Source organism: Homo sapiens, chromosome X, assembly GCF_000001405.40.
Source record: "Homo sapiens chromosome X, GRCh38.p14 Primary Assembly".
Taxonomy (NCBI): domain Eukaryota; kingdom Metazoa; phylum Chordata; class Mammalia; order Primates; family Hominidae; genus Homo; species Homo sapiens.
In genome coordinates this window covers 64,180,967-64,469,324 of record NC_000023.11, presented here as the reverse complement: position 1 = coordinate 64,469,324, position 288,358 = coordinate 64,180,967, and the positions used below count along the sequence as shown (strand labels likewise).

At 41.0% G+C, this 288,358-nt stretch overlaps 4 protein-coding genes and 4 pseudogenes across 6 annotated transcripts, besides 7 other annotated features; 4 read left to right on the top strand and 4 right to left on the bottom strand.

The window, feature by feature from the left end:
- SHC1P1 (SHC adaptor protein 1 pseudogene 1) lies at nt 33,651-37,142 on the bottom strand (annotated as a pseudogene).
- Nucleotides 41,406-41,455: an enhancer, noted in NCBI's record as "active region_29711". NCBI's record gives its function as "activates an Ori minimal core promoter by ATAC-STARR-seq in GM12878 lymphoblastoid cells {active_cell/tissue: GM12878}" and the evidence as "EXISTENCE:reporter gene assay evidence [ECO:0000049][PMID:35858748]".
- On the bottom strand, nt 63,189-64,005 carry PFN5P (profilin 5, pseudogene; annotated as a pseudogene). Its single transcript, NR_170298.1, has one exon. The product of NR_170298.1 is annotated as a profilin 5, pseudogene (transcript).
- Nucleotides 73,686-73,975: an enhancer, noted in NCBI's record as "active region_29710". NCBI's record gives its function as "activates an Ori minimal core promoter by ATAC-STARR-seq in GM12878 lymphoblastoid cells {active_cell/tissue: GM12878}" and the evidence as "EXISTENCE:reporter gene assay evidence [ECO:0000049][PMID:35858748]".
- Nucleotides 73,873-201,244, top strand: MTMR8 (myotubularin related protein 8). Its single transcript, NM_017677.4, has 14 exons — nt 73,873-73,985; nt 109,798-109,920; nt 112,987-113,149; nt 114,391-114,548; nt 119,255-119,383; nt 120,531-120,665; nt 124,148-124,280; nt 125,605-125,714; nt 131,932-132,057; nt 133,197-133,246; nt 137,568-137,768; nt 140,425-140,553; nt 198,252-198,378; nt 200,282-201,244. The coding sequence occupies exons 1-14, from the start codon at nt 73,962-73,964 to the stop codon at nt 200,786-200,788; spliced, it is 2,115 nt and encodes a 704-aa protein (NP_060147.2). The 5' UTR covers nt 73,873-73,961; the 3' UTR covers nt 200,789-201,244.
- Nucleotides 73,986-74,245: an enhancer, noted in NCBI's record as "active region_29709". NCBI's record gives its function as "activates an Ori minimal core promoter by ATAC-STARR-seq in GM12878 lymphoblastoid cells {active_cell/tissue: GM12878}" and the evidence as "EXISTENCE:reporter gene assay evidence [ECO:0000049][PMID:35858748]".
- LOC112268307 (uncharacterized) lies at nt 156,763-263,379 on the bottom strand. Of its 2 annotated transcripts, XM_047442705.1 has the most exons (5): nt 263,241-263,379; nt 262,285-262,343; nt 221,519-221,563; nt 163,633-163,759; nt 156,763-162,553 (listed from the first exon to the last, which is right to left on the bottom strand). In XM_047442705.1, exons 1-5 carry the CDS (start codon nt 263,304-263,306, stop codon nt 162,218-162,220), a joined length of 633 nt encoding a protein of 210 aa, XP_047298661.1. In that variant the 5' UTR covers nt 263,307-263,379; the 3' UTR covers nt 156,763-162,217. The 2 variants fall into 2 exon arrangements, with proteins under 2 accessions (XP_047298661.1, XP_047298662.1); XM_047442706.1 differs by lacking the exon at nt 221,519-221,563.
- Nucleotides 162,392-164,448, top strand: KPNA4P1 (KPNA4 pseudogene 1; annotated as a pseudogene).
- Nucleotides 167,021-167,522: an enhancer, noted in NCBI's record as "H3K4me1 hESC enhancer chrX:63521683-63522184 (GRCh37/hg19 assembly coordinates)". NCBI's record gives its function as "activates a minimal SCP1, AML or CMV promoter by ChIP-STARR-seq in naive H9 embryonic stem cells {active_cell/tissue: H9 hESC(naive)}" and the evidence as "EXISTENCE:reporter gene assay evidence [ECO:0000049][PMID:30033119]".
- Nucleotides 238,718-245,131, top strand: ASB12 (ankyrin repeat and SOCS box containing 12). The gene is made up of 3 exons (NM_130388.4): nt 238,718-238,862; nt 243,651-244,497; nt 244,857-245,131. Exons 2-3 carry the CDS (start codon nt 243,675-243,677, stop codon nt 244,988-244,990), a joined length of 957 nt encoding a protein of 318 aa, NP_569059.3. The 5' UTR covers nt 238,718-238,862; nt 243,651-243,674; the 3' UTR covers nt 244,991-245,131.
- RN7SL799P (RNA, 7SL, cytoplasmic 799, pseudogene) lies at nt 258,337-258,634 on the bottom strand (annotated as a pseudogene).
- Nucleotides 263,081-263,240: an enhancer, noted in NCBI's record as "active region_29708". NCBI's record gives its function as "activates an Ori minimal core promoter by ATAC-STARR-seq in GM12878 lymphoblastoid cells {active_cell/tissue: GM12878}" and the evidence as "EXISTENCE:reporter gene assay evidence [ECO:0000049][PMID:35858748]".
- Nucleotides 263,371-263,470: a silencer, noted in NCBI's record as "silent region_20878". NCBI's record gives its function as "represses an Ori minimal core promoter by ATAC-STARR-seq in GM12878 lymphoblastoid cells {active_cell/tissue: GM12878}" and the evidence as "EXISTENCE:reporter gene assay evidence [ECO:0000049][PMID:35858748]".
- AMER1 (APC membrane recruitment protein 1) lies at nt 263,617-284,208 on the top strand. The gene is made up of 2 exons (NM_152424.4): nt 263,617-263,755; nt 275,941-284,208. Exon 2 carries the CDS (start codon nt 276,039-276,041, stop codon nt 279,444-279,446), a length of 3,408 nt encoding a protein of 1,135 aa, NP_689637.3. The 5' UTR covers nt 263,617-263,755; nt 275,941-276,038; the 3' UTR covers nt 279,447-284,208.
- Nucleotides 264,451-264,510: a silencer, noted in NCBI's record as "silent region_20877". NCBI's record gives its function as "represses an Ori minimal core promoter by ATAC-STARR-seq in GM12878 lymphoblastoid cells {active_cell/tissue: GM12878}" and the evidence as "EXISTENCE:reporter gene assay evidence [ECO:0000049][PMID:35858748]".

Sequence of the window (288,358 nt, the reverse complement as noted above, 5' to 3'; positions counted from 1 at the left end):
GAAATACTAGTTAATTTTGAAGGGAATATCTGTGGCATAATAGGAAAAAAGCATGATCTTTACAGGCAATCCTGAGTTTGGGCTGTAGCTCCACCACACCGGGAAGGTAACCTTGAAAGACTCACAGCATCTATAGACCTTAAACTTTAGACCATCTGAAAAGTGGGGATCATAATATCTACCTTCCATAGATGGTAAATATTAGGTGTGCTTGTATATGTAAAGTGCTTAGTACTGTATTTGGCACATAGTTGGTGCTCAGTAAATGCAGGTCAGTCTTTCAAGGTTTGGGGATTTCCTTTGATCACTAGGTGTATAGCAGTTGGATCCAGAGGCTAGAAGAGCACGTATTGTAACTTCCACTTACATTAAAAATCCTCATTCTCAGATGACACTCCCTTTGCAGAAAGGAATCATAGGTTCTGAAAAAAAAAAAAACTAGCAATTTGATTGAACTTAATGTTGTTGACAGTGACTACAGCTGCTTCCTAAGCTGAGTAGACTAATACTCTTCCTCCTGCACTTTGTCTTTCAGAAATACTGCCAGCAGACCCTATACTCCTTAAAAGAGCTGCCAAGTAATTGTGTTAATTGAATTAATGTTTTAATATAAATCTATACAGGTTTTTACAAAGGAATACACATGCACCTAAGTGAACTTAGATCATTTGGTTTTATAGAATTCTTGATCTTCATTAGGGCAGGAAAGCATGAATTTTGGCTCTGACACTTGGGGAAGAAGTCACCAGGACATTAACATAGCTGGATGACTCACAGCTTAAGGATGGGGATCTTTTTAAAATTTTTATTTATTTTTTTTATTTTTAGAGACAGGGCATCACTCCATCACCCAGGCTGCATTGCAGTGGCATGATCATGGCTCACTGCAGCTCAAACTCCCACGCTCAAGCTATCCTTCCACCTCAGCCTCCAGAGTAGCTGGAACAATAGGTGAATGACACTACACCCAGCTACTTTTCAATTTTTTTTGTAGAGATGGGGGTCTCACTATGTTGCCCAGGTTGGTCTCAAACTCCTGGGCTCAAGCAATCTTCCCACCTCAGCCTTCCAAAGTGTTGGGATTACAGGCATGAGCCACCATGCTTGGCCAAGGATGGGGATCTTGAATTGGTCACAGATCTTGGCAATGCCTTAGCTTCTACTCATGAAATAATATTGCCTGCTGATACATGTGCCTCCTCTGCTGTAGGTCTACATTAAATAGTTGATTCTGTACTGGTATGACATCTCCAGGAGAATTCGTTCAGTTTTAGGTCTTGCAATTCAATGAGGTAGACAATGTGAGGCATGTCCAGAGGGGAGTGAGCAGGTTGGGGAGAGGGCTCTAAGCCAAGCTCCATGAAGGCTAATTGAAGAAACCAGGAGTATGTGGTCTGCAGAAGAAAAGACTCAGGGGGACAAGGTCTCTGTCTTTGAACCATTGATGTGCTCTCACATGACAGAGGGTGCAGTCTATATAACTCAAGGGCCAGAGCTATAGGACTCATAGTTAGAAACAGGGATATTGAGTTCTCACCACAAGGAAGAATTTGCAGGGCTGACCATGAATGGAATGAGTGACCTTGTTGATGAGTTAGGGGACATCTGATCACTGCACATCTGTAAGAAGTGGTAGAACAGCCAGTTAGATGAAATGCCATAGATGAATTCAAGCTTTAGGTTGGGAGCAGTTAGCCACAAGTACTGTTTCCAAGCCACTGGTCCTTAACTCACTGAGGCAGATTTTTACTTATTCAAGCTTGTTCCCTCTCTCACCCTTTTCAAGGTAAAACGTGTTCAATCTCAAATCTTTTGCTCCTCAAATTTCTGTTCCTCATTCCTAGGATTCATAGTAGAGCACTTACCGGTCTGAAGTCTAGTTTAGGCTTGGAAACCTTGAGCCACAGACTTTTAAGGTCCCTGACAACACAAAGCCAAGCAAATTGGAGGACCATAGATATGTTGTCTGACCCTTTCATTTTACAGTTAGATTAAATGGAAGCTTAGAGAGAAAAGCAACACCTTCCAGTTAGGCTTAGGTATCCCCTAAGACTCATACCTTTTAATACAGTTTCTTTATTGACCCTTCCTGATTTCTCACAGAAAAGCGCTTCTCAACTTTTAATGTGCATATAAATCACCTAGGAATTCTGTTAAAATTCAGTTTCTGGTTCAGTAGATCTGAAGCAGGGTCTAAGATTTTATAGCCTTAACATCAATGCTGCTGGTTTTCTTTGCCCACATTTTAAAAAGCAAGTCTCATAATGTTTTGCAGCCATGGATGCACATTAGAAACATCTGGGAAGCTTTTTAAAAAATTGATACGGTGTCCCAGCCCCTGAAACCCTGATTGACTTGATCTTCTTTGGAGTGTGAGTGTTAGCATTTTTGGTTTTTTAAGCTCCCCAGATGTTTCCAATGTACACTTATGGTTGAGAATCATTGCTCTTGCTTCTTACTCTAGAGCAGCACTGTCCAATTGAACTTTCTCTGATGATGAAAACTTTCGTTAATTTGCATTATCCAATACAGTTGCCACTCATGTGGCTGTTAAGGACTAGAAATATGACTATCAGCCTGGCACAGTGGCTCACACTTGTAATCCCAGCACTTTGAGAGGCCAAGGTGAGAGGATTGTTTAAGCCAAGGAGTTCATGACCAGCCTTAGTAACATAGTGAGAACCCCATCTCTACAAAAAAAATTAAAAATTAGCCAGGCATGGTAATGTACACCTGTAGTTCCCACTACTCAGGAGGCTGATGAGGGAGGATTACTTGAGCCCAAGAGGTTAAGGCTGCAGAGATTGGTAGTTGCTCTACTGCACTCCAGCCTGGGTGACAGAGTAAGACCTTGTCTCAAAACAGCAACAACAACAACAACAAAAGCCAGAAATGTGGCTAGTGAAATAGAGAAACACAATTTCTAATTTATTTAAATTTGAATTGCCACATGTAGCTAACAGCTATTGTATTAGACAGTACATCTCTAGACTTTAAAAAATAGCCTTCCTCTAACTCAAGTATCTTGTCCTTACATTGTTTCCATACACTGTCCCTACTCATTTATGCCTTTCATAAAGCATATGTTAGCTTCTTATATCTCAAAGCTATTGTGAGTAGACTGGTTAGCAGCTGGCCAGAAATACTTGGGACCACAAAAACAATGGGTATATCAACTAGGATTCTTCTGGTTGCATATAAAATGAGATCCTGTCCAAACCAATTTAAGAAATAAAATGATTTCACATAACTGAGAAGTCCAGGGATAGTGTTAGATTCAGGTGAGGCTTTATCTGGTAGCTCAACATTGTCTAAAAGCACTTGGTTTCTTTTCTTCTCTCCACCCTACTTGCCATGATGCTGGCTTCAAACTAAGGTTGAATCCCAAGATGGCTGACAATATCTACAAGGGCTACCTGATTCAATTTTTACAAAATTTTCTACAAAAAAAAGAAAGCATCGTCATTTCAGTGCTCCCTTTATATTCCTGAGATTCATTCTGATTTGACCAGCTTGAATCACATAACCACACATTAATCTCTGTGTATGGGGGATACAATTTATTGATTGCTCAACCCCCTAGAGTTATGGATAAGCTAACCTCCTTGAATCCACATCACATAGATCCCCAAAAGAAATCAGGAAGGGGAGGTGACCAAGATGGTCGATTAAAAGCAGGTAAAACACCGAAAGGGGCAAGTAAACACAGTACCATCAATCAAACATCCCATCCAGGTACTCCCACTAGGAACAATCAAGAAAACAACTTAACCCACACAGAATGGAGAAAAGCAAGGCAGGATGATGGCCCATTTAGGAGTGACACAGAGCCAAGAGAACTTCCCCTGCCCAGGGAAGTGGTGAATGGATGTGGGAACCTGGAAATCCATGCTTCTCCCATGGATTTTTGTAACCCTTGGGTCAGGAGATCACCTCATGAACCCAAGGCCTTCAGTCTGACACACAGAGCTATGTGGAGCCTTGGCAGAGCAGCTGCTCAGGCACACACAGAGACCCAGGAACCTTAAATACTCAGACTTTCTGGGCTTTCTGGCTAAAGCAGCTTCAACTCCATTAAAGCAGGAGGTTAGACTCTCATACATACTCCTAGGAAAGAGACTAAATCCAGGGGGGCTGAGCAGCAAGAGTCTTCAGGCTTCACTTCCATGGCGCCTCTCAGGACAAGACCCACTGGCTTGGAATTACAGCTGGACACCAGTAGTAGCGTTACACCTCTCTGAGATGGGCCTCCCAAGGGGAGGTTTGGTTTGCTATTTTTCCTGTCTGGGCAACTTAGCTGTTCCAGCCTTTTAGTTTTGGAGAGTCCAAGCCAATCGAAGGCAGAAGAAATCCCAGCACAGCTGCTTTACAAAAATGTGGCCAGAATGCTTTTTAAAGTGGGTTCGTGATCCCGTTTCTTCTCACTGGGTGGGACCTCCCAACTAGGGTCTCCAGCCACATCTGCCAGTGTTCTCTGGCAAACAGAGTTTTGAAACCTCCCTGAGATGAAGCTCTCAGAGAGAGGGGTAAGCCACCATCTTTGCTGTTTGGGTGACTTAGCCATTCCAGCTTTCAGGCTTTGGAGAGTCCAAGCCAAACAAGGGTGGAGGTTGCCCCCATGAACAACACAGCTGCTCTGTGAAAACTTGGTCAGACTGCTTCTTAAAGCAAGTCTCCAATTCTTTTCATCTTTACTGGGCAAGACCTCCAAACTGGTGTCTCCAGCCACCCCTGTCAGTGTTCTCCAGCCCACATAGCTCTGAAACCTCCCTGGATCAGAGCTCCCAGAGGGAGGGGAAAGCTGTCATCTTTGCTGTTTGGACAATTTAGCCATTCCAGCCTTTGGGCTTTGGAGAGTTCACGCTGACTGGGGCCAGGAAGAGTACTCCAGCACAGCACAGCTGCACAGCTGTCCTACAAAAACATGGCCAGAATGCTTTTTTAAGTGGGTCTTCAATCCCATTCCTCATCACTTGTGCAGCCTCCCAACCAGAAACTCCAGCTACCCCAACCAGTGTTCTCCAGCTGACAGAGGTTTCAGACCTCTCTCGGACAGAGCTCCCAGAGAGAGGGGCAAGCCACTATTTTTGCTGTTTGTATGACCTAGCCATTCCAGCCTTTGGGATTTGGCTTGTCTGAGGCGACAAGGAGATGAAGCATACCTTCAGCACAGCACAGCTGCTCTATGAAAATGTGGCCAGTCTGCTTTTTAAAGCAGGACCCAAACCCCATTTCTCCTCACTGGGTGAGACCTTCCAACCAGGAGCCACCTCCTACAGGTGCATTTGAGCCAGCAACAGGTCCATACTTTCCTGGGATGGAGCTCCCAGGGGGAGGAGTAGGCTGCCATCATTGCTGTTTCACACTCTTCACTGATGATACCTCCAGGTACTGGAAAATCCAAGATGACTAGGAACCTCCAGCATACTGCAGCAGCATTATCGGAAAGTGGCCAGACTGTTATGTGGATGTACGTTCCCATATCTTCTCACTGGGCAGACTTTCCAGGCCTGGGCCTCTACCCGGCCCCCACTAGAGCTATTGAACCAGTAGTAGCAGCTCTGCAACTCTCTGGACAGAGCATCCAGGAGTAACTGAAAGCCTCTCTGCTACTGCCTCTGCAGTGGAATTCTCCTTGCTTCCCTCAGACTAACGAAGGTGCCAAGAACTTAAATGCCTTATCCACATCTCTAATAAGCTGCAATCGGCCCAAGGAGAGGAGGACAGTCCATCTCCTATGGGTCCCATACACACTCCAGTGCTCATAACCAGAAAAAGAACCCCTGGCTTGGGCCCACAGTACAGAGTCTCCATCCTGGGCTGATTGCCATGAGCAATTGATGGCCTGCATCTCTCCAGGGTAGAACACCCAGGAGACAAGCAACATGGTGGCACAGCAAGCCAGCAGATATGGATCCCAGAGGGTTTGGTGCTGGAGTGTCTGTAGTGGACCACAGCCAGGGACAGCTATCCCATTAGGCTCTACTTGCTACCATAAGAGACATTAGCCCTAGCAGACCTGTTGGACCTGATCTCTCAGGGTGACCTGATATCTCAGGGTGTTCTTGCACATCAGACAAGGCTGGTTTTACCTGAGCACTCCTTCATTTGCTGGCCTCTCCCAGGGTCTCAGAAAATGACCAATCACTCCTGCTTACAGGACACAGAGAAGGTACCCAGATCTGTGCTGGCCAGCACACTGTCCTAAGCCAACACCACCTCAAGTGCAACAGTGCACACAGTGTCCAACGGGGACCCCCTGCACCCCCCCCACCCAAGCTGCCTTGCCTCTGCCGCTGTGGTGAACATCCACAGGGAAACAGGCATCCTTGCATTTGCTAGCACTCTGCAGCAGCTGCCACATCTCAGTCTTCACAACACAGTAAATTTTAAACCTCAAGGAGCTAGAGAACAAAGTCAGGGCCCAATAAAAGACCCCCAGAGTTAGAGCATGCAATCATGGAATTGGGAGCTGAGCATTGGTCCCCTAAAAATCTCCCAGAAATGAAGACTGTTGGCTGAATCCACCTAACTCCACAATCAAACCCTGAAGGTCGTTGAATAAGATAAAAGAAAAAGAAACATCAAAAGCTCAGTAACCTCAAATATTAAAGTTAGATAAGCCCACAAAAATGAGGAAGAATCAGCACGAGAACACTGAAACCACAAAAAGCCAGAGTGGCTTCTTTCCTCCAAGTGACCACATCACCTCTCTAGCAAGGGTTTGGAATCAGGCTGATGCTGAGATGGCTGAAATGACAGAAGTAGAAATCAGAAGAAGGATAGGTATGAAATTCATTGAGCTAGAGGAGTATGTTATAACCTAATGCAAGGAAGCTAAAAATCATGATTAAACACTGCAGGAGTTAATAGACAAAATAGCCAGTACAGAGAAGAATGTAACTGACCTGACAGAGCTAAAAAACACACTACAAATATTTCATAAAGCAATCATAACTATTAATGGTAGAGTAGGACAAGCAGAGGAAAGAATCTAAGTGCTTGAAGACTGCCTTTCCAAAATAAAACAGACAGATAAGAATAGAGAAAAAAATACAAATAAATAAACAAAAGCTCCACAAAATATGGGATTATGTAAAGAGATGGAATCCATGACAGATTGGTGTACCTGAAAGAGATGAAAAGATTGGAACCAACTTGAAAAGCATTTCAAGATATTATTCATGATAATTTATCCAACCTAGCTACAGAGGCCAACATTCAAATTCAGGAAATGCAGAGAACCCCAGTAAGACACTTCATAAGAAGATCATCCCCAGGACACATAATTAGCAGATTCTCCATGGTTGAAATGGAACAAAAAATGTTAAAGGCAACTAGAGAGAAAGGTCAGATCATCTAAAAGACAAATTAGACTAACAGCATATGTCTCAGTGGAAATTCTGCAAGCCAGAAGAGATTGGTGGCAAATATTAGACATTTTTAAAGAAAAAAAATCCAACCCAGAATTTCATAACTGAGGAAACTAAGCTTCAAAAGTGAAGGGGGAATAAAAGATTATTTTCAGACAAACAAATGCTGAGGGAATTCCTTAACGCCAGACCTGCCTTACAGGAGCTCCTGAAGTAAGCACTCAATATGAAAATAAAAAACCATTACCAGCCACTAAAAAAACACACCAAAGTAAACAGACAAGTGACACTATAAAGTAACCACATAAACAAGTTTGCAAAATAACCAGCTAAAATCATGATGACAGGAACAAATCTACACATATAAATAATAGCCTTAAATTTAAGTGAGCTAAATGCCCCAATTAAAAGACACAGAGTGGCAAGCTGAATAGAGAACCAAGACCCATTGGTATGCTGTCTTCAAGAGACCCATCTCTCATGCAAAATAAAGGGATAGAGAAAAATCTACCATGCAAATGGAAAGCAGAAAAAAAGCAGAGATTGCAATCCTAGTCTCTGAAAAACAAACAAAAAAAAAACTTTAATCCAACAAAGAACAAAAAAAACAAAGACGAGCACTACATAATGGTAAAGGGTTCAATTCAACAAGACCTAACTATTCTAAATGTACATGCACCCATCAACGGAGCACCCAGATTTATAAAGTAAGTTTTTAGAAGCCTTCAAAGAGACTTAGACTCCCACACAATAATGGTGAGAGTTGTTAACATCCCAATGACAACATAAGACAGATCATTGAGACATAAAATTAACAAAGATATTCAGGACCTGAAGTCAGCACTGGATCAAATTACCCTGATAAATATCTACAGTACTCTTCACCCAAAACAACAGAATATACGTTCTTCTCATTGTCACATGGCAGATACTCTAAAATCAATCACATAATTGGAAGTAAAACACCACTTAGCAAATTCAAAGGAACTGAAATTGTAACAGTCTCTCAGACCAGAGCACAATCAAATTACAATGAAAGACTTAAAAATTTACCCAAAACCATACAATTAAATAGAAGTGTAATATCCTGCTCCTGAATGACTTTTGGGTAGATCATGAAATTGACAGAAATCAAGAAGTTCTTTGAAACTAAAGAGAACAAAGATAAAACATACCAGAATCTCTTAGACACAGCTAAGGCAGTGTTAAGAGAGAAATTCATAGCGCTACATGCTCACATCAAAAAGCTAGAAAGAGCTCAAGTTAACAATCTAACATCACAACTGAAAGAACTAGGGAACCAAGAGCAAACTAACCCCAAATCTAGCAGAAGACAAGAAAAAAACAAAATCAGAGCTGAACTGAAGGAGCCTGAGACACAAAAAAAAGATTCAAAAAATTAATGAATCCAGGAGCTGTTTTTAAAAAAATAATAGTAATAAAACAAAGAGACTGCTAGCTAGAAAAATAAAAAAATAGAGAAGATTTCAATGAACATAATCAGAAATGACAAGGAAGATATTACCACAGAGCCCTTAGAAATACAAACAACCATTGGAGAATATTATGAACACCTCCATGCACACAAATTAGAAAATCTGGAAAAAAATGATAAATTTCTGGACACATACACCCTCTCAAGACTGAACCAGAAAGAAATTAAATACCTGAACAGAACAATAATGAGCTCTGAAATTAAGGCAGTAACACATAGCTTACAAACAAACAAACAAACAAGCCCAGGACCAGACAGACTCACAGCTGAATTGTACCAGATTTACAAAAAAAGAGCGGTGCAATTCCTACTGAAATTACTCCAAAAAAATGAGGAAGATGGACTTCTCCCTAACTCATTCTCTGAGGCCAGCACCATCCTGATACCAAAACCTGACAGAGATACAATAAAAAAAGAAAACTTCAGGCCAGTATCTTTGATGAACATTGATGTAAAAATTCTCAACAAATACTAGCAAACTGAATCTAGCACCACACCAAAAAGTCTATCCACCATGACCAAGTAGGCTTCATCCCCAGGATGCAAGTTTGGTTTAACATACACAAATCAAGAAATATGATTCATCACATAAACACAACTAAAGACAAAAAACACGTGACTATCTCAATAGATGCAGAAAATTCTTCCAATAAAATTAAACATCCATTCATATTAAAAGAAAAAAAAAACTATTTTCAAAATAATAAGAGCCATATGTGACAAACCCAAAGAATGAGCAAAAGCTGAAAGCATTCCCCTTGAAAATCAACACATGACAAGGATGCCCTGTCTCACTGCTTACATTCAACACAGTATTGGAAGTCCTGGTTACAGCAATCATGCAAAAGAAAAAAAAATAAAGGGCATCCAAATTGGAAGAGAGAAAGTCAAACTATCCCTGTTTGCAGATGACAAAATCCTATACCGAGAAAACTTTATAGTCTCAGCCCAAAAGCTTCTTAAGCTGATAAACAAGTATAGCAAAGTCTCAGGATACAAAATCAATGTGCAAAAATTACTAGCATTCCTACACACCATCAACAATCAAGTCAAGAGCCAAATCAGGAATGAACTTCCATTCACAATTGCCACAAAAAGAATCAAATACCTAGAAATTCAGCTAACTAGAGAAGTGAAAGATCCCTACAAGGGGAAGTAAAAATCAATACTCAAAGAAATCAAAGTTGACACAAACAAATGAAAAAAAAATTCCAAGCTCATAGGTAGAAATAAATCATATTGTTAAAAAGGCCATACTGCCCAAAGTAATTTACACATTCAATGCTTTATTTCTAATAAACTATCATTGCAATTCTTCACAGAACTAGAAAAAAATCTTAAAATGTATATGGAGTCGAAAAAGATCCCAAATAGCCAAGACAATCCTAAGCAAAAAGAACAAAGCTGGAGGCATCATGCCACCTGACTTCAAACTATACTACAGGGTAGTATAACCAAAGCAGCATGGTACTGGGACTAAAACAGGCATGTAGACCAATGGAACAGAATAGAGAACCAGAAATAAGATAGCACAACTACAACTACCTGATCTTCAAAAAACCTGACAAAAACAGGGAATGGGAAAATAATTTCATATTAATAAATGGTGCTAGGATAACTGGCTAGCAATATGCAGAAGATTGAAACTGGACCCCTTCCTTACACCATATACAAAAAATAACTCAAGATGGATTAAAGACTTAAGTGTAAGACCCAAAACTAAAAAAAAAGCCTTTAAGACAACCTAGGTAATACAATCCTGGACATAGGCACAGGCAAAGATTTCATAACAAAGACACAAAAAGCAATTAAAACAAAAGGAAAAATTGAGAAATGGAATTTAATTAAACAAATTAGCTTCTGCACAACAAAAGAAACTATCAACAGAGTAAACAGACAACCTACAGAAAGTGAACAAATATTTGCAAACTACACATCCAACAAAGATCTAATATTCAGCATTTATAAGGATCTTAAATAAATTTACAGGAACAAAAAAAAAAAACAAAAAACTCCATTGAAAAGTGGGCAATGGACATGAAGAGACACTTTTCAAAAGAAGACATACAGAAGGCCAAAAAGCGTATGAAAAAAAAAGCTCAACGTCACTGATCATTAGAGAAATGCTGCTCAAAACCACAATGAGATACTATCTCACACCAGTCAGAATGGCTATTATTAAAAGCCAAAAAAAATACAGATGCTGTCAATGTTTTGAAGAAAAAGGAATGCTTATCCACTGTTGCTGTTAGTGTAAACCAGTTCAGCCATTGTGGGAGACAGTGTGGTGATTCCTCAAAGACCTAAAGACAGAAATACCATTTGAGCCAGCAATCTCACTACTGGGTATATACCTAAAGAAATATAAATCATTCTATTATAAAGACACATTCAGGCGTATGTTCATTGCAACAGTATTTACAATAGCAAAGGCATGGAATCCACACAAATACCTATCAATATTAGACTGGATAAAGAAAATGTGGTGCATATACACCATGGAATACTATGCAGTCATATAAAAGAATGAGATCATGTTCTTTGCAAGGACATAGTTGCAGCTAGAGGCCATTATTCTTAGCAACCTAACACAGAAACAGAAAACCAAATACCAAATGTTCTCACATATAAGTGGAAGCTAAATAATGAGAACACACGGATGCATAGAGGGGAACAACACACACTAGTGCCTATTAGAGAGTGGAGGGTGGGAGGAGGTAGAGGATCACGAAAGATAACTAATGGGTACTAGGCTTAATACTTCAGTGATTAAATAACCTGTACAACAAGCCCCCATCACCAAAGTTTACCTGTGTAACAAACCTGCACATGTACCCCTGAACTTATAATAAAAGTTTTAAAAAATCACATTGTACCCTATAAATATATGCAAGGAAAATGGTGGGTCTAAAAAAAATAGAAATCTGGAATTGTTGGGAAAGGGGTTGTTAATTGTTTCACAATGGGTGTTTAAAAGGTAAACAATAAGTGTCCATTACAATAAGCTATCTTTTACAGAGCTTGTCCTATATTCAAGAGACCAAAGACAGATTGATAGCAAGACCCATACGGAAGACAGATATGTGAGATACAAGGAAATTCAGCAGATATTTGGCATTTGGGACATCTCTCAGCAGGTAGCAGAACCCCAGCTATCAACTTGGGGCTTCAAGATGGACTCCAGTAGCTAAGAGTAAATGACAAGAACAAGCCTTGACCCTTGTTCGTGAGAGCAGGGAATTTTAGGCAGATTTCCAAGGCAATGGGGAAAAAAAGTAATACAGGAAGTGAATGACTGACTAAAACCAAGATTTAAGGTAGGGGCAGTGTCTGGATAACAAATTGGAAGCCAGTGAATAGTATTGTGATTCAAGATTTAAGTAAGGTTCCCAGCAAATGACACTTGATGAGTAATCTTATGAGCCATGCTTTCACTTCCCTTGTCTCTAGTCAGTGATAGTTCCAAAGGCCAGTGTGGTCTTCGACCTATAGGCAGAGGTCATGTGGCTCTAGATGTGAGAGATGAGGAGGCCAGTAAGAGCCTGATGCTATCCAGGACTCTTCCTTCCTTCCTCCAACTCACGGAAATCTGAGGCTGTGAATAAGATAACAGGGAAGAAGGGAAGGGAGGCTAGTCAAAATTATTTTGGTCGCCAGTGACAGAAACTCAATTCTAACTGGCCTAAGCAAACAAAAAACAAACAAACAAACAAACAAAAAACTGTATTAATTCAGATACCTAAATAGACCAAGGAAGTTTGGATTCAGAAGTTCAATTACATCTTTAGAACCTGGCCTCTCTCTTCATAATTCACGTTCACCCTCAGTCATCTCCAGCTCCACCCTCAGCAACTTCAGGCTTTTATCACACATTCATCTACAATATACCATTGTGGTAAAGAGCACAAGCTCTGGAGTCCCACTGCTGGAGTTTGAATCCTGGTTCTGCCACTTACTCTGTATGACTTTGAATGTTACTTGAATCTGTATCCTCTATAAAATCTGGATAATACTACTATCTACCTCACCAAGTTTTTGTGATGATGAAACAAGTTAATATACATAAAGGATTTAGAACAATAATAAATATTCAACAAGTACTTGCTGTTACTATCTTAATTTGAACATCCATTAATTCCAATGGAAATAAAACATACTGTTACCAATAGTCCCAGCAAAATTCCGAGAGTTGGTTCAGTTTTGGTCATTTTCCATCCCTGAACATTCACTGTGAGATCTCGTTGGCCAGAGTTGTATCACGTACCAGCCCACTGGAGTCAGGAGGAGGAAGTGTATTAGCCCATCTGACCCACATGGACTTACAATGAAAGGGGATGTTCCCCAAAAGGAAATTGAGGAGGCTGTTACCAAAAGGCAAAAAAAAAAAGCTACTGGGAATGTAAAAACAAACACTCATAACAAAGATGCTCATACTAAGGTCCTTCTTGGCTGAGAGAGGAAAGATCTGCAAGGATAATGGTCATTTTCAAGTAAGCCCTGAAATACTCCTTGTTCCCTCTTCTTACTCTAAAGAAATAATAGCATAAATACAGTGGTGGCAGTGATGATGACAATAACAAAGATGACAGTGATGGGGCAAAACGTACTAGACAGCTGACATTACAAGAAAGCAACGGAGGCTTGGGAGATTTTAAACTAGAAATGTGCATGGAATGTTTTTTTTATAAATAGCAAGCAATTGTTCCAGATTTCATGGATGATGGGTCATTTGACAAAAAAAAAAAAAATACAGATGTTTTTGGTCACAATAATTTGTCTCCAGTTTTGAGAATGAGGTAGCAGCCTTTTGAGACATCTAAAATCAGACTTCTACTCAGGTTCAGAAAAATCAAAGAGCCTGAAAAATATATTCTATATATTTCAACATCCACAAGTATTCCTGCATGGACTTTTCTGTTGTTTCATTGCATTAACTGGAGAAAAAGATTAGAGTTTTTTAAAAAAAAAAAAAAAAAAAAAAAGTGAGGCCAGTATGCTTACTGCTTGCTTTTATAAATGCACACTATTTATCTCTCTCAGGTGCTTGTTAATTTTTATTATTTGTCTAAAGAGCCAGACATCTCTCTCCCTGACCCTAGTTAGCCTTTCTCACTCACTCTAGCCCCCATCAATGCAAATTACTTTTCAGCCAGCTGTCATAGACAACCTGTTTTTTGTCCAAATGTTTTTTGCCATTTTTTGTGCCATTGCTTAAACTATCCCCTCTATACCCAAAATTCTCTTCTGTTTGCTGCTTCTCACCTTTGACAGTTCTGCTCATCCCCATAACCACAACTCAAATTCCATTTCCTTCAAAATATTCCACAGATTACTTCATTCTGGATTAATTTTTCTCACCTGTGGCCTCCAATTGAACATTCTTTGGCTCTTGTCATGGCAGCTACCACATTGTACCTCAAGAGAGCTACTCATGGGTAGATTTGGCTGCCTGACTGATTTATAAAGTCTCTCTTTCAAAAACAAGATAGAGACTCTATCTCCACCTGTGATGGTTAATATTGAGTGTCAACTTCATTTGATTGAAGTATACAAAGTATTGATCTTAGGTGTGTGTCTGAGGGTGTTGCCAAAAAAGATTATCATTTGAGTCAGTGAGCTGGGAAAGGCAGACCCCACTTAATCTGAGTGGGCACAATCTAATCAGCTGCCAGCACAGCTAGAATATAAGCAGGCACCAAGTTCTTCAGTTTTGGAATGTGGACTGGCTGTCCTTGCTCCTCAGCCTGCAGACAGCCTATTGTTGGACCTTGTGATTGTGTGAGTTAACACTTAATAAATTCCCCTTTAAATATGCGTATATGCCATCATTTCTGTCTCTATAGAGAAACCTGAATAAAACAGATTTTTGTACCAGGAGTGGTTCTGGATGAACAGAATATTAATGATGGAGTTATTTTGCAGGTTTTGGGGTTTCTGGAGTTGGCTGCTTGATATGATTAGATGCAAAAGTGCTAAGGACTCTACTTTTAATAGTATAGAGAGCACTGATAGTCCTTTGTGTAAGCTGTTTAGAGAGTAATACAAAAAATGCATTTGACACTTATGATTAATTGCTCATGGGAGGCAAGGAGTTTAGTGACTCTATACATAATAACTTTGACCATATTTGGAGAACCAATGGACATAATGAAGCTGGTTGGTTGCTCCTAAGTTCAGTGGACAAAGTGATGAAAGAAAATGAACTCAGAGACTCTATCTCCCGGCTTCAGAAGCAGATACTGAGCCTCAAATCTACTAAGATTGCCCTGAGTGAGTCTTACCTCCTGTAGAGAAAGAGCTGAAATCGTAAAAAAACAGACACAGCTCTTATCATGCCAGTGGCTGACCTGCAATGAAAGATGTATGCACAGCCTCGCCAGGTTTCTACTGTTAAAGTGAGGGCATTGACTGAAAAAGAGTGGGAAATTGCAACTTGGAATGAGGACTTGTGGGATGACCCTGATGAACCTGGGGACACTGAGTTTGTAAACTCTGATGAACCTTTTTTGCCAGAAGATACAGCTCCCCATCTGCAGTAATGGCAATATCTCCTCCCCTACACATGCTGCCATCAGCCTTTCCACCTTTGTCTTAGGAGATAAACCCTGCACTGCCTGAGGCAACAGTGGTGGCCTCCCCTGAGGCAGTTGCCAGGCAAGGTAATATTGATTCTCCTCAGGAGCCACCTCCAACACCCCTCTTTGCTTCTAGACCTATAACTAGATTCGAGTCCTGGTGGGCCCCTAGTGGTAAGGTTGACAGTGTAATCCATGAGGAGGTGTACTACATGCAAAAAGAACTGCTTGAGTTTTCTAATTTATAGAAACAGAAATCTGGAGAACAGGCATGGGAATGGATATTAATGGTTTGAGAAAATTGTGGAAGGAACATGGAGTTGGATCACGCTGAATTTATTGATTTGGGCCCACTAAGTAGGGACGCTGCATTTAATGTTTCAGCTCGGGAAGCTAAGAAGGTTCTAATAGTTTCTTTGGTTGGTCTGCCGAAATATGGATTAAAAGGTGGCCCACTGTGAGCGAGCTGGAAATGCCTGATCTCCCTTGGTTTAATGTAGAGAAGGATCAAAAGGCTTAGGGAGGTTGGGATGGTGGAGTGGATTAGTCACTTTAGACCTACTCATCCCAGTTGGGAGGGTCCAGAAGACATACCTTTGACCAATACCTTGTGAAATAGATTTGTGAGGGCAGCACCTGCATCTTTGAAGAGCCCTGTAATTGCTCTTCTCCGTATCTCAGATCTAATGGTGGAAACTGCAGTCGCTAAACCATAAAATTGAAATACAATGGGAATAATTAAATCCCAGGGTGGCAGGGGCCAAGTGGTGGCACCCAACTGTCAAAAATGAGCTGGGCATAGCTACCATAATGGATAGCAGAGGCAAACCAGCAATCAGAATAGTCTGACTTGTGTAGAGCTCTGGCATAGGCTAATTAATCACGGTGTGCCTAGAAGTGAAATTCATAGGAAGCCTAATACATTTCTACTTAATTCATGCAAGCAGAAAACTTCTAGGTCAAATGTACAAAGGACTAATTTAAATTATAAAATCAGAGAATCATGGCCCCTCAATTTCCAGACTTGAGCCAGTTTATAGACACAGAACTTCTTGAATAAAGGACAGGCCGTGTTCCCTTGAGAAAGGACCCCACTACATTACTGACAATTTATGCAGTAAATCTTTCTCCCATTCTTCTCCAAGGAGACCTCTGGATTTTCACCAGGGTAACTGCATTGAGGAAAAGGAAATGATCAAACATTTTGGGGACTACTGGAAACTGGCTCTGAGCTGATGTTGATTCCAAGGAACCCAAAGCGTCATTTTGGTCTGCCAGTTAAATTAGGGGCTAATGGAGGTCAAGTAATTAATGGAGTTTTTGCTCAGGTCCAACTTACAGTGGGTCCAGTGGGTCCCCCAACTTATGCTTTGGTTATTTCCCCAGTGCTGGAATGTATAATTGGCATAGACATACTTAGCAGCTGGCAGAACCTCCACATTGGCTCTCTGACTGGTAGGGTGAGGGCTATTATGGTGGGAAAGGCCAAACAGAGGCCATTAGAGCTTCCTCTACCTAGAAAATAGTAAATCAAAAACTATATCGCATCCCTGGAGCGATTACAGAGATGAGTGCCACCATCAAGGACTTGAAAGACACAGGAGTGGTGATTCCCACCACATCCACATTCAACTCACCCATTTGACCTGTGCAGAAGACAGATGGATCTTGGAGAATGACGGATTATTGTAAGCTTAACCAAGTAATGACTCAAGTTGCAGCTGTGCTAACAGATTTGATTTCATTGCTTCAGCAAATTAATGCATCTCCTGGTACCTGGTATGCAGTCATTGAATTGGCAAATGCCTTTTTCTCCATTCCTGTATATAAGGCCCACCAGAAGCAATTTGTCTTCAGTTGGCAAGGCCAGCAATATACCTTTCCTGTCCTACCTCAGAAATATATCAACTCCCCAGCTTTGCATCGTAATCTTATTCAACAAGAACTTGATTGCATTTTGCTTCCACAAGATGTTACACTGGTCCATTACATTGATGACATTATGCTGATTGGATCAAGTGAGCAAGAAGTAGCAAACACACTGGACTTATTGGTGAGACATTTGCATGCCAGAGGATGGGAAATGAATCCGACTGAAATTCAGGGACCTTCTACCTCAGTAAAATTTCTAGGGGCCAGTGGTGTGGGGCCTGTTGAGATAGTCCTTCTAAGGTGCAGTATAAGTTGATGTATTTGGCTTCTCCTACAATGAAGAAAGAGGCATAACACCTAGTGGGCCTATTTGGACTTTGGAGACAACAGATTCCACATTTCAGTGTATTAGTCTGGCCCATTATTGAGTGACCAAAAAGGCTGCCAGTTTTGAGTGGGGTCCAGAACAGGAGAAAGCTCTGCAACAGGTCCAGGCTGCTGTGCAAGCTGCTCTGCAACTTAGGCCATATGACCCAGAAGATTCAATGGTTCTTGAGGTGTCAGTGGCAGACAGGGATGCTGTTTGGAGCCTTTGGCAAGCCCCTTAGGTGACTCACAGTGGAAGCCTCTAGGATTTTGGACCAAGGCCTTGCCATCTTCTGCAGATAACTACCCTCCTTTTGAGAAACAGCTATTGGCCTGTTACTGGGCTTTGATGGTAACTGAATGTTTGAGTATGAGTCATCAAGTCGCCATTGTCATCAAGTCAGCATTGTCATTGTCTTTATTTGAAGATTATATATGATCTCAGGAGATGTGTATGGGTTCAATTTGACCAGGAGTGCACTTGTGATGGTTAATATTGAGTGTCAACTTGATTGAATTGAACGATACAAAGTATTGATCCTGGGTGTGTCTGTGAGGGTGTTGCCAAGAAAAATTAACATTTGACTCCATGAGCTGGGAAAAGCAGACCCACCCTTAATCTGGGTGGGTACAATCTAATCAGCTGCTAGCATTGCTAGAATATTAGCAGGCAGAAAAATGTAAAAAGAGAAACTGGCCTAGCCTCCCAACCTACATCACTCTCTCATGCTGGATACTCCTGTCTTTGAACATCAGACTCCAAGTTCTTCAGTTTTGAAACTCAGACTGACTCTCCTTTCTCCTCTGTCTGCAGATGGCCTCTTGTGGGGCCTTGTTATGTGTAAGTTAATACTTACTAAACTCCTCTTCATATATATTTATATATATATATATATATATATATATATATATGTATGTGTATATATATATATGTATATATATATTCCATTACTTCTTTCTCTGTAAAGAACCCTGAGTAATATACCATCCATCTCACTTTCTCAGCATAGTCTAACATAACATCTGCTGCACAGTAGGCCCTTGTAAATCTTTGTTTATTTTTTTACTCATTCATTCTTTCAACAAATATTTATTGGGTACCTATTATGTGGCAGGCACTGTGCTAGTTACTGGGGTACAGCAGTAACTATAACACTCAAACACCCATATTTATATGTACTTACACTCTATTATTGGATGATTTGGTTTGGCTGTCTCCCCACCCAAATCTAATCTCAAATCATTATCTCCATAATCCCCACATATAAAGTGTGGATCTTGGTCAGAGCTGATTGAATAATGGGGGCAGTTTCCCTCATGTTGTTCTCATGATAGTGAGTGAATTCTCACAAGATCTGATGGTTTCGTAAGTTTTTGACATTTCCTCCTATACACTCTTCTCTCTCAGGCCACCATGTGAAGAAGGTATTTGCTACCCATTCACATTCTACCATTATTGTAAGTTTTCTGTGGCATCCGCAGCCATATGAAAGAGACAATTAGACCTATTTTCTTTATAAATTACCCAGTTTTGGGCATTTCTTTATAGCAGTGTAAAAATGGACTAATACAGTAAATTGGTGCCACAGAGAGTGGGGTACTGCCATTAAGATACTTGAAAATGTGGAAGTGACTTTGGAACTAGTAAAAGGAAAGGTTGGAACGGTTTTGGAGGCTAAGAAGAGTACAGAAAGATATGAGAAAATTTGGAGCTTCCTAGAGACTTATTGAATTGTTTTGACCAAAAATGCTGATAGTGATGTTGACAATGAAGTCCAGGCAGAAGAAGTCTCAGATTGAGATGAGAAACTTGTTGGGAATTAGAGCAAAGATCACTCTTGCTGTGCTTTACCAAAGAGACTGAAAGCATTTTGTTCGGCCCTGGAGATCTGTGGAACTTTGAACTTGAGAGAGATGATTTAGGGTATCTGGTGGAAGAAATTTCTAAGCAGCAAAGTGTTCTAGAGATAACCTGGGTGCTTTCAAAGGTGTTTAGTCACATGTATTCACAAAGAGATGGTTTGAAATTGAAACATGTTTAAAAGGGAAGCAGAGCACACAAGTTTGGAAACTTTGCAGCCTGATGATGTGATAAGGAAAATAAAAAACATTTTCTGGAGTGAAATTCAAGCCAGCTGCAGAAATTTGCATAAATAATCAGAAACTGAATGTTCCTCATTAATATGAGGAATGTTAATATCCAAGATAATGGGGAAAATGTCTCCAGGGCATGTCAGAGAACTTCATGCAACCCCTCCTGCCACAGACCCAGAGGCCTAGGAGGGAAGAATGTTTTAATGGGCTGGACACAGGGTCCCATGGCTGCTCTGTGCAGCCTAGGGACTTGGCATCTCACATCCCAGCTGTGGCTAAAATGGGCCAATGTACAGCTCAGGCCATTGCTTCAGGGTGTGCAAGTCCCAAACAGTGATGACTTCCATGTGGTGTTGGACCTGCAGATGCACAGAAGTCAAGTTGAGGTTTGGGAACCTCTGCCTACATTCCAGAGGATGTATAGAAATGCCTGGATGTCCAGGCAGAGGTTTGCTGCAGGGATAGAGCCCTCATGGAGAACCTCTGCTAGGGCAGTGCAGAAGGGAAATGTGGAGTTGGAGCCCCCACACAGAGTCCCCACTGGGGCACTGCTTAGTGGAGCAGTGAGAAGAGGACCACCATCTTCCAGAAGCCAGAATGGTAGATCCACCCACAGCTTGCACCATGCACCTGGGAAACCCAAAGACACTCAATGTCAGCTCATAAAAGAAGCTTGGAGAGGGACTGTATCCTGCAAAACCATGGGGGTGGTGCTGCCCAATTCCATGGGAGCCCACCTCTTGCATCAGCATGACTTGGATGTAAGACATAAGGTCAAAGGGGATCATTTTGGAGCTTTAAGATTTATTGACTGCCCACAGATTTTGGACCTGCCTGGGGCCTAAAGCCCCTTTGTTTTGGCTAATGACTCTCATTTGAAACAGGAGAATTTACCCAGTGCCTGTAGCTCCATCGTATCTAGGAAGTAACTAACTTGCTTTTGATTTTACAGGCTCCTAGGTGGAAGGGACTTGCTTTGTCTCAGATGAGACTTTGGACTTGGACTTTTGAGTTAATGCTGAAATAAGATAACAGTTTGGGGGACTGTCAGGAAGGCATGATTGGTTTTGAAATGTAAAATGGATGTGAAATTTGGGAGGCACCAGGGGCAGGATCATATGGTTTGGCTCAGTGTTTCCACCTAAATCTCATCTCAAATTGTAATCCTTATAATCCCCACATGTGGAGGGCAGAATCTGGTCAGAGCTGAATGGATTATGGGGGCAGTTTCCCCCATGCTGCTCTCATGATAGTGAGTCCTCACAAGGTCTGATAGCTTTATAAGTCTTTGACATTTTTTCCTCCACACACTCTTTCTCTCTGGCCACCATGTGAAGAAGTTACTCGCTTCCCATTCACATTCCACCATGATTGTAAGTTTTCTGAGGCCTCCCCAGCCATGCAGAACTGTGAGTCAATTAAACCTCTTTCCTTTATGAATTACCCTGTCTCGAGTATTGCTTTATAGCAATGTAAAAACAGACTAATACATGGGATACAGATAATAAACAAATAAATATAGCATAGGTAAGGTAGTGACAAATACTATAAAAATTAAGCAGTGTAAGAGGCATAAAATTACAGGGGTAAAGTTTGTGTTAGGAGAGTACGGGAAGGCCTCTCATAAAAGATGACATTTGAGTAGAAATCTACCATAAGAAAGAGAATTATATATAAGGATACCTGGAGAAAATGTGTCTTAAGTTGTGGATTCAGCAAGTGCAAATGACATGAGGTAAGACCATGCATAGGGGCCAGTGTAGCTGAAGCAGAATAAGTGAGAAAACCAGTGTCAAAGACAAGGTCAGGGTAGTGCAGAGTCAAATCTCTTAGACTCTGTTGACAACAACTGAGTTAAAAATAAATTTAAAAGATGAGGATAGAAAACAGATGAAGTAGAAGCGGCAGGGCTTGTTGAAAGAATACTAAGCCTATGGCCAGTTTAGACTCCACGGCTCACCTCAGACACAGGGCTTTCACCTTCTAGGTTTAGCTACTCACTCTTTGCTCACTGATCTTCGGACAACCACCCCATTTCCCAGGTGCTTAGTGCCTGTGTCCCAGGTAGAGCCAAGTGTATGGACTACACTAGGCACACCCATAATTCAAACCTAAAGAAGGATCTGAAAGCTGCTTGAGGCAGGAAACTCATAGAGTTTTCTAAACTGAAACAGAGATTCAGAGCAGATTTCTAGAATTGAGAGGTTGTTTGGCTTGCTCTTTGTTGAATCAATTACACTCTGGGTTATCCTCTTGGTTTGCCCAAAGAAGGGAATTCTCCCTCCTCAAATAGGTTCAATATCTGAAGAAAAGTGCATCTCTGTCTCTCTTCTCAGGCCATGCCAGAAGTAGAATAAGACCCTGTTTTTGTGGAGGGTGTTCAGTGGAGATGGACAAAGAGAGATGGACTAGAGTCTTACATAGTCCTGGGGTGCTGCACCAAAGGAAATAGTGAGGAAGAGAAGGAGGAAAGAGCCAGATCACAAGCAGCAATGTGACTATTTTTGTTACCAGCATTTGGTATTGAAACTTATTTAGTCAAAGGACATTGAACAGCCGATCCACAAGATGGATGGAACCCCATTAGATATAAGATCCCCCTCTCATAAACTCAGTTCCAGAAACTATCTTGAAAAAAAAAAAGACAGAGCTTAAGCTCTATATTACTCCTGGCCCCTTGGAAGTGGCAATTGGCAATACAGCTGCTTCACCCTCTGGCTAGCTGAAACCTGGATGAGAGGTGGGGGGCTATGTAGAGGAAATATTTATGAAAGCAGACTTGGCTTCAGGATGCACATGGTGTGGGATACAGCTCATTAAGAGAAATGTCAAACAGCTTATGGTTAAGAGGATAAAACAAAGGTGGAAAACTAGTAATTAGTGCCCTAATGACCCGAGGTCATGTATGTTTTGCCAGCATGGTGTTTTAAAAAATATTAGCCTGATGACTTTTACATGGGGTATAAACTCTGGAGTCCATACCACTCCCTATCATCATACCTGCTTTCTGAGAGCCAGTATGTGCAACGGCTAAGAATACTGGGGCTCTGGTGTCAGATCTCCTGCTTACATAGCCTGCACCTGTCACTTACTATCTGTCCTTCAATTTCCTTATCTGTAATATGGGGAAGATAATAGTGCCAACTTATAGTTGTGAGGATTTAAAGAGTTAATATAATAAGCTCTCCATGGCTGCTATTTTATTTGTCTGACTCCTGAAAGCATTTGAGTTTCCAACCTCTGTTATAAAGGGGAGTAATCTAGAGTAGGTGACAAAAACATTTCACAAAGGAAATGTTTGACCTAGGCCTTTAAAAATAGGGCAGAGGGACAGGCTCGAGCAAAGTCACGGATGCATCAACCCTCATGCTATGTTTTCAGGGCAGAAAGTAGTTTTGAGAGCTAAGGCAGAATTGTGTTTTGTTTGTTTGTTTGAGACAGAGTTTTGCTCTTGTTGCCCAGGCTGGAGTGCAATGGCACGATCTCAGCTCACTGCAACGTCCACCTCCCAGATTCAAGCAATTCTCCTTCCTCAGCCTCCTGAGTAGCTGGGATTACAGGCATGCACCACCATGCCCGGCTAATTTTGTATTTTTAGTAGAGACGGGGTTTCTCCATGTTGGTCAGGCTGGTCTCGACCTCCTGACCTCAGGTGATCTGCCCACTTCGGCCTCCCAAAGTGCTGGCAATACAGGCATGAGCCACTGCACCCAGCCCCAAGGCAGAATTGTTTTCTTAAGGAATGGCAGAAGTGGATCTGAAAAGAAAGCAAAAGATGGACTGCAAAGAATTTGCTATGTTCTGCCCAGCTGTTTCATATAGTTATTTGAAATCTCGCTGCTTATACTATAAAAATGTTGGGGCAAAACATCATTTATTTCATCACCAAGTGATAACCACATATTTACTTTCTCCTTTCTGGGTAATAAGATTAATGTAATTGATCATATCCCACCATTTTCTTGCTTATGGGGAAGCTGAGAACCTAGGGTAAAACTCAACAAGCTCTACAATCTTCATTTTATATTTTTTCTTTCCCTTGATCCTCATTTTCTGTTTGTCTTCCATTATTGTGTGTTGTGACTTTATTATTTACTATAATATTGTATGAGATATTTTATAAGTTGTCATTTGTTTGTTGGAAAGGCAGAGTATGAATACATAAATAAAATATACATGATTTGAGCTTTCTCTTTTAAACCATAAAAAAGTTTAAAAGCAGAGTGACATGACTTGGACAACACTTTAGAAACACAATTCTGACTAACTGTATTGTGAAAAATGAACTAGGGAGGAGTGAGATTGAAAGTGGAGAGATCAGTCAAGAGATTGTTTCAATTGTACAGCTGGGAGAAGATGAGGACCTGACTCCACATAGTAGAGGGATGGAGAGGAGAGGGTAGAAATAGAAGAAATTAGAGACAAGGTAGAATTGATATGATGTAGTGATTGAATATGGGGAGAGAGGAGAAAAAGGATGCAACTAAGTAGATGATAGTTAAAGTAGGAAGAATTCTAAGATGACCCCCATAACCTTTGTTCCTTGGTATTGCTCCCATAATTACGTGACGTTACATTGCTAAAGGGATTTTGCAGATATTGCTAATGTTACTTATCAGTTGACCATAAGAAAGAAGATTATTCAGGTGGGCCTAACCTAATCATATGAGCCCTTCAAAAGCAGATCCAGAAGGAAGCAAAAGAAGAAGCCAGAGATGTTCAAAGTGAGTTAAATTTAAAATGAGGAAGATTTTTCATTTCTGATGTGGGGGAGGCCATATGAAAGTGCCTGAGAATGGCCTCTAGGATCTGATAGTGACCTTCAGCAGCTGACGCTAGCAATGAAATAGGTACCTCAGTCTTATAACCATAAGAAATTGAATTCTGCCAGTAATCTGAATGATTTTGAAAGTGGATTCTTCCTCAGAGCCTTCAGATTGGAGGCCAGCCTGGTTGACATCTTGATTTGAGCATTGTAAAACTTTAAGCAAAGAACTCAGCTAAACCCATCTAGATTTCTGACATACAGAACTGCAAGTTAATAAATGAGTTTTGTTTTAAACTACTAAATTTGGACAGGTGCTGTGGCTCACACCTGTGATCTCAGCACTTGGGAGGCTGAGGCAGGAAGGTCATTTAAGCTAAGGAGTTTGAAATGAGTTTCACCAACATAGCAAAACCTCCTCACTACTAATTTTTTTCTTTTAAAAAATTAGCTTGGCATGGTGGCATGTGCCTGTTGCCCTAGCTACTCCAGAGGCTGAGGTGGGAGGATTACTTGAGACTAGAAGGTTGAGGCTGCAGGCAGCTATGATGGCACCACTGCACTGCATCCTGGGTGACAGAGCAAGACCCTGTCTCCAACAAACAAACAAACAAACAAACAAACAAACAAAACTGCTAAGATGGTAGGTAATTTGTTTTACACATCAATAGAAATTAATGCAGTAGTTGAGCAGAAACCTTTGGAACCCACATCACATCCTTTTGAGCTACCTCTGAGTCTACCTGCAGCTGTGGTGGACAGCTCTGACTCACCTGAAGCTACTAATATCCTACCTCAAGAGCACAATAAACATCTTTCTGCATTCTTCCCCACTGCCTTTTCTGATGCTGTAGAGCTTGCTCAAAAGTAGCTTAGAAATGGAGAGAAAATTAATGGTCCCAGAGGCAACATTCAATTAGTAGAGAAAGGGAACTGATAGGATAAAGTGTATCTTCTAGCCTCTGAATGATGTTCAGGAAGACAACTCTTTTCTTAATTTTTTATTTCAATAGGTGTTTGGAAAACAGGAGATGTTTGGTTACATGAATAAGTTCTTTAATGGTGATTTCTGAGATTTTGGTGACCTATCACCCAAGCAGTATACACTGTACCCAATTAATGATCTTTTATCTCTAACCCCCTTTCCACACTTTCCTCCAAGTCTGCAAAGTCCATTGTATCATTCTTATGCCTTTGCACCCTCATAGCTTATCTACCACTTATGAGTGAGAATATATGATGTTTGGTTTTCCATTCCAGAGTTACTCAAATTAGAACAATGGTCACCAATTCCATCCAGGAATTCTTTATCTACTTGTCGATTGAAGGGTGTTTGGTCTGGTTCTATATTTTTGCAATTGCAAATTGTGCTGCTATAAACATGTGTGTGCAAATATCTTTTCGGTATAATGACTTATTTTCCTCTAAGTAGATATCCAGTAGTGAGATTGCTAACTCAAATGGTAGATCTACTTTTAGTTCTTAGGAAATCACCACACTGTTTTCCATAGGGTTGTAATAGTTTACATTCCCACCAGCGTATTGAAGTCCTTCACTGTTATTGTATTGCTGTCCATCTCATTTCTTAGGTCTAGTAATAATTCTTTTATATATTAGGAAGCTCGAGTGTTAGGTGTATATATATTTAGAATTGTGATTTTTTCCTGTTGGACAAGTCTTTTTATCATTATATAATGTCCATCTTTGTCTTTTTAAAGGGCTGTTGCTTTAAAGTTTCTTTTGTCTCACATAAAATTAGCTATGCCTGCTCACACTTGGTTTCCATTTGCATGAAATATCTTTTTCTGCCCCTTTACCTTAAGTCTATATGAGTCCTTATGTGTTAGGTGAATATCTTGAAGACAGCAGATTCTTGGTTGGTGAATTCTTATCTAGTCTGTCATTTTGTACCTTTTCAGTGGAGCATTTAGGTCATTTACATTCAACGTTAGTATTGAGATATGAGGTACTCTTCTATTCTTCTACTCATTGTGTTATTTGTTGCCTGAATACCTTGTTGTTGTTGTTTTTATTGTATTATTGTTTTGTAGGTGTTGTAAGATTTGTGTTTTAAGAATGTTCTATTCTTGGGTATTTCAAAGATTTATTTTAAAATTTACATCTGCTTTTAGCAGTTCTTGTAGTGCTGGCTTTGTAGTGGCAAATTCTCGCAGCATTTGTTTGTCTGAAAAATGACTGTATCTTTCCTTCATTTATGAAGCTTAGTTTTACTGGATACAAAATTCTTGGCTGACAATTGTTTTGTTTAAGGAGACTAAAGAGAGGGCTCCAATCCCTTCTAGCTTGTAGGATTTCTGCTGAGAAATCTGCTGTTAATCTGATATGTTTTCTTTTACAGGTTACCTGATGTTTTGCCTCACAGCTTTTAAGATTCTTTCTTTCATCTTGACTTTAGATAACCTGATGAATAGGTGCCTAGGTGATGACCTTTTTGTGATGAATTTCCCAGGTGTTTTTTCAGCTCTTGTATTTGGATATCTGTATCTCTAGCAAGACCAGGAAAGTTTTCCTTGATTACTTCCTCAAATATGTTTTCCAAACTTTTAGATTTCTCTTCTTCCTAAGGAAAACTAATTGTTCTTAGATTTGGTCATTTAACATAATCCCAAACTTCTTGGAGGCTTTGTTCATTTATTTTAATTATTTTTTTCTTTTTTCTTTGTTGGATTTGGTTAATTCAGAAGCCTTTTCTTTGAGCTCTGAATTTCTTTCTTCTGCTTGTTTGATTCTATTTCTGAGACTTTCCAGTGCATTTTGCATTTCTTTAAGTGCGTCCCTCATTTCCAGAAGTTGTTACTGCTTTTTGTTTATGCCATCTATATGTTTTTAACCTGCTATCTCTCTCTGTCTCTCTCTATATATATATAGAGAGAAAGTGAGACATATGCTATCTCTCTGTCTCTCTCTGTACATATATATACATATATGTATATATTTGTATATCTATCTGTAGATATATATCATATACATGTACATATATGTATATCTATCTGTAGATCTATATATCATATACATGTACATATATGTATATATATGTACAGAGAGAGAAAGATATAAATCTCTCTATGTATATATATATATATATATAGATATCTCTGTATGTACTTTGATATACATATATATCAGTTACTCTGCTGAGCACAAGGGTCCTGAGGGAATAAGACCCAGGAAAAGCAAATTTTGATAGGATGTGAAGGTAATGGAAATAACGCATAAAAAGATATTTTATGCAAATGGAAACTAAAAGTGAGCAGGAGTATAGAGATAGATAGATAGATAGATAGATAGATAGATAGATAGATAGATAGACAGACAGACAGATGATAGATGGATAGATAGACAGATGATAGATAGATAGATAGATAGATAGATAATAGAGAAATTCTCACTCTACAACCCAGGCTGGAGTGCAATGGCACAATCACAGCTGACTGCAGCCTTGAATCCTGAGTTTAAGCATCATTTTGCCTCAGCCTCCAAAGTAGCTGGGACTACAGGTATGTGTCATCATGCCTGGCTAATTTTTATTTTAATTAATTAACTTATTTTTTTGAGATGGAGTCTCACTCTGTCACCCAAGCTGCAGTGCAGTGGCACAATCTCAGCTCACTGTAACTTCCACATCCTGGGTACAAGCAATTCTCCTGTTTCAGCCTCTTGAGTAACTGGGACTACAGGTGCACCACCATGCCTGGCTAATTTTTTTATTTTTAGTATAGACAAGGTTCATCATGTTGGTCAGGCTGGTCCCAAACTCCTGACCTCAAGTAATATGCCTGCCTCAGCTTCTCGAAGTGCTGAGATTATAGGTGTGAGCCACTGAGCCCAGCCCAGCTAATTTTAAAATTATTTTTTGTAAAGATGGAGTATCCCTATGTTGTCTGGGCTGGTCTTGAACTCCTGGGCTCAAGCAATTCTTCCACTTCAGCCTCTGAATGTGCTTGGATTAGGATCCTAAAAAATATTAATTCATTGATTCATTCAACAAATATCTACTGGTCATTTATTATGTGATTGTGGAGAGGTGAAATAGTGAATGAGGCAAACTAATTTCAACTCTTCTCATGCTATCAGCCTGATAGAGAAGGATGACCAATGACCAAGTTCTTTGAATATCTGAAAGACAAGTGCAGGGTGCTTAGGAGCATATCCTGGATGGACCTAACCTAGTATGAATATTCTTTGAGGGTTTTCTAGAGAAAGCAACTTTTCTAATGAAATCTGAAGGCTGAGAAAGCATCATCAAGAGACACCAGAGGGCAGATGTAAAGGAGGGAGAGAAAGAGGGGTTCAGGCAGAGGGAAACATATGCGCAAAGCTCCCTAAGGTATGACTAAAGTGTACAGGAAAGGACTGTAGTAAAAAGTAAAGTTGAATAGGTAGATAGAACCTAACGTTGCCAGGCTTTTGTAGGCTATGGTGGGGTTTTCTGTTTTTATTCTAAGGGTAAGTGGAAGCCCCGAAGTGTTTTAGGTAAGAGAGTGCCATCAGATTTGCATGTTAAAAACATCATTCTAGCTACTTTGTGGAGAATAGGCTGGTGGTGGGATAAATAGCCTGAAGGAGGAGACACTAGCTGGAAGGTGAAATTAGGAATGAGATGAGGGTGACATATATTAGTGTAGTGCAGGTGGCAATGAAAAGAAAGTGGACAGACTTTCGAGAGACTTAGGAAATATAATAAACAGCACTTGGTGACTGACGATGAGTGGTGGTAGGTTTGAAAGAGAAGGAGTAGTTAAAGATGATCGCCAAGTGCCTGTCTTAAGCATTTGGGAAGATGGTGGTGAATTTCTGAAGAGAAGAAATACTGAAATCATATAGATCTTATTGTAGTCACTTCTATCCCCTACTGTCTTTCCATTACCCTCATATCCTATCCAAATTTGGTTTTCCTGGGTATCATTTCCTCAGGACCTTTGTGCTCAGCAGAGTAACTGACTAGAGCTAAGTAATATTAATTAGTGCCAATGAGTTAATATGCCACCCCTTATAGAACTGACCTTGGCATTTTGCCAATAGTCTTTTGCAGAGGATGCTTTTATTAAAAGAGGCAGTGTGGAAAATTGAAAACTGATTTGCAGATAAGAAGGTTTTTTTTTCCCATCAAAGGGTGAAGTAATCTATATCCCTCTGGTAAGTAACAGTAGGCCAAACCCAAAAGGACCCAAGACTCGGATACCGCTTCTAACCTCTTTTTTTTTTTTTTTTTTTTTTTTTTAGTACATCTCTGATTTGGCCCAAATGTCAGGAAGACTGGGACTCAGTGGAAAAGCCCACGTCTATCCCATTCTATCCCATTCTATCCCAGCTGATGGTATGCTGGAACTCACCTATGCTAGTGGGAGATAATTGGTAAATTTTCAGGAATTTCATGACTAATTGGCATCATCTTGTAGCTTGAAATTGGCCGCAGTAGAAGAATTTACATCACAAAAACTGGTAAATGCTACAAATTAGGGCTTCTGTCCTTTAGACAATTTGTTGTTAAACATTTATTAGCACACCACTGATTTCAGTCCTGCTGAAATGACTCTGTTGTCTGGGGTATATACCCTGGCTCTCGGTCAGTCGAGAAGGAATTCAGGACACAGACACACATGAGGAGTGGGTTTAGAGCAGAAGGGTTTAATAGAAAAATAAAAGAGAGAGAAAAAGCTACCTCATGTTGAGAAAGCCCAAAAGAGAACGTCAGAGTGGAAAAAAGAACTCGCTGGTGTGAATGCGCTGAGTTTTATAGTCCAGTTTGAGGAGGTGGTGTCTGATTTACATGGGGCTCATAGATTGGTTCGATCAGTTATGATGTCTACATAGTGGGTGGGGAAGGCTGGTTGCCCCACCCTAATCTTATTATGCAAATGAGCATTCCAGTTGATTGGCACCATCTTGTCTGCTTCTTACTGTACACGTCGCTAACAAAGAGAAGGGAAGATGGAGGCGCCATCTTGAACATGATTGGCACAACTTCTGGTATCTATGTCTGTAGCTCAATTTTACAGGCTGCTCTTTGTTAAAAAGGAAAATAACTTGGGGCTGCTTTTCATTAAAAAGAAAAGCCTTACCAAGGATTCCCATACCCTTACTATCTGCCTAAGTAATTTATTCTTAGCTCCTATATCACTGCCACAGACTAACCATGTGGCTTCTCTGTCTGCACTCACATCTTTGTTAACTTCATCCATTCTTGTGATTTTAAATACCATATATATTCTGAAAGCTCCCAAATTGATATCTCCAATCCAGACATATCTTCTGGATGCAAAACCTATATAGCAGACTTGTATAACCAACTGCCTATTTAAAATTTTTTATTTTCATTTGGATGTCTAATAGTCATCTTAAACTTAGCATGACTTAAACTGACCTCCCAATCTAAAATCCCCTCATGCTCCCCACCACAAAATTTCCCCTGCTTTCTTGTCCATTTTAGCAAATGAAAAATTCCTCCAGTTGTTAAGGTCTGAAACCCTGGTGTTATTGAAACTGCCTTTGCAAAAATATGACAGTAAGAGAAATCTGACATAGCTGACTCCATCTTGTGTCTAGCCTCACAAGTTGGCTGTCTTTGCTCATTCCTGGGTGTGGGCCAAGCTAACTTTGGGATAAATTTAGTTTATAGTTTAAATGATAAAAACCTTTCGCAAAAACTAAACTGTTTAAAACTAGTGAAAGGACACCAAGTTAGGAGAGTGAGGGAAACCTGAATTTTAAATAATTGCCAGTCATTATTCTGGAGGTCATAAGATTTTCAACTTCCTCAATTACTCTTGAAGGTAACATCACTATTATAGAACCCAAGAACTGCCTTTTGAGATGTCTTTTCAGATTTTTGCATTTTTGACAACTGGATGCCTTCACCACCAGGACGCACCAACTAGTCCTGTGGCCTCCACCCAGGAGCTGACTCAGCATAAGATATAGGTAAGGCACTCCTTAACTCCAACATTTAAAATTGTAAAACTTCCCCCACTCTGCTCCAGTACTCCCTGTTTACCTTTTCTGTTTCTTTTTTTTTCTTTCTTTCTTTCTTGGAACTCATCATCATCTGACACATTGTGTATTTCATTTATTTTGTGTACTATCTATCTCCCAGGTTAAAATGTAAGTTCCATTGAGAGAAGAGACAAAGAGACCCCCCATATTGTTTTATAGTATTTTATACTCAGTACCTATTTTAAGAAGAAACAAGGAAGCGAAACCAAAGGCAGGCAGCCTGGCACCAGGCACCAGACCCAAATTCAGGCCTGGGCCTGCCTGACCTAACCTGGTAGTTAAAATTCAACCAATGACCTAGCAACCAATGTTATCCATAGATTCCAGACATTGTATGGAAGGACATTGTGAAACTTCCCATTCTGTTCTGTTTCACTCTGATTACTGGTGCATGCAGCCCCTGTCACTTACCCCCTAGATTGCTCAATCGATTATGGCCCTTTCATGTAAAATCTTTAGCGTTGTGAGCCCTTAAAAGGGACAGAAATTGTGCACTCAAGAAGCTCAGATTTTGAGACGTTAGTCTGCGGATGCTTCCAGCTGATTAAAGCTACTTCCTTTACTACCTCAGTGTCTGTGGTGTTTTGTCCGTGGCTCATCCTGCTACACCATGACAGCAGGGTTTGTTTTTTTTCTCCTATTTTGCTTACTATTGTGTTGTCAGTGCTTGCAACAGTGCTTGAAACATAGTCAACACTCAGTAAATATTTGAAAGAATAAATAAATACATTTTCTAATATCACTTACTACATAATACTGTAATTTATCTCTTCACACTAAGTATATAATAGGCACTCAATGAATATTTGTTGAATTAATAAATAATAAAAGTCTTTTATGAACCCTAAAGCACTCATACAATGCTTTATCTTATGAAACCTGAAAATTTGAAACAGGTCTCAGTTAATTTAGAAAGTTTATTTTGCCAAGATGAGGATGCTTGTCCATGACACAGCCTCAGGAAGTCCTGATAACATGCACCCAAGGTGGTCAGAGCACAGGTTGGTTTTATACATTTTAGGGAGACATGAGACATCAGTCAATATATGTAAAATGAACATTGGTCTATCCAGAAAGGTGAGACAACTTGAAGTAAAAGTGGGGCAACTCAAAGCAGAGAGGGGGCTTCCAAGTCACAGGTAGATGAGAGAAAATAGTTTCATTATTGTGAGTTTCTAATTAGCCTTTCCAAGGAGACAATCAGATATGCAGTCATCTCAATGAGCAGAGAGATGACTTTTAATAGAATGGGAGGCAGTTTTGCCCTAAGCAGTTCCCAGCTTAAATTTTCCTTTTAGCTCAGTGATTTTGGGGGCCCAAGATATTTTTCTTTCACATTTTCCCCCTTTTCTTTTGAAAAATCTTTTAGAGAAAGCATATTAAAAGAAAATGAGTCTTTGGTCTCCAGTTTCATCTGATCTCTTATGGCTAGGATGTTTTATTCCTAGAAAGGTAGGCCCCAAGTTATTAGGAAAGCTCATTTTTAGAAGGTTTTGAAGTCTCATGTCCTGTGAAAAGAAAATAGGGGTAAAAAAGGGAGGAAAACAACAACAAACAAAAGAACAATCCTGGAAAATCGATATAGGCCACATAGTCTGAAGTTCATACATCAGTAGCCAGATATGAAAGTCACTTATGTATGTATATAGGACTATTATTTTCTTCTGAAGTTAAGTTTTCTAGCTTCAGTATTCATGGCTTTATGAAAGCACAGCTTAGTTTTCAGTAATTTCAAATTAGGAAAAATGGGGAAAAAGGAAAAAAATAAAAGCATTATTTTGCAGTTTTATAGTCAAGAAAAATTAGAATTTGGTTCAAACTGTAGAAAATAATAAAAATTAAAAAAATTAGGCAAGGCTAGACTCTAACAACAAGTGTACTACAGTTTTTGAAACAGAACTTTTCTCTCTTCAGTTTTCCATTTTAACTAAAGACAAATTATGGTAGGACTGGTTAGCTTTATTATACTTGGCCTAATTATTTGTATACAGTGCAGCAAGAATAATTATTTTTTACATAGACTTGGGTTGACTTTGATGAAACTTTGTTCCATAGAAGGAATCTCAGATGAAACTTTTTTTTTTTTTATTTCTTTAAGAAGAAATACGGACTTTAATGAAGAGTTTTCCTTTTGGTATAAGTGAGACCATGGAAACATCCAAACAACAACAAAAGGAGGGCAGGATGAAAACAGTGAACTCTCCATTAACCACAAGGCCAAAAGAGCGGGGTCTGTTTGCTGTGGTGTGGCCACTCCAGGCCTAGGCTGTTCCAGGCCTGTAGAAGGTACTCATTAATTGTAGGTTTGCATTTATCATCCGTGAAACTGACAGGCATTCAGGCAAACTTCTGCCTCTCAGCCTCGCAGTAAGAGGCCCAAGGTTTTCTAGTCCTAGCTGGAAATCAATTTCATCTGCCTCAGGTCTCTGGTATAAAAGATAATGCTGCCGGTCCCAGTTACCTCACAGGCCTGGGTGAGGAAAATGCCAAGAGCTGTAAAAGGGCTCAGAAAAGTCAAAAAGGTGATGTATAAATGTAATAATTGATTATCATTTTGTGCTCAAGAATAAGCCATGGAAAACAAAATTAGAAAAGTAAGTCTACAGCCCTAAAATATATGCATATAAAATTTTAAAAGAATGCAGTTCCAACTCTACAGATAGTATTTGGGGATTGTCTACTGCTTTAGAGTCTCAATGCCCCTTTTCCTACCTCCACAAAATCCACCTGGGAGCATTAACTGTACAAGAGGCCCAAATTCAGTCACCCCCACCCCCCTCCCAGAAAGGGAAGCAGGGCAGAGGCTCCAGGAGGGAGGGCTACACTTTGGCTGTAGAGTACAATAGGCATGCAACATGGGAGGGTGGGCCTTATGAAATGTATATACACACGCCTTGGGGTGAGGGCACCCCCCCCCCGGCCAGGAGGCACTGAGCAAGGGAGGGATCCATCTCCTCCCTGGCCAGGAGAGGGCCCTGGGGCAATCTCTAAGGGTTACATATCCCCAGGGAGAGGAGACAGCTGCCACTCCTGCCTCTGTTCTCCCAACCCAAACTGGAGAGGGTGCTGAGCAAGGAGAAGACAGGTCCCAGAAACCAAGAAGGTGTTGGCATCCCTGTCATTGAACTCAAGGTCCCAAAAACTCTTTGCATAAAATATCTTCAGACCTAAGAGATGGTCAAAGGCACAAAGTTTAAACATGGGGGTGGGGGTGTTGAGAGGGGTCTGGAGTACCCTGAAACCCAGAGGTGTGATTCGTTCCCCCTTGCCCAGAAGGGTGACTGTTCCACTGGGCCTATCACCACAGGACATTTTCCATGACAAGCACTCACCTTCTTGGGGAAGGGACATCAGGTTGGCACAGAAAAGGCCCAGGTAAGGGGCCACTCTGTACATTAATACTTTGATGATTGATTAATGCTTGGGGAGAAGCAGTATTCTCCCCCAAGTTTCTGACTCAAACCCTCTCACTCAGCTGGATATGAAACCCAGTGTCCACACTACTCCCAGCTCTGACACAAAGCCATGCCCACAGAACACTCCCAACTGAGGTCCTGAGAGTTAGGGAATAGGGTGGAAAGGGGTTGGAGGGCATCTTCTGGAAGAGAGCGCTGGGGCAGATCACAGTTTCTGCTCCACAGGTTGCTGTAGACACAATTCACTGCCAGCAGAGGTGATGGGCAAGTGATTGTCCATGTGGTAGCTGATGAGGTGACTGACACTCTCAAAGCGGTGATCCTTTGTCCGAACTACACCCTCAGGGTCCACCAGTAGCAGATGCTTGGACTCCCCACTCTGCAAGCCAGTGAGCACATACTGGCCAGGTGTGGTCATGCTCTCCTGCACCAGGAAGTCCCCATTGAACTGCAGCAGTGCCTCAGCCCCCTGCTAGCTCAGCTTCCCTTGGAACCAGGGTCCCCTCAGAGCTGCTTAGCCATGGACACCAACTGGGGAAGAGGAGGCATGTGAAGAGTGTCTTCAAAGGGCTTCATGTCAAACAGGTCTCAGGGTGTGCTGCCATTGATGGCAGGATTGGGGGTCCCAGCACCACCCCCTGCTTGCCGGGCCTTGTCTAGGTTCTGCACGTTGACATTGGAGGGATCATCAAAGAGCTCTCTGCCTGGACAGGGTGGTGGAGGTGGCATCTATTTGCAAACTTCTGGATCTCCCCCAACAGACTGTCCTACAGGCAGTGTAGATCCCAAGTGGCTGGGGGTCTGGGCACTGGGTGGAGTGGGTCGAGCAGCCCCTGGAGTGGCTCCTTCCCGAAGCCTCATGTATACCACATGCCAAAGAGGGGATTCCTTCCCAGGAAGTCATTATAGTGCTGATGGCCAGGCGGCTCTTCCTCCTCCTCATCCCAAGCTAAGCCATCAAAGCCAGTCATCCTGTCATGGGGGGTGACCAGTTTGGGTGGTTTTCTGAGGTATTGTTTAAAGTGCAACTTGAAGGCCTGGCCAGTGGTGCTGATGACATCCTGAGCAAGCCCTTCAGGACACTCCAGAATGTGGCATGCTTTCTGACTCACAGGGTCTTTGGCAACGTTGGCGACATACTTGGCTGTGTCCGGATCCCCACTGGATGCAAGTGAGATAGATTGCATATGGTGGTTAGTGATAATCTGTTTGCAGTCTGCAACCATGACGTTGAGGCTGCTGGTGGAGATGGTGAGAGTGATTGTCATTGCAGCAAATTTCAGGTTACTCCTTCCCAAGATAGAGCTGAGTGGATGGTTACAGGGCTTTCTCCTCCTTGTCACCCCCTTGGCACCTGGCACAGCCTCACACACAAAACTGATGGCCTCCCTGGTGACCTGAGTCCAGGTGTTGAAGTCCAGGGCACTCATTGACTGCAGGACCTCCACACAGCCCATGTACCAAACCAAGTAGGAAACCCCAGGTCTCGTGACTTTGTCATTGGGATGCAGCTAGCCCCACATGGGCTTATTGACAAAGCTCCCATGGCGGGTCCACTCCTCACCCCCCAGCTGGCCCCCTTCCACCTGAGTCCTGCACCCACCACCTCCACTCAGCTTGTTCATGTCCTGGAGGAGGGGTAGGGGAATGAGTCTGGCATGGTTGCCCCTACAATGCCCTCCCCATCATTGGCTGCCCTTCCTGGCTCCCCATTAGGCCCCAGGTGTCCCCCGGCCCAATTGGCCAGCCTCAGGTTGCTCATCCAGGGGAAGAAGGAGCACAGGGTAGTGGGACTATGGTTCCCAGGCAGAGGGGGCAGGATGGGCCCCAGGGATGAGGCTGATGGGGAAGGCAGCTCCTCTGGTGGGGTGGACCCTGAAGGCCCCTCCTCCAGCGATGACAGAGACTCATTCCACAGTGGATTGCACTTGGACTTGGGGGGCAGGAGATTCATAGCTGAGGTAAGAGAGGGGCTGCTGCTCAGCCTGGCCCCTCTGTCAGTTTGGGCAAGGAGGCCAGGCAGGGGGTATGCCCAAGCCCTTAGCCTGATCGGACCTCTGTGGCCCAGGAGTCACAGAAGTCCTGGGGAATGAGAGGGACAGGTGGTTTCTGCTCCCCAGCTCACACCCAGACAGTTTTGGGCCCCATCCCCACCCAATGTGGAGCCTCTTCCTCAGATAAAACTTTTTAAGCTGAGCCCAGCCATGGATTTGTATCATCAAATACCTATAAGTTGGGTAAGTTTCCTCTCCTCTTGAGGTTCCAAGATAAACCTGGGGCTCCTGGACCTGTCAGAAAGTGGCATTCTTTAACTACCACAGGTCAGAAACCCTGTACAAGGGTTGTGTAGACAAAGGTATGAGGGCAGTTTTGATTCCTTAAAGTAAAGCACACTATTCCAGTCAAAGCCCTGGTAAAATAATCAGCTTCTCCAATTGTGTCCTGTTGCAAATGAAAACAGATTCTTTATGCAAATAATTGTATTGTCATAAGTTAAGAATACTTAAAAATAGTTTCCAAATCCTGGAGAAATCAGGTAGAGAGAAAAAAATATGCTCCAAATTTTGTTCAGCGGAACATACTAAATTGTTAAAAGCTGTCAATAGCTTTAAAGAAAAGTTTCGAGACTAAAAAACCAAACAAAGGATCAGCAACATTTTTAGTGAAAAGTCAAAAAGATTAGTCCAGTCCATGCCATTAATTCCTGTTTTGCTTGATAGTCATTAAAGTTTTAGCTCTCCATGAGTCCTGAAACTGTTTATTCTCATGTCACAGTCTCCAAAGTTATCAGAAACCTGCATTCAAGAGCACTTGTTAAGAACTTTATAGCTAATTATAAAACTACCTTCTAAAGAAGACCAAAACAACATGACAATTGTCTATGGATAACAAAAATTTTAGGGCAGCCATACTCAAAGACACAATTGACAATGAAATGTGTTATTTCTGTGGCACACAATAATTTTAACATAACAATTATTATTATTACCGATAATGAACACTAAATCATATCAGAATTACAGGAGTTTCCCATAATTTTGGAAAACATACCAATAACATATTTATACAAATACACCCCAAAGAAAACCAAACACAATTTCATATTTGACAATGCTTCCTGTATATTTTTTGTACCAAATAAGTCAAATTATGTCATTTTTGAACTTTAGGGAACATAATATCTTGAAGAATTAATCAGGTCCAAAAATACATAATCTATCATTTCATTTTGGAAACCTTGTCAAATATAAAAGGTTTAAAACACTTGATATTACAAAATAGAATCACATGTCATTGTAAAATATGTCATTCTCAATGAATCACCAAAGTGATAACTCAAGGGTTTCAAAAAAAAAGGCAAAAAACATTATCTGTTGTGAGAGGAGACTTGATTTTCAAAATAACTCCTAATAACAGCATGAAGCCGATTAAATTTGTTTCTCAAAATTTTATAAACAATCTATAAAATTTTAATTTTTGACCATCAGATATAACCTCCATAAGCCTTTATAACCTTTATTAAGGAGTTGGTTAATGCTTCAAGAAAACCTTGTTAATTTGACACAGGGGCCCATATGCTGGTTTTGCATCATTGTGTCTCTGACATTAATGATTAATTTATAGTGAAACTGAATTTATTTTATCTTTCAAAATCAGCCCTTACAATCTTCCATGTCCAACTTTTCCATGATAGTCTCTGGGTCTTGAGTTGACATAGCTTGAATTTTTGGCCTGTATCTCAGGAATACAGTTTATTTTGGTTGGCATCTTCTACAGGGCCTGAAGATGAGACTTTAATTGCTCTCAGTGTTTAAGATCTAGCAAGACTTGGTGCACTTTTTACACCCAGGAGTCAAAGCCCTGTAACTCAATGTCACAAGGACATTAAAAGCACATAAAGGAAGATACATGAATGTAATAACATTAATTAAAAAAATTAAATCTCAGTTTTTTCCTAAGCAAACCAAATGTAATAATAATGGCATAGAAATTATTTTGATAAAACTTACAATATATTAGTCCAGTTACCAAAAGGCAAAATAAAAGACCTTCTGCAGTGCACAGAATATTACGTTGGAAGAAAACATTTCCTTTAGACCTTTAAGAAAATGTACCTTTTAAAAGGGGAGTGAGAGAAAGCTGAAAAACAGTGAGATGCAATGAAAGTTGAACTTTTGGTTAAAAGAAATTAAAATATCTTATAATTTATAAAGAGTAAATCAACCCCTTAAGAAAATTTCATTGTTCTAACAAATGATTTAGTGTATGTGTTTTTTTTTTTTTTTACATCAAGCCCAATCTCTAGAAAGAGCATTATAATTTTTCTTTAATTATATACAACTTGATCATATAAAAGGGTTTTTTTTTTTTTTTTAAATCCTCTTTTGTGACTTACACAGACCACTCATGACATGCTGGAACTTTCTGGTTCATCCTGAATATCACTCTTTCTAAAACAACTAGTCATTTTATTTTAGGTCTAAATTTACCATACAAGATTCTTTCTCATATAAAATTATTTCTCATTAAGCTTTCTTCCATAAAAAACCTCTCTATTTTTATAACTTTCTTTACATCTCTTATTTCCTGCTTCCTTTTCCTTGTTTTATATATAATCTTTAAATAAGGTTCAAATTACACAAAAGTTTTCATCATTTTAAAAAGTACACACTTTTTTAGCAAGAATGTTTTCCTATAATATATTTTTATTGGAAAATACCCAAATAATGAAATATCTATTATTTAATTTAATATAACTGTATATTCTAAGTTATGACAAGTTTGTCTACAAGTATTTATCCCATTATGTTTACTCATTTTATTTTAATTGTTTACATAGATTATTTAGGAAAACTGTGATAGTCATCATTTAAAGTTATTGAACAACAATTGCAAAATTATAACTGAGACAGAGAAAAATATTTGACCTAACTGACTCCATCTTGCTTTTAACCTCCAAGCTGTCCTTGTTCATTCCTGGGCATAGGCTGAACTAACTTTGGGAGGAACTTAGTTTATAGTTTAGCTTTGAAATGAATATGATAACAGTCCTTTCTGAAAACAAACCTTATTGCCAGGGAACTAGACTGCCTAAAGCCACAGGATTAGAAGCTATGATAATCTTACTAAATTCAAGATGCAGCTATTTTCATTAAACCAATATCAATCTTATAAACCAATATCAGTCTTATTTATTAAAACTACACAAGAAAATATTATTCTGTTTAGGGTTGGGTTTATAGTTTTGCAATCCCTATGCCAAATTTTGACAACTTACAGTATTTGGCAGGAATAAGTATGAAATCGCTTGATTAATAAATGCAAATAAAATGTATGCTGGCAATTCTTAAGACATTTCTAATATTACTTTACCAATAATTTTAAAGCTAGCTTATTTAATAAAAACTTTAAGTTACATAAACTTGAAAAAGTATTTGACTAGTCTTTTCTTTTTTCCTGACAAAGTATTTGATTCAAGTGCTTTTATTTTCTTAAGCCAATTAATTAGAGCTCTTTATATATTTTCAGTAGTGAAACATTTTGTACACAACACACAAATACATAGATGTATTAGGCATGCTAATAGAAGTACATCTTATAGATTTTCAAAACCTCCTCTTTTTTTTCCTGTCTTAAACTTGCAAACTCTTGATAACTTGTTTCCTTACCCTGGCAGTTGTCAGCTTCACAGCCCTAAATCTGCATATTAAAGGAAACAATTCTGGTGAAAATCAGATAGCAAAATTTACATTATAAGGTACAAAGAGACTGTCTGGTGAGCTAGAGGGAAATTGAAAGGGATTTAATTGCCAATTGAACATAAAATTATAGTAGTCTATTATAAAGGCCTTCAAATATATACACAAACATATACATACACACATACTACACACACAAAGATTCTATAGCTTTTACTTCAGCCATGAGATAAATACAAATTCACCAGCTTGTAAAAAAAAAAAAAAAAGTTAGATCCAAACAGTGGTTTTTATTTCAGTGGAAAATAACGGCAGATTTAAAGCAGGCAGAAAAGAAAAATATAGAAAATTGGGACCTACAAACTCTATAGTCTGCAGGTCAACCTTGGGACTCTTTTACTTTAATGTAAATATGCACAAAAACCATATTACTTCCATTTTACTCTGGTAAGTAGAGGTTCCATAAAACTTACAGAGTGCTCAAAACGGGGTCATTCTCCTTATTTTCTCTTCATTCTTAGATTATTCATTTCCTACTTTTTTTTTTTTTCTTAAAAGGAGAAACTGAGCTGTGGCCTAGGGGTTTTGTGTTGTGGATCAATATGTGCTGCTTGTGGGCAGGACTCCACAGTTGGTCACAACTGAGTCAATTCCACCCTCTTACGTGTCTCAGTTTCACTCCAGAGGTCTATAACCTCTGAGAGGGCTCAAAATGCCAGATGATCAGCCCTTATATGTGTTTCCTGGATGAGACATTTTTAAAATTATTTTTCTTGGGGATTTCTCTACAGGGTCACTGCATGTCATGCAGGTCAACCCCCTAGAAACTCCTACAAGGCTCCTGATCACCCAGGGGTGCCTTTCAGCTTGGAGGAGCAAATGCCCTTTCTCTTTGGAGCTGAGGAAATCTCAGCCTGTCATTAACATATGAAAACAACAGTTCAGTTCCTCATGCAAATGTGCACAGACAAATTGAATTAAGATTAATTCTGGGAGAAAAATCAATAGAGAAGACCCTTTAGAATGCATCTCTGAACAAGAATTAGGATCCTTAAACAACAACTTCCTAGGAAAGAAAAGAAAGAAAAAAGAAAAAAAAAAAAAAAAACCAGCCAAGACAACTTCCTGTAAACTGTGCTCAGTCACCCATAACTTTGTAGCTCTTGTGTGCCACCATACATACCAAGGTCAAATCCTCTCACAATGCAAAAGCCAAAAAGGTCAGGTCATGCAATACAGGAAAACAGAGGTTTAGGCCTAAAAATAATCTGAATTCTTTAAAGGAGTTCAAGTCATTAGAAGCCCTTTCTAGATTTTTTGGTACTGCAGATGGCAAATGGGGAAGGAGGTATAGGGTGAAAGAAAAGTAAATGAAAATAACAATTATGGAATTTTTTAAAGACAAGAAGCAAACACAGAAACCAAACACATGGTTTCCATTTTCTCCTTTTTTTTTTTTTTTTCCTTTTGCACCTGTGAGGAATTTTAGCCAAACTAGAGAGGACTTGTTACACACAATTTGGAATTCTCACTCGGATTTGACCAAGTCAGGCAGAGTAGGTCAAATCTGTTGGGAGAAACACTGGAACAAACAACAACAAAGCCCAGCAATATGATCATTGAGGAGTGCTCTAATGGTAAAGAGAAATTAATATCAACTGGTTGTTAATCTTAACTTTAGCCAAGACAAACCCCAATTCAGTTACTTACCTAGGGATGGGTCTCAGGGTGAAGACTGCTCTCTACCACCTTAGAAGCAGAAAAAGAACCCTTATCTTCCCTGTTGGAAGTGAGCTCAAACTCCATAAAGGAGTTATCTGCCTTCCATTGTCATGGAAGCAGGAAAAACTTGCCTTTCTTGTGTTGGAAGCAAGTAACACTCCAAAAAGGAAGTGGAGTTGTACTGCAAAATAAACTTTAGATCTTGACCAAATCTGGGGAGAACAGGGATTCTCTGGAGGGTGTTCTCTCAGACCTCAGCAAAATTTCCTATTGATTTGAGCCATAAAGTTAGCTCATGCTGGTACCAAGCACCGATAGGAGATTTGTCAAATGTCAGGGGCATCTCCACTCAGAATCCCTTCATGGTAACCAAATGAGAACCTGAAAATTTGAGACAGGGCTCAGTTAATTTAGAAAGCTTATTTTATCAAGGTTGAGGATGCCTGCCCTTGACAAAGCCTCCAAAGGAGGCAATCAGATATGCATTTGTCTCAGTGAGCAGAGGGATGACTTTAAATATAATGGGAGTCAGGTTTGCCCTAAGCAGTTCCCAGCTTGAATTTTCCTTTTAGCTTAGTGATTTTGGGTGCCGAAGATACTTTCCTTTCACAAACTTTTTTTTTTTTTTTTTGAGACAGGGTCTCTCTCTGTCACTCAGCTGGAGTGCAATGGCACAATTAGCCCACTATAACCTCAAACTCCTGTGCTCAAGGGATTCTCCTGCCTCACCCTCCTGAGTAACTGAGACTACAGGTGTGTGCCACCATACCCGGCTCATTTTAAATTTTCTTTTGTAGAGATGGGGGTCTCAATATGTTGCTCAAGCTGGTCTCAAACTCCTAGGCTCAAGCCATCCTTCTGCCTTAGTCTCCCAAATTGTTGAGATTGCAGGCATGAGCCACCACACCCAACTAAACCATGCTTTATCATTAACAAATGGCCATTCTCTTTCCTTCTAGACCACAAGGATGAGGCTGTTTGCTGCTGCTCCTAAGAGCTGCTCCAACACTTTACACAAAAGGCAGCACTTCTTTCTACCCCTCCCCTGTCACCTTAATATCAATTAAAGCCTTTGCTGTAATTGGAGCTTTAAATCCAAGGTTTCTAGATTCTGTTGTCAACCACACGGGTGTTCAGTCTGCCTCCTTCCTCCTACCTGATACTGTAAACCAAAAATGAAATTTTAAGCCGTGCCCCACTCATCTGAATTTCCCCCTCCTCTTCGCTAAGGGTATTTCAGAGTTAACCTGAAAATCTAGTTCAGGCCATGATGGAAGAGGGGGTTGGACATGCCTCATTATACCCCTCCAGTATTAACATTAACACAGACCTTAAGTATGATTAAAAAAAATTACAATCTGTTTTCCCTGGAGTCTGCTATCTGAAGGCTTCATCTGTATGATAAATCATTGGTCTCCATAACCCCTTATCTTCCCCAGACATTCCTATATACTGATAATAACTCTTTCAGCCAATTGCCAATCAGAATATGTTTAAATCTATCTATGACCGGGAATCCTCTGCTTCAAGTTATCCTGCCCTTCCAGATCAAACCAATGTAAATCTTACATGTATTAATTATTGCCTCATGTCTCCCTAAATTGTATAAAAGCAAGCTGTACCCCAACCACGTTGGACACATGTTGTCAGTTCCTCCTGAGGCTGTATAATGGGTGCATCCTTAACCTTGACAAAATAAACTTTCTTAGCTGACTGAGACCTGACTCCAATATTTTGGATTTACAATACCTACAGCATTTTTACATTTTCCAAAGCACGTTGTTTCCATTCATTCATTTTATCCCCATACCAACCCTGCAGGGACCAACATTTTCACATTCTAGGTGAAGAACCAGAGGCCAGGAGAGGTGACGTGGCTAGGATTCAGATTTCAAGCCTTTTCACTCAGCTGTAAATGCCATTGTAGACAACTTGACGTGAAAACAAATATATAAAGAAGTGAATATGCAACTTGTAGAACTCCTAATTAGCAAACAATATGTATCTTTACTGGGGTAATGTGCAAGTATTAGCAGCAGTGAATCCATATGGGTCTGCAGCAACCTCAATTATTGCCTCCTCAGAAGAAATAATTCAACCGAGGGGTATTAAACCCAAATGTCCAACAATGATAGACTGGATTAAGAAAATGTGGCACATATACACCATGGAATACTATGCAGCCATAAAAAATGATGAGTTCATGTCCTTTGTAGGGACATGGATGAAATTGGAAATCATCATTCTCAGTAAACTATCACAAGAACAAAAACCCAAACACCGCATATTCTCACTCATAGGTGGGAATTGAACAATGAGATCACATGGACACAGGAAGGGGAATATCACACTCTGGGGACTGTTGTGGGGTGGGGGGAGGGGGGAGGGATAGCATCGGGAGATATACCTAATGCTAGATGACGAGTTAGTGGGTGCAGCGCACCAGCATGGCACATGTATACATATGTAACTAACCTGCACAATGTGCACATGTACCCTAAAACTTAAAGTATAATAAAAAAAAAAGAAAAAAAAAGAAAATAACCCTGACTAAAAAAAAAAAAAAAAAAAGACAGAAGAAGAGACAAAGGCAAGTTTTATAGCAGGAGTGAAAGTTTATTGAAATGTTTTAGGGCAGGAATAAAAGGAAGTGAAGTACACTTGAAAGAGGGCCGAGTGGGTGATCTGAGAGATCAAGTGCGCAGTTTGACCTTTGACTTGGGGCTTTATATGTTGGCATGCTTCCGGAGGGTTTTGTTTCTTCTTCCCTAATTCTTCCCATGAAGTGGGCTGTCCACATACACAGTAGCCTGCCAGCACTTGGGAGGGGTCACGTGCAGTGGATTTACTAAAGTTGTATGCATGCTCACTTGCAGCATTTTTCCCATACAAGTCCACTGTTCCTAGAAGAAGTTCATCTGCCATTTTGCCTCTTAGTGCACATGCTTGAGCCCACTCACACAACTCCTGAGATGTTATTGAAAAGCTGCTTATTACCAAGTTCAGATGTTCTTATCTATTGGGAGACTGCCTTTTCCTGGTGCTGGCTGTGATCAATTATTATTTTAGAGAGATAGTTATCAACCTCCTGACCATCACCTGATGGTTGCCTGACATTCTTGGTTGGAAAAAGGGGCAGTCTCCTGCCCTGCTTTTGAGATATCTGTTTTATGTTATTTTCCTGTCTGACGATAATAGCTCCATCTGGACTCACCAACCACTCCTGTGGCCCCACCCAGAAGCAACTCTGTGCAAGAGGACAGCTTTGTCTCCCTATGATTTAATCTCCAACCTAACCAATCAGCACTCCCCATACCATAGCCCCCTGCCAACTAAACTGTATTTGAAAAATCCCTAACATCTCAGCCTTTGATGAGATTAATTTGAGTAATTACCCCATCTCCTGTGTGGTATGGCTGACTTCACATAAATTAAACTTCCTTTACAGCAATTCCATGGTCTTTGTTTGTGCAGCAAGTAGAAAGAACTCATCTGATGGTTACAGACATGGACTTGAGATCGTTAAAGAATGAAGGGAGGAGCAGAGACAGGGAGTCAGAAAGAATTCTGAGAACACCATGGGAGAAACTGAGATGCATATCCTGAAAACAGAGGAGTTCGATGTGAATAGACTGTAGAATGCTATAGAGAAAAAGTGGGTACCAAGGCGGCAGAGGAAGGTAAGAGTAGCTTCTGAAGGGACCTGAGTTCCATTATGGGCACCGAAAACACCATGGGCTAATGGTGGATGGAGAGAGGAGATGGGTCCTCTCAGTGAGACTCAAGCTTTTCTTTTCTGGCCTTTATCCCTCCTATTACAGCCTTCTCTGATATCTTCTGGACATAGGAGAGCCGCAGTGGTTTCTCTTCACATTCAGTTCAAGCTTATTTGTACAAGAAACATTCAGTCTCCAGGGAAAGACTTCACCATAGAAACAGGCTAGGGCCATTTCCTGGCCCAGCAGTGAAGTGCTTCCTTCTTGCTGGAAAAGGCAGAATTTCTGCTGGGTGGCCACCACCTGGGCTCCTTTCCCTTTCCCAGCCTACCAGTTGTGAGCCTCAGTCAGCCTTAGGTCCAATTAAGTTTCTTGTTCAATGGGGCATATGGTTGCTTTAGCTTGTCCTCTAATGATTTGGCTGGGCCCCTCCAATGAACTGGCAAGGTCCCTTTTCTTCAGTGGTTCTATTTTTGTCTCTTTATTTGGGAGATCCAGGCTTCAAATACTAGTGTAGAAGGCTCAATTATCTTAAGAATTCATCTTCCTCTCTCTCCAGCTCACCTCCCTCTCCATTCAGGGATCTGTGTCATGCCATACTGATGCTCTGTCCAAGATGAGGACTCTAGTGAAGGAAATTTCACATTAAATTATTTCTCTGGCTCATTGTCCCACCACTTTTTTGAGCTCTTAGCAGCGCCAGAGCAAAACAACCTTAGGGGTTTAGTTAACTAGGAGCTCAATATGAGTCAGCGGTGTGATGTGGCTGCCAAAAAAATTAATACGATTTAATCAGAAAACAGGGCCCAGAAGGAAAGTGGCAAGAGCTTTATGCTGCTTTGCTGCTCCACCCTGGGAGGCAGTGCCTGCTGCTTCACTGCCATGATTAAGGATGCTACAGATGGAAAGAAAAAAGGGCACTGTCCTGGGAGACTGCAATGACACTGGCCTCCTGTTGGTTTCTCACCAGACCAAGAATGTTCCTGCCTTAAAGGGCTTTGAATAGGCCATTCTCTATGCCTAAAACACTTCCTGCAGTTTTTGACATGGCTCGTTCCCTTACTTCCTTAGGCCTGTGTACAGATATATTTTCTCCAGAGAGGCTGCCTCAAACCCTCTATTTAAAATAGTTCCTCCCATCATTGTCTATCTTCTCTGACACTTCATTATCTTTATAGCACTTACAATCTTCTGATTCAAATTATCTGTCATCATAGGGTTTTGTGTGCTTTGTCCACTGTTGTGTCTATAACAATACCTGACAAATATTAGAGCTGGCTGGAAATTTACCTAGGAAGCCTCTTTTTAGGCTTTCTTGACATTTTCACTAATTACTTAGCCAATGCCTGGATTGGTATGTATTGGATAAATTGATGAATGTATTGGCAATGACGTTGCATGGGGGTTTAAACATTGGATGGGGGTTTGCCTAGACCCACACCACCCAGTACGGTAGTTACTAGACACATGTGACTATTGAGCACTTGAAATGAGGCTTGTCTGAATTGTGATGTATTGCAAATGTAAAATATACAACAGATTTTGAAGCTTTGGCAGAAACACATGTAAAATATTTCTGTAATCATGTTTTTATTGATTATATATTTAAATAATAATTTGAATGTACTAGGTTAAATAAAATATATTCCTAAATTTACGATCACCTGCTTCTTTTTTCTTTTTAAATGTGTCCACTAGAAAACTTAGAATTACATATGTAACCAGCATCATATCTGTATTAAGTAGCACTGCTTTGGAAATTTTGACCACCTCCGTGTTTAAACTGTCACCTTTACAAGCTTGTGAGGTGTGTGTGTGTGTGTGTGTGCGTGCGTGCATGTGTGTGTGGTAGAGGTAGCTCTTTGTAATTTACACAGAAGAGGGTTCTTCATAATCACTGCTACTAGGGACTGGTGACAGCAGGGTCAAATAAGCACTATGATTTATTACTCTACCTCATCTTTCTCATTTGTGCCATTTGTCATCCAAGCTTGTCACAGAGCTGGTAGCCACAAGCCAGAATAAATGGCTACATTTTTTTAACCTTCTTTCTTGCTGCCCACCCATGTTTCCCCTGATGGTGACATTAATGAACACATAAATGGTGCAAAGGTGAGCTACAAATTGGAAGAAGAAAATCTAGCCACAAGCACTCCGAACCATCCACACCCTGCAAAATCCACCACTTCAGAAAATATATCTCTGCCTGATAAATAATTTTATACCTGTAACCAACTCCCACAGCAGATCTGTATGCTGGGTTATCCCAAGAAGGCAATAGAAAAGTAAGAGACTTTTTCTAATTATCCTCTAGGAAATTAGAAAGTCGGGAACTAAAGCTCACTTGTGGGTGAAAAGTTAAACAAGAATGAAGAACAGTCATCCAAGAAATGATGGGAAAAAAGTGATTAAGAGGAAAACAAATGACCCAGAAAGTTGGTGCTCTAGGAGTTCAAATAAGGGATAGGTCTAAGGGCTAAGACAGTCAGAGAAAGCTTTTTGGTGGGGGTAGTACTTGAGCTATTCCTTGAAGAATGTGTGTGATGTTTCAAGATCCACGATTTCCAGAGCTTGAAGGACCCTACATGACATAGTGCACTTCTCATTGTACAGATAAGAAAACTGAGGCCCAGAGAGAAATAAAATCACAGGAAAATGTTGAGATTAGAACTAAGATTATTTTCATGTTTCTCAACTTCAAACTATACCACAGGGCTACTGTAAGCAAAAGAGCATGATACTGCGACAAATACAAATAGACCAGTGGAACAGAATAGAGAGCCCAGAAATAAGGCCACACACTTATGACCATCTGATCTTTTATGAAATCAATGAAAACAATAAATTCAATATTCAATATTATTCAATAAATAATGCCAGGATAACTGGCTAGCCATATGCAGCAGATAAAAACTGGACCATTTCTTCTGCCATATTCAAAAATTAACTCAAGATAGATGAAAGACTTAAATGTAGAACCCAAAAGTATAAAAACCCTGGAAGACAACCTAGGCAATACCATTCTGAACATAGAAACTGGCAAAGGTTGCATGACAAAGACACCAAAAGCAATCACAACAAAAGCAAAAATTGACAAATATCTCATTAGACTTAAGAGATTCTGCACAGTAAAATAAACTATTAACAGAGTAAAGAGACAACCTACAGAATGGGAGAAAAATTTAGTGAACTATGCATCTGATAAAGGTCTAATATCCAGCATCTACAAGGAACTTAAACAAATTTACAATAAAAAATACCAAACAATTCCATTGAAAAGTGGGTAATAGACATGAACATACACTTTTCAAAAGAAGACAAACATGTGACTGACAAGCACATGAAAAAAATCTCAATACCACTGATCATTAGAGAAATGCAACTCAAAACCACAATGAGATACCATCTCACACCAGTCAGAATGGCTATTACAAAAAATTCAAAATAACAGATGCTGGCTAGGTTGTGGAGAAAAAGGAATGCTTATACACTGCTGGTGGGAGTGTAAATTAGTTCAGTCATTGTGGAAAGCAGCATGGCAATTCTTTAAATAGGTAAAAACAGAACTGCCATTATTCCCAGCCATTCTATTACTGGGCATATACCCAAAGGAATATAAATAATTCCACCATAATACATATGCATGTGTATGTTCATTGCAACACTATTTACAATAGCAAAGACATGTAATCAACCCAAACACCCATCAGTGGCAGATTGGGTAGAGAAGATGTGGTACGTATACACCATGGAATACTATGCAGCCATAAAAAGAATTCAATCCTGTTTTTTGCAGGAACATGGTTAGAGCTAGAGGACATTATCCTTAGCAAACTAACACAGAAACAGAAAATTAAATACCGCATGTTTTCACTTATAAGTGGGAGCTAAGTGATGAGAGCACATGTACACACAGAGGGGAACAACACACTGGGGCCTATCAGGGAGTGGAAGGTGAGAGGAGGGGGAGTATCAGAAAAAATAACTATTTGGGGGTTTGCCAAGATGGCTAACTAAAAGCAGCTAGTGTGCACAGCTCTCACAGAGAGGAATGCAAGGGGCGAGTAGATACAGTAACGTTAACTGAAACATCCAGGTGCATGCACTGGGACTAATCAAGAGAACAACTCAGCCGGGAGTGGTGGCTCACAGCTGTAATCCCAGCACTTTGGGAGGCTGAGGCAGGTGGATCACCAGGTCAGTTCGAGACCAGCCTGGCCAAGATGGTGAAACCCCATCTCTACTAAAAATACAAAAATTAGCCAGGCATGGTGGCAGGCCTGTAATCTCAGCTACTCAGAGGCTGAGGCAGGAGAATCACTTGAACCCGGGAGGTGGAGGTTGCAGTGAGCCGAGATCGCACCACTGCACTCTAGCCTGGGCAACAGAGCAAGACTCCATCTCAAAAAACAAACAAACAAACAACAAAAAGAAAGAAAGAAAAAACAGAAAAGAAAAGAAAAGAAAAGAAAAGAAAAGAAAAGAAAAGAAAAGAAAAGAAAAGAAAAGAAAAAGAAAACAACTCGACCCACAGGGAATGGAGAAAAGCAAGGCAAAATGACAGCCTACCCAGGAGTGACATAGAGCCAGGAGAACCTCTCCCATTCAGAAAAGCAGTGAGTAAATGTGCAACCCCAGAAACCTATGCTTCTCCCATGGATCTTTGCAACCCTAGGCTCAGGAGATCTCCTTGGAACCCACTCCATTAGGGCCTTCAGTCTGATATACTCAGCTACATGGAGTGTCAGCAGGGCAGCCACTCAAGCACACATAGAGACCTGGGAGCCTTAGATACCCAGGGTTTCTGGGCTTCTCAGCAAAAGTAGCGGCAACTCTAGTAAAGTGGGAAGTTAAACCCCTGTACATGCCTCTAGGAAAGGGGTTGAAACCAGGGGGCTGGGTAGCAACAGTTTTCAGGTCCCACTTTCATGGCACCTCACAGGATAAGACCCACTGGCTTGGAATCCCAGCCAGCCACTGGTATGAGTGTTGCAACTCCCTGAAACAGAGCTCCTGGGGGAGAGGTGGGCCACGATCTTTGCTGTTTGGGCTACTTAGCCATTTCAGCCTTAGGACTTTGGAGAGTCCAAGCCACCTGGGGACAGAACCAGTTCCCCAGCACACCACAGCTGCTCTATGAAAACGTGACCAGACTGCTTGTTACAGCGTGTCCCCAATCCTGTTCCTTATCACTGGGTGGGACCTCCCAACCAAGGTCTCCAGCCATCTCCGCTAGTGCTCTCTGGCTTGCAGAAATTTCAAACCTCCCTGGGATGAAGCTTCCAGTGGGAGGGACAGGACACCATCATTACTGTTTGGGTAACTTAGCCATTCCAGCCTTAAGACTTTGAAGAGTCCAAGTGAACTGGGGCTAACACAGACACCCAGCACAGCACAGCTGCTCTATGAAAATGTGGCCAGACTGCTTTTTAAAGTTCCCCATCTTGTTCCTCATCACTGGGTGGGACCTCCCAACCAAAGTCTCCAGCTACACCCACTGGTGTTCTCTGGCTGACAGAGGTTTCAAACCTCCCTGGAATGAAGCTCCAAGAGGAAGGAGTGGGCTGCCATCTTTGCTGTTTGGGTGACTTAGCTGTTTCAGTCTTTGGACTTTGGAGAGTCCAAGGTGTCTGAGGGCTGGAGCAGAGTCCCAGCACAGCACAGCTCCTCTATGAAAACGTGGCCAGACTGCTTTTTAAAGCAGGTTCCTGATCTCATTCCTCCACACTGGGTGAGACCTCCCAACCGAGTTCTCCAGCTACACCTGCTAGTGTTCTCTAGCCAGGAGAGGTTTCCAATCATCCTGGGATAGAGCTCCCAGAAGAAGGGGTGGGCCACAGTCTTTGCTGTTTGGGTGACTTAGCTGTTCCAGCCTTTGAGCTTTGGAGTCTCTGATATGACCAGGGGCTGAAGCAGACCCCTAGCATAGCACAGCTACCCTACAGAAATGTAGCCAGACTGGTTTTTTAAAGCGGGTCCCAGATCCCTTTCTTTCTCATTGGGTAGGACCTTTCAAATGGGGTCTCCAGCCACCTCCTAGAAGTGTGTTCAAGCCAGCAGCAGATGCATACCTCACTGGGACTGAGCTTGCAGAGGGAGGGGCAGGCTGTCATCTTTAATATTTTACAGCCTTCACTGTTGATACCTCTAGATACTGGAAAATCCGAGGTAACTAGGAAGTGGAGTGGGCCACTAGCATATCACAGCAGCCCTATGGAAAATTGGCCAGACTGTTACATGGGTGCCCATTTCTATAACTCCTCATTAGGCAGGTCCTCCAGGCCTGGGCCTCCAACCAGTCCCCACCAGAGCTGTTGAGCCAATAGCAGCTCTGCAACTTCCTGGACAGAGTCTCCAGGGGCAACTGAAAGCCTTTCTGCCACCACCTATGCAGTGGAATTGCCCTTGCTATCCTTGGACTAATGAAGGTGCGGAGACCCTAAGTCCACACCTGCAATAAGCTGTAGTTGAGCCAAGGAGAGAAGGCCAGTCCATCTCCCACAGGTCCCACCCACCCCCACTACTTGTCACCAGACAGGAAACCCACAGTTTGGGCACAGAACACAGACCCTTTATCCTGGGCTGATTGCACTGAGTGATGACTGACCTGCATCTTTCTGGGGTGGTGTCTCCAGGATACAAGCAAAAGACCCTTAGCTACAACCACTACTAAGTTCCCTTCCTCTGCTGTCTCCAAGTTTGGGAAGGAACATAAGCACTGATATCACCCCAGAGCTACAGTGGGCAGCCCAGGAGTGCCATGCTCCTATCTACAGCCAGCATTCAAGAGGGAGAGGAATCCACACTTTCAGAGCATTCAGAAGGAACATGGCTGTAACTGTGAGGAAACATAGGGAAATCACACAACTGAGCAAGAGCCTATCAACTGACTAATACACCTAAGTGCTACCTATCAGATTATACCCCAAAGCTTCAACACCAGAAATACCTTGCTAACATACCCCCCACTGAAACCAAGGACAAGAAATCAGCTTCAAATAAAGATGCTTCACAAAGAATCAGCCCTGGGAAAACATCCAGAAAAGAAGTCTATTGACTGTAATTAATCAACACTACAATTAAATGAACACACACACACACACACAAACACACACACACAGAAATGAGAAAGAACTCCAGTAACTCAAATGGAAAGAGTGTTGTATGTCCTCCAAACAATTGCACCAGTTCTCCAAGAAGAATTCTTAACCAGACTGAGCTTGCTGAAATAACAGAACTATAATTCAGAATACGGATAAGAACAAAGATTATCCAGGTTCAGGAGAATGGAAAAATGCAATCCAAGGAAACTGAAAACCACAATAAAACGTTATAGGAGATGAAGGACAAAGTAGCCAGTATAAAAAAGTACCTAATGGATCTGACAGTGCTGAGTAACACAATAGGAGAGTTTCACAATGCAATCACAAGTATTAACAACAGAATAAACCAAGCTGAGAGAAGAATCTCAGAACTTGAAGACTAGCTCTCTAAAAGAAGACAGTTAGACAAAAATTTTTTTTTAAAGGAAGGAAAAAAAACTTCAAGAAGTATAGGATTATGTAAAGAGGCCAAATCTGTGAATCATTAGCATCCCTGAAAGGGAGGGGAAGAAAGCAAACAACTTGAAAACATATCTCAAAATACCATCTGTGAAAACTTCCTCAACCTTGTGAAAGAGGCCAATAGTCAAATTCAGAAAATACAGAGAACTCCTGAAACATTCTACACAAGAAGGTCATCACCAAGACACAGAATCCTCAGATTTTTCAAGATCAAAATGAAAAAAAGAATGTTAAAGGAAGCTAGAGAGAAAGGGAAGGTTACCTACAAAGAAAACCCCATCAGGCTAACAGTGGACTTCTGAGATGAAACACTCCAATTCAGAAGAGATGGGGGGCCTATATTCAATATTCTTAAAGCCAGCATAATAACCAGGTAACAACACAATGACAGGGTCAAATCCATACTTATCAATACTAACCTTGAATGTCAACAGGATAAATGCCACCACAAAGTGGCAAGCTGGATAAAAAAAGCAAGACCCAAAGGTATGCTGTCTTTAAGAGATCCATCACACATGTAATGACGCCCATAAGCCCAAAATAAAAAGATGGAGGAAAATCTACGAAGCAAATGGAAAACAGAAAAAAGCAAGAGTTGCAATCCTAATTTCAGACAAAACAGACTTTAAAACAACAAAGATCAAACACAGAAGCAGCCAGATTCATAAAGCAAGTGTTTAGAGACCTGTAAAGAAAAACAGACTCCCACACAATAATAGTGGGATACTTCAACATTCCACTGCCAATATTAGATAGATCATTGAGGCAGAAAATTAATAAAGATAATCTGGACCAGAACTCAAACGTATTAGTCCATTCTTGCACTGCTATAAAGACACACCGGAGACTGGGTAATTTATAAAGAAAAAGGCTTTAATTGACTCAGAGTTCCAACTGGCTGGGGAGGCCTCAGGAAACTTATAATCATGGCAAAGATGAAGGGGAAGCAAGGCACATCTTCACATGGTCAGAGCAGGAGGAAGAGAGAAAGCAAACGGGGACATGCTGCACACTTTCAAATTACCAGATCTTGTGAGAACTCTATCATGAGAACAGCAAGGGGGAAGTCCACTCTCCATGATTCAATCACGTTCCACTAGGCCCCTCCTGCAAAACTGGGAAATACAATCCAACATGAAATTTGTGTGGGAACACAGAGCCAAATCATATCATTCTGCCCCTGGCCCCTCCCAAATCTCATGTCCTTCTCATATTTCAAAACACAATCATGCCTTCCCAACAGTCCCCCAAGGTCTTAACTCATTCCAGCATTAACTCAAAAGTCCAAGTCCAAAGTCCCATCTGAGACAAGGCAAGTCCCTTGTGCTTATGGGCCTGTAAAATAAAAAAACAAGTTAGTTACTTCCATGATACAATGAAGGTACAGGCATTGGGTAAATGTTCCTATTTCAAAAGAGAGGAATTGGCCAAAACAAAGGGACTACAGACCCCATGCAAATTTGAAACTCAGCAGGGCAATCATTACATCTCAAAGTTCCAAAATAAAGTCCTTTGACTCCATGTCTCACATCCTGGCCACGCTGATGCAAGGGGTGCGCTTCCAAGGCCTTGGGCATCAACGTTAGACCAAATGAATCTGATAGACCTCTACAGAACTCTCCAATTAAAAACAGCAAAATACACACTCTTCTCATTGCCACATGGCACATAATCTAAAATTGACCACCTAATTAGACATAAAGCAATCCTCAGCAAATGCAAAAGAACCTAAACCATACCAAACACTCTCTCAGACCACAGAACAATCAAAATAGAAGTCAAGACTAAGATATTGCTAAAAACCATGCAATTATATACAAATTAAACAAGTTCCAGAATGGCTCTTGGGTAAATAATGAATGAGGAAGAAATCAAGAAGTTTTTTGAAACTAATGAAAACAAAGATACAACATACTAGAATCTCTGGGACACAGCTAAGGTAGTATTAAAAGGAACATTCAAAGCACTAAATGTCCACAACAAAAAGTTAGAAAGATCTCAAATTAACAACCTAACATCACAACTAAAAGAACTAGAGAAGCAAGAATGAATCAACCCCAAAGCTAACAGAAGACAAGAAATAACCTAAATCAGAAATTAACTGAAGGAAATTGAAACACACACAAAAAATTCCAAAGATCAATAAATTCAGTTTTTAAAAAAGTAACAAAATATATAGGCCACTAGCTAGACTAATAAGGAATAAAAGAGAGAAGAGCCAAATAAACACAATTAGAAATGACAAGGGGAATGCTATCACTGACCCCATAGAAATAAAAGTAACCATCAGAATCTATGATGAGCTCTTCTATGCACACAAACTAGAAAACCTAGACGAGATGGATACATTCCTGGACACACACACACACGCCCTTCCAAGACGGAACCAGGAAGAGATGGGTTTCCTGAAGAGACTGAAAATGAGCCCCACAATTGAATCAGTAATTTATCAGTAATAAATAGCCTACCAACCAAAAAAAAGCCCAGGACCTGATGAATTCACAGTCATATTCTACCAGATGTACAAAGAAGAGATGACACCATTCGCACTGAAACTATGCCAAAAAATTGAGGTTACACTCCTCTCCAACTCATTCTATGAGGCCAGCATCATCCTGATACCAAAAACTGGCAGAGACACAATAAAAAAAACAAAAAAATAAAAAATAAATAAAAAATAAACTTAAGGCCAATATCCCTGATGAACATCAGTGCAAAAATCCTGAACAAAATACTTGCAAATCGAATCCAGTGGCACATCACAAAGCTAATCCACCATAATCAAGTAGACTTTATCCCTGAGATGCAAGGTTGGATCAACATATGCAGGTCAATAAATGTGATTCATCACATAAACAGAGCTAGAGGCAAAACCCCATGATTATCTCAACAGGTGCAGAAAAGCCTGTCAATAAAATTCAACACCCTTTCAGGTTAAAAAATGTCAATACACCAGGTATTGAAGTAACGTATCTCAAAATAATAAAAGTCATCAAGGACACACCGACAGCCAATATCACACTGAATGGGCAAAAACTGGAAGCATTGCCCCTGGAAAATCAGCACAATATAAAGATGCCCTCTTTCACCATTCCTATTCAACTTTGTATTGGAAGTTCTAGCCAGAGCAATCAGGCAAGAGAAAGAAATAAAAGGCATCCAAATAAGAAGAGAAGTCAAACCATCCCTGCTTGCAGATGACATGATTCCATGTCTAGAAAACCCCATAGTCTTGTCCCAAAAGCTCCTTCAGCTGATGAACAACTTCAGCAAAGTTTCCGGATGCAAAATCAATGTACAAAAATCATTAGCATTCCTACACATCCACAATAGTCCAGCCAAGAGCCAAATCAGGAAGGAAATTCCATTCACAGTAGCCACAAAAAGAATAAAATATTTAGAAATACAGCTAACCAGGGAGGTAAAAGCGAACCCAGAAATAAAGCTGCACACCTATTACCATCTGATCGAAGCTGAAAAAAAGAAGCTATGAGGAAAAGACTCACGACTCAATAAATGGTGCTGGGTTACATATCTAGCCAAATGCAGAAGGTAGAAACTGAACCCCTTCCTTCAACATATACAAAAATCAACACAAGATGGATTAAAGATTTAAATGAAAAACCTCAAACTTTGAAATCCCTGGAAGACAACCTATGCATCCTGGACATAGGAATGGACAATGATTTCATGACGAAGACATCCAAAGCAATCACATAAAAAAGCAAAAAAATGACAAATGGGATGTAATTAACAGCATCTGCACAGCAAGAGAAACTATCAAAGAGTAAACAGACAACCTACAGAATGAAAGCAAATATTTACAAATTATGCATTCAACAAAGGTCTAATATCCAGTTTCTGTAAGGAACTTAAATAAATTTACAAGAGAAAAACAAGCAACCACATTAAAAAGTGGGCAAACAACAAGGACAGACACTTTTCAAAAGACACACATGTGGCCAACAACCATATATATAAAAAAGCTCAACATCACTGATCGTTACAGAATGATTTGCAAGTCAAAACCACAATGAGATACCATCTCACACCAGTCAGAATGGCTATTACTAAAAAGCCAAAAAATATAACAGATGCTGGTGAGTTTGTGGAGAAAAGGGAACACTTATACGCTGCTGATGGGAGTGTAAATTAGTTCAACCATTGTGGAAAGCAGTATGGTGATTCCTCAAAGAGCTAAAAGTGGAAGTACCATTTGACTCAGCAATCCCATTATTGGTTATATACCCAGAGGAATTTAAATCATCCTACCATACAGACACATGTATGAGAATCTTTATTGCAACACTATTTACAATAACAAAGACATGGAATCAACCTAAATGCCTGTTAATGACAGACTGGTTAAAGAAAACGTGGTACATATATACCGTGGAATACCGTGCATTCATAGGAAAGAAGAGTATGTCATTGCAGGAACATGGATGGAGCTGAAGGCTATTAGTCTTAGCAAACTAATGCAGGAACAGAAAACCAAATACTGCATGTTCTCACTTATAAGTGGGAGCTAAATGATGAGAACTCATGAACACAAAGAAGGGAACAACGGACCCTGGATTCTACTTGAGGGTAGAGGGTGGGAGGAGGGAGAGGAGCAGAAAATGTAACTATTGTGTACTGGGCTTAATACATGTGTGATGAAAGAATCTGTACAACAAACCCTTATGACACGAGTTCACCTATGTAACAAACCTTGACATGTACCCCCAAACCTAAAATAAGAGTTAAAAATAGTAAATATTGGGTACTAGGCTTAGTACTCAGATGACAAAATAATCTGTACAACAAATCCCCATGACCTCGAATTTATCTATATAACAAACCTGCACATGTACCCCTGAACCTAAAATAAGTTAAAACTTTTTTAAAAAAACAAAAGAACTAAGGATTTTGGGTTCCCAGTCGACTGCTCTGTTCACCAGGTGTTGAGAAGTGGGGTGATATGGTTTAGATCTGTGTCCGCAGAAAAACTCATGTGGAATTGATAATCCCCAGTGTTGGATGTGGGCCCTGGTGAGATGTGATTGGATCATGGGGGTGGATTTCTCATTAATGTTTTAGCACCATCCCCCTTGGTATTGTCCTCATGATAGTGAGTGAGTTTTCATAAGATCTGGTCACATAAAAGTGTGTGGCACCTCTCCCAATATTCTCACTTGTTCTTGCTCTGGTCTTGTGAAGTGCCTGTTTCCCCTTGGCCTTTCACCATGATTGTAAGTTTCCGGTTGCTTCCACAGAAGCTGAGCAGATGCCAGAATCATGCCTCCTGTGCACCCTATGGAGCCATGAATGAATTTAACTTCTTTCCTTTATCAATTACCCAGTCTCAGGTACTTCTTTTTTTTTCTTTTCTTTTTTTTTTATACTTTAAGTTCTAGGGTACATGGGCACAACATGCAGGTTTGATACATAGGTATACACGTGCCATGTTGGTTTGCTGCACCCATCAACTCATCATTTACATTGGGTATTTCTCCTAATGCTATCCCTCCCCCAGCTCCCCAGCCCCCGACAGGCCCCGGTGTGTGATGTTCCCCACCCTGTGTCCAAGTGTTCTCATTGTTCAATTCCCACCTATGAGTGAGAACATGCGGTGTTTCGTTTTCTGTCTTTGTGATAGTTTGCTGAGAATGATGGTTTCCAGCTTCATCCATGTCCCTGCAAAGGACATGAACTCATCCTTTTTTATGGCTGCATAGTATTCCATGGTGTATATGTGCCACATTTTCTTAATCCAATATATCACTGATGGACATTTGGGCTGGTTCCAAGTCTTTGCTATTGTGAATAGTGCCACAATAAACATACATGTGCATGTGTCTTTATAGCAGCATGATTTATAATCCTTTGGGTATATACCCAGTAATGGAGTTGCTGGGTCAAATGGTATTTCTAGTTCTAGATCCTTGAGGAATTATCACACTGTCTTCCACAATGGTTGAACTAATTTACACTCCCACCAACAGTGTAAAAGCTTTCCTATTTTTCCTCATCCTCTCCAGCATCTGTTGTTTCCTGACTTTTTAATGATCACGATTCTAACTGGTGTGAGATGGTATCTCATTGCGGTTTTGATTTGCATTTCTCTGATGACCAGTGATGATGAGCATTTTTTTCATGTGTCAGTTGGCTGCATAAATGTCTTCTTTTGAGAAGTGTCTGTTCATATCCTTCACCCACTTGTTGATGGGGTTGTTTGTTTTTTTCTTGTAAATTTGTTTGAGTTCTTTGTAGATTCTGAATATTACCTCTTGGTCAGATGGGTAGATTGCAAAAATTTTCTCCCATTCTGTAGGTTTTACTGTTCACTCTGATGGTAGTTTCTTTTGCCATGCAGAAGCTGTTTAATTAGATCCCATTTGTCTATGTTGGCTTTTGTTGCCATTGCTTTCGGTGTTTTAGTCATGAAGTCCTTGCTCATGCCTATGTCCTGAATGGTATTGCCTAGGTTTTCTTCTAGGGTTTTTATGGCTTTAGGTCTAACATTTAAGTCTTTAATCCATCTTGAATTGATTTTTGTATAAGGTGTAAGGAAGGGATCCAATTTCAGATTTGTACATATGGCTAGCCAGTTTTCCCAGCACCATTTATTAAATAGGGAATCCTTTCCCTATTGCTTGTTGTTGTCAGGGTTGTCAAAGATCAGATGGCTGTAGATGTGTGGTGTTATTTCTGAGGTCTCTGTTCTGTTCCATTGGTCTATATCTCTGTTTTGGTACTAGTACCATGCTGTTTTGGTTACTATAGCCTTGTATTATAGTTTGAAGTCTGGTAGCGTGATGCCTCCAGCTTTGTTCTTTTGGCTTAGGATTGTCTTGGCAATGAGGGCTCTTTTTTGTTTCCATATGAACTTTAAAGTAGTTTTTTCCAATTCTGTGGAGAAAGTCATTGGTATCTTGATGGGGATTGCATTGAATCTATAAATTACCTTGGGCAGTAAGGCCATTTTCACTATATTGATTCTTCCTACCCATGAGCATGGAATGCTCTTCCATTTGTTTGTGTCCTCTTTTATTTCGTTGAGCAGTGGTTTGTAGTTCTCCTTGAAGGGGTCCTTCACATCCCTTGTAAATTGGATTCCTAGGTATTTTATTCTCTTTGAAGCAATTATGAATGTGAGTTCACTCATGATTTTTCTCTCTGCCTGCTATTGTTGTATAGGAATGCTTGTGATTTTTGCACGTTGATTTTGTATCCTGAGTCTCGGGTATTTCTCTATAGCAATGCAAGAACAGACTAATACAGAAAATTGCACCAGGAGTGGGGCATTGCTATAAAAATACCTGAAAATGTGGAAGCAGCTTTAGAATTGGTTAAGAGACCAAGAGTTTGGAGGGCTCAGAAGAAAACAGAAAGATGAGGGAAAGTTTAGAACTTCCTAGAGATTGGCCAAATGATTTTGAGCAAAATGCTGATAGACATATGTATGATAAAGTCCAGGTTGATGAGGTCTCAGATGAAAATAAGGAACTTATTTGGAACTGGAGCAAAGGTCACTTTTTTTGCCTAAGAAATGAACTTGGCTGTACTGTTTTCCTGTCCTAGGGATCTGTGGAACTTTGAACTTTACAGTGACAATTTAGGGTATCTTGTAGAAAAAATTCTAGCCAGCAAAGTGTTCAAGATGTGTCCTGGTTACTTCTAACATCCTATCATCATATATGTGAGTGAAGAAATGATCTAAAGTTGGAACTTATATATAAAGGTGAAGCAGAGTGTAAAGCAGATCGAAAAATTTGCAGCCTGGCCACGTGGAAGAAAAGAAAAGCCAATTCTCATGGAAGTAATTGAAGCAGGCTACAGAAATTTGCATAAGTAAAAAGGAGCCAAGTGCTAATAGCCAATACAATGGGGAAAAGGCCTCAAAGACATTTCAGAGACCTTTGCAGCAGTCCCTCTCATCACAGGCCCAGAGGCCTAGGAGAACTGCATGATTTTGTATGCCAGGCCCGCAGCCCCCAATGCTCTTACATAGCCTTAGGATGCTGCTTTCTGCATCCTGGCCACTCCTGCTCCAGCTGTGGCTCAAAAATGCCCAGGCACAGCTCAGGGCTGCAGCTTTGGAGGGTGTGCAAGCCATAAGGCTTGGTGGCTTCCACATGATGTTAAGCCTTCTGCTGCACAGAGTGAAAGAGTTAGTGCTTGGAAGCCTTTGCCTAGATTTCAGAAGATGTACGAAAAAGCCTAGGTGTCCAGGCAGAAGATTCCTGCAGGATTGGAACCCCCACAGAGAACCTCTACTAGGGCAATGCAGAGGGGATATGTGGCACTGGAGCCCCCACACAGAGTACCCACTGTGGCTTTGCCTAGTGGAGCTGTGAGAGGAGGGCCACCATCTTCCAGCCCCAGAATGGTTGGTACATTATCAACTTGCACTCTGCACCTTTAAAAGCCACAGGCACTCAACACCAGCGCATGAAAGCATCTGTGGAGGCTTAACCCTACAAAACCACAAGGGTGGAGCTGCTCAAGGCCTTGGGAGCCCACTTCTCACACCAGTATGCCCTGGATTTGGGACTTAGAGTCAAAGAATATTACTTTGGAAGTTTAAGATTTAATGACTGCCCTACTGGGTTTCAAACTTGCGTAGGGCCTGTAGACCCTTTCTTTTGGCCAATTTCTCCCTTTTGGAATAAGAATATTTACCCAATTCTTATACCCCCATTGACCTTGTAAGTAAATAACTTGTTTTTGATTTTACAGGCTCATAGGTGGAAGGGACTTCCCTTGTCTCAGATGAGACTTTGGACTTTGAGTTAATGCTGGAATGAGTTAAGACTTTGGGGGACATTTGGGAAGGCATAATTGTATTTCACAATGTGAGAAGGATATAAGATTTGGGGGCCAGGAGTGGAATGATATCATTTGAATCTGTGTCTCTACCAAATCTAATGTCAAATTGTAATCCTCAATGTTGGATGTGTGGCCTGGTGGGAGGTGATTGGATGATGGGGTTGGATTTCTCCTGAATGTTTGATCACCATCTCTCTCAATACTGTCCTCAAAATAGTCAGTGAGTTCTTGTGTGATATGGTCATTTAAAAGTGTGTTGCACCTCTCCTCTCAATCTTTTTTGCTCCTGCTTCAACCATGTGAAGTGTCTGCTACCCCTTTGCCTTCTGTCATGATTGTAAGTTTTCTTAGTTCTCTCCAAAAGCCAAGCAGGTGTCAGCATCGTGCTTCCTCTACAGCCTGTGGAACCGTGAGCCAATTAATCCTCTTTTTCTCATAAATTACCCAGTCTCATATATTTCTTTATAGAAGTGCAAGAATAGACTAATACAGAAAGGTTGGTATTCTAGGTGCACACAATTGTTAAATAATGGACCAGATCCCAAACCGTTGAAGGAACTACTCTAACCCATATCTCTTCCCAACACACACACACACACACACACACACACACACACACACCTCCAAACCTGGTCTGGAATCTTCTATTTTCCTGAAGAACATATTAATTTAGTAGGTGAAACACATAACACTGAATTCAAATTACAGGTCAAACACCAACTATTTTTTATTTAGTTATAAATGGGCCACATGTTGCTCAATGGCCTCTCTGACATAACCTGCCATCTCAAAAGCTTCGAGGTTGAGAGGCCCTCCTTCTGTTCCTTTCTGTCCAATCACCACAAGCCTTACAGACTCGATCTGAACTACCGTCACTGCCCGGCTGCCCTGACTCTGGCCTTTGGTGCGCAGGTACATGGTGTTGTTGCCTTCAGTGTACAGATTGTCTCAAATCAACAAGCATTTGGTCCCTGCAAGGGTGACTCCTTGGAGAAACAATTTCTCTCTCCCCTCTCTTGCCAGTAAAATCTGAATTTCTTCCTGGGTCAACTGGAACAAGTTACCTTCAGAGTAAGATGCTAATAACCAGGGTGGGGAATTGGTGATAATTACTGCATCATAACATGTACCAGTCAGTAGGAAGAGAGTGAGGCATTCCTGCCAGACCTCTTCACTGACATCCTGTATACACTGCATGATTCAGGTAAGCTGTCTCTAGCAAGTTGGTCTTCAAAGGAAACTAGTTAGCACTTGGCTCAAGAAGTCTGATCAGCTGAGACTGAAATAAACTAAAAATACAGTCTCTTTCTTATGGCCTTTCCCCAGAAGCAAGGTAGAGGAGGTCTTGGTGACTTGAATAAAGTTGTGTCTCAGCTGCCATCTGCTGTGATTTATCAAGCTACCTCAAGAATAGGAGTGAGGTCACAAAGGTTCTGTGACTTTTTAAGGAGTCATAATCAACTATATCATTGGTGATTTCTGGCAGTAGCTTTCTGAGGCTGTATCTATAGCTATAAAGACAGTGGGTGCAAAGTATACTTACTTACTCCCCTGGTGTACTGTGGGAAAAATACCAACTCCCAATAGTAGGAAAGACCTTAGTAGAACATAAGTGGGAAATAATTGAGTTGAAGGCTTAGATGTGAAATAGGACAGGTGAGATTTACTGCAGTAATTAGTATCTCATATGTTGGTTAATCTTACTGAGACCCGAGCTATAGGTACAAAATCAAAAAGCCCACAGGACTGTCAGTTCACAACTTCTTTTGAGATGATCACAACAGCTTCCTACTTGGTTTCCTTGCCTCCAGACTTCTTCCCTTTAGTTTACCCTCTGGCCTACATTAGCTGTTAGTCCAAAGTCATTCATTTAGTTATTTATCAAACATTTACTCTTTGCCAAGAACTTGTCTAGGCAGTAGGGTACAGTAGTGAACAGAACAGAGACAAACTGCTGCCCTCATGGAGGTGACATTCTACAGGGAAGAAACAAATAATAGATGCTACTAGTATCTCTTTCACTGAAAATATTTTCATTAGCCTAGCAGTTTTTTCTTCCAGATTTTCTCTCTTATTTCCAGGCTTTCTCTATTCCTATGGGGGTACATTCTGACTTGCGGCTCTTCTGTAACCTTTGGCAAGTCAGTGTGAGTGCATCAGTTTACCCTGAAATGACACCAACTTGCCTTAAAAAGGGAATATTATGAGAAATCACTAATATTAATGGTGGGAAAAATATGAGCTACAGATAAAAATATTTGTTGTTTTTATTCAACAAATATTTATTGAGTACCTACTATGTGTTAGGACTATTCTAGACTTTGGAAATCCAACAGTGAACAAAAATCCCTGCCCTCACAGAGATGACATAATAGAGAGGGAGGTAATAAATGACAAATACACCTATAATATATCAGGTAGTATTGACAACTATGAAGGAAAAAAGTTAGGAGTGTAGAGAATGTTGGAGAAGAAGTAGTGATAGTTTTATTTTATATATGGTGTTCAGGTAGGTAAGGATTCTCTGATACAGAGACATTTCTTTTTTTTATTTTATTTTATTTTATTATTATTATACTTTAAGTTTTAGGGTACATGTGCACAATGTGCAGGTTAGTTACATATGTATACATGTGCCATGCTGGTGTGCTGCACCCATTAACTCGTCATTGAGCATTAGGTATATCTCCTAATGCTATCCCTCCCCCCTCCCCCCACCCCACAACAGGCCCCAGAGTGTGATGTTCCCCTTCCTGTGTCCATGTGTTCTCATTGTTCAATTCCCACCTATGAGTGAGAACATGTGGTGTTTGGTTTTCTGTCCTTGCAATAGTTTACTGAGAATGATGATTTCCAATTTCATCCATGTCCCTACAAAGGACATGAACTCATCAATTTTTATGGCTGCATAGTATTCCATGGTGTATATGTGCCACATTTTCTTAATCCAGTCTATCATTGTTGGACATTTGGCTTGGTTCCAAGTCTTTGCTATTGTGAATAGTGCCGCGATAAATATATGTGTGCATGTGTCTTTATAGCAGCATGATTTATAGTCTTTTGGGTATATACCCAGTAATGGGATGGCTGGGTCAAATGGCATTTCTAGTTCTAGATCCCTGAAGAATTGTCACACTGACTTCCACAATGGTTGAACTAGTTTACAGTCCCACCAACAGTGTAAAAGTGTTCCTATTTCTCCACATCCTCTCCAGCACCTGTTGTTTCCTGACTTTTTAATGATTGCCATTCTAACTGGTGTGAGATGGTATCTCACTGTGGTTTTGATTTGCATTTCTCTGATGGCCAGTGATGGTGAGCATTTTTTCATGTGTTTTTTGGCTGCATAAATGTCTTCTTTTGAGAAGTGTCTGTTCATGTCCTTTGCTCACTTTTCGATGGGGTTGTTTGTTTTTTTCTTGTAAATTTGCTGGAGTTCATTGTAGATTCTGGATATTAGCCCTTTGTCCGATGAGTAGGTTGTGAAAATTTTCCCCAATTTGTAGGTTGCCTGTTCACTCTGATGGTAGTATCTTCTGCTGTGCAGAAGCTCTTTAGTTTAATTAGATCCCATTTGTCAATTTTGGCTTTTGTTGCCATTGCTTTTGGTGTTTTAGACATGAAGTCCTTGCCAATTCCTATGTCCTGAATGGTAATGCCTGGGATTTCTTCTAGGGTTTTTATGGTTTTAGGTCTAATGTTTAAGTATTTAATCCATCTTGAATTAATTTTTGTATAAGATGTAAGGAAGGGATCCAGTTTCAGCTTTCTACATATGGCTAGCCAGTTTTCCCAGTACCATTTATTAAATAAGGAATCCTTTCCCCATTGCTTGTTTTTGTCAGGTTTGTCAAAGATCAGATAGTTGTAGATATGCGGCGTTATTTCTGAGGGCTCTGTTCTGTTCCATTGGTCTATATCTCTGTTTTGGTACCAGTACCATGCTGTTTTGGTTACTGTAGCCTTGTAGTACAGTTTGAAGTCAGGTAGCGTGATGCCTCCAGCTTTGTTCTTTTGGCTTAGGATTGACTTGGCGATGCGGGCTCTTCTTTAGTTCCATATGAACTTTAAAGTAGTTTTTTCCAATTCTGTGAAGAAAGTCATTGGTAGATTGATGGGGATGGCATTGAATGTATAAATTACCTTGGGCAGTATGGTCATTTTCACGATATTGATTCTTCCTACCCATGAGCATGGAATGTTCTTCCATTTGTTTGTATCCTCTTCTTTTATTTCGTTGAGCAGTTGTTTGTAGTTCTCCTTGAAGAGGTCCTTCACATCCCTTGTAAGTTGGATTCCTAGGTATTTTATTCTCTTCGAAGCAATTGTGAATGGGAGTTCACTCATGATTTGGTTCTCTGTTTGTCTGTTATTGGTGTATAAGAATGCTTGTGATTTTTGTACATTGATTTTGTATCCTGAGACTTTGCTGAAGTTGCTTATCAGCTTAAGGAGATTTTGGGCTGAGACAATGGGGTTTTCTAGATATACAATCATGTCATCTGCAAACAGGGACAATTTGACTCCCTCTTTTCCTAATTGAATACCCTTCATTTCCTTCTCCTGCCTAATTGCCCTGGCCAGAACTTCCAACACTATGTTGAATAGGAGTGGTGAGAGAGGGCATCCCTGTCTTGTGCCAGTTTTTAAAGGGAATGCTTCCAGTTTTTGCCCATTCAGTATGATATTGGCTGTGGGTTTGTCATAGATAGCTCTTATTATTTTGAGATATGTCCCATCAATACCTAATTTATTGAGAGTTTTTAGCATGAAGGGTTGTTGAATTTTGTCAAAGGCCTTTTCTGCATCTATTGAGATAATCATGTGGTTTTTGTCTTTGGTTCTGCTTATATGCTGGATTACATTTATTGATTTGCATATATTGAACCAGCCTTGCATCCCAGGGATGAAGCCCACTTGATCATGGTGGATAAGCTTTTTGATGTGCTGCTGGATTTTGTTTGCCAGTATTTTATTGAGGATTTTTGCATCAATGTTCATCAAGGATATTCGTCTAAAATTCTCTTTTTTTGTTGTGTCTCTGCCAGGCTTTGGTATCAGGATGATGCTGGCCTCATAAAATGAGTTAGGGAGGATTCCCTCTTTTTCTATTGATTGGAATAGTTTCAGAAGGAATGGTACCAGTTCCTCCTTATACCTCTAGTGGAATTCGGCTGTGAATCCATCTGGTCCTGGACTCTTTTTGGTTGGTAAGCAGTTGATTATTGCCACAATTTCAGATCCTGTTATTGGTCTATTCAGAGATTCAACTTCTTCCTGGTATAGTCTTGGGAGGGTGTATGTGTCGAGGAATTTATCCATTTCTTCTAGATTTTCTAGTTTATTTGCGTAGAGGTGTTTGTAGTATTCTCTGATGGTAGTTTGTATTTCTGTGGGATCGGTGGTGATATCCCCTTTATCATTTTTTATTGCATCTATTTGATTCTTCTCTCTTTTCTTCTTTATTAGTCTTGCTAGCGGTCTATCAATTTTGTTGATCTTTTCAAAAAAGTAGCTCCTGGATTCATTAATTTTTTGAAGCGTTTTTTCTGTCTCTATTTCCTTCAGTTCTGCTCTGATTTTAGTTATTTCTTGCCTTCTACTTAACTTTTGAATGTGTCCGCTCTTTCTTTTCTAGTTCTTTTAGTTGTGATGTTAGAGTGTCAATTTTGGATCTTTCCTGCTTCTCTTGTGGGCATTTAGTGCTATAAATTTCCCTCTATACACTGCTTTGAATGTGTCCCAGAGATTCTGGTATGCTATGTCTTTGTTCTCGTTGGTTTCGAAGAACATCTTTATTTCTGCCTTCATTTCGTTATGTACCCAGTAGTCATTCAGGAGCAGGTTGTTCAGTTTCCATGTAGTTGAGCGGTTTTGAGTGAGTTTCTTAATCCTAAGTTTTAGTTTGATTGCACTGTGGTCTGAGAGACAGTGTGTTATAATTTCTGTTCTTTTACATTTGCTGAGGAGAGCTTTACTTCCAACTATGTGGTCAATTTTGGAATAGGTGTGGTGTGGTGCTGAAAAAATGTATATTCTGTTGATTTGGGGTGGAGAATTCTGTAGATGTGTATTAGGTCCGCTTGGTGCAGAGCTGAGTTCAATTCCTGGATATCCTTGTTAACTTTCTGTCTCGTTGATCTCTCTAATGTTGACAGTGGGGTGTTAAAGTCTCGCATTATTATTATGTGGGAGTCTAAGTCTCTTTGTAGGTCACTCAGGACTTGCTTTATGCATCTGGGTGCTCCTGTATTGGGTGCATATATATTTAGGATAGTTAGCTCTTCTTGTTGAATTGATCCCTTTACCATTATGTAATGGCCTTCTTTGTCTCTTTTGATCTTTGTTGGTTTAAAGTCTGTTTGATCAGAGACTAGGATTGCAACCCCTGCCTTTTTTTGTTTTCCATTTGCTTGGTAGATCTTCCTCCATCCTTTTATTTTGAGCCTATGTGTGTCAATACAGAGACATTTCATCAGAGACCTGACAGAGATGAGGGAGTAAACATATAAATATCTGGGGGAAGAGCATTCTAGGCAAAGGAAATAACAAACATAAAGTCCCTGAGGCAGAAGAATGCCTGGTATATTTAAGAAACAGCAAGGAAATCAATATGACTTGAGGAGACAGAAAAAAGAGTGATAGAAGATTGATATAATAAGAGTTGTACTGGGCTTAGATATTATGTAGGGATTTATACACTATGGTTAATGTTTGGCTTTTACTCTAAAATGGAGAGCCGGTAGACAGTTTTAAATCAAGGAATCATATCATTCTAGATTTTAGATTCTAGTCCCATAGAAGATGCTATGTAGATTATAGGTTCTAGGGGGACCAAGGCCAAAACATGCAGACCAGCTGGAGGCTGTGGCAGCAATCCAGGTAAGAGGTAACAGAGGCTTGAGGCCAGGCACAGTGGCTCATTCCTATAGTCCCAGCACTTTGTGAGGTGGAGCTGGGAGGATTGCTGGAGTCCAGGAGTTGGAAACCAGCCTAGGCAACATAGAAAGACATTGTGTCCACTAAAAAAAATTAAAAAGAAAAAAATTTAGCCAGGCACGGTGGTACACCTGTAGTTCCATCTACTTGGCAGGCTGAGACAGGAGGATCACTTGGGCCTGGGAGTTGGAGGCTGCAGTGAGCTATGATCACACCACTGCACTCCAACCTCGTTGACAGAGACATTGTCTTAAAAAATAAAAAATAAAATAAAATAAAACAGAGGCTTGGGCCAGGATACAGCAGTGAGAAGTGATTGAATTTGGAGACAATTTTGAAGGAAGAACTCATGGGATTTGATGATGAATCAGGTGTGGGATATGAGAGAAAATGATGCCTCCAAGACTTTTGTCCTGAATGACTGTGCTATGTTTTAATGTTTGTGTCTCCTCCAAAATTGGTATTGAACCTTAATCCCAATGCAACAGTATTAAGAATTAATTATTAAGGGGCATTTAAAAGGTAATTAGGCCATGAGGGCTGTATTCTTACAGATGGGATCAGTGCCTTATAAAAGGGCTGGATGGAACTAGCCATGTGAGTATCTCCTGCTATGTGAGGATACAGCATTCATCACTCCAGATGGCATTTAAGATGTCATCTTGGAAGCAAAGAGAGAGCACTTCTCACCAGACACTGAACCTACTGGCACCTTGATCTTGGTTTTCCAGCCTTCAGAACTGTGATAATTACATTTCTGTTCTGTACAAATTATCCAGTCTAGAGTATTTAGTTTTGGCAGCACAAATGCACTAGGATAAACTTGGAAGGATAAAATTGCAATTTCCTGAGATGATAATACTGTGTAAAGAGCAGGCTTGAGGATTCAGGTGGAAATCAAAAATTCTGTTTTGGATGTAATAAGTTTGAGAGGTCTCTAAGATATCTGAGCAGACATGTCAGTAGGCTGCTGAATATTATGTAAGCTTTGAGTTCAGAGGACAGATAAAGATTAGAGATAAAATTTTGGGAGCTGTCCACAAATAGATGCTATTTAAAGCCATGGCACTGGATGACAGCACCCATGGAATAAGTGTAAATAAAGAAGAGGACCGGCCGGGCGCGGTGGCTCACGCCTGTAATCCCAGCACTTTGGGAGGCCGAGGCGGGCGGATCACGAGGTCAGGAGATCGAGACCATCCCGGCTAAAACGGTGAAACCCCGTCTCTACTAAAAATACAAAAAATTAGCCGGGCGTAGTGGCGGGCGCCTGTAGTCCCAGCTACTTGGGAGGCTGAGGCAGGAGAATGGCGTGAACCCGGGAGGCGGAGCTTGCAGTGAGCCGAGATCCCGCCACTGCACTCCAGCCTGGGCGACAGAGCGAGACTCCGTCTCAAAAAAAAAAAAAAAAAAAAAAAAAAAAAAAGAGGACCAACCTCTGAGCACTGGCAGCATTACAACATGTAGAGATAGGTAAAGTGAAGCGAAACAGCAAAAGAGATTGGGAATGAGAAGTCAGTGATGTAGGAGAGAGAGTGGTATCCCTATCCCTGGAGCCAAGTGAACAAAATGTATCAAGGAGAAGGGAGTGATCAAATACTGCTGAGAGGACAAAAAGAGATCTGAGGATGACCAATGGATTTTGCAATGGGGAGAATATTGGTAACTTTGACAAGAACAGTTTGGTGGAGTGGTGGAAGAAATGCCTGATTAGAGAGGTTTCAAGTGAGAATAGGATAGGAATAGAAGAGAATGGATTTAGATAAATCTTTTGAAGAGTTCTGCTGTAAAGTATAAGAGGAATGGGGGGATGGCAGGTTGGGGACAGAAATGTGCATCCAAAAAGATATTTTTTAAGATTGGAAATACTATGGAATGCTTTCATGCTGATGGCAGTGATCCAGTAAAGTGGGAACATTTAGTAATAAAGGCAAGGAAACAATTGAGCAGGCTAAAGAGAATGAAATTGAGTGGACAAGTGGAAGGGTTGCCTTAGGAAAGCTCAGGAAGAGTTCGTTAATTGAAGACAGATTATACGGGCTCACATGCAGGGCATCAAGCAAATTTGGTTTTGGGATGATGTGGAAGTTCCCTTCTCATAGCTTCTATTTTTATCAGCAAACTAGGAAGAAGGTAAGCATTTGAGAGAGAAAACAGAAATATTTGATAATAAAGTTGAGGAAAGGAAGGAACCTATCAATATTCATTGTGTCTTTACAATGTTCCTGGAACCTCATATACATTACATTTTGAATTCCCACAAGGACTTTAAGAGAATAGGTTTACAGCTGAGAAAACTAAGGCACAGAGAGTTTGTGTAATTTGCCCAGGGCCATGTATTATTAGCATATTGCTAAACCAAAATTTGAACCTTGTCTGACTAGAGTCCACACACTCTTTCCACTATCCTAAACAGCATGGAAACAAGGTTTTGAGTCTGAGTAACTGGGTATATGGTGGTGCAATTAGTAGGGATAGGAAAAACTTGAGAAAGAGCAAGTGATAGAGGTGGGAAAATGCAAGGGGGTTGTGAGACAGTGTGAAAGATGAGTTTGTTTTGGGCCATGATGCCTTTAATGTGCTAGCAGGAACATGCAAGTAGAACTGTCAGAGGGCAATTGGAAGTTCTAAATTTGAACTCAGGAAAAAGGTCATGGTACTTGAGATATGAAGTTGGGTGTCCCCTACTGAGGGTTCATTAGCCCCTTTTCACACTGCTATAAATAAATAACCGAGACTGGGTAATTTATAAAGAAAAGAAGTTTAATTGGCTCACCGTTCTGCAGGCTGTACAGGAAGCATAGTGGCTTCTGGTTCTGGGGAGGCCTCAGGAAACTTCCAGTCATGGTGGAAGGCAAATGGGGAGTGAGGCACTTCACATGGCCAGAGCAGGAGGAAAATGGGCAGGGAAAGGTGCCACACACTTCTAAGCCATCAGATCTCGTGAGAACTCACTCACTATGGCAACGACAATACCAAGGAGGCTAGTGTTAAACCATTCAGAAGAAACCACCCCCATGATCCAATCACCTCCTACCAGGCCCCACTTCCAACGTAAGGGATTACAATTAAACATGAGATTTGGTGGGGACACAGATCCAAGCCATATCCAGGAGTAAGGGTTTAACTTGTGGAAGAGATCAAGATAACCAAAAGAAAGAAAATAGAAGAGGAATGAGGATAGAAGCCAGGAAAATGGCTTAAAAAAAAGAGAAAGTTGCTGGGAAGGAGTCAGAGAAGGAACAGTTGGGGATGCAGGCAGTGAGTTTGTTTATAATAAAGGTCAAGGGAAGAAAGAATGTCAAAAAGGAATATGAATCAATAGTTTTAAATGCTGTAAAACAAATAGAAAACGAGCACTGAGAAGAGCTGTTGGAATCAGCAGCTGGAATTTAGGATGATGTGAAAGAGCCAATTGAGTGGAGTGGTAGGGAGGAGTGAGTTTGTTATGGAGAAGTGAAGGTGATGATAAGTAGACTATTCTTTTGAGATATTTGGCAGTGAAAGGGCTGAACATGATGGAACGATGGTACAAGGGAGAATAGGGTCATGGATCGAGGGAAGGGCCTTCAGGCTAGGGAAGAAGGCAGAATATGATAAACGAGTAATTTTGCTAGCAAATGTTATAAGAACTCAAAGAAGAACAAAATTATTTTGTAGGGGCAGTGAGATTGCAAACCATAACACTGCAATAGTAGAGCTAGAAATTACCCTGAGATAGTGGCCAATACCCTCATTGTAACCTTGGTCAACTTAAGACCCAGAGAGGTGGCATGATTTCCCCAAGGTCACATAGCAAGTTAGTGGCAGACCTGAGAGGAGTAGAATCCAGATTTCCCAACTCTCAGATTGTTCTTTTTTCCACCACAAATCTGACTTGGAGCACACCACTGAGGGTCTGCACCTATTTACCCCTCATCTGATAGCTGGTCCAGTGGGCCCTTTCTTGGTCCTCTTCCCATATCTACGATGGCAAAAGTGATGAGGATACTGTAGTATTCCAGATTTTAACTAGGTTGATGGCAGCAGACACATAAAGGAGAGATAGAGAGGAGGATATACCTTTCCATATTTCAAAAAATATTCTCTGGTGACTTGCCCAAGGTCTCACAGCTAGGAAGCTCTTCAGAAACCCAATTGCCAGCATGGGGCAGCCTGTGTTACTGCTGCAGGATGCTATCATTGTAATATTAGAGTAAAGGAGTGATATCTGTGTTCAGAGCCCTTATAGCATCAAGAAGGGTGAGAAGGGTGGCAGTACTCGAATCTGGGACTTAAAGACTCGGCCAAACGTTGAACCTGAACCAGAATAATCAATTTCCCGAAGAAAAGGGCACTTGCCAGGAAGCAAGATGGCGGGAACGGCTACGGTCAAAGTGTCGCGATAGGAGCTTTCGCCGAGGATCAGGTGACGAGAGTTTGAGCCAGGACCGGGAGGGCGGGGGTAGAAACCCGGGTTGAGGCAGGAGGCGGCTAGACCGGTGGCGGCGGCATCTGGAGTAGCACTGAGATCTTCCGGTGGCGGGAACTGCAGTCATGGATCATATTACGGTACCCAAGGTAAGGAGAAGAGTTAAGCGAGGCTGACAGCCGCGAGCTTCCTCTTGGTGCTCACCTGGGAGCCCAGACACACCTCCTCAGCCTTCTCAGCCTTCTTTGACGCGTCTTTCCTGTGGGGGGTCCCGGGTTCTCTTTCTGGGTCCACACCCCCTTTCAACCAAACACCTCTTCTTAGGATCTGCTTGCGGGCGTCAGCGGCCGGGAAAGAGGTGGTCTGCACCACTGTCCCCTTACGCGACGCCGCCCCCGCTCCTGGTGCACGCCTGTTCTGGCCCTCTGACTCCAGCTCCTCCCTAGCCTTGACCTCACACTCACCCTTATCTCAGCTTTTTATACTAGCTGCACTTGTAACCGCCATTCGCGAATACCCCACATTGCTCTGCCTCCTGCGGAGTTACTTCCTTTATCGAGCGTTTCTTCACCATCCTCTTGGCTCCTCCAGCCACTAACCTTCCCCAGGGATTGCCCAGAACCCCACTCTCGCTCCAGCTCCACGGCATGCCTGTGAGGGTTTGTGGGGGCCACAGCATCTCTTCAGCCAAAGCTGGGCAATGGAAAAGGAAGAGGAGTGGGGCAGAGTGGATCTGGCTCTGCTCAGCCGGTAGGAGAAACCCAAGAGGTTTATCTAGCCAGTTGTCACCTGTTTTTAGCCAGTCCCGAGTTAGAGTTACTTCTGCTACTTTTTCCTCTCATCTTTCCAGATCCTACTCCCTCCCTTCCCAACGCCAGCCCCTTTCTGTTTCAAATCCACTTCCCTCCTTTCTCCTGTCTGGGGCTGGGGAACAGTGAAAAATTCACAACTAGTCTGTGGTTATTTTTTCCTGTTGATCATAACACACGTGGTCCAGGCTAATTGAAGTCCTGGTAAAAAATCCAGCGTGTTTTTAATGGAAAGAGCATGGATTTTGAAGCCAGAAGACTTGAATTAAAGTGCTGCCCACTGCACCCCCACCAACTACTTAGCTAATGACTTTGGACAAATTATTTAACCTCTCTGAGCCTTAGCTTTCCTCACCTACTGATAGGGTTTTTCTCTGTGTCCCCACCCAAATCTCCTCTTGTAGCTTCCGTAATTCTCACGTGTTGTGGGAGGGACCCGGTGGGAGACGGTTGAATCATGGGGGCAGGGCTTTCCTGTGCTGTTCTTGTGATAGTGAATGGGTCTCATGAGATCTGATGGTTTTAAAAACGGGAGTTTCTTTGCACAGGCTCTCTCTTTGCCTGCTGCCATGCATGTAAGATGTGACTTGCTCCTCCTTGCCTTCCTCCATAATTGTGAGGTCTCCCCAGCCATGTGGAACTGTTAAGTCCAATAAACCTCTTTGGTAAATTGCCCAGTCTTGGGTATGTCATCAGCAGCGTGAAAACAGACTGATACACCTACCAAATGAGGATAATGAAATTTGCCCGGCTCACTTCACAAGATGGTTGTGGGATTAAATAAGAGGATGTGTGTGAAAGAGTTTTTGTAACTAGTAATGTTTTGCCCACTTTTTAGCATAAAACTTTGATGCTGCCTGATGGGCAAAGCACAAACTCCAACCTTTAACCTTTTTTTCTGACTCCCTCCTCTTCAGGGCCTTTCTCTGTGGAGGATAACCACATCCCGTGTAAAAGCCAGCCAGCCTTGCCTTTTTCTGTGTCCCTTTGTTTCCGGATCATGTCATTTGTACGGGTCCTCTGACATGGTATAAGAAGGTGGTACCATTAAAGGAAAGGAACTTCTGTTGTCCAGACTCCCTCTTCTCCCAACCCACCTAAGCTTGGGCCACGTTACTTGTCTAGTTCAAAATCAGCTCACTCGAATACTCCTTTTTTCTCTCTTTTGACAACTGGGGAAGATGGGGAGGCAGAACTGCTCCTGTCCTTGAGTGTTAAAATATTAAAATTCCCCTGTTAGGGATTGAAGCTATAAACTGGGCTGGCTCTATGGAAATTGGAAGGGAGAAGAAACCATTAACGGGCCCATATGAAAATTATAATAGCAGCTAATACGTATAGAATATTTAACTATGTGACAGGCACTGTGTTCAATATTTTACCTGAAATATGCCTTGAATCCTTACAATAACCTATTAGGAGATACTATTATTATTCCCATGTTACAGATGAGGAAACTGAGATCCATAGATGTGGAATGCTTGCCTAATAAACAAAGATAGGAGTGCTCAGACTGGTGCTGGGATAGGGTTCGTGCTCAAGAAAACTTAAACTTGCATCATGGTCAGACTCCATTTGTACTGCATGGATAGTGTGATTAGTCTTGAAATATAAATAAAAACTCCAAATGAAGACTTGATTCTTTAAGCAGAATTAGTATTTGTTTTGGTGCCTGGCAGGGCTGTGAGTGCCCACAGGTGGTATGCTGCTGTGAGTCTGTTTTTTTCTCAGTTTCTAGAAAGGATTAGGGTTGCATTAATGGCTCGGGATTAAAATGGCCTCCCTTTTGTTAACTCACTGTTTCCATAAAAGAGAGAGACATCTGCCTTGTCCATCTCAGGTCAAAGGGATAACTTTGAGTTTGTCAGTCATTAGTTGTGTATGTCAAGTACAAAAGTGACTTTTATTTTTGGCTCTTGCTTGAGTCTTTTTCTTTACTCAGGAAGACTTTAAAAAATTATTGAAGTACAGTACACATAAAGAAAAGTGTATAGATTGGAAGTATTCATTGTGCTATAAACTTAAAAACTGGACACACCTGTGCAACCGCTACTGAGATTAAAAAAAACAAAAACAAAAAACAAACAAACAAACAAAAAAAAGAACATTACTAGAAGTCCACTTCATGCCCCCTTCCAGTCAATACCCCTCCCAAGGGTAAACTACTATACTGACCTCTAACAGGATACATTCATTTTACTCTTTTGTTGTACTTAATATAAATGGATTAATACATTCTCTTTTGTGTTTGACTTCTTTTGCTCAACATTGTTTGAAAGATTTATCCATATTATTTCTTGAAGTTATAGATCATTCTCATTGCTATATTATGTTTTGTTAACATGCCACATGTGATTTATCCATTCTTCTGTTGATGGGGAATTTCCAGTTTCTGCCTTTTGCCAATAGTACATTTTGACAGATTTAAATATACATTTTTGTTGGTATATGCCATCGGAGTGGAATTTCTGGGCCGTAGAATATGCATATGTTCATCTAGACACTACCAATTTTACATTCCCACGACCTATGTATGAGAACAGATCTATCTAAGATATAGCTTAGGGTTCAACAACCATTTTTGGAGCGTCTCAGACCTGCCCTAAAGTTTGGTGACTCTCCTATCTGAATCAGAATTTGTTCTATGTATTTTTCCCTACCCTCATTACATCTGTGTCAGTTGGCACCCAGAATTCTTAATTACTTTTCTTTCCTGGAATGGAACCTTAATAATAAGGCTTTATGCAATTAACATTTATTGAGCTTCAACTGGTTTGACAATTTGCTGTGGTTTAAGAGTGCATACTTTGGAGCCAGGCTGTCTGAAATAAAATCTCAACTCTGCTACTTAACTAGCTTTGTGATTTTGGCAAATATATAATCTCTTTTGCCTCAGTTTCTTCATCTATAAGATGGTGTTGAAAATAGTACCTATCTCACAGGGTTGTTATAAGAATTAAATAAGTTAGTATCTGTAAAGTGCTTAGAACAATGTCTGGCACATGGTAGATGCTTAATTTAGCTACCAGTCACTATCATCATCGTTATTAATTATTATATGCAGAATATCACATTGGGAGTCAAGGATACATAACTGGATATGGATATGGCAACTGCCCTCTGGGATCTCTTAAGTAAGGTGATGAGATGCCAAGCACAAGGTCCAAAAATGAAAGAGACTGAAAAATATGTCTATTCTGTCTTGTGATCTGATGGGAGCAGCCTGACAGGCAGGGAGAAGCTCTTCCAAGTTTACAGCCTCTTAGACCTCAATAACTACTCTAGAGAATAGTGTTATGTGTTTAATTCATGAATCTCTTTAATCAAGGACAAGGATAATTTAGTCAAAAATCTGTTTTCTGGACTCTCCTTCACATAAATAATTGCTAGCTCATTAAGGAATGTTTTAACACAAAAAAAGTAATTTCTACATTTGTGTGGGTAGAAAAAAAAGACAGTGAAAGATTTTATAGATTGTAAAGGACTTTGAATGTTACACTGAGGAATTTGAACTTGTAAATAGCCAAGGAGCTACTAAAGCTTTATAAGTCTAGAAATGGAAAAGTTAGAAAGGACCTTTTAAAAGATTATCTAAATGAGGAATGGGGATGAAGTTTCTTTTTGGAATGATGGAAATGTTCTAAAATTACATTGTGATGATGGTTGTACAACTCCAAATTTACTAAAACTAATTGAATTGTATACTTAAAAGAGTGAATTTGTCTGGGCCTGGTTGGCTCAAGCCTGTAATCCCAACATTTTGGGAGCCCCAGATGGGAGGATCACTTGAGCCCAGGAGTTTGAGACCAGCCTGGGTGACATAGTGAAACCTCATCTGTACAAAAAATTAAAAAAAATTAGCTGGGTGTGGTGGCTTGCACCTGTGGTCTCAGCTACTCGAGAGGCTGGGGGGGCGGTGGGGATGGCTTGAATCTGGGAGGTCGAGGCTGCAGTGAGCTCTGATAGTGCCACTTCACTCTGGCCTAGGCGACAGAGTGACATCCTGTTTCAAAAAAAAAGGGTGAATTTTATGGTATGTAAATTATAGTTCAATAAAGCTGCTAATAACGAAGTTAATTAATAAATAAAGATCATCTAGTGATGGTCCAAGCCTCTCATTTCACAGATGTGAAAACTGAGTCCAGAGAGCTAGAGTTTTTTATCCAAGGTCAAACATCTAGCAAGTAGCAGAGGTAGCATTGTCTTTTAATTGTTTAGTATGCATAGCTTGTTCAGACTATAATAAACTGTGGAGTTATCACAGAAACGACATCCAAAATAATTGGAGTGCCAGATGGGTACAGAATGCTATCCTGGATAGTAATAATAAAAAATAATAACACTTTGTAGTATGTTAATAACACTTTGTAACACTTTGTAGTACCACACAGGAGATTACAATTTGTATGAAGCTTTCTTAAAAGCAGATAATTTTTGCCTTTACTTCCAGGAAACTAAGGCCAAATGTTCAGTCATGTTAACTACATTAGCCCTTGTACTTAGCATAATTGCTTCCTCCCAGTCTTCATGGCTTTGGTTTTCATTCTAATAACCTATTTGTAGATCTGTCTTTTATTATAAACAACCTGAAATGCATTTAGACAAGAAGCAGGGTCAAAATAAAGAAACATAAAACTGGGTAAAGAAGTGTTTTTCATTATGAAGGAAATGAGATTTCCAGAGGTGAGAATTGTGCTCCCCTTCCAGTTCCCAAAATTGCAACTCCAGTTGGCTTCACTGTGATCCTTCCAGTCTAGGAAATAGTGTGATATAATGGAAAAAGCATGGACAAAGCTGGCTTTGAATTCAATCTATATTATTTATTAGCTCTGAGTTCTTGGGCAATCACTTAAACACTCTGAGTCTGTTGGGACTATGATGAAGATTAAGATAAGGTATGATGAGGGCCTGGCACATTATAAGTGCTCTATAACTGTGTGTTTTTTCCTCTCTCCATCAGAGCCAAACAATAGTAGAGGCTTTAGTATACATTAGTCATGGGAGGTGTCAAAGATCAGCCTGTCTCAGGGAGATTTGCCTGAGCATCCAGAAAGGCTCTTGGTACTACATTGCAAGGAAAGAGGCTACCTAGAAAGCCCTGGTGGCAGTGGTCTGGCATTTTAGACACTGTTTTATAGGCATTGGAATAATTTTCCTCACCACCAAAACCCACTCCTTCAACCTCATTTTGTACTTGGGAAACCCCAACTAAGCAGTTACTCCTAGAAACCACTGGGATTTGTTTTAGGGTTGTGTCTTTTTAGATATCATTTTCTGGTTTTTGTGGTAAAATACTTAAGTGCTTTAGAGAGACGTTTTGCTAAGTACTAAAGACATTTTCATCATTTGAGACACCAATACTAGACAGAGAGTTAGGAGACCTGAATTCTGGCCCCACTTCTGATACTGACATGCTATGTGACCTTAGACTGTCTTTTTACCTCTCTAGGCTTCACTTTCTTCATCAGTAAAATAATATTTAACCTTTATAGAGCAATTGCTATGTGCCAGGTACTATTCTAAGTGCTTTATGTAAGTATTACATATTTATATGCTAATTTAACCCTTGCAACAATACTATTATCTTCATTTTAAATATAAAGAAAGCATCCAGAAAGCTTAAGCAACTTGCCCAGAGCTGGAAATACGAAGCCAAACAGTCTGTGACCCAAGTTTGTGCTCTTTACCCATGTACTATAGTGCTTCAATAAAATGAGCTGAGTGGATATACTAGCATTTCCTAAACTATGTTCCTGATGAACACTAGTCCCACAAGATAATTTGTTTTAAAAAAATGATTCTAAGGTAAAATATATTAACACCACAAACACTGTGGAGATTCATAGTGAACGTTCACCTATTAAAGGCTCCGAGAAGCCCTGCAATAAACCTGCTTATGTTTGTTTCACCCAGTGTTCCCCTATGCTGACCACAGAACTGTGTGTGTGCATGTGTGTACATGCCTATTAACATCTGTGGAACTAGGATTCATAGAACATGCCTTAAGAAATGCTGGTATCAATCTGGAAGGTTCCTTCTAACTCTTGAGTGCTTTCAGCATTTAAAAATGATAGATGTGGGGACTGCAAGATGCAGGATTCCTTTCCAAGTCTGAAATTTGCTTTAGTTGGAGGCACATGGAGAAGTAGGGTGTGGAGAGGCATAAGTTCAAGGCTAGTCTGGATTGTATTTTTAACACTTAACCTTCAATGACCTTGTACATCTTGACACAAAAGTATTCCACCATTCCCCTTCCTTCCTCCTGTTACATATTTTCTCGCTTATTACTTTAAAGAAGAGACCTAAATTAGAGAGGCTTGTCATAAAAGCCTGCCGTTTTTAATACATACAGGGCACAGCAGTTGTTTTCATGATGAATGCTCTCTGCTGTTGGGGGCAATGACACAAGGGGCAGGACTTGCTTGGGACATGGATGTGACTGATGAATATCATTACACTGGTTGGTATTCTAGAGCCAGGTGTCACTTCTTTTATTTATTATTGCAGTGCATCTAACTTGTTACCAATAATTGTGGCAAATCAGGACAGTAGATGGATTCAGAGACCTCTGAAGTACACCTGATTTCCTCTCTTCCTCCCTTCCTAGAAAGAAAATGAGAAAAACAAACAGATAAACGTGGATTATGGTTCACAGCTTCTCCAAGAGCAAAGTTCTTATAAATGTCAGAGTGCTCTATCTACAGCTCAGGAGTGGAGAAATAACAAAACAATTGGGTGGCCTGCCTGGGAATTAAAATCTGTACCGTACCTAGTGGTGGTCAGCCTCTTTTCTCTCCTTTTCTCTCTTTTTTCATCTTTCTCTGTCTCCTTCTCTTTACTCTGCCTCTCTTCTCCTTTTTCTTCTCTCTCCTCCTCCCTCCTTTCCTCTCTCCTCCCTTCTTTTTTACCTTCCCTCTTGCATCCCTTTCTCTCCCCTTCCTTTTTGTCTTTTCCTTCTCTCTCCCCCCAATCTCTCTCTCTCATTCTCTCTTCCCCTCACCCCCAACCCCACACACATATTCTGTGAGACCTCAGTTTCTGCCAGGTAAAAGCACTACCGGTAGTGCTTTATAACACTGTATCAGAAACAGATGGGGCCCTGGTGCCTTTGAGTAGAAAGAGGGGAGGGTCTGAGTAACTGCAAGTCTCCTAGAAGGTCCTACCTGCTAATAGGCACAGGATTCCTGCCTTTGGGAGACATACTATAGAGGAAGTTCAGCCTGGATATCAATAATTTTCCCCTCCCTTCAGGCTTCCTCAAAGACTGTTCTTTAAGTGTCACACAGCACTCTTTGTACTTGCATAATGTAGCCGTTTGGTAGGTAGTGCCCTGGGCCTTAGCAGGAATTTCTTCTGAGTGGCCAGTTTTTCCTCTTGTTGAGCATCTCCTACCATTCAGGACTGCATAAGGATCTCTGGGACAGTCAGGAGAAAGCTAAAGATGCTTTGTTTTTTTCAATTCCTACTACTCATCCCTTGACCATTTCTTTCCCCTGAAGTGTGACTTCTTTTCCTGAGTGTGAGTGAGTGAGGCCCTGTGCAATTGACACTGATGTTTTTCTTTTAATCTAATCACAATACACTTTGTCTAGCAGGGGCAAGCCTAGTTTCTTTCTTTTCTTTTTTGAGACAAGGCCTTGCTCTGTCGCCTGGGCTGGAGTGCAGTGGCATGAACTTGGCTCACTGCAGCCTCAACTTCCCAGGCTTAAGCGATCCTTCCCACCACAGCCTTCTGAGTGGCTGGGACCACAGGAGCATGGCCCCACACATGGCTAATTTTTTTAGCATTTTTTTTTTTTGTAGATATGAGGTCTCACTATGTTGCCCAGGCTGGTCTTGAACTCCTGGGCCCAAGCAATCCTCCTACTTGGGCCTCCCAAAGTTCTGGAATTACAGGTGAAAGCCACTGTACCTGGCGCTTTTTGACTTTTAGTTGGCTGAAATGATGACATGCTTTCACCAAACTATTTCTATCATGTTTACATATCCTTCTGCATTGAGATTAGCACAATGCCTCCCTGCAGCTTCCCCATCAGGTAAGGAAATGGTTTATACCCATGGTTCTCTTGCTGTAGTTCTTTGCAGCTTTTCCCATAAGTATTTTCCGTGGTGGTAGGGGGAGTGTTCTACTTATTCTGTGCCTGAAGATTCCTGTGAGTTGTTTTTCCCCTCTCATCCCCATGTGGGTTTTTGGTTTTAAAGTGCCCCCTGAATTCTGAGAGTTCTTTTTCATTTATCTTACACTGGTCCCTCTGGCTTTTCACTTAACTGTTTAATCCTTCTCTGGCCTTGTCCCACCTTGCTCCCTCCTTTCTATAGCTGGCCCCTTGTAGCTGACTTCACTTGCATCTGCTTCTCCAGCCACCCTTTAGCCACCTTCTATATTATCAAAAGACAAAATTACAAGAAAATTTAGTTATAGATCTAATTCATGAATTGGGGAACCTCCATTCTACAAAATAGAATGAGCGTTCCCACTGGGCATTAACAGAACAGTGTATTTTGTAAGGTGGGAACCGGAAAACAGAATAGAATAAAAATAATCAGTTAACATGAGGTTACTTCAGGTTACTTTTTTTTTTTGTCAGGGTGAAAGCAGAGAAGACTTCCTTATTAAGCTGATTCAGGTAGATTGGAGTCTCCTGTTTTCAGGAAAAACTGGTCCGTTTGGGGATCTGTATGTTTCTTTAAAGTTTCAGTTTGATTATGAGACATTTAACTTGAGTGACTCCCTATTGGTTTGGTCTGGCCTCTTGGGACCAAGTGCAGGAGCTCTGTCCAAAACAATGGTCTCTGATGTGATTAGGATCTTTGTCCCCACCAAGTCTCAAGTTGAATTGTAGTCCCCAATGTTGAAGACGGGGCCTAGTGAGAGGTAATTGGATCATGGGGATGGACTTCTCATGAATGGTTTAGCACCATCCTTCTGGTGCTGTCCTCATGATAGTGAGTGAATTATGAGATCTGGTTGTTTAAAAGTATGTGGCACCTCACCGCCTACCCTTGCTCTTGCTCTGCCATGTGAGATGCCTGCTCTCCCTTCACCTTCCACCATGGTTATAAGCTTCCTGAGGCCTCCCAAGAAGCTGTGCAGATACCACCACCATTCTTCCTTTAAAGCCTTCAAAACTGTGAGCCAATTAAACCTTTTGTCTTTATAAATTACCCAGTCCCAGATATTCCTTTATAGCAATGCAAGAACAGCCTAATACAGAAAATTGATACCGAGGAGTGGGGCATTACTATAAAGATACCTGCAAACCTGGAAGCAGCTTTGGAACTGGGTCATGGGCAGAGGTTGGAAGAGTTTGGAGGGCTCAGAGGAAGACAGGAAGATGAGGGAAAGTTTGGACCTTCCTAGAGACTGGTTAAATGGTTGTGAACAAAATGCTGATAGTGATATGGACAATGAAGTCCAGGCTGATGAGGTCTCAGGTGGAAACAAAGAACTTACTGGGAACTAGAGCAATAGTCACATGTGTTATGCCTTAGCAAAGAACTTGGCTGGATTGTGTCCATGCCCTAGGGATCTGTGGAAGTTTGAGCTTGAGAATGATGATTTAGTGTATCTGGCATGAAAAAAATTCTAATCAGCAAAGTGTTCAAGAATGGCATGGCTGCTTCTAACTGCCTATGCTCAGATGCACGAGCAATGAAATGTCCTAAGGTTGGAACTTATATTTCAGGGTATAAAAATTTGGAAAATTTGAAGCCTGGCTATGTGGTAGAAAAGAAAAGCACATTTTCAGAAGAAGAATTCAAATGGGTTCCTGAGCAACCACTTGCTGGATAAATTTGCATAACTAAAAATGAGGCAAATAGTGATAGCCAAGACAATGGGAAAAAGACCTCAAAGGCATTTCAGAGACCTTAATGGCAGCCCCTCCCATCACAGACCCAGAGACTTAGGAGGAAGAATAGTTTTGTGGGTCAGGCCGAAGGCCCTGCAGCCCTGGGCATCCTTAAGACACTGGTTCTCAAATCTGGGCTACTCTGGCTCCAGCCTTGGCACAAAGGGGCCCAGATATAGCTTGGATTCTAGCTCCAAAGGGTTCAAGCCATAAGCCTTGGTGGCTTCCACATGGTGTTAAGCTTGCAGGGGCACAGATTGCAAAAGAGGAAGCTTGGGGGCCTCTGCCTATATTTCAGAGGATGTATGAAAATGCCTGGGTACCCAGGCAGAAGCCTGCTACAGGGGCAGAGCCCTCACAGAGAACCTCTACTAGGGCAGTATAGAGGAGAAATGTAGGGTTGGAGCCTACACACAGAGTCTCCACCAGGGCACTACCTAGTGGAGCAGTGAGAAGGAGGCCACCACCCTCTAGACCACAGAATGGGAGATCCACTGGTAGTTTGCACCCTGCACCTGAAAAACCTGGAGGCATTCACCTACAACCTGTGAGAGCAGCTGCAGGTTCTGAACAATGCAAAACCACAGGGGCAGAGATGCAGAAGGCCTTCAGAGTCCACCCCTCACAGCAGTGTGCCCTGGATGTGGGACATGGAGTCAAAGGATATTATTTACTTAGGAGTTTTAAGTTTTAATGACTGCTCTGCTGGGTTTTGTACTTGCATGGGGCCTATAACTCCTTTCTTTTGGCTGATTTTTCCCTTTTGGAATGGAAATGTTTACCCAATGCTTATAACCCCATTGTATCTTGGAAGTAGCTAACTTGTTTTTGATTTTACAGGCTAGAAAGTAGAAGGAACCTACCTTGTTTCAGATGAGACTTTGGACTTTTGAGTTAATGCTGGGATGAGTTAAGATTTTCTGGGGATGATTGGGAAGGCATGATTGTATTTTCCAATGTGAGTAGGACATGAGATTTGGGGGACCAGGAGCAGAATGATATGGTTTGGTTCTGTCCCTACCAAACCTCATGTTGAATTATAATCTTTGGTGTTGGAGGTGGGAACTGGTAGGAGGTGATTGGATGATGGGGGTGCATCTCTCATGAGTGGTTTAGTACCATCCTTCTAGTGCTGTTCTCATGATATTGTGTGAGTTCTCATGAAATCTGGTCATTTGAAAGTGTGTGGCTTCTTCCCCCCATTTTACTTCTTCTCTCGCAGTGTGAGTGCCTGCTCCCTCTTCACCTTCCACCATGATTGTGAGTTTCCTGAGGCCTCCCTAGTAGCTGAGTACATGCCAACATCATGCTTACTGTACAGCCTGCAGAACCATGAACCAAATTATATAATATATAATAAATTATGTATGTATAATAATATACATAATTTCTGATTTTGGTTTTATATATCATATATATAATTTTTGGTTTTGGAATTCTATATAATTATAAATTATATCATATATATAATACTGTCTCCAATAATTTTGTTAAAATATATCTGTAGCTATATCTATCTATATATCTAATCTGTATTTATATGCCTCCAGCAAGGATGGCTCTATGCTGGAAATGAATGCCTTCCTAGCTTGTACATGAAAATAAGACTTCTTGGGATTGGAAAACAGTTTTAAGAATGACTTTGCAGGACAGAATCCTAGGGGCAGGTGATCAAAAGAGATCTTTTTTCTTTGAAGAATAACTGCACTGTGTTGTAGTAAGGACTCAAATGAAATATGACATGTAAAGCTCAATACTTGGTGTATAGTAACTTCTCTATTTTGTTATTATAGTTGTTGTTGTTGTTTCTGTATTTAAGGGTGAAGCTTGGAACCTACCCCTGGAAAATAAGAGGATGAATGGGATGAATGTGTTCTCATCCTTGGCTGCATACTAGAATCACCTGGGGAACTTTTTCACTCTTGAGATCATTTATGTTAGAATATCTAGGGGTGGGACCAAATAATCAGTATTTCTTAAACTTCTCCAATTCCAATATTCAGCTAAGAGGGAGAGCCATTGGCCTAAATTTGTTGTTGTTTTTAAAAATAATTCTGTATCTCAAAATAATAAGAGCTATCTATGACAAACCCACAGCCAATATCATACTGAATGGGCAAAAACTGGAAGCATTCCCTTTGAAAACTGGCATGAGACAGGGATGCCCTCTCTCACCACTCCTATTCAACATAGTGTTGGAAGTTCTGACCAGAGCAATCAGGCAGGAGAAGGAAAGAAAGGGTATTCAATTAGGGAAATAGGAAGTCAAATTGTCCCTGTTTGCAGATGACATGATTGTATATCTAGAAAACCCCATCATATCAGCCCAAAATCTCCTTAGGCTGATAGGCAACTTCAGCAAAGTCTCAGGATACAAAATCAATGTGCAAAAACCACAAGCATTCTTATACACCAATAACAGACAAATAGAGAGCCAAATCATGAGTGAACTCCCATTCACAATTGCTTCAAAGAGAATAAAATACCTAGGAATCCAACTTACAAGGGACGTGAAGGACCTCTTCAAGGAGAACTACAAGCCACTGCTCAACGAAATAAAAGAGGATACAAACAAATGGAAGAACATTCCATGCTCACGGGCAGGAGGAATCAATATCGTGAAAATGGCTATACTGCCCAAGGTAATTTATAGATTCAATGCCATCCCCATCAATCTACCAATGACTTTCTTCACAGAATTGGAAAAACTACTGTAAAGTTCATATGGAACCAAAAAAGAGCCCACATTGCCAAGTCAATCCTAAACCAAAAGAACAAAGCTGGAGGCATCACACTACCTGACTTCAAACTATACTACAAGGCTACAATAACCAAAACAGCATGGTACTGCTACCAAAACAGAGATATAGACCAATGGAACAGAACAGAGCCCTCAGAACTAATGCCGCATATCTACAACCATCTGATCTTTGACAAACCTGACAAAAACAAGAAATGGGGAAACAATTCCCTATTTAATAAATAGTGCTTGGAAAACTGGCTAGCCATATGTAGAAAGCTGAAACTGGATCCCTTCCTTACACCTTATACAAAAATTAATTCAAGATGGATTAAAGACTTAAATGTTAGACCTAAAACCATAAAAACCCTAGAAGAAAACCTAGGCAATACCATTCAGGACATAGGCATGGGCAAGGACTTCATGTCTAAAACACCAAAAGCAGTGGCAACAAAGCCAAAATTGACAAATGAGATCTAATTGAACTAAAGAGCTTCTGCACAGCAAAAGAAACTACCATCAGAGAGAACAGGCAACCTACAGAATGGGAGAAAATTTTTGCAATCTACCCATCTGACAAAAGGCTAATATCCAGAATCTACAATGAACTCCAACAAATTTACAAGAAAAAAAAAAAAAAAACAACCCCATCGAAAAGTAGGCGAAGGATATGCACAGACACTTCTCAAAAAAAGACATTTATGCAGCCAAAAGACACATGAAAAAATGCTCATCATCACTGGCCATCAGAGAAATGCACATTGTTTTAAACCACAATGAGATACCACCTCATACCAGTTAGAATGGTGATCATTAAAAAGTAAGGAAACAACAGGTGCTGGAGAGGATGTGGAGAAATAGGAACACTTTTACACTGTTGGTGGGACTGTAAACTAATTCAACCATTGTGGAATTCAGTGTGGCGATTCCTCAGGGATCTAGAACTAGAAATGCCATTTGACCCAGCCATCCCATTACTGGGTATATGCCCAAAGGATTATAAGTCATGCTGCTATAAAGACACATGTGCACATATGTTTATTGCGGCACTATTCACAATAGCAAAGACTTGGAACCAAGCCAAATGTCCAACAATGATAGACTTGATTAAGAAAATGTGGCACATATACACCATGGAATACTACGCAGCCCTAAAAAATGATGAGTTCATGTCCTTTGTAGGGTCATGGATGAAGCTGGAAACCATCATTCTCAGCAAACTATCACAAGGACAAAAAACCAAACACCGCATGTTGTCACTGATAGGTGGGAATTGAACAATGAGAACACATGGACACAGCAAGGGGAACATCACAAACCAGGGCCTGTTGTAGGGTGGAAGGAGGGGGGAGGGATAGCATTAGGAGATATACCTAATGTTAAATGATGAGTTACTGGGTGTAGCACACCAACATGGCACATGTATACATATGTAACTAACCTGCACATTGTGCACATGTACCCTAAAACTTAAAGTATAATATGAAAAAATAATTCCAGATCAATGGATTTTTCCATGTCCTTAATTTTTCTCAAATAAAAATTTTATTTAGATGAAGTTTGGATTAATTCAGTGGTTCTCAACAATGGCTACACAATGGAATCACCCATGGAGCTTAAAATATTTAAATGCCTCACCTCAGGCCAATTAAGTTAACCTTTGAGGGTGGAGCCCGAATATGTTTTGTTAAATCTCCCCTGGCATATAGCCCAGGTAGTACCACTGGTTTAACTGAAAGAAGGTTTGTGTTGTGAGGCTAAGTCACTGCAGAGTTTAATTGCTACAGCCATAACATAATTATTTAATGGAAATCTGAAACGTGTGAGCATTTCTGGGTAACACTATTCTGGAATAATCATCTCTTGTGGTTTACAAAGTGAAGTCAGACACATATTCATTTGGTGTTTGTAATAACCTCAGTGGCAGGCATAGTTGGGAAACTGGCACAGTGCAGTGAAGTCAGTTCCCTGGTTTAACTGAAAGGAGGTTTGTGTTTGTGAGGCTAAGCCACTGATGTTATCTGTAGGTTTTTTGTAGATGTTATTTATCAAGCTGAGGAAATGCCCCTCTGTTCCTAGTTTGCTGAGAGGTTTTTATCATTATTGGGGATTGGATTTTGTCAAATGCTTTTCTTCATCTAGTGGTATGACACTGATTTTTTTTTCCTTTTTAGCTTGTTGATGTAATGGATTACATTAATTGATTGTTAAATGATGAACCAACATTACATACCTGGAATAAAACCCACTTGGTTGTAGTGTATAATTATTTTTATACATTGTTGGATTCAATTTACTAATTTTTATGGTATGAATTGTGTCCCCCAAAAAGTTCATATGTTGAAGTCCTAACCTCAGAATATGACTTTTTTTGAGATGGGGACTTTACAAAGGTAATCAAGTTAAAATGATGTCATTAGGGTGAGCCCTAACCCAATGTGACTGGGTTATAAGGAGAAATTTGGACACAGGCATGCATATTGGGTAGCTGATGTGAAAAGACAGAGGGAGAAGATGTCTATAAGCCTAGAGGAGAGGACTGGGTTAGATCCTTCCCTCACATCTTTGAGAAGGAATCGGTTCTGCTGACACCTTGATTTTGGTTGTCTGAACTTCAGAACTGTGAGGTAATAAATTTCTGTTGCTTAAGCTGCCCAGTTTCTGGTACTTTGTTATGGCAGCCCTAGCAAACTAATACACCAATATTTTGTTGAGGATATTTGCATCTATGTTCATGAAAAATATTAGTCTGTACTTTTCCTTTCTAGTAATGTATTTTCTGGTTTTGGAATTAGGGTAATGCTAGCCTTATAGAATGAGTTAGGAAGTATTCTGTCTGCTTCCATTTTGAAGAGATGGTAGATAATTGCTATAATTTTTTTGTTAATTGTTTGGTGGAATTCACCAGTGAAACCATCTGGACCTAAACCTTTCTGTTTTAGAAGATTGCTAATTTTGGATTTTGTTTCTCTAATAGATATGGCCCAATCAGATGATCTGTTTCTCCTTGTATGAGTTTTGGTAGACTGTGTCTTTTGATGTATTGGTCCATTTCACCTAGATTATCAAATTTGTGGACATACAGTTATTCATAATATTGTTTCATTATCCTTTTAATGTACATGGGATCAGTAGTGATGGCCCCTCTTTCATTTCTGGTGTTATTTGTGTCTTCACTCTCTTTCTTAGGTAGCCTGGCTAGCATCTTATCAATTTCTTGATCTTTTCAAAGAGCCAGCTTTGGGTTTTGTTGATTTTCTCTATTGATTTCCTGTTATCAATTTCATTGATTTCTACTCTATAATATTTCAGAAGTTTACTTTGGATTAAATTTGCTCTTGTATTTTTTAGTTTTCTAAGGTAAAAGCTTAGATTATTGACCTTAGATTTTTCTTTGTTCTAATATATGCATTCAATGCTATAGATGTTCTTCTAAGCACTGCTTTTGCTATATCCTTCAAATTTTAAGAGGTATTTTCTTTTAGTTTGAAATGTTTTAAAAACATTTTTCTTGCAACTTGTTTGATCCATGTGCTATTTAGAACTGTGTTGTTACATTCAAGTGTCAGGCTGGTCACAGTGGCTCATGCCTGAGACCCTAGCATTTTGGGAGGCCAAGGCAGGAGGATCGTTTGAGGCGGGGAGTTTGAGACCAGCCTGGGAAACATAGTAAGAACTTTTCTCTACAAAAAGTTAAAAAATTATGTTGGCATGGTGATTTATGCCTGTAATCCCAGCTACTTGGGAGGTTGAGATGGGAGAATCACTGGAGTCCAGGAGGTTGAGGCTGCAATGAGCCATGATCATATTAAAAAATATGTTCTTAGAGAACTGACCCCTCTATTTTTATGTATTTCTTCTTGTTTTAGTCTGTTCAGGCTGCTATAACAAAAATACTATAGATTTAGTGTATTAGTTTTTTCTTGCATTGCTGTAAGGAACTACCTGAAACTGCATAATTTATGAAGAAAAGAAGTTTAATTGACTCACAGATCCACAGGCTGTACAAGAAACATGGCTGGGAAGGACTCAGGAAATTTACAGTCATGGCAGAAGGTGAAGGGGAAGCAAGCACATCTTCACATGGCAGAGTAAGAGAGAGACAGAGCAAAAGGGGAAGTGCTACACACTTTTAAACAATGAGATCTCGTGATAATTCACTGTCATGAGAACAGCAAGGGGGAAGTCTGCCCCATGATCCAATTACCCTCACCAAGCCCTTCTTCAAACATTGGGGATTACAGTTCGACATGATATTTGGGTGGGGACATAGAGCCAGACCATATCATTCCACCCTGGCCCGTCCCAAATCTTATGTCCTTCTCACATTTCAAAACAGTCATGCCTTTTTAACAGTTCCCCAGAGTCTTAACTCATTCTAGCATTAATTCAAAAGTTCAAGTCCAAAGTCTCATCTGAGACAAGACACATCCCTTGTGCTTATGAGCCTGTAAAATAAAAAACAAGTTAGTTACTTCCAGATACAATAGAGGTACAGGCATTGGGTAAATATTCCCATTCCAAAGGGGATATATTGGCCAAAACAAAGAGGCACCATGCAAGTTTGAAACCCAGCAGCGTAGTCATTAAATATTAAAGCTCCAAAATAATCTCCTTTGACTGTATGTCTCACATCCAGGCCACAGTGATGCAAGGGGTGGGCTCAGAAGACCTTGGGCATTTTGCCTTTTGGCTCTGCAGGGTACAGCCCTCTTGGCTGCTTTCACAGACTGGTGTAGAGTGCTTGCTGTGGGTGGATCTTTTCCAGGTGCACAGTGCAAGCTGTGGGTGGATCTACCATTCTGGGGTCTGGAGGATGGTGGCCCTCTTCTCACAGCTCCACTAGGCAGTGCCCCAGTGGAAACTCTTTGTGAGGGCTCCAATCCCACATTTCCCTTCCACACTACCCTAGTAGAGGTTCTTCATGAAGGCTCTAGCTCTGTAGCAGACTTCTGCCTGGACATCCAGGCATCTCCCTACATCCTCTGAAATCTAGGTGGAGGCTCCTAGGCCTCAACTCTTGCCCTTTGAGCACCTGCAGGCTTAACACCATGTGGAAGCTGCCAAGGCTTGTAGCTTGCACTCTCTGGAGCAGCATCCTGAGACGTATCTGGGGTTCTTTTAGCCATGGCTGGAGCTGGAGTGGCTGGGACACAGCAGTGTCCCGAGGCTGTGTATGGCAGCAGGGCCCTGGGCCCAGACCACAAAACCTTGATTCACTCCTGGGCCTCCGGGCCTGTGATGGGAGGGGCTGCTGTGAAGGTCTCTGAAATGCCTTTGAGGTATTTTCTCCATTGTTTTGGCTATTAACATCTGGCTCTTCCTTACTTATGCAAATTTCTGCATCCAGTTTGAATTCCTCCCCTGAAAATGGGTTTTCTCTTCTACCACATGACCAGGCTGCAAGTTTTCTAAACTTTTATGCTGTGCTTCTCTTTTAAATATAAGTTAGAGTTTCAGATTATCTCTTTGCTCACATATATGAGCGTATGCTGTTAGAGGCAGCCAGGGCACATCTTGAACACTTTGCTGCTTAGAAATTTATTCCGCCACATACCCTCAATCATCACTCTCAAGTTCAGAGTTCCACAGATCCCTAGAGCAGGGGCACAATGCCACTAATCTCTTTGCTAAAGCATAGCAAGAGTGACTTTTACTCCAGTTCCCAATAGGTTCCTCATCTCCATCTGAGACCACCTCAGCCTGGACTTTATTGTCCATATCACTATCAACATTTTGGTCACGACCATTCAACAACTCTAGGAAGTTCCAAACTTTTATCTTCCTGTCTTCTTGTGAGCCATCCAAACTTTTCCACCCAAAGCCTATTACCCAGTTTCAAAGCTGCTTCCACATTTTCAGGTATCTTTTTAGCAATGTTCTTCTTTTCTGGTACCAATTTTCTGTATTAGTCTGTTCTTGCATTGCTATAAGAACTACCTGGGACTGGGTAATTTATGAAGAAAAGAGGTTTAATTGACTCACAGCTCTGCAGGCTGTACAAGAAGCATGGCTGGAGAAGCCTCAGGAAACTTACAATAATGGTGGAAGCAAAGGGGAAGTAGGCACATCTTCACATGGTGGAACAGGAAAGAGTGAAGGGGAAGTGCTACACACTTTTAAACAACCAGATCGTGTGAGAACTCACTCACTATCATGAGAACAGCAAGGGGGAAGTCCACCCTCATGATCCAGTCACCTCCCACCAGGCCTGTCCTCCACCACTGAGGATTACAATTCAACATGAGATTTGGGTGGGGACACAGAGCCAAACCATATCGCTCAGTGAGACAATAGAATTTATTGCTCACAGTTCTGGAGGATGTGAAGTCCAAGATAAGATGCATGCAGATTTGGTATCTGGAGAGGGCCTACTTCCTGGTTCATAGACAGTGGTCTTTTTGCTGCCTCCTCACATGGCAGAAGGGGCAAACAGCTCCTTTAAGCCTCTTTCATAAGAGCACTAATCCCATTTATGAGCAGAGAACCCTCATGAGCTAATCACCACCTAAATACCCCACCTGTTAATACTATTGCATTGGCAGGGGTTAGATTTCAACATATGAATTTTTGAGGGACACCAGCATTCAGACCATTCCACCTCTCTTCATTCCTGATAACTTTCCTTGCTCTGAAGTCTTTTATGTCTTATATTAATATATGTACTTCAACTTATTTTGATTAGTGTAAGCATGGTATATCTTTCTCCATCCCTTTACTTTTTTTTTTTTCTATTGAGACAGTCTCTCTCTGTCACCCAGGGTGGAGTGCAGTAGTGTGCTCTCAGCTCACTGCAGTCTCTGCCTCCCAAGCTCAGGCAATCCTCCCACCTCCTCAGTCTCCTGAGTAGCGGGGACTACAGGCACCCACCAGCATGCCTGGCTAAGTTTTGTAGAGATGGGGTTTTGCTGTGTTTCCCAGGCTGGTCTCAAACTCCTGGGCTCAAATGATTCTCCTGCCTTGGCCTCCCAAAAGTGCTGGGATTACAAGTGTGAGCCACCACAGCTGGCCCTTCCTTCACTTTTTTTTTTTTTTTTTTTTGCTTAAAACAATAGAAATTTATTCCCTCACCATTCAGGAGCCCAGAAGTCTGAAATTCACATGTTGGCAGGGTTGCCCTCTCTCTGGAGGCTTTAAGGGAGAATCCTTCCTTATTGCATCTTCCAATTTCTGGTAGCTGTCAGCATTCCTGGTGGCTATATCCATCGCTCCAATCTCTGCCTCCATTTCACATATCCTTCTCTGTGTGCCGTCTCCTCTCTGTCTGTTATAAGGACACTTATCACTGGATTTGCAGCCCACCTTGGCAGTCCTGGATGATTTCATCTTAGATCTTTAACTTACTTATATCTGCAAAGACCCCTTTTCCAAATAGGGTAACATTCACAGGGTCCAGGTATTAGAAAGAAGACCTGTCTTTCAGGAGGCTGCCATTCAACCTACTATAGGTGTTCAGCAACCTTTTTCACTTCTCTTTAACTACTTTTATTCCACTCTTGGCTGAGTACAATCCTTATTCTGTTTCCTAAATACTGATGGTACTTCCTTGCCTGATTTGTGAGCACTAACTCTGTTAGTCCTTTAGGATAAAGAGCGTGCTTAGACATCTTTAATTCTATAACATTTGACACAGTGCCTGGCATATAGTAGATTCTCAATGAATGTTTGTTAAATGGATGGTTGTCGGGAGGGATCATGCCTTGTTTATTTCATTTTCCCTTAAAATGCCTAACTCCATAGTCTGAAAATAGTAGATACTACAGAATCTTGAATTAAAGAAAGAATACCTTTGAATATTCAGTTCTAGGTGTCTCCCAGGGGAATCTTTCTGAAACTTGGACCTCTGGTTGCCCTAGTGCTCTGCTCATGCACCTGTTTTGGCATTTACCACAGGATGTCTTTTGTTATGTTGCATTGAGTTGGGTTCATGTTTGCATTCTTCAACAAATTATAAACTCCTGGGAGTTTATAATTTATAATGTCTCATACATTCTACTTTTATTTCCCATGGGATGGTTTAGCACAGAATCTGGTACATAGTAGGCATTCAAAAAAGAATTACTGAATTAAATCTAGCTTTAGTTGTTTGTATTTTTGCTGTTGTCTGGCTCTGTGGTAGAGTGAACATCAAGATATCTGGCTGAAAGAAAACTTCCTGAGTCCATTTGGCTTTTTTTCTTTGAGCCCAGTGCTGTACCATCTTACTACAAGATCAGTATTCTTCAGATACAGTTACTTTGGCAGGAAGTTCCCATTATTACTGCCTTGTCTCTTCTAATCTGTCCCTGCCCAAAGAGAATGTGGTGTGCTTAGATTGGGGTATCTTGGCATCTTCCCCTAGCCTCCATGCTTTGACTACATTTTTGTTACCTTTCCTCTTTTAGAGGGTGGGCCATAGGGGTGGGAGGTTTTTTCAGTTCCCTTCCTCTCCCCAACCACACACGGTTAATAAGTCTGTGGCAGTATAGTATAATGGTGTATTAGTTCATTCTCACACTGCTATAAAGAAATAACTGAAGATTGGGTAGTTTCTAAAGAAAAGAGGTTTAATTGACTCATAGTTCTGCAAGCTGTATGAGTAGTATGGCTGAAGAGGCCTCAGGAAATTTTCAGTCATGGCAGAAGGTGAAGGGGAAGCAGGTTTATTTTCAAATGGCTGGAGCAGGAGAGAGGGAGAGAGAGGGATGTGCTACACACTTTTAAACAACCAGATCTCATGAGAACTCACTATCATGAGAACAGCCAGGGGGAAATCTGCCCTCGTGATCTAATCACCTCCCACTGGGCCCCTCCTTTAACATTGGGGATTACAATTCAACATAGGATTTGGGAAAGGACACAAATCCAAACCATATCAAATGGTTAAGAGTTTGGGTTCTTGCTTCTCACTGCCTGCCTTTACCTCACCACTTAACCACCCATGTGGTCTTCGATAAGTTAATTTACCTCTCTGAGACCCAATTTCCACATATATGAAATGGAATTAACAATATCACCTATCTTAAATAGTTATTATGAGGATTAAATGAGATAACATGTAGAGTATAGCACAGTGTTTATCATCTCTCTTTGTTCCCACTTTTGGCTTGGACATACTTCCTAGATTGGTGTTATTGGGGTCTGTGGATTGATTGGCCCAGCCCTGTCAGAGTTATTTGTCTGACAATGAAGTACTCTTTTCCTTTAAGTGCATACATATGAATTTTAATTTGTCATTAAAAAATATTACAGAAATTGCACTCTTGGCCATTTATCCCAGAGAAATGAAAACCTATTTTCATGCAGAAACTTGTGTACTATGTTCATAGCAGCTTTATTCATAATAGCCCCAAACTGGAAACTACCCATATGTCCCTTCAGTGAGTAAATGGTTAGATAACTTATGATATATCCATACAGTTGCAATACTGTTAATCAATGAAAAGAGGTAAACTATTGATATAGGCAAACACCTGGATGAATCTTAAGAGAATTATGCTGGGTGAATAAGGCCAATCTCAAAAGGTTACATACTGAATGGTTCTGTTTATATAATATTCTTTAAGAATTAATTGTAGAGATGAAGAACAGATTAGTGTTTGCCAAGGGCTCGATGGAGAAGGGATGGGTGTGACTCTAAAGAAATAGCAGAAGGGAGTTTTGTGGTATGTATGTATGTATCATGATTGTGCTGATAGTTACACAAAGCTATACGTGTGATATAATTGCATATAGCCATACACACACACAATTTATAACTGTTACCTGGTATACATGTATAACTACATATATAATGGGTATAATCCAAATAAGATCTGTGGATTGTACCAATATCATTTTCCTGGTTTTGATGACATAATATAGTTATTGTAAGATGTTAAATTTTGAGAGACTGGGCAAAAGGTCCTTGGGAACTTCCTGTAATTTTTTTTTTTTTGCAATTTCCTATGAATCTATAATTATTTAATAATAAAAAAGTTTAAAAAATCTTAACATTAAGGATTACCCCAAATCCTGTCATTCTAAATTTAGGCTACCGTTTTCATTCCATTATGTTCTCATCTATGTTCTCATCAATGTAGGTATGTAGGTATGCATACCTACATTGTTTAACATATTTATAATATTTTTACTTAACTTTTAAATTTATTATGTTAAATATTTTTATACAGTTCTGGAAAAATTTTTAATGGCACCAAATTTCAGATCTAGTTAATTTTTGTACACTTAATATGTGAAAGGCACCTACCTAGGAACCATAGTATTATTTATCTACTTAATAGTCCATTTTAATATAATGTTCTTAAATTTACCTAATCCTTTCCCCTATTATTGGACATACAGGTATTTCTAGTTTTCTCCTATTATTGGCAGAATCTCAGGGAATATTCTCATGTGTATAAATTTGATTTTCTGAGGATAAACTTCTAAGTGTAGGGATATTGGGTCAAAAGATACTGGTTCATACTTATATGTTCTTGACAGTTTTTCCATATTGCTTTCTAAAAGTGATATAGCATTGCAATCAGCTATGTATAAAGATACATTTCTGAGGATAAACTTCTAACAGTAGGGTATTGGGTCAAAGGATACTGGTTTATACTTATATGTTCTTGACAGTTTTTCCATATTGCTTTCTAAACGTGATATAGCATTGCAATCAGCACTGTATAAGCATACCAGTTTTACCACAACCATGCTAGTATTTGATGTTTTTCAAATTTAATACGTATAAAATAGTAGCTCCATGTCATTTAAAATTAGCATTTCTGTCATTACTAGTGAAATTTAACTCATCACATTTTTATTTTCTCTTATGTGAATTATCTGTTCATGTTCTTTGGCTACTTCATCTGTTGAGCTTGTAATGCTTTTCTTATAAATGTAAATAAGCTATTTATACTTTACAAGATTAATAAGGAGAACATTTTTGATACTGATTGATTTGTTAATTGATTGAGCTAGGGACTTGCTGTCTCACTTAGGCTGGTGTGGAGTGTCATGGTGCAATCGCAGCCTCAAACTCCTGAGTTCAAGTGATCCTTCTGATTCAGCCTCCCAAGTAGCTGGGATTACAGGCATGCACCACCATGTCTGGCTAATTATTTTTATTGTTTTTTGTAGAGACGAGTTCTTGCTATGTTGCCCAGGATAGTGTTGAACTCCTGGGCTCAAGCAATCCTCCCACCTTGGCTTCCCAAAGTGCTGGGATTACAGGTTTGATCCACCATACCTGGTCTGTCTTGGATATTGAGGATCCCTAATTAGAGCACATTTAGAGTTACAGTCATGCATCACTTTACCATGGGGATATGTTCTGAGAAGTGCCTCACTAGGCAATTTTGTCATTGTGTGAACAACATAGAGTGTACTTACACAAACCTACTACACACCTAGGCTATGTGGTATATAGCCTATTGCTCCCACCACCATTGTATTTGTGGTACGTTGTTGACTGAAATGTTGTTATGTGGTGCATGACTATATAAGAGAAAGTATCAAGGCCTCAGTAGATAAATGAATATCCTTTTCTTAAATGCCTTCAGGGAAAAAGGTGATACCATTTTTGTGTTATCCCTTTTAGCTATATGTAATTTGCCTACATAATTTGTCACACTGGCAGACTTTGGGCTAATGACTCATGGATGTCAACAAGAGAACATGTGAATGAAAAGATCATTGGGCTAGGGATTTTATGTTCACAAGCATCTCGCCTTTCCTTTTTTTTTTTATAAATGAAAATTTTCATTTTGTAAATGAAAATTATGACATCTAAGGGTATGAATATACATGTTAGAAGCAGGGGTTCTGAACCACTCATTCACCTATGAGTTAAAGAGGCCAACATCATACAACACCATTTAAATATCTAAGATTATTTCTCATGTTTCTGAAAAGGAAAGATGGCTTTTTAGTTTGTTTTGTTCTATTTTTCTAACCTCAGGTGTATTGCATTGAGTTCATAATGTGCTCCTCAATTCTTGGTACTTATCATCATTGGTCCATGAAAAGCTACCTCTTGTTTTTATTTAATTACTTAGCCCATTTTTTTCCCATTCCACTCCCCCATCTCAGGCAAGCATTCTAATATGATTAATGTGATTTGTATTAGAATGCATCTTTCAAAACATGATAGTTGTTTTATACACATGAAATTTTAGTTTATATAGTGATGCCTTCTGTATATCATTCTCTTACTTTTTTCCCTGTCATATTTATATTGCTGTATGTACATCTAACCCATTGCTTCTAATAGCTGCATAATATCCCATCACATTTGACCTGAACAGGCCTGTTCTTGCATTTCAATAAAGAAATACCTGAGACTGGATAATTTTTTTTTAAAATTATACTTTAAGTTCTAGGGTACATGTGGACAATGTGCAGGTTTGTTACATAGGTATACATGTGCCATGTTGGTTTGCTGCACCCATCAACTCATCATTTACATTAGGTATTTCTCCTAATGCTATCGCTTCCCCTGCCCCCTCCTCCATGATAGGCCCCCATGTGTGATGCTCACTGCACTGTGTCCAAGTGTTCTCATTGTTCAATTCCCACCTGTGAGTGAGAACATGCAGTGTTTGGTTTTCTGTCCTTGTGATAGTTTGCTGAGAATGATGGTTTCCAGCTTCATCCATGTCCCTGCAAAGGACATGAACTCAGCCGTTTTTATGGCTGCATAGTATTCCATGGTGTATATGTGCCACATTTTCTTAATCCCGTCTATCATTGATGGACATCTGGGTTGGTTCCAAGCTTTTGCTATTGTGAATAGTGCCGCAATAAACACACATGTGCATGTGTCTTTATAGTAGCATGATTTATAATCCTTTGGGTATATAGCCAGTAATGGGATTGCTGGGTCAAATGGTATTTCTAGTTCTAGATCCTTGAGGAATTGCCACACTGTCTTCCACAGTGGTTGAACTAGTTTACACTCCCATCAACAGTGTAAAGGCATTCCTATTTCTCCACATCCTCTACAGCATCTGTGGTTTCCTGACTTTTTAATGATAACCATTCTAACTGGTGTGAGATGGTATCTCATTGTGGTTTAAAACGATTTGCATTTCTTTGATGACCAGTGATGATGAGCAATTTTTCATGTGTCTTTAGACTGCATAAATGTCTTCTTTTGAGAAGTGTCTGTTCATATCCTTCACCAACTTTTTGATGGGGTTGTTTGACTTTTTCTTGTAATTTTGTTTAAATTATTTGTAGATTCTGGATATTAGCCCTTTGTCAGATGGGTAGATTGCAAAAATTTTCTCCAATTCTGTAGGTTGCCTGTTCACTCTGATGGTAGTTTCTTTTGCATTGCAGAAGCTCTTTAGTTTAATTAGATTCCATTTGTATATTTTGGCTTTCATTGCCATTGCTTTTGGTGATTTAGTCCTGAAGTCCTTGCCCATGCCTATGTCCTGAATGGTATTGCCTAGGTTTTCTTCTAGGGTTTTTATGGCTTTAGGTCTAACATTTAAGTCTTTAATCCATCTTGAATTAATTTTTGTATAAGGTGTAAGGAAGGGATCCAGTTTCAGCTTTCTACATATGGCTAGCCAGTTTTCCCAGAACCATTTATTAAATAGGGAATTATTTCCCCATTTCTTGTTTTTGTCAGGTTTGTCAAAGATCAGATGGTTCTAGATGTGTGGTGTTATTCCTGAGGCCTCTGTTCTGTTCCATTAGTCTGTCTCTCTGTTTTGGTACCAGTACCATGCTGTTTTGGTTACTATAGCCTTGAAGTATAGTTTGAAGTCAGGTAGTGTGACCCCTCCAGCTTTGTTCTTTCTGCTTACGATTGTCTTGGCAATGCGGGCTCTTTTTTGATTCCGTATGAACTTTACAGTAGTTTTTTTTCCAATTCTGTGAAGAAAGTAATTGGTATCTTGATGGGGATGGCATTGAATGTATAAATTACCTTGGGCAGTATGGCCATTTTCACGATATTGATTCTTCCTACCCATGAGCATGGAATGTTCTTCCATTTGTTTGTGTCCTCTTTTATTTTGTTGAGCAGTAGTTTGTAGTTGTCAATGAAGAGGTCCTTCACATCCCTTGTAAGTTTGATTCCTAAGTATTTTATTCTCTTTGTAGCATTTATGAATGTGAGTTCACTCATGATTTGGCTCTCTGTCTGTTATTGATGTATAGGAATGCTTGTGATTTTTGCACATTGATTTTGTATCCTGAGACCTTGCTGAAGTTGCCTATCAGCTTAATGAGATTTTGGGCTGAGACAATGGGGTTTTCTAGATATACAATCATGTCATCTGCAAACAGGGACAATTTGACTTCCTCTTTTCCTAATTGAATACCCTTTATTTCTTTCTCTTGCCTGATTGCCCTGGCCAGAACTTCCAATACTATGTTGAATAGGAGTGGTGAGAGAGGGCATCCCTGTGTTGTGCCAGTTTTCAAAGGGAATGCTTCCAGTTTTTGCCCATTCAGTATGATATTGGCTGTGGGTTTGTCATAAATAGCTCTTATTATTTTGAGATACGTTCCATCAATACCTAATTTATTGGGAGTTTTTAGCATGAAGGGCTGTTGAATTTTGTCAAAGGCCTTTTCTGCATCTATTGAGATAATCATGTGGTTTTTGTCGTTGGTTCTGTTTATGTGATGGATTAAGTTTATTGATTTGCATATGTTGAACCAGCCTTGCATCCCAGGGATGAAGCCAAATTGATCATGGTGGATAAGGTTTTTGATGTGCTGCTGAATACGGTTTGCCAGTATTTTATTGAGGATTTTGGCATCGATGTTCATCAGGGATATTGGTCTAAAATTCTCTTTTTTTGTTGTGTCTCTGCCCGGCTTTGTTATCAGGATGATGCTGGCCTCATAAAATGAGTTAGGGAGGATTCCCTCTTTTTCTATTGATTTGAATAGTTTCAGAAAGGATGGTGCCAGCTCCTCTTTTTACCTCTGGTAGAATTCGGCTATGAATCTGTCTGGTCCTGGACTTTTTTTTGGTTGATAGGCTATTAATTATTGCCTCAATTTCAGAGCTTGTTATTGGTCTATTCAGAGATTCAACTTCTTCCTAGTTTAGTCTTGGGAGGGTGTATGTGCCCAGGAATTTTTCCATTTCTTCTAGATTTTCTAGTTTATTTGTGTAGAGGTGTTTATAGTATTCTCTGATGGTAGTTAGTTTCTATTTCTGTGGGATCGATGGTGATATCACCTTTATCATTTTTTATTGCATCTATTTGATTCTTCTCTCTTCTTCTTTATTAGTCTTGCTAGTGGTCTATCAATTTTGTTGATCTTTTCAAAAACCCAGCTCCTGGATTCATTGATTTTTTTGAAGTTTTTTTTGTCTCTATCTCCTTCGGTTCTGCTCTGATCTTAATTATTTCTTGCCTTCTGCTAGCTTTTGAATGTGTTTGCTCTTGCTTCTCTAGTTCTTTTAATTGTGATGTTAGGGTGTCAAATTTAGATCCGTCCTGCTTTCTCTTGTGGGCATTTAGTGCTGTACATTTCCCTCTACACACTGCTTTAAATGTGTCCCAGAGATTCTGTTACATTGTGTGTTTGTTCTCATTGGTTTCAAAGAACATCTTTATTTCTGCCTTCATTTTGTTATATACCCAGTAGTCATTCAGGAGCAGGTTGTTCAGCTTCCATGTAGTTGAGTGGTTTTGAGTGAGTTTCTTAACCCTGAGTTCTAATTTGATTGCACTGTGGTCTGAGAGACAGTTTGTTGTGATTTCTGTTCTTTTATATTTTCTGAGGAGTGCTTTACTTCCAACTATGTGGTCAATTTTGGAATAAGTGCGATGTAGTGCTGAGAAGAATGTATATTCTGTTGATTTGGGGTGGATAGTGCTGTAGATGTCTGTTAGGTCTGCTTGGTGCCAACCTGAGTTCAAGTCCTGGATATCCTTTTTAACCTTCTGTCTCGTTGATCTGTCTGATAGTGACAGTAGGGTGTTAAAGTCTCCCATCATTATTGTGTGCGAGTCTAAGTGTCTTTGTTGTTCTCTAAGTACTTGCTTTATGAATCTGGGTGTTCCCGTATTGGGTGCATATATATTTAAGATAGTTCTTCTTGTTGAATTTATCCCTTTACCATTATGTAATGGCCTTCTTTGTCTCTTTTGATCTTTGTTGGTTTAAAGTCTGTTTTATCAGAGACTAGGATTGTAACCCCTGCTTTTTTTTGCTTTCCATTTTCTTGGTAGATCTTCCTCCATCCCTTTATTTTGAGCCTATGTGTGTCTCTGCATGTGAGATGGCTCTCCTGAATACAGCACACTGATGGGTCTTGGACTCTATCCAATTTGCCAGTCTGTGTCTTTTAATTGGGGTGTTTAGCCCATTTACATTTAAGGTTAATATTGTTATGTGTGAATTTGATCCTGTCATTATGATGTTAGCTGGTCATTTTGCTTGGTAGTTGATGCAGTTTCTTCCTAGCCTCGATGATCTTTACAATTTAGCCTGTTTTTGCAGTGGCTGGTAATGGTTGTTCCTTTCCATGTTTAGTGCTTCCTTCAGGAGCCCTTGTAAGGCAAGCCTGGTGGTGACAAAATCTCTCAACATTTGCTTGTCTGTAAAGGATTTTATTTCTCCTTCACTTATGAAGCTTAGTTTGGCTGGACATGAAATTCTGGGTTGAAAATTCTTTTCTTTAAGAATGTTGAATATTGCCCCCTACTCTCTTCTGGCTTGTAGAATTTCTGCTGAGAGATCCGCTGTTAGTCTGGTGGGCTTCCCTTTGTGTGTAACATGACCTTTCTCTCTGGCTGCCCTTAACATTTTTTCCTTCATGTAGAGCTTGGTGAATCTGACAATTATGTGTCTTGGTGGTGTTCTTCTCGAGGAGTATCTTTGTTGTGTTCTCTGTGTTTCCTGAATTTGAATGTTGGCCTCCCTTGCTAGGTTGGGGACTTTCCCTTGGATAGTATCCTGAAAAGTGTTTTCCAACTTGGTTCCATTCTCCCCGTCACTTTCAGGCACACCAATCAAATGTAGATTTGGTCTTTTCACATAATCCCATATTTCTTGGAGGCTTTTTCTTTCTTTTTACTCTTTTGTCTCTAAACTTCTCTTCTCACTTTATTTCATCAATTTGGTTTTCAGTCACTGATACCCTTTCTTCCACTTGATCGAATCGGCTATTGAAGCTTGTGCATGCATCATGAAGTTCTCGTGCCATGGTTTTCAGCTCCATCGGGTCATTTAAGGTCTTCTCTACACTGTTTATTCTAGTTAGCCATTCGTCTAATCTTTTTTCAAGGTTTTTAGCTTTCTTGCGATGGGTTCGAACATCCTTCTTTAGCTCGTAGAAGTTTATTACTGACCTTCTGATGCCTACTTCTGTCAGCTTGTGAAAGCCATTCTTCATCTAGCTTTGTTCCGTTGCTGGTGAGGAGCTGCAGTCCTTTGGAGGAGAAGAGGCGCTCTGGTTTTTAGAATTTTTAGCTTTTCTGCTCTGGTTTCTCCCCATCTTTGTGGTTTTATCTACCTTTGGTCTTTGATGCTGGTTACGTACAGATGGGATTTTGGTGTGGACGTCCTTTTTGTTGATGATGATGCTATTCCTTTCTGTTTGTTACTTTTCCTTCTAATAGTCAGGTCCCTCAGCTGCAGGTCTGTTGGAGTTTGCTGGCGGTCCACTCCAGACCCTGTTTGCCTGGGTATCACCAGTGGAGGCTGCAGAACAGCAAATATTGCAGAGCAGCAAATATTGCTGCCTGATCCTTCTTCTGTAAGCTTCATTCCAGAGGGGCACCCGCCTGTATGAGGTATCATTCGGCCCCTACTGGGAGGTGTCTCCCAGTTAGGCTACACAGTGGTCAGGAACCCACTTGAAGATGCATTCCGTCCTTTCTCAGAGCTCAAACACCATGCTGGGAGAACCACTGCTCTCTTCAGAGCTGTCAGACAGGGACATTTAAGTCTGCAGCAGTTTCTGCTGCCTTTTGTTCAGCTATGCCCTGCCCCAGAGTTGGGCTCTAGAGAGGCAGCAGGCCTTGCAGAGTTGCAGTGGGCTCTGCCCAGTTCGAGCTTCCTGGCAGCTTTGTTTACCTACTCAAGCCTCAGCAATGGTGGACACCCCTCCCCCTGCCAGGCTGCTGCCTTGCAGGTCAATCTCAGACTGCTGTGCTAGCAGTGAGCAAGGCTCCGTGGGCGTGGGACCCACTGAGCTAGGCACGGGATATAATCTCCTGGTGTGCCATTTGCTTATACTGTTGGAAAAGCACAGTATTTGGGAGGGAGTGTCCCGATTTTCCAGGTACAGTCCGTCACGTCTTCCCTTGGCTAGGAAATGGAAATCTCCCACCCCTTGCACTTCCTGGTTTAGGCGATGCCCCACCCTGCTTCAGCTTGCCCTCCATGGCCTGCACCCACTGTCCAACCAGTCCCAATTAGATGAACCAGGTACCTCAGTTGGAAATGCAGAAATCACTATCTTTTGCGTCGGTCACGCTGGGAGCTGCAGACTGTAGCTGTTCCTATTCGGCCATATTAGAAAAGAAGAGACTGAGTAATTTTTAAAGAAAAGAAGTTTAATTGGCTCACAGTTCTGCAGTCTGAGCAGAAACCATAACACAGGCATCTGCCTCTGGGTAGGCCTCAGACAGCTTACAATCATGGCATAAATTGTAGGTGAGAAGCAGGCATCTCACATGTTTGGAGCAGGACCAAGAGAGTGCAAAGTGCCACACACCTTTAGACAACCAGATCTCACAAGAATTCAGTCATTATCATGAGGACAGCATGAAAGGATGGGGCTAAATCATTCATGAGGAATTCACCCCCATGATCCAGTCACTTCCCACCAGGCCCCACCACCAACATTGGGCATTATATTTCAACATGAGATTTGGGTGGGGACAAGTATCCAAACTGTATTACCTGACTATTCTCAAAGTGATGGACATTTGCTGAGTCATAGGAAATACATTTTTTTTTATTAAGTAGTGCCAGATTGCCCTTCCGAATGGTCCCCACGTATCTGTAACCCCCTGGTTGTAGTGGATGAGGATTCCTATATGCCTTGAACCCTACCAACACTTGGCATCTTCTAGCTGTCTAGTTTTTGCAAATCTTGTAGTCTTAAAGCAATATCTTATTTTAATTTAACTTTATTTTATTCCCAATGTTTTGAGCTTCTCTTCATGGTTATATGCTTCTGGGATTGCCTCTTATGCAACTTGCCTGTTCTTATGCTTCATATATTTTTCTTTTGGGGCCTCTTTTTCTTATTGAGTTGCAAAAGTCCCTTGTATATTCTAGATAATAATTCCTTGTTAGTTTTAGGAGTGGCACATATGTTCTCCTATTCTCTTATTAATTTTTAAAAAGTCTTTCCCTGTTCATAGATCCAAGGTACTCTGCATTTTTTCAGTAACTTTATATTTTATGTAAGAGTTACATATAGATATATCTAGAGTCTAGTTTTGTATATGGTGTTAGGTAAGGATATGGCCTTAGCTTACTGCATGTACTAATACTGTTTCCCCAACACATCTAGCAAATACTCTTTTGTCTGTCAATTTGTAGTGCCATGTTTATGCTCTATTAGACTCCCATTTTTTACATCAATCTGATTTTGAGCTCTGGTCCTTTTCCATTGGTTTATTTTTCTGTTTTTTTTTTTTTTTTTTTTTTTTTTTTTTTCTGCAATAGTACTAGAGGTTTTTTGTTGTTGTTGTTGTTGATTTTTTTCCCCCACAGCTTTGAGTATGTTTTAATACCTAGTAGAGCAAATCTTTCCCCTTTACTTTTTTTTGAGGTTGATTTAGCAATTTGTGGGGTTTTGTTCTTCTATGTAAATTTAGAATAAGTTTATTAGAAAATCCACTTTGAAATATGATTGAAATTGTATTGAATTTATAGATTGAGGGATAATTGCCATCTTTATTATATTAAGTTGGCCTATCCAAGAGCATAGACATTATTTCTTTAGATTATATTCTATATCCTTCATTAGACTTTTAAAGTTTTCTCTGTAAAGGTCTTGTGTATACTTGGTTAATTAAGCTAATTTCTAGATTCTATATAATTTTTGTTGCCATCGTGAATGTTATTTTTTTAATTATGTTTTTTAAGTGATCGTTGCTGATATAGGAAAATGTTATTGACTTTTGTGGTTGATATTATATTTGGTATCCTTGCTGAACTCTTTTATATTAGTTCTGAGAGTTTGGTTGATTCTTTTCTTTCATTTTTTTCTAGTTGAATGATTACCTTCTGTAAGTGGTGCCAAATATAGAACTTCCCTTCTGATCCTTGCATTTCTTAATTCCACGCCCCCTTTCCTCATAGTATTTAGCCAGGATATTTAAAACAATAGCAGTAATAGTTAGAGTCAAGTTTGTCGTGTTCATGATTTTAAATTAATGCAGTTAGTTTCTTCATTATTCATAACATACTTTGTAGGTTTTTTGTATATAATTTTTACCAAGTTAAGATCGTTTACTTTTATTCCTTGTTTACTAAGGATTATCATTATAAATAGAATTAAGCTATATTAAATACTTCTTTTTCTGTATCAATTGAGATAAAGCATATGATTTTTCTTTTTAGTCTTGGTGATGTATTACGTTGACATTTTCTGATGTTGAACTCCCCATGCTTTCTTGTGATAAACTGCACTTGATCAAAATGTATTTTTTAAAATATACTGTTGATTCATTAACATTATTTAGCATTTTTTGTGTCTACATTTCATAAATGAAGTAGCCCTAAACTTTCTTACTTTATAATTGTCTTTATTTGATTTTAGAATCAAGATTAAATTGCCCTCATAAAATGGACTGAGTAACTTTATTCTTTTTCCAGTGACTGGAATCAATTGGATAAGGTAGTAATTAATTATATTTTGGAAGTTTAGTAGAATAAACCTATAACATCATCTGGGCCTGAGGGTTTTGTTAGGGAAAATCTTTGACTACCATTGCCATTTTATTTTTTTCTTGATATTTAAAAACAGTTCTTATAAGTTTTCCAATTTATTAGCATATTGTTGTTCATAATAGTGATAGTTTTAATTTTTTATATTTTCCCTTTTTCATTCTGTATTTTGTTTATTTGCATCTTTTCTCTTTTTTAGCAAAGATCTATCCTATTAACCTTTTGAAATAATTAAATTCTGGTTTGTTAATCTTTTCTGTTCAGGCTATGTGTGTGTATCTGTGGAGGAGGATTCTCTGGTTTTAAATTTCTGTGCTTTATCATCTTATTTCTCTGTTCTTTTGCTTATTTCCATTACATTGACTGTTCAACTAGTATGTTGTTAACCTTTCTCATTTCATGGTAAACTTACTTACTACTATACATTTACTTCTTAGTTCTTGTTTAACTCTGTCCTTCAAATTTTTATTTGTTGTGTTTTTATTATCGTTCACTTTTAAATATTTCTTAGTTTCCTTTCCTTTTTCTTTTTAACCCAAGGTTAATTTAGTAATAAGCTATTGTGTTTTCAAACATACGCTACATTTTGGCTATTATTTTGTTATTAATTTCTAGTGCTATTGCATTGTGGTTGGAGAACCTAAACTGTATGATATTGAACGTTTGGAATTTATTGATGTTTCATTTACAGCTGTAATCATGGTCTCTTTTTGGGAATTTTTTTTTGTTGTCTTGAATGTTCTATTTGTTGGATATAGAGTCCTACTCTGTATATAATAGCTTGAGTTTTTCAGTTGTAATGTGTAAGTGTTCCGTATCTTCATTTGATTTTTTTTTTTTTTTTTGGTCTGCTTGACCTATTAGTTCCTAAGAAGAGTATTAAAATATCCATGTGCACTTGTTCCTTTTCTCTTTGCAGTTCTGCTAGTTGCTTGATATAGTTCGAGACTGTATTATACAATATGTTTATATTTATGATGGCTATATCTTCTTGTCCTGTTGATTTTTGTCACGTAAATTCTATTTAGTCAGATATTGAGACTGCTACCTCAGCTTTATTTTGGTTCATATTTGCCTGGCATATCTTATTATTTTCAGTTTGTGACTCTAAAGTATATCTCTTCTAGTCTGAATATTGTTGAATCTTTTGTTTTAGTCTGTGTCTTTCTTTTAATTGGTAAGTTTAATTCTTGTACATTTATTGCAATTACTTCTATATTGGGATTTAATTCTGGCATTTCTTTTTATGTGTTTTATTTATGGTACTCCTTTTTTTTGTTTTGTTTTTCTCTTTTTCTGTTTTTTTTTTTTTTCTATTCTTGCCCTGTAACGTAAGATCTATCTTCATGTTATTTACCCTTACTGATTTTTTTACACATACAATAACTGCACCTTCTTCCAACAAGATAAGTACCTCAGCAGGCTCTCAGGTTCTATATATTTTCCAGTTATACGTACCTCATCTTGTAAACTTTGTCTAGAATTTTTATCTTTTCTAGAATACGGGTTTTCCTCTCACTTTCATAGTTTTTCCCGCACTGATTTCAGAAAAGGTAATACAGATCATAGTAGTTTGCCACCTTGGCAGGAACTGGAAAGACTCGAGTTTTGTAGCAAATTAACAGCGTTTATCTTGCTTTGAATGGCCCCACTTCAATCATAGGTGGTGAGTTGGTAACTTATTCAGTATTTTTTCCTCCAATAACAGGTAGAAAACGTGAAATTGGTGGATCGTTATGTGAGTAAGAAACCAGCTAATGGGATTCTTTATCTTACTGCAACCCACCTGATCTATGTGGAGGCTTCAGGTGCAGCCCGGAAAGAAACATGGGTATGTTCATGAGAAGAAGTATCAAAGAGTCTTAAAGAGTTGTGCATACATGCTCTCTATATGGTAGTTTCTTGAAATTTCAAGTGTAATTTTTAAATTGCTGTAAAACCTTTTCTTCAGAGGACCTATTCTAATAATCTTTTTATGGTCTGAATTGTATTACTCCTCTTTTTTCAAGTTATTGGCTCTGGTCATCATAGTCATTTTATTCTACATGGGAATATTCCTGGGGTTTAGCTAAATTATTTTTAGGTAGAATAGTTTCTGCTAATTTTCTGAACTATGTTTGTAAGCATCTTGAAGTAATTTAAAGCCTTGCTGCCCATAAAATATAGTTCAAGAACCAGCAGCATCTGTAGCGTATGGGAACTTGATAAAAATGCAAAATCTCAAGCCTAAGATTTTGAATTTCTAAAAAGGGCTCAGGTTATGCTGATGCTAAGGCCTCATGGACTTTACCTTGGGCAACACTAATTTAGACCATCTCTCTGTCCTAAGACAGGATTTTACCTGGGTATATATATATGTGTGTGTGTGTGTGTGTGTGTGTGTGTGTGTGTGCATGCACGGGCATGTGTATGTGTTTCTTTTTATACCTGTAAGTAATGTTTTCTAATTAATTCAGCACCCCAACATTACTTTATGCCTTACCCATCCTAAAGATCATAATTTAATCTTAACTTAATCATTAGTTAGATTTATGCTTAGACCTCTCCATTTATAAGAAGTACAACATGCTTCTTTTATACCGCATAGCTTAGTGATTAAAGCTTTAGAGCCAGTCTGCTCAGGTTGAAATCCCAGCTTCAACATTTACTACTTTTGTAACCTTGGGCAAGTTGTTTAACTTTTCTGTGTCTCGCTTCCTTCTTCTGTAAAATACAGATAAAATAATACCTTGAATTAGTTTTAAAAAGTCAAGATACAAGAATTATAAAGTGAATGTTTATAAGTGCTTACAACAATGCCTGGAACATGGTAAATACTATCATATAAGTATAAAATGAATTGAGTATGCACATGAAAGAAGTATCTTAATACTTCCTTTTAAAACTGAACTTTCCCCATGTGAGATTGTATTTTGCTCCTTTTGCTGTGATAAGAATGTCAAAAGAGGAATGAGAACTGGGCTAGACTAAGCTCTGATGCTAACTGGCTATGTAACCTTAGGCAAGTGATTCTTACTCCTTGGGCTTGTTTCTTCATCTGTAAAATGAGGTGGTTAGATTATATAATTAGTAAGGATTCTTGTAATTCTAACAGTTTAGGAACCAGTTCTTTAGTACTGTGCCGTAAGCCTATCTCCTATCTACCTGCATTTATAGACAGTACAGATGTCTCCAGATTTGTTCCTTTTGGGTATTATTTCAAACCCAGTGGACTGTATCTGGAAGGGAGCACTTACACTTATTTCTGCATGTCAAAGGAGGCTTATTTACCCAATTAGGGAAGTTCTTCCCAGCCTTAGTCTGCCTACCTTCCCTGGACCCTTCCCAGTTTCACCACAATTGTTTGCCTGGGCCCTGATCTCAATTATCAGTATCGTACTACCAAAACACACATCTCTCATGTTGACTGGAAGATCTTTGATTTTCTTGAGGTTGAATATATTAATTCATATTACATTTTGTGATGCCTCCAGAACTGCCATTGCAGGACTTGAGTGTGACAAAACAGTTAAGATAGAACTTAATTATACCTGTGATCCCAGCAGTTTGGGAGGCTAAGGAAGAAGGATCGCTTGAAGCCAGGAGTTTGAGACCAGCTTGGGCAACAAAGCAATACCTAGTCTCTACAAAAGTTAAAAAAATTAGCCAGGCATGGTAGCACACAACTGTATTCCTAGCTTACTCAGGAGGCTGAGGCAAGATGATCTCCTTTGAACCCAGGAGGTTGAGGCTGCAGTGAGTCATGATTAAGCCACTGCACTCTAGCCTAGGCAACAGAGCGAGACCCTGCCTTAAAAAAAATAGAAAATTTATCCTAGGAATATCTGAATCATTTCCACACTTGCTCCATTCTTAGATGGTGGATATGATTGAAAGACTTCATTGAAGAGATGACTTTTCCAAAGAAATTAGGGACTGGGGCATTGAGGTGATGGGAGAGCAGAAAAGGCACTATTGATTGGAAGACCATTCCAGGCACAGGACAGGGAGTCTAGAGAATGGAAAGAGCACATCCAGGCTCCATAGTTGCAGAAACATAAGACAGGGATAGGAGGAGAACATCAAAGATCAAAATGCAAAACCATGATTATATGGCTTTTTGAATCAATTAAGAGAGAATTATATTATTTGGACACATTTTGTTTCATCAGTTCCCTTTCCATGCATTTCTTTTTTTGCTGGCATCAGCATGAACAGAAGTAATCATCCTACATTCTTTGCTTTACTGTCACTAGAGTTTAAAATGTAGAGGAATAGTTCCTCCCTAACATTTCTAGTTAAATCCTTATTCCAGAACTTAATCCTGGACTTAAGTTTAGACTGCTATGGTTCAAATTCTGTTTGTGCCACTTCTTGGCTATATGATATCTGATGAGGAATTCACTTCTCAGAGCTTTGTTTTTTTTTCATTCCTGAAATAGGATGATTACACGTCAAATGGCTCTTCTTAAATAGCTAATGGTCATGGACTACTTTGTTTATGATAAGGCACAATACCTGCTATTAATAATTATCTTAATTAGTAATTTGATATAAGAAAAAAAATTCCTGTTTTCCTCTGTAACAATTATTCTGATTGTGAACTCTATCACAGCATGCTAAAAGTCATCTATTCTGAGCTGATCTACCAAAATTGTCCCACAAACTTGGTAATCTCGTATCCTTAAGGAGAGAGAAGTTTTCTAACACTGCAGTCTGCTTCTTGTTGCTTTACCACTATTATGCTTTAGTTCTATTTGAGAGAACCCCAGTTGTGTCTTACAAAGAATGGTTGTAGGCTGTAGATGTAGCCTACAGATCTGGTCATGCTGTTACCATTACGGAGAGTCAGGAATACTGATAGTGATAGAGATATTGCACATCTGTATGTTTACGCTGGTTCTTTTATGTTTTTCAGATTGCACTCCATCACATTGCCACTGTGGAGAAGTTACCCATCACTAGCCTGGGTTGTCCCCTGACCCTCCGCTGCAAGAATTTCCGGGTGGCCCACTTTGTTTTAGATTCTGACCTTGTGTGCCATGAGGTTTATATTTCACTGCTCAAGCTTTCTCAGCCAGGTAGTTATGATAGTATTTTTATCTAAAACCATTTTAATATTTTTCCAAAATGGCATAATGGAAAGATCAGGGCTATGGAGTCAGAGGAGGGTTTGGATCTGGGCTGTACCACTTATTAGCTCCATTATATTTGGGCAAGTTATATAACCTCTGAACTCATTTTCTTTACCTGTAAAAGTAAGGAGAGTAAAAGCTCTTCAAGGGGATTGTTTTGAGCCTTGAATACCTTCATGTATTAGTATATAGTAGATGTTTAATAGATATTTTCTTCTCTCTCCTTCCCTCCTTTAAAGTATCAACTTGTGAATGTTTTCTCAGTTCAGGAAGGAAGACTGCTTTGGAAGAAAATTTGTTTCCTGCTGTCCTGCAGACTTTTTGTTTGGCCCACGATTTCCACCCCTACTTTTAATTCCAACTAGAAGACTAAGGCAGTTCATCAAAGTCCTCATTAATGTAGGACTTAATGCTTCCTCCAGCATCACCCTTTCATTCCCCAGCCCCCACCCCTAGGCAATTAACCAGCTTCCTCTGATTTTAGTCTTTGATTTTAATCATGCTCTTACATTTTCTCTCCCATTTTTCCCCTTTTCCCTCAGAGTAATTCCTCAATATTTGCTGATTTTTATTGATAAAGTTACCTGCTGGATGGCCTAGCATTTTACAAGTCTCTGATAGGCTCCATTAATCTCTGGAGAAGTTGTTGCCATATAAATTGGTCAAATGAGTTATTTGATTGGATGCTGTATCTCGTGAAGGGAGGAAGCAGGACTGACAGAGAAAAGAGAGGAAGGGGCCATTTATAAGTCAGAAGTTGCTGTTGGTCTGACAAGTACAATGCAAAAACATTGTTAAAGATGTGCAACATGTTACAATAAGCAGTACTATTAGGACATGGGAGCCCAGTTAAAAACTTTTGGTAAGGACTCTTTTCTTAACATGTGAAACCCTGAAGCCTCAGTTCAGTCAATTATCCAGCATTCTTTTTTTATAGGAAGCCAGGCAGAAAGATCCCACTTCGTATTGATAACACAAAAAATTAAAACATTTTTTCAAAGAACCCAAACAATATTCCAGTTTTTATTCCTTACATAAAGGCAAACTTGCACACACCACAGTCCTTTTCTGGGGCTGTTTGACAAACATTCCCTTAGGAAAAGGAAATCTAGCCTTTATTTGCATTGTTTGATGATTTTTAGGTTTCATTCATCATTTTGTTTTCCATGCCTATCTCTCTTCTCCAGCATTACCTGAAGATCTTTATGCTTTTTCTTATAATCCCAAATCCTCAAAAGAGATGAGGGAAAGTGGATGGAAACTGATTGACCCAATATCAGACTTTGGGCGTATGGGAATACCCAACAGAAACTGGACCATAACAGATGCCAACAGAAACTATGAGGTAATTTTGTCCTTGTTGTTTGCCTTTTGGTGCATTTAATTAAGATGGTAGAATATCAGGAAACAAGATTTTGAAAAAAGAGAGAAATGACTCATAATCTCTCTCTCCTTTCCATTCAACATTCAGCCATTCAACAGACATTTATTGAGTACCTACAGTGCAATAGGCACTGAGTAAGAGATCTCATGGCCTAAAGCATAGGGTGTTATGGGAGCATAGGTGCAGGGCATGAAAATCAGCCTAAGGAAGCCAGAAACAACCTGATGCTTTGCAGAGTAGCCTTGTGAAGGCTAATTTATTTTAACATTTTTTATTTTTAATTATTATGGATATATAATAGTTGTACATATTTATAGGGTACATGTGATATTTTTATACAGGCATACAATATGTAATGATCAGATCAGGGTAATTGGGGTATCCATCACCACAAGTATTTATCATTTATTTGTGTTAGGAACATTCCAATTCCATTTTCAGTTATTTTATTATTGTTATCTGTAGTCGTCCTGTTTTGCTACTGAATACTAGATCTTATTCCTTCTATCTAACTGTATTTTTGTACCCGTTGAGGATCCTCTTTTTATCCCCCCCACTCCACTACCCTTACCAACCTTTGGTAACCATCATTCTACTCTCTGTCTCCATGAGTTCATTTTTTTTTTTTTTTTGCTCCTACAACATGTGAATGAGATTATGCAATATTTGTCTTTCTATGCTTTGTTCATTTCACTTAATATAATGTCCCCCAGTTCCATCCATGTTGTTGCAAATGACAGGATTACATTTTTTTGTGACTGAGTTATATTCTATTGTGCATATGTACCACAGTTTTCTTTTCTTTCTTTTTGAGACAAGGCCTCACTCTGTTGCCCAAGGTAGAGTGTAGTGGCATGACCATAGCTCAGTGTAGCCTCAATCTCTTGGGCTCAAGTGGTCCTCCCATCTCAGCCTCCCATGTAGCTGGGACCATAAGCACCCACACCCATGCCTGGCGAATTTGTTTCATTTTTTGTAGAGATGGGATTCTTGAACTCCTGGGCTCAAGCGATCCTCCCTCCTTGGCCTCTCAAAGTGCTGGGATTATAGGTGTGAACCACCACCCCTGGCCAATAGTGGCTGTACTAATTTACATTCCTACCAATTGTGTATGAAGATTTCATTTTCTCCATATCCTCACCAGTATCCATTATTGCCTTTTTGATAAAAGCCATTTTAACAGGTGAAATGATATCTCATTGTGGTTTTGGTTTGCATCTTTCTGATGATTATTGATGTTGAGCATTTTTTCATATACTTGTTGGTCATTTGTGTGTCCTCTTTTGAGAAATGTCTATTCAGATACTTTCTCCATATTTAATTGGATTATTTGTTTTCATTCTATTGAGTTTCTTGGGCTCCTTATATTTTCTGGTTATTAATCCCTTGTCAGATGGGTAATCTGCAAATATTTTCTCCTATTCTGTGGGTTGTCTTTTCACTTTGTTGGTTGTTTCCTTTGCCATGGAGATTTTTGGCTCAGTGTTAACCCATTTGCCTATTTTTGCTTTAGTTGGCTGCATATGCTTTTGAGGTCTTACTCGAGAAGTCTTTGCCCAGACCAATATCCTAAAGTGTTTCTTTGCATATGGACATCCAGTTTTCCCAGAACCATTTATTGAAGAGACTTATTTCCCCCAAATATGTGTCCTTGGTGCCTTTGTTGAAAATGACTGAACTGTAAATGTCTGGATTATTTCTCCTAATTTATGCAGGGGGAGAAGGAAGGAGGTCAGGAAGTGAAGCCATATCATAAAGCGCTTCGTGACCAAATTAAGGAATTTGAACTTTATCATGAAGACAGTTGTGAGCCACAAGAGTATTTACGCTTGAAAGGAACATATATATATATATTTGTGTTTTAGAAGGATAACTGTTATTAGTGTGGAGAATTCGTTTGCTGGAGCTAAGAATGCAGAAGAATGATATGTGAAGTTATGAGAACCTGAACTAAGGCAATGGCTGTAGATGGAAAGGAGATGGTTTTAAAAGATATTTAGGTGGTAGAATTGAAAGCAACTGGTGACAGATCAAATGTGGCTAGAAAAGTGAAGGAATTTAATATGCATCCCAGCTTTCCTGGTTTTGGCTTTGATGACCAATGAGTAGTGGTGATGTTAACAAAGATAAGGACCACAAGAAGAGGGGCAGATGGTGTCTTCAATTTTACACTTGACTTCAAGGTGATTAAACAGATATCAAGTATTTGATTTCAAGCATTTGGGTTTGGATCTCAAGAAAGAGCTCTGGGCCAAATATGGACATCTGGGAATGTGTTGAAGGTCCCAAAGACCGTTCCTCAGGTTTTGTGATTTACTAGGAAAATTCATAGGACTCGGTGTATAGTCATACTTATGACTGTGATTTATTACCGTGAAAGGATCCAAAGCAAAAATCAGCAAAGGGAAAAGGTTCAGGGGACAAAGTCAACAAAACCAGGAACAAGCTTCCAGAGTCCTCTCTCAGCAGAGTGACGTAGGACACACTGAATTCCTCCAGCAGAAATTGTGACAACACTTATGAAATGTTGTCTGCCAGGATGCTCATTAGAGGCAAAGTGCTCAGGGATTCTATTGGAGCCTGCCCACATAGGCACGTTCTGCTTAGTGTATGCCAGAATTCCAGAAGTCCAGAAGGAAGGCAGGTGTTCAGGATAAGCCACATTGTTTGTACAAACAGTTTTAAGCACAATGCAAGTAGGCCTTTCTAAGGGTAGTCTGATGGTTAATATTGTCAATTTGATTGGATTGAAGTATGCAAAGTATTGTTTCTGGGTGTGTCTGTGAGGCTGTTACTAGAGGGGAGATTAACCTTTGAGTCAGTGGACTGGGAGAGGCAGACCCACCCTTAATCTGGGTGGGCACCATTCCCTCAGCTGCCAGTGCAGCTAGAAAAAGCAGGCAGAAGAAGGTGGAATGAGCAGACTTGCTGAATCTTCCAGTCTTCATCTTTCTCCCATGCTAAATGCTTCCTGCCCTCGAACATCAGACTTCAAGTACTTCAGCTTTTGGATTCTTGGACTTACACTAGTGGTTTGCCAGGGGCTCTCGGGCCTTCAGCCACAAACTGAAGGCTGCTCTGTTGGCTTCCCTACTTTAGAGGTTTTGGGACTCGGAATGATCCACTACTGGCTTTCTTGCTCCTCAACTTGCAGACGGCCTACTGTGGGACTTTACCTTTTGATTGTATGAGTCAATTCTCCTTAATAAACTCCCTTTCCTATATACATATATCCTATTAGTTCTGTCCCTCTAGAGAACTCTAACACAGGTAGCAATCAGGCCTGCTAGGATAATTTTTCTGCAGAGAGAGTCATTGGTGTTTAAGTGATATTCCTGAATCGTTCATCTTTAACAGTGTTTTTACTATCATAATAAGACTGTTATTGCATTGACTTTCTGGTAACATAGCTTTGAATGTCTACTAGGTATGGGGATTGATGAGCTGTGACTTCGCAGGGTCATCTGTGAGGTGGCTTGTTAGGGTCATGCTTGAGAGGAATAAGTAGAGATTGGGGGTGAAATCTGTCCACCTCAAATGTGTGTCTGAGTCTCCCAAAGAAGGTCTGAAATACTCTTGTTGGTCTTTTTGATGTGTATAACCTTCTAAGCTGAATGGGGAGCTCCATTTATTTTTCTTTGTATGACTGTCTTCTCCAAAGTTTAAGTCCAGGTAAGGGGGTGGGTAGAAAACATTTTCAAATGGTCTGCATTCTGGGGACATTGACTTTAATGAGTTACATAGAGCATTCTTAATCTTATCTACCTTTAACTTTTTTTATTTTTGCCTGTTCAGTTTATATTTGTTTCATCTGTTGTTAAATGTTTGGGGGTGTTCTTTAGTTAGGGGAGTGATTAGAATTAATTTTGCAATGTCAGGTCTGTGGTGTTATAATATTTTGTCACTGTCTCTTTGGAAATATGTATTTTGGTAACCACTAAAAGCTGATAAACTTGAGAAAATATGTCAGTCTTTTCATAGAGTAAGTCACACCTAAAATGTCAACACCTCCAACCCCCAGACTAGTGGTTTAAAGGCCGTCCAGATATGAACACTAGGAACCTAGTATGCAGTTTATATATATACATTTTTCACTTGCTAGCAACAGGCTGGAATTAGCAATCACTCAAGCATTAGCTAGCTGGTATTTAATCATCTATTCCTCAGAAATAGAAATGAAAATATCCTTGGTATAAAAGCTTTTCCAAGTGTGCTATTATTTTCTAGAAAGGAAGGGATTGAGACATATAAGAACAAAATGTACTTTTAGAATTAGAAAAACAAAAATCATAGACAGAAACACACATAAAACCCCATGTTGAAATTCCTACGTGTGCATATCAGAGCAAAAACAATAACTGTAAACAAGTGAATTAATATGAACGGACACAAATATGAAGCAGACAGGTAGAGGAGGAGGAAATATGATGTACTCTTTCATAAACTACATACTAGGTTCCTAGTATTCATATCTGGACGGCCTTTAAAACACTAGTCTTGGGGTGGAGGTGTTGACATTTTAGGTGTGACTTACTCTATGAAAAGACTGACATATTTTCTCAAGTTTATCAGCTTTTAGTGGTTACCAAAATACGTATTTCCAAAGAGACAGTTATATATAAATGTATAAATATATATTTATATATATTGTGCTTATTTTCTTTTAGATATGCAGCACCTACCCTCCTGAAATAGTGGTTCCTAAATCTGTTACCTTGGGAACGGTGGTTGGAAGTTCAAAGTTCAGAAGTAAAGAACGTGTCCCTGTGCTCTCCTACCTCTACAAAGAGAACAATGTAAGTTAAGCAGATTTCTCTAATGATAATTAAACATGGCTCTGGAAGACCTGTTTTAAGTTTCATGCTGCCACTTAGTAGCTGTGTGACCTCAGGCAAGTTACTTAACTTCTCTGGACTTTCATACTTCTGAAGGTTTTTGAGAGGATCTCAGTAGGAATAATATGTACAATGTACTTTGTAAATTGTAAAATGTTATGCAGATGTTAAGTGTCATTTTAGTATGTTTATTTCTTTTTCTTTTTTTCCTTTTCTGTGGGATCCAGCTTTGTGGAAAGTTGTGAAATGACAGAAAATTAGTTGTATACAGGATTTTTTGGGGGCTGTGGCCTCCCAGTAGAATACAGATATCCTTGATACTTTCTTAGTGCTTTTCATATAATTTCAGGTAGTAGTAAGAAAGCACTTGACTCCTCTGTGTTTCAATCCCCTTACTTATGTAGGAAGTGATAATATTTATCACCTCTTGTAATCACTCTGAGATCTGGGGTTAGACAAATAGGCAAGTTGTCAGGTGGGCAACCGTTCAAGTGCTAAGGAGTATAGTAATGCAATTGGGTGTCATATTATTGAAGTGAGTTGACCCCTTAAAAGCCACATCAAAGTGTAACGAATTTCATGAACTAATCATTACCAGACATTCATGTTAAATAGTTACGTTGTTTTTGTGTTAAAGTGGCTTGAAACAAACCACCCTTCTGATTTGGCATTAACTTCTGAAACTAGTGAACCCTGTTTTCTTAAGACGCTGTAGATCTTTGCTCTATCTTGAATTCTGCTGCCTCCGCAAGCTTATGGTTTATGTGGGCAATATTACTGGGACTGTAAAAAGTGAGGCGGTTTCAGAAAAATAGCCCATTATATATCGAGAATAGAATTTCACTAAGGAAATACTCATGATGTGATTTTTTTTGTAGTCTGATTTACCAAGACTGGGTTGGAAATTAGAGCCACATGCCCAGGGTAGGCAGGAGGTTAAGCCCAATGTCAGTGGAGAATGACTTTAGAGTCACATTTCTCTTTGCTTTGGACACTATCTTAAGTTGGCTCATCCTCTCCCTCTACTCATGGAACCTGGCAAGGGTCAAGAAAGATTTTTGACCATTTGTGAATATAATCACTCAACTGACACACCTTTTCCTTACAGGCTGCCATTTGCCGCTGTAGCCAGCCTCTCTCTGGATTTTACACTCGCTGTGTAGATGATGAGCTCTTGTTGGAGGCCATTAGCCAAACAAACCCAGGGAGCCAGTTTATGTATGTTGTAGACACAAGACCAAAGGTATCTATTTCTCAGTGATTTCTTTGATATTTCTGCCTCTTGCATTCTACCTCCTCATATATTGAGACATGCAGTGTTATTGGGAAAGTTAGGTTTGTGTATGTGTGTTTATTATGTCAGACATTGTGTAAAATCATTTCAGGAAGCCATTTGGGGCTCCTTTTATAAGGTTGCCACTGTCAAGTGAGGTTATGAGAGGGTATTTCAAGCAACCTGTCTTTCCCACCTCAGTGTGACGTCCTGCATAGAAGGCTCCTTAACATCCCTCATCTTTTTTACCAAGTCTGTTCCTTAACCAGAATTTTCAGTATTCCCATTCTGTGGTCTAGATTTACTGTTAGAGAAAGAGCTTCAACTTAGACATTGGAAACTTACTACAACCAACATGTTTTTTTTTTTTCTATAAATGTGTTAGGCCACAGTAATTTAATAATACTTTGGTTCTCCCAAAGCACCAGGGTTCACAAATTTTACTGCTATGCAATTAACAAAAAATCTTTAGCTCATATGGCAGTAATTCTTTTTTAGCATCTAGTACTGTTAGCTGATTAAATTTTTGCCGGTTTAGTACAGTGCAGTTTAAATCTTCGTCCCAGAGAATTAAAAAGACCAAGTTCATAAATTTGCCGTGGATTTTGGCAGTGGACATGGATAGACCTAGTCAAATCCTTTGATCTTTCCAATAATCTAATGCTGCATGATTTGTTGCAATGTGTTTTCTCAGGCTTTGTCTCTTTCAAATATGAACATTGCTGAACAGAGTGTCCTCATGTTAACCTAAGTATCAGCTTAAACTCCTCTCTGCATTAATTCCTTAACCTTCAAAGTTTTGTGTGGCTCTATATGGGCTGTAGAAGAACTCATTGTGTCCCACAAAAGAAGTAAAGGATAGATTCCATATTCTTAAATGTTGTCCTTTTTACAAACAGCCCCAGAAAGAAATAATTTTGCTTATAATTTGGTATGTAAAGTGTGACTGACTAAGAGGTTTCATTGCTGATTCTAGTCATTACTAAATTGGTGATTTTCATCTAAGCCTAAGCCAGATGGTTGTGACTTAAGAGTTGAGCAGTTGGATGTACATGAAACCAGATAGTTGCCTTAGACAGCTTTCTGCCCCATCTTTGTGATCCCTCAGTGGCTATTCTCCAGAGCTACCTAGGACTGACTGAGCTCAGGAGAGAAAATAATTTCCCTTTCTGTTCAGGCCCATCCTTCAGTTTCTCAGAAGCTTGCTGTCTTGTTTCAGCCATAACTGCATCTGAAATTCTGCAATTGAAAAGAGTTTAATCGAGTCTGTATCTTTAAAAATTAAATAATCTTAAAATAGTAAAGAGAAATACACCAAGCTTTTGAAGAAACAAAAGAGTTGGTGCCTTTTGTTCAAATCTAACACCAAAAAGCCCCCTTTTTTTTAACAGGTTCCATTTTCCTCTCTCCAATTTGAGCAAATTAAGACAGGCCTAGAAATATCTGGCATTCCCTCTCTTCTGGATGGCTAGATCCGTACTTTTAGTAGGAACTATATTATACTGACAAAATTTTGTTCTAGGAGTCAGTCAAACCTGAGGTCAAATCCTGCTTTCAGCCTTTATCCATATCATCTTGGGCAAATTGGTTCATCTCTCTGAGCCTGTTTTCTTATGGGGATAATATAGCACCCATTTTGAGAGGCTGTAATGAGGATTAAGTGAGATAATGTACATAAAGGATTTAGCACAGTGTCAGGCATATAATAGGAGCTCAATAAATATTACATTACAATAAATATTACATCTGACATTCTGCAATTGGAAAGAGTTTAATCGCGTCTGTATCTTTAAAGATTAAATAATCTTAAAATAGTAAAGAGAACTACACCAAGCTTTTGAAGAAACAAAAGGGTTGGTGCATTTTGTTCAAATCCAACACCAAAAAGCCCCTTTTAACAGGTTCCATTTTTGTCTCTCCATTTTCCTCTCAGTTTGCCACCTGAACATTAAATAGGTATCTGTTACTCAGATCTGCCAGACATATTTTTAAAGAGTGAATACTGGTATGAGGTAGCTAGTTATCTGCATTAGGTGGCCTACCCAGGCCTGGGTAGTGACTACTGTAATTATTATTATTATTATTATTTTTGCTGAAGCATCACTCATAACAAACATCCTTGCTACTAGGTGACTATTGCTTATGCTTCCACGGGTGTTCCTTTGACATTTGTCATTAATTTAATGAAAGCTCAGTAACACTATCAATGTGATAAAAGATCAAAATTACCATCACATTTCCCCTTTTAACAGATGTCTTGCATTGTAAACAGAATATGTTTAGCACACTGACTTTTTTCCCTCTGCATGTTCTAACTTGAATAGTTTGTGTCTTGAGGTTTTTGTATTCTTTTAATACAAAAATTATACCCTGTCCACATACATGCTCCTCCTGCCTTCTGAAATGCACAATATTGGGAGATGAGAAAATAGGCCCAGAAAACAGAAAATCACTTAATTAGTAAGATGGTCATTATCGTAGACAGTATCTTGGCTGCCTTCTGGTTATTATATTCATATTTCCACAAGTCTCATTTACTCCCTACCCCACCCAGCATTCTTCATATGACCTAGAGATTTTCTGATTACCACAAACTGAACATAGTGTTAAAACAGTTGGTGATGTCTCCATTTCAATTTTGTCAGTGAGTAAAAGTCATTTATCTCATGCAGTCACATTTTAGACATTTTTCTAGAATAGCTATTTAATTGGGCTGTATGTGGTGGCTTATGCCTGTAATCCCAGCACTTTGGGAAGCCAAGGCAAGAGGATTACATGAGTCCAAGAGTTCAAGGCCAGTGTGGGGAACAGCGAGACTGTCTTTACAAAAAACATTTTTTGTAAAAAAAATTAGCCAGGCATGGTGGTACGTGCCTGTAGTCTTAGCTGTTCAGGAGGCTGAGGCAGAAGGATTGCCTGAGCCCAGGAGTTCAAGGCTGCATTGAACCTTGTGATTGTGCTGCTGCACTCCAGCCTTAATGACAGAGTGAGACACTGTCTCTTAAATAAATAAATAAAATTAATTCATCCTGAAGTTCTTAGGCTTCTTTCTAGAGCTTCTCAGTTGTAAATATTTTTGAACTTTTGCATGTTTCTCAGTATAAAACCCTTTCAGCTGAGAAAACATTTGTGGTAGGCAGCTCAAAATTATTATTTCAGTTTTTTAGATCAGATATCCTCATAGCTGCCATAACTTTTCTCTCTTAAGAAAGGTTTTCATAATGAAACAAAACACTGTATCTCCCTATTTTTCCCCTATATGAGTCTGTTACTAAAAGTACCTGATGTAAAAACTAGTGAAATTCTCTCCATTCCAGAATGTATCTCATCTGATTTAACTTCTTTTTAATTGGGTAGGATTTTAAACGGTTCAGAATGAGGCATTGAGATTGATGAACTCCATTCTTTCATCATCTGGCCTATCTGCTCTATTATGTCCTCTGCTATTGCAGTTGAATGCCATGGCCAACCGAGCAGCTGGGAAGGGGTATGAAAATGAAGACAACTATGCCAACATTCGCTTCAGATTCATGGGCATTGAGAACATCCATGTAATGCGGAGCAGTCTGCAGAAACTCTTGGAAGGTACAGGGATTTCACCTTGGCTAGGCAAGCGGCCATAGCTTTGCGTTATCATGTAAGCAGAAAGCATGCCTGATTTGGGGTGGAATATAAAAGCAAGCAGGTGAGCAGAGTCAATAAGTGGTTAGGTGTTTAACTATTGTACAAATCTAGCTTAAATAGTACTGAATTATAGCAGTGTTGATCTGGAAAAGGGACTAAGATGTGCAGTTTCATAATTCAATAAAGTTCATCTGGGTCTAGTTGGTATGAAAATTATTTCTCTCTGTGGAAATACAGAGGTTGATTTTCAGGGATAGGCAAACCAGCATAAGTATTAAATAAATTTGGGATTCATTTTATCATCCTTAAGGTAAGAAATTATCTTCTTTAATTTGGTATAAGGATTCAGTCTGATTTCATCACTGTGCTGATGAAGTTGAATTTAGACCTCAAAAGAATAAAGTTGATATCAGACAGTTTTGGTGATCTGTTATCGACTACAAAATGATTAGGGTCAGAAAGGGGGCAAGGTGGGATTGGGGCCTTACAAGACTCTTGGGTGTAGAGCATTTCTCCTAAAACCACTACCCAGGATTCCATGATGTTCTATGTCAACTCAGGCAGAGATAGTGAAAACCTGCCTTCTTTAGTGAACTCCCCATTCTTCCTCTTCTTTCTTCAACTTTGTACTTGCGTAGTCTGCCATGACCTCTCCTTTACATCACCCTTGCCAGATCTCATCTGCTCAGTCTGCATCCCTTTTAAAATATTAATATCCCTCTTCCTTAGGTCTCTTACTCCTTTCTTTTTTGCCCCAGAATATTTTATGGAAGAGGACTTTGTTTTACAGATTTTTAAGGCAAAAGATTTCCCTCTGCTGGATAATTATTGCAAAGTGCATAAAAATTAACTGGTATTTTTTTTTTCAACCTGTTGACAGAACAGGGCTACAGGGAGTAGATGGGGGTGTGGGAGTAGAGACAGATGCTGAGGGCCTTCAGAGTTAGCATAAGTGGGTGGGATTAGGATAGGGATCAAATATGTTTTCTAATCAGAGGAGGTGTGTTTTCCTGTAGATGCTAATTCAGTCTTCTGGCTCTCTTCTTGAGAGATTTCTAAGGGCTTGAGAGTGGGTTCTACAGCATGATAAAGCAGAGGCCCAGGCGAGGAGATCTGGTAGGCTTTAGACCTAGTTCTGTCCCTGACTCACTGTGTGGTTTCTAACTAATCATTTAACCTTTCTGCCTCAGCTTCCTCACTTACGATATGGAGATCCACTTTCTCCCCTTAATGAATAAACTGAGTTGATTGTGAATTTCAATCTCTGCTTCCTTTTCTACCTTAGTTTGTGAATTGAAAACTCCAACAATGAGTGAATTTCTTAGCGGCCTGGAGAGCTCAGGGTGGTTAAGACACATTAAAGCTATTATGGATGCTGGAATTTTCATTACAAAGGTAATAATCAGGACTTTTAAAATTTGCACTGACTTTAATTATGGGATATATTGAAGTAGTAGTGTGCCATGGTGGAAAGAATATTGAAAAGAAATCTAGTTTCTAGATTCAGCTCTGCCACTAATTCACTGTGTGCCCTTGGGCAAGTCTCTTTTCTTCTCTGGGTCTCAGTGTCTCCATCTTTAAACAAGGTGGTTGAACTATAATCTAATGATGTAACTTTTAGGTGGCCACAGAATTCTTTGGGAATATGATTAACCCTCTCCCCCACTGGAAAAATGAACATATGATGATACATACAGAAAATGAACCTCAATTTCAGGGGGTCCACAGACCCCTGGACTTCACATTAAAAACTCTTAGGTGATCTCTAATTGATAATTGATAATAATTGATCTCTAGCTCAGTTATTCTGTGATATATTTTTGTGTTGATTCTAAGGTATTAAGTACAAGGGTGGGTGTGAAATAAATGCAGAGCTTATGTATCTATGAGTTTTCAGAACTCTGAGTACAAAGACCTATTTTTTTAAACTTCTTTGTATAGATCTGCCTCCAAATGCAGTCTAGGCAGGCTTTGTCACCCTGTATTTATGCTGACTCATTTATTTTCTGATCTCTAGGACCCTAGGCTCTGTAGCCTTTGTTAAGTGGTTTGTTTTCTTACAAAAACAAAAACAAAATTCAGTGTATATTTTCTCATTTTGACGTTTTGTTTTTATGTATTTCTACATGAGTACTCTACCTCTTCATCCCACCCCCATTATTTGGTAAAAGCAAAGGAGATAATGACTTTTCATACATCTGCTATAATTTTCTCAGTTGAAGGCAATGTTATATATAACTTCTGGCTTAAAAGGTTTGAAGATTGTATATAATGAACTGCCTTAAATATCCAAGCCCTAATGCTTTTTGCTTTCCTAATCCTGTTGCCTGCACTTTTCATTGTTATTGATGTTCACTATGTGACCCTGTCAGTTGTTTCAAGCCCACTATTCTAACTATTCTTTGTTCTGTTCCTTTTTCATAGATTCTACATCCATATATCTATAGTCCCTTTCTGAAACCAAATTTATTAGACCAAAGAGAGTGAGGATGGATAAGAGGGAGATTTGATAGACAGTACAGCCTTATAAATATTGGTTGAATTAAAATGAATGAACCAAAAAGATAGGCTTGGATTGCACAGTGTTTCTGTGTTCCCTATCTCTGTTACCACCTATCCAATATCCCAAGCGTGAGAACTTCAGTCAGCCTTGAACTCTACCTCTTCTCCTCCATCTGGCTATTGCCAAGTCCCATGTGTTCTGCTTCAAAAGTGTTTCTCAAATCTGTCCTTTCTTCCCAGTCTCCACTGCTATTTCTCTAGTTAAGATAGCCACAATCCATTGTTCACAGTGTAATAACCTCTTAACTGCTTTACTTGTCTCTAGTAGTTACTCTTTAGTTCGGGAACCAAATTGCTACTAAAGTTATTTTTCTTGAACATGTCTGATCATGTCACTTTAAACTCAAAATCCTCCATTGGTTATCAATTCTATTGCCAATAAGACCCCATAAGCTTGACATTCAGAGTCTTTCACAATGTCGCCCCAGCTTGGCTGTAGTGGACCTCTTGCTGTTCTCTAACATACTATGTTACTTCTTTTTCTCTCTCTTTTTTAAATGTTTATTTTATTTACCTATTTTCTCATTACAAAAGCAATACATGTACATTATCAAAGAAGTAAACATTTCAGAAATATATAACATAAAATGTAAACATTCCCCATAGTTTGTACCACAGTGCATACACATCACTGATAGTAGTTTAATGTTTATGTCCTTCAGTCAGCACTGTCCATTTGAACTTTTTGTGATGATGGAAATATTCTGTATCTGTACTGTCTAATACAGTACCACTACATGTGGAAATTGAGCACTTGAAATGTGGCTAGTGAGACTGAGGAACTGAATTTATGATTTTATTTAGTTTTAACAAATTCAAATTTAAGTAGCTATAGGTGGCTGGTTACTACCATATTGGACAGTGCTGCTGTAGAATTTTTCAACATATAGAGTTACACATATTAATACTTTGTGAAAATGAGCTCATACTGTGCATACTCTTTTTTTTTTTTTTTTTTTTTTTTGAGACAGAGTTTTGCTCTTGTTGCCCAGGCTGGAGTGCAGTGGCACGATCTCGGTTCACTGCAACCTCCGCCTACCGGATTCAAGGGATTCTTCTGCCTCAGCCTCCTGAGTAGCTGAGATTATAGGAGCATGCCACCACGCCTGACTAATTTTTGTATTTTTAGCAGAGACGGGGTTTTGCCATGTTGGCCAGGCTGGTCTCGAACTCCTGACCTCAGGTGATCCACCAGCCTTGGCCTCCCAAAGTGCTGGGATTACAGGCGTAAGCTACCACGCCCGGCCCATACTGTTCTTTAATTGACCTTTTATACTTATACTATTTAATGAGCATTTCTTAAGACAGTTCAGTCAGTACTACGTCATTCTTTTCAGCAACTATGTTATATTCAATTGTGGTAACTTAGTTGTTTCTAATTTTTCGCTAATGCAGATATTGCTGCACCAAATATTCTTAAACATATATCTTTATAGAAGTGGATTTTCTGTGTCAAAGAGTATGAATATTTCAGATTTTAATAGATGTGGCCAAATTGCCCTCCAAGTAGGTAATACCAGTTTCCATTCCTACCAACAGTGCCTATTTCTCCATTTTGGCAGCAATGGTTATCATCAATCTTTTTGATCTTTGCCAATGTGATAGGTGATAGATTTTGTATCATGTTTTAATTTGTATTTCTTTAATCATTAGTGAAATCCAGTATCATTTTCTGTCCACCAGTGACTTTTGACTCTGTTTGGAGCCCTAAACAAAGAACATGGTTGCTGCCGTCATGTTCTGCTACTACCTGAGGTGTCTGCTTAATTGAGAAGTCAAAAAGGTTGAAAAACTTTTTTCCAGATCTCTTTAACTCCTTTTTTACCTGAAACCTGACTACCTTTCTAGGAATACGATTTTTTCTTGTACCCCTATTACAAAGATTACTCATTGTCCCACATCATATGAACCACATGGCCCAGGGCAGTTTCACTATTCTCCTTGCTCCTTACAAAAGCCTCCCCCTCCTTTCAGATCTATTTCATTTAGCTATACCATCCTCTATACCTTCTAGTTACTCTTCCCCCTCCATTAAGGATGTTGGGAACAGCCTTGCCGTCTTCTTTTCCATCCTGGTTCTTCCCGTCATCTGAAGAGATTTGAGTGTCAATGTACAACTTATCAAACATTCTACACTTACAGTTCTTTGGACTTTTTATAATTCCAGCTTTCACATCCTTAATCCAGCTAGCATAGTTCTTCTATCTCATGGAAACCTCTGTACTTTTAACTCCTCTTTTTCCAAACTTCTTTTTTCTTCCCTATATACCAAGACCGGGTGGTGTAGCACTTCATCCATTCCACCTTGTCTCTTATCCTTCCACTCTACCTGCCCTGCTAGCCACGGTCATTCTCTGCTCTTACACCCTGACCTCTAAGCATTGCTGCAAATAGATGTATCCCATAGATATGTTAGTTGGTACCATCACAGGTTTATGCCTTATAGTCTTAGCTGAGCTGAACAGTTATTTTATGTGTTTTTGGTTGGCTCCCAGTCCTGTTTCACCAAGCAGATATTCCTTGTACCTTGCTTTCAAACTGGCTACACCATGGTAACTCCCCTCTCTGTAAGCTCATATTGAAACATGTCCTTCATGGAAAAATGTATATAATACCTCTTCTCACTATTATCCTTACCGACTTCTTTGCTATCTCGGTGGACATAGTGCCCCATCTTCTGTGTAAGGATACTCACTCTACCTATATTTGAAATTCCATCTCTTCCTACTTTAAGGAACCAACTCTGTCAGTTAAACCCTCTTTGTCTTACATTTTCAACCTATTCTTTTCAACTGGCTTCTTCTCTCAGTAGTATGCTCAAATATTTTCTCATTCCTAAAGAAAAAGTACTTTTTCAATCTTCTAGTTATTGCCCTCTTTCCTCTTGGTTGGCGCCTTCTGAAAAGTAGTTAGTCTTTCCTATTAGTACTTCATCTCCCTTCACCTTTCAGCCCACTGTGATCCAATTTTCATATAATTACTATTGCTCTTCCAGAGGTCTTATGACCTTTGACTTGTCATATCTAAGAGTCACTTGTTAGTCTTCACTCTATTTTGACCTCTCTGTTGTGTTTGGCACAGTTCACTCCTTTTCACTTTGAACCCTTTTTGTAGTCCTGACTTTTATCCAACTATTCCCTCCTGGCTCTCTTTTTACCTTTTGGGCTTTTTTGAACAGGCTGACTCCTATAATAATCCTCCTTCCTCTGCTTGCCCTTTAAGGGTCACTGCTTTTTAAGGTCTTTTCTTTTGTCACATTTGGTCTCTGCCTGGGCAGCATCAACTATGCACACAGTGTATACTACTATCTCTATTCAGATAGTGGTGAAATCTATACTCTGGTTCAGATCTTTCCCTCTCCTGAACTTCAAACCCACATATCCAGTTGTCTCACTGGACTTTCCATTAGATGTTCCCGAACTACCTCAAACTCACCATGGCCAAAACATAAATCTTCTTACATACCACCACTACTACCTAAAACTTGCTTTTGTGTTCATTATTTAGTCTAATGGCACTACCATCCACCTGGTTGCTAAACCACACATTTCAGAGTTATCTTTAACTTTTCCTTTTCTTTCATCCCATGACTAGTCTCTCACTCTGTCCTGTTAAAATGTTCATAATTAAAATCCTTCTTCTGTTTTTCAGCTCCACTGCTACTACCTTACCTCAGGCCTATATGGACTTCCACGATTTTAGTAGCTTCCTAACTGGTCTTCCTGTATCCAAACTCATGTCTTCTCAATCCATTCTCCTTACTGCCACCACAGTGATCTTTCAAAGATGTACATCTGATCATGGCACTCCTCTGCTTCCAACTCCCTATTGCCATCAGATAAAATGTATACTTGATTGGTCTGACCCTTGTCCTCCTAGCTGGCTCTATCTCTCCTTATTCTCTCACTTCCAGCTTAGCCTGAGTCATTAATTGTTCTTCCTCTATGTCATGCCTCCTTGCAATGTACACGCTGTTACATCATTCCCCAGCCTGGAATGTCCTTTCCTCCTGGTCCATCTGGTAAATTCTTATTCATCTTTCCAGACCCACCTTAGTTGTCTCCTCCTTGCTGGTTATCTTTTGTGCCTTTGTTATACCTGGCATGGATTTTCCCCTTTTATTTTTCATTGGTTTGCAGTCATGCATTTAAGTGTTTGTCTCTTTTGTATTCCCAATGCACATCATAGTGCCTCTTGTACAGTCACTCAGTAATTATTGGCTAGGTGTGTGGATGAATGAATGGGTGAATTAATGTCCTTCTTCACCTAAGGAAACCCAGCTCTTTCTTCAAGGGTCAAGCTTCCCTGGCTCCTGCAAAAGAATATTGTTACTACACATTACTGTATATTACCAGTAGTTTTTCCATTGTATTTTAATTATTTATTTATTTTCGGTCACCCTGACTAGTTTGTGGGTTCCTTGAAAGCAGAAACTGAGTCTTTGTATTTCTAATACCTGGCACATAGAGGCACAAAATTGTTAGAATGAATAAATGAGTGGTCAATATGTACCATTGCCAAAATTTCCCAGGTTAAATAACTGCCCAGATCTTTACATCATTCTGATTGTGTTTATACAATCACTTGTTAAAGCGACCTAAGACAGGCAAGCACCTCCATCTTAAGTTGAAAGCATTTGTGTTAGTAACACTAAAACAGCTAGAGGAGATTGTTGTCAGATCTGGGACTAGAATGCAGAGCTGTCTGTGTTTTTGAGTGTGAATTCTTCCTCCAGTTCACCTATTCCTCTGAGAATTGATCCTTGGTTTCTTCAGAAGTTTAGTGAATTTAGAACTCCCCTCATCTTTCTTTTTGCCCTGCATTATGGGTTAGTTTTGATATTCTTTTCCTATGTGGTAAGCTCTCCTTCTCTTGAACTCCATTGTTTTCCTTTTCATTCCCCATAGAGGATGTTAATGTTATGAGAAAAAATTAATGTAGCCCATAAGACCAGGTTCTCTGTGCTTTAGGGACAGTATTTGGCAACTCTTTAATCCAACAAGCTGTGCAAAGGTTGCTTGTGGTACTTTTTTGCCTCTTGTCTTCACAGGCAGTGAAGGTAGAAAAGGCCAGTGTCTTAGTCCATTGTTCTGATGGATGGGACCGCACAGCACAAGTCTGCTCAGTGGCTAGCATCCTCCTAGATCCATTTTATAGGACATTCAAAGGACTCATGGTAAGAGAGCACGCTACTATATTTTACTTTGTGTAAGAGACAGATTGCGACAAAATAAAAAATAACTGTCAAACAATATTTTTTTTGCCAGAGTTAGCTCTAAGTCTACAAAAATAGCTTTTCCAATTTAGCTTCTTTTCATTAAATTTAGGTGTGTACTATCTGTATACTTTCTTTTGTATGTTCAACATACTTCTTACCTATCAGAAGGTAAGTTATATGTAGCAGACTACTGTACAGAGTAGGAAAAGCTCAAAAAGTTTGCAGAGCTTAATGGATGACTGTCAAATAGACTGTCCAAGGGGCTCATCATCTTTAACATGTCAGCTGTTTGAATGTCAGACTTATGATTGTTTTCTAATGCTGAATCTAAAGCCTCTTAGTTGATCTTTCTAAGAAACAGAACTCACCATAGTGGTTTATTCTCATTTCTTTGGAAAGCTTTTTTTTGTTTTGTTTTGTTTTTTTGTTTTGAAGTAGTCTTACTCTGTCACCCAGGCTGGAGTGCAGTGGTGCGATATTGGCTCACTGCAACCTCCACCTCCTGGGTTCAAGTGATTCTTGTGCCATAGCCTCCCAAGTAGCTGGGATTACAGATGTGCACCACCATGCTTGGCTAATTTTTGTATTTTTAGTAGTGACTGGGTTTACCACATTGGCCAGTCTGGTCTCAAACTCCTGGCCTCATGTGATCTGCCCTCCTCGGCCTCCCAAAATGCTGGGATTACAGGTGTAAGCCACCATGCCTGGCTAGAATTTTTTTTTTTTTTTTAATGGTTAAAAATGGTTTTGTTACTGGTATAAAGCTAAGAGCTGCCTTTGGATTTCTGTTTTTCAAAGTGTGAATTTAATATCGTGCTTATCAGGATTGCATTTAGTTATGGCTCAGTGGCTTGTCACACATGTGAAAGCCAAAGGAAATTTGACTCTGGATATGTCTGAGAGCATCTGAAATTTGAAGGCACCCTGTATAGGCTTATGAATGAAATCTAAGTTACTTACTTATTTATCATTTAGGAAATTAACTATTTTATGATCAGTTCAACTATTTCAGCAAAGTGTTTTGACATTCTTGTGTGTATGGTTAATTCATTTTATGATTTTCCTAATGCAAACACTTTCTTTTCTATAAAATGAAGATCTTGATAGAGAAGGAATGGATATCCATGGGCCACAAGTTTTCCCAAAGGTAAAAATATACTCATTTTGAAGGAAGGGGCTGAGGATAGTTCATTAGGGTGAAGTATATCAAAACCTCAGTATGTACATGTAAAGGAAGGAAGAGGAAGTTGAACATGGCATAAATCTCTTTTCATCAAGAAACAAGTATTCTAGATACTATGCTAGGGCACTAAGGTGACAAAAGTAACCAGAATATTATCCCTGTTTTCAAGGAGTACAAGTAATTATATCAAATTGTTAAATATTTCAAGGAAGAACAAGGCATCACAGGCTACAGAAGGAAAAGTGCTTAACATTGCACGAAGAGGTCAGGGTAGGCTTCCAGGAGTACACAGCATTTGAGGATGAATTTTTGGAAATGAATAGAAATTTAACAGGAAGAACAAGGGAATGATGAGGTCATTCAGAGGGACTAATATCAAGACAATGCACCTTTTAACCTTTTGTAAGATAAAAGGGGCAGATTTGTTCTTTTTTAAGGGATGAGGACAAGGGCTTATATTTATCTGTTGTCTGCTATAAACCAAACTGCCTCACTAAGGCTTTACCTGTGTTATCAGAACAATCGATAAATATTTGTCAAATGCCTAACAATGTGCTGTATATTATATCAGACACTAAGCTGATTCCAAAGGCAAATAAAATTTGAGATTTGGCCGGGTGCAGTGGCTCATACCTGTGATCCTAGCACTTTGGGAGGCCAAGGCGGGCAAATCGCCTGAGGTCAGGAGTTCGAGACCAGCCTGGCCAATATGGTGAAACCCCTTCTCTACTAAAAATACAGAAATTAGCCAGACATGGTGGCGGGTGCCTATAATCCTGACTCCTTGGGAGGCAGAGGTAGGAGAATCACTTGAACCCGGGAGGCGGAGGTTGCAGTGAGCTGAGGCCATGCCATTGCACTCCAGCCTGGGTGACAAGACTGAAACTCCATCTCAAAAAAAAAAAAAATTGAGTTTTACCCCAAGGAGATTATAATTCAGGTCTTATTTTCCCCCATTGATATGCATTAATTTAATTTCATTTGGTTGCCACTCTCTAGCCATTTGGGTCCATTTATTTATTCTTCCTTCACCCACAAACATTGGACCAGTCATTATGTTAGGTATTGAGAAGACAGAGCTGAATCAGATATAGTTCCTATCTCATCTTTGAAAGAAAAGAAAAATCAGTGATGACGGTGTAGTATGATAAGTGCTTAAGACAGAGGAAAACATAAACAAAGGACGTTTATCCATTCTGGGGCAAAGAAGGCTTCCTGTAATAGGTGACATTTTAACTGAGATTTAAAGTATGAGTAGATGTTATTTAGAAAGGGAGAAAGCATTCTAGCCCTGATGTGTTTGAAACCATAAAGGCATTAAACAGGATTACGTGTTTGAGGAGCTGCAAGCAATTCAGTGTGGCTGGGTCAAAGGGTGTGTAGGGAGAATAGAGGAAATGAGGCCAGGGAAGCCGAGCCAGTGAGGAGAAGATCATTCAGAGCCCTGTTTTTTTTTTTTTTTTTTTTTTTTTAAGCTGAAAGATTTGAGTGTTTTGTGTACATAGTAAAGCTATATTGGAGGACTTTGAACAAGGCAGTGACATGATGTTCAGATCTATATTTTACAAATATCCCTCTGACAGCATGTAGAAGATTGAAATTGGTGGCAAGGGGCTGAATTAGTAGGCTACCAGAATTGATGAGGGCCTGAAAAAAAGACAGAAGCAATGATATAGATACAAGGGTATTCAGGAAGTAGAACTCACCAGGAGATGGGAGAAAAAGTCCAATAAAACTCAAAGGTTTCTGCCTGAGGTAGCTGGGTTTATTGAGATAGAGGATATAGGATAATACAGGGCAGGTTTGGTGGGGAAGATGGCTTCAGTTTGGGACTTATTTGGCATAGGGCATCCAGGAGAAGATATCTAGTAGGGAGACTATTCAGTAGTAATCTGGAGCTCACTAGTTCTGGGTTGGATAGAGAGGTGGTGTAGAGGTTTAAGAGTTATCTGCATATAATTGGTAGTTTAAACCATGGATTCAGATAAGGTAACTCAAAAAATTGTATAAAGAGGAAGAAGAGCCAAGGGGTGGGACAGAGCCTTGGATAATACTGACACCTGAAAGTCTAGTGAAGAATGAAGTCCATGAAGTTGACTGTGAAAGAGTGATTAGTGAGATAAGAATAAATCTAAGGATAGGAAAGAAGAAACATAAGAGAGGAGAATCTCAAGGGAGTAGTCAGCAGTGTCATATGCCTCAGAATAACCCAAGAATCGACTTTGGCAATATGCAGGTTTTAATGATCTTTAGTGATAACTGGTTGAGCAAAGTGGTGAAAGCAGAAGCCAAATGTTTGTGAATGGAGGCATGAGTGAGGGATGAAGAAGTGGAATGTGAGTATATAAATCTCTTTCCAAGAACCTTGGCTCTCAAGGGGGTAGAAGAGAAGGGGTCGGGTTTGGGTCTGAGGAAGTGTATTTCAAGACAGGAGATATTTGAGCAGTTTCTTATGCTGAGAAGAAAGAAACATTAAAGAAGATAAGGTGGAAGATATGCCAAAACAGTGAGTTTTTGGTAGAGTAAGACTTCTGGGCAAATCGGTGAAAGTTCCAGTCCAAACGAAAGATTAGCTTGAGCTATAATGAAGAACACCTTTTCCATGGAGATTAGGTGGAAAGACAGGCAGAAAAGGTGCTATATGTGAATATTAGAGGCAGAAGTTAGAAATTTTTTTTTCTACTTAATGGCCTTGATATTTTTCAGTGGCACTGGAGTGAAGGAAGATATGAAATGGATTAGGGGTTTGACAAGGTAGTTGAAAATTTGTATGAGCTGTAAAGGTAATGAGAAAATGTTGTTAAGGACCTACACAAAGATTATTTGAGAGCAGTTAAAACACAGCTGAATGTGGAGACTCAATTTGAATGGTGTGAATTTGTATGATTTTATAATTTTCTTGAGCATTATTAATCAGTCAGGATGTGGAAGCAGAGAACATAGCTTTTCAGGCTGATCTGTGGTTGGATTTAGAAGGAAAATAATTACAAGAAAGACCAGAAAGCTGAACAAAATGGGGAGAGAGTAGTTAATAGGGCAGATCATGGAATTTAGGCTTGATAAGAAAAAAGAGAAGCCAACAGGAATCTAGCATGTGGAGATGTCCTGAGATGAGGTCTGCAGGAGTTAAGAAGATGAGCAGCCTTTGGAAATATAATATATGGTGTTCAGAGTGGGATATCGTGATTAAGATTTCAAAGATGGAGTAAGAACTACTAGCCAGCCTGTGGCCAGTGGATTCAAAAGGCTGGAGTAGAGGTAAAGATCAGTGAAGGTAATTTGATTTGCGTTAGTTAAGGAATCTGTTGAGCTAGTGTAAGTCATCTACATCAACACAAAAGCTTAAGACCATCAGATTATTCAGAGAATGTAGGGAAGTGACACAGAGATTCTAGAAGACAGCATTGTGGAAGGAGAAGGTAAATAAGCTAAATAGCATGACCCATAAAGGAAGTGTTCTTAAGGGCATGAAAAGAATAGTAGCTTGGAAGCAGCAGAAGCAGCAGTAGGTGCAAGGAGAAAGCTAAACCCACCTCTGCTTTGTTTTAGAATTATGGTATGTGGAAAGTGGAATGATCAGCATTCTCCATTTTTATTTGACCCCAAGGAAAGGTGGTATCGTTGTGAGCCAGGTTGTAATTATATCAGAAGGTAGAGAACATTCAGTGTAGAAACTGAGAGTGCCGTGTTCATTTCCAGTGGAATAGTGTTTCAGTCGATGATAGGGTTGGTAAAGAAAACATTGTGGGGAGGAAATATTAAACAGTTCTGGGATGAGGTTTCATTCATGTACTTAATAAATGTTTCTTTAATACCTATTTTGTGCCAGGCACTATGCAGTAAACAATATAGATGTGGTCGTTGCTCACATAGAGCTAAATGTAGCTATTTAAATTAAATTAATTAAAATTAAATACAATTAAAAATTCAGTTCCTCAGTCACAGTATCCACATTTCAAGTGCTTAACAGTTAGTGGCTGCTATATTGGACAACACAACTGTAGAAATTTTCCATCATTGCAGAAAGTTCTATTGGAAAGAGGGTGTATAAAAAAATAGACTAGATGACCAAAGGGTTTACAGTATGGATGACAGTGAAGGACACCAGCAGCTAAGAGGTCTGCTGGGATTGACTAGCTTTGAGATTCTGGCTGGCATTTTGGTATGAGGTGTTTCCTTGCCACTACCAACAGAGACAAAAGATGACCCTCTTACAGCCTATTCCCAACAGTGTAATCCTTAATGCTAACTAGTGTCTTTCTTTACCTTTATTTTCATCTCTCAGGTGTGGCCACCTCGATGGGGACTCTAAAGAAGTGTCCCCTATCTTCACCCAGTTCCTAGACTGTATCTGGCAATTAATGGAACAGTTTCCCTGTGCCTTTGAGTTTAATGAAAACTTCCTGCTGGAGATTCATGACCATGTTTTCTCCTGCCAGTTTGGAAACTTCCTTGGTAACTGCCAGAAGGATCGGGAAGATCTAAGGTGAATTTACTTTGTGAGAAGACACTGAACAGGGAGAAGGTGGTCAGTGCAAAAAGAATGTACCTACCACCCTGAATTTGGCATAGCAGTCAAGAAAGGGGAGGAGATAACAATAATAAAAAGAACTTTTGAAGCATAAAGCACTCAATGTTTGCACAGAGATCTCTCAGAACCCTAAGATATCTCATCTGTAAAATAGGGATAATAATGCCTACTTTTTAGAGCAGTCATGAGGATCCAGTAAAATAATGGATGTACAAGGCCTTTGCAAATAATTAATTGCTGTGCAGGTATGAGTAGTCATTATCTACAGTCCTTTCTCACTCATATCAGAGATTACAAACTAGCAGCTCATAGGCCGAACCCAACCCAACAGGCGTGGTTTGTTTAATCTGTGGAGTATTTTTTAAAACTCCTAATTCGTTGCCGACATTTTTGTTTATTTCCGTAGGTTTTTGAGGAACAGGTGGTATTTGGTTACATGAATGAGTTCTTTAGTGGTGATTTGTGAGACTTTGGTTCACCCATCTCCTGAGCAGTATACACTGAACCCAATTTGTAGTCTTTTATCCCTCACCCGCTTCCTACCCTTTCCCTCTGAGTTCCCAAAGTCCATTGTGTCATTCTTATGCCTAGTTGCTAACATTTAAATATCAGTAGATTTCACATTAAAATCCAGTTATTTTAGGATGTTTTTTCTAAATATTCTGAAAAATCAGGAGCTCTGGCAATACTAGACTATTTTCTCATGATAATAAACAGCTAGAGCTGAATAGTAGCTGTTCCATTTGGATGAGGCAAACTCACTCTTGTTGACTGCAGTTCTTACCATTCTCTATAGTTTATTCTTAGCCCATTTCTAATGTTATCTGCCTAGTTCTAGTAGGCAGTTGAGTTTGCACCCCTCACTTAAACTAACAGCTTGGCAATATATGAGACATAAGTACTTTTCAAAATTGACAAGGTAGAGCTCCTGTGAACAGTATTTTCATTATGTTAGAGACAGAGAAAAAGAAATAGGATAGTAGCTGTTTCACAACTCACTCCTATTTCACAGCTGTTGGCTGAGTTAGTAGTTAGCCCAACCCTCAGGCCCCTTTATAGCATAGCAAGATGAAGTTACTTCTCTGTGATTTGGTTTTCCTGTCAACATAGAGAACAATAATGAGTCTTTCTGTTTCAACATTTGTACTTACTTGGTAGTTTCTCTCTTGATGCCATGCATGTTTCTCTCTCTCTGTCTTTACAACTAGACCTTTGTCACTTTCTCCCCAAATTCTTTTAAGATATTCATTCTGTCTTTGTTTACCTACGCGTTAAAACACAGAATCTTTTCCATAATCTTTTTCCTTCTCTTAAAATTGGTCAATATATGTGGTATTTTTCACACAAATCTGAATATCCATTTAAAAAACATAACAGTTGAACATTTTAACATATTTTAAAATAGTGATTACTTAAAATAAGCAGAAGTGTCATTCATTCATGAACAGAAAAGGATGGGCTTTAGAATCAGGCAGACTTGGGTTCAAACTTTGGCTCTCTCACCTACTAGCTATGTGACCTTGAGCAAATTAATATTTAGTCTCATTTTCTCATTAGTAATTTTGGGCTAAAATATCTCACAAGGTTTTATTGGGAAAATTTAAGGAGGTATTTTAGGTAAAGAGTCTGGAATAGTGTTTGAACACATAGTAAATACTCAACAAATTAGTTACCTTACCAACGCAATATTTTTTTTTTTCTGTTATAAACCAACAGCAAATGAGAAAGATGGATGTACAAAGCCTTTGGCCTCACTGAAATGCTCTGACAATTGCAAAAGTTACAAGACCACAATTTTAGGTCTTACCACTTATATCACTCTTCAGTTCTCCTTTAGCTTCCTTTGACATGGTGTGTGTGCAAATGACCTTCTCATGGGTGGTTATACAGTAACTCTCTTTGGGAACCAGTGGATCTCATGTATTTTGAGGTGTTAACTAAGGGACTTGCTTACTGGTTAAGCAGCCTCCCCATGGTCTGAACTAAAGTATAAGAATCAATTTTGTAATATAAATGCCATAATCTTTAGTTGCCCACCTGGGATAACTCATGACATTTTCTAGTATAAATTTCCAATTGTCTTTCACTGTCTTAAACCTTCTGAAGGGAGAAGTAGCTGGCTTTAAGTAAAATGAAATATAGAAGAGCCAGAAATTCACCCCATAGAACCTATCACTTAACTTACCAGACTTGTAAAAGCAATTCCAGAATTTTTAAAACCAGAAAAGTCATTAGTTCATAAAATCCTTGATTTGGAAGATAACTTAGAGGTCACATTTAACGGTGAGGAAATAGGCCCAGAAAAAAACTCGGGATTTTCTTAAGATCACACAGCTATTCCACACAGAGACTGGACTTAGAATCTCCTGTTCTCCAATATGGAACTCTTTCTAACCTCTCATTTATTTTAAAGATGGATAAATTGAAGCCCAGATAATTTGTTACTCCATCAACACTTTTTATCCACTTATTTTTCTTCTGTCATATCCTGTCGTCCTTTCTTGAGCTGGGTTACTTATTAGTAAAATTTGCTGCTTATCAGTTCAACAGGACTATTGAGATTACTTGCTTCCTGCTTTTAATTTTTTGGCTTGTTTTTCTTTTCTAACAGAGTCTATGAGAAAACACATTCTGTGTGGCCTTTCTTGGTTCAGAGGAAACCAGACTTCAGGAACCCTCTCTATAAAGGCTTCACTATGTATGGGGTACTCAATCCTAGTACTGTGCCCTACAACATTCAGTAAGTTCTTAAGTTTTTCCCTCCTTTCTTATAGCAGGTCCCAGGGTCTCAGCTTCCTTGCTTCTCCTTGGATAGCTGCCACCATCTGTACAAGCCTGGCTATGGAGTAGGATACTCTGTCCTCATATCACCCATACATTGCTGCTTCTGAAAACAAGAGCCCAATTCCTTTTGGTTTTCAGGGCTTTGCTGTTACCTGCTTAGGGAAATAAATAAGAAATTATAGTTGATTTGTAGGAATACAACCAGTCAAGATAACGTTTGTTTGATTCATTTACTCTTCCTCTGTATCTTCTACTTGTCTTTCCCTTCCCCAACAAAGAAAAGAAAAATGAGACAAATCAGGAGTGTGCTGGTAATGTTTGCTATATTTTTCCAAAGCTTCTGCAGGCTGAGGCACTCACAAAGAATACAAAACAGAGATTAATATATTTATTAGCTCTAATAGCTCATTTTGTGGATTCTTTAGGATTTTGTAAATATTAGATCATGTCATCTCTGAAAAGAGAATTCTATTTCTTCATTTTCAATTTGGATGTCTTTTATTTCCTTGCCTAATTGCTCTGGCTAGAACTTCCAGTACAGTGTTGAGTAAAAGTAGTGAAAAGAGGCACTGGTGTCCTGTTCCTGATTTTAGGGGGAAAGCTTTCAGTCTTTCACTATTGAGTATTGATGTTAGCTGTAGGTTTTTCACAAATTTCCTTTTTCATGTTTAGGATGTTCTCTTCTGTTTTCAGTTGAGTATTTATTGTATTTTTTTGCTATTACATTTTAAATTTTAATTGACACAATAATTGTACTACATATGAGGTATAGAGTGATTATGCTGTATTTGCCTTTGTGTGGCTGGCTTATTTCGCTTAACATAATGTTCTCCAACCTCATCTGTGTTGCTGTGAATGACAGCATTTCTTTCTTTTTTATTGCTAAAATAGTATTTCCTCGTGTATGTATACCACATTCTCCTTCTCAATTCATCCATATGGACACTTAGGTTGACTTCATATCTTGGCTATTGTGAATAGTGCTGCAATAAACATGGGAGTGCACATATCTGTTCGACACAATGACTTCATTTTCTTTGGATATATACCCAGTAATGGGATTGCCAGATAGATCATAGGGCAGTTCTCTTTTTATATTTTTAGGAAGTCCATACTGTTTTTCATAATGAATGTACGAATTTACATTTCCACTGATAGTATGTGAGTGTTCCCCTTTTTCCACATCCTTGTCAGCACTTGATATGTTTTGTCTTTTTGTGAATAGCCATTCAAACTTGGTGAAATGATATCTCATTGTGGTTTTGATTTGCATTTTCGTGATGATTGGTGATGTTGCATTTTTTTCATATACCTATTGGCCATTTGTATATCTTCTTTTGAAAAGTATCTATTCAGATCTTTTGCCCGTTCTAAAATCAGATTGTTTGCTTTGCTATTTAGTTGAGTTTCTTATATATTCTGGTTATTAATCCTTTTTAGAAGGGTAGTTTGCAAATATTTTCTTCCATTCTGTGGGTTATCTCTTCACTTTGTTGATTGTTTCCTTTACTGTGCAGCAGAAGCTTTTTAGTTTGATGTAATCTCATTTGTCTACTTTTGCTTTTGTTACCTGTGCTTTTAGAGTCATAGCCAAAAAATTGTTGCCTAGTCCAATATTATGAAGTGTTTTCCCTATGTTTTCTTCCAGTAGTTTCATAGCTTTCGGTCTTTCATTTAAGTTTTTAATCCATTTTGAGTTGATTTTTATATGTGATGAGAGATATGTACCTAGTTCCATTCTTCTGCATATGGGCATCCATTTTTTTTTCAGCACCATTTACTGAAGATTGTATTTTCCCCAATGTTTGTTCTTCACACCTTTGCCTGTATATGCATTTTTTTTCTGGGCTCTCTATTCCATTGGTCTGTGTGTCTATTTTTAGATCAGTATCATTCTATTTTGGTTGCTATAGCTTTGTAGTACATTTTGAAGTCAGATAGAGTGATATCTTCAGCTTTCTTTCTTCTTTTTTTTTTCCCCACAAGTTTGCCTCAGCTATTCGGGATCTTTTGTGGTTCCTTACAAATTTTAGGATTCTTTTTTCTATTTCTGTGAAGAATGCCATTGGTATTTTGTTAGAGATTACGTTGAATCTGTAGATCACTTTGGGTAGTGTAGACACTTTAACAATATTAATTCTTCCAGTCCATGAAGATGGGCTATCCTTCTGTTTATCTGTGTCCTCTTCAATTTCCTCCATCAATGTTTTATAGTTTTCAGTGTGAAGATCTTTCACCTCCTTGGTTAAACTTATCCCTAAGTATATGTTTTTTGTAACTATTGTAAGTGGGATTGTTTTCTTGATTTCTTTTTCAGATAGTTTACTATTGATGTATAAAAATACTGCTGATTTTTGTATCTTGCAACTTTACTGAATTTGTTTATTAGCTCTAGCAGTTTTTTGGTGGAGTCTTTTGGGTTTTCTGTATATGGTGGACCCTTAAACAACACAGATTTGAAATGTGTGAGTCCATTTATATGTGGATTTTCTTCCACCTCTGCAACCACTGAGTCAGCAAGACCAACTTTTCTTCTTCCTCTTCCTCCGCCTACTCAACACAAAGATGATAAAGATGTAGATGTTTATGATGATCCATGTCCCCTTAATTAATAGTAGATGTATTTTCTTAATAATAATTTTTTCTTTAGCTTAACTTATAAGAATACAGTGTATAATACATATAATATACAAAATAGGTGTTAATCAATGATTTATGTTATTGATCAGGCTTCTGGTCAACAGTGGGCTACTGGTAGTTAAGTTTTTGGTAAGTAAGAACTTATATATTGATTTTCCAGTGTGCAAGGGTCTGACACTTCTAACACTGGTATTGTTTGAGGGCCAACTGTATACACTCATGTCATCTGCAACCAGGGATAGTTTAACTTCCTCCTTTCCAATTTGGATAGCTTTCATTTCTTTCTCTTGCCTAATTGCTGTGGCTAGGAATTCAAATACTAAGTAGAATAGAAGTGGTAAAAGTAGGCATTGTTGTCTTGTTCCCTATCTTAAGGAAGAGCTTCCAACTTTTCCCTGTTCAATATGGTGTTAGCTGTGGGTTTGTCATATGTGGCTTTTATTTGTAGTGAGGTACATACTTTCTATACATAATGTATTGTTTTTATCATGAAGGGATATTTAATTTTGTCAAATGCCTTTTCTTCATCTATTGAAATGATCATACGGTTTTTGTCCTTCATTCCATTAGTGTTCTGTGTCACATTTATTGATTGGCATATGTTGAGCCATTCTTGCATCCCTGGGATGAGTTCCACTTGATCATAGTGAATAATCTTTTTAATGTGCTATTGAATTCTGTTTGCTAGTATTTTGTTGATGATTTTTGCATTTGTGTTCATCAGGGATATTCTTTTTTAATTGTGTCCTTGCCTGGCTTTGCTATCAGGGTAATGCTATCCTTATAAAATGAGTTTAGAAATATTGTCTCCTCTTCAGTTGTGCCGACTAGTTTGAGGAAAATTGGCATTCATTCTTTAAATGTTTGGTAGAATTCAGCAGTGAAGCCATCAAGTCCTGGGCTTTTCTTTGATGCGAGATTTTTATTACTGCTTTGATTTCATTACTCACTATTGGTCTGTTCAGATTTTCTATTTCTTCATTCTTTAATCTTGGAAGGTTGTATATGACCAGGAATTTATCCATTTTTTATAGGTTATCTGGGTTTTCTGGCATAGAATTGTTCCTGATACTGTCTTGTGATGCTTTTTATTTCTGTAGCATCAGTTGTAGTGTCTCTTTTTTTGGTATCTAATTTTACTTGAATCTTCTCTGTTTTTTCTTAGGCCAGCTAAAGGCATCTCAATTTTGTTTATCTTTTCAAAAAAACAACTCTTTGTTTCATTGATCTATTTTATTTTAAACCTCTCTTTTTTTTTTTTTTTTTTTTTTTTGGTGAGCAACAAGGCTGTTTATTTCACCTGGGTGCAGGCGGGCTGAGTCCGAAAAGAGAGTCAGCGAAGGGAGATAGGGGTAGGGCCATTTTATAAGATTTGGGTTTCTTTTCTTTCCTTTTCTTTTTTTGAGACAGGGTCCTGCTCTGTCACCCAGGCTGCAGTGCAATGCCACAATCATGGTTGACTGCAGCCTTGACCTCCTGTGCTCAGGTGATCCTCCTGCCTCAGCTCCCTGAGTATCTGGGACTACAGGTGCATGCCACCACATCTGGCTAGTTGTTTAATTTCTTTGTAGAGATGGGGGTCTCACTATGTTGCCCAGGCTGGTCTTGAACTCCTGGCCTCAAGCAGTCCTCCCTCTTGGCCTCCCAAAGTGCTGGGATTACAAGTGTGAGCCACCAAGTCCGTCCTCTTTCTTCTCTTCTCTTTTCTTTATTTTCTTTCTTTCTTGAGATATGATCTCACTCTGTTTACCAAGCTGCAGTACAGTAATGCAATCATAGCTCATTGTAGCCTCAAACTCCTGAGCTCACATGATCCTCCTGTTTCAGCCTCCCAAGTGGCTAGGACTACTGGTACATGCAACCACACCTGGCTAATCTTAATTTTTTGTAGAGATGAGGTCTTGCTTTGTTGCCCAGGCTGGTGGAAACTCCTGGCTTCAAGTGATCCTCCCACTTTGGCCCCCCCAAAAGTGCTGGGATTATAGGCATAAGCTACTGTGCCTGGGCACTTTCATTTATTTCTACTCTTTATTATTTCTTTCCTTTTACTAGTTTTAGGTTTACTTGGGTTTTAAAATGTTTAATTCCTTTGGTGCATTGTTAGGTTTTTATTTGTGATCTTTCTTCTTTTTCAATGTAGACATTTATTGCTATAAGATTTCCTTTTAGAACTGCATTAGCTGTGTCCCAAGGATTTTGGTATGCTGTATTTCCATTTTCATTTCTCTCAAGAAATTTTTAGACTTCCTTTTAATTTCTTCATTGACCTGTTGGTCATATAAGAGCATGTTGTTTAATTTCCATGTGTATTTGTGAATTTTCAGAAGTTCCTGTTGTTACTGATTTCTAGTTTTATACCATTGTGGTAAAAAAAAATATACTGGAAATGATTTTGGTTTTCTTAAATTTGTTAAGGCTTGTTCTACAGGCTACCATATGATCTGTCCTAGAGAAAGTTTCATGTTCTGTTGAGAAGACTGTTTATTCTGCAGCTGTTTGGTCGAATATGCTGTAAATGTTTGCTTGGTCCATTTGATTTAGTGTGTCCTTTAAATGTGATGTTTCTTTATTTTCTGTCTGGATGATCTGTCCATTGCTGAGAGTGGCATGCTGAAGTCTCCTTATATTATTTTATTGCAGTCTATTCCCTTAGATCTATAATAATTGCTTCATTTACTTGGGTACTCTGGTGTTAGGTGTATACATATTAAAATTTTTCGTATCATCTTGTGGAAATGACTCCTTTTCATTATATAATGAACTTCTTTTCTCTTTTTATAGTTTTTGCCTTAAAGCCTATTTTATCTGTTATGATTATAGCTACTCCTGCTCTCTCTTGGTTTCCATTTGCATGGAATATCATTTTCCATCTCTTCACTTTCAGTGTACCTGTCACTCTGAGCAGGTACCCCCTGGAATTGGTATGCCTGGTTGGTAAGTATGTAGGCAGCAGAAGTCTGCCAGTTTGGGGCAGGGCTCCATGGAAGCAACATGTCTGGCTGGTATGCCATTGTCACACGGGGGCCAAATCACCAACTTGGGGCAGGGGCACCTGGAAGCAACATGCCTGGCTAGTGAGCGCACAGGGTTGCACATGGACAGTGAACCTGGCTGGTGAGTGTGCTGACTGTGCACATCACTGGGCAGTACTCAGTTTCTTTACTTGGCAAGATTACCTATTCCTCTAGGGACAGAGTACCACTTGCCTTTGTGCTGGAGCAGTGGACTTAGGCTCTGAGAGGCTAGGGTTGGTTGCTGCAGTCACCTGAATGTGCAAGACAGAGCCCTTCCTAGGCAGCTTATTCTCAGAGGATAGAGTGCTGTAACAGCTTGGCTGGGGAATGGTGCACCACCACTAAGGTGGTGTAATGGCAGTGCAGCTTCAGCAATGAAAAGATGCAGTTATTGCTGGCTCTTGGAGCAGGATACATGCTAGCTGTGGCTCTGTTTTCAAGATGGCACTGTATAGCTGCAGCTTGGGTTTTGGTGAGGGAAAGGTGTACAGTGAGTAATTAAATTGAAACCATAATAGAAAGTCTCCAATCAAAGAAAAGCCCAGGACTTAATGGCCTCACTGCTGAATTCTACCAAACATTTAAAGAACAAATACCAATTCTTCTCAAACTAGTCAACAAAATTGAAGGGAGACAATACATCCAAACTCATTCTATAAAAACAGCATACTCTAATACAAAAACCAGAGAAGGACATAACAGTAAAAGGAATATCCCTGGCCAATACCCCTGATGAACATGAATGCAAAAATCCTCAACAAAATACAAGCAAACAGGGCCTTGTCATGGTGGCTCACACCTGTAATCCCATCACTTTGGGAGGCTAACGTGGAGGATCACTTGATCCCAGGAGTTTGAGACCAGTCTGGGCAACATAGTGAGACCTCGTCTCTACAAAAAAAAATCAAAAAATGAGGCAGGAGAATGACTGAAGCCTAGGAGATCAAGGTTGCAGTGAGGCATGGTTGCACCACTGCACTCCCACCTGGGTCACAGAGCAAGACCCTGCCTCAAAAAAAAAAAAACAAAAATACTAACAAACAGAATTCGACAGCACGTTAAAAACATAATTCATCCCAAGGATACAAGAATGGCTCAACATATGCAAATCAATAAATGTGATACAGAATGCTAGTGGAATGAAGGACTAAACCCTATGATCATTTCAACAGATGAAGAAAAAGTATTTGACAAAATTTAACATCTCTTCATGATAAAAACTTAACGAATTATGTATGGAAAGTATGTACCTCAATACAATAAAGACCACATATGACAAACCCACAGGTAATACTATATTCATCAGGGAAAAGTTTAAAGCTTTCCTACTTGGAGTTTATTGAGCTTTGTAGATATGTAGATTAATGTCTTTCATCAAATTTGTGACATACTCTGTCATTATGTCTTGGAATATTCTTTCCGCTCCTTTCTATCACTCCTATCCTTTTAGGACTCTCTCTGTGCACTTATTGGTCTGCTTACTAATCTTCTACAGGACCCTGAGGCTCTTTTCATCATTTTTCTTTCTTTTTGTCTCACAGACAGGGTAACCCCAATGGACCTATCTTCAAGTTCATTAATTCATTCTTTTACCTGCTGAAATCTGTTGTTTAACTGTTCTAGTGAGTTTTTCATTTCAATTATTGTACTTTTCATATCCAAAATTTCTGTTTTGTTTTGTTTTTATTATTTCTGTCTCTTTATTGATGCTATCTATTTGGTGAGATACTATTCTCCAGGTTTCCCTTAGTTATTTTTCTATGGTTTCCTTTAGCTGTTTGAGCATATTTAAAACAGTTGATTTAAATTTGTTGACTAGCAAGTCTAATATCTGGGTTTCCTCATAAACAGTTTCTATTAATTGTTTTTCCTATGAATGGGGCATACGTTTTTGTTTTTTTTCTGAATGCCTCATAATTTTTTGTTGTTGTTGTTGAAAACTGGGTAGTTTCAATATTATAATGTGGTAGAAATCAGATTTTTACCTCTCTCTAGGATTTTTTGTTGCTACTTGTTGTGGGTTGTAATTGTTAGTTTAGTAGCTTTTCTAAATTATGTTTGTAAAGGTTGTGTTATTTGCCACATGTAGTCAGTGAATTCTCTGTCAGTTAGCTTAGTTCTCAGATAGTGATTTCGCAGAGATTTCCTTAAATTCCAGAAAAATAACAATAGTTCTCCTAGTCTTTGCAGATTGGCTTTTTGTTGGTGTATTATCTTCAATGCTTAGCTGGGCCACTTATATTTTAGCCATGTCCTGCTTCTGTAGAGCTTAAAAGTAAGCCACAGGTGAAAGCTTAGGGTCTTTTCACATATTTTCTGAGAATAGGTCTGACCCTCAGCATGTATCTGACCTCCTACATTCCCTGATATTTGCAGGAGCTTTCCAGAGCATTTTTTTTCTCATGTATCTGCTTCCCCAGCCTTTTCCTTCCCAGGCTTTTTATTCTGTCTGCTGCTTGCTCCATCTATTATCCCTTGCCTCAGTTGGCTGTGGCTAGTACATTTGCCTTTAAGTGCTTTCAACAAATATTATGAAAAAGGCCACTCTAGCTCTGAGAAAGTTCCAAGGTGGGCAAAATAAAGTCAAGGTCCTGAGCCCATACCTTAGGGAGCTACCAGGCAGGCCAAAATATATAACCATAGTTTTCTGAGATGAAGATGTATATTGCTTCCCTTGCAGCAGCGAGCCACATCAGTAATGTAGACTACCATCTCCAAGGCCGCCACTAAGCTGGGGAATAGGGGATGGCAGAGAGGGAAGTCAGCATGTTGTATCACTCTCTTACCAAAATTTAGTAGTCTCTTAAGTCTCAGGATACAAAATCAATGTGCAAAAATCACAAGCATTCTTGTACACCAATAGCAGATAAACAGAGAGCCAAATCATGAATGAACTCTCATTCACAGTTGCTTCAAAGAGAATAAAATACCTAGGAATCCAACTTACAAGGGATGTGAAGGACCTCTTCAAGGAGAACTACAAACCACTGCTCAACGAAATAAAAGAGGATACAAACAAATGGAAGAACATTCCATGCTCATGGATAGCAAGAATCAATATCGTGAAAATGGCCATACTGCCCAAGGTAATTTATAGATTCAATGCCATCCCCATCAAGCTACCAATAAGTTACTTCACAGAATTGGAAAAAACTACTTTAAAGTTCATATGGAACCAAAAAAGAGCCCGCATCACCGAGTCAATCCCAAGCCAAAAGAACAAAGCTGGAGGCATCACGCTACCTGACTTCAAACTATATTACAAGGCTACAGTAACCAAAACAGCATGGTACTGGTACCAAAACAGAGATATAGACCAATGGAACAGAACAGAGCCCTCAGAAATAATGCCACATATCTACAACTATCTGATTTTTGACAAACCTGACAAAAAAAAGCAATGGGGAAAGGATTCCCTATTTAATAAATGGTGCTGGGAAAACTGGCTAGCCATATGTAGAAAGCTGAAACTGGATCCCTTCCTTACACCTTATACAAAAATTAATTCAAAATGGATTAAAGACTTAAATGTTAGACCTAAAACCATAAAAACCCTAGAAGAAAACCTAGGCAATACCATTCAGGACATAGGCATGGGCAAGGACTTCATATCTAAAACACCAAGTGCAATGTCCACAAAAGCCAAAATTGACAAATGGGATCTAATTAAACTAAAGAGTTTCTGCACAGCAGAAGAAACTACCATCAGAGTGAACAGGCAACATACAGAATGGGAGAAAATTTTTGCAATCTACTCATCTGACAAAGTAGTCTCTTTTTTTAACTAAGCATTTCCCTGGTTTTTGTAGTTGGTGTAAGTTTATTTAAATTAGATTCTAGAATTTGAAAATGTTTATTCTTATAGTTTCTTCCTGCTTAGTTATTGCTTTCATGGAGGTACGGAGTTCCCTACTCCACCATTTTTGGTGATATCACCAATGATAGGTATTTTTCATTGCCACCAATTATTCTTTTTAGCTTTGAGTATTTCAAATGGGAACTTCTCAGTGAAGCGAAGGTAGTTTACATGTACTTATTGACAACTGTAGTGCCAGAAATTCTGCATTTCCTTAAGATATAAAAACCAGATTTAGGCTGAGCGTGGTGGCTAATGCCTGTAATCCCAGCACTTTGGAAGGCCAAGGCGGGTGGATCACCTGAGGTTGGGAGTTCGAGACCAGCCTGACCAGTATGGTGAAATCCCGTCTCTACTAAAAATACAAAAATAACCCCAGCTACTTGGGAGGCTGAGACTGGAGAATTGCTTGAACCCTGGAGGTGGAGGTTGCAGTAAGCCAAGATTGCACCACTGTACTCCAGCCTGGGCGACAGAGGGAGACTCCATCTCAAAAAAAAAAAAAAAAACAAAAAACCAAACCAAACCAAACAAACTAGTTTTAGGGGAAGATGGAGTCAACATATTTTTCCTACTCCCCCCACTAAGTAAAACTAAAGCCCATGGACATTATGAAACAAATATTAACCCATCATGAAAAATTCAGAGTAGAAGGCAGATTGACTAGGGTCCACAGGACCTAAGGAACAACACGATTGTGAGTTTCATGGGTTTTCTTTTTGCCTCATATAACCCAGACTTGGAGCTGAAGAAGCTGGCAACCCATACATAACACGGGAACAGAAAAAAAAGCCACAAATAGAAGCCATCTCTTTCTAGCCAAAGGACCAGAAAAGAGCCTAGTAACACAGAAAACTTGAGAAAATAACTGCTCTATGTCAAATACTACAGAAAACACTATGGCTCTACTTAGCCAGAAAAGGCCATGTCAGGAGTCTAGATTTCTGGCCTCATCAAGCTATCACAAAATACCCAAATGGCCCCCTGCCAGGGTGGTGTCAGAAAAAGCCAAGTGGGGAGTTGGAATTTAAATCCCTAAAAGACACTTCTGTTCCTGAGGTGTCAGTGGAGACCATATGGAAAGTCTGGACTTCCACTAAGTGGTAATAAGGTAACTCTTCCCCTCCCCACTTGGATATGATCAGAGGAAGGCTAGTGGAGAGTCTGGACTTTCACCTAGCATTAATGTGTCCATGCCCTGTGTTGTCATTGGAGGTCACATGGGGAAAAGCAATGAGCCACTTTTATCCAATGCAGCTAGGGTGTTATTAACATAGACTGAGTGGGGGGCCTGAATCCCCACTTCTACCCAGTAGTACTATGGGGCACCTCCCCAACTCAAGTGTCAGTGGAAACTAAATGGAGAACCTTGACTTACATTCCCACCTGGCAATAATGAGGAGGCACTCCTCCTTCTTTATTATCCCCTGCCAAAACAGTTTTATAGTAAGCCTGCTAAAACAGCAGATCTAAATGCAATCCAGAGTCTCTTCACAAAATTACCTAAATATTTAGGTTTTAGTTGAAAATCAGCCATCAGACCAAGAACAAGGAAACTAACAACTGAAAAAAGGCAGTCAATGGATGCCATCATTACGATGCCTCAAGAAACAATTGCAAACCTGATTGAAACAAATGAAAAAAGTCTCAGCAAAGAAATTCAAGATATAAAGGAGAACCAAATGAAAATTATTCAAATGAATAATATAGAAATGAAGAAAACTAAATGGATCAGCTCAACAGCAGAGTGGAAGGGAAAGAGGAAAGAATACATGAGCTTGAGATATAAAAATAGAAAGTACCCAGTCTGGGAGAAAACTGACGAAAAAAATAAATAAACAGAGTCACAGGGGTCTGTGGGACAATAATGAAAGTTCTAACACTTGTATAATTGGAAACTTGGAAGGAAAGAGGAAAGATGGAAAACCTCAAAAAGCACTCAAATAAATAATGGCTGATAATATTCCAGTATGGCAAAAGGCTTATACGTATAGATTCGAGAAGCTGAGTGAACATCAAACAGGATAAACCCCAAATAAAGTTACATGAAAATACATCATAGCAAAATTTGTGAAAACTAAAATATTCTTTTTTTTTTTTTTTTTTGAGACACAGTCTCGCTCTGTCATCCAGTCTGGAGTGCAGTGGCATGATCTCGGCTCACTGCAACCTCTGTCTCCCAAGTTCAAGTGATCCTCCCACCTCAGCCTCCCGAGTAGCTGGGACTACAGGCACACATCACCACGCCTGGCTAACTTTTTGTCTTTTTAGTAGAGACGGGATTTTGCTATGTTGGCCAGGCTGGTCTCGAACTCCTCACCTCAAGTGATCCACCTTCCTTGACCTCCCAAAGTGCTATGATTACAGCCGTGAGCCACTGCACCTGGCCTAACAAACTATTGAAAGCAGCAGGAGAGAAATTACACCTTACTTATAGGGGAAAAACAGTTTAAATGACAGTGGATTTCTCATCAGAAATCATGGAAGCCAGAAGGAAGTTGCACATTTTTAAGTGCCAAAAAAAATATATCAATGCGAAATCTTATAAATGGTGAAAATAGTCTTTTTTTGAGACTGGGCCTTGCTCTGTCACCCAGGCTGGTGTGCATTGGTGCAATCATGGCTCACTGCAGCCTTGACCTCCCAGGCTCAAATGATCCTCCTGCCTCAGCCTCCTGAGTAGCTGGGACAACAGGCATGCACCAATCATGCCCACCTAATTTTTGTATTTTCTGCAGAGTTGGGGTTTTGCCACATTCTCCAGGCTGGTCTTGAACTCCTGAGCTTAAGTGATTTGCCCACCTTGGGCTCCCAAAGTACTGGTATTACAGGTGTGAGCCACTGCATCTGGCCCAAAAATATTCTTTAGGAATGAAGGAGAAATGATGATATTCTCAGATGAAATAAAACGTGTTTGTCACCAGCAGACCTACCTTAAAAGGAAGACTTAAGGAAGTTCTCTAAAGAGAATGGCAATGATAAAAGAAGGAATCTTGGAACATCAGAAAAGAAGAAAGAAGAATGGAAAGAATAGAAATATGTATAAATACAATAGACTTTTCATCTCCTCTTGAATTGTCTCAAATGTATGACAGTGGAAGCAAAAATTATAACGCTATCTGATATGATTCTAAATGTATAGAGAGGAAATGTTTAAGATAATTATATTATAAATAGGGGAGGGAAAAGGGATGTAAAAGGAAGGAGGATTTGTAGACTTCATTCAAACTTATAAAATGCTGACACCACTACACGATGATACACGGACACACAGAGAGAGTATGTATAGGCACACATATAATATACTGCCTAGAGAAACCACTGAAAGACCTATACAAGGAGATACACTCAAAAACACTTTAGATTAATCAAAATGAAATTGTAAAAAAGTAACCCACAGGAAGGCATGACAAGAAAACAGAAATGACAGATTGAACAAACAAAAACAATAACATGGGGAATTAAGCTCTAACATATATAATTATCTTAAATGTAAATGATCTTAATACACCAATTAAATGAAAAAAATTAGCAGAGTGGATAAAAAATATATGCTGTCTACAATAATTGCACTTCAATTATAATGAAATAGACAAGTTGAAAGTAAAAAAAAAAGGATGGAAAGAGAAGCATTATGAAAACATAAATGGAAGCAGCAGAGGCCATATCACATAGTATCAGATTAAATAGACTTCAGAAGAAATTTATTTGGGCAAGATGGCTGATGACACAGCCAGGTGGAACAGCTGCCACCAAGGGAACTGGGACAACTAGTGCACTCCTAGAAGATCTTCAGAGGGAAGGCACTGAGAGTGGGCAGAGGGAAGGCACTGAGAGTAGGCAGAGGGAAGACACAGAAGCTGGGCTGAAGTTGGAGGAAGCTGGGGACCCTGCACGGGGCCACCATGCCTGGGACTTGTTACTGGCTCCTAACAACAATGGGGGAATGGGTGAGTTGAACTGGCAAGGAGCAACCCTCTCTTGCCATGGGCCTCTGGAATCCTGGCAGGAGAAGACCCCCAGACCATGATGGACACTTGAGTTGGCAGGGAGAGAAGTTTAGAGAAGTGTTAGGGGCAGCATGCCAGCCAGTTGTGGAGCACAGAGGGCTTGGTGCAGGAACATCTGTATTGGAGCAGAGCCAGGGATGCCCATCCCCCTAACTCGACTTGCTGTCATAGTAGACTTTAGTCTTAGGGGAACTAGTGGGCCTGAACTCTGCAGGGTGGTCTTGTCCATCACTCAGGCCAGTCTGATCTGTGCACCCCTTGGTCTTCTGGCCTCTCTTAGGGCCCCAGCCTGGCCACATTGGTTTGCAGTGCAGTCTTGGTACCCTGGGGGTCTGCATCATAGCTTCTGAGCTGGTGGACTGCACCTGACTGCTGATGAGCTATAGCAGGGTGGCCCCCGAGGTCACGTACCATCCCACCCACTCGATACCCACAATACAGCTTCCTGTGGGCCCAGGGCCACTTCCCACATTGCCTTGACCGCACATGTGTACGTGGGGCCAATCTTGCCTTCTTCCCTGCCTGGCCAGCACATATATGCACTGAACCATGCTGTGCCACTGCTGCCAGCAGCAGTTCACTACAACTCTCTACCCTCCACCGCTGCTGTACCGCCATTGCAGTTGGAGCCTTGGCAGGCACAAAGCCAGGCAGTTCCGCCCCTGCAAGTGAAACTAGGCACAGAGACTAGCAGACCCTCCCCTGCCCTGAGCCTGCATAAACATGCACAGAGGGTGGACACAGTCCTGCACCCACCAGTGCCCTACCCCCATGCTAACACCACTAGCAGGACCACACACACAGTCACCAGTCAGGCCTCTGCCCTCCTGAGCCTCCACCGCCACTACTGTGAATGCCTGCATGGAGGCAGGCATGCTGGCACCTCCTAGCACCCTGCTGCAGCAAACAAGCATGCACCCCGCTGTGCTGCCACTGCCACCACTGCTGACACATGCAAACAAAGATGAATCCCACTACCATCACCCTATGAAACACTTTAGCTGTTACCACTCATTAGAGTGTAGTGACCAGCGGTCTGTGAGCACCTCGGCCCTTCTAGCACAGCAGGTTCATAATTTCAAGGAGCCAAAGAACAAAGCAGAGGCTTGATAGCAGTCATCCAGAGTTAGCACATGGAGTTCCGGAGTCCTGAGCTGAGGCTTGGCCTCCTAAAATCTTCCAGAAATGAACCCAGTCAACTGAACCCACCTTTTGCCACAATCAAACCCCAAGGTCCTCAAATAGAATAAAATTTAAAAACATCCAAAGGACAGTGACTTCAAAGATTGAAGAAACATCAGCTGATAAAAATGAGTGCAAGAACTATGACAGCTTGAAAAGCCAGAGTGTCTTCTTTCCTCCAAATGACAGTACTAGTTCTTCAACAAGGGTTCTTAACCAGGCTAAGATGGCTGAAATCACAGAACTAGAATGCAGAATATGGAAAGAAATGAAGATAATTGCTCCATCTTTTCAGTCTTCTGGATTCAAGACACAACAATATTGAAATTAGGCCAACTAATAACCATGCAATGGCCTTTAAGTGTTCAAGTGAAACGAAGAGTCACATGTTTCTCACTTTAAATCAAAAGCTTGAAATCATTAAGCTTAGCAAGGAAGACACGTCAAAAGCTGAGAAAGGACAAAAGCTAGGGCTCTTGCACCAAACAGCCCAAGTTGTGAATGTGAAGGAAAAGTTCTTGAAGGAAATTAAAAGTGCTACTCTAGTGAAAACACAAACGATAAGAAAGCAAAACAGTCCTATTGTTGATAAAAGTTCCTAACTGTCTTCAATTCTTTGAAGGCTGAGAAAAGTGAGGAAGCTGCAGGAGAAAAGTTGGAAGCTACCTGAGCTTGGTTCATGAGTTTTATGGAAAGGAGTCATCTCCATAACACAAAAGTGCAAGGTGAAGCAACAAGTACTGATGTAGAAGCTGCACAAGTTATCTAGAAGATCTAGCTAAGATAATTGGTGAAGATGGCCACACTGAAGGACAGATTTTTCAATATAGATGAAGCAGCTTTCTATTGGAAGAAGCTGCTACCTAGTACTTTCATAATTAGAAAGAAGAAGTCAGTGTCTGGCTTCAAATTTCCAAAGGACAGCCTAACTTTTGTTAGGGTTTAATGCAGCTGGTGACATTCAGATGAAGCCAGTGCTCATTTATCATTCCAAAAATCCTAGGGCCCTTAACAATTATAATAAATCTATTCTGCCTGTGCTCTATAAATAGAACAAAAAAGCCTAGATGATAGCATGTCTGCTCACAGCATGGTTTACTAAATATTTTAAGGTCACTGTTGAGGTGCACTGTGCAGAAGAAAAGGTTTCTTTCAGAGTATTACTGCTCAATAACAGTACACCAAGTAATCTAGGAGCTCTTATGGAGATCTGCATGCAGATGAATGTTTTCATGGCCGCTAACATAATATCCATTCTGCAGCCCATGGATCAAGTAGTAACTTTGACTTTCAGGTCTTATTATTTAGGAAATACACTTTGTATGGCCATAGCTGCCATAGATTGTAATTGCTCCAATGTACATGGGCCAAGTAAATAAATTTCTGGGAACAATTCACTATTCTAGATGCCATTAAGAATATTCATGATTTTGGGCGGAGACAATGGGGTTTTCTAAATATACAATCATGTCATGTGCAAACAGGGACAATTTGACTTCCTCTTTTCCTAATTGAATATCCTTTATTTCTTTCTCTTGCCTGATTGCCCTGGCCAGAACTTCCAACACTATGTTGAATGGGAGTGGTGAGAGAGGGCATCCGTGTCTTGTGCTGGTTTTCAAAGGGAATGCTCCTTAAGCTGATAAGCAACTTCAGCAAAGTCTCAGGATGCAAAATCAATGTGCAGAAATCACACGGATTCCTATACACCAATAACAAACAAACAGAGAGCCAAATCATGAGTGAATTCCCATTCAAAATTGCTACAAAGAGAATAAAATACCTAGGAATCCAGCTTACAAGGGATGTGAAGGACCTCTTCAAGAACAACTAAAAACCACTGCTCAACGAAATAAAAGAGGAACAAACAAATGGAATAACATTCCATGCTCATGGGTAGGAAGAATCAATATAGTGAAAATGGCCATACTGCCCAAGGTAATTTATAGATTCAATGCCATCCCCATCAGACTACCAATGACTTCCTTCACAGAATTGGAAAAAACTGCTTTAAAGTTCATATGGAACCAAAAAAGAGCCTGCATTGCCAAGACAATCCTAAGCAAAAAGAACAAAGCTGGAGGCATCACGCTACCTGACTTCAAACTATTCTACAAGGCTACAGTAACCAAAACAGCATCGTGCTGGTACCAAAGCAGATATATAAACCAATGGAACCGAACTGAGCCCTCAGAAATAACACCACACATCTAGAACCATCTGATCTTTGACAAACCTGCCAAAAAAAAAAAAAAAAAGCAATGGGGAAAGGATTCCCTATTTAATAAATGGTGCTGGGAAAACTGGCTAGCCATATGTAGAAAGCTGAAACTGGATCCCTTCCTTACACCTTATACAAAAATTAATTCCAGATGGATTAAAGACTTAAATGTTAGAACTAAAACCATAAAAACCCTAGAAGAAAACCTAGGCAGTACTATTCAGGACATAGGCATAGGCAAGGACTTCATGACTAAAACACCAAAAGCAATGGCAACAAAAGCCAAAATAGACAAATGGGATCTAATTAAACTAAAGGGCTTCTGCATGGCAAAAGAAACTATCATCAGAGTGAACAGGCAACCTACAGAATGGGAGAAAATTTTTGCAATCTACCCATCTGACAAAGGGCTAATATCCAGAATCTACAAATAATTTAAACAAATTTACAAGAAAAAAAAACCCCATCAAAAAGTGGGCAAAGCATGTGAACAGACACGTCTCAAAAGAAGACATTTATGCAGCCAACAGACATGAAAAAATGCTCGTCATCACTGGTCATCAGAGAAATGCAAATCAAAACCACAGTGAGATACCATCTCACACCAATTAGAATGGCGAACATTAAAAAGTCAGGATACAACAGATGCTGGGGAGGATGTGGAGAAATAGGAATGCTTTTACACTGTTGGTGGGAGTGTAAATTAGTTCAACCATTGTGGAAGACAGTGTGGTGATTCCTCAAGGATCTAGAACTAGAAATACCATTTGACCCAGCAATCCCATTACTGGGTATATACCGAAAGGATTATAAATCATGCTACTATAAAGACACATGCACACGTATGTATATTGTGGCACTATTCACAATAGCAAAGACTTGGAACCAGCCCAAATGTTTATCAATGATAGACTGGATTAAGGAAATGTGGCACATATACACCATGGAATACTATGCAGCCATAATAAAGGATGAGTTTATGTCCTTTGCAGGGACATGGATGAAGCTGGAAACCGTCGTTCTCAGCAAACTATCACAAAAACAGAAAACCAAATACCGCATGTTGTCACTCATAGGTGGGAATTGAACAATGAGAACACTTGGACACAGGGTAAGGAACATCACACACTGGGGCCTGTTGGGGGGTGAGGGGCTAGGGGACGGATAGCATTAGGAGAAATACCTTATGTAAATGACGAGTTGATGGGTGCAGCAAACCAACATGACACATGTATACCTATGTGTCAAACCTGCACATTGTGCACTTGTACCCTAAAACTTAAAGTATAATTTTTCTAAAAAAAAGAATATTCATGATTTATGGGAGGAGGTCAGAATATCAACATTAACAGAAGTTTGGAAAGAGTTGATGCCAACTCTCATGGATGATTTTGATGAGTTCAAGACTTCAGTGGAGGATATAACGGCAGATATGGTGAAATACCAAGAGAAATATAAATAGAAGTGGTTCCTGAAGATGTGACTGAATTGCTGCAATCTCATGATAAAACTTGAATGGATGAGGAGTTGCTTCTTATGGATGAGCAAAGAAAGTGATTTATTTGATGGAATTTACTCCTAGTAAAGATGCTGTGAACATTGTCGAAATGATAGCAAAGGATTTATAATATTATATAAACTTAGTTGAAAAAGCAGTGTCACGGTTTCAGAGGATCGTCTCCAGTTTTGAAGGAAGTTCTGCTGTGGGTAAAATGCCTGAAATAGCATCACATGCTACAGAGGAATCTTTCATGAAAGGATGAGTACATCGATGTGGCACACTTCATTGTTGTCATATTTTAAGACATTACCACAGCCACTCCAACCTTCAACCACCAGTACCCTGAGCAGTCAGCAGCCATCAACGTCGAGGCAAGACTTCCCACCAGCAAAAAGATTACTACCTGCTGAAAGCTCAAACGATTGCTGGCATTTTTTAGTAATAAAGTATTTTTAATTAAGATATATACAGTTTTTAGATATAATGTTGTTGCATACTTAATAGACTACAGTATATTGTAAACATAATTACATGCCAAAAAATTGTGTGACTGGCTTTATTGTGATACTCACTTTACTGTGACAATTGCTTTATTGCAGTGGCCTGGAACTGAACCTACATTATCTCCAAGGTTTGACAGTAATTTAATTCATAATTTGTGACTTCAAAATCTTAACTAGTATTGGAAGTCCTAGCCATAGAATTAAGGCAAGAAAAATAAATGAAAGACCTACAGATTGGAAAGGGAGAAATAAAACTGTCTCTATTTGCAGATGACATGATTGTTTATGTAGAAAAAATCCCAACGAATCTAGAAAACCAGAGAACAACTGTTTTTTTTTGCATTTACAAGTTTAATATAATATACACAAATCAATTGCTTTCCAACATACTAGCAATGAACAAGTGGAATTTCAGATTAAAAACACAATACCATTTACATTAGCACACAAAAAATGGCATACTTAGCTATAAATCTAACGAAATATATGCAAGATCAACACAAGGAAAACTATAAAAATCTGATGAAATCAAAGAACTAAATAAATGAAGAGATATTCTATGCTCATGGATAGAAAGATTCAATATTGCCAATCTGTCAGTTCTTCCCAACTTTATAGATCCAATAAAATCTCAATCAAAATCTTAGTAAGTTACTTTGTGAATACTGACAGGCTGATTGTAAAGTTTATATAGAGACACCAAAGACTCAGAATAGCCAACACAATATTGAATCAGAATAACAAAGTTGGAGAACTGAAACTACCTGACTTTAACACTTACTGCAAAGCTACAATAATTAAGACAGGGTGTTATTGGAAACAAACAAACAACAAGTACAAATAGATCAATGGAACAGAATGGAGAGCCCAGAAATTGACCCACAGAAATATAATCAACTCAGCTTTGACAAAGGAACAAAGACAATTCAACAGAGAAAGGAAAGTCTTTTTAACCAATGGTGCCAGAACAACTCAACATCCACATATTAAAAAAGAAAAAAATTGAATCTAGACACAGAGCTTACACACTCCACAAAATTTAACTCAATATAGGTTATATAACAAAACATAAAACACAAAACTATCTGTATACGCCATGCCACGTATACAGCACATGACATTTATAGAAATGGTATTATTAATCGTTATGTAGAAATAGTTTATAGACTGGAATCAAATGAAAATATTGTTTATAAAATTGGAAAATAAAAAATTAGGAAATATTGTCAGAAAAATATAGGTATAACTATAATAGATGATACTATATTCTGAATTATAAATAGGAAAGCCAAAAAACTAAAAAATAAATCATAAAAAGTATTATGCCCTGTCAGCTGGGCACAGTGGCTCATGCCTGTAATCCCAGCACTTTGGGAGGCCGAGTCCAGTGGATCACGAGGTCAGGAGATCGAGACCCTCCTGGCTAACACAGTGAAACCCCGTCTCTACTAAAAATACAAAAAAAAAAAAAAAAAAAAAATAGCCAGCCGTGATGGCAGGCACCTGTAGTCCCAGCTGCTCTGGAGGCTGAGACAGGAGAATGGCGTGAGACTCTGTCTCAAAAAATAATAATAAAAAAAAAAGTATTATGCTTCGTCAAAAGTTTTTTTGAATTCTTAGCTAATTCTCTTTTTATTTTTATTATTATTATTATACTTTAAGTTTTAGGGCACATGTGCACAATGTGCAGGTTTGTTACATATGTATACATGTGCCATGTTGGTGTGCTGCACCCATCAACATAGGTGACTTCAACGCAATCATAGGACACAATATCAACATACATAAATCACTTGTGCTTCATATACTAGCAATGAACATACAGACATTGAAATAAAAAATATATCATTCATAATCATTCAAATAAATACGTAAATGCAAATGTAGCAAAACATGTATAAGATCTGCTGACAATTAGAAAATGCTGATAAAGAAATTAAAGATCTAAATGAATGGAGAGGCACATTGCATGTTCGTGGATTGTCAAAATCAACACAGTAAAAATGTCAGCCCTTCCCAAATTGGTATGCAATTACAATACATTTCCTATGAAAATCGCAGGCAGATTTTTTTTGGAGATGTAGTCAACATTATTCTAAAATGTGTATGTAAAGTCAGCGGAGGTAGAATAGCTAAGACAATTTGACAAAGAAGTATAAGGTGGGAGGAACCATTATACTCAATTTCAAGACATTTATATGGCTATGGTAATCAAGTCTGTGCGGCAGTGGTAGAGGGATAGATACGAAACTCAATAGAAGAGAATAGAGAACCCAAAAGCCGACCTGCACAGATACGCCTAAATTATTACAGAAGTAATTAAATGGGGGAAGGATAGTCTTTTCAACAAATGATGCTGAACAATCCATTGCCCTCTCCGCTCAAAATTAACCTTCACCTACACCTCATACTTTATACAAAATGGATCATAAATTTAAATGTAAAATGCTCAAACTATAAATCTTTTAGAAGAAAACTTAGAAAAATTTCAGGTAAGTCACTTGATACTAAAAGTATGATTCATAACAGGAAAAGTTGATATATTAGACCTCAATAAAATTAAAAACTTTTCCTCTACAGAAGCTACAGAGCTACAGACTGGGAGAAAATACTACAAATAACGTATCCAGTAACAAACTAGTATCTAGAATATATCAAGAACTCTTAACACGTAATAGTAAAAGCAAGCCTAGTTAAAAATAGGCAAAAGACATAAACATTTCACTGAAGAAAATATAACAGATGGAAAATAAGCACATGAAAAGGTGTGCAGAGATTGAGGCCATCTCACTCTCAGCATGCATTACATTCCGCCACCGTTGCTGCCATTCCGCTCCCGTAGTTGTCTCCACCTGATCTGCTCTCATGCTGGGGTTGAGGAAGGGAGTTGTACAGGGAGAGGAGAAGGCCTCAGCTGAGGCAGTTGAGGAGGAGGAAGGAAGCAGTGGCACAGCCGGCATAGCAGCACAGGCAGCCTGGTTCCTGGGAGTGTCGGTGTGGCATGGTGGTTGGGGCAGATCCTGTGGGGCCTGGGTAGGGGAAGGAGTCATCAGCTCGTTCATAGTGGACAATGAAAAACTAGACAGCCAATGGCTCAAGAATTTTGAGAACAAAGTCCACAACTTGGGGATTATGAGAAGACAGCAAAATGAAGTTGTAGTTGAATTAAGGAAGAATAAAAGAGATGAACATCTCTTAAAGAGAAGGAACGTACTGAATGAAGATACCTGTGAAGACTGATACAAATGATGATTATGGAGTGTAAAATACCTCTCTAGTAGCTATTATTCAAAATGCTTCAAGTGATAACTAAGAAATTCAATTAAATGCAGTTCGGGCTGCTAGGAAGCTTTGTCCAGTGATCGAAGTCTACCAATTTATAAAAATAAAATCTGGAATACTACCTGTTCTAGTCTATTGTCTTGAAAGAGATGACAATGCTTTACAGTTAGAAGCTGCATGGGCTTTGACAAACACTGCATCTAGAACCTCTGAACAAGCTCAAACAGTAGTTCAGTCCAATGCTGTGCCACATTTCCTGAGGCTCCTCCATTCACTTCATCAGAATGTTTGTGAGCAAGCAGTGTGGGCATTGAGAACTATCATAAGTGATGGTCCTCCCGATGTAGAGATTATGTCATAAGTCTTGGAGTTGTGAAACCTTTATTTTACTTCAAAACATTTTTTTTTTCTGTGATAGGGGCTCACCCAGGCTGGAATGCAGTGGCGCAAACACAGCTAACTGCACCCTCAACCTCTGGAGCTCAAGAAATCATCCTGCCTTAGCCTCCCGAGTAGCTGGAACCACAAGTGCGTGCCACCACACCCAGCTAAATGTTTAAATTGTTTGTAGAGACAGGGTCTCACCATGTTGCCTAGGCTGGTCTCTAACTCCTGGACTCAAGAATCCTCCTGCCTCAGCCTCCCAAAGTGCTAGCATTCCAAGTGTGAGCCACCATGCCCAGCCTGGGTTATGGCCAATTTATGTCACCACAAAGAGCCACCACCACCAATGGAAACCATACAGGAAATGCTTTCAGCTCTTTGTGTTCTAATTCATCATACATTTGTAAATATATTAGTAGATACAGACTGGGCCCTCTCTTACCTTACTGGTGCTGGCAATGAACAAATACAGATGGTAGTAGACTCTGGAATAGTTCCTCATTTGGTTCCTCTTCTCAGCCGCCGGGTGGTTCAGACTGCTGCACCTCAAGCTGTGAGCAACATGGCTACTGGAATTGAAGAGCAAACAGAAGTAGTTGTGAATTATGATGCTCTTTCATACTTGTGGGCAATCCTGACACATCCCAAAGAGAAAATTAATAAAGAGGCAGTATGGTTTCTCTGTAACATCACTGCAGGTAATCAGCTGCAGATACAGGCAGTAATAGATGCCAATATTGTACCAAGAATAATAAACCTTTTGGATAAGGGGGATATTGGCACTCAGAAGCTGACTGTAAAAGATGCACAAGTTGTACAAGTAGTACTGGATGAATTAATATATTAAAAATGGCTAAAAATGAGGCAGAATCCATAGCCAATCTTATAGAAAAATGTGGAGGACTGGAGAAAATTGAACAACTTCAAAATCATAAAAATGGAGACATCTACAAATTAGCCTATGAGATGATTGCTCAGTTCTCTTCAAATGATATTGATGAAGATCTTAGCCTTGATCCAGAGGCAATTCAAGGTGGAACATTTGGTTTCAATTTATCTGCCAGTATACCAATAGAACAGTTCCAGTTTTAGAACAGTATTGTGGAAGTTAGGTACAATTTATATACATACATACATACGTATATATGTATATACATATATATGTATATACATATATATATGTTTATACATATATGTGTGTATATGTGTATATATATATGTATGTGTATATATATATATATATATATATATATATATATATATATATATATATAAATGTTTGATCCATCAAGCTTAGCTCATGGGATCTGCTTCTGCATTAAATTGGGAAAGAAAATGTGAAGATTTCATTTGGAATCACAGAAAATGCCCAAATGTGGTCAAGATGGTGAATGGGTATGAGTGAGAATGAGTGGCAAAATGTAATGAAAACTTTACATGAATGCTTATTTAGGCTGTTCATAGTAAAAAGGGCTACAGGTCACAGATCTTCAGTGCCTGAGAAAGAACATTGACTTACTCTATATAAACTGAGGGGAAAGTGTAGTACTATTATCTTCAAGGCTTGTAACCGTAAAAGAGAATTGGATGCCCACATAAGTAAAAGGAAAATGAGCCTAGGCCTTGCTATGAAGCAGTGTCCAAATGGAAAATGTTGAATGAATGTCTGGCTCAGTGATGGACAGTCAGTATCATCTTTAAAATCTAGGGCTCTCATTCATGAATTAGACTCCTAGTCCTGGAGTGACTATGTACAGGAGTGTGGTAGTGGTGCTGTATGTGAACACATGCAAGCTTGATTTGCCTTCAGGTGGCTGATAGCCTAGTAAATCATCAAAATGAGATCCTGAGTGTTAATGTACACTGGACATAAAAACAAATACTGGATCAGCAGCAGACATTTGTTTACTCTGCAACTTATGTTTTCTATTTCCCCTTACCCCTTTTCCTCCCCGCCCCTGTAAGTTTTTATTTACCTAGTATGGCTTTCTTTTTAGTTGACTCTCAAGTCAGAAAACATTTCAGGAAGGTTTCCCTGTGCATTTGCACTGAATGAATGTTTGATGCTATGAATGTCTTTCCTTATCAAAGCTAATTTGTGTAGATTTTTGCATGAAAAAAATCATAACTTTTTCTCAAAACAGACTGTGCTGCAGTACACAAGTTGCCATAATAGTATAAAACAGTAAAATGTGCTTAAAAGGCCATGCTTTTCACTTTCAGAGAGAACATAAAGATCTTTGCATGAGGTAAATTTACAGCATAGTTCATTTTCAGATTTTGTTGGGTCCTGTAGAGAAGAAGAAGAAAAAAGTTTCAGTTGTGTTAGAATACCATGCTGTATTTAAATGTTACTTGTTTTCAAACTTTGTTTTATATGAAAATGATGTGGAAACTTCTAAAATGGAATTTGGCACATATGTACTGCTTCATAAAGACTGATAAAGTAGTTTTTGTAAATTGAATAATACCTCAGTTTTGAGGTTATGTACAGTAAATGTGATGTAATTTATACAGTAAGAACTCTTTATAAGGTGGCTCATTTTAGGAAATCATGTGCCTTCCCCTTTGAGCACAAGTATTGTGTGAACCACAGTTTGCTATAAGAAATATATCACGTTAACCACCAATAGCCTCTATATCTACTTTGTGTTTAAAAATCAACTAGTAATTCTGAAACACTGTAGAATGGATAAAAATTGTTTTGTGAACATAACTCTGTTGAACTAGAGTATTTTTGCAGTGTGTCTTGTCATCAGAAATATAAAGTTTAAAACTAGTAACAGCAGAAAACTAGCTTATGAAATTTATCCAAATAGAGTACAAGCTAGGCTGTCTTGGAGAAATAAACATTAAAACTTAAAAGAAAAAAAAGATAAATGTTCAACATCATTAGCCAATTTGGTAAATGCAAATGCTCAATCAGATACTACTACACATTTATCAGAATGGCTAAAATAAAAAAAAATGGTTACAATACAAAGTGCTGTCAAAGATACTGAAAAGCTGAATTTTTCCTGCCTTCCTGGTGGGGATTATAGTGACTTTGAAGGATTTTACATCTGATAAGAATCACGAGATGGCATTAACGCACAGCAAACTTTAAGTGATCCTTTGACAGATTTGCACCTGGGAAAATCCTTCACAGCACGAGGCCATCCAGACTCTCTGGTATAGGCCTGAGGGCACAACCCATAAGGGGAGGAGGGCTAAGGAACTCATGAAGGAGACGGAGCTGACATGTCTATTAATATATGATGTTGCTAGGCAGCACAGCAGGGAGTCTGTGGGTCAGGGAACTCTGAAGACCAGCAGCAGCTTGGGGTCTTTATTGCCCTACAGTTTTTCTTGTCTATGGGTAGTAGATATTTTGTGAAGTTTTGCAGTGTATGTAAAGCAGGCAGGCTCTAATGCCTAAAAATATACTCATGTGGGCTATATTTAAAACAATTGGCTGTGTAACATTTTCAGATTGGTACTATCAAGCTTTTCAGCTAATGGGTTCCTAACCTGTAATGAAGAAGTAAACAGCATAGGGTCCGAGGGGAGGAGCCAAGATGGCCGAATAGGAACAGCTCCGGTCTACAGCTCCCAGCGTGAGCGACGCATAAGACGGGTGATTTCTGCATTTCCATCTGAGGTACCGGGTTCATCTCACTAGGGAGTGCCAGACAGTGGGCGCAGGCCAGTGGGTGTGCGCACCGTCCGCGAGCCGAAGCAGGGCGAGGCATTGCCTCACCTGGGAAGCGCAAGGGGTCGGGGAGTTCCCTTTCCGAATCAAAGAAAGGGGTGACAGACGCACCTGGAAAATTGGGTCACTCCAACCCGAATATTGCGCTTTTCAGACCGGCTTAAAAAACGGCGCACCATGAGACTATATCCCACACCTGGCTCGGAGGGTCCTACGCCCGCGGAATCTCGCTGATTGCTAGCACAGCAGTCTGAGATCAAACTGCAAGGCAGCAGCGAGGCTGGGGGAGGGGCGCCCGCCATTGCCCAGGCTTGCTCAGGTAAACAAAGCAGCCAGAAAGCTCGAACTGGGTGGAGCCAACCACAGCTCAAGGAGGCCTGCCTGCCTCTGTAGGCTCCACCTCTGGGGGCAGGGCACAGACAAACAAAAAGACAGCAGTAACCTCTGCAGACTTAAATGTCCCTGTCTGACAGCTTTGAAGAGAGCAGTGGGTCTCCCAGCACGCAGCTGGAGATCTGAGAACCGGCAGACTACCTCCTCAAGTGGGTCCCTGACCCCTGACCCCCAAGCAGCCTAACTGGGAGGCACCACCCAGCAGGGGCACACTGACACCTCACACGGCAGGGTATTCCAACAGAGGGTCCTGTCTGTTAGAAGGAAAACTAACAAACAGAAAGGACATCCACACCGAAAACCCATCTGTACATCACCATCATCAAAGACCAAAAGTAGATAAAACCGCAAAGATGGGGAAAAAACAGAACAGAAAAACTGGAAACTCTAAAACGCAGAGCACCTCTCCTCCTCCAAAGGAACGCAGTTCCTCACCAGCAATGGAACAAAGCTGGATGGAGAATGACTTTGACGAGCTGAGAGAAGAAGGCTTCAGATGATCAAATTACTCTGAGCTACGGGAGGACATTCAAACCAAAGGCAAAGAAGTTAAAAACTTTGAAAAAAATTTAGAAGAATGTATAACTAGAATAACCAATACAGAGAAGTGCTTAAAGGAGCTGATGGAGCTGAAAACCAAGGCTCGAGAACTACGTGAAGAATGCAGAAGCCTCAGGAGCCGATGCGATCAACTGGAAGAAAGGGTATCAGCAATGGAAGACGAAATGAATGAAATGAAGTGAGAAGGGAAGTTTAGAGAAAAAAGAATAAAAAGAAATGAGCAAAGCCTCCAAGAAATATGGGACTATGTGAAAAGACCAAATCTACGTCTGATTGGTGTACCTGAAAGTGATGAGGAGAATGGAACCAAGTTGGCAAACACTCTGCAGGATATTATCCAGGAGAACTTCCCCAATCTAGCAAGGCAGGCCAACGTTCAGATTCAGGAAATACAGAGAACGCCACAAAGATACTCCTCAAGAAGAGCAACTCCAAGACACATAATTGTCAGATTCACCAAAGTTGAAATGAAGGAAAAAATGTTAAGGGCAGCCAGAGAGAAAGGTCGGGTTACCCTCAAAGGGAAGCCCATCAGACTAACAGCGGATCTCTCGGCAGAAACCCTACAAGCCACAAGAGAGTGGAGGCCAATATTCAACATTCTTAAAGGAAAGAATTTTCAACCCAGAATTTCATATCCAGCCAAACTAAGCTTCATAAGTGAAGGAGAAATAAAATACTTTACAGACAAGCAAATGCTGAGAGATTTTGTCACCACCAGGCCTGCCCTACAAGAGCTCCTGAAGGAAGCGCTAAACATGGAAAGGAACAACCGGTACCAGCTGCTGCAAAATCATGCCAAAATGTAAAGACCATCGAGACTAGGAAGAAACTGCATCAACTAACGAGCAAAATCACCAGCTAACATCATAATGACAGGATCAAATTCACACATAACAATATTAACTTTAAATGTAAATGGACTAAATTCTCCAATTAAAAGACACAGACTGGCAAATTGGATAAAGAGTCAAGACCCATCAGTGTGCTGTATTCAGGAAACCCATCTCATGTGCAGAGACACACATAGGCTCAAAATAAAAGGATGGAGGAAGCTCTACCAAGCAAATGGAAAACAAAAAAAGGCAGGGTTTGCAATGCTAGTGTCTGATAAAACAGACTTTAAACCAACAAAGATCAAAAGAGACAAGGCCATTACATAATGGTAAAGGGATCAATTCAACAAGAAGAGCTAACTATCCTAAATATATGTGCACCCAATACAGGAGCACCAAGATTCATGAAGCAAGTCCTGAGTGACCTACAAAGAGACTTAGACTCCCACACATTAATAATGGGAGACTTTAACACCCCACTGTCAACATTAGACAGATCAATGAGACAGAAAGTCCACAAGGATACCCAGGAATTGAACTCAGCTCTGCACCAAGCAGACCTAATAGACATCTACAGAACTCTCCACCCCAAATCAACAGAATATACATTTTTTTCAGCACCACACCACACCTATTCCAAAATTGACCACATAGTTGGAAGTAAAGCTCTCCTCAGCAAATGTAAAAGAACAGAAATTATAACAAACTATCTCTCAGACCACAGTGCAATCAAACTAGAACTCAGGATTAAGAATCTCACTCAAAGCCGCTCAACTACATGGAAACTGAACAACCTGCTCCTGAATGACTACTGGGTACATAACGAAATGAAGGCAGAAGTAAAGATGTTCTTTGAAACCAACGAGAACAAAGACACAACATACCAGAATCTCTGGGACGCATTCAAAGCAGTGTGTAGAGGGAAATTTATAGCACGAAATGCCCACAAGAGAAAGCAGGAAAGATCCAAAATTGACACCCTAACATCACAATTAAAAGAACTAGAAAAGCAAGAGCAAACACATTCAAAAGCTAGCAGAAGGCAAGAAATAACTAAAATCAGAGCAGAACTGAAGGAAATAGAGACACAAAAAACCCTTCAAAAAATCAATGAATCCAGGAGCTGGTTTTTTGAAAGGATCAACAAAATTGATAGACTGCTAGCAAGACTAATAAAGAAAAAAAGAGAGAAGACTCAAATAGACACAATAAAAAATGATAAAGGGGATATCACCACCAATCCCACAGAAATAAAAACTACCATCAGAGAATACTACAAACACCTCTACGCAAATAAACTAGAAAATCTAGAAGAAATGGATACATTCCTCGACACATACACTCTCCCAAGACTAAACCAGGAAGAAGTTGAATCTCTGAATAGACCAATAACAGGAGCTGAAATTGTGGCAATAATCAATAGTTTACCAACCAAAAAGAGTCCAGGACCAGATGGATTCACAGCCGAATTCTACCAGAGGTACAAGGGGGAACTGGTACCATTCCTTCTGAAACTATTCCAATCAATAGAAAAAGAGGGAATCCTCCCTAACTCATTTTATGAGGCCAGCATCATTCTGATACCAAAGCCGGGCAGAGACACAACCAAAAAAGAGAATTTTAGACCAATATCCTTGATGAACATTGATGCAAAAATCCTCGATAAAATACTGGCAAACCGAATCCAGCAGCACATCAAAAAGCTTATCCACCATGATCAAGTGGGCTTCATCCCTGGGATGCAAGGCTGGTTCAATATACGCAAATCAATAAATGTAATCCAGCATATAAACAGAGCCAAAGACAAAAACCACATGATTATCTCAATAGATGCAGAAAAAGCCTTTGACAAAATTCAACAACCCTTCATGCTAAAAACTCTCAATAAATTAGGTATTGATGGGACATATTTCAAAATAATAAGAGCTATCTATGACAAACCCACAGCCAATATCATACTGAATGGGCAAAAACTGGAAGCATTCCCTTTGAAAACTGGCAACAGACAGGGATGCCCTCTCTCACCACTCCTATTCAACATAGTGTTGGAAGTTCTGGCCAGGGCAATTAGACAGGAGAAGGAAATAAAGGGTATTCAATTAGGAAAAGAGGAAGTCAAATTGTCCCTGTTTGCAGATGACATGATTGTATATCTAGAAAACCCCATTGTCTCAGCCCAAAATCTCCTTAAGCTGATAAGCAACTTCAGCAAAGTCTCAGGATACAAAATCAATGTACAAAAATCACAAGCATTCTTATACACCAACAACAGACAGAGAGCCAAATCATGAGTGAACTCCCATTCACAATTGCTTCAAAGAGAATAAAATACCTAGGAATCCAACTTACAAGGGATGTGAAGGACCTCTTCAAGGAGAACTAGAAACCACTGCTCAAGGAAATAAAAGAGGATACAAACAAATGGAAGAACATTCCACGCTCATGGGTAGGAAGAATCAATATCGTGAAAATGGCCATACTGCCCAAGGTAATTTACAGATTCAATGCCATCCCCATCAAGCTACCAATGACTTTCTTCACAGAATTGGAAAAAACTACTTTAAAGTTCATATGGAACCAAAAAAGAGCCCGCATCGCCAAGTCAATCCTAAGCCAAAAGAACAAAGCTGGAGGCATCACACTACCTGACTTCAAACTATACTACAAGGCTACAGTAACCAAAACAGCATGGTACTGGTACCAAAACAGAGATATAGATCAATGGAACAGAACAGAGCCCTCAGAAATAACGCCGCCTACCTACAACTATCTGATCTTTGACAAACCTGAGAAAAACAAGCAATGGGGAAAGGATTCCCTATTTAATAAATGGTGCTGGGGAAACTGTCTAGTCATATGTAGAAAGCTGAAACTGGATCCTTTCCTTACACCTTATACAAAAATCAATTCAAGATGGAGTAAAGATTTAAACGTTAGACCTAAAACCATAAAAACCCTAGAAGAAAACCTAGGCATTACCATTCAGGACATAGGCATGGGCAAGGACTTCATGTCCAAAACACCAAAAGCAATGGCAACAAAAGCCAAAATTGACAAATGGGATCTAATTAAACTAAAGAGCTTCTGCACAGCAAAAGAAACTACCATCAGAGTGAACAGGCAACCTACAAAATGGGAGAAAATTTTCGCAACCTACTCATCTGACAAAGGGCTAATATCCAGAATCTACAATGAACTCAAACAAATTTACAAGAAAAAAACAAACAACCCCATCAAAAAGTGGGTGAAGGACATGAACAGACACTTCTCAAAAGAAGACATTTATGCCGCCAAAAAACACATGAAAAAATGCTCATCATCACTAGCCATCAGAGAAATGCAAATCAAAACCACTATGAGATACTATCTCACACCAGTTAGAATGGCAATCATTAAAAAGTCAGGAAACAACAGGTGCTGGAGAGGATGTGGAGAAATAGGAACACTTTTACACTGTTGGTGGGACTGTAAACTAGTTCAACCATTGTGGAAGTCAGTGTGGCGATTCCTCAGGGATCTAGAACTAGAAATACCATTTGACCCAGCCATCCCATTACTGGGTATATACCCAAAGGACTATAAATCATGCTGCTATAAAGACACATGCACACGTATGTTTATTGCGGCATTATTCACAATAGCAAAGACTTGGAACCAAGCCAAATGTCCAACAATGATAGACTGGATTAAGAAAATGTGGCACATATACACCATGGAATATTATGCAGCCATAAAAAATGATGAGTTCATGTCCTTTGTAGGGACATGGATGAAATTGGAAATCATCATTCTCAGTAAACTATCGCAAGAACAAAAAACCAAACACCGCATATTCTCACTCATAGGTGGGAATTGAACAATGAGATCACGTGGACACAGGAAGGGGAATATCACACTCTGGGGACTGTGTTGGGGGCGGGGGAGGGGGAAGGGATAGCATTGGAAGATATACCTAATGCTAGATGACGAGTTAGTGGGTGTAGCGCACCAGCATGGCACATGTATACATATGTAACTAACCTGCACAATGTGCACATGTACCCTAAAACTTAAAGTATAATTAAAAAAAAAAAAAAAAAACCAGCATAGGGTCCATATACAGAGGCTATCTGTGGTTCATTTATATAACAGTCCGTCCTCTGGCCCCATGGTATTTTTTGCTTGTTTTGGTTTTTGTAAAATATACATAACATAAAATTTACCATTTTAACCATTTTAAGTGTACAGTGTAATCAGCAATCAGAAGTTGTGCATCTACCATCATTATCCATTTCCAGAACTCTTTCATCATCCCAAACAGAAACTCCATAGCATAACAAAATAACTCTCCATTTTCCCCTCCCAGCAGCCCCTGGCAGCCCTCTATTCTACTTTCTGGTCTTTATGAATTTACCTATTCTAGGTAGCTCATGTAAGTGAAGTCATAGAATATTTGTTTTTGTATGTGTTTGTGTCTGGCTTATGTCACTTAGCATAGTGTTTTCAGGGTCCATCCATGTTGCAGCATGTATCAGAACTTCATTCCTTTTTGAGGCTGAAAAATATTCTATTGTATGGATATAGCACATTTTGTTTAGTCATCCATTGATGGACATCTGGGTTGCTTCTACCTTTTAGCTTTGGCTAATAATTTGTCTATGAATATTGGTATTCAACTGTCTGTTTGATTTCCTGCTTCGAGTTCTTTGGGGTATAACCTAAAAGTGGATTGTTGGATCATATGGTAATTTTATATTTAACTTTTTAAACGACTTCGAAGTTGTTTTCCACAGTGGCTGTGCCATTTTACATTCCCATCAGCAATGCACAAGGACTCTATTTTTTCTGTATCCTCACCAATAATTGCATTTTTCCTTTTATTTTTTGGATAGTATCCATCCTAGTGGGTATGAAGTAGTATCTCGTGGTTTCGATTTGCATTTTCCTTATGACTAGTGGCATTGAGCATATTTTCATGTGCTTATTGTCCATTTGTATATCTTCTTTGGAGAAATATCTATTCAAGTCCATTGCCCATTTTTGAATTGGGTTGTTTTTTGTGGTTGAGTTTTAGGAATTCTCTATATATTCTTTATATCAATCCCTTACCATATATATGATCTGCAAATATTTTCTCCCATTCTCTGGTTACCTTTTTATTCTCTTGATAGTATCTTTTGATGCACAAAATTTTGATAAAGTACAGTTTATCAATTTATTCTTTGTTGCCTGTGCTTTTAGTGTCATGTTGAGGAAATCATTGCCAAATTCCATGTCATGAAGATTTCCCCCTATGTTCTCTTCTAAGAATTTTACAGTTTTAGTCTTGTAAATCTTGTGAGAGAAAAAAAGAATTTTACAGTTTTAGTTCTTGCATTTAGGTTTACCTCAAGAGAATCTAGGAAACAATTTTGTGTGTGTGTGTGTGTGTGTGTCAGAAACATCTCATTTTAAGTTTTATTCAGGTGCACTTACGGGAGAGCCAAAGTAATAGCTTCCTTTAGTTTATCTAGTACCTCGTTGCTCAGGTTCTCACTGAAAAGTGAGACTTACAGGTGACTCAGTAGCAAATATTGGAGGTGAGGAGTGTGTTGGAGCCAGAATATAAACATTCCTATCAAATGTTGGATCTTCTTTACCAGTGTGGGAGGTTGGAGCACTAGGAGCTTGTCTTACCAGACTGAGAATACTTCACCCTTCTGAGTTCCAAAGGTAACCCCAAGATTTAATAAAGAGGTCTTGTACCTTATGTGGGGGCAGTTGCCCATCTGCTATAGGCGATATTTATGTTCTCCCAAATTCATATGTTGAAATCCTAACTCCCAATGTGATGGTATTAGGAGATAAGGCCTAGGCATTAAGAGAAGGCAAAGCCCTCATGAATGGGATTAGTTCCCTTATAAATGAGACCCCAGAGACATTGTTTTCTCCTTCTGTCATGTGAGGACACAGCAAAAAGACAGTCATCTATGAAGTAGGAAGAGGACCTTCACCAGATGCCAAATCTGCTGTCATCTCGATCTTGCACTTCCTAGCCTCCATGACTGTGAGGAATAAATATCTATTGTTTATAAGCCACCCAATTTATGGTATTTTGTTATAGCAGCCTAAGTGGACTAAGATACCATCCCCTCTCATTGAAGTGTTTGCTCACAGTTGTGATAACCTCAGAGACAGAATCTTGGTAAGATTTAGTAAGGAGGATTTTATCAATATAATGCCAAAGCTGAATTTCTGGTGGAAATAATGGGGCAGGCATCTAGGTCATATCTGCACAAGTTCGATCACAGGGCTATTTGAGTATCCCATAGGTGGCTGGGAAAAAATATACTCTTCACCCTCAAAAGTGAAGGCAAATTGTGATTAACTCTCCTACAAAATATTTCCCAATTGGAGCATGTTAGGCAAGTCTATAACTCCATGCCATTTATCTATGTTGTTTTGAATGTCATCCATTAAGGTGATGATATCTAGTAGAAGTGCTCCAATAAAAAGGTGCTCTTATTTAACTCTCTATAGTTAGCTTCCATTTATTAATAGTGGCTTTACACATAGGCTATACCAGAGGATTGACAGGTGAGATGGTAAGAATCAGTACACGTTATTTAAATAAGCTATGATAGCCTATAATCCTTCAGGGTCTTGCCTTAGCTTGTACTGTGCCGTATTTACCACCTGCCCTGGTAGGGGAAAGTTAACTGGTTCCCACCAGGTAGTGCCCACCAATACCATAAAAGCCTTAGGTTCTATGGAGTTACGAGCTGATTGAAGAAGTCCATTCAAATAAGGAAAGGGGATAGTCTCAGGGGTACAACCAGAATCAAAGCATCTTTTAGCAGAACTGGATCAATTTTAATAGTTAAGTAAGTAATTGCTCCTTTACATAATCATCCTCCTGGACAGGGTGAGGAGTGAGGGGATTCCTTTAGAGCATGAGTGATTCTTAGGATTAGGGAGATTTGGGCACCCATGTCCAACAAAGCCAGCCAATGTTGTAGAGCCAAACTACAGTTAATATGGTAAAAGGGTGATTGTCTACTGGAAGTAGCCACCTTCTGCAACCACCAGATCCCTATGTGGGTGTGGGTCCCTGCCACTGGAGGAGATCAGGAGCAGGCTTCCCAAGTGAGGCTGACTTTGAATACCTGCTGCAGATTGTAATCTAACCCTAGTAAATGTTAATACTTGCTTCACCAATGTATGAGAGAACATCCAATTTGGGCCCCTTTGTCCCTTAGGGTCCAATGTAACCCCTTTTGTTTACTCAGGGTTCAAGCTAAACCACGGACCTGGCTCTACGTGGTTTGCTTGGTCTAGAAGGGTGCAGCATAACTGTTGATAGTAATTTTGATTTAGGCTAGAAGGGGTTATAGTCATAGAATTAACAGGCAACACTTGAGTTTGTCTTTCATGTATTTCTACTAAATCCAGTGAAGCTATGAACTCTTCAGTTGTTTTAGCATTAGCCATTATTGCCCAAAAAGAGGACTTACACTTATCAGGCGCCCTCCTGAGAAATAAGTCGTTAGACAAGGGATTGAATTCCGTTTCCTCTGGACTTGCCAAGTCATCATGCTGCAGGTCATCTGTTGCCTGATAAACCCACTTCAGCATCCCCAGCTGATGTAGGAGATCTTTGACCTTGGTTAACATTTTCCATTGACAGTCTTCCCAGGCCTTTATAAGGCCTAGTATAGGATGGAAAGCCCACCAAGCCAAGCCGTAAAAATCCACATCAACAAGGTATATGTGGACTGAGGCACAAAGCCTCTTTTGAGGGTCACTCCTACCTTCCATGCTTATTATGCGGGATACTTTGGCAGTGACACCATTTTTTTCCATCTTGTACTATGGCAGCCAATTGTTTAATTCCCCTATTAGGTGGAGTTTGCTCCCTGCCAGATACATTCTGTATATATAGTCAGGCAGCCCCTTTTTCATTCAGTTCCTGGGTCAGGTCCTTACGGAGAGACTGGACATAAGGGCAAGAAAGATGATGCATTTTCTGCTCCAAAAGAGAAGTGGCCCTCTTCTTTTGTTTTTCTGTCTTTATGACTTTGCCAGTGGTTACTGGCAAAGCAGAGGGTAAATGATCCTAGTCCCTAGCATGATGACACCATGCTGCTGCTTTCTTCTTTAGAGGTCACCAGTTCTCTTCCCCAGGATCTTCCCTTCCAACTCATCTCCTGCAGGAGTTTGAGTTTCTACCTCCTCTCTGTGCAAACCCTGGTGAAAAGCAACCAACAGCGAGGTCCAACATGCACCTACTTTATGGTTTGGAGCATCCCTTGAGTAGGATAGCCACTTCCTTTGGTGTCCTGGAATGTAACTTTCCTTGATTTAGTCACTTGAAATAATGCTTTAGTCGGCTCAGCCAAAAGATGGAGAGCTCAACATACTTCCAACAAAGGACTAGAATGAGAGTATCTAAAGCATAATTGTCATGATAGCAGAGGACTACTAGCTGCTTGCAAGTGTCTCCCAATTGTGCTTAGGAGACCAGCATCGGACTGACATATCTGCCTTATCAGCTTGTTTGCCTGCCATAGCAGTGTCCAAGGACAAGGATATTCTCTCATCTCAGAGTATTCTCATCACATATCACCAGTCTGGACATGGGGAACTCTCCTACTATAGCCCATTATGGGATCTGGGGTAACCCACATGTGGTCCAGAGGTATGTACTTTCCCTTTTTCTATTCAGGCCCACAGGTGCCTACCTAGTGCCTTTCTAGTGGGAGATCCAGGTGATCAGGCTGACCTTCCCTGGGCAGCTTGGTGCCTCTCTCTCAAAAGTCAGTTCTGATGGCGAGGATTTACTCAAATACTGGCACTACCACTTGTCCAGGCTCATGAGGCATGGGGGAGACCATAGAAAATATAGAGTGTAATTCAGTACAGAAGAATGCCATGCCAAAGTTATGCGAACGTGTTCCAAATTCTGAGTCCCAAGCACTTAAGGTCGTCCAGGGTTGTTTTGACAGTTAATCCTCCTATTGACTTGGTAGGTCCCATATTGATTTCCTGGTCATCACCAAAATTCCATCCTTGTTGCCACTTGTAATGAGTTGAGGGATTTCAGGACTGATCAAGGAAAGAAGGAAAAGATATGACCACAGTAGCACACAACAAGCTTTTTGAGGGGTGTGTGGGGTGTTCAGCAGGCAACACTTTGACAGGTTAGCATGAGTGTAGAGGCCAGCACGCAGAAGGGGAGGAAGGCAAGGAAACTTCTCTTCAAGAAAGAGGAATATCAGAGGGGCTTACGTGTTTAGATGACTAGGCAGCATGTCAGGAAGTTGCTGGGTCAGAGGGTTCTGAAGGGCAGCAGTGATGTGGGGTCTTTATTACTCTGGAGTTAATCTTATCTTTGGTTAGCAGATGTTGGGGGCAGTTTTGTGGGGTATGCAAGACAGGCAGGCTCTAAAGGGTTAAAAATATGCTTAGTTTGGCTATTTAAAACAATTGGATGTGTAAAAATTTGAGTTTGGTACTAGCAGGCTTTTGAGTGAATGAGTTCCCAGCCTGCTAAGAAAAAATAAACAACATAAGGTCCATATGCAGAGGCTACCTTTGGCTCATTTATGTAATAGAAATATGAAATAGTATGGAGCCACTTTGAAAAACAGTTTGTCAGTTTTCTAAAAAATTGAATATGCAAATGCCATATGCCCCAACAATTGTACAAATTGTACTCTTGGCCATATATGCCAGAAAAAAATCAAACTTTCTGTTTATATGAAAACCTCTACATGAATACTTATAGCATTTTTATTCATATAGTCAAAAACTGAAAACAACCCAGATGTCCTTCAACAGGTAAAGGGTTAAACAAACTGTGGTCCATCTGTACCATGGAATACTGCTCAGCAATAAAGAACAAACTAAATATATGCAACACCTTGCAGAGAATATGTTAAGTGAAAAATGCCAATTTCAAAATGCTATGTACTGTATGGTTTCATTTACATAAATTTCTTGACAAAATTAAAGAAATAGAGAACAGATTAATGGTTATGAAGGGCTAAGGACAGAGTCCACACTCCGAGGAGGTGGTGGGTATGAGGGGGAGGTGGGTGTGGCTACTAAAGGAGAGCAGGAGTTTGCCTAGTGGAATTGTTGGTATCTTGACTATCAGTTTCAGTATCCTGGTTGTGATATTGTACTGCAGTTACCCACTGGGGAAACTGGGTAAAGAGTCCATGGGAACGCTATTATTTCTTTTTTTTATATATATATACAAAATGTTTAATGTGCATCTGGTCAGAGATGGTAATAAATGTTATAAGTAAAATATAAGATAAAAAACTAAACAGCATGTGCAAGATCCTCTGGTTCATAAGGTGATCAGGGGCTTGGTCTTGTGTCCCACGACTCCCAGTTTAGTGCTCTTTGTCCTGCTAGTAATTTACTTTTAAGTGTAGTAAAATGCACTTAAAATTTACCTTTTTGACCATTTTTAGGTGTTAGTTCACTTTTTTAGGTTTTAGGTTAGTTCCAAGAAGGTCCATTACCTTCTTGACCATTTTTAGGTGTTAGTCCACTTTTTTAGGTTTTAGATTAGTTCCATTTTTAGGTTTTAATTCAGTAGTGTTAGGTCAATCTTTAGAACTTTTTCATCTGAAACCCTACCTATTAAACAAATCATTTCAACTGAAACCCTAACCATTAAATAAATCATTCCACCTACCCCTGACAACCACCAATCTACTTTCTATCTCTGAACATGACTTGACCAGGTACCTCATATAAGAGGAATCATACAATGTTTTTCCTTTTGTATCTGGCTTATTTTACTTAGCGTAGTGTCCCCAAAAGTCATCCATATTGTAGCATGTGTCACAATTTCCTTCCTCTTTAAGGCTGAATAATATTTAATTGGTTGTATATACCATATTGTTTTTATCATCTGGCAGTGGACGTTGGGTTGCTTCCTCATTTTGGCTTTTGTGAATAATACTGAATGGAACATTTTTGTAAAAGTATATTTTTGAGTCCTTGCTCCCAACTTAATTTTTTTTTTTTTTTTTTTTTTTTTGCGATGGAGTCTCACTCTGTCACCCAGGCTGGAATGCAGTGGCACAGTTATAGCATATTGTAATCCCTAATTCCTGGGCTCAAGTGATCCTCCCACTTCAGCCTCCCAAGTAGCTAGGACTACATACATGTGCCACCACGCCCAGCTAATTATTTTATTTTTGTAGAGACAGGGTCTTGCTATGTTGTTCAGGCTCCTATTCTTTTGATACGTATCTGGAAGTGGAATTTCTGGATTATATGTTAAATCTGTTTTTACGTTGTTGAGGAAGCACCATAGTGTTTTAAATAATGGCTGCATCATTTTATATTCCCAACAGCAGTGGACAAGGTTTCCAATTTTTCCACATCCTCACCAAAACTTGTTATTCTTTGTTCTTTGTTCCTTTTATTGGGATAGTAGCCATTCTAATGGGTGTGAGGTGATATATCATTGTGGTTTTGATTTTCATTTCTCTATTAGTGTTGTTGAACATCTTTTTAATGTGTGTCTTGTCCATTTTAATTTCTTTGGAGAAATGACAAAGTCCTTTGCACACTTTATAATTGTTTTTCATTGTTGTTGTTGTTGTTGTAGAAGTTTTTAATATATTCTGGATATTTATATATATATATTTTTTATTATACTTTAAATTCTAGGGTACATGTGCACAACATGCAGGTTTGTTACATATGTATACATGTGGCATATTGGTGAGCTGCAACCATTAACTCTTCATTTATATTAGATATATCTCCTAATGCTATCCCTCCCACCTGCCCCCACCCTACAACAGGCCCCGGTGTGTGATGTTCCTCACCCTATGTCCAAGTGTTCTCATTGTTCATTTCCCACCTATGAGTGACAACATGCGGTGTTTGGGTTTTTGTCCTTGCGATAGTTTGCTGAGAATGATGGTTTCCAGCTTCATCCATGTCCCTGCAAAGGACATGAACTCATCATTTTTTATGGCTGCATAGTATTCCATGGTGTATATGTGCCACATTTTCTAAATCCAATCTATCATTGTTGGACATTTGGGTTGGTTCCAAGTCTTTGCTATTGTGAGTAGTGACGCAATAAACATATGTTTGCATGTGTCTTTATAGCAGCATGATTTATATTCCTTTGGGTATATACCCAGTAATGGGATTGCTGGGTCAAATGGTATTTCTAGTTCTAGATCCCTGAGGAATCGCCACACTGTCTTCCACAATGGTTGAACTAGTTTACAGTCCCACCAACAGAGTAAAAGTGTTCCTATTTCTCCACATCCTCTCCAGCACGTGTTGTTTCCTGACTTTTTAATGATCGCCATTGTAACTGGTGTGAGATGGTATCTCATAGTGGTTTTGATTTGCATTTCTCTGATGGCCAGTGGTGATGAGCATTGTTTCATGGCTCATAAATGTAGCTGTTGGCTGCATAAATGTCTTCTTTTGAGAAGTGTCTGTTCAGATCCTTTACCCACTTTTTGATGGGGTTGTTCGTTTTTTCTTGTAAATTTTTGTGAGTTCTTTTAGATTCTGGATGTTAGCCGTTTGTCAGAGGAGTAGATTGCAAAAATTTTCTCCCATTCTGTAGGTTTCCTGTTCACTCTTATGGTAGTTTTTTTTTTTTTTTTTTTTTTTTTTTTTTTTTTTTTTTTTTTTTTTTTTGCTGTGTAGCAGCTCTTTAGTTTAATTAGATCCCATTTGTCAATTTTGGCTTTTGTTGACATTGCTTTTGGTGTTTTAGACATCAAGTCCTTGCCCATGCCTATGTCCTGAAAGGTATTGTCTAGGTTTTCTTCTAGGGTTTTTATGGTTTTAGGTCTAACATGTAAGTCTTTAATCCATCTTGAATTAATTTTTGTATAAGATGTAAGGAAGGGATCCAGTTTCAGCTTTCTACATATGGCTAGCCAGTTTTCCCAGCACCATTTATTAAGTAGGGAATCCTTTCCCCATTGCTTGTTTTTGTCAGGTTTGTCAAAGATCAGATAGCTGTAGATGTGTGGTATTATTTCTGAGGGCTCTGTTCTGTTCCATTGGTCTATATCTCTGTTTTGGTAGCAGTACCATGCTGTTTTGGTTACTGTAGCCTTGTAGTACAGTTTGAAGTCAGGTAGCGTGATGCCTCCAGCTTTGTTCTTTTGGCTTAGGATTGACTTGGCAATGCGGGCTCTTTTTTTGGTTCCATATGAACTTTAAAGTAGTTTTTTCCAATTCTGTGAAGAAAGTCATTGGTAGCTTGATGGGGATGGCATTGAATCTATAAATTACCTTAGGCAGTATGGCCATTTTCATGATATTGAGTCTTCCTATCCATGAGCATGGAATGTTCTTCCATTTGTTTGTATCCTCTTTTATTTCGTTGAGCAGTGGTTTGTAGTTCTCCTTGAAGAGGTCCTTCACATCCCTTGTAAGTTGGATTCCTAGGTATTTTATTCTCTTTGAAGCAATTGTGAATGGGAGTTCACTCATGATTTGGCTCTCTGTTTGTTTGTTATTGGTGTATAAGAATGCTTGTGATTTTTGCACATTGATTTTTGTATCCTGAGATTTTGCTGAAGTTGCTTATCAGCTTAAGGAGATTTTGGGCTGAGACAATGGGGTTTTCTAGATATACAATCATGTCATCTGCAAACAGGGACAATTTGACTTCCTCTTTTCCTAATTGAATACCCTTTATTTCTTTCTTCTGCCTGATTGCCCTGGCCAGAACTTCCAACACTATGTTGAATAGGAGTGGTGAGAGAGGGCATCCCTGTCTGTTGCCAGTTTTCAAAGGGAATGCTTCCAGTTTTTGCCCATTCAGTATGATATTGGCTGTGGGTTTGTCATAAATAGCTCTTATTATTTTGAGATATATCCCATCAATACCTAATTTATTGAGAGTTTTTAGCATGAAGGGCTGTTGAATTTTGTCAAAGGCCTTTTCTGCATCTATTGAGATAATCATGTGGTTTTTGTCTTTGGTTCTGTTTATATGCTAGATTACGTTTATTGATTTGTGTACATTGAACCAGCCTTGCATCCCAGGGATAAAGCCCACTTGATCATGGTGGATAAGCTTTTTGGTGTGCTGCTGGATTCAGTTTGCCAGTATTTTATTGAGGATTTTTGCATCAATGTTCATCAGGGATATTGGTCTAAAATTATCTTCTTTTGTTGTGTCTCTGCCAGGCTTTGATATCAGGATGATGCTGGCCTCATGAAATGAGTTAGGGAGCATTCCCTCTTTTTCTGTTGATTGGAGTAGTTTCAGAAGGAATGGTACCAGCTCCTCCTTGTACCTCTGGTAGAATTTGGCTGTGAATCCTTCTGGTCATGGACTTTTTTGTTTGGTAAGCTATTAATTATTGCCTCAATTTCAGAGTCTGTTATTGGTCAACATCTTCCTGGTTTGCTCTTGGGAGGGTGTATGTGTCGAGGAATTTATCCATTTCTTCTAGATTTTCTAGTTTATTTGCGTAGAGTTGTTTATAGTATTCTCTGATGGTAGTTTATATTTCTGTGGGAACAGTGGTGACATCCCCTTTATCATTTTTTATTGCATCTATTTGATTCTTCTCTCTTTTATTCTTTATTAGTCTTGCTGGCAGTCTATCAGTTTTGTTGATCTTTTCAAAAACTCAGTTCCTGGATTCATTGATTTTTTGAAGAGTTTTTTGTGTCTCTGTGTCCTTCATTTCTGCTCTGATCTTAGTTATTTCTTGCCTTCTGCTAGCTTTTGAATGTGTTTGTTCTTGTTTCTCTAGTTCTTTTAATTGTGATGTTAGGGTGTCAATTTTAGATCTTTCCTGCTTTCTCTTGTGGGCATTTAGTGCTATAAATTTCCCTCTACACACTGCTTTGAATGTGTCCCAGAGATTCTGGTATGTTGTGTCTTTGTTCTCGTTGGTTTCAAAGAACATCTTCATTTCTGCCTTCATTTCGTTATGTACCCAGTAGTCATTCAGGAGCAGGTTGTTCAGTTTCCATGTAGTTGAGCAGTTTTGAGTAAGTTTCTTAATCCTGAGTTCTAGTTTGATTGGACTGTGGTCTGAGAGACAAAATTTGTTATAATTTCTGTTCTTTTACATTTGCTGAGGAGTGTTTTACTTCCAACTATGTGGTCAGTTTTGGAATAGGTGTGGTGTGGTGCTGAGAAGAATGTATATTCTGTTGATTTGGGGTGGAGTGTTCTGTAGATGTCTATTAGGTCTGCTTGGTGCAGAGCTGAATTCAGTTCCTGGATATCCTTGTGAACTTTCTGTCTCGTTGATCTGTCTAGTGTTGACAGTGGGGTGTTAAAGTCTCCCATTATTATTGTGTGGGAGTCTAAGTCTCTTTATAGGTCTCTAAGGACTTGCTTTATGAATCTGGGTGCTTCTGTATTGGGTGCATATATATTTAGGATAGTTAGCTCTTCTTGTTGAATTGATCCCTTTACCATTATGTAATGGCCTTCTTTGTCTCTTTTGATCTTTGTTGATTTAAAGTCTGTTTTATCAGAGACTAGGATTGCAAACCCTGCCTTTTTTTGTTTTCCATTTGCTTGGTAGATCTTCCTCCATCCCTTTATTTTGAGCCTAAGTGTGTCTCTGCACGTGAGATGGGTTTCCTGAATACAGCACACTAATGGGTCTTGACTCTTTATCCAATTTGCCAGTCTGTGTCTTAATTGGAGCATTTAGCCCATTTACATTTAAGGTTAATATTGCTATGTGTGAATTTGATCCTGTCGTTATGATGTTAGCTGGTTATTTTGCTCATTAGTTGATTCAGTTTCTTCCTAGCTTCGATGGTCTTTACGATTTAGCCTGTTTTTGCAGTGGCTGGTAATGGCTGTTCCTTTCCATGTTTAGTGCTTCCTTCAGGAGCTCTTGTAGGGCAGGCCTGGTGGTGACAAAATCTCTCAGCATTTGCTTGTCTGTAAAGGATTTTATTTCTCCTTCACTTATGAAGCTTAGTTTGGCTGGACATGAAATTCTGGGTTGAAAATTCTTTTCTTTAAGAATGTTGAATATTGGCCCCCACTCTCTTCTGGCTTGTAGAGTTTCTGCTGAGAGATTCTCTGTTAGTGTGATGGGGTTCCCTTTGTGGGTAATGTGACCTTTCTCTCTGGCTGCCCTTAACATTTTTTCCTTCATTTCAACTTTGATGAATCTGACAATTATGTGTCTTGGAATTGCTCTTCTCGAAGAGTATCTTTGTTGTGTTCTCTGTATTTCCAGAATTTGAATGTTGGCCTGCCTTGCTAGATTGGGGAAGTTCTCCTGGATAATATCCTGCAGAGTGTTTTCCAACTTGGTTCCATTCTCCCTGTCACTGTCAGGTACACCAATCAGACATAGATTTGGTCTTTTCACATAGTCCCATATTTTTTAGAGGCTTTATTCGTTTCTTTTTATTCTTTTTTCTCTAAACTTCTCTTCTCACTTCATTTCATTCATGTGGTCTTCAATCATTGATACCCTTTCTTCCAATTGATCGAATCATCTACTGAAGCTTGTGCGTACGTCACATAGTTCTTGTGCCATGGTTTTCAGCTCCATCTGGTCATTTAAGGACTTCTCTGCATTGGTTATTCTAGTTAGCCATTCATCTAATCTGTTTTCAGTGTTTTTAACTTCTTTGCCATGGGTTCGAACTTCCTCCTTTAGCTGGTAGTAGTTTGATCATCTGAAGCCTTCTTCTCTCAACTCGTCAAAGTCCTTCTCCATCCAGCTTTGTTCCATTGCTGTTGAGGAGCTGCGTTCCTTTGGAGAAGGAGAGGCGCTCTGATTTTTAGAATTTTCAGTTTTTCTCTTCTGTTTTTTCCCCATCTTTGTGGTTTTATCTACCTTTGGTCTTTGATGATGGAGACATACAGATGGGGTTTTGTTGTGGATGTCCTTTCTGTTTGTTAGTTTTCCTTTTAACAGTCAGGACAATCAGCTGCAAGTCTGTTGGAGTTTGCTGGAGGTCCACTCCAGACCCTGTTTGCCTGGGTATCAGCAGCAGAGGCTGCAGAACAGCGAATATTGCTCAACAGCAAATGTTGCTGTATGATCGTTCCTCTGGAGGTTTCATCTCAGAGGGGTACCCAGCTGTGTGAGGTGTCAGTCTGCCCCTACTGGGGGGTGTCTCCCAGCTAGGCTATTCTGGGATCAGGGACCCACTTGAGTAGGCAGTCTGTCCATTCTCAGATCTCAAACTCCGTGCTGGGAGAACCACTACTGTCTTCCAAGCTGTCAGACAGAGACATTTAAATCTGCAGAGGTTTCTGCTGCCTTTTGTTCAGCTATACCCTGCCCCCAGAGGTGGAGTGTACAGATGCAGGCAGGCCTCCTTGAGCTGCAGTGCGCTCCACCCATTTCGAGCTTCCAGGCTGCTTTGTTTACTTACTGAATCCTCAGCAATGGCGGGCACCCCTCCCCTAGCCTCACTGCTGCCTTGCAGTTCCATCTCAGACTGCTGTGCTAGCAATGAGCGAGGCTTTTTGGGCGTGGGACCCTCTGAGCCAGGTGCCGGATATAATCTCCTGGTGTGCCGTCTGCTGTGACCATTGGAAAAGCGCAGTATTAGGGTGGGAGTGACCCAAAATTCCAGGTGCCATCTGTCACAGCTTTGCTTGGCTATGAAAGGGAATTCCCTGACCCCTTGCGCTTCCTGGGTGAGGCGATGCCTCGCCCTGTTTCAGCTCAGTCGGTGGGCTGCACCCACTGTCCTGCCCCCACTGTCCAACAAGCCCTAGTGAGATGAACCCAGTACCTCAGTTGGAAATACAGAAATCACCCGTCTTCTGCATCACTCACGCTGGGAGCTGTAGACTGGAGCTGTTCCTATTTGGCCATCTTGGAGCTCTCCCCTTCTGGATATTAACTCCTTACTAGATATATGATTTGCAAATATTTTCTCCCATTCTGCAGGTTGCCTTTTCACTCTTCTGATAGTGTATTTTGATACACAAAAGTTTAATTTTGATGTAGCCCAATTTATCCATTTTTATTCTTTTGGTCTTATATCTGTGATATAAGATTGCTGAATTCAGTATCATGATGTTTTATCCTGTGTTCACTGTCAATAATTTTACAATTTTCACCCTTACCTTTAGGTCTTTTATACACTTTGAGTTAATTTTTGTTTATGGTGTAAAGTAAGAGTCCAACTTTATTCTTTTTGTTGTCTATTTTTTTCTAATTTTATTTTATTTTAGGTTCCAGGATACATGTACAGAATGTGCAGGTTTGTTACATAGGTAAACGTGTGCCATGGTGGTTTGCTGCACCTATCAACCTGTCATCTAGGTATTAAGCCCCACATGATGCTCTCCCTACCCCCACCCCTTCTGACAGGCCTCAGTGTGTGTTGTTCCCCTCCCTGTGTCCACATGTGGTTCCAAGTCTTAGCTATTGTGAATACTGCTGCAATAAACATATGTGTGCTTATATCTTTATAATATAATTATTTATATTCTTTTGGGTATATACCCAGTAATGGCATTGCTGGGTCAAATGGTATTTCTGGCTCTAGATCATTGAGGAATCTCCACCCTGTCTTCCACAGTGGTTGAACTGATTTACATTCCCAGCAACAGTGTAAAAGTGTTCCTATTTCTCCCCAGCCTTGCCAGCATCTGTTGTTTCTTGACTTTTTAATAATCGCCATTCTGACTGGCATGAGATAGTATTGGGTGGTTTTGATTTGTGTTTCTCTAATGATCAGTGAAGTTGAGCTTTCTTTCATATGTTTGTTGGCCGCATAAATATCTTTTTTTTTTTTTTGAGAAGTATCTGTTCATGTCCTTTGCCCTCTTTTTGATGGGGTTGTTTTTTTCCTTGTAAATTTGTTTAAGTTCCTTGTAAATTTGTTTAAGTTCCTTGTAAATTCTGGATATTAGAACTTTGTCAGATGGGTAGATTGCAAAAATTTTCTCCCATTTTGTAGGTTGTTCACTCTGATGGTAGTTTCTTTTGCTATTCGGAAGCTCTTTGGTTTAATTAGATCCCATTTGTCAATTTTAGCTTTTGTTGCAACTGCTTTTGGCAATTTCATCATAAAATCTTTGCCCATGCCTATTTTCTGAATGGTATTGCCTAGATTTTCTTCTATGGTTTTTATGGTTTTGGGTTTTGTATTTAAGTATTTAATCCATCTTGAGTTAATTTTTGTATAAGGTATAAGGAAGGGGTCCAGTTTCAGTTTTCTGCAAATGGCTAGCCAGTTTTCCCAGCACCTTTTATTAAATAAGGAATCCTTTCTCCATTACTTGTTGTTGTCAGGTTTGTCGAAGATCAGATGGTAGTAGATGTGTGGTGTTTTTTCTGAGATCTAGATTCTGTTTCATTTGTCTATATGTCTGTTTTGGGACCAATACCATGCTGTTTTGGTTACTATATAGCCTTGTAGTATAGTGTGAAGTCAAGTAGTGTGATACCTCTAGCTGTGTTCTTTTTGCTTGGGATTTTCTTGGATATATGAGCTGTTTTTTGATTTCATATTAATTTTTAAGTAGTTATTTCTAATTCTATGTAAAATGTCAATAGTTCTTTGATGGGAAGAGCATTGAATCTCTAAATTACCTTGGGCAGTATGGCCATTTTCGTGATACTGATTCTTCCTATCCATGAGGATGCAATGTTTTTCCATTTGTTTGTGTCCTCTTTCATTTCCTTGAGCAGTGGTTTATAGTTCTCCTTGAAGAGGTCCTTCACATCCCTTGTTAGCTGTATTCCTAGGAATTGTATTCTCTTTGTAGCAATTGTGAATGAAGTTCATTCATGATTTGACTCTCTGCTTGTCTGTTGGGGGTGGTATAGCAATGCTTGAGATTTTTGCACATTGATTTTGTATCCTGAGACTTTGCTGAAGTTGCTTATCAGCTTAAGGAGCTTTTGAACTGAGACAATAATGTTTTCTGGATATAGGATCATGTCGTCAGCAAACAGAGACAATTTGACTTCCTCTCTTCCTATTTGAATACCCTTTATTTCATTCTCTTGACTGATTGCCCTGGCTGGAACTTCCAGTACTATGTTGAACAGGAGTAGTGAGAGAGGGCATCCTTGTCTTGTGCCTATATTCAAAGGGAATGCTTCCAGCTTTTGCCCATTCAGTATGATATTGGCTGTGGGTTTGTCATAAATAACTCCTATTATTTTGAGATATGTTCTGTCAGTACCTAGATTATTGAGAGTTTTTAACATGAAGGACATTGAATTTTATCGAAGGCCTTTTCTGCATCTATTGAGATAATTATGTGGTTTTTGTCATTGGTTCTGTTTATGTGATGAATTATGTTTATTGATTTCTGTATGTTGAACCAGCCTTGCCTCCCAGAGATGAAGCCGACTTGATTGTGGTGGATAATCTTTTTGATGTGCTACTGGATTCAGTTTGCCAGTATTTTATTGAGGATTTTTGCATCAATGTTCATCAGGGATATTGGCCTGAAGTTTTCTTTCTTTATTGTGTCTCTGCCAGGTTTTGGTATCAGGATGATGCTGGCCTCATAAAGTGAGTTAAGGAGAAGTCGTTCCTTTTCAATTGTTTGGAATAGTTTCAGAAGGAATGGTACCATTTCCTCTTTGTACCTCTAGCAGAATTTGGCTGTGAATTCATCTGGTCCTGGGCTTTTTTTAGTTGGTAGGCTATTTATTACAGCTGCAATTTCAGAACTTGTTATTTGTCTATTCAATAACTCGACTTCTTCCTGGTTTAGTCTTGGGAGGGTGTATGTGTCCAGGAATTTATTCATTTCAGTTTCATTCTTTTGCATGTGGATATAAAGTTTTCCCAGCACCCATTTGTTTGAAAGACTGTCCTTTCTGCATTGAATTATCTTGGCACTGTTATCAAAAATCACTTCATTGTATATGCAATGGTTTATTTCTGGGTTCTCCATTCTATTCCATTGGTCCATATGTGTGTATTCATGCCAGTACAATATTGTACTGATTACTGTAGCTTAATAATATCTTTTGAAGTCAAGAAGTGTGTGACCTCCAACTTTGTCTTATTTTTCAAGATTGTTTTTGCTATTCAGGGTCCCTTGCAATTCCATATGAATTTTAGGATGTATTTTTTCCATTTCTGTAAAAAAACACCATTGTGATTTTGATGGAAACTGCATTAAATCTGTAAATCACTTTGGGTAGTATTGACATCGTAACAATATTAAGTCTTTCAATTCATGAACAGGAAATGTCTTTCCATTCATTTGTGTCATCTTTAAATTCTTTCAACAATATTTTGTAGTTTATTGTTTATAAGCCTCTTACCTGCATGCTTAAGTTTAGTGAAAGCAGGCTTTCTTGTCTCATTCACAATCTTAAAGGTAAAGCTTTCAGTCTTTCAACATTGAGTATGATGTTTAGTATTTTCATGAAGATTTTTGCATCTATATTCAACATCAGCAATATTAGCCTATAATTTTCTTTGGTATAAGGGTAACTCTGGCTAACACGAAATGAGTTTGGAAGCATGCCCTCCTTTTTGATTTCTTGAAATAATTTGAGAAGTGTTAGGGGGAAGGGGTGGCTTTGGGCACAGCTTCATCAGACTTAAGTGTTCCTGCCTGCCAGCTCTGAAGAGAGCAGTGGATCTCCCAGCACAGCGCTTGAGCTCTGCTAAGGGGCAGACTGCTTCCTCAGGTGGGTCCCTGACCCCATGCCTCCTGACTAGGAGATACCTCCCAGCAGGAGTCGACAGACACCTCATACAGGAGAGCTCTGGCTGGCATCTGGCAGGTGCCCCTCTGGGACGAAGCTTCCAGAGGAAGGAACAGGCAGCAATCTTTGCTATTCTGCAGCCTCCACTGGTGATAACCAGGCAAATAGGGTCTGGAGTGGGCATCCAGCAAACTCCAGCACACCTGCAACAGAGGGGCCTGACTTTTAGAAGGAAAACTAACAAACAGAAAGAAGTAGCATCAACATTGGCTGGGCATGGTGGCTCATGCCTGTAATCCCAGTACTTTGGAAGGCCGAGGCGGGCAGATCACAAGGTCAGGAGTTCGAGACCAGCCTGATGAACATGGTGTAACCCCGTCTCTACTAAAATACAAAAAATTAGTTGAGCATGGTGGCGCCCACCTGTAGTCCCAGCTCCTCAGGAGGCTGAGGCAGGGTAATCACTTGAACCTGGGAGGCGGAGGTTGCAGTGAGCTGAGATCTCACCATTGCACTCCAGCCTGGAGGACAAAGTGAGACTCCATCTCAAAAAAAAAAAAAAAAAAAAAAAAAAAAAAACCAGCAAAATAAATAGCATCAACATCAACAAAAAGGACATCCACACAGAAACCCCATCTGAACCTCACCAGCTACAAAGACCAAAGGTAGATAAATCCACAAAAATGAGGAAAAACCAGTGCAAAAAGGCTGAGAATTCCATAAGCCAGAACGCCTCTTTTCCTCCAAAGGATCACAACTCCTTACCAGCAAGGGAATAAAACTAGAGGGAGAATGAGTTTGATGAATTGACAAAAGTAGGCTTCAGAAGGTAGGTAATAACAAACTCTTCCGAGCTAAAGGAGCATTTTCTAACTCAATTCAAGGAAGCTAAGAACCTTGAAAAAAAGTTAGAGGAATTGCTAACTAGAATAACCAGTTTAGAGAAGAACATAAATGACCTGATAGAGCTGAAAAACACAGCACGAGAACTTTGTGAAGCATACACAAGTATCAATAGCCAAATTGACCAAGCAGAAGAAAAGATATCAGAGATTGAAGATCAACTTAATGAAATATAGCAGGAAGACAAGATTAGAGAAAAAAGAATGAAAAGAAATGAACAAAGCCTCCAAGAAATATGGGACTATGTGAAAGGACCAAACCTACATTTGATTGGTGTACCTGAAAGTGATGAGGAGAATGGAACCAAGTTGGAAAACACTGCAGGATATTATCCAGGAGAACTTCCCCAACCTAGCAAGACAGACCGACATTCAAATCCAGGAAATAAGAGAACACCACAAAGATACTCCTCAAGAACAACACCAAGACACATAATCATCAGATTCACCAAGGTTGAAAGGAAGGAAAAAATGTTAAGGGAGAGAAAGGTTGGGTTACCCACAAAGGGAAGCCCATCAGACTAACAGCAGATCTCTCTGCAGAAACCCTACAAACCAGAAGAGAGTGGGGGCCAATATTCAACATTCTTAAAGAATTTTCAACCCAGAATCTCATATCCAGCCAAACTAAGCTTCATAAGTGAAGGAGAAATAAAATCCTTTACAGACAAGCAAATGCTGAGAGATTTTGTCACCACCAGGCCTGCCTTACAAGAGCTCCTGAAGGAAGCACTAAACATGGAAAGCAACAACTGGTACCAGCTGCTGCAGAAACATACCAAATTGTAAAGACCATCAGCACTATGAAGAAATCGCATCAACTGACAGGCAAAATAACCAGCTAGCATCATAATGACAGGATCAAATTCACACATAACAATATTAACCTTAAATGTAAATGGGCTAAATGCCCCAATTAAAAGACACAGACTGGCAAATTGGATAGAGTCAAGACCCATTGGTGTGCTGTATTCAGGAGACCCATCTCACATGCAAAGACACACATAGGCTCAAAATAAAGGGATGGAGGAATATATACCCAGCAAATGGAAAGCAAAAAAAAGCAGGGGTTGCAATCCTAGTCTTAAAACAGACTTTAAACCAACAAAGGTCAAAAAAGACAAAGAAGGGCATTACATAATGGTAAAGGGATCAATGCAACAAGAAGAGTTAACTATCCTAAATATATATGCACCCAATACAGGAACACCTAAATTCATAAAGCAAGTTCTTAGAGACCTACAAAGAGACTTAGACTCCCACAGAATAATAGTAGGAGACTTTAATACCCCGCTGTCAATATTAGATCAATGAGACTTGAACTCAGCTCTAGACCAAGCCTACCTAATAGACATCTACAGAACTCTCCAACCCAAATCAACAGAATATACATTCTTCTCAGCACCACATTGCACTTATTCTAAAATTGATCACATAATTGGAAGTAAAACACTCCTCAGCAAATACAAAAGAATGGAAATCATAACAAACAGTGTCTCAGACCACAGTGCAATCAATTTAGAACTCAGGATTAAGAAACTCACTCAAAACTGCACAACTACATGGAAACTGCACAACCTGCTCCTGAATGACTACTGGGTAATTAATGATCCTGAATGACTACTGGGTAATTATTGAAATTAAGGCAGAGATAAATAAGTTCTTTGAAACCAATGAGAACAAAGACACAGCGTTTAGAGGGAAATTTATAGTACCAAATGCCCACAGGGGAAAGCAGGAAAGATCTAAGATCAGCACCCTAACATCTAGAACTAGAGATGTTCTAGGTCTAGAACTAGAATCTAGATCTAGAACTAGATCAACACCCTAACATCTAGAACTAGAATCTAGATCTGGAACTAGATCAACACCCTAACATCTAGAACTAGAGAAGCAAGAGCAAACAAATTCTAGCAGAAGACCAGAAGTGACTAAGATCAGATCAGAACTGAAGGAGATAGAGACATGAAAAACCCTTCAAAAAAATTAATGAGTCCAGGAGCTGTTTTTTTCAAAAGATCAACAAAATAGATAGACCACTAGCCAGACTAATAAAGAAGAAAAGAGAGAAGAATCAAATAGACACAATTTAAAAAGCATTAATTCTTTAAATATTTGGGAGAATTCTTCAGTGAAGCCTCTAGCCCTGGGCTTTTCTTTGCTGGGAGATTTTTGATTCCTGATTCAATTTCTCTACTTAATATTAGTCTGTTCAGTTTTTCTTTGTGATTTAGTCTTGGTAGGTTGTGTGTTTCTAGGGATTTATCCATTTATTCTGGGTTATCCAATTTATTGGTACATTGTTGTCCTTATGATCTTTTTTATTTTTGTTGCATCGGTTGTAATATCTCCTTTTCTGTTTCTGATTTTATTTATTCAAGTCTTCTCTTTTTATTTCTTGGTCTAGCTAAAGTTTTATCAGTTTTGGAAATATTTTTTTCCAAAAAATAAACACTTCTTAGTTTCTTTCTTTTTTTTTTTTTTTTTTTGAGAGAGACTCACTCTGTTGGCCTGGCTGCAGACTGGACGAGGCTCAAGCAGTCCTCCAAACCTAGCTCCCAAGTAGCTGGGACTACAAGCATGTGCTATTTTCTAAATGTTTTTTTAGCGATGGGGGCCTCTCTATGTAGTCCAGGCTGGTCTCGAACTCCTGGCCTCAAACAGTTCTCCTGCCTTGGCCTCCCAAGGTGCTGGGATTATAGACGTGAGCCACTGCACCTGGCCCCACCTCTTAGTTTCTTTGATTTTATATTCACTATTTCATTTATTTCTTCTCTAACCTTTATTATTCCTTCCTCCACTACCTTTGGGCTAGTTTGTTCTTTTCCTAGTTCCTGAGATATAAAGTTAGGTTTTTGATTTTAGATCTTTCTTCTTTTTTAGTATCACTATAAATTATCACTATAATTTATCACTATAAATTTCTCTTTTTTATTAACATTTTTAATTGGCCAGTCATAATTGTATATATTTCAGGGGTACAATGTGATGTTTTGATATATGAATAAAATGTGGAATGATTAAATCAAGCTAATTAACATATCCATCACCTCATTTAGACATCATTTTTGTGGTGAGACACTTGAAATTTACTCTCTTCTCTTCAGTTTTGAAATATGCAATACATTATTGTCAACCATGGTCACCATGCTGGGCAGAAGACCTCAAAAAGTCATTCCTTTTATCTAGCTGTATCTTTCTACCCTTTGGCCAACATCTCCCCATTCTCTCCTATCTCAGCCTCTGATAACCACAATTTTACTCTCTGTTTCCATGAGTTTGATTGTTTTAGATTCCAAGTGTAAGTGAGAAGATATAGTTTTTGTCTTTCTGTGTCTGGCTTATTTCACTTACATAGTGTCCTCCGGTTCCTTCTACGTTGTCACAAATGACAGCATTTATTTCTTCTTTAAGGTAGAATAGTATTCCATTATGTATGTATATATCACATTTTCTTTATTCAGTCATCTATTGATGGACTCTTAGGTTGAGTCCATATCTTGACTCTTGTGAATAATGCCAGAATGAACATGAGAGTGCAGATATTTCTTCAAAATACTGATTTCAGTTCCTCTACCCAGAAGTGGGATTGCTGGATCATATGGTAGTTCTATTTTTAATTTTTGTCAAACCTCTGTACCATTTTCTGTAATAGCTGTGCTAATAAATTTCCTTCTTAATACTGCCTTTGCTGCATCCTACATGTTTTGGTATGTTGTGGTTTTGTTTGTTTCAAGATACTTTCCAATTTCCCTTTTGATTTCTTCTTTGACCCATTGGTTGTTTAAGAGTGTTTAAGTTTTTTAATTTCCATATGTTTTAACTTTACAAGTTTCCTTTATGCTATTGATTTCTAGTTTCATTCCATTGTGAACAGAAGAAAATACTTGGTATGATTTTAATCTTCTTAAATTTGATAAGCTCTCTTTTATGACCTAACATGTGATCTATCTTGGAGAATGTTACATGTGCTTTTGAAAAGAATGTGTATTGTACTGTTATTGGGTTGAATATTCTGTATATCTGTTAGGTCCATTTGGTCCACAGACTTGTTCAAGTCTGCTATTTGTTTTTTGATTTTCCTCTCTGATTGTTCTATCCATAATTGAAAGTAGAGTATCGAAGTAATCTATTACTGTATTTCTGTCTGTTTCTCCCTTCAGTTCCATCAGTGTTTGCTTTACATATTTAGGTATTTTGATGTTGAATGCATATACATTTATAATTGTTATATTTTCCTGATGTATTGATCCTTTCGTCATTATATAAAATTCTTCATTGTCTCCGTGACATTTTTTGACTTACAGTTCATTTTGTCTGATATTACTATTGCCACACCTGCTTTTTTTAAGTTACAATTTGCATGGAATATCTTTTTTTATCCCTCCACTTTCAGCCTATGTGTGCCCTTAAATCTAAAGTGAGTCTCTTATAGACAGCATATAATAGGATGTTTTTCTTAAACTATTCAGTCATTCTGTGTATTTTTATTGGGGAGTTTAATCCATGTATATATTTCAAGTAATTATTGATAGGGGAGGATTTACTGTTGCCATTTTGTTCATTTTTTCTGTTTGCCTTGTAGGGATTTTGTTGTTCTTCTTTTCATTTCTTGCTTTCTTCCTTTATGTTTTGTTTTTTTTGTTTGTTTGTTTGTTTAGTTTTTATATTAGTATGCTTTGATTTCTTTCACTTCTTTCTTTTTTTTTTAACTTCTGTAGGTATTTCCTTTGTAACTACAATGGGGCTTACATAAAATGTCTAACAGTCTAACACTCTGTCTTAAGCATGTAACAACTTAACTTCAATTATGCACACATTACACATTTTCTTCTTCTCTATGTTATTCATGTCAAAGTTTACATTTATTTATATTGTATATTCATTAGCATACTTTATAATTATTCTAATACTTTTTTAAACTTTATACTACAATTAAAAGTGATTTACCCACAACCATTACAGTAATATAGTATTCTTTATTAGTTTATATACTTACCTTCACCAACAACTTTTATACTTTTTTATGCTACTGTGTTGCTATTTAGCATTCTTTCATTTTCATTTTCATTTCCCTTTCAATCTAAGGAGAAGACTTCCCTTTAGATTTCCTGTAAGGCAGGTCTGTTGGTAATGAACTCCCTTAGCTTTTGTTTGTCTGGGAATGTCTTGATCTCTCTTTCGTTTTTGAAGAACAGTTTTGCTACATATATCATTATTGGTTCATAGTTTTAGTTTTCCTTCAGTGCTTTGAATATATTATCCCACTCTCTACTCTCTTCTGTCCTGAAAGTTTTTTTTTGCTGAGATGTCTGCTGATGGTCCTAATGGATTTTCCTGCATATGACAAGTTGGTTTTATCTTACTGCTTTCAAAATTCTCTCTGTCTTTGACTTTTGACAATTTTATTATCATATGTCTTAGTGTGGATTTCTTTAGATTCATCGTGTTTTGGTCATTTTGGCTTCCTAGATCTGGATGTCCATTTCCTTCCTCAGATTTAGGGGGTTTTCAGTCATTACTTCTTTAAATAAGATTTCTAGTCCTTCCTATATTCTCTTGGGACTCCCATAATGCATATATTGGTCTGCTAATTAATGGTGTCCCATAGGTCCTTTAAGCTATTTTATTTTTTTATTCTTTTTTCTTTGTGTCCTTCTGACTGGATAATGACAAATAATCTGTGTTTGAGTCTGCTTAGTCTTTTTTCTGCTTGCTCTAGTCTGTCGTTGAACTCCTCTATTGGATTCTTCAGTTATTGTATTCTTCAGCTTTAAGACATCTGCCTGTTCTTTTACATTTTCTGTCTCTTTGTTGAAATTTTCATTTTGTTCATGGATTGTTCTCCTGAGCTGCTTGAGATTTTCCATGATGGATATTTCTAATTCTATGTCGGGTAATTCATATATTTTCATTAGAGTCAGTTTCTGGAGTTTTAGCTTGTTTCTTTGTTCAGATTGTGTTACCCTTTTTCTGCACGTCAGAAGAATCCACTCTCACCCCAAGTCATATGGATTGGCCTTGTACAGGAGAAGACATTCACCAGCCAACCAAGCCAGAGCTTCTGTGGGCCTTTCAACCCATTGTCCTAGTTTAAACTGCTGTCTTTGTTATTAGTGTCCCCCAGGCATCCAGAGTATGTCCAGTTTCATCAGTGTTCCTAGACAGGTGGCACAAAAGCCATTCCCTTGGTAGCTCCTGGAGAATTTAGAATGCTGTGTGCATGTTCCAACTCTTTTCCCTTCCCAGGGAGAAGCTGGGAACTGGGATTTTCCCCCTACCCTGTGTTGAGCCAGGTACAGGAGCTGTGGTACATGCCTACATGCTAGTTGAAACTGCCACTTTCTTCTCTGTAGCCCTCAGGATACTATCACATGCCAGACCCTTTCAACTCTTTGAAACAGGTGAGACAGAAGCCAGTCTTTCAGGTGGCACCTGGAGAAGTTGGGATGTTAGGTGTGCAGTCCAACTTCTTCCATTCTGAGATAGAAGCTGGGAATGGGGGTTTCCTCCTGATCCTATGGCACTGTGCTGGGAGTTGGGATTATGATGAGTGGATGTTTCTGCTTTTTCTACAGATGTTTTGTTTACAATCTGGTTGGTTTCATACTTATCCAGGGTGCAGAAGCCTCTCCATGAGTTGCTGGATTTCTCATAAAGGGAATTGATCCTTGTGTTGCAATTAAATCAGTGTATCCATTGGGGGAAGGACAGTCCAGGGCTTCCTATTCTGCCATCTTGCTGATGTCACTCCTCTCCCTTATTATTTCATAAAACTACATGTGAGTCTATAATTATCTCAAAGTAAAATCATAATTTGATTGTTTAAAAGAACCTCAAGTTTGCTCAAGTCTAAAATGTCTCCTTCAGCTGAGATTTTTCTGCTGGTATCTTTACTCTTCCCAATTATGAGCATGTCCAGGCTTTTTAATGTCATCAAATTACAGTACTCATGAGATTTTCCCACCTACTAAGCCAATATTTTCTTGGCACAAGGAAAACATTGGTAATCAATTACTCCAGCTAAACTAACCCACTTTTCCCCCCATTTTTGTCTATTTGAGGTTCTGGTGTGGGATGTATAACCGCTTTGACAAAGGGCTGCAGCCCAAGCAGAGTATGCTAGAGAGCCTCCTGGAAATTAAGAAACAGAGAGCAATGCTGGAGACAGATGTGCATGAACTAGAAAAGGTGAGGAGAAAAGTCCCAAAGAGAGATCTTCTTGCCCCTTCTGGGTAGGTCCAGCCTGCTTGGAGTTGAATTGATACTTGTGGAAAGCTGACTGGCTGGCTTTTTTATACTCTTTGGCTTTTCATGTGTCCCGTGTCTACAAATCTCTGAGCATAACTCCTTTTCTTACTTCCCAAAATGTGGTAAATATGTCACTCAACTAGATAAACAAGTGAATTTGTTCCCTTTATCTCTTTTTGGATCTGGATGGAATGAATAGGAGGAACAAGAGGGAATGACTAGGGAAATCACATAGCATTTGTTATCCATCAAGAGAATAAGTATAACATCTTGGGTATACTGATAAGAACAGTGCAATTGCTGTTTTCCAATTAGGAAAATCTTACAAAAGAAGATTCTTATTTCCTTCCCATGTAAACTGCAAACTCTGCTTATTGAGTGACCATGTTGGACACTTGTTTTTTAATTACAGGTTACAGAAGTCAAAAAGTATTTCTTGTTGATTTCATAAACTGAGCTGCTTATGAAATGTAGGAATCCCTAAGGGTTTGTTTGAAGGACAGGGGAAAGGTACCTCTTAGAAAAGAATTATTGGAAATGGTGTGCTATTTAGGAACTGGGTGTGAACCCACTTTAAGCCAGATAAGGCATAGCTTTTCTGCTCCCTGTAAGTAAACAAATGTCATTTTATTGTGAAAATAAATGTGTTGTGATTACATCAGATCCCAAACTTTTTAATGTCCTCTTGGGAGGCAACAGCCAGTTACTTGGTTCCATTTTTTTTAAAGGTGGAGGGGGGCAAACTAAAGCATAAGTTAAAATCGTAGGAAACATGCATCCCCGAGAAGGCCCAGTCCTAAGTAGATTAGATGTAGTAGAGAAACTTCTTAACGGCTCCTCTTTTAGCTACTAGCAGATTCTTCCACAAGGCCAGGGAAGGTGCCCTATTATTGACCCAGCCCTCTCACTTATCCCTGCCTGACTCTTGAGAGAGAATCAGATTCATTTCACATATACCCAGATCACTCTAGAAAGACTTCCTTTTGAAGTGTGTATGTGTTTTTATGTATGTGTGTTATTAACTTTCTTTTTTTAATACAGAGCAGAAAAACAAAGCTGCTGATAATATCACCCAGACAACCCTGTTGACTTTTTTTTAAAGGCAATATAAGTGTTAAGTTAGAAAATACAGAATACAACAAGGTAAAAAATGAAAAGTTTAAAAGACTCCCCCCACCACCTTCAGAAAAATGTATGCATTTTTCTGAAGAGAAGGTCCATAATTTTCATCAGATTTTCAATGGGGACGTATGACCCCAAAGAATCACTGTTGTGAAGTATCAGTGAATCATTATATTATCTCTGAAAGTGAAAATATCTGTTAGAGGTAGCATGATGTAGACGACAGGTCATAGACTTTGGCATCAGGCAGATGCAGGGTCAGATCTCAGTTCTTTACTTTGTACATGTGCGAATTTGGGTGACTTACTTAACTTCTCTGAGCCTCAGTTTCTTCATTTGTAAAATATAGCTAATACCTAAACTAATAGGTTTATTATAAGGATAAAAGGAAATACTGTGTGTAAAGTGCCTAGCACATAGAGGTATTCAATAAATATTAGTGATGTTTTCCCCTGCCCTCTCCCCATCTCATGAACAAAATTGCACTTATCATAAAAGATGACTTTTATAGATATAAGACCTTTGACATTCTTCAATGGTAGGGCTTCTAAAGTACTATGACATGTGATGAGGGAAAGATGTTGTGGGGGAGGGGGTGAGCAAAAGGTCATTTGCTACCATTATAAGTGACAGCAATAGGATCTCTGCAGATCAAGGTAATGTTTGCCTAGTTTTTCTCCTGTTTCTAATTCTTCTCAACCCTTTCTTGCTCCTGAGGCAGAAACTAAAAGTCCGTGATGAGCCACCAGAAGAGATCTGTACCTGCTCTCAATTAGGAAACATATTATCCCAGCATCTGGGAAGTCCTTTGACCAATCCTCTTGGCTTTATGGGTATCAATGGAGACCTGAATACCCTGATGGAGAATGGCACCCTATCCAGGGAAGGAGGCCTCCGAGCTCAGATGGATCAAGTAAAAAGCCAGGGTGCAGACCTCCACCATAACTGTTGTGAGATTGTGGGCAGCCTTAGGGCCATAAATATCTCTGGGGATGTGGGCATCTCTGAGGCCATGGGCATCTCTGGAGACATGTGCACCTTTGAGGCTACGGGCTTCTCCAAAGACTTAGGAATCTGTGGGGCCATGGACATCTCTGAGGCCACTGGCATCTCTGGAAACTTGGGTATTTCTGAGGCCAGGGGTTTCTCTGGGGACATGGGCATCTTGGGGGACACAGGCATCTCCAAGGCCAGCACCAAGGAGGCAGACTACTCCAAGCATCAGTGAGTTAGTTACTCATCTTCCATGCTAGGTATACCTACAGCAGCTACAATGATTCTTGTCCCAGAGAGGGCTATGCTGCTTTTCCAATTGGTTTAAGTGGGTGAAGCCAGGGCACCCCTCTCCCCACTTAAGTCTGGAAGGGAATTACTTTACTGATTAAGTGACCAATATGTTCATATTAAGCAGTACAGAGTGTAGGCAAGAGAAAGAATATGTTATTGTTCTAAAATGGGATTTAACTATAGAAATGTTGCCTCTCAGCTGAGACACATATTAAGCTGGTTCTACTGTCTGTTTTCCTTAATGATCGACCTGCCCTATTTTCTATCCTCACTGCAGTAATGTGAAAGTGAAGTGGAAATATTGTCACAATGGTCAATAATGACCCTTTTGAGGGTATGGAGAGATGGTATACAGCAGGTAACTGTGAATTGCAGAATAAATTGAAAGAAAATTTTACTTTCAGGTATGCTTAGTCATGGGATGTTAGCTAACATTATTGCCAATGGAGACATACAATATTTTCCTGAGAAGGAAATCAAAATGATGCTTAATTGTTAGCATGAGTGCATGGGTGCTTGGTGGTTTGAAACATGTAAGGAAAGTTTTCTTAAGTTACAACACTTGCTTTCCCCAACCCACACCCCAGCTAGGTCTTGTTATAATACTTAGCCAATTCCTTTTTTCATAGATAGCCCATAGGTAAACTTGAATCCACTACAGTCTAAAATTATAAATTTCAAATTAATGGGGTTTGAATTAGTAACATTAATTGCATCAGTTTAGGAAGTAACTGAAAATCTCAGTGCTTCAGACTCAGACTGAGACATGGTCTGTGTGCCCATCTGGGTTTGTGCAAAATAGGACCCTTTTTAGGTCTTTTTATGAAGACAAGTGGTTTTGCTTATCTAGATATCACATGAGGTTTGTAGATTTTTTAGACACAATTGGCACTACTTTTAAATCTGGTAGGTTTATCACCTTTTTTTTTTTTTTTTTTTTTTTTTGAGACGGAGTCTTGCTCTGTCGCCCAGGCTGGAGTGCAGTGGGGCGATCTCGGCTCACTGCAAGCTCCGCCTCCCGGGTTCACACCATTCTCCTGCCTCAGCCTCCCGAGTAGCTGGGACTACAGGCGCCCGCTACCACGCCCGGCTAATTTTTTGTATTTTTAGTAGAGACGGGGTTTCACCGTGTTAGCCAGGATGGTCTCGATCTCCTGACCTCGTGATCCGCCCGCCTCGGCCTCCCAAAGTGCTGGGATTACAGGCGTGAGCCACCGCGCCCGGCCAGGTTTATCACCTTGTGCTAATGTACAGTTTTGAAAAAAGTCCATTCTGATAGCAGATCCAGATACTTCTGGGGAAAAGGATGTATTTTTATTTAAACACCAGTTTTTCTCCTAGGGGTTGATACACTTGATGGGTTTTTCATCTGTCCTATTGGATATTCAGTCATGATTTTGCTACTTCCACATACTGAGAGTAGGATAGGCCTCAGTCAGTTTGGGTCATGCTCTGTATATTCTCAGCAATTCCAGAACTCTTAATGCCAACAGAATCCAGGTCTTCACCCAAAATCTGTTCCAAATACTCTATATTTGGCTTAAGCTAAAACATTAGATGACTTAAAGAGGCATCCCTTGATTATCACATCCAGTTGTGCACATAGAAATCTCTAAAGGATTACCTCATTAGGTGCTTTCCTTTGAAAGAAAGAGGTGCCTTTTAAGGGTTTAATTTAAATATAGGAGAGGAGTGCCAGGATAGCTCCTTGATTTCTTATCTCTAGCTGTAAACTGTAGACCCAAAACATCCTCTTTAGTGGAAGAACTCTAAATCATTTTGGTTGTCTTTTTTTATATGTAAGCAGGAGTCATTTTTCTATTTACTTCCTCTTGGTAAATTTTTAATTTTTTGTTTTTGAATAACTCCTAATTTATTTGGGTCTTTCCCATTAATAAATAAGGGCCATATTTTACTTACATATTCTTGATAGCTGCCTTGATCCTATAATTTTAAAGCATCAAGACGATTTCCTTTTTTTTTTTTTTTATCTCTCTGGTCCTCCTCTTTCCATGCTTTAGTCCTTGCTTTATATAACCTAAATTATCAGATGTTGCCAGTTGTCATTTGACTTCTTTTGGGAAAAAAAAATGGGGTTTGTGCACACCGTTTTAATCTGGAGGCTACATCTACTCCTGGCTTTGTGAAGGAAGTTGCCAAAAAGGATGATGGTACCAATCTGCCTCCAGTGAGCCATTCTGGATCTTGCTCCCAGATCTTTCTCCCATATCTCAATCTGTATTTTGCAGTTCATTAACTAGCATGATGTTCTGGATAGAGTGTGTTTAGTTTTCAGGGAAGCTGAAAGTAAAAAGGTAAATGGCAAGATGTAGTAGTTTTTGCAAATTCTATAAAAAACTAAAGAGTCTTGATTTATTCCTAAAGATCTGTACAGGGACAGTACATAGTACCTAATCTTATGTCTTAGATCAAAAACAAAATTAGTCAATAGTGAAAGGAAGGTCTTTTCAAAATAATTCTAAACTAAGAAGTAGTAAACCACAACCCTGGTATTTCCAAAAGCGAAAACAACATTTTTAAAAGACTGGATTATTTTGTTAATTATCTAAGGCCATGGGATCAATCTCAGTCTCAAAATCTGTGAGGTCAATTTGTTTGGTCTTTGATATTTTTATTCCCCAACATGCCACATTATTGCTTACGTATAAAATATACAGAACTTAAAAAATAAACTGCATGAAAATCAACTATTTATTCTCAACACCAAACACCTTTTAGTTTTACAGTTGGATTTAAAAATCTGAGAGAAGAAAAAGATGGAATCCAGGTATTTACACACTATTAAAAGCAGATTAGCTATCTATAGGTAGGAGCCCAGCAATAGTGAGGAGACTCTTTAAGGCAAGTTGCCAGGAATACTAGAAAAGATGATCTATTAATGGCTTTCACTTCATACTCTGATATAGCACCTATCCTGTGAAAGAAATGTGACTCCCTTCACCCACTGTCCTACCTTTCCAGTTCCCCAAGCAGAAATTCCATTCTCATGTGACTACTCTACTTAAATAGGAAGGCATTTAACCACCTGCCACTGTCATCCACTAATCTGACCTCTGCCTACTTTCTACACAAGTTTCACAGGCCTGGGGTTACTGCTTATCTTTTCTATGCATGAGGCAGGCTCTGTTCCTGTGCTTGTGACCATGCTCAGATTCTACTGTGGCCACTGTTTTAAAAATTCATTAATTATTTACTTAGTTTATGGAATGACAGATTTATCACAGTAATAAATAAAACAATTTTAAGTAACAAATAACAGCTAACAGTTTGACGTTTTAAAGAATAAATTCACGAATAAGGTTTGCTTTATGAAAGAAAACCTGAAACTCTATATAGAACTAACTACAAGAATCTAAAGCTTATGGTGCATATATTAGACATGTGTATCTTTGGAAAGTACCCTTAGAAATTATGTTCAATTACCAGCAAGTCAGTTGTCATTGCCTGCCAACATGCATGAAACACCTTTTGTCTAAGATACCCCTCACACTTCACTGGAAGTGAGACCTTTCTCAGAACACTTCTAGCCAAAAGGAATCCAAGTCTTTTTAAGAGGTGCTTTTCAAACCTAATTGGTAACTATTTAAGCTTGGTCTTAATTTAGTAGAAAGAGAAGTTTAATAACTAAAGATGATCATGTCAGTTCTTTGTTACATACTGGCTTTTATTAAACACCCAACTCTTCTTGATGGTAATTAGGCTTTGATATACTATTGGGAAATCTTTCTATGAGAGTATTTCATTAAGTGTCCTTTTTCTAAACAATTGTGTAGGGTAATGTAAATTACCTTTATGTTAAAATATCCTTCTCAAAAGGGGTTTACTGTACTCCAGATTGGTTTATACCTAGGAAGATAATTCTCACTTTATTAATTTCCAATGTGTATGATTTAGTGATATCTAAACCAAATCTTTACCCCACCTTTAGGCGTCTCACTCTGAGAATTCTTTGTATGATACAGACAGATATGATTCCAACCAAATCTGGTTGCTTTATTCTAAGTGCCAAATCTAAACCTGCCTTTCTATGTACACATTTAAAAACAAATAGAAAGACAAGGCTTAACCCTTACATGTTATTCCTTTTTTTTTTTTTAAATATACTGTGAAGAAATGGTTGAGCTGTCAGGCAAAAACAGACAAATGGAAAGATGTGAGGTCATAATGGACTCTTGTTTTCTTGTCCTTTTAAAAGCAGTTGTGATTTCAAAGTATTTGATGGTGGCATAGAAACTTTTCCAAAGCAAAAAACAAAAACAAAAAACTTACTTTTCAAGCCCTATAAAACATGTCTTCTCTGATTCCCTGGCTGTGATACTGACAGTCTTTGCCTTCCCCTTAAATAGGAAGTACTAGTATTGTCACCAGTCTTGGCAGCCCTTGTCTCCTTTACATGTCAATGCAAGTAAAAGCATGTTACACTCTCTGCGATTTGTGACTGTTTTCATAAAAGAGAAGTGTGCTTTGAAAGCAGCTGTCTCCATGCACACATATGTTTATCGTGGCACTATTCACAATAGCAAAGACTTGGAACCAAGCCAAATGTCCAACAATGATAGACTGGATTAAGAAAATGTGGCACATATACACCATGGAATACTATGCAGCCATAAAAAATGATGAGTTCATGTCCTTTGTAGGGACATGGAGGAAGCTGGAAACCATCATTCTCAGTAAACTATTGCAAGGACAAAAAACCAAACATCACATGTTCTCACTCATAGGTCGAAATTGAACAATGAGAACACATGGACACAGGAAGGGGAACATCACACACCGGGGCCTGTTGTGGGGTTGGGAGGGGGGAGGGATAGCATTAGTAGATATACCTAATGTTAAATGACAAGTTAATGGGTGCAGCACACCAACATGACATATATATATATGTAACAAACCTGCACGTTGTGCACATGTACCCTAAAACTTAAATAATAATAATAATAATAATAATAATAATAATAATAATAATAAAGAACATATTACAAAAAAGCAAAAATAAAAAAGCAGCTGTCTCATTTAGACCCATGGGTCTTGCAGGAGCTGAACAAAAATATGCTCGGAAGTTGGCATGTGTGAAACCAGTGGCTTCCATATTAAGTCTGGTGTCCTGTCTCTTGGTGCTTTTTAAAGCATTGGGGGTAACCTAAAAGCTTTTTTCTCTTCCAAAGCTTTATTAACCCTTCAACCATTTTCATGGCTTTGTACTCTTAACTTTTTAGAGGGCTCTACACCAGCCTTTACAGAATCCCAGTTGTGGAGAAGGAGGTGGGAAGGGTCGGAGGAAGAGAGTAATACAGAAATATACCTGGCCAGTTCAACAAAAAAAGTATATACCTATCCATGATTACCAGCATTCCGGTTGTTTAAAATTTCATGTGCTCCTTGAGATTAAATTGTTCACAATAAGGTCCAAAAGTCTTTTCCAAGTGGTACTGGGGCTAATATATTTTCTTTTTAAGGCTTTTACACTGGTAGAAACTGTTTCCTTAAGAATGCTGTGAGTTGTGTATTTTCTTTGTCAACATTTTTCTCTGTTGTGATATGTAGTCCTGGGTTTTCTCTTCTTTTAGAGAGTGAAGGATGACGGGTGGTATTCTCTCCCCTTAATATATCCCTGAGGCAGATCAGTCCTTATCTCTCTTTTGCTTCTTTTGCTGAAGCAACACTGGATTTCTCACCTGTCAGGTGAGAAACATACACCAAAGTCATAGATAATCAGTGTTCAAAGACCCATGTCCTCTGGTCCCAATTCACATGCATTTGGCCATACCAGTTCACATAAAGTGCCGCCAAGTCTCCACTTCACTTGCATTTGCAGACAGGGTGGTGTCTTCATTTTGTGAATGCCAATGAGAATGCAGAGCACATATTCTGTTTCTGAAGCAGAGCATGTTGTATATTATAGTTTGACAATGCCTCTGGCTTAGGAACAGCTAACAAGTTCAGTCCTTCTGGAATATAACTCATAGTATAGCTATTTGTGTGTGTGTGTGTCTGTGTATGTGTGTATGTGTGTGTGTTTACTAGAACTTTAGTAGCATCTGGTCTCATAGGTTATTTGGGCATTCAGATGAAGAAGATTTGTCCCAGAAATTAGAAACTCTTTTAGTGCTAAGCCTCTTACTTTGATATTGTCTAGCTAAGTTTAATGAGTACTTTGGGACATGCCAAGCCAGAGATACAAACCAAAGTGAAGCAATTGGCCTTTTCTCTGGGATATATTATCAGGCAGCTTTAAAAGTAAGATTCAAGTATATGACCAGTGTTATCTGTAATATGTTAATGTCAGCCACATACCTGCATGAAGATCATGCAACTGATGTATAATTCAGAATTGAACCATATAGGTTCTTTGAGAACCTGACTTTTTATTAGCTCCAGGTTTACAGACTGACACTGTCACAGCAGCTCAAGTCTGAACTTGCCAAGGTACAACAGTGTGAATGATTGACTTTAATTCCCTGTCATGTGTTTTCTTGAGCCTGTTACACCACTGCGGTATGGATGTGTGACCCAGTGACAATGTTCACTGCCAGTTGTTTTGTCCAGTGCCACAGAGATCATTGGCCCTCTACTGCAGTTGTGTTACAATTTGCAAATGTTTGGATGATACCATGTTTTTTATCCAAAATTAAAAACCTTCAGTCTTTTGCATGTGTGAGGTTACTGTGTATTAGCTACAAATAAAAGAAAAGATGGCATACCTCCAAAAATGGTACGCTGACCTAGCCTCAACAGATGAACCACCTTACAAAGACAGGATCTGCAGGTAGGTTAAAATACTCTCTGTTGATGTTAAAATAAGACAAGAAAGGTATCAGGGCACCTGGTTCTGAAGAGCACTGTCAGTGACCAGCTGTGAGGGCAAGACTGACACCAACTTAACTCACAAAAGAGCGCTGACAGTATACCAGTTTGTTCATTCACATTGGGGACAGACCTGTTTACAGACCAAGCTCTTCATCCTCTTTCAGGGCCTTCTCTCCTGCCCCCACTGCCCCCTCTCCCAGCAAGAATTCTCACTCATGAACTTGGGGGTTATTTCCTCCAGGCCTCAAAAGAGCTTCCCTCTCTGGGGACTATGTGATCTGGGCCTCTAGTGGGTAGAACACAGAGAGACCTGCGTTCTAGTCCTGGCTCTGCCATTCACTGGCCCAGTGGTTTTGGGCAAGTCATTTTCTCTCTCTCAGCCTTAGACGTCTTATCTATAAAATGGGAATGATAATTGTACCTACCACACAGGGTCGTTGTGCAAGTTAACAGAGCTAACATGTAAAGTACTACCTGGTAAAGTCCCTGGCACATAAAAACAGTCAAAATGCATTAGTCAGCCTCCTCCTACTTTCAGCCCTGATGCTGCTGATTACACTGACAAGTGCTCACTCTTATGCTTCTTTTTTCAACTCTATTCAGCCCCTTCCTACTCTTGACATATTGTCTTTAGACAGTCAGATTATAATATAATATATTATGCTAAATTAACCAATAAATCTTTGTTCATTATAGAATGTTTTTAAAATATCGAGAACCAAAAAAGAAGACATCATAATTTTTCTATGCAGGGAGAAATCTACATGCAGAGAACAAAATAGGACTGTACTGTTCACTCTTATTTAATAGTCTCACTTAATTTTGAACATCTTTCCATTTCTATAAATATAGGTTTATTTTGCTATTTTAATGGCCACATAGTATCTCACTATATGAGCTATAGTTTATTCAACCACCCTCCTATTGTTAAACACGCTACAGCCTTCTTCTATATCAAATTTCAATCTTGCCTTTCTGAGCTATACCCTATCTTCATTGGTTAGAATTCAGCAACCTGCTTTCTAATTTGAGGTAACCGCCTTCCCTGAGGTGACCTATACAGATGGGCAATTTCATCTATTCTGGTAGGATTTTTTTTAACCAACAAACTCTGTATTAGTCCTTTCTCCCATTGCTATAAGGAAATACCTGAGAGTGAGTAATTTATCAAGAAAAGAGGTTTAATTGGCTCACAGTTCCACAGGCTGTCCAGGAAGCATGGTGCTGGCATCTGCTTGGCTTCTGAGGAGGCCTCGGGAAAACTTACAATCAGGGCATAAGGCAAAGTGGGAGCGAGGCATCTCACATGGCTGGAGCAGGAGCAGGAGAGTGAAGAGGGAGGTGCTACACACTTTTAAACAACCAGATCTCACAAGAACTCACTATCAGAACAACACCAAGTGGATGATGCTAAACCATTAATGAAGGAGCCCCACCTCCAACACCGGGGATTACAATTGAACATGAGATTTGGGTGAGAACGCAGATCCAAACCATATCAAACCCTAAGGGTAATTTGAGCTCTAAATTTTCATGGTACTTTGTACAGAACATAAGCCTGATCTTGGAATTTATTCACTCTGCAGTCCCAAGGTAATGCACTGTGTTAGCTGTGGCTGAGGGTGTGGCAAGCTGGGCACTCTGAAATCAACTATGTTCACAGCCTCCTGTCATTCAGTAAAGGCCTAGTTTCACAGGAGAGAGGGTGTCAAAGGAAGCCCCTAAATGAGAAAGCACTTCTGGATTAGTCAGCCCCCTGACTTACTGTGCTTCCTTATTTGCAAAACAGGAATAATCTCTACCCTGCCAGTCTCATGCTGTGATTGTGACAACCAAGGGAAATTGCAATTTTGGAAATTTGGAAGTACTTTTCAAATATAAATTGGTATTATTAGTTTCAATCTTCAAATCCTGTCCAACTGAACTAGAACTACATATAGAAGTAAGGAACAAAATCAAGAATTAATGGAGTATGCTTTTGGCCTTTGGGAGGAAAATGCTACTTGGGTATATACGCAAGGCACAGCACAATTGAAAGGCTACCTTGTTTCTCTAGGCCTCTGTTACCTTATATTTAAGACAGGTGGTTTGAACTAGGTGATTTCTAGGAAAAGACTGAATACCTATTGAGTGGTTCATCTGTGCCAGGTCTTGGGCTGGGAGCTTTAAATATATGTTGTGTGGATGAAATAACTGAAGTCCTGTTCAAAGTCACCAAGCTAGTATGTAGGCTACTGAAACACAAGACTGACTAAAATATTGTCTATCTTGAGAATTTCATACTCTAAAACCCTATTGATTGATTGGACTTCCAGTCCAGACAAGACAGCGTAGATTCATTTCTCACTATTCCTTCCCACTAAGTACAACCATAAGGCCTGAAAATAACACAAGTGGCAACCAAAGGAGAACTCTGAAAGGTGGTATGAAGGAGAACTGTTTTGGGATCCCAGGGCTGGAGTAACAACACAGCAGCAAGATGTTTTATGTCCTGTCACCCAACAAGGTGGCAGTCCAGGCTGGGTATTTCTTGACCCCCCAACCTAACAAAAGAAGGCAGCCCAGGTAGGCTTATTCCTCCCCTAGATCAAGCAGGATTACCTCCAACAAGAGGTGAGCCTGACAGCATCATCAAGGGGGATTAATCAAGACATCAAGAACTCCCGCATTCCCCACTAACAATAAGCAGCCAGGCGAAGGGCTCTCCATCTCTACCCTTTCCTACTCAGAGACATGGGCAACCAGGAGACATCAGCAAAAGAGGCCCTGCCACAAGTGCTTATCCCAGGACGACCACTTCATCTCCACAGCCAGATGCGGACCCTGTCAAAACAAGGGACTAGGCAGGGAAGCCTCTTTGTCACTGCAAGCCTGAAAGTTCTATGCCCACCTGAGAGACATTGGGCAACAGGCCTAGGGAAACCATTTCTGCTCCCCTTAGGCAGCACAAGCAGAAAACAGGAGGAACCCCAGTGGCAACAGACAAACCAATCAGACCAAAACAGCACCAAAAGCTTTCAAAAACAACTTCCCTGGAATGATAGCTGACAAAAGTAGGAGAGGATCTGCATGCTACGGCTAAACAAGATGACTGCCTGCTAAAATAGAAAGTTTAAATAGAGACTCCTAACAGAATAGACAAAATGTCCAGGATATAATAGAAAACTCACAATTTAAGAAAAGACAATCGAGTAACGTTAACACTGAGATAAATCAGATGTTGGAATTACTAGGATTTTAAAACTGCCATCATAAAAAGATTCAAAAAGGAGGGGGAGGAGCCAAGATGGCCGAATAGGAACAGCTCCGGTCTACAGCTCCCAGCGTGAGCGACGCAGAAGACGGGTGATTTCTGCATTTCCATCTGAGGTACCGGGTTCATCTCACTAGGGAGTGCCAGACAGTGGGCGCAGGCCAGTGTGTGTGCGCACCGTGCGCGAGCCGAAGCAGGGCGAGGCATTGCCTCACCTGGGAAGCGCAAGGGGTCAGGGAGTTCCCTTTCCGAGTCAAAGAAAGGGGTGACGGACGCACCTGGAAAATCAGGTCACTCCCACCCGAATATTGCGCTTTTCAGACCGGCTTAAGAAACGGCGCACCACGAGACTATATCCCACACCTGGCTCAGAGGGTCCTACGCCCACGGAATCTCGCTGATTGCTAGCACAGCAGTCTGAGATCAAACTGCAAGGCGGCAACGAGGCTGGGGGAGGGGCGCCCGCCATTGCCCAGGCTTGCTTAGGTAAACAAAGCAGCCAGGAAGCTCGAACTGGGTGGAGCCCACCACAGCTCAAGGAGGCCTGCCTGCCTCTGTAGGCTCCACCTCTGGGGGCAGGGCACAGACAAACAAAAAGACAGCAGTAACCTCTGCAGACTTAAGTGTCCCTGTCTGACAGCTTTGAAGAGAGCAGTGGTTCTCCCAGCACGCAGCTGGAGATCTGAGAACGGGCAGACTGCCTCCTCAAGTGGGTCCCTGACCCCTGACCCCTGAGCAGCCTAACTGGGAGGCACCCCCCAGCAGGGGCACACTGACACCTCACACGGCAGGGTATTCCAACAGACCTGCAGCTGAGGGTCCTGTCTGTTAGAAGGAAAACTAACAACCAGAAAGGACATCTACACCGAAAACCCATCTGTACATCACCATCATCAAAGACCAAAAGTAGATAAAACCACAAAGATGGGGAAAAAACAGAACAGAAAAACTGGAAACCCTAAAACGCAGAGCGCCTCTCCTCCTCCAAAGGAACGCAGTTCCTCACCAGCAACAGAACAAAGCTGGATGGAGAATGATTTTGACGAGCTGAGAGAAGAAGGCTTCAGACGATCAAATTACTCTGAGCTACGGGAGGACATTCAAACCAAAGGCAAAGAAGTTGAAAACTTTGAAAAAAATTTAGAAGAATGTATAACTAGAATAACCAATACAGAGAAGTGCTTAAAGGAGCTGATGGAGCTGAAAACCAAGGCTCGAGAACTACGTGAAGAATGCAGAAGCCTCAGGAGCCGATGCGATCAACTGGAAGAAAGGGTATCAGCAATGGAAGATGAAATGAATGAAATGAAGCGAGAAGGGAAGTTTAGAGAAAAAAGAATAAAAAGAAATGAGCAAAGCCTCCAAGAAATATGGGACTATGTGAAAAGACCAAATCTACGTCTGATTGGTGTACCTGAAAGTGATGTGGAGAATGGAACCAAGTTGGAAAACACTCTGCAGGATATTATCCAGGAGAACTTCCCCAATCTAGCAAGGCAGGCCAACGTTCAGATCCAGGAAATACAGAGAACGCCACAAAGATACTCCTCGAGAAGAGCAACTCCAAGACACATAATTGTCAGATTCACCAAAGTTGAAATGAAGGAAAAAATGTTAAGGGCAGCCAGAGAGAAAGGTCGGGTTACCCTCAAAGGAAAGCCCATCAGACTAACAGCGGATCTCTCGGCAGAAACCCTACAAGCCAGAAGAGAGTGGGGGCCAATATTCAACATTCTTAAAGAAAAGAATTTTCAACCCAGAATTTCATATCCAGCCAAACTAAGCTTCATAAGTGAAGGAGAAATAAAATACTTTATAGACAAGCAAATGCTGAGAGATTTTGTCACCACCAGGCCTGCCCTAAAAGAGCTCCTGAAGGAAGCGCTAAACATGGAAAGGAACAACCAGTACCAGCCGCTGCAAAATCATGCCAAAATGTAAAGACCATCGAGACTAGGAAGAAACTGCATCAACTAATGAGCAAAATCACCAGCTAACATCATAATGACAGGATCAAATTCACACATAACAATATTAACTTTAAATATAAATGGACTAAATTCTGCAATTAAAAGACACAGACTGGCAAGTTGGATAAAGAGTCAAGACCCATCAGTGTGCTGTATTCAGGAAACCCATCTCACGTGCAGAGACACACATAGGCTCAAAATAAAAGGATGGAGGAAGATCTACCAAGCAAATGGAAAACAAAAAAAGGCAGGGGTTGCAATCCTAGTCTCTGATAAAACAGACTTTAAACCAACAAAGATCAAAAGAGACAAAGAAGGCCATTACATAATGGTAAAGGGATCAATTCAACAAGAGGAGCTAACTATCCTAAATATTTATGCACCCAATACAGGAGCACCCAGATTCATAAAGCAAGTCCTCAGTGACCTACAAAGAGACTTAGACTCCCACACATTAATAATGGGAGACTTTAACACCCCACTGTCAACATTAGACAGATCAACGAGACAGAAAGTCAACAAGGATACCCAGGAATTGAACTCAGCTCTGCACCAAGCAGACCTAATAGACATCTACAGAACTCTCCACCCCAAATCAATAGAATATACATTTTTTTCAGCACCACACCACACCTATTCCAAAATTGACCACATAGTTGGAAGTAAAGCTCTCCTCAGCAAATGTAAAAGAACAGAAATTATAACAAACTATCTCTCAGACCACAGTGCAATCAAACTAGAACTCAGGATTAAGAATCTCACTCAAAGCCGCTCAACTACATGGAAACTGAACAACCTGCTCCTGAATGACTACTGGGTACATAACGAAATGAAGGCAGAAATAAAGATGTTCTTTGAAACCAACGAGAACAAAGACACCACATACCAGAATCTCTGGGACGCATTCAAAGCAGTGTGTAGAGGGAAATTTATAGCACTAAATGCCTACAAGAGAAAGCAGGAAAGATCCAAAATTGACACCCTAACATCACAATTAAAAGAACTAGAAAAGCAAGAGCAAACACATTCAAAAGCTAGCAGAAGGCAAGAAATAACTAAAATCAGAGCAGAACTGAAGGAAATAGAGACACAAAAAACCCTTCAAAAAATCAATGAATCCAGGAGCTGGTTTTTTGAAAGGATCAACAAAATTGATAGACCGCTAGCAAGACTAATAAAGAAAAAAAGAGAGAAGAATCAAATAGACACAATAAAAAATGATAAAGGGGATATCACCACCGATCCCACAGAAATACAAACTACCATCAGAGAATACTACAAACACCTCTACGCAAATAAACTAGAAAATCTAGAAGAAATGGATACATTCCTCGACACATACACTCTCCCAAGACTAAACCAGGAAGAAGTTGAATCTCTGAATAGACCAATAACAGGCTCTGAAATTGTGGCAATAATCAATAGTTTACCAACCAAAAAGAGTCCAGGACCAGATGGATTCACAGCCGAATTCTACCAGAGGTACAAGGAGGAACTGGTACCATTCCTTCTGAAACTATTCCAATCAATAGAAAAAGAGGGAATCCTCCCTAACTCATTTTATGAGGCCAGCATCATTCTGATACCAAAGCCGGGCAGAGACACAACCAAAAAAGAGAATTTTAGAACAATATCCTTGATGAACATTGATGCAAAAATCCTCAATAAAATACTGGCAAACCAAATCCAGCAGCACATCAAAAAGCTTATCCACCATGATCAAGTGGGCTTCATCCCTGGGATGCAAGGCTGGTTCAATATACGCAAATCAATAAATGTAATCCAGCATATAAACAGAGCCAAAGACAAAAACCACATGATTATCTCAATAGATGCAGAAAAAGCCTTTGACAAAATTCAACAACCCTTCATGCTAAAAACTCTCAATAAATTAGGTATTGATGGGACCTATTTCAAAATAATAAGAGCTATCTATGACAAACCCACAGCCAATATCATACTGAATGGGCAAAAACTGGAAGCATTCCCTTTGAAAACTGGCACAAGACAGGGATGCCCTCTCTCACCGCTCCTATTCAACATAGTGTTGGAAGTTCTGGCCAGGGCAATCAGGCAGGAGAAGGAAATAAAGGGTATTCAATTAGGAAAAGAGGAAGTCAAATTGTCCCTGTTTGCAGATGACATGATTGTTTATCTAGAAAACCCCATCGTCTCAGCCCAAAATCTCCTTAAGCTGATAAGCAACTTCAGCAAAGTCTCAGGATACAAAATCAATGTACAAAAATCACAAGCTTTCTTATACACCAACAACAGACAAACAGAGAGCCAAATCATGGGTGAACTCCCATTCACAATTGCTTCAAAGAGAATAAAATACCTAGGAATCCAACTTACAAGGGATGTGAAGGACCTCTTCAAGGAGAACTACAAACCACTGCTCAATGAAATAAAAGAGGATACAAACAAATGGAAGAACATTCCATGCTCATGGGTAGGAAGAATCAATATCGTGAAAATGGCCATACTGCCCAAGGTAATTTATAGATTCAATGCCATCCCCATCAAGCTACCAATGACTTTCTTCACAGAATTGGAAAAAACTACTTTCAAGTTCATATGGAACCAAAAAAGAGCCCGCATCTCCAAGTCAATCCTAAGCCAAAAGAACAAAGCTGGAGGCATCACGCTACCTGACTTCAAACTATACCACAAGGCTACAGTAAGCAAAACAGCATGGTACTGGTACCAAAACAGAGATATAGATCAATGGAACAGAACAGAGCCCTCAGAAATAACGCCGCATATCTACAACTATCTGATCTTTGACAAACCTGAGAAACACAAGCAATGGGGAAAGGATTCCCTATTTAATAAATGGTGCTGGGAAAACTGGCTAGCCATATGTAGAAAGCTGAAACTGGATCCCTTCCTTACACCTTATACAAAAATCAATTCAAGATGGATTAAATATTTAAACGTTAGACCTAAAACCATAAAAAACCTAGAAGAAAACCTAGGCATTACCATTCAGGACATAGGCATGGGCAAGGACTTCATGTCTAAAACACCAAAAGCAATGGCAACAAAAGCCAAAATTGACAAATGCGATCTAATTAAACTAAAGAGCTTCTGCACAGCAAAAGAAACTACCACCAGAGTGAACAGGCAACCTACAAAATGGGAGAAAATTTTCGCAACCTACTCATCTCACAAAGGGCTAATATCCAGAATCTACAATGAACTCAAACAAATTGACAAGAAAAAAACAAACAACCCCATCAAAAAGTGGGCAAAGGACATGAACAGACACTTCTCAAAAGAAGACATTTATGCAGCCAAAAAACACATGAAAAAATGCTCACCATCACTGGCCATCAGAGAAATGCAAATCAAAACCACAATGAGATATCATCTCACACCAGTTAGAATGGCAATCATTAAAAAGTCAGGAAACAACAGGTGCTGGAGAGGATGTGGAGAAATAGGAACACTTTTACACTGTTGGTGGGACTGTAAAGTAGTTCAACCATTGTGGAAGTCACTGTGGTGATTCCTCAGGGATCTAGAACTAGAAATACCATTTGACCCAGCCATCCCATTACTGGGTATAGACCCAAAGGACTATAAATCATGCCGCTATGAAGACACATGCACACGTATGTTTATTGCGGCACTATTCACAATAGCAAAGACTTGGAACCAAGCCAAATGTCCAACAATGATAGACTGGATTAAGAAAATGTGGCACATATACACCATGGAATACTATGCAGCCATAAAAAATGATGACTTCATGTCCTTTGTAGGGACATGGTTGAAATTGGAAATCATCATTCTCAGTAAACTATCGCAAGAACAAAAAACCAAACACCGCATATTCTTACTCATAGGTGGGAATTGAACAATGAGAAAACATAGACACAGGAAGGGGAACATCACACTCTGGGGACTGTTGTGGGGTGGGGGCAGAGGGGAGGGATAGCATTGGGAGATACACCTAATGCTAGATGATGAGTTAGTGGGTGCAGCGCACCAGCATGTCACATGTATACATATGTAACTAACCTGCACATTGTGCACATGTACCCTGAAACTTAAAGTATAATAATAAAAAAAAGAATGAAAACTAAATGCTACAAATCAAATGTAATAGAAATGAAGAATGGCTTTGATGGGCTCACCAATAGACTATTAGGCTGAGCATGGCCAAGGAAAAAGAAAATCAGTGAGTTTAAAGAAATGTTAATAGAACCCTCCTAAGCTGAAATGCAACAAGAAAAAAAATGGAAAGACATAACAATATCCAAGAAATGTGGGACAATTAGAAAAGGTGTAACATAACTTTATGTAGTGTAGCATAACATTACATAAAGATGTAATGACAATACCAGAAGAAGAAGAAAGAGAAAAATGAAGAGAAGAAAAATTTGAAGCAATAATGACTGAGAATTTCCCAAAGGTAATGATAGACACCAAACCACAGATCTAGGAAGCTCAAAGAACTCCAAGAAGAATAAATACCCAAAACTCCATACCTAGGCATATCATATTCAAACTGCAGAAAATCAAAGACAAAGAAAAAATATTGAAAGGAGCTTTAGAGGGGGAAGAAAACTTAAATTTAGAGTAGCAAGGATAAGAATTACATTGGACTTCTCAGAGCCATGCCAGAAGGAAGGTAGTGAAGCAAAAATTTAAAGTATCAAAGGTAGAAAAGCCCCAATCTAGAAATTTGTGTCCAGTGAAATTATCCTTCAAAAGTTAAAAACTTAAAGAAGAATGGTGAACTGGGAAGATTCAAGCCATCTTTCCCCTATAAAACACATTAAAAAGAAACTACTAAAATCTATATAACTGTATAGGAGTTCTGGAAATCAGTCAGAGATCAATAGAAACCAAGCAAATGCCCAGTGAAGAAAAAGTCACATTCAAAAAGCTAGGAAATTTCATGACATTGTTACTTGCCTTTGACCCACACCTTGCTGGTGTTACATGCTTTTGGGGAAGAGGTGGCTCAGTCCCCAGCTCTCCTTCAAACCAGAGAGAGAAGAGTAGACCTAATTTTCCATGTTCTAACCTGTCTGAGGGCAACCTGACGGATTGATTTCTGTCACCTAAAATGGAGCTTAGATGGCCAAAATTGATACGGCCCAGATCTCAAGCTAAGAAAAGTCACGAGAAGCAGTGAGTACAGCTCATGAAAACCACAGGGGGACTATAGACCCATAGACCCCAAGGGCAGGAGATTATTGGTAGGGGAATACAATTTAACTGCCATGTCCCCAAAAAGAAGCAGCAGTGAGACTCGTAGGGAAACTAAGACACATAAAATTTGATTATATGTGGAGAAATTGGAGAAAAAGAGCTCAGGGGAAATACAGGCTGAGAAAAGGCCTGCAAAGGCTGGGATTGCCTGGGCCAATCCCAAGGACAAAAATGTACCCTGCTAAGTAATAAAAGTCTATCCCTGCAAGGAGCCATTCTGCAAAGACTGGAAAAAGTGGTTGGGATTTTTTTTTTTTTCAAATGCCTAATTTTCGAAAAATATATAGCAAGTCATAGAAAAAAACACAAAAGCATAGTCTATTTATAGAAACAAAATAAATCTACAGAAATCGTCCAAAAAGAGACATTAGGCATCAAATGTACTAGATAAAGACTTTAACACACTTCCTTAAATATGTGAAAAGAGGCCGGGCGCGGTGGCTCACGCCTGTAATCCTAGCACTTTGGGAGGCCGAGACGGGCGGATCATGAGGTCAGGAGATCCAGACCATCTTGGCTAACACGGTGAAACCCCGTTTCTACTAAAAATACAAAAAATTAGCCGGGCGTGTTGGCGGGCGCCTGTAGTCCCAGCTACTTGGGAGGCTGAGGCAGGAGAATGGCATGAACCTGGGAGGCGGAGCTTGCAGTGAGCCGAGATCGCGCCACTGCACTCCAACCTGGGAGACACAGCGAGACTCCGTCTCAAAAAAAAAAAAAAAAAAAAAAAATATGTGAAAAGAACTCATTCTCAGCAAACTATCGCCAGGACAAAAAACCAAACACCGCATGTTCTCACTCATAGGTGGGAATTGAACAATGAGAACACATGGACACAGGAAGGGGAACATCACACTCCAGGGACTGTTGTGGGGTGGGACGGGGGGCAGAGGGATAGCATTAGGAGATATACCTAATGCTAAATGACGAGTTAATGGGTGCAGCACACCAACATGGCACATGTATACATATGTAACAAACCTGCACATTGTGCAATGTACCCTAAAACTTAAAGTATAATAATAATAAATTTTTTAAAAAAAAAGAAAACAGTATGTGAGCAAAATTTTAAAAATCACTGAAAGGTAGAAATTATTTTTTTAAATTGTGGGCTAAAAAATACAAAAACTGCATTGAAATACTTGCTAGAGTGGTTCAACATCAGACTCTAATAGACAGAAGAAAGAATCAGAGAACTTGGAGACAGGTCATTTAAAGTTGTCAAATCTGAGGAGCAAAAATTTTAAAAGAATGAAGAAAAGTGAACAGAGTCTAATGGATTAATGAGACACCATGAAGGAGACAAAAATAAATAAATAAATAAAACACCTTATAAAATTTCCAGAAGAAGAGAAAGGAAAAGGGTCAAGGAGATTATTTGAAGAAATAATGTCCAAAGCCCTCCCAAATTTGAGGAAAGAAATGAATATGTAAATATAAGAAGTTCAACAAATTCCAAGTAGGATTTAGCCAAAGAGACTCACACCAAGACAATGACATTATTTTCAAATTGTTGGATGAGAAAAATCTTGAAAGGAGGAAGAGAAAAGCAATTCATCACATACAAGGTATTCTCAATAAGATCATCAGTTTGTTTCTCAGCAGAAACCTTCAAGACCAGAAGACAGAAAATTCATACATTTAAAGTGCTGAAAGAAAAAAAAAGTACCCTGAAAATTGAGAATTCTATATCTGGCAAAACTGTCCTTCAAGATTGACAGTGATAGGCCAAAGATGGCCAACTAGACACAGCCAGTAGGAACATCTACCACTGAGAGACTGGAACATCAGGAAGACTGGCAAATTCCAAGCAGATCTTCAGAGGGAAGGCATTAAGAGTAGATGGAGGGAAGGAGTAGATGCTGGGCTGAACGGGTGGTGGGGGGGGTATCTGGAAACCCTGCAAGGGAATACAAAGCACTGGGACTCATTCCTTATGGGGATGAGCAATGGGGGGAACAGGCAAGAAGCAGCCTGCTCCTATCATGGACCTCTGAAATCTGGGCAGCAGGAAATGCCATGACCCCCATGGACACTTGAGTTGGCAGGGAGTACTTCTCAGACAGGTGCTAGGACCTGGTCTCCAGCTTGCACAGAGCCCAGAGGATTTGGTGTGGGAATATCTGCATGGGAGCAATGCCAGGGATGCCCATCCTCCAAGGCTTCCCATGCTTTTCTAGGATACTTTGGCCATAGGATCAATGTCAGACCTGGACAGAACAGGGCTATCTTGCTTGTGGAATGAGGCCAGTTCAATCTGAGTGCCCACCTGTCTGTTGCCATCTCCCAGGACCCTAGGCTGACTGCGCCTGCTGGCAGTGCAGCCTTGGATGCCCAACCAGGGTGCTTCCTGGGGACCCTCATTATATCTCTTTCACCAGCAAACCGTGCCTCACCACGAGAGGGCCCCAGCAGAGCATCCACTGACAGAGTACACCAGCCCCCCACACACCCTCCCCATTACAGCCTTCCCCACACCACTTTGCCAGCACACTCTCGCTCATGGCCACCTGCAACTGCTTTGCTGGCGCATATGTGCAAGTGGACGTCACCTCCTTTCCTCTGCCAGTGTGGAAGTGTGCTGCCAGTGTGAGTGCAACCCATTGCCCCACCACCACCACTAATGTTTCAGCATTCAGCTGTGCAACAATTTCATGTGAATGTGCACACACACTGGCGATCACAACTCTCCCATGCTGCCACCACAGCTGGTATGAATAAGTGCTGAATGCCGGCAGCCCCATACCCTGACACTGCCAACAGTGCAAATGTACACATGGAGGCCAGCAGCCCCACATCCACCAGTGCTCCACTGCCACTGCCACCAGCATAAGTGCAAGCACAGGCACTGGCAACCTTTCCCCTGCCTGTGGCCCACTGCCAGCAGGAGTATGCACAGGAATGCTTCAACCTCGCTTCTGCCAGCATCCCACCCCAGCCAATGTACATGCACTCCACCATGCTGCCACAGCTGCTGGCACATTGAAGCAGCCACAGCTTGTGCTGTCACTGCCCCAATGAAGTGTTTTGGTTGGCACCAGCCTTTAGAGTGTTGTGGCCATTGGGGTGGGAACACCTCAGCCCCTCCAGCACAGCAGGCTTCTAACTGCAAGGAGCTGGAGAAGAAAGCCAGGAGCCTGGTACCTGCCCCTCAGAGTCAGAGCATGCAAATCAGGAGTGCTGAGCTGAGCCTGAGCCCCATAAAATCTTCCAGAAATGAAGACAGTGAAACCGACCTTATACCACAATCAAACTCTCAAGGGCATCAAAGAAGATAACAGCAAAAACACCAAAAGGACAGCAGCTTCAAAGATCAAAAAAAATTAGTCTACACAGATAATAAATAACCAGTGCAAAAACTGTGGCAACTCAAAAACCCAGAGTGTCTTACCTCCAAATGACTGCACCAGTTCCACAGCAGTGGTTCCTAACAAGGCTGAAATGACAAAAATAGAATTCAGAATATGGAGAGGAATGAAGATCATCAACATTCAGAATAAAGTGGAACCCCAATTCAAGGAATCTAAGGAATACAATAAAATGATACAGGAGATAAAAAACAAAATGGCCATTTTAAGAAACAACGAAATTGATCTGATAGAGCTGAAAAACTCCAAGAATTTCAGAATACAATTGCAAGTATTAACAGCAAGAACAGATCAAGCTGAGGAACAAATCTCAGAGCTCGAAGACTGGTTCTACAAAATAACTCAGACAACAACCACCACAACAAAAAGTAAACACAAGAATGAACGAAAGCTCTGAGAAATATGGTATTATGTAGACACCAAATCTATGAATCATTGGTGTCCCTGGGAGAGAGGAAGAAATAGCAAGCAATGTGGGCAACATACTTAAGGATATCATTCAAGAAAATTTACCCAACATTGCTACAGAGGCCAACATTCAAATTCAGAAAATGCAGAGAACCCTTCAAGATACTATACAAGATGACCATCCCCAAGACACATAGATTTTCCAAGGTCAAAATTAAAGAAAACATATTAAAGGCATCCAAAGAGAAGGGACAGGTCACTTACAAAGGGAACCCCGTTAGGAAAACAAAGGACATTTCAGCAAAAACCCTATAAGTCAGAAGAGAATTAGTGCCTATATACAGCATCTTTAATGAAAAGAAATTTCAATCAAGAATATCATATCCAGCCATACTAAGCTTCATAAGCAAAGGAGAAATAGGATCCTTCTCAGACAAGCAAATGCTATGGGAATTTGTTAGCTCCAGACTTGCCTTACCAGAGGCCCTGAAGGGAGTACTAAATATGGAAAGGTAAGACTGTTACCAGCCACCACAAAAACACACTTAAATGCATAGACCATGTACTTGGTCTATGACACTAAGAAGTGACCACACAATCAAGTCTGTATAATAACCAGCTAACGACTTGATGGCAGGACCAAATCCACACATATCAATATTAACGTTGAATGTAAACAGGATAAGTGCTTTAATTAAAAGGCACAGAGTGACAAGTTGGATAAAGAAGGCAAGACCAACAGTATGCTGTCTTCAAGACAGCCATCCACCTGCAATGACACCCATAGGCTCAAAGTAAAGGGATGAAGAAAAATCTACTAAGAAAACAGAAAGAAGTAGGGGTTGCTATTCTACTTTTAGTCAAAACAGACTTAAACCAACAATGGTAAAAAAAAAAAAAAGAAGGGCATTACATAATGGTAAAGGGTTCAATTTAACAAGAAGACCCACCCTTCATAAATATATACACACACAACACAGGAGCACCCAGATTCATAAAGCAAGTTCTTAGAGACCTATGAAGAGACTTAGATAACCACACAATAATAGTAGGAGACTTCAACAACCCACTGACAATATTAGACAGGTCATCAAGGCAGAAAATTAACAAAGATATTTGTGACCTGAACTCGACACTTGACCAAATGGGCCTAACAGACATCTACAGAAATCTTCCCCAAAAAACAACAGAATATACGTTCTTCTCAGAAGCACATGGCACATACTCTAAAGTCAACCACACAATCAGCCATAAAACAATCCTCAGCAAATTCAAAAAACCCCAGTATCTTACCAAACACACTCTTGGACCACAGCACAATAAAAATAGAAACCAATACTAAGAAAATCACTCAAAACTATACAATTACATGGAAATTAACCAACCTGCTCCTGAATGGCTTTTGGGTAAATAATGAAATTAGGGCAGAAATTAACAAATTCTTTGAAACCACTAAGAACAAAGATACAACATTCCTTCTTAACACTTCTTTAGTTTTGTTCAATTTGGGGACACAGCTAAAGCAGTGTTAAGAAGGAAGTTTATAGCACTAAACACCCACATGAAAAAGGTAGAAACATCTCAAATTAACAACCCAACATCACACCTCGAGAAACTACAAAAACAAGCTAAATCCAAAGATAGAAGAAGACAAGAAATAGCCAAAATCAGAGCAGAAGGGAAGGATACTGAGATGCAAAAAAAAAAAAAAAAAAAAAAATCAACGAATCTATGAATTGGTTCATTAAAAGAATAAATAAGATTGATGGACTGATAACTAGACAAATAAACATAATCAGAAATGACAAAGGGCACATTACCACCAAACCCAGAGAAATACAAAAATCCTCAAAGGCTGCCACAAATACCTCTATGTAAACAAACTAGAAAACCTAGACAAAATGGATAAATGTCTGAAAAAAATACAGCTTCTCAAGATTGAACCATGAAGAAATTGAATCCCTGAACAGGCCAATAATGGATTCTAAAACTGAATCAGTAATAAAAAGCCTGCCATCCAGGACCAGGCAGATTCGCAGCTGTATTCTACCAAGTGTATAAAGAAGAGCTGGTACCAGCATTCTTACTGAAACTATTCCAAAAAGTTGAGGAAGTGTGATTCCTCCCTAACTCATTCTTTGAAGCCAGCATTATTCTGACTGCAAAACCTGGCAGAGACACAACAAAAACAACAACAAAAACTTTAGGCCAATGTCCTTGATGAACATATATGCAAAAATCCTTAACAAAATACTACCAAACTGAATCAAGGAGCACATCAAAAAGGTAATCTACCACAATCAAGTAGGCTCTATCCCTGAGATCCAAGGTTGATTCAAGATATACAAATGAATAAATGTGACTAATTACATAAATAGATCTATTTTTAAAGCCACATACTTATCTCACTAAATGAAGAAAAGACTTTTGATAAAATGCAGTATGATTTCATGTTAAAATCCCCAAGGAAGTAGGCATTCAAGGAACATACCTCAAATCAATAAAAGCCATCTATGACATAGCAGTAGCCAAAATCATACTGAATGGGCAGAACTTGGAATAATTCCACTTGAGAACTGGAACAAGACAAGGATGTCCACTATCACCATTCCTATTCAACATAGTACTGGATGTACTAGACAGAGAAATCAGGCAAGAGAAAGGAATAAAAGGCATCCAAATAGAGAGGAAATCAAACAATCTCTGTTTGCAGATAATATAATGCTATACCTAGAATATAATGCTAGATATAATGCTATCCCATAGTCTCTGCCCAAAAGCTGCTTAAGCTGACAAACAACTTGATCTGATATACTATTTCAGCAAAGTTTCAGGATACAAAATTAACATAGAAAAATAAGTAGCATTCCTATACACCAACAACATCCAAGCTGAGAGCCAAATCAAGAATGCAATCTCATTCACAATAGCCACAAAAAGAATAAAATATCTTGGAATACAGCTAACCAGGGAGGTGAAAGAACTATACAATGATAATTATAAAACACTGCTCAAAGAAATCAGAGATGAGACAAACAAATGGAAAAACATTCCATCCATGTTCACAGACAGGATGAGTCAATATCTTTAAAATGTCCATACTTCCCAAAGCAATTTGCAGATTCAATGCTATTTCTATCAAACTACCAACGAAATTCTTCACAGAATTAGAAAAACTATTTTGAAGTTTATACCAAAAGAGAGCCCAAATACCTAAGGCAATCCTAAGCAAAAACAAACAAACAAAACAACAACAACAAACAAAACCAAAGCTGGAGGTATCACGTTACCCAATTTCAAACTATACTACAAGGCTACACTAACCAAAACACAAAACAGCATATTAGAAAAAACAAAACAGACATGGAAAACTGGAACAGAATAGAGAACCCCAAAATAATGCTGCAGACCTACAACCATATAATCTTCGGCAAAGTTGACAAAAACAGGTAATGGGAAAAGGAGTTCCTGTTCAACAAACAGTGCTAGGATAACTGGCCGGCCATATGCAGAAGACTGCAACGGGATGCCTTCCATACACCATATACAAAAATCAACTCAAAATGGATTAAACACTTACATATAAAACTTAAGACTATAAAAATCTTGGAAAACAACCTAGGAAATAACATTCTGGACATAAGGTCTTGTAAAGAATTCATGATGAACATGCCAAAAGCAATAGCAACAAAAACAAAAATTGACAAATGGGATCTAACTAAAGAGCTTCTGCCCAGCTAAAGAAACTATCAACATAGTAAATTGACAACCTGCAGAATAGGAGAAAATATTTGCAAACTATGCATCTAACTAAGGTCTAATATCCAGAATCTACAAGAAACTTAAACAAATTTACAAGTTAAAAAAAACATTAAAAAGTAGCAAAGGTCATGGGCACTTTTCAAAAAAAGATACACACACAGCCAATAAGCTTATGAAAAAGTGCTCAACATTGCTAATCACAAACCTGCCCATGTACCCCTGAACCTAAAATAAAAGTTAAAATAATCATAAATGAAAGAGAAGACATTAGTATCACATATAAAACAAGATTATAAGAGACTATTATGAATAATTATATGCCAAAAATTGGATAACCTAAAAGAAATGGATGAAGTCCTAGCCACATACAACCTACCAAGACTGAATCATGAAGAAATAGAAAACCTGAACAGACCAATAATGAGTAACCAGATTTATTCAGTAACTAAAAGTCTCCCAACAAAGAAAACCCAGTACTGGGTGGCTTCACTGCCTATTTCTACCAAACATATAAAGAAAAACTAACACCAGTTTTCTTCAAACTGTTGCAAAGGTTGTTGAAGAGGACATTCTCCCTAACTCATTCTACAGGGCCAGCATTACCTTGATACCAAAACCAGATAAAGATACAACAGAAAAAGAAAACTATAGGCCAATATTCCTGATGAACATAGCTGGAAAAATTCTCAACAAAAGAGCAAACTGAATCCAACAGGACAAGAAAAAGATAATACATCATTATCAATTGGGATTTAATCCAGGGATGAAAGGATGGTTCAACATACACAAATCAGTAAACATGATAAAACACATCAACACAATTAAGAACAAAAGCCATATGATTATCTCATCAGGTACAGAAAAAAGCATTTGATAAAATTCATCATTCCTACATGATAAAAACTCTCAACAATGTAGGCATAGCAGGAGCATACCCTAACATAATGAAGGCATATATGAAAAATCCACAGCTAACATCACACCAGATGGGGAAAAGCTAAAAATATTTCCTATAAAAACTAGAATAATACAAGGATACCAACTTTTACTGCTCTCACTTAACATAGCACTGGAAATTCTAGGCAGAGCAATGAGGCAAGAGAAAGAAATAAAAGGCATTTGAACTGGAAAAGATGAAGTCAAAAATTTCCTCTTTTCAGATGACATGACTTTATATTTAGAAAACCTTAAAGAGTTTACCAAAGAATTCTTAGAACTGATAAACTCAGTAAAGTTGCAGAATACAAAATCAACATACAAAAATCAGCAGTGTATCTATATAGCTATTATGAATTAGCTGAAAAAATAAATCAAGAAGAAAATCCTATTTATACTAGCTACAAAAAAATACCTAGGAATAAATGTAACCAAGGAGGTAAAGGACCTCTTCAAGGAAACTGCAAAATACCAATGAAGCAAAATGGAAGAGGACACCAACTAGTGAAAAGATCATCCCATGCTCATGAATAAGAGTTAATATTGTTAAAATAATTATACTACCCAAAGCAATCTACAGATTCAATACAGTCCCTATCAAAATATCAATGACATTCTTCACAGAAATGGAAAAAAATCAATCCCAATATTCTTATAGCAGCAAAAAAGGGCCCAAATAGCCAAAGCAATCATGTGCAAAAATAACAAAGCAGGAGGTATCACACTACTAAACTTGAAAATATATTACACAGCTATGGTAACCAAAACAGCATGGTATTGGTTTAAAAACAGTCACATAGACCAATGGAACAGAATAGAGAACCCAGAAATAAAACCACATATTTGCAGCCAACTGATCTTCAACCAAGTCAACAAGAACTTACACTGAGGGAAAGACACCCTCGTTAATAAAAGTTGCTAGAAAAATTGCAAAGCCACATGCAGAATAAAACTGGGCAAAGAACATGAATAGACATTTCTTAAAAGAATATATAAACAGGTATATATCCAACAGGTATATAAAAAAATTCTCAACATCACTAATCATTAGAGAAATGCAAATCAAAACCACAATAAGATATTATTTTACCCCAGTCAGAATGGCTATTATTAAAAATACAAAAAAATCATATGCTGTCAAGGATGCAGAGAAAACAGAACTCTTATACACTGTCGGTGGGAATGTAAATTAGTACAGCTGCTGTGGAAAGAAGTAGAGAGACATCTCAAAAAATAAAAGTAAAATTACCATTAAATCCCACTACTGTGTATCTATTCGAAGGGAAAGAAATATATCAAATAATACATGCACTCCATCAATATGTCCATCAATGGATGAATGGATAAAGAAAATGTGGTATGTGTACATAATGGAATACTATTTAGCTATATGAGAGAATGAAGTCATATCATTTGCAGCAAAGCATGGATGGAACTAGCAGTCATTATCTTAAAAGAAATAAGCCAGGTACAAAAATACAAATATCACATGTTCTCACTCATATATGGGAGCTAAAAAGTTTGATTACATGGAAGTAGAGAGTGAAAAGATAGATAACAGATACTGATGCCTTAGTCCATTTGCATTACTCTACCTGAGGCTAGGTAATTTATTTTAAAAAGTAGGTTTATTGGGTTCCTGGTTCTGCAAGCTGTACAAAAAGCATGGCACTAACATCTGCTTCTAGTGAAAGTTTCAGGGAGTTGCCAATCATGATGCAAGGTGAAGCAGAGCAGGCAACACATGATCAGGGATGAGGAAGAAAGAGAGGGTGGGGAACAGTGTCATACTCTTTTAAACAACCAGATCTCCCATGAACTGATAGAGTAACAACTCAGGCATTACCGTGGGGATGGAACAAAGCCATTCATGAAGGTTCCATCCCCATAACTCAAACACCTCCCATGAGGAACCTCCTCCAACACTGGAGATCAAATTTCAACTTGAGATTGGAAGGGACAGATATCCAAACTATATCTGGGAAGGGTGAATGGGAGAATTGAGGAGGTTGAAGAAAAGTGGGTTAATGAGTACAAACATACAGTTAGATTGAAGAAATATATCCAATATTTGATAGCAGAGTAGGGTGAGTACAGTTAACAAAACTGTATTATACTCACTTGATGGGAACCCTAAACACCCTGAATTGATCACCACACAGTATATATATGTAACAAAATTTCACATGTACCCTATAAATTTGTATAAATTTTTTAAAAGTGTGATTTTCACATAGTGATAGACATATGGACCAGTGACATAGAACTGAGAGTCCTAACAAACCAACACACCTATGGCCATTTTTTTTTTTTTTGACAAAGCTGGGTATATTCAGTGAGTGAAAAAAAAAAAACTCTTTAAAAATGATGCTAGAAAAACTGAATTCGCATATGCAAAATAACGAAGTTGGATCTTTACCCCACAACATATACAAAAATTAACTCAAATGGATCAACGACCCAGATATAATAGATAAAACTGTGAAGCTATTGTTAAAAAAAGATATAAATCTTCATGTCCTTGGGTTTAGCAATGCATTTGTAGAGGACACAAGAAGCACAAACCACAAAGCAGTAAATAGATAAATTGAACTTCATTAAAATTAAATACTTTTATGTATCTAAGCTCATTATTAAGAAAGTGAAAAAGAGACATTATGAAGATGGCTGACTAGATGTGTCTCATGCTCTTTTCACTCACAAATAAAGACCTTACTAACAAATAACCACACTTGAGATAACACTGTAATTCCAGCAAGGAAATGATAAAAACATTCTCAGATATGGAAACTTGGGATGGCAGTGTAGAAAGAGAACCAAATAAAGTGAAAAGACAACCCACAAAATGGTGGGAAATATTTGACAACTTTTATCTAATAAGGGTCTACTGTCTCAGATATATGAACTCCTAAACTCGACAACAAATAGACAAAAACCTAATTTAAAAATGGGAAAAGTACACAGCTAACATCATACTCAATGATTAAAGATTGAAAGCATTTCATGTAAGGTCAGGAATAAGACAAAGATATTCATTCTCACCATTTCTATTCAAAACAGTACTGGAAGTCCGAGACAGAGCTATAGTAATTAAAACAATGTAGTGCTAGCATTAAAACAATGTAGTACTAGCATAAAAACAGACATGCAGACCAATGAAACAAAATAGAAATACCAGAAATAAATCCTCACATATATGGTTAAATTATCTTCCACAAATGCTAAGGCCACTCAGTGGGGAAAAGGAGAGTCTTTTCAAAAAATGGTTCTGGCAAAACTGGATATTTGTTGTAGGAAGTCAGGGACCCAGAATGGAGGGACCTGCTGAAGCCGTGACAGAAGAACATAAATTGTGAAGACTTCATAGACATTTATCACTTCCCCAATCAATACTCTTATAATTTCCTTTGCCTGTCTTTACTTAAATCTCTTAATCCCATCATCTTCATAAACTGAGGATGTATGTTTCCTCAGGACCCTGTGATGATTGCATTAACTGCACAAATTGTTCATAAAGCATGTGTGTTTGAACAGTCTGAAATCTGGGCACCTTGAAAAAAGAACAGGATAACAGCGATGTTCAGGGAACAAGGGAGATAACCATTGGGTCTGACTGCCTGGAGCCGAGCAGGACAGAGCCATATTTCTCTTATTGCCAAAAACGAGTAAGAGAAATATCGCTGAATTATTTCCCCAGTAAGGAATATTAATAATTAACAGCCCTGGGAAAAGAATGCATTCCCAGGAGGAGGCCTCTAAAATGGCTGCTGTAGGGGTGTCTGCCTTATGCAGTCGCCGATAAGGCATGAAACATGCCCTGGCCTCCTGCAGCGCCCCCAGGCTTGCTAGGATTAGGAAATTCCAGCCTGGCGAATTCTAGTCAGACTGATTCTCTGCTCTTGAACCCTGTTAAGATGTTTATCAATGACAATGCATGCACAGCGGGACATGGAACTTCATTAGTAATTCTAGTTTTGCCCTGACCTTGTGATCTCGCCCTGACCTTCTGCCTTATGATCTTTAGTTGCCCTATGAAGCATGTGATCTCTGTGACCCACACCCTGTTCGTACACTCCCTCCCCTTTGAAAATCACTAATAAAAACTTGCTGGTTTTGCAGCTCAGGGGGCATCACGGAACCTGCCAACATGTGATATCGCCCCCAGACACCCAGCTTTAAAATTTCTCTCTTTTGTACTCTTTCCCTTTATTTCTCAGACCAGCCGACACTTAGGGAAAATAGAAAAGAACTTATGTTGAAATATTGGGGGCTGGTTTCCCCCGATAGACATTCACATACAAAAGAACCCTTATCTTATATCATATACAAAAAATAACTCAAAATGGATTAAAGACCTAAATGTAAGACCCCAAAATATAAAACTCCTAGAAGAAAACATAGACCAAATCTTCGTGACATGGGATTTGGAAGTGATTTCATGGCTATGACATGAAATGCACAGGCAACAGAAGCAAAAATTGACAAATGGTAATACATCAAACTTAAAAACTTTTGTGCATCAAAAATTAATATCAACAGAGTGAAAAGGCAACTTATGGAATGGTAGAAAACATTTACAAATTATATATCTGATAAAGGGTTAATACCCAGAATAATAAAGAACTCCTACAACAAAACAACAATGAAACAAACCAAATAATAAATTTAAAATGTGCAAAGAACTTGAATAGACATTTCTCCAAAGGTAATATACAAATGACAAAAAAGCACATGAAAAAATGCTCAATATCATTAATCATTAGGGAAATACAGATTGAACCCACAATGAAATATTATCTTACACCCATTAGAATGGCTACTATAAAATAAAAATCAGAATATAACAAATGTTGGCGAAGATGTAGAGAAATCTGAACCCTTGTGGATTGTTGATGGGATTTTAAAATGGTGCAGCCGATATGGAAAACAATATGGCAGTTCCTAAAAACTTAAAAATAGGGCTTCCACATGATCCAGCAATCCCACTTCTGGGTACATACCAAAGAGAACTGAATGAAAGCAGGAGCTCAAATAGATGCTTGTAGACCAACGTTCGTAGCATCATTATTAACAAAAGCCAAAGGTGGGAGCAACCCAAGCATCCAGTGATGGATGAATGAACAAAATGTGATATATACATACAATGGAATATTATTCATCTTTAAAAAGGAAGAAAATTCTGTAACATACTATGATATGGTTTGGATTTTTGTCGCCACCCAAATCTTATGTTGAATTGTAATCCCCAGTTGTGATGGTTAATACTGAGTGTCAACTTGATTGGGTTGAAGGACTCAAAGTATTGATCCTGGGTGTGTGTGTGAGGGTGTTGACAAAGGAGATTAACATTTGAGTCAGTGGGCTGGGGAAGGCAGACCTACCCTTAATCTGGTGGGCACAATCTAATCAGCTGCCAGCAAATATAAAACAGGCAGAAAACCGTGAAAACGTGAAACTGGCCTAGCTTCTCAGCCTACATCTTCCTCCCAAGCTGGATGCTTTCTGCCCTCAAACATCAGACTCCAAGTTCTTCAGTTTTGGAACTCAGACTGGCTTTCCTTGCTCCTTAACCTGCAGACAGCCTATTGTGTGAATCTTGTGATTGTGTGAGTTAATACTTAATAATAATCTCTCTCTCTCTCTCCATATATATGTGTGTATATATATATATGTTCTATATATATAGTTCTCTCTATATATGTTCTATATATATATATATATATATATATTTATGAATATATATTCAATTACTTCTGTCCCTCTAGATAACCCTGACTAATACACCAGTGTTGGAGGAGGGGCCTAGTGGGAAGTGATCGGATCATGGGGCAGATTTCCCTTTTTCTGTTCCCATGACAGTGAGTGAGTTCTCATGAGATCTTGTTTAAAAGTGTGTACCACCTACCCTTTTGTTCTCTTCCTGATGCTCTGGACATGTAAGATGTAACTCCTTCCTTTTTGCCTTCTGACATGATTGTAAGCTTGCTGAGGCCTCCCCAACCATGCTTCCTGTACAGTCTGTGGAACTGTGAGCCAATTAAACCTTTTTTCTTTATAAATTACCCAGTCTCACATAGTTCTTTATAGCAATGTGAGAATGGACTAATACATACTACTAATGAAAACTTTGATGAACCTTGAGGACATCTGCTAAGTGAAATAAGTCAGTCACGAAAAGACAAATATCACGTGGTTGCACTTATATTACATATTTACAGTAGTCAAATTCATAGAAATAAAAAGTAAAATAGTGCTTTCCGGGGGTTAGGGGAAAGGAGAGTTGGAGAGTTGTTTAATGAATACAGAGTTTCAATTTTGCAAGTGGGAAAAAGTTCTGGAGATCTGTTGCACAAACATGTAAATATACTTAACACTACTGAACTGTATACTTTAAAATGGTTGAAATGGTAAATTTTATGTTATCTGTTTTTACCACAATAAGTGTTGTGTTATAGGTACTTGATTTGGCATGAATGCACAGGCTTTGGCAAAGGAAGGAAATAAGTTGGAAGCAGCTCTTAAGAGCCTATATTTTATAAGAGCCTGTAGTTTACAAAGTATTCAAAGCTTGTTGTTTTTCTGACCGTTCTATTACGTAATTAGTATTTGCTAGTTACTAACATTCAAATTTGACATTTAGAACTAGTGCTTTTGGTGTTTAATGGACCACTTCTTTGATACTAGATGCACACAGGCCTGCACTCTGTGTGCAATACAACAACAGTGCAATGTCATAAACCAAATGGTTGCATTCCAGAAGACAGTCACCTAGAAGTGGATGTAAGTGCCCTCTGAGTAGGGCAGACAGATAAATACTATTATTTTTTGATATCTGAGACTTTGTCAAACAGCTCTTGGTGCACCTGCCTTTGCTTTCTCAAGTATAAGCCAGCTAATAGACATGAGTATGTTCTAAAATTTAAAAAAAGGCAAAGTACTTGAATAGACATATTTCCAAAGAAGATGTATAAATGACCAATAAGCACATTAAAAGAGGCCAACATCGTTAGTAATTAGAGAAATGAAAACCAAAACCACAAGATTCCACCTCACACCTACTGGGATGGCTATAATCAAAAACAAGGAAAATGACAAATATTGGCTAGGATATGAAGAAATTGGAACTCTCATAGATTGCTGGTGGGAATATAAAATGGTGCACCTGTAATGGAAAAACAGTGTGTCTCTTTTCCTCAAAAAATTATAGAGCTACTATATAACCCTGCAGTTCTACTCCTAGGTATACACACAAGAGAAATGTATGAAGACAAGTTCATACAAAAACTTACACGTGAATGTTCATAGTAGCATTCATAATAGCCCAAAAGAAAAAACAATCTGAGCGTCCATCAAAGGATTAATGGATAAACAAAATATGGTACATACATAAAATGGAACGCTATTCAGCCTTAAAAATGAATGAAGTTCTGATATAGGCTGCAGCATGGACGAACCTTGTAAGCATTATTCTATGTGAAATAAGCTACACACACACACACACACACACACACACACACACACACACAACCAAATTATTGTATTATTCCACTCACATGAAGTACCTAGAATAGGCAAATTCATAGAGACAGAAGTTTATAAGATGCTGAAAGGAGGGGGGAATGGGGAATTTTTATTTAATGGGTACAAAGTTTCTGTTTGAGATGATTAGAAAAAAACTCTGGAAACGGATAATGATGGTGTTTGCACAACACCGTGAATGTAGTTAGTGTCACTGAATTGTACACTTATAAATGGTTAAATCGGTAATATATATGTCTGTGTGTATGTATGTATGTGTGTGTATATATATGTATATATATATGTATATATATATATATATATAATCATAATAAAATAATTACAAATAAGAATACTAGGAATAACTTTACCATCACAAATTCAACAACTTAGAAAAAACGGACCAATTTTTCAAAAACCACAAACTATCAAAACTTTAAAAGAGGTGAAATAGGTTATATGAATAATCCTATACCCATTAAAGAAATGCAGTTTATTATTTAAAGTTTTCGGAAAAAGAAATCTCTGGGTCCAGGCAGTTTCACTGGACAATTCTACCAAAAATGTAAAGAAGAATTCACACCAATTTTACACAATTTCTTCCAGAAATAGAAAAGGAGAGAACATTTCCCAACTCATTTTATGAGGTCATTATTACTCTGATACTAAAACCAAAGACAGAACAAAAAAAGAAAACTACAAACCAATATTTCTCATCAAGTCAGATACAAAATTCCTCACCAAAAGTATTAGCAAACTGAATCCCACAATGCATAAAAAAAGAGTTATATGCCATTACCAAATGCGGATCATTCCAAGAATGCAAGTCTGGTTCAACATTTGAAACTAACAAACATAATCCACCAGTCAAGAGATTAAAGAAAGCAAAATGAAATGATCACATCAGCTGATGGAGAAAAAAAAGCATTTAACAAAATTTAACATTCATTCCTGATAAACTCAGAAAACTATGAAGAGAATTTCATAAGCTTGATAAAGGGCATCTTTGAAACATGTACAATTAACATCATACCTAATTGTGAACGACTGAATGCTAATTCTCTAAGACTGGGAAAAGGCACACATGTCCACTCTCACAACTCTTATTCAACATAGTCTTGGATGTTCTGGCTATTGTATTAAGGCAAATAAAACAAATAAGGCATACAGATTGGAAAAGGAAAAATAAAATTGCCCTCATTTGCAGATGGCATGAATGGCTATGTAGAAAATCCCAATAAACTTACCAAAAAACAAAAACAAAAGTAAACAATCAACAACTACAAAATCTTTCCTGTGACTAAGGAGTTCAGTTAGGATACAAGATCAACACACACACAAAAAAACGCATTTCTTTTTTTAAAATTTAATTTAATTTTACTTTAAGTTCCAGGATACATGTGCAGAACATGCAGGTTTGTTACATGTGCCATGATGGTTTGCTGCACCTATCAACCCATTATCTAGGTTTGAAACCCCACAAGCATTAGATATTTGTCCTCATTCTCTCCCTCCCCTTGCCCCCTACCTCCCAGCAGGCCCCAGTGTGTGTTGTCCCCCTCCCCGTGTCCATATGTTCTCACTGTTCAACTCCCACTTATGAGTGAGAATCTGCAATGTTTGGTTTTCTGCTCCTGTGTTAGTTTGCTGAGGATTTGGCTTCGAGCTTCATCCATGTCCCTGCAAAGGACATGATCTCACTCTTTTTTATGGCTGCATAGTATTCCATGGTGTATATGTACCACATTTTATTTATCCAGTCTATCATTGATGGGCATCTGTGTTGGTTCCATGTCTTTTCTATTGCAAATAGTGCTGCAATAAACATACATGTGCATGTGAACCAATTGCATTTCTAAGAAGAAACAAACATATGGAACAAGAAGAACCAAATATATGGAAACCCAAATCAAAATCCAATGTCATTTGCACCACAGAAATTGAAATATTTAGGTATATTCTTAACAAAATATACAATCCATATGCTGAAAAATCAGAAATGCTGATAAAAGAAATCAAAGAAGACCTAAATAAATGTAAAAACATATCATGTGCATACACTGGAAGACTCAGTATAACAAAGCACTCTGATATATATAACCAAACTGATATATAGATTTAACACAATTTCTATCAAAATCTCAAAGAGGTTTTTTGTAGGCATAGACAAGCTGGTTCTAAAATTTATATAAAGAGGTGCAGATACTAAAATAGCTAAAACAATCTTGAAATGAAATAGTAAAGCTAAAGGAGTCAATCTACTCTACTATAAAACGACAATGATAAAGACCTGTACACAGATGTTCATAGCAGCTTTATTCATAGTAGACAGATAGTAAATAGAACCCACATGTCCTTCAATCGGTCAATAATTAAACAAATTATGCTACATACCTACTATAAATCACATTTAGCAATAAAAATAAACAAACTTGATACATACAGCAACTTGAATTAATTTCAAGGACATGCTGAGTGAAAAACCTAATTCCAAATGTTTATATCATGTATGGTTTCATTCATATAATTTTGAAATTATAGATATGAAGAACAGATTAGAGGTTTCCAGGGGTTAGGTACCAAGGTGGGAAGAATGGAAAGGAAGTAGGAAGGAAGTAGATATGGCTATAAAAGGCAATGTGAAATATCCTAATTGGGATAGAACTATTCTGTATATTGTCTAAGGTGGTATACACAAGCTACATGTAATAAAATTGTATAGAATTAAATGTACGCACACAGACACAAAAAAGTACAAGTAAACCTGGGGAGATTTAAATAAGATAAGTGGATTGTATCAATGCCAATGTCATACTTGAGATATTGTACTATAGTATTGCAGGATGTTAGCATTGGGAGAAACTCAGTAAAGTGTACTTGGAATCTGTATTAATTCCACAACCACATGTGAATTACAATTATCTCAACAAAAACTTACATTAAAAAATCCTGCAAATCTTTTTTTCAAGAATAACACCTTACTCTGTCATCTTTAGCATCATAATAGCTTATTTGTTGACTGCTAATTGGGCTTGCATGAGGCCTCAGACAAAGTCCCCTGGCTCAAGCTAAGCTGAAACTGGTATGCTTTTTGATGTTTCTGATCTTCAGAGTCACTGATCACACTAGGACATTCCCACATTTTCCAGAGGAGTTATCTGGTCTTCTGTGAGCTCCCTGGCACTATCAATGTGCAAGCAGATTGCTTGACCACTTCATGAGTGAGGTAGACAAGACTGGGGAGGGAACTAAATAGATAACAGATTGAAAGAAATAGTTGAAGGAGCTGGGGCTGTTTTCCCTGAAACAAGGTGACATGGAGGATATAATATCTGGGTTCAGATCCCTAGAGGGCTGTTTTGGGGCAGAAAAAGTGAGAGCTGAGTTTTTGACAAAGTTTCCAGTGCTGGACACATTAAAGTAATGGTGATGCTTTAGGGTGAGGATAGTGGGAGGTTGTGGGCATTTTCTTCAGGCTGAGCCTGGTGGGTCAGTGGACTGGGAAGGTCTTTATAAATGACCAAGGCCTTCTTAAGCTTTAGAAAAGCTGAGTGAGAACACATTCTGTTATGGAGGCTTCTCCTTCCTACCTTCCTCCTCACTCTGAGCAGTGAAGGAAGGGGAGGGGCAACGAGTTGGAGGATATGCAGAGAGGCTCAGTTCAGAAGAGAAAAAAGAAGAGATTCCTCAGGGATATAGAACTAGAAATACCATTTGACCCAGCAATCCCATTACTGGGTATATACCCAAAGGATTATAAATCATGCAGCTGTAAAGACACATGCACACGTATGTTTACTGCAGCACTGTTCACAATAGCAAAGACTTGGAACCAAGCCAAATGTCCAACAATGATAGACTGGATTAAGAAAATGTGGCACATATACACCATGGAATACTACGCAGCCATAAAAAATGATGAGTTCATGTCCTTTGTAGGGACATGGATGAAGCTGGAAACCATCATTCTCAGCAAACTATCGCAAGGACAAAAAACCAAACACTGCATGTTCTCACTCATAGGTGGGAATTGAACAATGAGAACACATGGACACAGGAAGGGGAACATCACACACCGGGGCCTGTTGTGGGGTGGGGGGAGGTGGGAGGGATAGCATTTGGAGATATACCTAATGTTAAATGACGAGTTACTGGGTGCAGCATACCAACATGGCACATGTATACATATGTAACTAACCTGCACGTTGTGCACATGTACCCTAAAACTTAAAGTATAATTAGAAAAAAAAAAAAGAGAAAAAAAAAGTGTGCTAGGCTGAGGCTGGACCTTCTCAGTGCCCCCTGGTGGAGGTGTGGGAACAACCGCAGCTCAGGGGCCTCACCCTGTCTCCCATTTGAGTGGCAGGGAGGGATATAGGAGGATAGGCTGGGAGCAGGAACCCTAGCCTCACCAGGCACCTGTCTATCTGTCAGTCAGTCCTTCCAGGACTTCCCCATGGGAGAGCCCCTCCTCTTACTGAAATCGCTCCCAGAATGGCACTGGTAAGATAACACGGCCTGGGAAGAGGGGGTGGAGGGTAGCCTAAAATTAGCCCCTTGGACCAAGACTAGGGACTGACTCCTAGTCTTTCAACGGCATTGTTAACAGTGGGAAACGAGAGCCCCAGCTGCTCCAGGTTGGGGCCGTGGGGGCTCCCTAAGGAGGGGACACCAGGGCCCCAATGTTTCACAGAGGGGCGGGGGGCAGCGACCCTGGGCAGCATGGCCTCAGGCTGAAGCCCGGTGAGTACCTGGAGCCTAGGACCGGTTTGAGAAGAGTGACCACTGCGGGCCCACAGACCTGTGATCACCCACTTCCCGTTGTAGGCTGTTTCCGCTGGGTCTGGGACGTGGTGGGAGTTGGGGGAGGCGCTTGGAAGGTCGTTAGGGCAACCCACCAGGAGGAGGGAGGAGGGATATAATGCCAGCTCCCTGCCTTGTGTGTCCCAAGAGGATATGTCTGCCTAGGACCTCGGGTCTAAACAGACCTGCTTCTTGAGAGCAATTGTGATTATACACTACAGGAAGTGTGGAGATTTGTCTTTGTGTCCCTGTGTGGTGTTGGCTAGTCTGTGTGTGTGGGTGCCTTAGAGTGGGTTTAAGGGCATAAGGGCAGAACTCGTAAGGGTGAGAGAAGGAAGATGAGGCTTAAAAACGTTCTGCTAATGCCTGAAGGAATGCTCTAGGATGCACGGAAACCAACCACTTTCCTGTGGGAGTACTTAACCTGGATTGACAGACACCAAGAGGGCCTTAGATAGAATTCAAGGGGTCCAGAAACTTGGATGAATAGACAATTACCTTTTTTCCCCCTAACCTCTAACTAAAATGTACTATTTCCTTCAAGGATGAATGCAGGTATCAAATGGCAGTAGCATAACCAGTTCATGTAATTTGGTTACCAGAAGAAACCACAGATATTTCATATCATATTACAGTTGTGGCAGAGATCTTGAAATGTCATTTATTACCACTTAGAAATTATTACTAGACCTTTTTATTTAATGTGTTACTAAAGAACATCTCTTACTATATCATGCATTTAAAAATATTTTGACAGTCACATTTTAATATAATTGGTTTCCTTTAATTTTATGTGTTTTATGTAGCAAAAACCATTCTGAAAGGTGTTTACAGACTTTGCTAGTTTGTCACAGGAACCAATATCACAAAAAAAAAGGTTTAAAACTCCTACATCTTTAGGATCAGGAAGGAGCTACGTGCACATAACAGGCACATAGTAACTCTTTGATTAATAAACTACAGCAAAGTGAGGTAAGACAACAGGCTAGCTGGATTTCCTTGTCCTTATCTAATGGAGGCACGATTCACTCCAGTGCCACAGCCAGCTGGAGAGCATGGCTTGGTCTCCCTCTGGAGGCTCATTATATGAGCTCTGCTGTGGGCTCTTGGTATGAACCTTAGCAAGAACTTCAGCACTTCCCTCTGCCACTCCCTGCCAATTATCTGCCCAGATCCCAGTCGCCAAAATAAAATATTAAGGAGGGAATTCCTACCAGTTATCAGAATAAATTATTTGTAAAGGAACCTTCCATTACCGAAGACCCTGGAATTCAGCATGACACTCAAAAGCTGAAGATCCTGGGAGCTGCAATGTGACTGCTGGAGTCAAGGGAGGGGGGTATGTGTTTGTGTTTCATCTTGTAATAGAAAGAACAGGAGGAGGAGTAGAGAAACCTGGATTCTATTTCTGACTCTGCTTTTGCCTTGATGTAAGGTATATGGAAAACCCCTTACCCTCTCTGGACTCAGTTTCCTCCATCCAAAAAATGGGGATAATATTACCTATTTTGTTACATGAAATTGCTTTGAAAAGCACAGGATTATAAGTGTGTTCTGAGTTCTTGTTAATGAGACAACTAACAATAACAACCATGTGACCTTACCAAAGTCCCTGCTCTGCTCTGAACCTTGGTTTCCCCATCTGTAAATTGAAAAAATTAAATTAAATGATCTACAAGGTCCCTTGCAGCTCTGAGGTTCTAGAACATTAAGTAGGGAGCAATAGCCTTAGAAAATGGAGACATAAGTAACAATCATCATCATAGTAAAAATAGTTACTGAGAACTACTTTCAGGCACTATTCTAAGCACTTACTATGTACTAACTCATTTAATCCTAAGAACCCTCCAAGGCAGATACTATTGTTATTTTGTCTTTACAGATGAAGAAATGGGCACAGAGAGATTAAGTGACCTGCCCCAGGTCACACAGCTACTAAATGCTAGAGCTGGGGTAGAAGCAGAACTCCCATGTTTTGCCACTACCACATAAGGCCTCTTTATCTGCACTAGGGCAAACAAAGACCCATATAGAAGTTACAATACAGTGTGATGACTGCTATAGTGCTATAACACAGACTCTGCAGGAATTAACTTGGCAGAAGGAGTTGCATGTGGCAGAAAGAAACATGGTGTATATGGAGAGCCATCACTTTTTGTCTCTTGTCACTGGACCTCAGGATATAAGTCAAGGAGTAGTAGGAAGTGAGGCTGGAGAGATTGGCCAAGATTTATTCATGAAGGACCTCTGAGCTGGGCTAAAGTATTTGGGCTGTAGCTGGAAAGAAAGGGGAGCCATTAAGGTATTTAAAACAGAGGATTGGTAGAGATCAGATATGTATTTTTAAATTACCACTTTAGCAACAATGTGGAGAAAATATTGAAAAGAGAAACTACCTATGAGACCACTATAACTGCTGAGGCAAAAGGCAGTGGGGGCCTAGATGAAGCATAGTCAATGAGAATGGTCCCTGAAGAGCACAGATGGTCTGGAGAAGTCTTTAGTAGGTAAAATCCACAGGACTTGATGGGATTTTATGAGAGTGGGATAAAGAGGCAAGAGCATTGACAGGAGTCTTGGTTTTTGGTTTGGTTGACCAGGTAGATGGTGAGGAAATGATATATGGATCAAGTTTAGTCATGGTGGTAGTGGTGGTGATGTGATACTGCTGTCTTTGAAGTGCTTGAAGAAACTCAGTGGATACATGCCTGGAGCTAAAGAGAGAGCTGGGGGCTCGGATAGAGACGCTTAAAATAATCAGAATAAAGGTGAGAGCGACTGGAGAGAAGAGGTTGGAGAAGAGAACACAAATATTTCAGGGGAGAATGGGAAGGGAGAAAAATCAGGAGAGTGTGCTGGCAAAGAAGCTGATGGAGGAGTTTGTAGGGAGGAGTGGTCTGTAGGGATAGATATTCCAGAAAAGTCAGGGAAGAAAAGATCTTCAAGATATCCACTGGATTTAACCACAAAGATGACCTTTTGAAGAGCTTTCTTGGTGTATGTTTGAGTGTGGGTGAAGCCAGACTGCAGAGAATGGACAAGTGAATGGAAGGTGGTGAAGTACATAGTAGAAAACTATTTGGATATGTTTGGTGTAAAGAAGGGAGAGACGAAGAGAAAGATAGCTAGAGTGGGACAAAGGACCATAGAAGTTTATTCTCCTAAGTTTTGTCTCCTAAGATGGAGGCTAAAGGTGCAGAGTATGTAGTAGCTCTCTTACTCCTAATAACCTCATGAGAAAGTGACTTCCATTTCTGTCTTATAGATGAGGAAACTGAGTCCCAAAGAAGGGAAGAGACTTACCCAAGGTTACTCAGCAAAGAACTGAGAGTGCTGAGCTGCAAACCTGGGTCTGCTGGATTTCCAAAATCCTGTCCTTCCCATTGCACCCCAAGAATGAATAAATAATAACACCATATATGGAGCTGATGCTGGTGGGTGGGGAGGGGCCTAAAGTTTAGGGTGACCCTACCCACCCACCTCATAATTTTCTTTCTATGAGGTAGGTACCTGAGGTCCCAGACTAACAAAGAGGGGTGGGGGTAGACAGTGAATAAAAGAAGATATGAGGTCCTGAGACCTCAGCTGCAGGGTATGGGAGAGTAGGGGAACTTAAGCTCTGAGAAACCTGCCAGCTCGCCCTGATGACATTACAAACTGAGGTGGGCGACCTTGACACTGAAGCACTGGTAAGGTCAGAGGTTGGGTTGAGTCAGACATTGAGCCATGAGTGGTTTTGTAGGGTGAGGATTATGGAAAGAGAAGAGTTGAAGGTTGAGTCAAAGGCTCTAGCCTGGGTCAGACAGGATGGAAAAAGGCTTAAGCCAGAGGAATGGGGAGCCAGTGTTGGCAATCAAAGGGACTCCTGGATTAAATTGGTCCTGGGGGAGAATCTAGTTGTAATCAGAGAGGAAACTTGCCCTGGGAGCCTCGACTGTTTCCTGCCATCTGTCTTCATTTTACTTGAAATATGTTCTTTGTAATGCCACCTCTTCATTTAATCAGTAAATATCATTCAATACCAGTTTCCTGAATACTTCTTTTCCTGAAATGTGGGACTTCATCTGAGGGAAGGTTACAGAAGGCTCAGATGAGGGAGCTTTAGTCATATATGAGGGGCTGTGAAGAGTTAAACTATCTGAAAATGGAGTTAAGGGCTTGCCCCAAAAGATTGATGTCAGCAAGCTCAGGGATGGCAACTTGACACCACAAAGTATGGTTCTATTGGCTTAGCCAGCGCCAGGCCAGAGCCACCTTACTAATCCACACATTCTGAACTGAGGAAAATGCATCTACCAGATTTCCAGCCATGATATAGCCCTACTAGGGATAGAGGAATACAAGATGAATACAGGGTCCTTGCCCTGGAGTTTATACACTAATGGAACATAGATAAGCGGAAATGTGGTGTGAAAGTTCATAGCTGAAGTTTAGTTGTGATCCTTCAGAATCCCTGAGCAGGAAGAGGAGATTAGAGAAGGCTTCCTAGACGTAGGAGTTTGAGGGGTAGGCAGAAGAGTGTATGCAAAGGCATCAAACTGTAAAATGCCCTGACCTGTTTTGGCAGTGTCTTTGGGGCCTGAAATAAGACAGTGGGATTGGGAGTGAGAAGTAGGAGACCCATGAATGAGTAGCCTGATGGTGAAATGGAGGGAGATTTCAAGGAGCGTGCATGGTCAGGCTTTTGATGGGTACCCTCATTCTCTCCCACTTGTTTGTCACCCACAGATCTGGCATTTCCTTGTGCTCATAATGAGAATAGTTCTCCAATTAGCCAAGATGAACCTCATGGACATCACCAAGATCTTCTCCCTCCTGCAGCCCGACAAGGAGGAGGAGGACACTGACACAGAGGAGAAGCAGGCTCTCAATCAAGCAGTGTATGACAACGACTCCTATACTTTGGACCAGCTTTTGCGCCAGGAGCGTTACAAACGTTTCATCAACAGCAGGAGTGGCTGGGGTGTTCCTGGGACACCCTTGCGCTTGGCTGCTTCTTATGGCCACTTGAGCTGTTTGCAAGTCCTCTTAGCCCATGGTGCTGATGTTGACAGCTTGGATGTCAAGGCACAGACGCCACTTTTCACTGCTGTCAGTCATGGCCATCTGGACTGTGTACGTGTGCTTTTGGAAGCTGGTGCCTCTCCTGGTGGTAGCATCTACAACAACTGTTCTCCCGTGCTCACAGCTGCCCGTGATGGTGCTGTTGCTATCCTGCAGGAGCTCCTAGACCATGGTGCAGAGGCCAACGTCAAAGCTAAACTACCAGTCTGGGCATCAAACATAGCTTCATGTTCTGGCCCCCTCTATTTGGCCGCAGTCTACGGGCACCTGGACTGTTTCCGCCTGCTTTTGCTCCACGGGGCAGACCCTGACTACAACTGCACTGACCAGGGCCTATTGGCTCGTGTCCCAAGACCCCGCACCCTCCTTGAAATCTGCCTCCATCATAATTGTGAGCCAGAGTATATCCAGCTGTTAATCGATTTTGGTGCTAATATCTACCTTCCATCTCTCTCCCTTGACCTGACCTCACAAGATGATAAAGGCATTGCATTGCTGCTACAGGCCCGAGGTGAGTGGTGAACAGGCCAGCCTCATAGGCCACCTGGCTTGGAGGTCCCAGGGCTCTAAATCACGTATAAGCCAATCCTCTGAGGTGCACTGGAGAAAACTCCATCTTCCTCCCTCTCCTGGGGCCCCAGTAGAGAAGAGGGGTTATGTATTCCATGTTAGAGAAAGGTCACTAAGATAAGGTTGGGTGGGGGTGGGGAGCATTAGCCCAATTTCTGGTTCTGGCTCTGCCAATGACTGTTTATTTCTTGGAAAGGATAGAGCATTAGGGCTGTAGTAGCCAGTGGAGAGTGGATGTAGGCTTGTGTGGGAGAATTTTGCTGATAATTGCTCCTCATGACCTGTTTCTTCTTGCTGTAGCCACTCCACGGTCACTTCTATCACAGGTCCGTTTAGTCGTCCGCAGAGCCTTGTGCCAGGCTGGCCAGCCACAAGCCATCAACCAGCTGGATATTCCTCCCATGTTGATTAGCTACCTAAAACACCAACTGTAATCTTGCAGTCTCCCCAGGAACTTATGATGCCTCCGAAAACCACCTGGGGACTCACGTAGCTGGAGAGCATTACAGCCTCATCCACTTACCTGGAGCTGCTCTCCTGTATTATCCTCCACAATAAAATTCTCCAGAAAATAAGTCCCAGTGTCTGCTGTGTCTGGTGTGTGTGGGCATGGATGGGGGCATGGGCGTTATTGAGGGAAGGGGTATGATTGGCCATGGAGAAGGATAGCAAATGGTCTGGTATCTGACAGGCACAGGAGTCTGTAAGACCAAAAGAGGAAACTAACCCAATGGCCTATACCTCCCCACCAAGATCCTTTAGAGAGTTTTGGGAGCTGTGTTGCCCTGGAAGCAAGGTCCTGAATAATACAAGTGGGTAGAAGGGTAGCATCAGCTTGCCCAGCCCTGTGCCTCCCTTCAATTCTCTGGCTGCTACAAGACACCTTTTCATTGGCTGTCCCCCAGTCCCATATTACTTTGAGTCAAGTGACTGAGGAGCCTCCCATTCACTCACCTTGAATCATAGGCTGCATTTCCGCTAGTCCAGTTTATATTCAAGATCTACCTGGGTAAACAAACTATCAAATATTTATGACAGAATATCTAATGTGAAAAATAAATTGGTTACATAGGTGATAGGCTGAGAATCCAAGTAAGACAAGCAGATAACTTAGAGATTAGCAAATGCAGGAAGCCAACCTAACTTCTAGGCTTCAGGGGTAAGGGAGGAGGGAGAGGGGTCATCTGATTGAAAGTGAAATCGCAGGCCTGCCCTCAAGGGCTAAAGCCACAGATGAGAAATGCGCCTGAGCTAGAGGATGGGAAGAGGTAGCCTCTTCTTTCCCTCATTCCTGCCCTTCAATCTGCCTCTGAAGTCTCTCTCATTGAGGAAACCAGAAGTCAATTAATATTAGAACCTGAGAAACACAGCTTACAGGGGTCAACCCCCTTGCAATCAGAGTGAGGGTGAGGTGGTGAAGAATGGAGGGACCATGGGAGGAGGTAGTATGACCTAAACCGGAGCTGGAATCACACAGCAGAATTGGAAGTATGCTGATAGCAGGAACCACAGAGGAGACACAGCAGGGGCAGCACTCGAGGCAGAGAAGGCAGAGGCTAAGTACCCTGGCTTCTCCATTTTCCCTGCCTTCCCACCAGTGCCTTCTATTGGTTAAACCCAGCCAGAAGGTAGTTGACTTGGAAGCCTGGGAAATGCAGCCTGTAGGGGTCAGACCCCCTATAATGTGGAGAACTGGGGAAGGAGGCAAACAGACCCTGGAACAGCACAGATATCCACTTAAATCCAGGGAAATTCATTTTACTAAATTTTAATCCCTCCACAGGACCTTCTTGTATTTCTTCTGTACAACTGTGGGTGAGGACATGGATGAGCAGTGAAAGGGACACAAGATTAAGGGGTAGAGGAGGAGAGCCCAGATAATCTGTCCCCAGGAAGCACTTTACATATTTAGAGCCCTTCCTGGGAGCTGCTTTGATGGTCTCCTACATCATGCTCCCCTATCACTGGGAAAGGAAGGCAGAGCACGGAGTCTTAATCTGATTTGCCCCTCACCTCTCTCACCTCCCCCACTCTCCCTAGCTACTTCTGCCTGAGAGACTTTAGGAAGGAAGGTGAGAAAATTGGACATCTATCTCCATGCTCCCGCCCCACCTAGCTTTCAGATTTTCATTCTTAGGCACTTTGGGAAACAGTGCAACTGTTTTTCTCCAAGGAACATAAGAACTAAAGAACTGAGGGCTTCAGGGTAGGCATCTTCAGCTCTCTTCTGTCTTTCTCTCAATCTGGGATCCTAGGTGGTAGTTTATGCAAAGCCCCACCCCTAGCCCTGCCTGCCATTCCCTTAGGGCCCTTGGGGACTAAGTCAACCTCAGCAGCCCTATCTGCTATAGATCCCCAGGAAAGTACATCCTTCGAATGGGGCCTGGCCAAGGTGGCCTCCTCCATGGCATCTGGGACACAAACTCTGGTTGACCCAAGAAGGCACATGGACACTCTGGGCATTTCAAAGTACATGTGCTTGAGGAGGTTATAGGAATGTACAAAATTCTAGATAAAGAGGAAGGGCCAAAACTCTTAGCTTCAATTTCCCAGATGAGGGAATTGAGAACCCAACTAAGGTAAGTGCCCATGTTATTATTTATGGTCCAGCTCTTCAAAGTACTTCTAGCTGTTCTTTCTCTGGTTGCCTGTGCTGTTAGTGAGAAGAGACAACTTTACGTCCTGGTACCTTAATTTTGTCCCCTCCCCAGGCCTCATCATTCCCATCCAGAAAATGGGCCAGGAGTTGGAATGAATCACCTCAAATTCTGATGATGACTTTTCCAAGGCAATTTTGCCTAGGAAGTATGAGAAGAAAGCAGAGATGCTATTACTGCACCTAGAGTGAAATCTTCCTCTTGGCCTTTAGTGTCTTGTTGGCACTGACTCCAGGTGAAAGCTCAGTTTCCTCAATCCCCCTTACCCCCAGCACAGTCACTAGCTTTCAGAAGGCCAAATCTTAACTACTTCAGGTAAGCTAGGCCCCTTATCTCCCTTTTATCTCTCCTGACCTCCCTTTCCTTTCTGCCTTTCTTCCTTCCTCTCTCCCTCCTTTCTTCTCTCCTGCTATCATGTTAATGTTGTACTTCCCAAATTCAAATGTTGGAACCTAATCTCCAGTGTGACAGTATTAGGTGGTGAGGCCTTTGGGAAGTGATTAAATCATGAAGGCTCCAGTTTCATGAATGGGATTAGTGACCTTATAAAAGAGGCCCCAAAGACATCCCTCACCCCTTTCACCATGTGAGGACACAGCAAGAAGATGCTGTTAATAAACTAGAAAGTGGGCCCTCACCGGACACCAAATCTGCTGGCACCTTGATCTTGGACTTTCCAGCCCCCCAAACTGAGAGAAATAAATTTCTGTTGTTTCTAAATTGCCCAGTCTAAGGTATTTTGTTATAGCAGTGCAAGCAGACTAAGACACCTCCCTTTCTTCCTTCCTGACACTGCCATTATCCTGGATCTTGGCTCTGCTTTGTACATGCCACTATCAGTCTGCACTCTCTCCTGCAATGGGAAAATTATTTTGCTTTATTCAAAAAGATGGCCCCGGAGGACTACATCCAAAGTGTAAAATGGCCCATGGGACTCCAGAAACCAGAGAGATCCCCATTCAGCTGCTAACTTGACAGCCTGATGGAGAAGGTGGTATTTGATCTTTGCTTTGAAAGGTGGAAAGAATTTTAATCAGCAGAGAGGAAGCAAAAGGTATTAGTGGAGGGAACTCTATGAGCAAAAGCATAGAAGTGGAAAAATGCAGGGCAGCTTGGTTTCAGTTCAGTGAATTTGAACAGGAGCTAGGTTGCAGACTAAACTGAAGACAGCCATGAATACCTTGGTTTTTTAGACTTGAAGGTTTCAGTTCTTAGAATGGGACACTTATACTCACAGGAATGACTTCCTGAGCATATGGAGAACATGTTCCCTGATTTCCCAGGACATATCTGCTAGCATTAACTAAACCACTGTCGTGTGTGCACATATCAATTTACTTACAAGTTATTTGCACATCTATAATTTCATTTACTTCTTAGAACAATTCTGTGAGGTAAGCAGAACAGTTTTTGTACAGATGTTGCAACTAAAGCCCAGAGAAGGGAGGGGACTTGACACAGTGAGGCAGTGGCAGAGCCAGGACTGAACCCACAAGACTCTTGATGCCCAAGCCAGTGTCATTTCCCAAGATGCTGCTTTGCTTCATGTGTGAATGTTAGCACTGAGGCAGGGGTGGTGCATGGAGGTTGCAAGCTCTGACTTCATTTTCCAGGCCTGGGTCCCCGCCCTCCCGCCGATAGAACTTAGCACTAAGGAGTGATGTAGCAAGGTAGGAAAAGGTGGCAGCTCCAGTGACTGGGGATAAGCTAAAGGGGCTGGGCTAAGCCTACAGTGAGGGGCTGGGCATATGGGAGGATCAGAGGCCTCCCTCTCCCTGCCTAGGGATCAGAGGGGCCCCGATTCTACTTTGCTGGTTATTTCCAAACTCTAATGGGGTTTCATTGTTCCCTCAGCCTTGAGGAAACCCTGCTCCTAAACAGTCAAGCCAATGACCATCTGTTTCATCCTGGTATCTTCTGAGCTCTATCCACCTACAGGCACAGAAGACATTAACTTCCAGCTACTAGCCTACTTGTTAGCTCCTACTTTGCCAGTCTCCAAGTAGGCTGCTTCTTCCCTGGAGAAAATCAGAGGCTAGGCTGGTGGCAGAATCTGGTCCAGTGATACCTCCAATGCTCTGGCTTGCAGTTCCTTCACCTTCTTGACTCTTGTACCACCCCTCACTCTCCATTTTAGTATCCTTGGCCTTACCTGGAAATGCAGGTTCCCCTTTTTAGTCAGAATTGCTTGCTTTCCCAGAAGTTACATTCCTGGAACTCTATGGTTTGATTCCACAGAATCTATTCAACAGATATTTATTGAGTACCTATTCTGTGCCAGGAACTGCATTTCAGGCACCACACAAGCCTAATTTATCTGCATTTCCCCTCTCCCCTGTCTTCCCTTCCCTCACTGTCCATCTTTGACTCTGTCTTCAGTCACTTCAGTCTCCACACTAACTTTGGATCAAGTTGTTGTCCTCTCCTAAGCCTGGTCTAAGGAACACTATAGAAGAAATAGAAATAACTAATCATCATAGAAATCTAAATAATCGAGAGAAGAATGATGGTCATCAGAGGCTGGGGGACTTTGGGGGAAAAGAAATGGGGGATTATTCATCAAAGGGTACAAAGTTTCAGATAAACGGGATGTGGTGGTTAATATCGAGTGTCAAATTGATTGGATTGAAGGATGCAAAGTATTGTTCCTGGGTGTGTCTGTGAGGTGGTTGCCAAAAGAGATTATTAAAATCTGAGTCGGTGGACTGGGAGAGGCAGACCCTGCCTCACACAGTCTGGGTGGGCACAATCTAACCAGCTGCCTGCTCGGCTAGAATAAAGCAGGCAGAAGAACGTGGAAGGAATAGACTGCCTGAGTCTTCCAGCCTTCACCATTCTCCTGTGCTGGATGCTTCCTGCCCTCGATCGTCAAACTCCAAGTTCTTCAGCTTTTGGACTCTTGGACTTACCCCAGTGGTTTGCCAGGGGCTCTCAGGCCTTTGGCCACTGACTGAAGGCTGCAATGTTGGCTTCCCTACATTTGAGGTGTTGCGACTCAGACTGGTTTTCTTGCTCCTCAACTTGCACAAGGCCTACTGTGGGACTTCACCTTGTGATTGTGTGAGTCAATAATACTCCTTAATAAACTCCCTTTTACATATACATATATCCTATTAGTCCTGTCCCTCTAGAGAACCCTATTACAGATTTTGGTACCAGATGTGGGGTGGTTCTAGAGAAACAGAATATTAAGGATGGAGTTCTTTAGTTGGTTTTGGGGTTTCTGGGGTTGGCTGCTTAATATGATTAGAACCCAAAATGCTAAGGACTCTACTTCTAATAGTATGGAGAACATTGATAGTCCTTGGTGTGAACTATTTAGAGAGTTATGCAAAATAAACACATTTGATACTCCTGATTCACTGCTTGTGAGAGGCAAGGAGTTTAGTGACTATACATAATACCTTTGACCATATGTGGAGAACCAAGTAATATAATAATGTTGGTTGGTTGCTCCTAAGTTAACTGGACAAAATGATGAAAGAAAATGATGAACTCAGGGATTCTAACTCTCAGCCCCAGAAGTACATACTGATCCTCAAATCTTCTAAGATTGCCCTGAGTGAGAGTCTTATCTCCTATAGAGAAACAGCTGAAATTGTGTAAAACCAGACACAAATTCTTGTCATGCGAGTGGCTGACCTGCAATGAAAGGTGCATGCGCAGCCTCACCAGGTGTCTATTGTTAAAGTGAGGACACTGATTAGAAAAGAGTGGGACCCTGCAATTTGGAATGAGGACATGTGGGAGGACCCTGATGAGGCTGCGGGCACTGAGCCCCTAAATTGTGATTATCCTTTTTTTGCCAGAGAAAACAGCCTGCTTACCCCCAGTGGTGGCCAGATCCCCTCCCTACCCATGTTGCCATCAGCCTTCCCAACTTTGTCTGAGGAGATTAACCATGAACTTCCTGAGGCAACAGTAATGTCCTCCCTTGAGGCACTTGTCAGGCAAGACAATGCTGATTCTCCTCAGGACCCACCCGCAACACCGCTGTTTGCTTCTAGTCCTATAACTAGACTCAAGTCCCAGCGAGACCCTAGAGATGAGGTTTAGAGTGTGACACACAAGGAGGTGCACTACACACTCCAAAAGAACTGCTTGTGTTTTCTAATTTACATAAGCAGAAATCTGGAGAACAGGCATGGGAATGGATACTAAGGGTGTGGGATAATGGTGGAAGGAACATAAAGTTGGATCAGGCTGAATTTATTGATATGGGCCAACTAAGCAGGGATCCTGCATTTAATGTTGCAGCTTGGGGAGTTAATAAACGTTCTAATAGTTTATTTGCTTGGTTAGCTGAAATATGGATCAAAAGATGGCCTACTGTGAGCAAGCTGGAAATGCCTGATCTCCCTTGGTTTATTATAGAGGAAGGGATCCAAAGGCTTAGGAGGATTGGAATGCTAGAGTGGATTAATCACTTTAGACCTACTCATCCCAGCTGGGAGGATCCAGAAGACATACCCTTCACCAGTAGTTTGTGAAACAGATTTGTGATGGGAACACCTGCATCCTTGAAGAGCTCTGTGATTGCTCTTCTCTGTATGCCAGATCTTACATTGGGAACCGCAGTAACTAAATTAGAAAAATTTAAATGCAATGGGAATAATTGGATCCTGAGGTGGAAGGGGTCAAGTGGCAGCACTCAACCGTCAAAGGCAAGATGGGTGTAGTTACCATAATGGAGAGCAAGGCAAAGCAGCCATCAGAATAGTCTGACTTGTGCAGAGCTCTGGCTTTGGCCAATTAAACACGGTATTCCTGGAAATGAAATTGATAGAAAGCCTACTGCATTCTTTCTTAATTTGTAGGAGCAGAAAACTTCGAGGTCAAGTGGACAAAAGACTAATTGGAATTGTAAAAATATAGAATCACAGCCCCTCCATCAATTTCCAGACCTGAACCAGTTTACAGACCCAGAACCCCTTGAATGAAGGGGAAGCCGAATCCCCTTGAGGAAAGACCCAACTACAATACCAACAATTTATGCTGTTAATCTTTCTCCCATCCTTCCCCAAGGAGACTTCTGGCCTTTTACCACAGTAACTGCATTGGGGAAAGGGGAATTATTAGATTTTTGGGGGACTACTGGACACTGGCTCTGAGCTGACATTGATTCCAGGGGGCCCAAAACGTCATTGTGGTTCTCTAGTTAAAGTAGGGGCTTATGGAGGTCAGGTAATTAGTGGAGTTTTAGCTCAGGTCTGACTTACAGTGGGTCCAGTGGGTCCCCAGACTCAACCTATGGTCAACTCCCCAGTACATGAATGCATAATTGGCATAGACATACCTAGCAGCTGGCAGAATCCCCACATTGGTTCGTTAGCTGGTAGGGTGAGGGCTGTAAATCAAAAACAATATCACATCCCTGGAGAGATTGCAGAGATTAGTGCTACCATCAAGGACTTAAAAGATGCAGGGTGGTGATTCCCACCACAACCCCATTCAACACTCTTATTTGGCCTGTACAGAAGACAGATGAATCTTGGAGACTGACAGCAAATTATCATAAGCTTAGCCAAATGGTGACTCCAATTGCAGCTGCTATACCAGATGTGGTTTCATTGCTTGAGCAAATTAACACATCTCCTGGTACCTGGTATGCAGACTTTGATTTGGCAAATGCCTTTTTCTTCATTCTTGTCCATAAGGACCATATGAAGCAATTTGCCTTTAGCTGGCAAGGCCAGAAATATACCTTCACTGTCTTACCCCAGGGGTATACCTACTCTCCAGCTTTATGCCATAATCTTGTTCACAGAGATCTTGATCACATTTCCCCTCCACAAAATATCACACTGGTCCATTACATTGATGACCTTATGCTGATTAGATCCAGTGAGCAAGAAGTAGCAAACACACTGGACTTATTGGTGAGACATTTGCATGCCAAGGGATGGGAAATAAATCCAACTAAAATTCAGGGAACTTCTACCTCAGTAAAATTTCTAGGGGTCCAGTGGTGTGGGGTCTGTTGAGATATTCCTTCTAAGGTGAAGGATAAGTTGCTGCATTTGGCCCCTCCTACAACCAAGAAAGAGGCACGATGCCTAGTGGACCTACTTGGATTTTGGAGGCAACACATTCCTCATTTGGGTGTGTTACTCTGGCCCATTTATTGAGTGACCTGAAAGGCTAGCAGTTTTGAGTGGGGTCCAGAACAGGAGAAGGCTCTGAAATAGGTCCGGGCTGCTGTGCAAGCTGCTCTGCCACTTTGGCCATATGACCCTACAGATCCAATGATGCTCAAAATGTCAGTGGCAGATAGGGATGCTTTTTGGAGCCTTTGACAGGCCCCCACAGGTGAATCACAGTGGAGGCCTCTAGGATTTTGGAGCAAGGCCCTGCCATCTTCTGCAGATAACTACTCTCCTTTTGAAAGACAGCTCCTCGCCTGTTACTGGGCTTTGGTGGAAACTGAACTTTTGACTCTGGGTCATCAAGTCACCATGCGACCTGAACTGCCTGTCATGAACTGGGTGCTTTCTGACCCATCTATCCATAAAGTGGGGCATGCATAGTAGCATTCCATCATCAAATGAAAGTGGTAGTATATACAAGATTGGGCTTGAGCAGGTACTGAGGGCACAAGTAAGTTACATGAAGAAATGGCTCAAATGTCCATGGTCCCCACTCCTGCCACCCTGCCTTCTCTCCTCGAGCCTGCACCAGTGGCCTCATGGGGAGTTTCTTATGATCAGTTAACAGAGGAAGAGAAGACTAGGACCTGGTTCACAGATGGTTCTGCATGATATGCAGGCACCACCCGAAAGTGGACAGCTGCAGCCCCTTTCTAGGACATCCCTGAAGTACAGCAGTGAAGGGAAATTTTCCCAGTGGGCAGAGCTTGGAGCAGTGCACCTGGTTGTGCACTTTGCTTGGAAGGAGGAATGGCCAGATGTGTGATTTTTTACTGTTTCATGAGCTATAGCCAATAATTTGGTTAAATGGTCAGGGACTTGGAATAAGCATGATTGGAAAATTGGTGACAAAGAAATTTGAGGAAGAGGTATGTGGATGGACCTCTCTGAGTGGTCTAAAACTAAGAGGATATTTGTATCTCATGTGAGTGCTCACCAAAGGGTGACCTCAGCGGAGGAGGATTTTAATAATCAAGTGGATAGGATGACTCATTCTGTGGACGCCACTCAGCCTCTTTCCCCAGCCACCACCATCATAGCCCAATGAGCCTATGAACAAAGTGGTCGTGGTGCCAAGGATGGAGGTTATGCACGGGTTTTGCAACAAGAACTTCCACTCACCAAGGCTGACCTGGCTGCAGCCACCACTGAGTGCCCAATTTGCCAGCAGCAGAGACCAACACTGAGCCCTCCATATGACACCATTCCTCTGGACGATCAGCCAGCTACTCTGTGGCAGGTTGATTATATTGCACCTCTTCCATCATGGAAAGGGCAGTGGTTTGTCCTCCCCAGGACAGACACTTATTCTGGATATGGGTTTGCATATCCTGTGTGCAACCATTCTGCAAAGACTACCATCTGTGGACTCACAGAATGCCTTATCCACAGTCATGGTATTCCACACAGCATTGCCTCTGACCAAGACCCTCACTTTATGGCTAAAGAAGTGCAACAGTGGGCTCATGCTCATGGAATTCACTGGTCTTACCATGTTTCCCATCATCCTGAAGCAGTTGGAATGATAGAACGGTGAAATGGCCTTTTGAAGTCACAAGTAGAATGCGAACTAGGTGACAATACTTTGTAGGGCTGGGGCAAAATTCTCCAGAAGGCTGTGTATACTCTAAATCAGTGTCCAATATATATGGTACTGTTCCTCTCATAGCCAGGATTCACAGGGTTCAGTCATCAATGGGTGGAAGTAGCACCACTCACTATCACCCCTAGTGACCCACTAACAAAATTTTTGCTTCATGTTCATTACTTTCTACTGGCCTAGAGGTCTTAGTTCCAGAGGGAGGAATACTGCCACTAGGAGGCACAACAATGATTCCATTAAACTGGAAGTTAAGATTGCCACCTGGACACTTTGGGCTCCTCCTACCTCTAAGTCAACAGGCTAAGAAGGGAGTTCCAATGTTGGCTGGGGTGAATGACCTGGACTATCAAGATGAAATCAGTCTACTACTCCACAACGGAGGTAAGGAAGAGTATGTGTGGAATACAGGAGGTCCCTTCGGGCATCTCTTAGTATTACCATACCCTGTGATTAAGGTCAATGAGAAACTACAACAACACAATCCAGGCAGGACTACAAATAGCCCAGACCCTTCAGGAATGGAAGTTTGGGTCACTCCACCAGTACAAAACCACGACCTGCTGAGTTGCTTGCTGAAGGCAAAGGGGATGCCAAATGGGTATTAGAAGATTATAGTCATCAATAACAGCTGCAGACCAGTTGCAGAAATAAGGACTGTAATTGTCATGAGTATTTCCTCCTTATTTTGTTAAGAACATGTTTGTGTATGTATACACTTGTACTGAGAGAATATCTTCACTTTATTTCCTTTCTTTTTCCTTCATCATGTGACATAAGATTTATTGACTTCCTATCAGCATTTAAGTGTTGTTATCTTTATGTAATAGCATTTCGGCTAAGGATTAGTCAGCTTCCGGTTGTACAAAGGATAGCTGTATTATGTTAGGCTTAATTTTGACATTATTATTGTCTTTATTTAAAGATTATATATGATTTCAGGAGATGTGTATGGGTTCAAGTCGACAAGGCGTGGACTTATGGTTAATATTGAGTGTCCACTTGATCAGATTGAAGGATGCAAAGTATTGTTCCTGGGTGTATCTGTGAGGGTGTTGCCAAAAGAGATTAACATTTGAGTCAGTGGATTGGGAGAGGCAGACCCACCCTCAATCTGGGTGGGCACAATCTAATCAGCTGCCAGCTCGGCTAGAATATAGCAGGCAGAATAACGTGGAAGGAATAGACTGGCTGAATCTTCCAGCCTTCCTCATTCTCCTGTGCTGGATGTTTCCTGCCCTAGAACATCAGACTCCAAGTTCTTCAGCTTTTGGACTCTTGGACTTACACCAGTGGTTTGCCAGGTGCTCTCAGGCCTTCACCATTCACTGAAGGCTGCAGTGTCAGCTTCCCTACCTTTGAGGTGTTGTGACTCGGACTGGCTTCCTTGCTCCTCAGCTTGCACACGGCCTATTGTGGGACTTCACCTTGTGATCGTGTGAGTCAATTCTCCTTAATAAACTCCCTTTCATATATACATATATCCTATTAGTCCTGTCCCTCTAGAGAACACTGACTAATACACAGGAGAAATAGGTTTTGAGATCAATTGCACAGGAGGGTGACTATAGTCAATAAGAATGCATGATTTATTTCAAAGTAACTAAGAGAGTAAATTTCAAATGTCTTACCATAAAGCAATGACAGGTAAACAAGGTGATGGATATGTTAATTAGCTTGATTTAATCATGCCACACTGTATACATATATCAAAACATCATATTATATCCCATAAGTGTACACAATTATGATTTGTCAATCAAAAATAAAAATAACTCTAAAGAGTTGATTTCCATCAAGCACTTATATGTTCCAGGCAGTGTCCTCAGTAATCACTTCACATGGATTAACTCATTTATTTCAATGGCTTTGTTTTATTCATGCCCATTTTATAGATGAGGAAATTCAGGTGCAGTGAAGTTAAGTAGGCTAAGTGAAGTTGCTCTAGGTCAGACAGCTAGGAAGCAGGATGTCACAAAACTACAGAATGGGGTGGCTATACATTCCTGGGTGACAGCCTAGCTGGACCTTTACCAACTAGCCCATTGTCTGCAGTGGCTATTTCAAACCTTGTCCAATATTAACAGACTTCCTTGAACCTCCGTCTAGTACTGCTTTTCCTCTCACTGTCAACTAGGAATTTTGCCTCCTTCCTCCCAGAGCAGGTAGAGGTCATAAGGAGTGACATCTTCAACCTTCCATAACAACAAACTCTACTGAGTCCACCCATTTTTCCCTCTTGTCTTGATCCCTCATCCCAGCAAAGGTTAATTCATCTGTAAGGGCTCTGGATTCCATCCCCCACTCCCACCCGTAGCCCCCACCCATCAATTACCTTGTTTCCTGTATCTTCTACTTGATTGATTTCTTTTCCTCTCAGCACATAAACAAACTCACATCCTTCCATCTTGTAAAAACAAACCTGAACACCAGGGCCCCCTCTAGCTACCACATCTTTGCGGTCAAACTTCTAGAATAAGGAAGCTGTATACATTCTCCCTTTTCTCACAGACCATTCTCTTGACACCCCAGGGCAGTCTGGTGTATATCTACAGCTCTGTCCTAAACTGGCCTTGCCCATATCACCAGTGACTTGCCAGATCCACAACCAATGGCATCTTTTCTGCCTGTATCTTGCTGGATTTCTGGGCAGCATCTGACACATACACTCTTGGTAACTCTGTCTTTTATAAAATCCCAGTACTTTACTTGGCTTCCAGGAGAGCCAGTTCTCTTTGCTCTGGTTTCACATTGCCAATCCCTCTTTCTCCGGGCCTTGTGGGCTTCTATTCCTCACTCTTCTCTTTCCCTCACATCATTCATCTAAGGTGTCAACACCAAGTCCAGCCAGTTCTATCTTCCAAATACATCCAGAGTCCAATCAGTTTCCACCACCTCCACTGCCTCTATTCTGATATGGATCACTATCAGTGCCTCCTTCCTGGCCTCTCTGCTTCTTCCTTTGTTGCTATAGCTCCCTAAATGTTTTACTAAGGTCATGTAACTCCTCAGCTCAAAATCCTGCAAAATCTAAAGTCTTTAAAATGACTCAGAAAACTATACATTGTCTGTTTCCCTATGTCCTCTTTGACCTCCTCTCCTACCACTTTCCTCCTCACTCACTGTGTTCCAGGTGCACTGGCTTGCCTAGATGCTCCTCTAACATTTCAGCATGTCACCACCTCAGGAACTTTGTATTTACTGGTCTCTCTACCTGGAATGCTTTTCCTCCAGATATCCTCATGGTTTGCTCTCTCAGTTCCTCTAGGTCTTTGCTAGAATATCACCTTCTCCAACTTCCTTGTTTAAAACAGCACCCCTCAGTACTGCCTATACCCATTCCCTGCTCTATTTTTCTCCATCACATTATTTTTTCAAGAGACAAGGTCTCACTATGTTGCCCAGTCTGCAGTGCAGTGGCTATTTGTAGGCGCAATCCCACTACTGATCAAGATGCAAGTTTTTATGTGCTCCGTTTCTGATCTCGGCCAGTTCATACCTCCTTAGGCAGCCTGGTGGTCCCCTGCTCCTGGGAGGTCACCATGTTGATGCTGAACTTAGTGCAGACACCCTATCAGCATAGTGCATTACATCCCAGAACTCCTGAACTTAAGCTATCCTCCTGCTTCAGCCTCCCAAGTAGCTGGGACTACAGGCATGTGCCACTGCCCCAGGATATCCATCACATTTATTGCCATCTGACCTACTGTATATTTTATGTATATATTTGTTCATTGTCTATCCCTCACGGAGCTTCCATTTTCATGATAAGAAAGAGAAAATTTAAAAATGACTCTAAAATAAATAACAATAAAAAATATACCAAGAGGTGGTAAATGCTGTGGATAAGAAAAAAAGGCCTATTAAAGAATTGGAGAGTGAAGGGGGTGGAAATGGGGATTGCTATTTTATATATCAACTGTTCAGTGAAGGTGTCACTATTAATGACATTTGAGCAGCCACCTGAAGGAAATGAGGTGCAAACTATGCCAATATTCAGAGGACAAACACTGTAGGCAGAGGGAGCAGCCAGTGCAAAGGCCCTGAGGTGGGATTTCTGACAAGTCAAATTCAGTATGTCCTAAACAAAATCATTTTTTTTTTGGAGACGGAGTCTCGCTCTGTCGCCCAGGCTGGAGTGCAGTGGAGCGATCAAGGATCACTCCAAGTTCTGCCTCCCAGGTTCATGCCATTCTCCCGCCTCAGCCTCCCAAGTAGCTGGGACTACAGGCGCCCGCCATCACGCCCGGCTAATTTTTTGTATTTTTAGTAGACACGGGGTTTCACCGTGTTAGCCAGAATGGTCTTGATCTCCTGACCTTGTGATCCGCCCACCTCGGCCTCCCAAAGTGCTGGGATTACAGGCGTGAGCCACCGCACCTGGCCACATTTTCCTAATTCTGTTCCTATATTACTCAGTTCAGTGGATGACAACACCATCCAGCAGTCCCTTGTCCAAGTAAGAAACTCAGGAGTTTTCTTCCTCTTCCACTAGACTGGTTGCCCTTGAGACCAGAAGCTGTGTGTAGTCCATCATTCTGGGTAATGAGTGTGTCACTTAACACAGGGCCTGGCACAAAGGAGATGCCCAATGAGTGGTAACATCACACTTCATTGGTGGATGCTGGCACTTAAGCTTGATATTAGGCCTGAAAATGCCTCATTTCATGTTCAGTAAATACATACTCATCAACAAGTTTCTGCCAAACTCTCTGTTGAGTGCTGAGGATATGAAGATGAACAAAATATTCTGCCCTGGGAAACTGAGTCTGGGTCTGCACAATAAAGTGAGTCTGTTCATAAGGAATCATAGGCTCATGTGTGTTTATATTAAAAACTGGTTTCGGCCAGGTGTGGTGGCTCACGCCTGTAATCCCAACACTTTGGGAGGCCAAGGCAGATGGATCATGAGGTCAGGAGATCTAGACCAACCTGGCTAACACAGTGAAACCCCGCCTCTACTAATAATACGAAAAATTAGCTGGGTGTGGTGGCAGGTACCTGTAGTCCTAGCTACTCGGGAGGCTGAGGCAGGAGAATGGCGTGAACCCGGGAGGCGGAGCTTGCAGTGAGCCGAGATCGCTCCACTGCACTCCAGTCCGGGCGACAGAGCGTGACTCCGTCTCAAAAAAAAAACCAAAAACAAAACAAAAACTGGTTTCAAAGTCATATTAGCAGTTCCATAACTTTGAAGATCTGTACATTGGATCAGAAGGATAGCAATAATAATAACAGCATCAGTAACTAACATTTATTGATACCATCTTATGTACTAGCCTCTGTGCCACTTCATATGGACTACTCAATTCTTACCACAATTCTCTGACATGGGTGCTATTATTTTCATTTTGCAGAAAAAAATGTTGAGACTCAGAGAGGTAAATTGACCTGCCCAGATCATACTGCTCCTAAGTGGCAAGCTTCACATCCCAGCCCAGGCAGTCTGGTGGCAGAGCCACTACAACATACCACTTTCCTGGAAAAGATGAACTTAGCTAGTTGAGCCTCAATTTACCCAGGCAGTCATGGTCTTTTACACTTTGGCCCCAGGCCTTTCTTTCTAGTCTAATGTCCAGCTCTTCCTCTCCCCACCACACAAATACTTAGCCACAGCCATCCAGAATTGTAGCTCTTGCCCAACCCACCATACCCTCTCACTGATGGGCTTTGGCTTGGGCAGGAATCCTTCCCCTACTTTTCTGACTTGACCCAACCGTCAAAGCTATCCTCCATAGAACTTTTCTCTGATACCCCTTGCCACCCTGGGGAGAAGGAGTCTCTTCATCTGCAATGCTCCAGAACACCTTTGCCAGACCTCTAGTGTAGATTTCAGTTCCTCTCAGAACTCCATACCCAGGTGCCTCAAAAAGGTTAACACTGTACTGCTTCTCCCAATAACTATCAACAGGCCTGGCATAGAGGAAATGACTATGGAATACTTGGTGAAGAAAGAAATGAGCATTGTAATGATGTGCCCTGTAATGATGTGTCTACTTGAGTTTATGAAGTTGCCTCCACACAGCCCACACATCTGTTCTTATGGGCTTTTCACCGCAGCCACAAGACACTAGGCAGCACGAGGATTATCTCCATTTTGCAGGTAAACAAACTTAAGAAAGATTTCCAGCTCCTCACAACCAGTGCCTGTCTTGACTAAGCAAGTTGACCACGTGTCAGTCAGCATGTGGAATGGGGTCTTACAGTACTCTCTCTATGAGGAGGCATTTTGAGGTGCAAGTTTATGCACACACTTGGTCTTTCCATACATCGTCCCTGGAGAGAAGTGAGCTATGCAAACAAGAAGCTGTGTTGTCCCCTCCCACATCTTTTCCCCTTTAATACACACATACAGTATCCTCCCAAGACTCAGTAATATCTGGACCATAAAGAAGGGTGCTCAGCTGGGAGTTCTCTAGGATCACAAAGAATATTTTTTTTCCTGAAGCCCCATTTCTTTTGGGTTTAGCTCAATTTCTCACGAATTGTTCCTCCCACACTAGTCACTCCAAAAACTGACTGGTGTGACAGAATGTTTGGTGGCTGGGCAGAAGGCATAGAAGACTAGCCCCTGTGACAGGAGCAGCACAATAGTGCCTGGGACTATTTCAAGCCTGCCACCTGACTACTTTGCACACCTCCTCTCTCCCTGCTTCCACAACTGAGACTGCTCTGGCCCTTTGTTTCCCTGGACCCCAGGTTTGCAAACTGCCTTCTCATAATCTTAGTCTAATTCAAAGAATCAAGGTTCTGAGTGAAATGTGAGCAAGTGGCAGTGACCAGAGGCACGAGGTAGGGAGGAAGTCTATAATGGAGATTCTGGAAAAGAAAATAAACTTCCAAATCAGGCCCACAAATGAGAATCAGGACTTTGCAAAGCAGGAAAGCATAGCCCCAGGGAAACTTTTATAGTCCAGCCATCCAGATGGGAAAAAAGTTGCATAATGAGCCAGCAGCAGCTCCCTACTCCTCATCGTTTATTTAGACTCAGTACTAGGATGGGAGTCTGATGTTCAATATTGATTTTTGTTGGCAATGTATAGAATGCCATGGAAGGTCATGGAACATCTATATTTTCTATAATATTCCGTGGAAGATCATGGAATATTATAGAAAAAAATGAGTTGAACTGTCAGATCTCAAAGATATCAAGGGAGCCTGATGATGCTTACCCTCTCCTTGTGGAGGTGGGGTGATGCCCTGGCCCAGAGAAAAAAATGAATTGGCCAAGGTGTCCAGCAAGTCTGAGGTAGAGCTAGAGTCAGATCCCTAGCAGCCATGTCAGTTCCTGTGCTCTACACATGCAGAGGCAGCAGTCCACCTCTTACCAGTTCAGCAGCTGGATCTTTTCAAGACTGTCAGGACCCAGAAGCAGCAGAGAACACTCCTGCAATGCAAAAATAGCACGCATTGTTCTCTAATCCTTCTCTCTATCCTCAGCTTTAATCCACCCACCTCCCTTTTTAGACACACACAGAGTTTTAGGGCTGGGCCTTCTGGATATTCTTGAACTAGTGGTGGAACTAGATTCTTTGCTGCCTCAGCTCACCTGGCCCTGGCAGCCACTGATGCCACTTAATGTCCTTAGGCTAGAGACCCAAGTTCGCCGGGCTCCCTGCCACATCCCACACACAGTAGCAGACAAGGCTGGTACAGGCCTCCTCACTTTGTCCTCAGCCTGACCTCCGGTTTGGGCCCAGACAAGATTTTCCTCTCAATATTTAGACTTTTCAAGGAAAAAGGCCTGCCGAAAGCCAGGCTCACAAAGGATGGGGGAAGGGGGACTCTGGAGACCTTGGGGATTCCCTCCACATTCCATAGAAGGTGCGAAATTTGGGTGAGGGTCAAACTATGGAAACAGGTATCATCTCAGAGAAGAAAAGTGAAAGCAATCCTGGAAAGGGAGCCCGGGGCTCTGGATTCCAAATTGGCCCTTGTCGCCGGCAGGCTGGGTAACTGTGGGGAGGGACTTTCCCCACTCTGGGCAGCAGAGGGCCCGTCGGTAACGGGTGGAAGTTGGCCTCTATGGTCTCTAAGGGCACTGGTGTGCCAGAGAGGCGGACGAAGTTAGGGCGCAGGCGCTGCAGCTAGCTTTCCTGGCAGGTGAGTCCCTCCTCTGGGTGGCCTGGCGGCGCGATCCGCAGGGCCTTGTCTCTACGACTAAGGATAGGCCGGCCCTTAGGTTTCTGCAGTCTTCCCAGATTCCTCAACCTCTCTGCCTCGTTACTCCCCGCCGGCCTCTAGCTCAGGAATAAACGTCCTGGTGGCGGCCAGGGCACAGTACCGCGAATGCACAGCGGCCACAGAAATGGGAGTGCGTGAAAACCGAAACCGATCCGGCGAGCCCCATCCGGGCAGGACTGGCTCCTTGAGGCCACGGTGTAGCCACGCCACTACCAGCCCGGCGTGGGGGCGGGAGTGGGGAGCCCCAGCCAGTGGTTCCGCACCCTCTCCGCCCCCTGCCAACACCACGCCTGCACTTATTTGCATTTAAAGAGAAACGCACCAAGGAAAACAGTGGGCGGGCCGGGGCACGCCTTCCCACCATAGCGATTGGGCCATATGCCTGCCAATCAGGACGCAGATGCCCCACCCGGTGGCCTTGGAGTACTGGGGGAGGGGGTATGGGGGAGCTACCCAAAGCCTGGGGAAGGGGAGTCAGTGCTGGAGGTGACTGGAGCCGCGGCGACGGCGGCAGCAGCTGCGGTGGCGGCGCTCTCAGCCGTGGCAGCCGAGGCTGCAGCCCGGCCCAGGGCGGCTCAGCGGACAATAACCGGGCTAGGAACCTGACCGGGCTGGGTAAGCGTTGCGTACAGCCAGGAGCCTCCGCCTGCCCGCGGTCGGGTGCATTCCCGCGTGCTCTGCTCCTACGGACTGGAGGAGGGCACTAAGGACTAGGCGGGTCGGAGTCCCGGTCGCTCGCCCCTCTCCTTTGGAACCCGCTTTGCGGACTGTCGGGTGGAGAGGCAGAGCGGCCTTGAGTCCCCTGGGCACAAGCGACCACGGCTGGGGGGAGGGGGGTTGGGGAGGGCGGGTAGGAAGGCAGGCTAGCCTGGGCCAAGCCTCCCGGCTTTCGGGGGGGCGGGGATGGGCCCGCACGTGCTGCCGCACAGTCCCGGGAAGGGCGCCGCCAGCCAGCACCCCAAGCCATGCATTTGTAGGCCAGGAGCTCTGCAGCTTTGTTGTAGCACATTTGCTGGAACAGCTGTGTAACGCGGGTACCGCTCACCCCTCTCTCCGGCTGCCTGGCTGCCGCCCCTCCCCTCCCCTGTGCATCTCCAGCCTCTCCCTCCTTTCTGCGGACTCAAGCTGGCGTGCTGGCTTGGGCCCGACGGAGACCGGCTTTGGCGTGGATTGGGACATCCACAGACTGCCCCCTCCCCAGAGGAGCTCAGTTGGGCCTGTGGGCTGAGCTCAGTCGCACACTTCCCTTCAGAACCTTGGCCTTGTGGCCCCAACTAGCCGCGCCCCTCCTCCTGGGCCTCCGGGCGCATCTGGCGCCCGCCCCCGCGGTCGGGCAGGCTGGCTGGCAGCCGGGCTCTTGCTGGTCCTTGGGTTAGAGCAGCGGCGCAAGCTAGTCCTTGAGTTAGAGCTGCAAGGCCGCTTTGTCTCCCGCCTCGCCTCGCCTCACCTCCTTTTCCCTTGGAGGATACTGGCCGCGTTTTCCTCTCCAGCCTCCCGTTTAAAAATAGCAATAGGCACGGTGTTTGGGGGGCATTTCCTTGCCAGAGGCCGAAGGAGCCCTCATTGTAGTACGGAACGTATCATACCATCTCTGTGTACAGGAGAGCTAGCGAGGTGGCCAAACCCTCCAACTTCGCAGTTACTTAACATACCCAGCCCGCCAGGCCCCTGTCATTGTCTGCTGGAGACACTTCTGACACTGGTGACCGCCCGAACGCTGGACTTTGCTTGGCTCCCCCGGTGGTGAGGGGCTGTGCCCGCTACATGCGTCACAGCCCAAGCGCCTAGGCGGCAGCTGGACTGGCCCCGCAGAGCTGGTCTCCGTTTGGCCAGGCTGCTTTCGGCAAGGGCCGCGGGGTCAAGGCGAGCCTTGTTCCACACACAAACATCTTCCTCTGCGGCTCTGCCTGCCTGCTGCAGCGGCGTGGGCATGGGCAAGGCAGAGGGCACTGCACTGTTGGACTGCCTGCCCCACCGGGATTCCAGCAGAGCCCCCTCCCCCAGTGTGGCTCCCCTCATTCGGCACCACCCACTGCACAGTCACTGCACCATGGTGCACCTCTGGCAGTGGGCTCTCTAGGCCTTTTTGAGGAATAGGACAGAGGAAGCCACTGGGGGCTTGGTAAGCTCTTGGACCTTTGATTAACCTCTGGTGTGGAGAGCCCTGTGGGCTGCAGGGCCCAGGCAAAGCTTGGGCACTTTGAGGAGGGGCAACGAGACCCAGTAAATTCCTCACTTGGGGGAAGGCTAGCTCTGGACCTTTATGACAGGAGCCAGGACCACAGATATCACACTACAGTCACCTCCTCCCACCTTGATTAGGCCCCAACACAAACCTCTACTTGCAGCTGGGCATCTCTAGCCCAGGGCTGGACCTGCCCTCTGCCTTGTCTCAGGCCAGCAGGCACCTAATGTATCTGCTCTATGTAACTCCCTTCCCCACACCCAAACCCACTCAGCCTACACCTGTCCAAATCTTCTTCCTTCTCAAACCTCAGTTCTGGGCCTTCCTTTTCCTTGGTGCCTTTCTGCCTGGCTCTTGCCCACCCATGGTGACTTCTTTCTTCTCAGAACTCCTCCAGGGCTGCCTACTTCTCCTGGGCATATTCAGGCTTAAATTATAATAGGATGCAGACTATAATTAAGTTGGCCTGCCTCTGTTTTGTCTGATATCATGGATGTCTGGGTTCTCTCAGAACCCTTTGGAGGAGTAAATAAAACCTGGACCTCAGCCACAACCCTCTCAAAGCCAAGCAGTGCAGAGCAGTTAATGATTGTTCCGGAAGGACTTGCTTTCTTTGTAGAGTTTTCCAGAAGACCTTTACCTTTCCAACTTGCGCTTGTCCTGATTCATATGAAAGTGGCTAGAGAAATGATACTCAAGGCTCAGATATGTATTGAGTGTGCCTAATGAGGATGGATTAGAAGGGGGATGATTGCAACTACAAGAAAAAAATCATGATATATCTTCCCCCAACAACAGGCCCAGGATTTGGAATGCTCAGATCCCAGACCATGCATATCTTTGGTTGCTGATTCATGAGCCAAGAGACAAACTACTTGGAGAGAGATGAAAGATCTGTATAAGCAGGGGGATCATCCATGGAAGCTGCCAGAAAGTAGAGGGGTTTAGTAGGCAAAGCATAAGCAGACCCAGGAATGGGAGGGGAGAAAGTGATTGACAGGCAGGGTGAAGGGAGTGAATGAGTCTATTCTGGTTGAGATGGTGTGGCTCAGAGGTAGAGAAGAGATTGAGGCTCAGTGATGGGGTTTCCCGGATGCCAGGCTGTGGAATGGAAATCTGATCCTTTTAGGGGAAGGCGGCATCAAAGAGTAGGGAATTGACAGGGAGTTGCTATTTTTGTATGTAACTAAGCAGTAATAAAAACAAGGTTTTTGAATGAGTTTTAGAATGGGGTCTTAGAAAGGGATCAGAAGCATGCTGCAAAGTCAGCCAGTTAAGAGGTCACCTTTGGATCTGGAAGTAGAGCTGCGGGCAGGCTACCTCCAAAGGAAAGTTTTACTATGTCAGCCTCCCTTTGGCATTGCAGGGGAAAGGGCAGGAAGAGGTGGGAAGTGGGGCTGAGAAGTGTTCCCCAGGCCTCTGCTGAACACCTTCCTCTCAGATGGGCAGTCCTTGGGGAGCACCAGTTTGAACTGCTATGCTTACAGATGAGAATCCTTAGCCTTGGAAAGCAACAGGGGCTCGCTTAAGGTCACACAGCTATTTAAGGATAGGCTCCTGCTTCCCGTGCAGTGGCTCTTTCCACTATGTTCCATGGAACCAGCAGCCTCCAATCAATGTAGATTTCATTAACCATCCCCCTCATCTTACCTCCCTCATTCCCTAAGAGGAAAGGGGGGCTGAGTTAACTTGGGAACTTCATAAGGGGAGCCTCTCACTCGTTTAATGTCTCTTTTGCCTCTTGGTCTTGGCCTATAGCTTTGCTGGGACTGAAAATTTCAAAAGGAGAGGAGGTAGTTGGAAGAATTTGGCAGTCTAATGATCCCCTCCTAGCATAGTGGAGGTATTAAAAATTCCTTAAGGGCTGGGCCTGGTGGCTCACACCTGCAATTCCAGCACTTTGGGAGGCCTAGCCGGGTGGATCACTTGACCCCAGGAGTTCGAGACCAGCTCGGGCAACATGGCAAAACCTCATCTCTACAAAAAATACAAAAATTTAGCCAGGTGTGGTGGTTTGCACCTGTAGTCCCAGCTACTTGGAAGGCTGAGGCAGGAGCCTCTCTTGGGCCTGAGACATCAAGGCTGCAGTGAGCCATGATCATGCCACTGCACTCCAGGCTGGGCAGCAGAGCAAGACCCTGTCTCAAAGAAACACGAAATTTCCTGAAGAACTGTTACATCTCCACTCGTAGATAGTGTGTATGGAAGAAACAACTCTGCTCCACTAGGAAACAGTAGCAAGCCTGGCAGGTAGAACCAAGAGGGAGAAGGGGTTTCCAGCCCCCTTGCTTAACAGATAGGCTATCTGAGGCTAGAAGAGAGAATGTCCAATGTTATTTCAATTTCCCTACCTGAATCCTGTCTGGGCAGATACAGTGGGTGATAAAGGGTTAAGCCCCTGAGGCAATATTTCATAGCCTTTCTGTGTCACTCATTCCTGGGTCACCTGCCTCATTGCCCAGTTCTTTCTCAGGGATAATCTGAGCCTGTCATGCTATAGTTAAACCTTGTGTGTGTGTGTGTGTGTGTGTGTGTGTGTGTGTGTGTGTGTTGGGGGAAGGAGTTGCGAGCAGCTGGCCACCATTGCTCTTCTGCTTAACGATCTATTGGAGATTTCATAGGCATTAAACTCTCTCTGCACCCCCAACTTCTGTTCTCTGAATTAAATAATCTCAGAGTCTTCCATCTCCTCTGCTTCGTCTTATTTTTCAAACCTGTGCGTGTGTAAGTGTATTTCTAGCAAAGGCAGGCAGGGGAACCAGAACCACTACAGAGGTACAGGTGCTAGCCCAGTAAGAGTATGTTGCTCCCTCCACCTCCCCTTTTGGAATTAGGGGAAAATATGAACAATGGAGAAAATGACCTGAGGGGCTTGGTGTGGTCATAGGCAGGCATACTGGTGCTGCAGTGGCCTTTGTGACCCTTTGATGTGCATTTTTTTTCAGCATAGAGGTTTCATTGCTTTCATCTCCTACAGTTTTTACCCCCGCTGGGCTTCCAAGTGGATACTAACCCTCCATCCCTAGTGAGTATGCCTCAACCCTCCCTCTCCATCTGCTCAGCCCTTCTTGCTGGGGGCTGTGGCTCTTTTCAGGGGAATGAGGAATGGCATGACCAGTTCTGGCCCCCCTCCTTTCTGGATATGTTGGAAATATTCACAGGCCAGACTCAGTGCATTTTGAAAGAGCAAAATGTTGAGGGGTGGTGTAAGGAGTGAGGCTGGGCCACAGTGCACCTTTGTCCTGAAGTGGTGAACTAGGTCGAACCAGCTAGGTAACCAGGCCTAACAGTAAGACCTAGGACCCTCAAAGCCAATCCAGTGCCCCCTGCTATGCCTTCTGACTCAGCAGCCATTAGAAAACTGGGCACAAGACCACTCCTCCCCCAGCCTCTCAGGGCAACTTGGAGCAAGCAGACTCCCTGGTCCAATCTCCCATTTCTATATGAAGAAACTGAGGTCCAGAACAGGGAAAGGATTTGCTCAAGTTAACTCAGAAGTCCAAAGCTCCTGGTCCGCAATTCAATTCCAGAGTTCTTCCTCGAATCACACTCTCCTTGTCCCCTCCCAAGCTTCAGTTTCCTCACTTGGTTTCTCACACAGGGCATGGTTAGTAGAGGGGAGTGGACACATAGGAAAGTCAGAGGTATCCATTGTTCACTTGACCCAGCTGCTCCTCTGTAGGGTTTCCTTGGCTGCTCTGTCACATCTGTTTCTCTGGAGTTAGCTCCTCTCCTATTCTTCATTTGAACGGGGGGTGGGGAAGGGTTGGCACCTGTCTGATCTCGCTCTAGCTGGGCTAGTACTGACTTAGTGGAAGCCTATGCAGGCGGGCATGGTACCCACTTCAGATACACTTCTCTCTAAGAAAGTTTGGGAGCCTAAGATGGGAGTGGCAAGTAAGTGGCTCCCAAAGTCCCTGTCATTCAAGGCAAGCTGGGCAGGGAGGGGACCTCAAGAGCCTGAGGAGGAACCTGGGGCACTAAGAAGACTCACCAGGAAAGCCCATTTCTAGGGAGAGGTGGTATCTGGGTGACCACATCTCCCAGACTGGGCAAACCCCTGTGTATTTGGGGCTGGGGCCAAGAGGCAGAGAAACAAGGCTGAGAAACTTGTAAGGAGCATTCAGGGAGAGCAAGCCTTTAACATCAGACATAGGGTTTTGGCCCTTATCCTGTAGGCAATGCAGAATAATTTGGTAAGTGGAGGAGTGAAGTGCTGAAACAGGAGTTGTAAGAAAATGAATCTGGCAACAACGTACAGGATGAATGAGATGGGAGAGGGGAGCCAGGGGGTGCTGCGGTAGGGAGGGACTAGAGGGAGCTCAGCTAAGAGGCTTGTGTCATCTTCGGAGAATGTGGGGTGGCAATTGGGGAGCTGGAGAGGAAAAGGTGCCTACAAGTGGCCTCATCACAAGAGCCCTTTATTGAATATCTGCTTAGTATGTAGTTACCAGTTTGCTTTTACATTGATCATCTCTAATCCTTACCACAATCCTGCATGGTAGATAGCATTTTCTTCATTTTACAGATAAGGCATTTGAGTGTCAGAGAGGTTAGGCCACTTTCTCAAACCACACAGCCTATAGAAGGTGAGGCTGGCATTCCAGTTCCGCACCAAGAAACTTCAGGTGAATTAGAATTCAGTTGAATCAGCATTGTTTGAGCTCCTGCTGTGTGCTAGTTGTAGTGACTGTAAGATGAAGGAGGGTCAATTTGAGAGAGATGAATGAACAGACCAAAGCCCGTCAGGATGAATTATACAAAGCTCAGTATGTAAACAAATCAGTTGAGAGGGGCTGGTGGGGGAATTGGGACAGGAGAGAGAAGTCCCAATTTGGGGTCTTGCTGCATCTGGAGTTGGTGAGATGCCCTCTGGGCAGGAGGTGCCCCTCAGCAGGAAGGCTGCAAATTAGGGGAGGAGCTGAAGGGGCTCTGCCAGCTGCATCTACAACTCCATCAGCCAACCAAGCCAAGCAGCCCTTCCTTTAGGCTCTGACCAAATAGTTTTGAGGGCAGTACTTGGCTATGGGTGTTAAAAATGGATCATTCAAGTTCCAGATCATCTGATAAGTCATTTTCTTCAAATAGCTCAAATTCTGCATCTTTGTCCACGTTGGCAGGTTTCTCGTTTTTGGGCCACTCAAACCTATCTCTTAAGGAAAAGGGGAGTAGAGTGACATGTCCTGTAGTTTGAGAGGAGTGGTGGTAGGGTTGCTGATGAGGAGAGCAGCCACAGGCTGGGTTGTTGGCCCCTAGATTCTGATGTCAGCAGGCTTCCTGGAATGTGTTTGGTAGGACCCAAACAGTGGCAACCAGTGAGGACTGGAAATGTGGCAAAGAAGGCTTAGCAGGGCTGGGACAGAGGTGGGATGGGATTGGGAGATTATAGTTCTTGCTGGTGTGAGGGTAAACTTTGCAGTTCTCTTGCTCAGTCTTCCTCCTTTGATTGGTGGCCTGCACAGTGCAGCAGAATGGCATGAAATTGAGACTCAACAGTTCTGGGAGCTAGTGTGGCTCTGTCACCATTTCACTATGTGACCTTGGACAAGTCTTTTCCCAAGTCTAGGCACAGTTTCCTTCTCTGTGACAAGGAGTTGCCATCCCCCACCAGGCCTGAGTAATGGGTGGCTGAGGAGGGCAAATGGGGGGGTATGGGAGTAGGGAGTGCTTTATAAAGTGGTAAATACCCTGAGGGTGAAGGATATCTGTTGATTTGCATTTCCTTTGATGTTGGTACTTTTAGCTGAGTTTGACCTGGGCTAGAGAACCTGGCTAGTTGAAAGTCCCAGATAATCCTTGGCTGCTAGCCAGTAGCTGACTCTTTTAGGTCCCTGAATATCAAAAGTTGGCTAAATGAGCAAGTAAAGCCTCCTATGACATGACCACACAGTTATCTTCATTTACCATTTGCCATTTGGGAAAACTGAGCCCCAAGGAGGTTTGGTGACTTACCCACAGAGCCCTAGGGAGCACCCTACTCAACCTGACTGAGATGATTTTACTTCTAGAAATTGTTCTACCACAGTTTGAATAAAATATGAATAAAAGTTGGTTACTATAATGTTTTTAGCTTCTGCTATGTAATGCACTTGATTTGGTACATTATGTGCATTGGTTTTACTTCTTACAATAGCCTTAAGAGGTAGGCACTCTCAATGACCTCATTTTACAGTTAAGGAAATTGAGGCATAAACATGGGAAAAAACTTGCTGGATTTCCCCTAGCTGGGCAGAGTTGATTCCAGCGCTGAAATGGCCAGCTCTCTGGAGGGCCATCCTCACCATTTTTTCTTTAACCAACCCTCCCCAACATACAGAAGGGCAGGTGGGCCTGAAGTGGGCTTGCTTTCAGGAAGACTGTTTGGAACAGGCCTGAGGAACTATGGCTGGTCAAGGCCATGTCTCTGGAGCTACTGCATAAATCCACTTGCTTCTTTTTCTTCCCCCAATTCAGCCCTCTTCAAGTTGGCCATGCTGGCCCCGGGAAGCTGATTTGGAGCAGAATGTGCAAGGCTCATATTGCAGCTGTCCCTTCTCCTTGAGAAGGGTCTCTAGGGCAGGTATGTGGCTGGCCTCCTGCCTATGTTTTAAGTGGAGAGGAGAAGGAAGAAGCTCTTCCTTTGTAGCCAGCCTTCCACTGGCCCCAGAATGGCTTGAATCTGGCTCAGGGAGCTGGAATGGCCCCAGCGCTTTCTACCACAGCCTGCTTTCTGCCATGATAGCAGCTGCTGCAGCAGGCAGTCCCTGCAAGGGACCACAGAGTGGCTTGGGAGGGTTCTCTTAACCCCCAGCCCACCTGAAACTCAGCCACACTGGTTAAGGAACATGAGGGTTGTGGGGCCCTGCATTTGGCAGTGCCACTTTCTTGACAGGACCCCCAGGGAAAGCCAGTCCCAGCCTAGGGGATCTGCAGAGTCTGTCCTTTGCTGTCTCCTTTGCTTTCTGCCCCACCTCACTCTCTTGGTGAACTCTTGTGGTCCTAAGTAAAGGCAGCATAACCCATTGAGGAAGGATAGCTTTGGCACCTGGTTGGATAGCAAAGAGTATGGAGAAGAGGCCTAAGGCAGAGGTAGCTAGGTGGGGCTACGCTAGGGAGCTACCAGCTATGGGTGACCCTGCCACCTTCCTTCCCAGTGTTCTGGGTGACATAGGCAGAGATACTGTGAATGACTGTGGGGGGACATGGCTCTGGGAGAGAGAACACAGAGTACCAGTTTAAGGCTGGTATCTGCCAGCAAAGATGACTCTGGACTTGGTTAGGAGAAGGGCCTGAACTGGACGGAGAGAAACTCCATCCCAGGGACACCCTGCGTAATTCATCTGTCTCCCACAACACACAGAGAGGGCTTTTCAAACCTCTTAGCAGAGGAGTTTGTATAGATATACACACCTTTTTAAAATCCCCTCATATCTGTCTCCCTCTCAGCATGGGCCAAGGCAGCAAGTCCCTGAGCTTCCCACAGTGAATGGCTTTCCCAAATGAACAGCCTTTAACACATGGTCAGTTGCTTCCTAAGAAACTGGGATCTGACCTGGAAGGAGTAATAATAACTGTAATGACAGTCTTTCTCATTTGCACTGTACTATACAGTTTATAAAGTGCTTTTTTTGTGCCTATTATCACATCAACTCATCACACCACTGTAGTTGGAGTGGGCAGGTAGAAGGATAGGTAGAGGAGCTGTTTTGATCTCAAAATAGCTCACAAGTACCTGCGTCTCAGCAGGCTACACTGGCCCATTCAGGGTCCCTTGGCAGATGGGAGGCTGACATGGCCTGGACCCCAGCCCTGTGGTCCATGGCTCCTTCCACAACACACTGCAGCTCCCTGTGACAGGAAAGGGGACAATACAGAGAGAGGTGAGTGGGCTGGCCTCTACCCTCACAGAGCATAGGAGCAAGGGCAAGGGAAAGCCCAAAGAGACTGTCTTCTAACTGGGGCGTCAAGGCTCTGGAAAGCAGCCTTCTTTGTGATTCAATTTGCCAAATCACTCTGTTCCCAGGAACTCCAGCCCCAAACCCAGCAGGACAAGTCAGCCTTTGATTCACAAGGATGTGTAGGTCCTAGAGTTTTTCACTTGGCTGTGAGGTTTTCCTTGAGGCCCAGCCTTACTGCCCAAGAAGTGTCTTTCTCCCTTTCACATTTATCTTGGAATATGTTTACAAGGTATAAAGAATGATACTCCACCAACCAGCTTTAGAAATAACAGGGGCTATTCTTTAAGGCAGCGGTTCCCAACCTTTTTGGAACCAGGGACCTGTTTCATGGAAGACAATTTTTCCATGGATGGAGAGGAGGAAGGTTTTGGGATAAAAGTGTTCCATCTCAGATCATCAGGCATTTGTTAGATTCTCATAAGGAGAGTGCACCCTAGATCCTTCGCATGCGCAGTTTGCAATAGGGTTCACGCTCCTATGAGAATCTAATGCCTCTGCTGATCTGACAGAAGGCAGAGCTCAGGTAATGTTCACCTTGCCCTCCTGCCTGCCGGTCACTTCCTGTTGTTTGGTCCAGTTTCTAACAGACTGTTACATATAGGACTCTCCCTGTTAGCCTAGGAGCTCCTTAGAAGCAAAGGCTGGGAGTTCTCCCTTCTTGTCCTGCCCTGAAGCACTGAATTCCAGAGGGGAATAGAATTTCACAAACAACTCCAGTACTGCCTCCCCAACTCCCCTATCCCCAACACCGTGACGATAACCTTAGCAGTAATTTTAAGGCTGAGGTAAAAATGTGCTGTGGAAAGTGGGGCATTCAGACATGATAGGGCCCCTATTCCCACCAGACCCAGGGGCAGAAAACTGGGTGATTGTGTGTTTAGGTGTGATTGTGTGTGTATTTGGAGGTGGGAGGGGGCACTGTCTATTGTGGGACTATCAGTTGCAGGGCTGAGTTGGAACAGTGTGATGTCAAAATATGTTACAGAAAAATCTCTAACCTGAGCAAATGGCAATTCAGATCTCTGCAGAGAGAGGTTCAGATGAACTTTCCTTTTCACCTGCTCTTTTCTTTTCTGGATAACCAGCTGTTATCTTGCTCCAATTTTAATATTCAGTTATGCAGAGTGTTCTTTATGGAAGCTTGGATCATCACACTGATGATTCAAGTGTCAAGCCAAGCAAGGCAGCAGGCACAAAATTAATGTTTGCAAGACAGAACCAGGGGCTCCAAGGCTAGAGTGTAGCTGCCAGCCTCTTTCCATGCTCAGTGCTGGTCCACAGTCTTCCACTTTAGGTGAATGTGTGAGTCTTATTATTATGGCAAGCAATCACAGGCCTGGTGTACTGTCCAGCTGTTCTTGGACCAAGGGTGCTTGCTTCTCTCTCCCTCTCTTACTCTTCCTTCCCTCCCCTTCCCCTTCCCCTCTCCCCTCTCCTCCCAGATTCCCCCATCTGCTGGTGCCACTCTACAGAGAGGGGACAAATTGGTGAGGGACTTCCCAGGGAGGGGTCATTGGGTTTTAGCAGGCTGGTCACTGAGCTAGCGGATGACCAGAGGTGCAGAGGTATATTGTGGTGGGTAGTGGCTAGGTCTTGTTTTTATTCCATCTCTGTTGGTATTTGGGCATTTGGAGGATTGAGAGCCTTGACCAGAAGGGTGTGGCTTGCACCAGGTTTATTTATTTAAAAAGCCATTGGGAACCTATCTCACACACCAGGAATATGAATCATGTAGGGCCTTCAAGGAGTTCCCTTCCTAGATAGGGAGCTAGATGGGGACAAAAATAATAAGAGGAGGAGAGTAGAGGAGAAACAGTCCACCTCATGGTTCTCAAGTGGAATTTGGGGTTCCATTGATGACCGCATTAAAGTATCTTCCCAGCAGGACAGCCAATAGAGGGTCTGGCTTAGACCCACCCTCATATCACCTCTCTGAGGGAGAGATATTGATAGGCCTCTTGAATGGCGAATATTGAAGCCCAGAGAGTACCTTTCTTGAGGCTCCCATTTCATTGTCTTAGCAGGTTCTAGATTGCAGACCTACTTTGTGGATGTGTGAGGCTCCTATTCTGAGATTCTGAAGCCTGAGCATGGTTCTGCAGGCAATTTAGGAAGCTTTGGATGGGAGGTGAAACTTCAGGTCCACTTTTCAGTCTCAGACAAAATGTCAGTGAGAGCCCAGACTAATATGAAACTGAAGCTTGAATCCAACAGAGCCCTGTGAGGACTCAATGGACTGTTTTGCCAGATGGTTTTCAAAAATTCTGTGATGTTGGAGCCAACATCCCTTTTGCCTTTCTTGTCTCTCCCTATCCTCATCCCCTTTGATAATTGATAATACCTCCCACAGCCAATAGCACCACTAGGCCTTTCACACAACTGCAGGTCCCCCTGCCCAGTGGTCCCCTGAGCTTAGGATGGTCTGAAGGGAGTGGACCCAGCAAGAAGGTAGGGGATGAAGGCTTCTTGTTGCTCAGTGTAGAGTTTTGCTTCCTTGGGGCCCAGAGAGAGCTGGCCCAGCAAGCCAAGCATATCGAGTGGATTAAGATTTGCCCCACATTTTCCATCATTTTCTTTCTTGTTCCACTCAAGCCTGACGTCCGGTGAAAGCAAACCCAGCCTGGATGCTTGCTCACTAGTATCTGTCTCTCTGTCTTTGTCTCTCCTATCTCCTCCAGACCCCACTGTGATGCTTCCTGACTGATAATGTTATAACAGTGCCTGGAAGCCTGAGGCTGCATTTCCAGCTGGACGTACCTCAGTTGTCCCCATCATCATGGAGACCCAAAAGGATGAAGCTGCTCAGGCCAAGGGAGCTGCAGCCTCTGGGAGTACCCGTGAACAAACAGCAGAAAAAGGAGCCAAGAACAAGGCAGCTGAGGCGACAGAAGGACCAACCTCAGAGCCATCCTCATCCGGCCCAGGTAGGCTGAAGAAAACTGCCATGAAACTCTTTGGTGGCAAGAAGGGTATCTGTACTCTGCCTAGTTTCTTTGGAGGGGGACGGAGCAAAGGTTCTGGGAAAGGCAGCTCCAAGAAAGGTCTCAGCAAGAGCAAGACCCACGATGGCCTGAGTGAAGCAGCCCATGGCCCTGAAGATGTTGTCAGTGAAGGAACTGGCTTCTCCCTGCCTTTGCCTGAGTTACCCTGCCAATTTCCCAGCTCTCAGAGTGCCCATGGGGCTTTGGAGACAGGCTCCAGATGTAAGACATCTGTGGCTGGAGCCACAGAGAAAGCTGTGGCTGAGAAGTTTCCCTCTATGCCCAAGCCAAAGAAAGGCCTAAAAGGCTTTTTTAGCAGTATCCGCCGTCACCGGAAGAGCAAGGTCACTGGGGCTGAGCAAAGTGAGCCAGGGGCCAAGGGGCCTGAGAGGGTCAGAGCCAGGCCTCATGAGCACGTGAGCTCAGCCCCTCAGGTGCCCTGCTTTGAGGAGACCTTCCAAGCCCCTAGAAAGGAAAATGCTAACCCCCAAGATGCCCCTGGGCCAAAAGTTTCTCCAACACCAGAACCTTCTCCACCAGCTACTGAGAAAATGGCCTGTAAAGATCCAGAAAAACCCATGGAGGCCTGTGCCTCAGCACATGTGCAACCCAAGCCTGCCCCTGAAGCCAGTAGCCTAGAGGAGCCCCATAGCCCAGAAACAGGGGAGAAGGTAGTAGCAGGAGAGGTAAACCCACCCAATGGCCCTGTGGGGGACCCACTGAGCCTCTTGTTTGGGGATGTGACATCCCTGAAAAGCTTTGATTCATTGACAGGTTGTGGTGACATAATAGCAGAACAGGACATGGACAGTATGACAGACAGCATGGCCTCTGGGGGCCAGAGAGCAAACCGAGATGGGACCAAGCGAAGTTCCTGCCTGGTGACCTACCAAGGAGGTGGGGAGGAGATGGCCTTGCCAGATGATGATGACGAGGAGGAAGAAGAGGAAGAAGAGGTGGAATTAGAGGAGGAAGAAGAGGAGGTTAAGGAGGAGGAAGAAGATGATGACTTAGAATATCTGTGGGAAACTGCCCAAATGTATCCACGGCCCAATATGAACCTGGGCTACCATCCCACCACATCCCCAGGCCACCACGGCTACATGCTCCTTGACCCAGTTAGGTCTTATCCTGGCCTAGCCCCTGGGGAACTTTTGACTCCTCAGAGTGACCAGCAAGAATCCGCCCCCAATAGTGATGAAGGTTATTATGACTCCACCACACCTGGATTTGAGGATGATTCAGGTGAGGCCCTGGGGCTTGTCCGCAGGGATTGTCTACCCCGAGACAGCTACAGTGGAGATGCCCTATATGAGTTCTATGAGCCAGATGACAGCCTTGAGAACTCTCCACCTGGAGATGACTGCCTTTATGACCTCCATGGTCGAAGCTCTGAGATGTTTGACCCCTTCTTAAACTTTGAGCCCTTTTTGTCCTCCCGGCCACCTGGGGCAATGGAGACAGAGGAAGAACGGCTAGTGACCATCCAGAAACAGTTGTTGTATTGGGAGCTTCGGCGGGAGCAGCTTGAGGCCCAGGAGGCACGTGCCCGAGAAGCTCATGCCAGGGAGGCCCACGCCAGGGAGGCCTATACTCGAGAGGCTTATGGCAGGGAAGCCTATGCCAGGGAGGCCCACACTTGGGAAGCTCATGGCAGGGAGGCCAGAACCCGAGAAGCCCAGGCCCGAGAGGTTCGTTGTAGAGAGACTCAAGTCCGAGAGACCCAGGCCCGGCAGGAGAAGCCCGTCTTAGAGTATCAGATGAGGCCCTTAGGCCCATCAGTGATGGGCCTGGCAGCAGGGGTATCAGGGACCTCTCAGATTTCCCACCGGGGAATTACCTCAGCTTTCCCCACCACTGCAAGCAGCGAGCCAGACTGGAGGGACTTCCGTCCTCTGGAGAAGCGTTATGAAGGAACCTGCTCCAAGAAAGATCAAAGTACCTGCCTGATGCAGCTCTTCCAGAGTGATGCCATGTTTGAGCCAGACATGCAAGAAGCAAATTTTGGAGGATCTCCCAGGAGGGCCTACCCTACTTATTCACCCCCTGAAGATCCAGAGGAAGAGGAGGTTGAGAAGGAAGGGAATGCCACTGTGAGTTTCTCACAGGCCCTGGTAGAGTTCACCAGCAATGGGAACCTCTTTTCCAGCATGTCCTGCAGCTCTGACTCTGACTCATCTTTCACTCAAAACCTCCCTGAGCTGCCTCCCATGGTGACCTTTGACATCGCTGATGTGGAACGGGATGGGGAAGGCAAGTGTGAAGAGAATCCTGAGTTCCACAATGATGAAGATCTTGCAGCCTCCTTGGAAGCCTTTGAGCTGGGCTACTATCACAAACATGCCTTCAACAACTACCATAGTCGATTCTACCAAGGCCTGCCCTGGGGTGTGAGCAGCCTCCCTCGATACTTGGGACTGCCTGGCCTGCACCCTCGACCTCCACCTGCTGCTATGGCCCTCAACAGGAGAAGCCGCTCTCTCGACACTGCAGAGACCCTGGAGATGGAGCTCTCCAATTCCCACTTGGTCCAGGGCTACCTCGAGTCTGATGAGCTGCAGGCCCAGCAGGAAGATTCAGATGAGGAGGACGAAGAGGAGGAAGAAGGAGAATGGAGCCGAGACAGTCCCCTTTCCCTCTATACTGAACCCCCAGGGGCCTATGATTGGCCTGCTTGGGCTCCCTGTCCTCTTCCAGTGGGGCCAGGTCCTGCCTGGATAAGCCCCAACCAGTTGGACAGGCCTTCCAGCCAGTCTCCATATAGGCAGGCAACCTGTTGCATACCTCCTATGACCATGTCAATATCACTATCAGTGCCAGAGTCAAGGGCACCTGGGGAATCTGGGCCTCAACTAGCTCGTCCCTCACACCTACACCTGCCCATGGGCCCTTGCTATAACCTCCAGCCACAGGCCTCCCAGAGCATGAGGGCCAGGCCTCGAGATGTGCTGCTGCCTGTTGATGAGCCCAGTTGCTCTTCCAGTTCTGGAGGCTTCAGCCCCAGCCCTCTACCACAGGCCAAGCCTGTGGGCATCACCCATGGCATTCCTCAGCTGCCCAGGGTCCGGCCTGAGCACCCCCAGCCTCAGCCCACTCACTATGGGCCTTCCAGCCTTGACCTGTCAAAGGAGAGGGCTGAGCAAGGTGCCTCTCTTGCCACCAGCTACTCCTCCACTGCCATGAATGGAAACCTAGCCAAGTAGTTATTATCAATTCTGGAGTAGGGACACGGGGCCTGAGCATGTGAATGGGGATCAGGGGTTGGGCAGAAGGGTGGGGGGGTGGGGGTTGTTGTTTAACTTGAAAACCCTTTGGGCCAAGGAAAACTCCTGTGAGTTTTCACCTTGGTTTTCCCACTTGCCTCTTCTGCCATCTATGGCCACGTTCAACTCAAGTGCATCTGCCCAGGGAGGCTGCTGCTGCTACTGCACTCCAGTTTTTGCTTTCGAGGTTTCTTCTTGTGACCCACGCTGGGTTTGGGATGCTGTAATTTTGTGCCTATTCCAGTTGCCAAGTTAGTGATTATATATATATATATATATATATATATATATATATATATATATACACACACACACACACACACACACACACACATACATACACACACACACACAAACACACATGCACACACATATATAGCATGCATCCTTGACACAGGCTAAACCTTTAGTGCCCCCTGCCCCTTTCCCCCAATGAATGATGAACCACTGATTAGCAGCCAAGTCTGCATTGCCTCCCGCTTGGGGAAGTGGGGCTTATTTGCTATTAGCAATGTGAAATTATGGTACAGATCCTCCCCACCCCTATTCCTTTTGGCCTGGCATAGCTGCCATCATTATATCAGATGACTATAAGCTATTCATCCCAGCTAGCTGTCCTTAGAGAGGATCAAGTAGCGTGTGTCTCACAGCCTATCGCTGTGGACTTTGGCATCATGACCAGATGGGGGCCTTTTAACTGTCCTGCCATAGCTTGGGTTAAAGACAAAAATGCTAATCCCCTTGATGGAGTGATAAAATTCATCCATTTGCAAACAGAAGACAAAACAAGGTTCTGTTGTGGACACTGCCATAGAGTGTTGAGCTCCGGAATGATAGGATTTTTTTTCCTTCTTTTAAGCTTGTGACTACCTGAGTTGCAGATGCTTTTGAATTTTTGTTCTTTTTTCCTCTAAAGGAAATTTTCATAATCTCATCACAAGGAACACGGTCTTTTAATTGAGATAAGGGAAGAGAAGCAACCTAAATTAGGCTTGACTATAGGGGCTGGGGTTTTTGTGGAGTGTAGGGGAAAGATAGAAAATGAGGGTCCATTTATCACAGCCAGCAAGAAAGGGGATTTCAGACCATGCAGAGCTTAAGGTATCTCAGTTTCTTAAAAGGGAAAACTCCCTTCTCAAGCCTCCCAACACAAAATGTTCCTTAAGCCTTGCCCATCCCATCATTTGGACTCTGTAATAAGGCCCCAGGTTTGCACTCCCAAGACAGGATACCAAAGGCATCTCAGCTGCTGTTCTGGGCCCTTTAAAGAGCTTTTATCTTCCAATTAGCCGAGTCCTTAGCATCATCAAATGACAGGGCTTCTTGGCAGTTGCAGCCCTTTATGGAATGAATGGCACCCTCCCTTCTCCTGCATCCATGCAGTTTTCATGTTAAACTAGGTTGGAAATACTGGTGGGGAAGAGCTTGCTGTCAGGAAGACATTGGAACAGGCTAATCTTGCCAAGCTCAACCTCTCATTAATCACCTGTAGGAGAGGGTTCCTTTTACATGTCTTTATTGGAAATGGCATATGGAACATTTTTTGCTTGGCTGTGTTCACTCAAATTATGATTATTGCACCCTCGCCCTCACATCCCACCATCTCCATGCCTGTTGAGAGAAGAAGTCAACAGGGTTCTTGCCATTCCTGAGATATGGCAATTTAGCTTGGGAACAGATGCTGTTTGCCCCCTAAGTCAAGGTGACTTTGTGGGCAAACTGTTTCTTGGCCAGGGGATGTGTCCATGCTGGTCTTTGTCACCATTTCTCAGATTGGGGTTGGCCCAGTGCCCTTACTCACAAATAGCAGACCTGGCTGGTAGAAGCTGCACCCCTGGAAGCACCACATGAATTTGCATGGCACTAACACCACCACTCAAGGGACCCAGACCAGCTCTTCAGGCTGACTTTGGCTACAGATACATTGTGAAGAAATGTATCTGTTGTGGAGCTGGAGAATGAAAGAGGGTGAGGAAGGCCCTCCTTACCCCAAGCACAGCATTCCAAGAGAGAAGTGCCCAAATTCCAACTTTCTGGCCTCTTACCAAAGCTGCTCTGGGATGGTGGGGCTGAAATTGGCCTGGCTATTTGGCAGGAAGTAAACACTCACCAAATGCCTTTACAACAGGGAAGAACCCACCTCTTGCCTCTTCTTTCAGGGCAGCTTGAGCTCCTGTCTACATGTGGACTGTGCCAGCCACAGCAGGCGGTAGAGCCATCACCAGCCTCCAGACCCTGCTGGAGAAGGGCCACCAGCCTATCTGGGAAGAGAAAAAGGAGGTGGCCAACCTTTGGCTAAGGGCTGAGAGCTGCCCTCAGGATCAGGAAGGCAGCATGAGGCATTGTCTCTGAGGGGCACTGGCATAGCCCTGACACACTTTGTTGGGCTTTGGAAGGTCACACACCACAGAGTAGGGCCTGGGGCTGAGTGAGAGTTCATGGTTTGGACAGCCTTGCTGCCTGCAAGTCCCTTCACTGCCCTAGCCAGCCCAGGAATAGGATCCTTACCACCTGAAGTGGGGCAGCCAGGATATGTGGCTGCAGAAGCAGGTTCCTTTGAATTTCTAGAGCTAAGCAGTTTGTGGCTGAAACCCAATGGCAGCCTAGGGGAGGAAGGAAGACCTGTCTGGGGACCCATGGTGTTGACAGCACAGGGTGACATTGGGAGAGCCAGCCAAGCTTCAGGCCTGTTTCCAAACACAGACTAGTGCTGGCTTGGGTGGCAGCAAATACACCCCAGACCACTAAAACTGTTGATATCATGTCCACACCTCCAAGAGTACTACTAGATGAACAACATGTCTCCATTGCAAGGTCCTGGAATAATGCTTTTGGATGTGATTTTAAGGGAAAATGGGACTTAGTGGAAGTAGCTGCCTTCATCTTATTACCCAATAGGCCTAGTGCCAGACAGCTGTGATCCTGAGAATTCCCAGATGAGACTGGTCCTTGGAGGACCAGTGAATGTGGATAGAGAAGGCCACCTAGTAGGCCTCTCCCAGGGCCAGGATGCCAGTTTCTTGGTGCTTTAGAGTCTCCAAGGAAGCACTGCCTTGGGGCCCAGTTCAAGCCAGCCCTACCTATCTGGCCTCAGCTTGGGTACCAGGCCACAAGACTGCCCGGATAATGGGTTCAGTAAACACCAGTCTCTCTCCCTCCTTAGTCCTATGCCAAGAAGGGAAGTAGCTTCACACACTCAGGAGGCTGGGTGTGTACCCTTCATCCTGCTGCCAGCAGCTTTCCTTACCTGTGCCAGTGCCACCACCCCACCTGCCCTCAGCCCCCAGGCCCAGTTGCTAGAGGGAGGCATGGGGTTTAGCAGGGAGACTTCAAGTTTACCCATGTGTATGTTGCATTCAAGTTGTTTTTAATATATATATATATATATATCAAAAGTCAATTATCTATTTTTATATTGTTTGCATTTTATATTCATGGAAAACAATGTTTATCAATTGTTCTTTTCTGATTTATTTTTAAGCGGTGCTGTTTACAGTTTTAAACAAAACAAAGATGACACAAAAATTGCTGCTGCTTGTGCAGAGGGCTGGCATCTCAACTGCCTAGGGCCCTCCCTCTTTCCCCTCTCCCTACCTTAGCTGTACCACACTGTCCGTTCCCTCCCCCCATGATAGGGACAGCAGAAGATGCCCAGGTACTGAAGACAAACGCCAAGTGACTCAGGCGTGTGGGACCTGGTAGACAGCTTGTCATTTTCTGGCTTTATTTTATGTTTTTCTTTCTTTTGAACCCTTCTTCCCCATGTCTAGACCCTCTGAGAGTACTCATGTGTCTTATTTTTTTTCCTCGTTATGTTTTGTGCTTTAGTTTTGAAATCAGAGTGCCCATGTTGTGCTATTTGTCTTGTTGAGTTTCTCCAAAGGAGCATTTTGGGAACATTCTCCACCCAATGGGGAAGGAAGGGGGTTTCAACCATGTCCCCTTTCCCCAAGAAGCTGTGGGAGACAGATGACAATGATGCTTGCACTATCAGGAATTTACCATCTCGTTGAGGAAACCCTTGCATAGGACTTCCTAGGAGCTCAGTTGATTGTGACATTTTCCCAGAAGAGAGGCTTTGGGGAACTCCTTCACCCCTCTTGCTGCTTTGGGGGAATCTCCTCCCCTACCACCATTCCCCCTCCCCTGCCCTGCTCCAGCTCACACGTGGATGGTACTTTGGGGAACAGTGACTTTCAGGGTGATGGCTTGCTGGCCTGATCCCTGACTTTCCAATCCTATAGTCACTCCAAAGAAGAAAATCCACATGGTATGTATATGTGTGAGGGTTGGGTCTATTGAGAGGTGGGACTTTAATTATTGTTATTATTATTGGTGCTTATTTTTCCTGCTGTATATGGGGGTGGGGGTGGGGGGGAATAAAACAGGAATGTATATTTAGGTCATGTTAAATAAAATGGCTGGAGGAAGGAGGGAAGAAATTAGGAACTGCAGTACATCATCACCCCAGGTGTAAGAGTTATTTCTCTCCCAGTGCAGAAAGGGGAGTGTGGCCCCTGGCTGTACCTGAGCTTCCTCTTCTCCATCCCTGAGACATCACAGAATCACCCGGGTTCTGACCTCTCCACTTCTAGCTCTCACTGACATCTGGATATCTTGATGCACTGCCTGTTTGTAACAACATATACTTCTTTGCTGAATGCTAATAAACTTCTGGGTTCAAGAGGGAACCCCTCAGTCACTAATGTGCATTCTTGTGGTTTGTTCCACAGTAGTGTGCCTGTAACCCATGGTTGTTGGGATTGCCCTTGGAGAGAAATTGAGAAACCAAGGAGGTGGTGGGTGGAGGTGGAGTAGGGAGAACCAGCAGGGGAAACAGAAGCCAGGGCTGAAATTGAAAGTAGAGGAAATTGCAGTTTTTCATCCAAGCCATGCCTTATATCCCAGTCAGATGCCATATTGGCAAACTCTCTATCACACCTTCTATGCCTTAAGACCTGCCCCTTAAGTCCCTGTGCACTGCCAGGGGCTGGCTAGCACTTCTAAAATTAGCCTCAATTTCTGCAAGTATGTGGCCTCCCTACCAGCCAGGAGACAAATGTGTGTACCTCCTGCTGATGGCTCAATCAAAAGGTTATATCTAATGGTGGGACCGGCAGGCCAAGCTGCAGGAATGGCATCTTTTATCCGGGACTATGGGCAGAGATGCTGGCCAGATAGCTGCCTGCCCCACCTATTCAGCTGTTGGGCTGGGTGGGGAGATGTGGCTTCTGCCACTTATTGCAGGGCATCTTATCCAGTGAGCACCAGTGGTATACCATAGCAACAACCAGTCACCTTGGGGGCATGTGCTGATTTCCAGGCCTGTCCTAGCCTAGGTAGGAATCACTTGCCACTTTCTGCTACCACACAAATGCCTACCTGTGCCACCAACCAAGAGAAGGTGATTGTGCTCATGGCTTTGGTTTCTCTAATCCAGATTCTTACCCTTGCTCCCTGGCAAGCAAGGGCATCTGGCACCTGCTGTAGATGCATTCCTGAGTTCCCCCCAACTGCAATCTCTAAGCAAGCCAAAAGGCCTGAAATAGCAGTTGCTTGAAAGTGCTGTGGGCAGTGCTGCTGCGGATATAATTGAAGGGATCCCTAGGGCCCCTTCCCAGGCCAGCAAAGAAGCTTGGTGGCCCTCAGTATTTCATGAATCAAGCAAAGCCAATTAAAAGCAAATTAGCAAGACAAAAAAAGAGAAACTTACGGGAGGGGAGTTGATATTTCATAGAAATTGGATTAACTGTCCTGGGCTGTCCAGGGAGGGAAGGAGCAGGCATGATTGCTAAAGGAACTTTTGGAGCAAGACCCTCTGGGAAAGTCCATAAAATCTCATTATATCTATTAGAAATTCATAAGGGTCCTGGAGTCTGAGAGGCCTGTGTTTCTGCCAATTTTTGCCCCCAGTTAATCAACTGGGCTGTGGGCAAATCTCATCTTTGGCAAATCTTGGGCTAGATTTTACTTGACTGGTTCCCATATGCAAGTCAGAGTCTGGGCTACCTCAAATGACTCAGGACTTTTTCAACTACCTAAGTGCAGGATTTCTCACCCTGATTCTGACTCAGGTGGCCCGTGAGGGAGTATTTTTTGTTTTACCCATATGATGCTGGTGTATTGAACCTGCTGGACAAGAGCTTTTCCTGTTCTGCCATGACAGATGGCTGCCTTTGCTGTGGTCCCCTGAGGAGTGCTTTGCAGTGCTTATTGGGGTGGGGGTCGGGGGGGTGGGTGGCGTTGATGGAGGGAATTTCTTAAGAACTTCCTTTTATCATCAAGAAACTCACTTTGGTCAGCTCCAGCACTGTTCTATGGTCTGTTTGAGGGCTGGGGTTGTGCCTAGCAAGTGGTCAGCCCTTGTTTCCAGTTAATGTTTAAAGCAGACGTAAATCCAACAGATAAGAGAGCTTTTTGTAAGCCTTTTTGAAACTGCTGTGGACAAGCTGCTAGTTCCCCACTGCCCCACTTCCAAGGAAGTTGACTGGGCTCTGGGCCCTACTGATCGTGTTCTTCCTTTGCTTAATAACTCCTAGGCTTTAGCTGAGCTGCCTGGCTTCTGGGAACCAAAACTAGCCAGTAAGAGCAAGTGACCTGAGCGTGACATTTTGTAGTTTGCAAACTCTTTCCATCTTTGTTATCTTCTAAATGGCCCTAAAAAGTAGATGAAAAGAGCAGGTAATTTCATCCCCACTTTATAGATGAATAAAAGAGTCATGGAGAAGTAGAGTGACTTGCTCGTGGTTATATAGAATACTGACTGCAAGTCAGTGTGGAAAAGGGTAGGGCAGGCTGGGGTAGAAGAGGTAGAAGAGAAAGTTTACTGCTAATAATTCTCCAAGCACAGGATGAATAACATCATTGATATGTGCCAGGCACTAAACACTACATTTTCTTGTGTAATCCTCAATTTAACCCTATGAAGTTGACATTTGGTGTTATCCCTATTTTCAGATAAGAAAACTGAGACTCAGGGAGGTTAAGACCCTTTCCAAAATTCACCCAACTAGCTCACTGGACTCCAAATCTTGTGCTTTTACCTTTGCACTTATAGTGAAGCTGTCAGCTGAACATTAGGGATAACTCATAGCAATGGCCCCAGCAGCTGGCCTCAGGCCAGAGCATCCTAAAGCTGAAAGGGACCTCTAGCTGCCTCCCTATCCCACTATGCCCAGCCCAGCCTCCAAGCTCCAAGGCCCTCTCCCCCAGTCAGCAGGGGAGCTTGGTGGCTGTGGCCCTGGTGGAGTCCAGGGTGGGACTCCCATCCCCCACCCAACCCCCAGCCTTGGATCTCTGAGAATTGTTTCCCTCTAGGTGAGCTCAACACTCCTCCCACTTAAATCTGCTAATAAGTGCCCTGGGAAAGATGATGAATAGCAGAGTGAGTCAATAGACATGAGCACTTAGATGCCTGGAGACAGGGCCTCCCACCACTCAGCTTTCGCCACTCAGACCTTTATCATCAATTGGAGCGCTGCCTCATGAGGAGCTACTTAATTGTAAATCACTTAATAGTCACAGTGGTAAATAGTCTCTTTCTTTGGGAGAATAATTGCTGTCTGATGGGCTCTTGAAGGCTGTTCTTTGTTCCCTCAGTTTCTCTCCTACTTTCCCACTTGCTCCCTCTGGATGCCCGAGCACATTTTCTCTGCTCCTTCCAGCCTATGAGGCACTTCATGCAGCTTTCTAAGGGCTCCTGTGCAGCACCCATCACCAACAGGAAGTGGATGATGCTCTAAGTAATGTTATGTCCTTTAAGAGGCCGAAAACGGAATGGGCATCCATCTCCATCTTCAAACTCAGATGTGTCAGGGCAAGAAACAGCCACTGTTTGTTTTCTTTGAAGTAACTGAATTCTGACCCCAGACTCCCCATCCAAACAGGGAAGTAGGAAATTCCATGTCAGTCATGACTGGGAGTCCCCACTCCCTCAAGGGTGGCACTGGAATCCAGGGACTATTTGTGGTGCTCAAAAATCAGGTCAAGGGCAACTAATCTCCCATCTATTCCAGTCGCCACTGACACCCTCATTTTTTACACCAATAGTAGGGGAAGGAAAGCTAAAAGCCCTGAGATGTTAGGTTCTTCCTCCCTCTGAGCACCTTAGGGCTATGTCCACCCTCTCCTTGAGGAGGAGTTTCTACAGCTAAGGGTTCCTACAGTCCCAGACTCAGGAACTCTTCCTTCCCAGCTGGAGCTTCTTTTCTCTTTTCTCTCTTTTCTGGTTCTTCTTTTCTCTCTCTGGGCTCTCAGAAGTCTCTTCCCTCTTTCCTTTGCCTGTAGGATATTATGTCTTCACTGTGGTTTGGGGGGTTTTATAAAAGAATGATAGATTTAGTGGCTTCAGTCTGATTCTTCTTTCTACACTGCAAAATCCCTCTTGTAAGAGGTCTGTCAAGGGCCTGGTTACCTCCATGGAGCAGAAAAATGGGGAATGGGGACATAGGGAGACAACAGACACAAACATAAATATTTCTAGAAATTACTCTGCCACAGAAGACTTTCTCATTGGGGAAAAAAGTGATTTCACTATCCTAGAACTCAAGACTCCAAGATTTTAGTCACTGCTCTTCCTATAACTCTTGGGAACTTGGGTGATTTCTCAGAGTCTCAGTTTCCTCACTGTAAATGAGGGGGTTGGAGAACATGGAATTTTGAGCTGCAGTTCTTTTCTCACCCTGCCCCTTTTGATGCTCGAAGTCCCCCCTACACCATGTGTCCTCTGCCTGCTCACTGCAACTGGCATAGACTCCTGGAGAAGTTTTAATACCTGAGATGCCCCTTCTTATATTGAGCTGGAATTGGCCTAGCTTAGTCCTTGGGTGCCACACAGATCTTGTCTGCTATCT

What these genes read in the sequence shown, in the direction of transcription:
- AMER1 (NM_152424.4), top strand. Translation starts at nt 276,039, where the DNA reads ATGGAGACCCAAAAGGATGAAGCTGCTCAGGCCAAGGGAGCTGCAGCC.
- ASB12 (NM_130388.4), top strand. Translation starts at nt 243,675, where the DNA reads ATGAGAATAGTTCTCCAATTAGCCAAGATGAACCTCATGGACATCACC. An exon ending in ATTGCTGCTACAGGCCCGAG is followed by an intron (nt 244,498 to 244,856) that starts GTGAGTGGTGAA and finishes TTCTTGCTGTAG; the next exon opens with CCACTCCACGGTCACTTCTA.
- MTMR8 (NM_017677.4), top strand. Translation starts at nt 73,962, where the DNA reads ATGGATCATATTACGGTACCCAAG. An exon ending in ACCTCTACAAAGAGAACAAT is followed by an intron (nt 119,384 to 120,530) that starts GTAAGTTAAGCA and finishes TTTTCCTTACAG; the next exon opens with GCTGCCATTTGCCGCTGTAG. An exon ending in ATGTGCATGAACTAGAAAAG is followed by an intron (nt 198,379 to 200,281) that starts GTGAGGAGAAAA and finishes CTCCTGAGGCAG; the next exon opens with AAACTAAAAGTCCGTGATGA.
- LOC112268307 (XM_047442705.1), bottom strand. Translation starts at nt 263,306, where the DNA reads ATGGGGCTCGCCGGATCGGTTTCGGTTTTCACGCACTCCCATTTCTGT. An exon ending in GTGGCCGCTGTGCATTCGCG is followed by an intron (nt 262,344 to 263,240) that starts GTACTGTGCCCT and finishes TTTGCATTGCAG; the next exon opens with GAGTGTTCTCTGCTGCTTCT. An exon ending in ACTGGTGCAGTCATTTGGAG is followed by an intron (nt 163,760 to 221,518) that starts GTAAGACACTCT and finishes CTTCAATTCCAG; the next exon opens with TAGCCATGTTGCTCACAGCT.